Genomic DNA, 269,325 nt, shown 5'->3' with positions numbered 1-269,325 from the left:
TGAACTCGACTGGTCAAAAGAGACATTCAAACCCTGATTTCCTATGAAAGGAAAGTTGCCTTAGACTGATATATCAGGATCAAACTAATGAGGGCTATAACAAAAGTGCACAATAGCATTTCTCTTCAGAAAGCTCTGGGTTTTTATTCCCTATTATTAGGAAAGCCTCAATGCCTGCATGCAAACGGCTTATATGTTCCGTCTAAGCAGAAATGTTTATGGAGCAGAAGGTGAGTGAACACGTGCATTCAGACACAGTCCAATGAACAGAGCATTCCCTTATACAGTGATACTTCATTATTTGTGACGCAGCTCCTGAAAAGGACCAGTTTCTCTGTCATAGCTGTCTAATGTGCTGAGCTTAGTTTTGCATGTTCAGAGAACTGCCTCATGGAAAGGCACAAAACCCTGTTGTGAACTATCGGTGTTATCTGTGTACTTTGTGTAGCATTCCTACAGAAATCTGGAAAATGTATGGATAGATTATTTTTGTGAAGATTATCATTTGTTTATTTTCAAAAGTAACAATCCAAATGTGAATCCTTCAAAAGATATAAATAAAAAGGCTCTTTCATTAGAACATGAGGTTGCTCATTATGTATGTGTGGCACAACACCGTGTTCCTGCTACATTGCGTTTTGTGTCATCATGAAGTGGAATTAATAAAAATGTCCAACTGGATTTGTTAATGTTCAAATTGCAAACAAGTTCAGTGTGATCTTGTAGGATAACAGCCGTTCCTTTGGGCATGAACATCTTTACAAACATTATTTATTCCAAAAGGGAGACTGGAAAGATTCTTAATCAGCAGTTTGTGGAGAAACAACAAGACATCAAGCATAAATAATCCTCCAGATGTGTCAGAAAGAAGGTGCAAAACAGCTGGTGTTGTTATGCTTCAGTTTATCCTTCCATGCCGAACCAGCCTCCTGTTCACCTGTAACAAGACTCCTTCCAGTGTCACATATAGAGATGCAGCTAACGATTATTTACATTATTATTATTTAGTTATTCTCTTGAATGAGGTCCAAAAAAAGGTCCAAAAATCCAAAGTTATATAAAACAGAGAAAAACTGCAAATCCTCACATGTGAGAACATGGACAGTTTTGAGCTCTTACGCAACAAACAATTTAAAGTAATAAATTAATGTCAAACTTGATTAATTTTCTGTCAATCAACTGATCAGCTTGTTGTTTCAGCTTGAGGGGCATCGCCTCTGCTGTGAAAATCTAAGGCCGGCTTGTGGAAAACTTGTTCTGAACAAGGGAACAAGAAAAGCTCCTCATCTTTTAACACATCACATCCAGATGCCCTTGAGAAAGAACTCAATATGAGCTCCATCTGGCTCATCTACAAGTGTGTAAGTGTGTTGAAAATTTTAATCACTGGAGGGAGCCAGAGCCACATCTATGAGTTGCACCGAAGTTATATAAAATGTGGCTGTCATTTTATCATCACGCCAGTAGATGTCAGTAGATCATAACAAACCTGTGTTGGCAGTAGTACAGTAGTAGATTTTATTTAAGTGAATTTGCTGACATTGTAATCAACATATTGAATATTGGCATGCACAATCAGGACATATTGACTGCTGTTTTCGCAAAGCATTGAGTTAAGAAGTTTGCAAGATAGTCTGCATGGTGCTTGGAGAAGATTTCTAATCGCTGTGTAAGTGTCGGTTGTGATTGGCAATCTCTGCTGATAGCACTAATGACACCAATGTAATGAGAGTATGATTTTGAGTATGCGCGATGCTGATAAAGCTTGTGAAGATGATGACGGCACAGATTTGGCGTGGCCTACTTTCTGAGGCAGCACACAAATTTAAAAACAGTTATTTTTTTTATATCAGAAAGCCTCTAAAACGACGGATTTCAATCTCACAGTTGAGTTTTACATCCACTGAGTCTTGATTGGCAGTACATAAGATTAAATGCAATAGGGATTTGGGGTTGTTGATTCATAAGGGGATATTTTGTCGATATAAAGATCAAGTTTACTTTGTTTTAATAATAGATATAAAAACAACAAGATTGTTTGTGACCCATTTATCAGTTCTGCTCCTAATGATGTGTGATGCATCTTAAGATACAGTAACAGTGAGGTAAGAAACTGTCGGTGGTTTGAGCCAAAACACTGAGGCCGTCATACATTGGCAGCATACAATGGTATTTTCTGTGATGAAGCTTGCACCAGAACAGTCGCACATGAAAACTTCTGAAGCGCTACTCCATTCAAACCCTCTCTCTCTCCTCACCTTTCAACTGCTTCCAGGTTTATGTTGCGTTACAACTGTGAAACATGCTTCCTGCATCTTCTGCCTGTTGGCCTTCACCGAAGAGGCTCATAAAGCATATTAAATGTTTAGCCAGCTGGAGGTTGAGAGATTTATTGCCTTCTGGAGGTGCACAGTTCTGTAGGTGAGCTGAAAATATTCCCATGTTTATGCTTTTGGCGAGCAAAGGTCAGGGAGACGGGTCACGGTGTACCGCTGCAGTTAAGCTTACTTGTCACAAAAAGGGAAATAATTTGAAGTCACCATTTGCCCTTTGAACCCTCTCTTATGTCTTCAGACTTCTGTTATAAGCACTTTAAGTGGAAAAAGCTTTGATTTCCACAAAAAGTAGGCCCCTCTGTGAAGCTGTCAAATAACAACTTTCCCTCTGCCTTTCCACCCCTTTTTGTACTGGCTAAATAGTGGTTTTACAGTTCCTCAGTAAGAATGCAGACTGTTGCTAAAATTAATTTATTGTTTTTTGCTAGCTTGTTTGGTGTCTCATGCCAAATTATGGTTAGTGATCAACATTTTCAGCCGACACTTGACCTGGATTTCTCTTTTATCACAGCGGCTATCAAATTGACCATGGGATTGCAAAACATTTGCTTTCCACGAACAGCAGAGGTCTGTGTTTGATTTCTGTCTGAAAATCAAAGATAAAAACATTTAAAGGGGCACATGCTGTAGTGAATGTTAACACTTCCCATGCATGTTGCATCCATATTGATGAATTGCAGGAGCACCTCCAGTATCAGCAGGCTTCTCTCAGCAACACGGTGTTACAAAACCATTGACAGGCTGCTGGAACAAATATTATGAGAGTACCGTCTCTCTTTGTTGACATCTATGAGCAGATAGCAACGTCTGACTTGTTCACACAGATATCAAGTCATCATCAGTGATGACTGACAAGGATGTGCGTGATGCTAAGGCACGGTGTAAAGGTCTGGAGATAATAGAGGCAAACATACACAGTGGACCTCAGATGTCTTCATGGCGAGATGCTGCACAACTGACAAAAACACTGTTGCAGCCACACACACCTGCAATCACAAGCATCCCCATCCGCTCCAAACCGGAGCGTGGCGGATCTCGATGCTCTGTTCATGTGCTCCTGGGTGGATGTGCTTGTGTGTGTGAGAACAATCTCAGTTGAATGAGTCGGCAGAGGAGGGGGATGGAGGGTGTAATCAAGCTGAAGAGATTAGGGGAAGACGAGCTGCTGAGGATCTATGGGAGCAGACACTGGTTATATAACCCTAACCCAGTTCACTCCGCTTCCAAAGACAGACTGGGAGGGAGGAGATGCAGGGATTTACTGAACTGGGACGAATCCTTGTGTATAAACTGAAATGAATGCAGCCATTAGTTATTCGCACGCATTGCTAGTTCGGATGACAATGGGTGTCATATTCTTATATAAACTCAGTCTAACCAGGTCAACACGGAGGTTACAGATTGTTTTGTCACAATAAAAGCATTATTCTTATTTAGTGCAGGAAGAAATGCTAACGATTGTGTTGTTGTTGACTTAGTGTCCACCTTTGGTTATTGCTTCATTTCACTGGTGACAACAACAACAACATATTTCAGGCCGTCCCTGCGACCCTGCAAGTGTTTACTCAAGATTGGTGATCGAGCTCTCCGAGTACCTGTGAACACGTGACTTGATCAGAAAACATATCAGGCAAACTACATTCTAAGGGGTGTTTTGGTGCTCCATGTGCCATGCATGGGTGGGCCTCGTAACTGCAGGGCTGGTCCTGTTGGTCCTCACTGACAGGGGCAGTTTGAGGCAGACATGGAGAAGAAAGCTCCTCAGATACAGCAGATTTTGATTGAAACCAACGAGAGGCCTGATACTAATGCCGCAGTGCTCTGCATACCAATGGCCACCGACAATGGGTCCCTCGCCATTCTTAACTCCTCCATTCACCCTCAGCAAATGGCAGTTTATTCAAGTGGCCGGGCTGTTGCATAACCTCGCTTTTCAAAAGTCTACATGTGGGCCACGGGAGAAGGAAACATACACAGTAGCGCACAGGGAGAGAGAGGATCCCAGTGCTGTTCCGGGAACATATAAAAGCACAGGAAAACGTTGCATGTAACAGTGTGACCACCAGGACATGGCTTGATGTGAGTTGCATTAATGCAGCGGTGGTCTAATCAATCACTCTTTCCTATACCCAGCCATTAACAAAGCCGATCAATGCTGCTATCGCTTGCTTCAGTGACGCTCTGCTAGCATGCACACTGCGTAGACAGTTAAGCATGTGTCCAGAGACTGGGAGTCTTTGACCTGTTCTGTGAATATTGTCCTTTCACATGTGGCCCACTGTTTAACCAAGCAAATCGATGGATGGACTGAAAATAGAACGTCGGTGTACCAATATTTAAAGGTGCCTACTGGATAAATATTCAACTTGTGAGTCCAAAAAGAGAGGGAGGCCACATAGTAAACATTACTGAGGGGAGTTGCACATGATTCCAAGAGCATTTTAAATAGTACATCCCTGGTGTGGAGCCAGGTCAGATAGCATGTGCAGCACAGTGTTTTGATGGATAATGTTTAATGAGACGGCTGCATGGTAAGGTGACAAAATTAGCCCACTGAATGCTGGGATGTCCTAGGATAGGCACGTTTTGATAAACAACATGTGGTACCAGTGGATTCCAGCAGAGGCCCCCATTTTTCAAAGAAATACAGGGACAATGGATGGACAACACTTCTCTGCAGCAGACTGCTTCGGACCGGTTTGAGTGCTCCACATTTAAGGGAGGATGTCACACTCAGAAATTAAACATTGGACTCAGCTGTCAGCTCTTTCTCTGCTTTACTGTCGCACTATGATGTCGGCACGTGAAGCACATCTGATTGTTTTATGTGCAGCAGTTGCATAAAGGGAACTCCCATAATGTGCTTTTTGCAGTTAAGGCAATCTTCCGTCATTACAGTGCCGTGCAAATAGCTACTTATTGTGCCTTTGTCCCCGCATGCTGTTATGTCTCCTTTTGTGGTCTTGTAATGCTTTGATAATAGTCTGCCATGTGGGTCATCTCACTGGAGAAAGGATGACAGGTAGTTCAGTTCACCACTTAAATATATATTGCATGGAATAATAATGATATGATCAGTGAGAGGAGACAGCTGAGGAATGACCCTTGATTAAATTAAAGGCCTCATTTCAGGGTGTCTATGAACCATGTGTTGCGTATCAGATATTCACCAAGTCACCTTTAAATAAATAATGACAGGCTGCTCTTTGGTGGCCATGACAGAATACCAACCAAAGGCCATCGAAGTGACTGAAAGTCCCTTTTCTCCAGTTGGAAGATAAATGTGTGGTATGCTGGTGGACACTGGCCACCTGTTGAAGAGAGGAAGCCCTTCTTGCTGTGCCGTCCCACAGGCCGGTTTCATAGCAGAGAATCGGTTTTGCCATGGCAGCGGCTATCGGCACACATGGCACTGTGGGGGCTGCGGGTCTGTGTCAGCTCTCATTACCATCCACTGCCTTAGTGGACGTCTTTTCCAGGAGTCCTTTAGAAATAAATAAAAGAGAGATGCTTTACACTTTAATGACTTTCCCACAGCGGCTCTCTAAAACAACCGCTCCCCTTAAATTGCTTCGCCCTGGCAGAGAATGGAGGAGAGTCCCCACTGCTCAACAGAGGAGAGGAAATACTGAGTCCACTGTCTGTCCACTCGGCAAGGCCAGCCAACCAGGGGATGGGGGGGATAATCAGGTCTTTATGTGGCATTGGGCCTACAGGGGACAGCCTTGGTATTGTCCCAACGGCCCCCTCTCTTATCCCGGTTTGATTGTTCCTCTGAATCCAACACATGGTCACGTTGAAAAAAAAAAACACAAACAGAAAACCAGGGTTTCTTCCACCAACAAACCCTGACCCATCATCAGCTGGAAGTCCAGTTTAAAGCAAACAGAGAGCAGTTTTCCAGGTACTTGTTTTTGTTTTGATCTCTTGTTGGCATGTTTATAAAAGTAAATATCCAGAGCTGTGATTTAAGTGGATGACAATGAACACATGGCCACTATCTTCTTCCAAAAAAACTTTTGAAAAGAACTGTTTTGTTTGAGTTGCTTGTTGACAGAAGAACAAATGGACGATTACCAAATTGTGACAGTGGACATAGACACATTTCTGGTGAATGAAAACAGTAGAGCTATGTCACACATTCGCTCCAAACACACAATCCACTTCCTCGCATGATTAATGTTGATTTCAAAGCCAGTTATGTTGCTGCCTAAATAGCTATTTTTAAATCAGTAGACATAAGGGGCCTGTCGACAGTATTTGCGCTGGTCTTTATTAAAATATTACAAGTTTTCTCTAAATTATCAGGTTATCAGTGAATCATTGATTGATTTATCAGTGTGTGAAAGCATTTTTTCATTCTGCAAACAAATCAAAAGCAAGCTGGTGGTCAGCAGCAAAGCACTCAAAGCTTTATTTCTCTTATAATATACTCCTGTTTTGAGACTTGATTGTTCTTCAGGTTGCACAGGTGGTGAGTCAGCATTAAAATCCACATTAGTGCCAACGAGGTGTGGTCCTAACCGACCCAAGGTTCAAAGTTTTATAAGGAAACAGCACTAATTTTAGCTGTGACTTTAAGTGAATAATTCTGTCTTTCAGTTTTGACGTGTTCTTTCTGCAAGGTGTCAGCAAACAAGCGCTGTTAAAGTGGATTACAGCTGGTGATGGCATGTGTAATAAAATATAATCCCTGCTGTTGCTGTAAATCCTCACTGAGCCTTCTGTGTGCGTGTGTGTATTATATCCAATCATGAGGGTATGTATGTTCTCCGTCTAACCTTTCCTTTAAAACACTGGTGTCATGAAATGTGATTGAACAGTAACACTGACAATTTACAACTCAGATGTCCCTTTATTTCTGCTGCCACTGCAGTAAGTGAGTCCTTTAATCTTGTGATGTTCTTCTGGTATCTAGAAACCTATGTGATGGACAGGTGACCCGACATTGTCCTTTTACCTGCCTAAGGAATGCTGGGAAATTCCACAACGCTGCTTTCACCCTGATTAAAAACGAATAGGACTGAATGACAGTTTGATGAATTATTGAGCTGTACACATGGTGCATTTTGTTTATTTATTATTTATGTTCATAGTTTTTCCTTAGTTTCAGTTTATTGTATCTATATCGGGCCATACAATATGTCAAGAAACTTTACTGATGTGTAACTAAGATCAAAATGAAGGTGGGTTCGAAGTACCCCCCCCCCCCCCCCCACCTTAGACCCTGCTTGTTTTGTTGTAGCTGCTGGTGTTAACCCAGTATACATATTCAACTAAACAATGAACGAATACGTTTATTTGCATGGTTCCGCATTTTTACGCACACTGGTGGCGTGGCTGGAGCCTTGAAATGTCATGCTCCCCAGAGGATGAAGACCACTGACTTTTGTGATCTTCTTACCTTTCCTGTAGAGCCGAAATGAGCCGAAATGTATCAACAACTAATAGATGGATTTCCGTGAAATTCGGCAAAGCCCCTCATGTCCCTGTCTTAAAACACCACTGTGGCTCAGTATAAGTTCAGCGAGCTGCTATCATGATTTTAACCTCTTGTTATCACATTGATGAATGAGAGTCTAAGTTATTCTCACTGTTATATGGGGAACGAACAACAGGGACTGAAAGGTTCATCTCCAAACAACAGGCTGTGTAATAAAGGCCCTGGCCAGATCAGTTATTGTCCTGTTAACTGAGACAAGTTATTGTGCTGTTCAAGTTCAAATTCGTTTTGAGTAGGCGTTCCCCACCCGACAATGAATAAAACTCCTCCTCTCTTCCAGATCTGATAACATTAATTCAAACGTTTGTGTCTTAGGATGAAGAAAGACTGAAAGAAAGAAAGAAAGAAAGAAAGAAAGAAAGAAAGAAAGAAAAAAAAATTGCATGAAACTGGAAACCAGACATTAGGACGTGAGACTGAGATGGTAAAATAAAACATTTCCACAAGTCCACACAGACAACTTAAATAGACTATTGTTATAACACCTGGTCATTCAGAGGTCAAACCAAACATTGTTTTTCTACTTTGGAGATTTGATCACCGCTAAATAAAACACAGCAGGTTTGATCTGAGTCAATGACCATGTCCTGTATGTTGGAACGTATATTGACCATATTCAAATATAGCTTTATGACTGCTCTAAAAGGCTGCTGGGGTTACTGGTTCACAGTGGAGATAAAATAAAGTCAGATGACACAAGGATGCAGCTGTTTCCTTGACGCTCCCTGACTCATGGCTTTGACACAGCTGACTCATGAAGAACACAGTCACCTCCCTTGCATCATGTACACATATTGCTTACTTAGAAGTCTGTCACTGTGGAGACACTGTGGTTTTTTCCTTTGCATGTTTGTAGAAGTCATTACTGCACAACCTTTGGCTTAGAAAGGGCGAAGCAACCTTTAGTCTCTAGAAAAGGAAGGTTTGCAAAGAAATGTAAATGTTAAATTACAAAGGATCTTGTGGTCCAGTAGACCAATGAGGATGATATGAGATGAGATTAGGGAGAGGAAAAAAAAGATATTGATGTTTAATGTGGTTGCATACAGTAAAATGCCTGTATTGTGATGTATTTGAAATCATACCATTTGAAATGGTCAATTGAAAATGTCAATAAAACTTTTACGTAAAGACATGCAGGAAATGTGGCATTCAATAGTAGAAGGTAAAGGGATCAACAGAGGAGAGGAGTAACAAACAATGGTGTGAGTTTGGGAAAAGACGATTTTTATTTCAAATATTACTTAGTTCGGCACACTGACTTCATGTGTTTAATGTATTTTATGCTGCATTAATCCATTTTTTCGCCACTAGCGGGCAGAAAAGTCCACAACAAGCTGACAGACATCGGCCTTTTAAAGACGTTATTGATAAAGTTAGCTAGCTAGTCAGCACATAGCTGCCTACATACCTGCAGACACAAAGCAAAATTGTCATTCACTTGGAGACTTGTTTCTGGCCACCTGACAATGAGCTAATTTTGGTGTTGTTCTTCACTAACTCTCAGGAACAATAGCTTGCTGTGTTTAGAGGGAGTCTTTAATATTAGTCGCTAACTTGGTCTGTCTACCGTTTAAAACAATAGCTTACATCAGAGTTTGGTAGTATCTGTGACTATTTATTTTTCATGCAAAACGGACTAAAAGACACAGTATTGACAAGTTCATCTAGCAGAGGGGCTAAGCTAATGTTAGCTGTTTCTGGTTGGTTAGTAATAACCTCCAAACTGTAGGCTTGCTTGTTGAACTGCACAGTGAATACTGAAATGGCAACTTAGGAATCGTTGTAAGACACTTTTGAGGGAGCTTAGCTGAGTAATGAATGAGCAATGTTAGAGTTTGACATGAGTAATAAGTTACTTGTAATTGATAACATTTCACATGTTACTTTCCAGTGAGCATCTACTGGTATTTAAACATTGATTTACATTTAACGCCATTTCATATTGAAATGGGGGCGGCGGGTACATGAAGGCTAATTTGGATGGGGTGGGAGTGAATGCTATAAAGTGCGGTTTACAGCAACATACAAACAATGTAACGTTAGTTAGTGAGTGTGATACTGTGTCTAAAGAATAAGCTACCCTATGTTTATCCTTAGTTGTGTTTATTGATCTGAAATAACAGAAATTAATGGAGGATCATCGTTTCCTGAAGATGACATTTCTTGTTTTATGTTCAAGTGTCCATCATATGGCAGACCATCTGAAACAGGCTCCTGGCTTCGGATGGCTTTGACAACGCATTTATAAAAGGGTTGGGAGATTTTGTTAATGTTTGCACTGTCTATTTCAATTATGAGTTTATTTATTTTTCTTGCAACAATCTTGTATTTTTCAATTTTTTTGTAATTCTATTTAAAGCACATTGGTCATGATATATTTGATTGTGTAATAAACACACATTTATTGTAGCCAGTGTAACATGTTTTTTGATGTGTTAGTTTAATTATAAGATAAGATAAATTAAGATAATCCTTTATTAGTCCCGCAGCGGGGAAATTTGCAAAAGTAACAAAAAAACACAAATTTAAAGGAAAAAGCTCACAGGTGAGCAGGAGCTGCTGTAAAAGGCAGCCACTCGCGCGGCGCCGGAAGTGGACCTAAGTGGATCATATGTGAAAATTACTATTGCTTATATAGTTTATTGTTATAACAGACTACTTGAAGACATTGGTTAAATGTTCACATTACACCACGATTTGCAATACTGGCTTTGAACTGAGAAACTCACTAATGTGTTTTTTATTTAGGCCTCAAAATGACGATACTAGTATTAGCACAGTGTAGAGTTTAAAATGTTTTCACTATATCAAATTCTGGGAAAATATGCTCCAAATGTAAACGCTCAGTCAACTTCTTTAACTTTCCCTTTTGTCGTCTTTTCACGCTTGACCATAGTTGTTATTCAAATGTCTTCTATAGAAACTGCTCACTGCGTTGTCTAACATTGGGGTGATTTATAAGAAACTACTTTGATTTGAAATGATAATGATATTTGAAAACAGGGTTGATGAGAAATAAGACTTGGGCAGCCAATGTCCCCTTGTCCTTGATGAGCCACAAGCACTAATTGGACATTACAAAGAGACATCATTAATGACAATAATTGTAGAATTATGAATAATATCATGCCTACGACATTTTCCATCTGATGTAAGGGTTTACACTGCAGCAAAGTGTAGTCTGTTTTTTCTCCAAATCTAGTGCAGATTTTGACCAAATTATGTGAATATAAGAAGTTGAGCAGATTGGCTGCCAGTAAACCAGTTCAGACGAAGAGGCTGCAAGAAGATGACAATAAGTCTGATGTTTTAGGTAAATCACATTATTATTCTGATCAGATGTTTTTGCCTTAAACAAATGTTCTGCTCTCCAGTGAAGTAGAGGTTGAGTGATGTTTAAGTCACATGCTTCACATACATCAAGTATATAAATCCCTTTCCATTACAGTTTGTAACATTTTGTTTGTATTGATACACTTCAGCCAAGCGTAAAAAAGTGGTTTGCAGTATTTCAACTTTGTTTTCCAACTTTTGGTGTTTCCAGTCTGGTTTTTTTTTTATGTGCAAATTGAAAATACATATAAAAGGAGGGGGATGGAAACGCACTACTGAGAATATTATCTTTGTTTTTGCACATGGAGAACACCTCAGCTGGCAGGTGACATCTCTGGTAGAGTGTTCTTTGCAGTTTTGTATAATGTTGTCATTACGTTCGGAGGACTTACCCTCTCAGCTGAGCTCAAAGGCTTTGTGCGATGCCAGGATAGCTATGCCCAGTGTCAGTGTCCCTGTGATTGGCATAAGGCACGCCATGTGGCACAGCCAGCATGATGGTGAGATCAGCGTAATCAAGAGGCCATAAAGAGAGGTTTCACACAACCAGGCGATGAATGGCTCCTGTCATTTCATCTTCAGATATGTGGCTCCTCTGGAAACTGATACAACATTAGAGGGCAAAACAGCTTGACAACATAAAATAACTTTGATTTCATATAATGCAGCAGTTATGATGAAGAAGACATATGTTATACCAGAACTTTATCCTTGTTTTTTGTGCAAAATAAATCAGACTGTCAGAGCAAAGACTGTTGAACAGATTAGTGTTAGTCCCATTTCCGGCATTTAGTTGACTGTATTGGGAACACGTGTCAGAAAATAGGATGAAAGTGGCCAATTAAAAGGAGGTGTGTGTGCAAGGTAGAGGAAGAACACTTGTTGCTCAGTGAGCTAATCCTCCACCAGCTTTCACTTTAGTGAATGGGTGACAGGTACTGACCTGTCCGTACACAGCCAAACAATAAAGCTAAATATTAAACTGCTAGTGGAATGTTTAGGATTTCGTTTCATATCCGTGCAGAACTGTTCCTTTGGTTAAACCAGGATTTGAACACACAATTTTCTGGTTTTACCATGCAGCTTGTGCTCCACCTGGTTCAGTGTCTGCCGGTGTAGAGAGTACAGTCAAAGAGGCTTACAGCCATCAGCTCTTAAAGAGGCTTTGCACACTCCAGGCCCCCCCTGTCTAGAACAATGAGCCAGCTGTGTGTGACCCTTTTTCCCTTTGGTGTGGTGGAACATATGGGAAGCTCTGTTAGCAGGTCAGTGGAAATGTAATGCGTCCTTAGCCGTTTGTCTGTACATTTCTGTGGTGTTATTTATTGCATCAGGAAACACAGCATGCTCAGGTGTTTCCCATTACTGCTCTTCAAAGGTAAAGAACTTGCATAACGTTTTGGGACATAATGAAGTAGAAAAGGCCTCAGATTTTTCTCATTCTGCTGCACATTGCTGCATATGCAGAGAGATTACATTTCAGTTTTTGCAGATCACCAGGCCAGTTTTGCTGGAGTGGGCGGCCTCTGATGTTTGAAGTTTGAAAGAGGCTTTAACCACTCGCCTCATAATGGAGCCATTGATATCCGATGGGGCTGAACTCACTATGAATAAACAAGCCCCGCTTACATAAACAGCTAGCAAGGCCAACTCTAATTATCATATAGCCACAAACAATGGGCTTCCGGGTTGAACTTCATGGTGTCAGAATTGGTTTGGACTATGTTTTATGATGGGTTTGGACATTTTGTGAAATCACCCTGCCTTTAAGGAGCTGCAAATTATTTCTCTCTGCAAGGAAGCATACGTGTGTGTTTCATCTCGTGTTGAAATAAATTAATAGGATTTAAAAGTATTGATCTGATTTCAAAGCATTTCAAGGGATTTTATGCATATATATGTACCTGTCTGTGCTGTTGTACAGTACAATGACCCTTCGGTCAATATTCTTTCAACCTGTTGACCCAGGTCATCTGTGGTCATTCCTCCTGCAGGTAATGCTCTGTTCAAAAGTCCAAGAGCATAGTTATTGTTAAGGTTAACAGCTAGTGCCACTTTCTCATGCTGTGTATGTTAACCCAGACCTCTCCTGGACCTCACTCAGGGTCCACACAGTCAGTTAGGACAATGGCAGCTCCTGAAGCAGAGGGTTTACGGTTGATCAACAGGAAATTAAACAAAAAATTTATTAAAGTTTAAGTAATTTTTCAAGTAAAATTCATACAGTTTTCTGGTTCCACCTTCTCAAATGGGTGGATTTGCTGCCAATCTTTGCCTCGTTGTATGTGATCATAAACTGAATATCTTTGGTGTTCTACTGTTCGGACAAAACATCCAGTTCAAACACATCCTCCTGGGCTTTAGTAAATTGTGATCTTTTAGAACAAGATTAAAAAAACACTTAGCTGATGGTCCTGTTTTTTTTTTCTGACATTTTATAGACCAAACGACTCATTGATTAATGGAGCACATAGAATAAACCACAGTTTAATCAAAAATAAAAACTGGTTGCATCCCTAAATGCAATAATTTACCAATGATTTATTTACCAATTGTCAAATCATAAGTAACTTCTAAGTGGGGCTGCCACTATTTCTTTTTTATTATTGATCAGTCTATTTTTTTGTACACATTGTGTATTTTTGTATAATTGTGAAAAATTCCAATCACAAGTTTTAAGAATTCATGGTGAAGTCTTCTAATGTCTTGTTTTGTCCAATAAACAGTCCTTAACCCAAAGATACAACATTTTAAATCATGTAAAACAGAACCATGAAAACCAGCAGACCTTCACATTTGAAAAGCATAAACCAGAGAATGATTGTAATTTTTGAAAACAAGGCTGATTAATCACATAAATAAAACCATGTCCCATTATAATATACTTTATCCTGTGGAAAACCATTGTTGAATTTCTTGTACAGAAAAATATCGAATCTACATTTGTGAAAACTGGCAGAGCATCATTGTAAACTTGAACCTGATCATGGCTCCTGCTCAAGAGATTTTCTCTCACCGCTCTGGAAACATAAAGAGGCCATTTGTTGTCTTTGTGTTCGAGTTTTAATTAAGATTGCTCAGCTAAATGTCTCACACTGTATCATGGAAGGTGGAATAATAGTTCCTTCAGTCAGTACTCAGTGTTGCACCCCAGAGAGGAACAATCAGATGCTTCTAGCCTGACCTGGTTTGGACCAAGTCAGCTGATGTTACACGAACAGGCTTCTGTCTGCCAGCTAAATGAATTGGGTCCATGCCGAAGGACAATTCCTGTTTTATCCCGCTGTCCCTCTTGACAGCTCCGGTGCCACAATGCACTGCTCTCCGTAGATACGGTTCCCACGATATGGTGGGCAACCTGGGACACGCTGTGTGGTTGGTGCTGTAAGAGAGCACCAGTGTGTGCTTACCTGAGTGTCTGTTTAGCAGCCTAATATGCAAGGGAACTGATTAAATGACACCCAGGGAACAGGGATGAGGAAAGTTGAAGGTACAAAGAAAAACAGAGCAGACAATAACACCTTTTTAAAAATGCCACTATGAGAATTCAAAGGACCTGGGAATCTTTTACAGATAGAAATGAATGAGCCTTTTGGAGGGCTATTGTGAAAACCTGCTCTGGGAGCCCAAAATGACAAAGAAGATGTGAAAATGCTGCAGAGGAAGTTGACCCAGACATGCAAAAATAGAGGAAAAAGTGCATTTGGGTCACTGTGCGTTTTTCCAGACACATACTTCCAAACTTTTTTGGATTTGAACATAAAGAATTTCCCTTTAGGCTACTTTTTTTTCGGAGGATTTGTAAACCCTGCCAGGCTGTCTCAGGCAATCTCTCCCTTTACTTTAGATCAAACATCAACACATTTCAATTTGCATTATATTTGAATAAATGTTCGGTTCTAATCAGAGTTACATCAAAGTTCAAAGGGAATTTGTACCAGAGAAAAGATCCAGATGTTTACAGCAAGTTGTTCCTCAGTGCTGGTGTTTTCAATTACATCAGACAAAGGCTCAGACGTTTGCCCTAAAGTCTTTTAATTTTATCTCTTATCTCTGACTTTCTGCAAGCCACTGCGCATATGTGACATCTTAATGACAATGCTAAACATCACTGATAGTTAATAAAGATGACATTTATTTTTCATGATATGGTTTAACCATAATATCCCCAGATTTAGATTTGCTTTGTTTGTTGCCAAAAGTTACGCTCCTATCTTGCATGAGATATCGTTGGGTACATCATGCAGTTAATAGCATTACTACTCATGAGCAATGCTGCCTTGAGGTTGTTCCCCCTTTCTGCAAAATCCCCGCTCCTCTGGCCACTGGAGGGCAATCCCTAGCTTCAGAGTTCACTGTGGTTTCACTGGTTTTCAGTCTAGAGATTTCAAATGGTGCACCTCAGAGGATAAAGTTGAGCAGGAAGATTAGTTTAAGCGCTGAAAAAGGTGTTCTGTTAACTAAATTTAATTAATATTTTCCAAGCATCATCTGCTAGTTTGAATAAAAAACATGCCAGGTATGATATGTATATTTCATACAAACCTGTCCCAATAACTCATTTCGTATCATGCAAATAAGCCCAGTTTCATGCCTGAGCCTAAAAATGGATCAAGACAACTTGAAAGTATTTACAACATGCAGCCAGACAGCAGAACATTTGTTCAGTAGCCATGAGTGCTGAGCTTTTATACCACCCTACAAAGCTCTGGAGAAATTAGCATGGTTTTTAAGTCTAAAATGGAAAGGAACTCACCTCCATGGAGTTTCATTGTGCCAACAACAGAGGGTTTGCCCTTTCAGTATGTCGACACTCACGTATTGACATGGAAATGCCACACCTCTGTTTGGCCAGTTGGTAAGATGAACAAACTCTAGGCAATATAGCCAGAAAAGATTTGGTAAATAGAGCATGTTGTAGAGGTATTTGGACTTGCATTGAAGCCTGCACCCTGCTGTGTGTGCAAAGTAAGAAGGAGATAAACAAACTCACTATAAGGTTAAATACAATCCATCCCTAACTTATTTTAGACGTACTGGTGGTCATGAGCTTGTGGTTTACTGTAATGGACCAACAGCATTTTACTTTAAATATAACAGAAATTAAAGTGTCACTCAACTCATAATGTAACTTTTAAGTGTCACGGACACTTATCATGTCAACAGGTGTCCGTTAAATGTTTGTAGTTTTCTACGTGCTTTTACACTGTCCTTTCGTACGCTCAGTTTGTTAAAAGAAGTCTGTTTTTTTGCCAAATTATGGCAGAATGCACTACTTCTGTTTCAGTCCTAATGTGCAACCAGCATTCAACTTGTGAGTGGACGAGGGCATCCAACGTTTGATTAAGAAAAGCCTCAGAAAAATCCAACTTAAACACCAAATCTTGGATTCTATTCAAATTATATGTCCTGTTACTGACACAGTTTCCTAAATTACCATTCAGTTGCTATAACTCAAAATAGTCAGTCATTCTCTTCTAATATAAATAATTGTCCCATAATGTCCCATCAGTATATTTCATGTCAGTGTTTGAAAATAGAAATTGAAAAAAGGATGTATTTAATGCAATTCATTTCCTTATTTGAGTCTTTGTTTCTCAGTAAAAGAGGTGTCTGTTCAGCTAATGTTATGGATAGTTTTAGAGACGTCCCGGTGACAGAAACAACAAACTAACAGGTGCAACAACACGACGGCCTCTGGGGGAGGAAAACAACAAGCCCTCGCTCTTCCCTTTTATCAGTCGGGAGCCTCTGAACAGTTTTCAAACTGAATAAAGTTCATGGCCACATGAAATAAACACTAACAACTTTGGGAGTGAAAGCGACTGCGTCTTCACTGGACCGCCGTGTGAATTGGCTTTTAACAAGATATAACTACAAATGGTATCAGACATGAAAACAAACTAATGATTGCATAATGATGCATGTTTGCTGATATGATTTTATTATCTTAAGGGTAGCGTTGCATTTCACTGTCTCCTTGTTTGAGCTGGTAAAAGGCAAACATCTGTAGGAAAGATTGTGAACCGTCTATCCAGCCTGTAATCTCAATTATTTCACCTTGCTGCTGACGTAGGTTGTCTTGCAGGGACAGCTGCTCGACTGGCTTTTCACGGGAATGATTATCACTGCGATATGTGCTTTATTTACTTTGTAAAGTATAACCCTGAGTCTGTACGGCACATTCAGAGGAGCCTTCAAGGTCAGTGCTCCACTCTGAGGAACAGTGAGTTGTGGGAGGACCGTTCCTTTCTGTTGAAGGATTATGACAAGAAGGGTGACACGCATATTTACCAGTCGGAATAGTTTTCTGTGGACAGATTCTTGTCACAGCTATAGTTTCAGCAGTGCCAGGTGCAGTCACGAAACTTTACAGGTGTGTAGTTGAGATCGAAATGACGGTTGAGTTTGAAGATGGGTGAGGTTTGAGCAAGGGTACTGGAAGTAGGGGGAAGGAAGTGGGAAAGGTCCCCCCCTTACTTTACTCCCCTGGCGTTGTGTCTTTGTGATCCCATGGCAACATGGTCTCTAGTTATTAACAAAATATGAACCTTCCAGATAAAAACTTGTACCAAATAGTTGAATAGATCAACACGCTGCAACTTAAACTAGGTGCAAACAACACTGAGCAAATCATACTCAACAGAGATTTACAGACAATGAAAAGCTTCAACACTCGTTAATTGCGTTAGAAGCATTTAAATTAATTTACTTTTAACATTTTGATCACGTGTTTCCAGTATTATGAAGAATATATTCGCTATAATCTTAGGTTAGCCATTTACTAGAGTCAAAAAGATTTCAACAAAATGCTTAACGGTTCGTTTAACAGCATCTGGCAACCTCACCCACATCATGTAACAGTTAGCCAGGTGTGCAAAGGTGAGAAAGTCTGCAGGGTTTGGACTTTATTTCATTATTTTACTGTCTACAACTGAAGGCAACACTGTGATTCTCTAAAGGAGTGTGTGAAAGTTTTTGCACAGTCATCCAAATTTATACGATTATCATATCTCAACAGCTATAAACACTTTTGCCTTCAGACGTGTTAGCAGAACATTTCGTTCCAAATGGCATGTTTAAAGCATGCTCAGACCTTTAGCACCATTGTTCTTTAGGACTTGCAGCATTTCTGTATTTTCCTGTATTTTCTGTATTTACAGATTGTTTTTTTAGCCCGCATATGTATTGTCAACTTTCTGATTACGTTTCTTAAGTTTCTTGTATTTTCATTCTGAATGCTTCATATATAGCAACTCAGCGGTAAAGAGGTTTCTTAAATTGTAGTGCAACGAGAAGTTTGAACCACTGTACAATTGTTTATTTTGATTGTTATTATTGATGCTATTTGAACTAAGAAAACTAAGAAGACTGTGGCTTGTATTATTACGAACTGCATTAGTAGTTAATACTTGTTTACACTAAGACATGTATTGCGTTCAATATTATTTAGTGTATTGCATGTCGTGTCTTATTAGTGTTTTTTTTATTTTTATACTGTATGTCTCTGGTAATTGTATTTTTCAAACAGTTCTATAAGTGACAAATTAATTATTATTTCTTCCGCTGTTAATGCAGATTATGGCTACATTAATGGTAATTTCCATCCATCCATCCATCTCCTTCCGCTTATCCGGGGCCGGGTCGCGGGGGCAGCAAGCTAAGGAGGGTCCTCCAGACGTCCTTCTCCCCAGCAACACTTTCCAGCTCCTCCTGGGGAACCCCGAGGCGTTCCCAGGCCAGACGAGATATATAATCTCTCCAGCGTGTTCTGGGTCTACCCCGGGGCCTCTTACCAGTTGGACGTGCCTGGAAAACCTCTAAAGGGAGGCGTCCAGGAGGCATCCTGATCAGATGCCCGAGCCACCTCAGCTGGCCCCTTTCGACGCGAAGGAGCAGCGGCTCTACTCCGAGCTCCCTCCGGATGTCTGAGCTCCTCACCCTATCTCTAAGGCTGAGCCCAGCCACCCTACGAAGGAAGCTCATTTCGGCCGCTTGTATTCGCGATCTCATTCTTTCGGTCACTACCCAAAGCTCATGACCATAGGTGAGGGTTGGAACGTAGATGGACTGGTAAATCGAGAGCTTTGCCTTTCGGCTCAGCTCCTTCTTCACCAAAACGGTCCGGTACAACGCCCGCATCACTGCTGACGCTGCACCGAACCGCCTGTCCATCTCCCGCTCCATTTTACCCTCACTCGTGAATAAGATCCCGAGATACTTGAACTCCCTCGCTTGGGGCAGTGACTCACTCCCAACCCAGAGGGTGCAATCCACCGTTTTCCGGAAGAGAACCATGGCCTCAGACTTGGAGGTACTGACTCTCATCCCGACCGCTTCACACTCGGCTGTGAACCGCCCCAGTGCGTGTTGAAGGTCACGTTCTGAAGAAGCCAACAGAACCACATCATCTGCAAAAAGCAGGGATGCGATTCTGAGGTCCCCAAACCGGAAACTCTCCTCCCCCGGCTGCGCCTTGAAATCCTGTCCATGAAAATCACAAACAGGATTGGTGACAATGGGCAGCCCTGGCGGAGGCCAACACGCACTGGGAACAAGCTCGACTTTGTGCCGAGTATCCGGACACAGCTCTCACTTTGGTCATACAAGGACCGAATGGCTTGTAGTAACGAACCAGGTACCCCATATTCCTGCAGTACCCCCCACAGGACTCCCCGAGGGACACGGTCGAAGGCCTTCTCCAAGTCCACAAAACACATGTAGACTGGATGAGCAAACTCCCATGCACCCTCCAACAGACCTGCAAGGGTAAAGAGTTGGTCCGCTGTTCCACGTCCAGGACGGAATCCGCATTGCTCCTCCTGAATCTGAGGTTCGACAATCGGACGGAGCCTCCTTTCCAGCACCCTGGAGTAAACTTTCCCGGGGAGGCTGAGCAGTGTGATACCCCTATAATTGGAGCACACTCTCCGGTCCCCCTTTTGAAAATGGGAACCACCACCCCGGTCTGCCACTCCACAGGCACTGTACCCGACTTCCACGCGACAGTGAAGAGACGTGTCAACCAAGACAGCCCAAAAATGTCCAGAGCCTTTAGCATCTCCGGTCGAATCTCATCCACTCCTGGCGCTTTGCCGCTGAAGAGCTTTTTAACTACCTCAACGACCTCCGCCAGGCATATGGACGAGACTTCCCTGAGTCTTCAGACTCTGCCTCTTCCACAGAGGACGTGTTGGTCGGGTTCAGGAGTTCCTCAAAGTGTTCTTTCCACCGCTCGACAATATCCCCAGTCCGGGTCTGCAGTTCTCCCCCCCTGCTGAGCACAGCCTGAGAAAAGCCCTGTTTCCCCTTTCTGAGTCGTCTCACGGTTTGCCAGAACTTCCTTGAGGCCATTCGAAAGTCCTTCTCCATGGCCTCGCCAAACTCCTCCCACACCCGGGTTTTTGCCTCAGCAACCGCCGCAGCTGCAGCCCTTCTGGCCAACCGGTACCTGCCTGCTGATTCAGGAGACCCCTCGGCCAACCAAGCCCGAAAGGCCTCCTTCTTCAGCTTGACGGCCTCCTTCACCGCTGGTGTCCACCAGCGGGTTCTTGGATTGCCGCCACGACAGGCACCGATCGCCTTCCGACCACAACTCCTAGCAGCAGCTTCCACAATGGAGGATTTGAACATGGCCCACTCGGATTCCATGTCCCCAGCCTCCCCGGGATGCACAAGAAATTGTTCCGGAGGTGGGAGTTGAAGACCTTGCGGACAGGATCCTCAGCCAGACGTTCCCAGTTCACCCTCACTACACGTTTGGGTTTACCGGGTCTGTCCGGCAGCCTCCCCCGCCACCTGATCCAACTCACCACCAGGTGGTGATCAGTTGACAGCTCTGCTCCTCTCTTCACCCGAGTGTCCAAGACATACGGCCGCAGGTCTGATGACACAACTACAAAGTCGATCATAGACCTTTGGCCTAGGGTGTTCTGGTACCAAGTACACTTATGAACCTCCCTATGCTCAAACATGGTGTTTGTTATGGACAGTCCATGACTAGCACAGAAGTCCCAGGCTGAGCGGCGCTCAGCCGGGGGCTTGTGAGTATCCCCACACCCGCCCGGCGCCTCTCACCCTGGGCAACTCCGGAAAAGGAAAAAGTCCAGCCCCTCTCCAGGAGTTTGGTTCCAGAACCGGTGCTATGCGTGGAGGTGAGCCCAACTATATCTAGCTGGTAGCGTTCCACCTCCCGCACCAGCTCCGGTTCCTTCCCCGCCAGAGAGGTGACATTCCATGTCCCTAGAGCTAGTCTGTGATGCCGGGGGTCAGCACGCCCAGGTTTCCGCCCCAGCCTGCCGCCCAGCTCACATTGCACCCGACCCCAATGCCTATCCCTGCGGGTGGTGGGCCCACAGGGTGGCGGCACGATGTAGCTTTTTCGGGCTGGGCCCGGCCGGGCCCCATGTGCCAAGGCCCGGCCACCAGACGCTCGCCGACGAGCTCCCCTACCAGGTCTGTCTCCAGGAGGGTGCCCCGGTTTCCCTATTCCGGGCGAGGTGCCACAACCTTGTATCGTCCGATTCATTGAGGTTTGGTGAATCGCTCTTAGTCTGACCCCTCCCCGAGACCACTTTGCCTTGGGAGACCCTACCAGGAGCTATTGCCCCCGACAACACAGCTCTCAGGATCACTGGGGCACACAAACCCCTCCACCACGATAAGGTGGCGATTCATTGGAGGAGCATTATAACATCTAAACATTTACCATAATGTTGCATCTACCATTACTTTAACTCACATTGTCAGAATGTGTCTTCAGGGCATCTTTTCCACACTGCGATGTCGTTCTGTCCACACGTTATTCGGCTTTAAAGAGAACTAGACATGTGTCTGTCTAATCACTGGTCCTCTGCACCCCCACTGTTTCATGACCGCACTATAAACCTCTGCCCTCCACTGGGGTGATCCTATTACACTGAAGAGGTCGCAGACGGGCACCAAGAACACAGCCTTATGGCAAAATGCGTCATTCCAGTCCGTGTGCATCATTCTGTTTTGATTACTGCCCCTTGGATTAGGAAAAAACTGATTCACCATGATGACAATCCTTTGATGTAATGCTACAGCAGTTTGTAGTCTTCGCTCCCTCTTCGCTCATTTAACCTACTTGTTGTTGTGTCTTAGTTAAGGCTGGCAGTATTGTGTGTGTGTGTGTGTGTGTGTGTTGGATGTACTGAGGAAAATAAAGGATTTGCTGGGATTAGGAACTAGCGACAGACTAATGGCAGTACGAAACTTGCTGTGACACCATCAGATACATGATCAGCCCTTAATCTTACAGGAGCTGAAGGGGGTGTGTGGGGTTGGAAAGGGCACTGCTTTCGTGTAATCATTTTTAGATCTCTGGGTCAAAGGGAGTCCTTGAGTGTTTTTTTATTTATCTGCAGTTGCAAGCTGATTGCAAGAATCTGAGAAAAGCTTTAGAAAGTTGCACGGCTGCATTGGCATACCAGTGTGTTTGTGTGTGTGTGTGTTTGTGTGTGTATGTGTGTGTGCTCATCTTTTGTCTATCTGAGATGGCTGAAACCCTGCAACGTATTTGCATACAACAGTTCGTATGATATCTCACAGGTTATTTCAAATTTTTCGTATATTCTCATACGAATGTCCAGCAACACGAGGGATCAGTGCGCCTGTGCAAGTCGCTTCAGTGCACTGCCTGTTGTTTAGGCAACAAAACTAATCAGTAAGGTAAAGGGAGAGATCGTGGTTTGAGTTAAAATAAGTATGTTTGTAATGTAAAACAACTCTGTTTGGTATATAACTTACGTAGGTGGGATAAGTTAAGTGCATAAGGTAACAAAAGTAAAGTACATTTTTTGTCATTTTACACATACAGGGTCTCCTGGGTGAAAGTCTTATTATACTATTTGGCAATTGTTTGACCCACCCGCTCCAACCTCCTCTGACGCTCTTTATGCAACATCACCTGACTTCCTCAGTGTCGGCCCTAAACACTCTGGCACACGATTCCCTGGGTTTTATACGAAGGACAGAGCATAACTTGTGGAGGTATTTGTAGGAATAGTGAATTAGAAAAGCCTGAACCTTGACACAATGTTAGCAATTATGCAGGAACAGATCCAATCTGTATCTGTGATTTGAATCAACACTTAATGGGAACATGAATTACAGACCGAGACCGGTTTATTTTAACAACACCTGGGGTCACCTGTTATGATGATGTTTTTCTTCTTTCCTTCAATGATGACTATTTTGACAGGGACAAAGAATAGTAGAATTCAGAAACCAAATTCAATAGTTTTTTAGAATTAAAATAATTTTGGGCCAAAAAGAAGAAGAATGAAATGATTAAAACTTACTGTTAGATGATGTCCACAAAGTGTTGGATGTCAGCTGATCAAATGACCATTTGACCGCCAAATTTGTTTTCTAGTCCAGAAAAACACAAGTGACCCTCAATCATTATTGAAACACAAATTTGGGCTCTAAATATTTTGGGGAGCTGCAGTTGACTCAGAGGTTACATTAAAGAGGTTTAAACTGGGATTTCTTAGTCCATAGTCTTCAGCTGATATTCTGTGATCCAATTCCACTACAATAAAAGAAAATCTATTTATGAACTGTTGCTCAGAGGATCTTTGTCTCTTTCTGCCCTTTCAAATTGATGTCAGGTTGAACCATTGTGCAGCGGTTTCGCCTCCATGTACACAACATGACTCTCTTTTGCAAACCCCTCATACAAAATCCGAACTACGCTGATGGGAATGTCATAAAAATGAATGCAAAATTTCCAGTAGTTGAGACATTTCAGTCTGTACCAAAGTGGTGGACTGAAAAAATGACTTACTGACCGGCCGAGAAAAATGTGCCTTAGCCAAACTTAAACTGAGATTATTTTCTCAGATTTATAGGAACAGTGTGTGGGATTTAATAGATCTATTGACAGAATGGGATATTATATTCATAACTATGTTTGCAAAACTAAGAAACGTGTGTTTGTTTGCTTAGAATGAGCCCTTCATATCTACATAGGAAGCGGGTCCACTGCATTTAATCCGCCATGCTGCTCCTACATGTTTCTACATTGGCCTAAAATGGACAAATCAAACACTGGCTCTAGAAAGGACCTTTCATGTTTTTACGTTAAAGTGACTTGAATTCACACGCTTGGATCCAGTTGTTTGCAATCTGCAACCACATCGCGAGATGCCCCTAAATCCTACACACTGGTCCTTTAACAAACCTGTGCCAGGGCCACAGAAGACATAGCAAAAAAAAATTCACAGGCTGAGTAATACTCTCTATGACTGATAAAACTGACCTTTACGTGTGAAAATGCTGTAGTGCTCCTTTAACTTAAACATGTAAACTGAAAATGCATTATTACAATAAACACATGTAGACAAAAGCCAAAGCAGCGTGAAGATAATACAACACCAGTAACTGAAGAACCAATCTAATGTGCTGCTCTCACAATGTATAATTACATAATCATCAAATTATAACCATCGTGTGACCTTAGTCTTTGAACGTCGTCTCATACACAAGTAATTACTGAACAGTTTTTGCATTATGTAAACAAAAATGGCAGAGGACATAACAATTATGTGAATGGGTACAAACTCCAGTAACTTTACACAGAGGGTCAGGGTGTTATGTATGCCTCATTGTGTGTGTAAAACTTGCATGTGTGTTGAGCACATAGAGGCCATACATCCAGGACATTACATAATCTCAATGTAGGTCAGCATCACTTTGGGATGCCAAGAAGTAAAAGCAGGTGCTGAGCAGAACATGAGTCAAAATATCTCATATCTTGTGATCTGAGGTTTTAGATCCTCAGCTGTTCACATTGATTGCTGTTCTTAAGTCACCTGTTTTTGTCTCCCTTCTTGAACCGAATGACAGAAAATGACAGGACTGGTGACTTTTCCGGAAACATTCCACCCAGCATGACTATTCCTGTAAGTCCTCTGTCGTAGCTCTCAAGAAAAGAGAGGAATGAAAGAATGAAAAAGAAGTTTGTCTACATATTAGATGTTATCTTCAATAGAGAGACGCTTCCTTATGTCGAAACAGGGGAGTGTCTCTAAAAATACACAGTGCTGGAAAATCACTCAAAAAAAAGTACAATCACTCAAGTGCTCTAAGTACAATTTTGCTGATCTAAAGCAGATACTAATGTGACAGCATGTTAACATCTACTAATTAGTACGTACACAAACAACACAGCTGGGGATGTCGAAAATGTTATTAATGTCTTTAAGGATTTCCATAAAATTTTGTTCAATTATCCATCTTCAGAAATTATAAGACACATTTTACTTGATAATTAAAACCTTGACCTGCGCTTCCAGGGGTTACGTTTTTTTCCCCTGTCTGATGGATGTTCCTGATCCCGGCCAACTGTCTTTAAGAGGGTTTAGCGGGCTTGGTTTTAAAGTTAGAGAAAAGATGTTAGTATTATATGAAACTAAGCGACCTAAGAACCTAAATGATGCTCCACAGTTAGGGTACATTTGGGCAACTGGCATGGCCATTACAAATGGGCCCCTTGACCTTTCACATTTGTGAATGAAAATTGGTTCTATGGGTACCCAAGAGTCTCCCAGCTAAAGCCATGCTCACTGTATGCTAATCTCATGCAGGTTTGAGCAAAAACCAAACAGTTTTTTGTATGCAGTATTAAGGTATTATTGTGCCTATTCTAAAAATGGTGTATTTGAATATTTCTGCATTCTGGGGTCCTTAAACAGTAATTGCATAAATTGTGTATGACTGAAAAGTCAATGATCTAAATTGTATTTATTTGTGATAACTATGGTCCTCATAGTTATCACCATCTTCTGAAACTTGACATCACTGTATACAAATTGCCTTTTATCACCTCTATGATAATCACAGTTCACAAACCCTGAGCCTTGGGCTTTCAGAGGATGTATGGCTTACCGATGTTTATTGACAATAAGGGGGTTTCTGAGCAGTTTTCAGAACAAAATTGCTCGCCATCCAATCGCCAATTTTTTTTTCAAAAGGTTTTGATACCAGATCAAAGCGTGACTTTTTCCTATGCATTCCTCAAGGTGTATATATATATATATAACAACGAATAGCTGTACTAAATTGCACAGCAATCCAACATTTTTTAAAGATATTTTGGTCTTTGTCCACTGGATACGGTGGAGGTGGTGGGAGACAGGAGGATGATGGCCAAGCTATCACCCCTGATGAACAACACCTCTCACCCCATGCAGGACACCCTGGCAGCTCTGTACAGCTCCTTCAGCTGCTTCACCCCCGGTGTGTGAAGGAGAGGTACCGCAGGTCCTTCCTTCCAGCTGCTGTCACTGTCAGTCTGCTCCCAGCAGACCACATGACACATGACACGTGCAATACAATACACTGTGCAATTATAGCCATAATAGTTGTTTTTTTCTGTCTGTAAATATAATATTTCAGTTATTGTTGATTTTCTACTGTTTTTTATTGCTTATTTATAATACTTGTTTTTTATTTCATCTTTATTTTTATCTTGTCTTTCTTCTACTATGTCTCTTGTGTGCACTTTAACTCTATGCTGCTGTAAACCTGCAAATTTCCCCGCTGCGGGACTAATAAAGGATTATTTTATCTTATCTTATCTTATCTTATCTTATCTTATCTTATCTTATCTTATCTTATCTTGACCAAAGAAAACTGACTCCAGTTTTATCAACTAGGTTCTTTAACGGGATTATATTTGCTATTTAATGATATAGTGGAGTAAAGTCTACCTGAGCAGAGAATAAAGTCACTCTGTCACAGAAACGAGGCACTAACCCTTCGGTTCCTATCCAGGTGAACCATGTTAGCTCTGTTGTCATTGTTTTTGTACTGTTAGCTGCAAGTTGCTGGCTCAGCCATCCCCATGTTGTTGTGCTATTAATATGTTTACCTAAGTAAAAAATTGAATTGCAAAAAAAATTAAATTTCTCTTTTTTACTATCTTAGTACTTATTCCACCATTATCACTTTCACAATGATGAGAACTCTATATTTTATAAAAATCATAAAACATATCAAATCAAGCATGATTAACTTGGTGAAGCGAAGAAAAAGAAAAAAATATCAGAAAATCCTTGAAAGCATTTTTTTATTAAAAGCCAGACTACACAAGAATGTTTTAAGACTCTTCTTAAAAGCCCCAAGTATATCAATAGCCTTCAAAATGCATATAATAATTCACTTATTCAGCTTCTTTGATGAACATTTAATCCTTTTAACATTACAAAGTCACGTCATCTACCTCTCTGCCTCACCCAGTCACAGAGTCGTCTTACGTAACATTAACCTGCTAAATCTGCATCTTAAAGCCAAAACAAATAGACTCAAAATCAAATAAATATAATCTATAATCCCTCCCTTGTTTTCCAGCTAACTGTTATGTTTCCATGATAACTCTTATCAAGTCATACATACTATGTAATGTTACTTAATGATGAAGAAAAACACTTTGACATTGTGCTTTGTCCCTGCAGTGTTGAATACCTTCAATGAGCTTACTTCATATACACACACCAACATGTCTGAACTTTCATGTTGCCAGAGGCGTGTGCATTGTAGCATCTGTGTAGGCATATGTGTGTATGCTTAAAGGGCAGTGAAAGTCTGTTCAACATGAATCCTGGAAGAATAAGCATTCCCTTTGTAAGGCCTCTAAACAATAGCGAGAGGTGTTCAATGGGGAAAGACAAACAGGCTTCTCCTGTCTTAGCTGGTCAGGACTAGAAGCACATGGATGGATGAACAAAGGAAGACAAAGCAGTTGTCTTTTTACTCTCCTATTCTCTGTGCCTGTGGAGGTGCCTGATCAGCATAACCAACACTGGACTTTACCTAGGTTGTTTGGATCATGTGGAGTTAAGTCCTGTCTTAATATCCTCAGACGTTGCAGAAGGTTGTTTGTGTAGTGTGACGAAGGGACATGGCAGCATCGTAGGATTGGTGTTAATCTGTATGAAAGAAATGATGCTCATGATCATTGACATGCAAGAAAGGAACTAGTTTTAAGGAAGTTTTTATTTTAATAACAGTAATAGCTGCCAGTTTCTTGTTTTTCTTGGTTCCCTGGTTACCTGGTTGCTACAGTAACACCCAGGTGACCGCTGTCTGTGTCCCATGTGACACCAAGCCAACTTTGACTTATGTTAATGTAGTTTTGTTACTTAACTTATGTAGCCCACATAACTATTGCAATTTAATGAACAAACAAAGGCTACTTATTTAACATACTTATTTAACATAACAATCACCAAAACCACAATGTGAGTTGGGAGTGAGCATGTGTTGCGCAAAAAGGCCTATTAGCCAACTGCACTGTAGTTTCAAAACATCCAGCTATCAAGAATTCTATGCGATTGTAGCATAGTCATTTTCGAATTTTGGTTTCTTACATCACCTTCTGATGCAGAGCTTTGTGAAGATATCTAACCTCAAAATAAATAATCAAAAACAATAAATCACTCCCTATGATGACGCAAAATTATCCAACATCGCAATGTCTGATTCACTACAGTATTGAAGTAGTAAATGTTGTATTTTATGGAAGTAGCCAGTTATGAGGGAGTGATTTTATACACAGCTTTCTACATATTTTGAGGTGATATTATGCTAACTAAGTAGACCATCAGTTGATTATTAGACATAACCTCCATAAAAATGTGTGTATGTTGAACTGCTGATGTTTTTGGTGGTAAATCCATCTCATCTCTTCTTTAACGTTAAGCTCCTAGAAAGCAGTACCACATGTGTAGAATTATACTGTACAAGTACTTTATTTTAATACTGAGCCTATGGCCAGTAATCACACAATCAGACTTTAGTGTTGTGATTTTATGTGTGTGTTTTTTTGTTTTATTTATATCTTTATAGCTTTTGACTTCTGCACTGACCCAAATACTGTTGAGGCTTTGGTTTTAATGGATAAAAACCTGGGTGGAACAAATCAGCTTTGAAAAATTGAAAAATAGAAGTGATGCATACATGATGATACAATAGAAGTGATACATACAGATGATGGAGGCTGCAGGGCATCAACCTGTGAAACCAGTAAATCCTGAACAGTAGAAATGGAAAGTTAAGGTACTCCCTGCTGAAGTTGTCACTAATTTTAGCTAAAAGCACAACCTGTGTGCTCAACCATTTCAGGTCAGGGCTTAACAATTAAACTCTATTTTTGACATGGACCTAAACCTCCACCTTGTTCCATCATACCAATAACTTGTGTCCGAAAACGACTTTGCTTTGCTTGAGACATACTATGTATGTGTCTTTTTCAGTGGTCATCATGAGCTAATTGATATTACTTATTATTTGAACTACCAGCAAAGAGCAGTCAAGGAAGAGCCAAAGCAAATGTCAGTGTCACATCAAAAGCAAATGTAGATAATTAACATTTTGTTGCCTAGCAACAGGCAACAAGTAATAAAACCATGCAGATTTGATTGGTTCCTTCTTGCATGTGACTAATTGGTAATTGGTAAATGTGTGTTTTTGATTTCCCAGACATCCAAACAGTTTAGCCTTTCCTGACAACATTTAAGATAATTTATTGAAATTAAAATTGTTTACGTTTTTTGGTCTAAATACTAAATTATCCAGTATATCACAAACAAAACAAAAAAAAACAAACACACAAAAAAACGTTTAAAAGTTTAAAAAAACAAAACATTTCGGTAGCAGATTTGAGTATTTCCACAGTAGTTTGAGTGGGTAGTGTAGTTCAGTCAACCAGTTACAGCAGTAGACTTTACTTCTTTATCGCATCAACAATCATCATCAACATACTAGTTGCAGGTGCCGCTTTTCAGCAAAACAAATAATTTTTACTTTTCATATTTTTATTTACATTTAACTGATAATATCTATGTTATTTTGCTGAAGGATTTTGAAAGCAGTGCTTTTACTTATAATGGAGTATTATTACATTAATGGGTTGGTATTTTGGCTCAAGTAAAGTAGTATTTCTTCCGCCTCTGCCCTTCCCTGTTATGCTGAGTATGTTACCTAACTGCTGGTGTGGTGTCATTCAACAGGAAGGGGTGTGTTCAGCTGTGACTAATGCTGAGTGTTGGTTTGAGCGAGGGTGGCTTTGGTGTGCAGGAATTTATGGCTGACTCATGTGAAGTAGGCATGCAACGATACCGATATTGGATATTGGGCTGGTACAGACTCAAATAGCTGGATCATACATTGGTGACAATAGGGCAGATTTATTAAATGTAATCATATGTTTATATCCTGTAAACATTAGATACTGGGATTTGAATTACTCTTTAAGTTTTGATCATTCTGCATTAAACGGATTTGTAATTGTAATTCCTGCTGGTGCACAATTTATTATTTTGATAATAAATAACAATTCATTAAATTTATATCTTTCTATTTATTTGTTGCATTTTGTTTAACATTGTTAAGAAAACAATATTTAAGTTGAGTCTGATGTTGCCTTACACATAAAAGACTGATCCCAGTCACTTCCAAAAGGTGAAGCCGACTGCTCATTAACCAAACTCTGGTATCGGATTGTTGCTCGGTATCGGAATCAGGACTGAAAAAGTCGGATTGGTGCATCCCTAATATGCAGAGGTGTTTATTAAGCATCTGTTTGGCAGACATGTCCATTCAGTGCTGAAGTTGACCCAGAACATTGACCTGTTTGGGGGTCAATCTTTTAAGCAAACAGCCTCAGCATAATGGCCGCCATGAGAGAGGCAGCTGTTGGCATCATGTATGACTTCTTTCTCCTACGCTCTTTTTTAAGTTTTGTTTTTTTGTATGAAACTGATAAATTAACATTTTTTCATGAGAAAATACACTTCCATTTTTGACCACATGTGATCAGTCAGATCCTCTATAAATCATTCAATCATTCAGTAACCAAATTCAAAATATCTACAAATATTTATGCATACAATTAAGGCTGGGATATATTTGTAATTTCTATTATGTAAATGTTAAGGGGCATTAGTGCATTTTCATATTTTGCATGATTTCTCTTGTTTTATATGTATACTGTCTGCTGCTGTCGTGGTGCAGTCCTACCACATAGAGCGATAAAGTTTCATATTACATACGGTTCTTTTTTGACACACATAATGACAAAGCTTACTAGCACAAGCTGTGAGCTGTTAGGACATGGATGTGTTTTACATGCCTCATTAGGAAATGGAAAATTACAAATTACACAAAAAGTGGACTTGTGGGGGTGTACCGGTCATCCATTGTTTTGTTTGTTAAAGAAGGGGACAACCCCTGCAGATAAATCAGCAGGAGGCTTTTGGGGGGAGGGGAGCACTTCTTGTGAGTTTGGCGTCACCCGAGTGCTGGCATCTGGCCACTAACACTGCCAACTATTGAAGTCGTGGAAGTGTGGACTGTTTGAACTTTTGTGAAACTGAGCAGCATTGTTTGTGAGATATATTGACAGAGCTTGGTTAATTATAAATTCAGCACTTGTGTTCCTCCCAGTGGGTCATAATCCTTAATACTTAGGATTATAAATAGCTGAGCAGATATATGTTCTTTACTCCACATTTACAGCAGTTGTTACTTACAAAAGCTGGCTGATTTTCTATCAAACTTCACTTACCCCAATACACAAAACAACACACATCTGTTCTGACTATCTTTCTGCAGTCTGAGAGAAACAAAGGCACTTAACTGTTTCTGCGCTGCAGCAGTACACCCAAAACTGTGTCACTGTGTCATACATAGTGGTGTGACCAATCACGGCGCAGGTAAGCATGAGTGGCTGGAGGGGGATCTAGCATCAGCCCAATCACACTCGAGTGCTCAGCCAATCAGGATGCCTCTAGTCATGGCACTGCATCTGTCTGTGTGAAGACAGCGAGTCCTGTGAACGTGTGACCGCTCTGTGGATGAAAACATGCAGCAGCTCGTTGTGCTCTGCCCCTGCAGACAGCGCTGTTTTTGCACATGTGTACCAAGGGTTGAGGGAGCACGTATCATCAGCTTCCACTTGTGTGTCAATGCATGTGAGAGTGAATACTTTGTGCATGTGTGGGAGAGGATTCTGCAAGAAAGGATAAAAAAACAAAAAAAAGGATAAAAAAACAAGATTTGGTTGTTTATCCATCACATAAACAGTCAAACATTTTCCATTTGTTATATAAAATAATTGAAAACCCCTCGAGATATGCCCAAACTCAGGAGAAAACGTTGTCCTCCGCTGACATTATCTCTCCATCTCTTGCAGTTTTCTTAAGCAAAACAACAAGCTACAATTTTCCTTTCTAAGCCTGTTTTTGAGCATTACATCATTCCCTCACCCTGCATGAGCTTGGGCATGAGCATTAAACGTGGCTTTGATGCAGAGTCCCCTTCCTCTGTTGCACATTGTAGAAAGAAGAGCCAGTACTGGTTTGAACTAGTATCATGTCTTACACAACAACACAGCACAAGTGAGGAGAATCTTACTGTAGATTCACTGACAGCAAAGCTGCAACCTTTAAAAATGATAGATGCTCTGTGAACGTGCTGTTTTTCTTGCACCTCCATCTGCTATTTTTATGCCGGATTACCAAAACGTCAGTCATTATATTTAATTATATGAAAAAAATTGCACAAAGTCAGATGGCATTTGCACTGCCTGGTGACATAGTGTGAGTGCATGCTTACTGACTAGCATCTTAACGTTGTGTTTGACCCGGAGGGGTTATTGTGCAGCTCCATTTATGAGACCCCATTTCATGTTTTGTTTTTTCCCCTCCTTACATAACATGCATTTTTTTCCCCCCACTCCACAGAAGAACCACCACGATCCGGCCTGTACATTGCGGTGGTTGTCATAGCAACAGGGCAGCATCCCTCTCCATCCTTTGTCCAGTGTTTCCCCATCGTTTGAGCTTCCCAGGCGGAAGGCGGTTTGGATTCTGCATGCAAATCGCAGCCGACTAATTGAGCTTCGAAGCGAGGAAGTGGAAGGAAGTTGAGACGGTGACTGAATGTCATTAGGTGCTTTTCACAGATCGTAGCGAGGTAGTAAACTCCCCACATCCTGCAATGGCATTTCACAACCAAGCGTCAAATAAGGCTGAATACAACAGATCCATGCAGTTTTCTGTCAAATATATAAATGGAAGATGGAGGTAGTGATTAAAGTTAATGGCCTTTTGGTAATGTTTTGAATATCCACATGGTCAAAGGGATATGAAAAAATGTATACACAGGTGGAATGAGGGGGTAGGTTGGGAAAAAGAACATTGTGTTCCTGTTCTACTGGGAATAATGGGCTTAAGTGTAGTGTGTGGGCCAGTTTAATTCCCCTGTAGTTGTGTGTGGCAGTCAGTGGATGAAGTTTTTGGATATGGGTCTATGTTTTTCTTCTGTCTTTTGTGCATGGCAGTTTAACTGCATTTTCTACTCTATTCCTACACTATTTGCTAACTGATCTGCACAATGATTTCTGCATGAATGTAAGCAGAAATAGAACTATGGATGAAGAAAATGTCTGCTAAATTGCCCCAGTTGTATACATTTGGAATTATCATTTGAAGGATCGCAGGAATACTTCAACCCCAGATAACCATTTGTATATAAATCACTCAACCCCTTCATGGTTGAAGCAGGTGAGTAATTGGTATTCCAACTGTCATTTTGAGGGTGAGGGATCCTTTAAAGTATTATTGTTTATCTTTTTAAACTGCTCTCCAAACATTTCCTTCTGTACCACAGGTCTGTACATGGTGACCTGACACAAACTCTAGGAACCTGCAAAAGCAGACACAGAATGACAAGGTATATGTTTAAGGAGATCTTGGAGAAAGATAAGTTAGAGTACGTGTATTGGCTTCGGGCCAGCCAACGTCCTCTGAAACAGGACTAAACCTGAGCTCAACTTTTATGATTGGTTAACTCGTCCCTGGCAAATCCAATCAGTGAGCTCACTAACGTGCTGTTGTGAGGCCAGTCTGGATGTAGGGGAAAGGTCTCAAAGCAAACTTATGTTGCCCCTCCCCCCCCCGAGTTGAGTGAGGACACCAGAAGTACCTGTTGATGTCCCATGAAATGAGGACTCCAGTGCAGTCTTCAAGGTCTAAATGTGATTGGAGCGAGTTGTCTTTTTCAGTTAGGTTAAAATGTGTCTCTGTTGTTGGCAGGGAAACAAATAATCCCTTCAATATGTTTATATCTGTGAGGATCTGACTCACAACTCTTTCGTTAAGACACCTTTAACATAAATACTGCTGAATTGGCACATTCTTTCTTAGCAGGCTGCAAAGCTTGGTCACAGACATCATGTGCTGGCACTATATGCTTAGGTATGCAGGAAATATTCGTATTAGCATTTTACAGTTACACCTTGTACAAATACCTGTATTTGCCCCTAAAAATAGTTTCTGTCTCAATGTTCAGTCAGTCCTGAAGTCCCTTACAGCTGAAACCAAGCTTTACTCAAAAACAAAATAATTTCTGCCTTGTCAACTTGCTGGTCTGGTTTGTTCTTTAGTTGATAATAGGATTCAGACAATGTACTTTTCATTCTCAGCCACAACAGTCAGAGGTACTGTGCAGTTTATGACACAGCACTTCTGGGTAGATTGGCTTCATGCTGTTGTTCCAGTGAAGGAGTTTAATAACAGTTTCGTGAGACCACGAAACAGTTACTCTCCACAGGTTCCTACAAACCAGCCAGAACAAAGCTGCTCTTGAGCTCCTGCCAAGATGTCAGCCATACTGAGATAACAGAGCATTTGGTAAAAATGTTTTGTTTACAACTTTCAGGGAATTCTGTTGCCAGGTGTTTGGTAAGCTTTTACAAGCCTGAGCATTTATTGGACTAGCTCCAACTTATCCTGTGGCAAACTAGACACTAGCTGCTGTTTAATTGATGGTGTTCACAAGATCTACAGACCAGGTTGTTATCGGAGGTCTGATCCAGCTTTATTAATTCATGTGCTGCATTGATCTCCAGATCAGCTAGCTTAGTATGAAGACTGAAAGCCAGGGTAACAGCTAGCCTGGTCTGAAGGTAACATTTGCATTAATCCATAAACTTTAGAGTCAACGCTTCACCCTGGTTCTAGTCTTTATGCTAAGCTAACTAGCTGCAGCCTTATATTGGTTGCATAGAGTGGCATCAATATTCTCCTACTCTAGGAAAGCAAATCTGCCAGAACTATACGTTTAAGTTTTCAATTCAAGAGTCAGACAACCATGTTGTGGTAAAATAAAAGTTTTAAATGCATTGATAAAAAACACCAGGTCCAGTAAACATGATGTGTTACCAAATCGGGTGCATTACAATATCGCAGTTAACAAAAGGATAAAACTCCTTGAGGAAATCTACAAATGGCATTATGGACAAATCCACCACAATTGAACAACATACGTCTGGGTACAGACATCTACAAAGTGTACCATACAAGTTGACCAAGTGTGTCAAAATCTGAAGACAAACATTGCCATTTAAAAAAAAAAAAAAAAAAAAAAAAAAAAAAAAAAGACACTTGATAAAGAATTAGTAACATTGAAGACTGGATACTTAAAAAAAAGGCAGGTCAACAGATTTTTTTTTTTTTTTTTTTTTTTTTTAACAGTACATGAACTAGTCAGATTTTTAATTAAGTTACACATGCTGTCCAGCCTTTAGCAGCTCTACTCTTCAGGGTCCCGTGTGCTTTAGTTCATTTTAGTCACAAACAAACAGAAAGGGAAAGATCTTGGCTATAAAACAGTGTTACAAAAGCCGATCCCTTCTAGAAGACGAGGGGAAAGACGTACCCTGCCATTACCAGCGCATAACTACCAAGGATATCGTTACCTTGTCATGTTTTAAGTTGACCAGCCAACTTTAAGCCATTAAATGCAGGTTAAATTTCATCTCAATGGGAGAGAAAAATAATACAGTACTAGTTTAAAGAAAAGATAAAGTGAGGAGGGCAGTGGGAGTCATTCATGGAGTTGTGGATCTAGTAATCCGCAGGTTCATCTCCCTCCTCGCTCAGCAAACAGGTGCGGATCAGGGCCTCCGTCACGCCGTACGGGTCACAGTTGGCCGATGGGCGACGGTCCTCGAAGTAGCCCTTCTTATCCTGGCCAACGTTACGAGGGATGCGGATGCTGGCGCCACGGTTGGCCACGCCGGCGGAGAATTCGTTGATGTTTGAGGTTTCGTGGTGGCCGGTGAGACGGCGGGCGTTGTCGAGCCCCCCTTTGGGATCGTAGGCACGGATGTGATAGCTGTGCCTCTTCCCAAGCTTCTCAATGGAATCTTCAATGGCTCTGAGGGCAGAAATTACCAGGGAAATTTAAAAATCATGTATGTGAAACAGCTAAATTAGCAGAGCAATCAACTCAACCACGATGCTTTTGACACTCACTTTAAGCCACCGTCTTCCCTCATCTCTTTTGTGCTAAAGTTTGTATGGCAGCCAGCACCGTTCCAGTTGCCAGTGATTGGCTTGGGGTCGAATGACGCAACAACGCCAAAATCTTCACAGACACGATGCAGGATGAAGCGCGCCGCCCAGAGATGATCGCCCATGTTGATCCCCTCACAAGGCCCGACCTGGAACTCCCACTGAATACACAATAAAAGTAAAGTTACATTTATATCTGGGTGTTAAAAAACAAGTCCTATCATGGATTAGGTTTGGATTATTACCTGAGCAGGCATCACTTCTGCATTTGTGCCACAAATCTCAACTCCAGCATACAGACAAGCTCTGTAATGGGCCTCCACTATATCTCTGCCATAGGCTTTGTCAGCTCCCACACCGCAGTAGTATGGACCTGTAAATGCATTCATTAATAAACAAACCATCCAGACATTTATCTGTGTTTACTATGCACAAAACAACAGAACTAGCTGCTTACCTTGTGGTCCAGGGAAACCATTAGATGGCCAGCCAAAGGGGTGTCCATCTGTGCCCAGAATGGTATACTCCTGCTCCATGCCAAACCAGGGAATCTGGTCCTCCACCATCTCCATCACCTTGCTGCATGTGATTCGAAGGTTGGTTTCTGCAAGAAGAAAAAAATATATATATATATATATATATATATACATACACTCAGATTTATAGAATTACACCCGTACAGTCAACTCCAGTTACCAGGGCAAGTTTAGCAAAGCATATTTAAAAGCTATCTAAATGTAAGGCAAATTATACAAGTAGATCTTTGGCAAGGTATGCAACAATTTCACATTGCTTTAGAGTCCTAGAGATACAAAGTGTGGAATGTCCTCTCATAACAAAAAATTACAGCCGCGTATGAAACCAAAAATATTATTCAGGGTTACAATTATTTTGTCAGCCTGACTAATGCATCCAATCACTTCTACATGAACTAGCCTCAACCTGTAAATGCTGGCAACAGTGTGTATGCACATAATGAATGAGCACATGCCAATTAGTGTACTACTGTCAAAAGGTGTGAATGTGTGCGCAGATGTTCATGTGTGTATTCAACTGTGTGCCCCCACAAGGAAAGCAAAATAGCCCGTTTTAAGTCAATATTTGAATAGTTTGAGGGGGAACCACATGTTCCTTTTATCCAACATATTAACAAAATGATAGCACCTAGACACTCAAAATATATACATTTTTTAACATTACAAATTTCTCAACCCAAGTATACCCTACCCCCTCCCATCATCATGCATTGCAAGTCAGATGCATGTTAAGTAAGCATACTCCTGTCAGAATTACAACATCTTTTAAATGATGTTTTATAGTGATATTCATTTCTCTATAGTGGCCCTTTTATTCCATTAGTTATAATCAAAAAAAATAATAATAAGCCTGAGCTTCTTTGTTACCTGCAGGTTTGCGGTTGTACTTGAGCACTTCACACAGGACCAGCTTGTTGGGGTCTTTGCGGAATGGATCCCGAAACATGGCAGCAGGGATCAGATACATGTCGCTGTTGGAGCCCTCAGACTGGTAGGTACTGGAGCCATCGAAGTTCCACTCGGGGAGATCTGGAGGAGGAAGAGGATGGAGGAGGAGGAGAGGGGTTTGAACTGTAGGCCTTTAGGTTTGAGCTTTATCATAGTTTAAGGACGATTCAAAGGGGGCTGCTTACCTTCGATGCTTTTGGGCTCAAAATCCAGCGTCCTGGTTTTGCACCGGAGCCCCTCTCCGGTCCCATCGATCCAAATATACATGGCTTGGACTTTATCTCCCTGTGGGAGCTCCATGTACTGCTGCTTGACAGCTTTACTCAACGTGGCGCTAGCGGACGTGGCCATCTTAATTTCCTACTATAAAACACCTGAAGATAAGAGGAGCAGAGCAGAGGAGAGGAAGGCATGAGACCTCGGTGCGCTCTGGAGTACACGTTGCGTAACAAGAGTTTTAGGGGCACAACCCCCCCCACACACGGAAACAGCGCCATTGTCTCCTCTTCTAGAAAAGAGCGGGGATGAAAAACGCGTTGAGGATGTAAAATAAGTCACATTTCTAGACTTTAACTCCCTCTCGAGTTTGGAAACCGAGGGGAAAGGCCACTTGTCGCCGCATGGGCACGACTAATAGGCTGAGGTTGGGCTTCACGAGGCAGACTGCTGGCTCTCAAACGCTGCCTCGTGGAGCAACACATTACTAGGCAACAACTACTGCAAAAACAACGCCTCTTTACTGTACATCCTGGTGCTGCAGTCACGCCCGTAGTCATGGTGACAGTAATTATCTGACACGACGTGAAGCAACATTACATCAGCAGGGCTCCAGCGACCTGCTACTGAAGACTTAATACACAAAACACACAAAAACAGACGGAAAGAAAGGCTGGAGCCACTGGAGATGAAGAAATGCCCGCTATCGAACCTGTGACACAGTGAACAGTCAAACAGTACAAGCCCCGACACGCTGAGGTTAAACAGGTTATATTACCTGGGAAAACGAGGAAATTGAAATAAAAACTAAAGGACTGAGCTGTCCAGTGTCTCGTCGTATGCTGTCTCGCTAGTGTCTCTCTCATTCTCCGGTACCGAGTCTCCGGGATCCGTGCACATCTTTATAATAGCAGGAACTGGGACGCAGCGTCTTTGATTGGTCAGAGAGGCGGCGGCGTGTTGACTCGATTGGACTACAAACGGAACCGCAACGCCCTCTTAACTTTAACTGGAACTGATCCGCGTGCTGCCAGTGCGCGCCACTCCACTATCCGCGTGTGTGTGCGTGCGTGTGTGTGCGCGCCATCATCATCAGCACATGCAGACGTATAATCTAAGGGAAAGCAAAGCGTGTGAACCACGCTGTGATAACTTTTGGGACGACGTGCATCGCTGCTGTAGAAGGACAAAAGACATCCTCAGCACTAAACGAACCAGGCAGCGCTCAGTGCGAGACGCCACCCAGTGGTAGACGTCGGGCACTGCACATGTACTGGTTTTAATGGGAGAGATTATGTAAACTGACATATGACTGAAATATGGTCTGGTACACTCCGGTTTAGTCCTGAATTCACACGTGAGCAAAGTATGTTTTTTTAGAATGAATTCTTCATAATGCTTAAAATAATAACTTGATAATAAAGTGTTATTAAATGAGGGTGATTTGTAACATAACATTAGTGTGTGTTACATGAATTATGATATTTTGTTTGATGGCAGAATCACCACACTTGGATTTATTTATTCATTTTTAATACAATTGCCTAGTGTGTATTAAGGCCTTTATCCTCCAGACAATCACTAAGAGGTGGGACAAATAACTGAGATGGTGGTTAATGTTACAGCTAACGCTACTCTGCTAAAGCTTGAGCAGGACTACTGGCAGAATGACTGCTGTTTCTTTTTGTCATGGTTGGACTTAATTCAATTCCTAATTGCTGGTTTAACCAAATTGATATTTTGTTTAGCTGTGGCTTTCCCACCAGCTGTCTTATCTTCACCCACAATGCTATCGTTTTAGCTTTGTCTTTATCTTTAACAAATGTTGCATGCTGTTCTAACTGAACGTACAGTAAACACAGATATACACATGTCTTAATAATATCTTCTGGTTAAATATGTGATATAATGATTGTCAGAAGTCAGATTCTTACTTTTGATTGAATATGTACTTCAAACTGGCATCCACTCATTCATTGGGTGTTTCTTTATCATTTAGTGGTGGTCCAAAAATCTCACACAGGTGTTGAGCTGGGTGGGGATCTGGTGGTTGTGAAGGCCATGGCTTTTGATTCAGAATGTATACTTATCAAGTCAATCAGACATTGTCATCCTGGAGGAGAACACTTCCACACTGATAAAAGGCTTTCATCTTCGGATAAAGGTGGTCGCTTAACTCTGTATGGATTTGCAGTTTGCTTTTCGGTACAATAGGTTTTCAGTTTTTGCAGCTCTGGTATAAAGGGGATGTAACACACACAGAAAAGATTGTTGAAATGGTCAATTTTATGAGACAACTTTGCCTACATCGTGAGATATGGATGGTATCAGCACCTGGCTGATGTAGTTGAAGCATCGGCCCTATAGGACACCTTCTGCGGCTGCAAAGCAACCTTAAATTATATCAAAGTGCCAAAGAGCTTGACGATACACCTCAGGCCTTATTCCACACCTTATTATTAACACCTTCTCAATAGGCTTGCTTTGTACCTTTTAGATAATTATTAGGGTGGTGCTGCAAGTAGGCATGAACGGACTGGTCTGTTGTAACCCTGAACAAGGATGAGGAGACAGTGTGGAAAAACTCCCCGGGATCACTTGCTGATAGACTGGCTGGGTTTCTTCATGATAACAGTCTTAGCACCCAAGTTCTGCAGCAGGTTCAGGACAAGAATGTTGTTGCAGCGTATTTTGTTTTGTGTGTTTTGAATCATTAGATGATGAAATGGAGCAAAAACACAAACATGTATCTTCTCAGCCTGCAGCCCCCTGGCAGTGCTGTGGCCTGGATTCAAACTAGTTAGAAGGAAGTGTGCCAAGGGAATTCAGCGACAACATTTTAGTATTAATATTATCCCATTTAACTCCCATTTATGAAAAAAAACATGGACACAGAATAACATTTCATGACTTTGAAATCCACTCTCATACATCTGATACTCTGCCCTTTAAACCTTGTTTTGTGTTTGAATTGGTTCTGGCTCCCTCCAATTTTTATTTTTTTTAGTATCAGGATGACAAACCCTTTCTACCGTACTGTAGCTGGCAATTAAACCTGCATCTGTGATACACTGAAAACACTGTATTACATCATAAAACGATCCTCCTGAGCAACCCTCTGCTGTTGTTCTGTTTTGCAGTTCAGTGGAGGGACAGCACCACCTGATGGACTCAGAACTACAGAGCAGCAGATGAAGATGAGGAGGAGGGGGCTCGGTCTCAGGCTTGATGTGTCAACGCTGACACTGAACCATCAGACTTTTATTACCTCTGAAGGACCTGAGAAGGGAATTGGCCCTCTTCCTGCTGTAAACAAAGACAAGTAAGACCAAAAAGACAAGTACAGTTTTCAGTTGAAATCATATTTGTTGTTGAAAAATATTAATGTTTTTTTTTCTTATGTTGGAAATCAATATCATGATGTTGATAAAAATATCATTCCAGTTATTATAAATATCACTTAGTAAGTCACACATCAAATAATCAAATTGAATACTAATTGACGTTTATTGAGAACCTTGAAAATAGTAGTTTCACAAAATAATCTCTACTCAAAGTTAATGTAGTATCATTTTAATGGCTTTTAATCAAATCTCAAGGTCTGCATCAGTGGTTTGATTTTACTCAGTTGTCATGGAGATGGACTAATGAAGACCAAAGACCAAACGTGAACCGAGGCCGTGGTTACAGTCTCTGGAGAGGTCAGTCAAATATTCAAACTGTGACGTAGCAGCCGTAGCTTTCAATAAAAAGAGAGAAGGTTGTGTTCATGGTGGATGATGAAATCACAGCCCATGTTAAGTGACTTGTCGCTCTCAGACAAAAACATGTTGAGTTTATCACATCTTAATCCAGCCTGAAGGCACCGTGCAAGCTGCTGCACCAGTCTGTCGTGAGTTTTCTGTGAAACATGGCCTAATATAGAGAGAGGACACCATGAGTAACCGAAGGGACGTGACTCTCCATCTTATGTAAAAAATCATGCATGTATGTGGACAGTTTAACTTAAAGTGTGAAAAAGATACATTTTAGACCTACGTTTAGCACTTCCAGACAAAAGTGCTCTGGGGAGAAACCTGGGTGCTGATAAAAGTACCGTCTCTCATATGAAAAGATGGTCAGCACCAAAGTGATAATAGTTGAGTTGAATTTCTAATTAATGACCTGTCCTTGAACAGCGAGGATGAGGAATCTTATTTTGGTTTGGTTTGGTTCTGTTTTTTTGAAAGAATACTATGTTTTTATTTATTTCCTTTAATAAAGGTAAATTCCTGGACAAATATCTATCATTGTCATCATTGGGTGGGGGGGTGGTATTCTTAAACTCTTGCAAGAGTGCAGGAGGGTCTTTTTTAGTTCTCGTTCTCAATTTCAGCTTCCAGACATTCTGTCAGGCCGAGAAATCTTTCTCATCAAACCTTATCTCTAACAAATGGCATTTCTTTTTCAGTAGGCCAAAACCTTCACATTATCTGCATTATAAAAGCAGAACTTCAGTGAATTAGATATGTCCAACAAAGTTACAGTTAAATGTAATTGTTTAGAGGATAAGTGAATTCAGACCATGAAGTACTATTATTTCTTCTGCGTAATTTAGCTTTTTGTTAAATGCTAAAAAAAAATGTGATGTTTCAAACACAGTCAGTGGCTGTTCACATAAAAATGACAGCAACAGGAACGTTTTGTTGTTTAGTTAACCAGGCCATTCGTGATCATAAAGCTGAAATATTTATCACTATATGCTTGAACTCTGATATACATCTCAAGCCTGAGGTAATGTCTTGTGCTGTGCTGTAGACATCTAAACCAGAATACATCAGTGCAGAGTTTAGACTTGCTGATACTTTTAGTATCTATTGTCACTGTCTTATCAGTCACTTTGATATGATTAAACTTGTCATTTCACAATACAACTGAAGTGACTTGAAGTTGTCTCTCTGCGTTTACATCTTATCAATTTGTCCCCATCTCACCTTATCGTACTTATTATCCGCATGCAGATACACTTATCAAAGCAAATGAGTCTTTCTCTCAGGGCAGAGAGCTCAGAGGACTCCTCTTTGATTTTAAGAATGATACAATATTTTCCAACACTGGAAAGGATGACTGGATGGGGAAATGGCTCCTGCTTCATCTGTGTGGGTGGGACCTTGATTCATTTTTTTTGCGTGACACCCTCAGTAAACAGAGGCATGTTGAAAGCATTGACAAATGGAGACTGAGCTTTTAGGAAGAAAGCTAAGCAATGGGATAGTAAGTCATATGTTCATCTAGAAATAAATAGAATCTAGAAACAGAATGAGAGATTGACAGTTTAATCATTACTGTTGTGTTTTTAAAAGTAATTTAAAAAATGCAAGTGTACTTCATTTTACTGTAACCACATAATAGATTCAAACATTTATTTGAAAGACACATTTATGATAAATCAGTGTCGCATTATAGCCCTCAAGCAAGGAAGTCATTAAAAATATATAAATCAACATTCAAAAAGTTAATACTTGTTTGAGACACAACCAATAACAGTGAAAAAGGAACCGTTTTGGCATCTTTTACTATTTGGTGCGTTAATGTGCTCATAGGAAACGTGAACATCTGAGGTTTGACACGATTGTCGAAGAACCAAACTTTTACTTTACTTTTTACTTTTTCACTTTCTATTTAAATCGGTTCTTTTTACCAACGGACGCAGTGATCCCCTCCACCTGTCTGGTATCAGCACTGATACTGACCTGATGACACGTAACAAGTATTGGCCATGATGTGACCCATCCTCTTTAAGTAGAGTATTTTTATTAATGTCATTAGGAAATTTAATGTTTACATTTAGTCATTCATAGCTATTGGAGCCTTAGCGATCCCTGGCCACATGTTACCTTATATATAAATGATTGTAGTTTTTTCATTTGGAAACAGAGAGCACTGCTATTGGATTGGTACTTTATTTTGGCAGAAATATTTGAGTTGGGATATTGGAATCTGTATCAAGAGAGAAAAAGTTGGATACATTTGGCAACCGACTGTCCTTAAACGGGCGTCTCCTTAAATGACAAAGATCTGCAGTAGGGTTAACACAATTGGTAGTTAAATGGCTTGAATATAAAGTAAAAACACGATCAGTATCATTATCCAAGCATCTAACGGAAAACTCATGGTCCTAATATGTTGTAAAATCAGACATTTACTAACAGTGCAGATCAGTGCATGTCAGCGTTAATGCAGGGTATTGTTAAAAAAACAGAGCTTTGTTTGTTTTGGAGATACACTTGATTTTCCAGCAGAGGGCAGCAGCTACCAACATAGGACTTCATCTGTCATGTTTGATATTACATGTCCGATCTTGTGTGATATTATACAAACCGGTTTGTCAAACCATAATAAAAGGCCTCCTTAGAGGGAACAAAAGTGAGAGGGCAAGGTGGTGCTTTTTTTTTTTAGCAGTGATATCAATATAATGTCTTGTGGAGAGATTTTTGAAGCGAGAGATACAATTGAAGGATGTTTTTTACCATGTGACTCTTCCAATGGATCTGTACTGTCAATCTGTATATTCTCAGAAAAGGATTTTGAGGAAAGGGCACAAAGATCCTCTCTCCAGACTTGAAAACCCACTTCCTGGTCAGCAGCTCGGTCATTCAGCATAGAGGCTGATGAATAACCCTTCACACATCTGACGCCTTCACCCCATCAACCTAATAACAATTAGGCCCTAACCCCCGCGATCCCTCGGCCGTCATAAGTCATCATGTCCTCTACTAAACCACAGGACTTCACTCTACCTTAAAAATTAATAAGGCTGACAACATACTTGTCGCTATTTCAATGCCCAGCATGTCCTCTGTGACTCATCGGTTCAGCTGTAAATCAGGCCAGGAGGAGCCTCGAGGGATTGTGTTCCTCTAAAGCTCCTTCAAAACACTTTGTATGGAGCATCAATAACCAAACACTTCGCAATAACACTTATTGGCATGGCAGCATGAAATACTATTGATCGTTCAAACGAAACGCAGCAGAAGCACAAGCTGCTCCTCGGATTGTTGCCTTTTGTGTGATTTTTGTCTATATTCTCTCTCCGGTATCAGCGCGGATGAAGGCAGAGCAGCGTGAGGCATCATGGGTTATATTTAATCCAGCCTTGCTCCTCTTTGGGATAATAACTTTTTTGCTCCATTCCAGGACTTGTCTGTCATCTTGACATGGCAATATCTCCCAACTCCACTGTTTCATAGTCAGTTTCATTTACTTCCAAATACCATTTCACACCCTGCTGGCTTTAACTAGGTATTATACAGCGTGTGGGGAGTGTGCGGCAGATTGAATTGTGACAGAGACAACAACGTTTCTGGTGAAAAATAAGTGAATATTGTAAGTGGCAGACTATATAAAATGATTTTTTGCTTCATTTTCTCGGCATGAATTTGTGTGATTGTCATCTCGGTCTCAAATCCATGTGGGATGTCTGCAGCTGATGAAATGTGCAGCCTTCATTTTGTTTTAAAATGAATGCTCCTGCAAACCCAAATTTTAAAAAAAGGGAATGTTTGTATTTTGCTTTATTGTAGTAGCTGGTATACTACATTAATTTAGTTAGTTTTATTAACGTATTTAACTAATACAAACCCTTAAATTAACTCATTCCACTTGACTTTAAAACATTTTTTAATTGCAGCATGAGGTCAAACAAGAGCGTTACAATTTGGCCCACAAATTACTATTACAAAATCTTCCAGTTGGTCATTGTAGTGAGATTAATAGAAGCTATTGTATGTCAAGAGAGTACCTTAGCTACCAAATAATTCTTGCTATCATTAGCTTTACTGGGTAAGCCAGGGTACTAACCACCTCCTGGCCCCGGGTCCATACTGAACAGATTAATACCCTCATCAAACTCTTGGCAAAACAGCAAATAAGTGTATTTCCTTAAAATGTCGATCCTGATAATGGTTCTTGCTTGTTTTTGCTGGTGTGTCAGTGCAATGGTCATTAGGAATTGTGTTGGCCAATGTCTCGTTTGTTCTTGCATTGTGTAAAAAGTATTAGAACTCTTGCGTGAGCCTGTTGTAAACTCTGAATATTGTGTTTTTTATTTGCAATGTAAGCACTCATCCCCTCAGTGAAAACTGATTGTCCTCCTGTTTAATGTGTTTAATGTGTTCTAGAGCCGACCCTGTCCTCCCACATTCGTAAAGTACAAAATCAGAAAATGCCACTTGTTTATACCACACAGTTAAACACTGTTTCGATCCGCAGATGTTATTGCATAGTTAACCTTCGGTAATAAAATCAAGAGACAGGAATGTTTTTATTATCATTTATTTATTCCTCTCCAGTAATCCCGCAGGGGCCTCATGAGATTGCCAACGGATGTGTGTGCCAACGGATGTGTGTGCCGTGATGCCAGTAGGTGGTCCTGCCCATGGCCTGGTGGGTGAGCGCGGTGTAGTCCCTGCTGCCACTGCTGCTGACATATCAGAGCTGTTTATTAAGAGGATGACAACTCTATCAAGCCCCATAAGCGGGCCCTCGTGCACAGGAGTTCTTTTGTTACTTTCGGGGAGGGTGTCATCAATCTTGCTGCCATGCTACTCTCTTGAGCTGTTGATGGCAAACACGATTCCTCCCTTTCTGCCTGGCCTCTCCCGCCTCGCAGTCTGGAATCAGGCGTGGTGAGGGGGATCGGGGAGATAGGAGGACTTTCCCCGAGAGTGCCTTTTCTTGACAGGCGACAGAGCGGACCGTTTGGACACCAGGGGTGGATATATGGGACCATGTAATGAAAAGACGTTGACAGGACCTGCTTGCTCTGTAATGAAGGTCCTCTGGAGCTGTGAATGGATACACACATCTCTCACGCTTTTGTCTCTCTGCCTTTCCCACAGAATCTATCTCATCCATTTCAACCCCAAAAAAGAAAAAAGGAGGAGTAAGAGAAGCATCCCTGACAACAGCTCACAGTGTTAAACATTTACATGCAACAACGTGGTGTGAATTTTTAATGAAACAGCAACTAAGTTGATTTACACCTACGTTTCCTAGCTTAATCCCCTCCCATCAGACCGAGGAAGTGCAGTTGAATGTTCTGCCTCTTTCCTCTCTCTTTTTCTCTCTCTCTCTCTCTGTCAGTGCTACTCAAGACTCAGTGTAGCTCACAGAGATGGACTATGATGTATGTACTCCACTTTAGCATTGGCTGAGGTCACAGACTCCATAAATGTCTTAGACAAGTCTGATATTTTAATCTCTTTTTAGTGAGGGGATGTTGGGCCTTTGCCCAATCAATACACAGGGCAATAGCCTTGCCAAGATATCTCGTGGTAGCTTTTCATTGTTCTGTCTGGAGGCAGAAATGTCAAGCAGAGTAGCACTGCTCAAACTAAAGCTGAAATACATCATTTTTTCTAATCTAGACGCTTCTGACAATAATGAACGCTGTGATCACAGTCTGAAGATGACTCCTGTCTGAGTAAGAGGGAGCAGACTGACACCTTAAATTTGGGTTTTTTTATTCTCAAATCAAGTCCAATCTGTTTAATTCATCAGTCAACAATAGCCCAAAAAGCGAGGGGAGTGGGGGAGCTGTGCTGCTGCCTTTTGTAAGCACACACACAGCCAAAAATATCAAGACACTCTCTCACATTAACATTGCTAATTTGTTTGCCAGTGGTCTCCAAGGCGCTGAATAATTGGCTGTGAGATATTGTTTGTTCAGGTGTTCCGCATAATTGAATTCTGTATTCAAAATACTGTGGATGAATGTTGGGAGAATACTGAAAAGAATCATGTACTTTGTGATACATTTTCTTTGAAATGGAGCTACGGTGTAGATTAATTCTCATCCCCATTGCGACTAGTGATGATTGCAGCACATTAATTATCTGGCTAATGTATAAAGCACACATGTTTTGAATTTCAAAACAACTCAACTCGTGTTCACCCGTTTCCAATTAATGTCCTGTTGTTGAATTTCTCTTTGTGGCCCCTTTTAGAAATGATATGGTCTCTTTGCACATTGTAACCTTTTGAAACCCACAGATTGATTTCATGCAGCCATTATTCCGGCGAAACGCCGCTTTTGTCAGGACTCTGCTTTGAGCCGCGTGCTGATAAGGCAGCTAATGTGTGTTGCTGTGTAGCTCGGCCCGTGTGCACATGTGGAAGTGATATAGCGTCCAGCTAGACGCGTGTGTTGACAGAGCCGGATGATGTATTTGATCATAGTTAGTTGTGAGGAGGCTCATGCTTTGGTTTGATTCAGCTGCCCGACTCTGACCTAATGCCTCAGCTCAATCAGTCACCTTGTCCTCCCCTTGACTCCTCACCCCGTGATCCTTCCCTCCCACCCCGAAGGACTCAAGAAAAACAACCCAAGTGCTTAAGACCCTCCCTTCGCTCAAACCCCTGTCTGCACTGAAATAAATTATATATGAAATCAATGCTGGGTCCTCAGGTTGTTGTTTTCTCACAGCACTCTGTACTACGTCACTTTGCAGTGGTGTACCACACTCAAAAACCTGGGCCTCCATGAGCCTATTAATGCATACATTGTCACTCTTGTACAAATAACCAAATCAACAAGTAAAAACTGGCTTTATTATGTTTTCTTTGGGTAATCAGTAATTCCGTGTTTATAACACATTTAAGAAAGTTGGCACAATCTGAAATCTCAGCAAATTTAAACCTCTCCTCTCAACACAGTCAGTTTTAGAACATTATTGCCATCACAGTATGTCAGGTCTTCAGTAAACCCTGAGCATAATACAAAGGTGGAAAACCATCTAACTCTAAAATAATTACTTTTACTGCCTTGAAAAAGACTTAACTGGAATCATATTTTATTTACAGAATTAATGTGAATTTGTTTGCAAATGCCAGCCCGTCTGTTGCACCATGGAAGTAGCATAATAAAACTTTAGGAATTTAAAGGGAACTCCACCGAGTAAGAAAGAAGTGAGCTTACCAGACCTCTCTAGCTTGCTCTCAATTTTCTGCTTGGGGCTAGCAGCTGGAGGCTTCATAAGCCACTACTAGCATTACTCCCCCCAATCTCCAGCAGAACCATCAGAGATTGAGTTGCATGGTGGGTAATGTAGGCGCCAGGTTTTGACAAGGAGTACATGCAATAAAAAGTTCTGCTGCAACAATTTTGATGCCTTTTTTAAAAACTGCCCATCATGAGTCCGAGAGTAACCTCTGCAGGTTAAACTGGCTACTTGTTAAACAATTGGGTAGAACACATCGTCTCTCAACTCCAACTCCAGTCTTGGAGCAGCACACGGAAAGAGAAGTCTTAGCCCAGATATTCACTGTCTACTTCGTAAACCCCAGAGATATAGCCCCTTGACTCCAGGTGCTTATCCATCGCCAGACCAACAACTGATTGGTTAAGACTATGTGACAGTGATCTAACACAACAACCTGGCCATAAAGTTGAGAAACTCAAAATACTATGCAGCTGGTTACCTTGTTTTTTCTTCTCAATGTTGACGATTTTACCGTGCTCGTCATTGTATAAGTTTAATTCCCAAATTTGTGTCATCTGGTTCCTTCGTTGATAGAAGAACTCCTCTCGTGTTTCTGTTTATCAGCCCAACATTGTTTGTGTGTGTGTGTGTGTGTGTGCGTGCGTGTGTGTGTGTGTGTGTTCGACTCTCCGGTCTGATAATCAGTGACAGAGATGTTATAGGAGTGTGACAGAGTTTTATTTGCCATAACGGACATCTTCATCCCGTCACTTTCCTTGTTTTTTTTTTGTGCAACTTACCAAGTGCTGGCATCTGTGGTGTTTCCAGGCGGATACACTGCAGTGGAGTGGGAATTCAGAGGATTCAGACAAGGCCACAGCAGCTCAGGCAGGTGGAGAGAAGGAAGAGCTGTTCACACACGCAGCACAGGAAGAGAGGAAAGGGAAAGAAAGAGAGAGAGAGAAAAATAGACTTCTTGGAGTCTTATATTTGAAGTGTTTAGCAGACATGCTGTCAGATTCAGAGGTCAGAGGGGATGATTGTATCGACGGGTTTTATTTGCCGGTCATAAGTTAAAAAAGAGATGGAAAGGGTTAGGGTTAAAAGGCTCGAAAAGCGAAAAGCTTGTGATGAAAGAAGCACTGCGAGTCCACACATACAGTCTGCGCTGAATGAAAATTGCATCAAAGCAAGAAACTCTAATTTTTCACAATACCCTCTACAAATTCCTGCATATTTGCTTCCTCTGCTAACAACTCCAACTTAATATTGCCCACGCAGCTTTTGAATTGGGTTTACACTTGGAATCATCATTTAAGGCAATACCACAACTCTATTTTTACTCTATATTCGTAAATACTTGATGATTTATGGATATCATGACAGGTAGACTGTAGCACCCCAGCAAGAAATTACAAATATTAATTTAATGTGAATGGAATCTGTAAACAATGCCAATACCCAACATATAACTGGTTAGCTGTAAACATCTCAATACCATTACTCTATAGATAATAGATAATGAACAGGCTTAAATTTAGTTTACTTCGTTTGTGAGAATGTCAGGTTTTGTAATTCAGTGATCTGAATTTAGTTATCAACAGCCACTTAAGGCACTGATAGAAACATGTAAACTGTTCCTTATGTGCATGTGTGAACACTAATTTTTATACTACAGCTTTGACTTTTTCTCTCATCTCGCTCTCTTCACCGCAGTCAGTTGTATTTTCACAATTTACATACAAAATTAGAAACAAAGTCAATGTAACACGCTGAACTGCACTCGTGGTCGTAAAAACTCAGAGCAGTTGGCAACGTGAGACATCCATCATTAATAAACAAAACAGGCTCCTGTTAACAGATTGATTGCACAACATTAACAACATATTCTCGCTGTCCAATGAAAGACGTGTATTTCCAAAATGTCAACCTTCCATGAATTTAGAAAAAACAGGCTTTTTTAAAAAGCTTTTTGACAATGCACTTCCCTAGATATTTGAATGGGATTTAAGGTTTAGCCCGAGAAAGAGGTTAACTTTCTTAAGCCACAAGAGGAAAACAATCAAAACATCTGCCAATCTGACCATCATTGCAAACTCTTAATTTACTGTCTCAGCTTTTTGTCAAATAGTCCTTCATCAGAGCACAACTGTCACGCTCTGATGAAGGTCTATGTGACCCAAAACCTCACACATTCATTTGCTTTTATTTTTGCATCTAGCGCCTTTTTGGCTTTTAGTGGTGTGTGGTAGTTTTGAAGAGTCATAAAACCATTTTTAATCCTTCAGAGTATTAATATAAATGTAATATTGAAATGGAGATATTTGGTTTTCTCTGACCAGTGATTTAAGACATAGATAATATGATTTCCGCTGACCAGCGAATCTGTATTGTTCTGATTCTGAATGATGTATATACCTTACTTTCCTCAAAATACAGCAGCTCTGCTACAAAGCATGGCATGTTTTATATCACTGAAAAAATATATTGTAACGATAATGATGTTTAGAGCATTAATTTAAGAGTAGTGTAACTACAAGCTTTACACTGCACATATGCATTGTCAATTTTGCAGTTATTCTATTTTCACTAGTAAACACTTTGCGTTATTGCAGAATCATTTCTAGGCAGAGATCCTGTATGCAGGTGACTTGTTGTTAATAACATTCTTTAAATGTAACTGAATGGATGCTTTAAGTATACAGTGTTTGTGACACAAAGTAAAAAGGGTGTTGTGTATTTTCGCACAGGCTTTCTCAGTTGCCAGTGGCCCATGGGGCCTGACCCCTCCCTTTCTTTGTCACCGCCGGCGTTGTACTCTGTTTTCCCCCATCTCCGTGGCAACCGGTGCTGCATGCCATTGTGTTGATGTTTGTCCACAGCTAAGGTGTCGCCTATGTGTTTAATGGACCTCCCAGTCCGCTTCAGTGTCCGCTTCAGAGTCCCCCAGCAAAGCTGAGCGGCTGGGCCCTGCCACTGTTTGTCCCTGGCTGTCAGTGAGTGGAGGCAGGGTGGGGATGAGATAGGGCTGATAATGGCTGCTTTGTTCCTTTGCTAGATGTGTTGATGCTGTGCTCCTGTGGACCAGGAGACGCCTGGTCAAACAGAGACACACAAAGGCTCTGCAAACGGCTGGCCGCGGCCCATTCTCCACAGTCTGCCATGCTGCCAACATACACCACCTTCTGCGGTCGCTCTGAATTACTACCCTCGCAACCTTTCACACATATAAAAGCACTCTCTCACTCAGTGGGAACACTGACATTTGCCTTTTGTTGGATACAAAGGATTTTTTAATTCTTAGTTTTTTTCAGGTGATCACTTGGAGGCCATATACACCATTAGAATCAGTATGGGGGCGCTCCTTTGAAGGGCATTCAATTTATTCACTCGTAAAAGCCACATAGGCATTACTTGATTCAGTCGAGCTTAAGTCAAGATTGATGCTTTTCCCACTGCCTTTGATGTGTAAGTAGTGCATTTTGCTTTTAAGATATTATTTTCAGTTGATTGATTGACAAAGTAGGCACAAAACGTCCCTTATACCCTCACTAGTGTTAGACAATGAGGAGAAATTACTCTACATTATTGAGGTTTTAACATTTGCAAGAAGGACACATTGCTGCACAGAGAGTAGTCATGTTTTTTTGTTCTGAGGAGATAATGAGGAATTTAACAATCAATAACAGCGGAACCTTTGGAATGCCAAGAATGACTCTCCAGAGCTAATGCGCCACATATTCTCATCTACCGGCTGGTGTTTTAACCTCTTTAGTATAGCCCCTGGAGGAAATGGGGGATATGATTAGGAATTCGTTAGAGGGCTTCTATTTTTATGCTGATGACACACTTTCTTCTCCCGGGCTCTCAATGTTGCTGGCTCTTGACTTTCTCACTGTCTTTTCTAAACTAGATCAGCTGTTTACCGCCGTGTAGGAACGTGACATGAAGTTCACTGACTAAAGCAGCTGCAAGCAGAAGAGGTCTGATATCAGTCGGAGAGAAAACTCCTCTGTCATCTAAACACCATTCGCAGGCTTCTTTTAATCCCTGAAGGCGCGTTTGTTTTTTTCATAGCTGCTCCATTTACGTTTCACCAGTTGGACCTGCAGTCGTGCCACCTGCCTCAACTATTGACTGCGAGATACAAAAAAAGGGGATGTACGAAACCAATACAGGGTGCCATACAATTTTGTTGAAATACGCTGTTTTTGTTCATCCCATCATGTTTGGAGCAGATTACAGTGTGTCCACACGTCCCCGCTCCCCAGGGTGCCTTTCTCTGCGGTTCAGGTATTGTGACCAGGCAGGCGGGCTGGTGGCCCTGGGCCCTTGGCGCTGTGGAGAAGAGAGGACAGTGGCTGCATTTGTTTCCCACTGAAAGGGATTACAGGTCCTGACGGCCATGATTAATCACCCAGAGGCAGACATCTGAATACGGCCAGGGAAAGGTTCAACTTTTTAATTCATCCCACACACAATCTATTCAAACCAGCTGTTGGCGCTCCTTTCCCTCATCTCCCTGCTCTTTCTTCTCGGTGACCATTGCCTTCTACTGTCTTTTTCTCGCCCCATTTATGGCTCACATAATTATCTGGGGACGCAGAGTCCTTATAATTGTGGAGGTGCTTGGACGACACTCTGTGCTCTATTTTTATTGGAGATGGGCTCCTTTCTTCTTTGCGGGAGAATAGTTAATTGACTTTGTTAATGCTTTTGGGGATCAGTGATTTTTCAACAACAAATGACCTTTATGGAGCTCAGCGTCACATATTGTTTATTGTATGAGTGTGTGTGTGTGTGTCTAAGCAAGTGTGTAAGCCAATGTGTGTTGTATCGGTGCGTGTGTGTGTGTGTGTGTGTGTGTGTGTGTGTGTGTGTGTGTGTGTGTGTGTGTGTGTGTGTGTGTGTGTGTGTGATCCATTGTGACCTTTTCTTGTGTCAGGTGTGTTTGTGCAGAGGCAGAGAGATATTTCCCCTCCAAGCTTCTTTTTTCCCAAAACACTTCAAATTCATAAACATTTCCATGCCGCTACTACGCTGACAGGCAGCTGAATTCCTGTGTTTTGAATAAATTTCACATCTCACCATGTTCATATCCACTCATATGAGCAGGCCTTCTCATTAAGACTCAGCAGGTTATATGATGGTATTGCTGGAATCCCTGGAGCAAAATGAACAGGGACAGCTACACTGCTTAATGCAAGGTAGCCTAGCAACAGATAGTGGGATGGCGGTGGAAACATACCCTCATATTTATGTTTACATGAGAGAATGATTTGTCTGTCAGGCTGATGGATCCTAATGTTCTCCTCTCCCCGGGGCTTTTCTTGTGCCGCACGCAGGCCTGACACTTACCCTGAAGGACAGGCACCACCTTCCCCAACACGCATGAATACTTAATACTGTTAGACTGCATTTATGCAAAGAATGGAAATGGCACTAGACGAGGAGAGGGGGGCTAAGATGCATCAAAAGCATGACACTGTATGCATCACGAACATGTGTGTGTGTGTGTGTTTGTGTGTGTGTGTGTGTAGCGGGGGAGCATAGAGAATGACGGAAGACATGAGGAAAGAAACTGTAGCATGCTGTTTCTTTTCTGCAGTTTATTCCTCATAATAACATGCAGGTAATCAGATTGTTCTTTAGTGGGCATTGTGACTGTTGACAACTGTGACACTATAAACGCAAGTCACTTCCAGTAAGTACGGTACATGAGCTATATGACTTGATATAGTCCGTCTTTACTGTATGTCCAGCTCCTCCGGGGACGGACTACATCAACTCAATTAGCCTGGCACAGCCTGAGTATCAGCACTATGGATTAGATTTCACTCTACCTTGTTTACCAGAGAGTGGCCCGCAGAATAATATCTATACAATTTGTGCTTTCAGAAAAAATGATGATGGTATCATAACGCGGAGCAGCAGATATAAGCCTCTTCTGTGTTGTGTGTAGGGCAACTGGCTGGGAGAGCTATAAAAAAGCCTTTTGTCAGTAGATAGGCATACCCCTGTTCATCCTGGGAACTTGTTTCCATAGTTACATCAATGTTGTAGAAGTGAGAAGATCAGATATTCCAGCGAGTGATCCTTTACATGAGCTTTGCTCCTCTTCTATCGATTTTCATCCCACGTTGAAAGAAAAAAGCAGACCACTGCAAACTGTCTCAGAGATATTGTGGAGGTAATGAAAGTGTGAATTGTATCGGAAATTTGACGGACAATATATAAGAATAAAAGCCTCTCAAAAAACCATGGACAGATTTTGAGATGTCATGTCCAGCTCCTCTGGGGTTCAGGTACTGCTGTCAGAACCACAAACCACAAAGCATGACAGCGGCGCAGACTTAAAAACTAATGGCTGTCTCTAACGGTCGATGATCGCCGTGTTGTTAGCCACATGCTTATGTGTTCATGTGAAATCTCCTCAACAGCGTGCTGCTTGGCGTAATGCTAATGGCTCTGAGAAGAGAGTTAATCACTGCTGCGCTGTTAGCCACATGCTTGCCTCTTGCAGCGGGCTTGGTGTGTTCCAGAGGTTAGCAAAACACTGGCGTAACACATCATCGCTCTTTATGAGGCTGGGGCTTGCAAGAGAGAGAGAGGGGGCCCACAGACGATGCTAAAAAGACGGTAATGACAGCCATTCACCGCAATCCAATTATGCAAAAGGGAGTCTAAACAATTCCATCATCCCCTAAATTAGATTGTCCTAACGAGATAAAGGCACCAATTAATCCTGAATTAATTTCTACAGCTCATTTTCCCCAGAAAACACTCTAATATGCAAATGCCAATGAGAGACAGAGAGGCATCCTTCTGCAGGGGTTTACTCCACCTCTGCTTGTTGGCTTTTCTTTTTAATGAACTTATGAACTAAAACGTATATTGTTAGGGTTAAATGAGGGATTTTAACACATGTAATGGCTTAGTTGTAGCACTGAAGATATACCGTTTAAGAATAAAGGCAAATTTAATGTTTAGAGTTCAATGAATGACATTGTTTTATCGAGGCAAGAGAGTGCTTCAATAAACTCTTTATTGTGCTGCTAGCAGTGTAACGGAAAGCAAATAGAAGCCAAAGCAAAGTCAATACATCTAATTTGGCATCTAGGTTTAGTTGATTAAATGTAAGGAACTCAAAAGATTACATTTTTCTGGTATGACTGGATAATTGTGATAACATCTGCAAATAGAAATAAAAATGTGTCAATTTTTTGGTCGTTTTTGCTTAGCTTTTGGTCAAACTGCAAACTGCACATTGTCGTTGTCCTGTGAAAAACATACATTTCCAGAAATAAGAAAAAACTGCCCTGCTCCCAGCTGACTTAATATATGACGTGCACCAAGTTTGTGTTTTCTTAGCATTTCTTTGTTCTCTGTTCGTTTAAAATAATTTGCGGTTATTTAATATCTCTGTGTGGTCATTCTGTATCTCTTTATGGTCATTTTACTTATCTTTATAGTCGCTTTGCATCTATTTGTAGTTGTTTTGCATGTCTTTGAGGTCATTTTGCGACTCTTTAAAGTCATTTTGTGTCTTTTTTTTGCCGTTTTGAATCTCTTTATAGTCGTCTGGTAACTCTTTGACATATGGCATGTCTTTGTGGCCGTTTTGGTCACGCTGTGGTTGTTTCATGTTTCTTTGTGGTTTTCATGTTTCTTTCATTTTGCACCGCTTTGAGGTTGTTTTGCGTGTCTTTGTGGTAATCTTACATCTCTTACACGACATTTAGCATCTACTTGTGTGTGTCTCTGTGGTCATTTTGCCTCGCTTTGTGGTCGATTTTATTTTTTGTGGGTCATTAAAAGTAGGACAATTTTCTCAAACCACATGAACAAAATGATTCTCCAAGTTTGGGACACAGCAGTGATTTGTTCATTTCAAAGTTGGTAAAGTTACCAAGAAATTTCCCATTGGCCACAAACAGACTAGAGGTTGCAAACTAGCCTGTAAATATCTCATCGCTTTGAAAACAAAGCAATTAAAAATTTTGTTCATCATAATCATCATTATCATTTTCACACTCCTAATTGTCTCGCTGCCAGCTGTCTCGAGTTGTTATAATTGAGTGATTTGACACATTTTCATAGTGCCTGAGATGCAGCCTCCATCTCTGGAGCAAATGTATGTTTACAGAAATTGCTGTTCAAAGTTTATGTAGAACTTCAACTTTCATAGTTATTATTTATGATTCATGATTGAATGACATTGGTTTTTTTTAAGCATAAATCCAAACCCTCTTACGTACCAGAATGAATGAAAATGTAGAAATGCCTCTTTAGGCCATAAATTATCATGGAATATGTCTTTATGAACCTGGTTTGGACCTTGAAGCACAGTATTTTATCGATCGGCAGTGAGCTACTGCCACCTGTGCACCCCCCAGTGATGACAGAAACAACCAGGCTGTCAGTTGCCAGGCAATATTCACAACCACTGGCCCACATCAGCTAATTACCAGCAGAAATCACGTATTGACAGATGGGCCCATGCATATTGATCGGCCAGAGCTGCCACGTTCTAAATAACCAAACGCTAATGAATCATTTCCCTTTTGGGAGAGAGAAGGGGGAAAAAAAGCATTAGTCTTCTGCTTGACATCATACCTGTATTGCCCATAGCACATGAGGGGAGTACACACAAATCACAGCAAACTCTCCCCGGACCTCAGCTGCTCATATATGCACCACCAACCTTTCTCTCTCTCTCTCTCTTCCTTTCTGTCTGTCTTATCTGTCTCTCTCGCCATCTTTCTCACCCAGGCCATCCCTCTCTCTCTGCGCTGCGTGGCAGTTATTTTTCATCACGGCGAGCTGGCCTAGGCAGTAAATACCCCGCTCCTCAGACCGCGGACCCAGAGTGACCCTGCAACCTCCGTGTCTCTGATGCCTCTCCCAAGGTCTCTCATTCCAAGGCCCCTATGATGCAGCGCTCTGGTTGCAGAGCGGACCCTGTAATTCACCAGCCTGCTAGATCGCCTGCCAGGAGCTATTGATTTTTGTTTCCCCAATCTCCAGGAGAGAGGGAAAGAAAAGATTAAAAACACTTTGTCAGTTTGGTAGGGAATAAGAATTCTGCGCAGGGGGATACCTAGGAGGGCACGGGGTCAGGGCTGAGGTACTGTACGTCTTTATGACTTTAACTATTTCCACACCACGGACATCTCTGTCTGTGCCTTTTGCTGACTCTTTGTCTCTCCGTATGTGCTGGGAACATTCAAGAGGGGAAGAGGAGCGGAGACTTTGCAGGTGCTGTTGTTCAGGGTTGACCTCTCCTGCTTCTACTGGTATAGATTGTGCAGTACGATGAATAGTAGTAACGATGTTAAAATAGCACACATGAAAAAAAAGGCGGAAAATCAGCTAAAGAGTTTGCAGTTGTCGTATTAGTGATTACTGATAACTCTAAAGCCCCAGTTTAATTGCAGCGTGGTGAGTTATCTGATTTCTTCCTGCACCCGCAAAAAAAAGACATTACTTCACCAGCACTTTGTTTTTGCTGCATAAGGTAAAGATTTATGAAGGTATGATATAGATTATATTCTATGTTGCTACCTAGTTAGCATATCTAACCAAGAAGAAAATGTTTGCGTCACATAATATACAAATACACAGAGCTCAGAAAAGGAAATGCAGAAAAAATGTTCAACAGGAGGAAAGAAAAACATTGACTTAAGCTGGATCTTGATAAAGAGGGTTCTTCTATTTTTTCCCCTTCCGTTAAATAATTTCCCTCCATGTGTCTTTGACTTCTTCAAATTTGAATGTGTTTTTTCGCCTGTTTATTCACCCTGATTTTGCAGATGTTATCTGTAGCTAGCTAGCAAGATACACACAAACTGTGTGTTTGCTTTATGCTATATCTGTCTCTGCATGTTTTATGAAGAGCAGTCTTAATAACGCTCAAGGTAAAGCATTTTCCACTTTCCCGAACTGGTTTACAATCCAATACCTTATTTAATTATGTCTTCTCGTTAACTTGTTGAACATTCTGCAGAGTAAGCGAACATTAAAGCTAACATTAACAAGCTGCTACCCCCTCCCCCTCCATGTCTGGCAACTGTGCAAGCACGACATTTTAGCAAACTCCGTCCAATGGTGGGGATGCTTCTTATTCTAATTACTGTGTATATACTGTTGGGTAGTGTATTTCATTACAATGTACTATGCAGTATATTGTAAGGTGATCTAAATAGGATACTCTTAGCCTGAAAAATGAAGAAAAAACGACCTACCTTTCTAAAATTTGATCATTACCTAAAATATCAGATTATTTCTTTTCACGTTAATGCACTGACTCTGTGTGAGCTGAGTTTTGAAACATATTTGACTATTGTTCCTTTACGCCAGATGAGCGAAATGATGAATCTAAAACCCTTTTTTTCCCCAGTTTCTCATTTGAGTCATTTGGGAAAACACACACACACACACACACACACACACACACACACACACACACACACACACACACACACACACACACACACACACACACACACACACACACACACACACACACACACACACACACACACACACATATGCTGCCATGCAGTCAAATAAAGTCATGCTAATGTGATGCCAATGCATAACCCCATCTGATTGTGTTACGCATGGACGGCTCTTATCATTTCACCCTAACTTCCAGCTAAATGTGGAGAATGTTTTCCCCCTGACGTTTTGGTTTGGTAATGGTTCCTTTCAGGGCCACTCTATTTTCTGAAATGAAATATTCATTCATTGGCAAGGACAGTCTTAGAGGAAGTCTGTCTGAAATATGAATTCATGGTTCCAGCAGACATTTCTTCAATATTTTATGGGTCATCAGAGCTCTGCGTCTAATACTGCACAGTTCTTCCAAATATCCATTCTCTCTCTATATTTTTTTTTCTATCTCTAGTTGTTTTCTTCTTACAGTCAACTAAATCATGCTTCAAAAATCTGCATAAAAACACCCTCAAGGATAACTCTGGTACAAATTTGAAACCCTTTTTCGTATCTTCCTTATGCTTTGTGACTTTTTTTTCTCAACAGGTTAACATCTCTTAAGTCCAATCCATTGTATGAAACCATCAGCCAGTGCAAACTAAATCAACTTGATTGCATGCTAGCAGGAAGATAAAAGGCTCGGAGGTGGGCACAGTAATCCAAAGAGAGCGGGTGGTCTGCTTGAAGGCATATCGTTTTATTCTCTCATGCATATTCACTTCTAAGCCTCTGAGTATGCAGATTAGTCTTGTCTGAACAGCAGACTCTCCAATCACATCCTACTTTTTTTTCTTTTTTTGTTATTTCTTTCTCTCAAACTGCACCCTGCTGCGCGTGAGTGCTGGCACAATGAATATAACGTGCGTGTATGTGTGTGTAGGGGGGATTTTTTTTTTGCGTGTTTGCAAGTTCAGGGCCAAGCAGGTTTGAGTGTGCATGCATGAATAAATGTGTGTGTGTGTGTGTGTGTGTGTGTGTGTGTGTGTGTGTGTGTGTAGGTATGTGTTTGCCAGACACATGGCTTTGTCTAGTCCTGGCACTGTGCTTGGCTCACCAGATGTTCTCCTTTTTTATCATCCTTCACTTGCGCCGTGTTCTTTGAGGTTTAGGGAATCTGTGTCGCTCACATTCAACTTGCTCTGTTGTTTTCTACTATTTTTGTAGAAAAAAACGACAAGCTCCTCAAAGCCTTGTGCACCTTCTTTTTTTTCATTTCTTGCACAAAAGAATCAGTGAAAATTAATGTTTGGGGTCCTCCAGTAGCAGCAGTTCATTGTACAGCAGTTTGTTTTTTTTGAAGAAGAGATGATAATGAGCCCCAGAATTCCTTGTGGTGTCCATGGCCTTCTTTCAAAAGAGGTCAGAGTGCAGGGTTGCATACGGAACAGCGTCTCCAATGGAGGGGTGGATGCAGCATTTTGCTCATGGACACTTTAGCAGCAGATGCCTGAGGAGAATTCTGAAATTAATTGCATCTAATTGCATGTTTACGTTCACCTGCTGTTCCACGTGCGCATCAGTGCTTGATTACAAAGCCAGAATGAAAAGTCAGAATTGAAAACCACTGCACCACACTGCAGTCACTCCCATGTGGAATTAAATCAAGCTGTCACCTGGTCAGTGCCACCACACACACACACACACACACACACACACACACACACACACACACACACACACACACACACACACACACACACACACACACACACACACACACACACACACACACACACACACACATCAACAGACACACTCCCATCAACAAACACAGAGAGCTGTCAAATAAAGCAACACTTGTAATTATGGGAGGGGGTGAAATTCAGATTTATTTATTCCAAAATGAAGCCTACCGATCGACGGAGGGACAGCTCCCCTCCATCTGTCATCGTTGAAGCCACACTTGTCTGACACAGGGATTCATTCATCTTGTCGTCTTTGACAGTCGGATTTTCCCGGCGCACTCCCACCAGGAGTCGCACAGGATTTTTGGAGGCAGACTAAAAAAGAAAACACTCTGTGACAAGGAGCAGGCTCTTTATGAATGCAAATGAGTCTGGGAAAATTCACAGAGCAGCTAGCGAGCTCCGAGGCTCCGGCATCCGTCACATCTCCCCCCACCAGGCACAACCCACGCTTTGCCAAGAGGTCTAAGGGCTTACAGGGGCCCTACAGCAAGAACAGACACACTCATGGAAAAGGGCATGGAAATCCTGTGGCTGACACACACTGCCAGTGCCACCGGTGACTATTATTTTCACGGAAATGATAAGCTTACTGTTTTTACATGCCATCCGCAGAATGGCTGGTGGGTTTTTAGCTTTTATTATAAAACATTCATCTCCTCAACCCTCACCATGCGTGTGTTTGTGTGTGTATCTGCGTGTGCTTGTGTGTGAGGATGCGTCACTTGTATCACTTGACATTTGGCTCCCCTTTTATCCTGTTCCAAGGATAGTAAGTCAAATTCTATGTGACAGGTCAACCCCTTCATATCAGTCATCCTTCACCCTGACCCAGCCTCAGCTGCACAAAGGCACATCCACGCTAAAAATGATCATTGGCTACAAGATACCGGCAAATCCTGCTGGGCTAAAGGCAGAAATTTTGTTTACTCAAACTAACAAGGAAATGCAGCACAAAATCTCCATCTTAACCAAAAATGTAATTTCCTTAAAGGAAGGCACAGAGACCGAGGCAGCATCAGTTCACCTGTTTTACAGAAAGAATATTTTATTTAAAAAAGATTTCTGGAATTAAGTTTCAGGAAAGATGAAGCAATAATCTTCATCTCCAGGTGGTTACTGAGAAAACTGCAATCATATTCATTGCCAGAACTAAATTAAAGGGGCACTACGCCAACTTTACACATGAAGATTCACCATGATGAGTAGTCCAGCCTGTGAAAATGGTGTATTATGTTTTTTGTTGCTGTTAAGAGAGTTTTTTAGAAAATAATCCGGATCATCATGAGGCTTCAGCTTTGTGACTACACATTTTTAGTAGAAAGCCTGAAATATAAACTGGTGGCTTCAGACTCGACAAAGAATGTCTAATGAAAGATGCTTTTCTGTTTCATTATGGTGATAGAACTTTTTCACAGTTGACATTTTGAGTTGTCACAAGAGGAAAAGCACAAGTGTTACTACGTAATAAAAACAAGGACGGCTCGGTTCTGATCAAGTGTCCCAGGAAGTCAAGACAGTGTGACAGTGAGCCAGCATCAAGGAACCCGAGAACAATGCTTGGCTATGAGACAGTTTGGGATATCGGCCACTCTCTGTTCGTCAGTATCATGTTGCGCTCTCATTAACAATCATTACAAAAGGAGCGGCTGTGAAAAGATGAATATGTTTTCTGAGCTTCACAAACATACTAAACTGACTCTCTACATTATCAGAGCTTGATCCATTTCACTTACACTTTCGACTAGGACGTCCCCGGAAAACCTCAGAAGGAAGACATTCAGGTGGCATCCAGATTAGATGTCCGAACCTCCTCAGTTGACCTCTTTCTCCCTCTGAATGTCTGAGCTCCTCACCTTCTCCCCAAGGCTGAGCCCAACCACCTTATGAAGGAAGCTCATTTTGGCTGCTTGTATCTGAGATCTCATTCATTCAGTGACCAAAGGTACTGACCATCGGTGAGGGTTGGAACATAGATTTACTGGTAAATCGAGAGCTTTGCCGTCTGTCTTTGTTCCCTCTTTACATCAACGGTACGGTTCAATGTATGCATCACTGCTGGCTGAGAAACCAGACACTCTACTCCCTCCGACTCACAAACAAAATGGAACCTGACGGAGGCCAGCACCCACTGGAAATTTTGTTTTGTTTTGTCTTTGTTTTACTCTGTGTCGAGTATACAGACACAGCTCTCACTTTGGTAATACAAAAATCGGATGGTTCTTGGTAAATGACCCGGCACCCAATTCAAGGATATCGATCTAAGGTTCAATAATCGATTGGAGCCTCCTTTCTAGCAAACTACAATTAACTTTATAGACTGTCTAGAAAATCATATCATTAAAATGATGTTACGCCATTAATGTAAGCGGGAGCCAAGGACCCCAGACCCTGAAACTGAAGTTTCTAAATGGAATTCAGCAATCTTAATTTTATTATTATTGGACTATAGGATCCAGAATGTTTGGACTTTGACCTACACTGAGGAATAAATGTATAAAGCATTTAAGACTAAAAGGATATCTCGACCTCTGCTGCGTCACTTTTGACAGTGAATATGTCTCTTGCAACTCCCCAACTTTATGGAGTTGCGATACTAAATCTCTGTGTCAACCTTTTAATGGGATGATTTATATACAGCATCACATTAATGACTGGGCAGCTGCAGGTTTTGCTCTCTACCTCAGGTTTGTTTCAAGTACCTCTTATGCTCAAAAGCTAATCTGAGGAGCAAAGAAACCAGAACTTGTGGGTATTTAATTTATCTGGAGTTCAGAGGAGGATGAGCAGAGGCAGGCCAAGGGCTTGGAAATGCTGACTCGACTCCCGTTGCTTAATCTATCTGAGGTGTGATTAAAGTTTAATTCGTGCCCATCTCCTAATGCCGGCCGATGTGTTTGTTCTTCAGCAGTGGGTCGGTGAGTAGTTTCAAGCTGAGCCCAGGTCTTTTCTCTCTGTCTGGGCCTCACTTTATTCATGCCTGAGGGACGCCAAGAGCTGCAAACAACTGAATTTTTCATCAAGGTTACTTCCTGGAGAGATGTGCCATGCAGTTGCTGCTTTCTCCACGGTGTGTTCCTAGCTCATACATAACTTACCCTGCTCTGACCTGCAGCTCTCTATGGGAGGAGTTGTTTGACCCTGGTCCAGATAGGAGAATGTGTGTTGTGGAGTCAGTATTTGTTTATTGGTAATGAAGCTTGGAGTATTGAGGTTTGATTAGACTATAAGATATCTGGTAACACATTATTTATATTATATATATTTATATTTCTAACTCCCAATTCAGCATTTATAAGCAGTGTAGTTTATTAACACTTAATAAATGCTTAATAAAACACTGTTATATGTATACAAATAAAAATAAAACATTTTGGTCACTTATGATTATTCAACAACTTAAACACTTTTTATGAGGCTACCCAAAAAAAGTTAATGAATGCTTGATTACATAACATAGTTATGCAATGATGTTTCTTGAGTTTTGAACACATTTATCAACAGTTTTAAAACTGCTTGTGAATGATTTGGACATTTGGACTTGGTGAAGAGTGCCATATGCTTTTTACAGCTACGTTATAAGTTATCAAGCGTTAATAGCTGACAAATTCATTATTAAAAAGAAAGATAAATGTTACAAAAATGATTTAAGAACAAAATATCGTTATATCTTCTTTACAGCTATGTTTAAGCCTGTTATAGTCTGTTGTAAGACGAGAGAGAGGAGTAAGGCACACCAGTGTTGGAGAGGTGCTGACCACAGTTAATAATTTACAAACGTTTCGACATGACAGTTTTCTCCAGGGTATTCCCTATACCCTTTTTTTTTTTGCATCATGGATACGAGTGTGACTGTTTTCCTTCACATATAATGTGTCAAGGAATTCTGTTCTGCTTATTGTTGTTGAATTGGGTTGACCATCCAAACACATTACATAAGTCCTTACATTATTTTTTAGTTTAGGTGGCTTGTGGGAAAAATCAAGACAAAAGCAGCCATTTTCTTATAATAAATCTAGCATCATCTATGGTACATTCTGCCTTCTTCCATATTCATTAGAGCAGCCTCACTGGATGATGGTAAACACAACACAGCTCAACAAACTCAACTAGTTCACATATCTTTTGGGGATTCGACGTGCATGGCATTAACATTTTTAGTCTCTGAAAAACAACTCTGCAACTTCTGGAGAAAAACATCTACTATTTATACGAATATTTTTACATCAAAATTCATTTGCAATTCTAATCAAATCCCACTTTTTCTTTTTTATTTGCAGCATTATTAATGCCGCAACAACACATTTGCTTTTAATGGAGGGAAAATATGCCATGTCAGATGATTCTTTTTCTCTTTCATCAACGCTGCAAATGCTGCCTTTTCTGAAATACAGCAATCAAAGCCACAAACAAGGTCTTATTTATTCTATTCAGAATAAGGTATGGATTTGAAGAACCAACCTAACAGAGTGTGGTTTTATATGCACTGTTTTGTAGACGAATCATTTGGTGAAAATTAAAGTATAACGTGGTATTTGATGTGTCTGATTAAAATGTATTTTCACATTTCAGAGTATGCATGTTTTCAACTGAACCATCATGTCCTTCGTAAAGGTCTACGACACAGAGATACTCCTCCGTCATTATGACCCTGTTAAATAGGGTATAAAATAAAGCAGAATGGCTGTTGGACTGCAGACTTCCATTTCAGGGCTGTACTGTGCAGTCTTGCAGCTCCTTAGTGTCAGACATTATCACCACCACTACCCTCAACCTCACCCTGCCCCTTGTGACAATTACTGCCCTACCTCCCTATTCAGCACGTAATGAGAAAACTGACTGATCGATTTCTGTCCGGCCAGTAAAAGAAGCGAAGGAAACAGTTGAATAGAGCAGAGACCAGACTCTGAGCCACAGAACTGCAACATGCCCATAGTATGATTTATTTATTTTTTTGTGTTAATTGGGGATAAATTGTATATATATATATATATATATATATAAGCATATATTACATGTTTGATTCAAATTGCACTTACAGGTCTGGTTTAAGGCTGCAACTAAGAATTCTTTTTTTCATCTTTGAATCATCTGCTGGCTGTTTTTTTCTGATTAATTGATTAATGTTTTCGTCTATAAAATATAAAAAGGCACCTCGTTGATATCTTCAAATTGCTTGACTGACCAACAGTCCAAAAACAAAAAACATCGACATTTTCATGGCATAGAATACCAAGAAATCCTTCAAATATTCACATTTGATTAGCTGGAACTGGTGAATTATTGGCTTATTTGCTATTCAAAAAAAAAAAATCACAAAATTCTCCACCAATTTAGCATTGCACTTCAATAACATTGTCAGACTCACAATGGTTTGTTTAAATAAAAAAAGGGTCAAACTTGATGCAGCAGAACCAAAGATGTAGGCTATGGTCTTTTTCACATTCTTGTACCTTTTCAAAACCTGGTGCCTTCATTACCCACAATGTAACTCATCTGCTAACAGTTTGGCTGGAGATTTGGATTTGTTATGCTAGCAGCGGAAAGTGTAGCCTCGTGTCACTAGCCTGGAGCAGGGCTGCAGAGGTCTAAGCATAAAACTAAGACCCAACCACCGATGACTCAAGTGACATCACTTGAGGCAATTAGTCAGATTTTGCACAGCTCCCCCTGGAGCCTGAAAAAAGACTTTATACAACGTTTTTATCACATTTGCAGTAGTCCTCCTCCAAGATGTGGAAACAGAAAAAAATGGTGGAGTTCCCCTTTAATCAATTATGAAAATAGTTGTCTCAGGATGTTTAAACACAGCTTAGACTGGGCCACCAGTACATTTGCTGTAACGACGGCTGTGGTCCCGTGTTACAACAAAAGGCTTGTAAAAGTGCTCCCCACAAACTAATAAATTCATCTTGATTTATTATTCCTCTGACTGATTACAAGGATGTAAATATTCAGCTGGAAAATATATAGTCAGGGGTGACAGAGTGTCTCCCACAAGCACCACCATGCTGTCCTGTTGGGTCAGAGCTTCACTGCCACTCACAATTATTTATTAGGCTACATATTCACTCTCTATCCATCACTGTATAGCCACCCGGTCCGGTCACATCTCTTTATGTTTATTACAGTGTCCCACCTTCCCGGGGAGGATGATTGACGTTTTCGGAGAGGACCGAGGTGGGACTTGCGCGCTCCTTCTTCCTCCAATCGTGGCTCGAGGGGCGGAGGCTTTTCCATCCATACTCTGATTATGAGTCAGTTACCAGACATAAGCGGAACAATAACAGTTGGTGGTTTACTTTGTATCCAAAAACCTTCAAAGGCAAGTTGAGTCCTTAGCGCATCACGCTCTTTGAGTAGACTATATCGGAGGTTTCATTTATGAGAGGAGCTCAACGCGCTCCACTTTTAATCAGATTAGGAGCCTTTAATGTTCAATCCTGCTTCTTTTTTTTTTTTTTTCTTCTTCTTCTTCCCTACAGTAGCGGTGCAGGAGTGGCTAAAGCCAAAAGCAGCGATTCAGATCAGATTTCACCTAAACCAGCTGGGAGAGACACCGAGAGAGAGAGAGAGAGAGAGAGAGAGGAGAGAGAGGGTTTGTCAGTCTCCTTCCTCCCAAATCCAGAAAAAGCTTACCAAGGAAAAAGGAGGAGTGTCGGGGCTGAGAGAGAGAGAGAGAGAGAGAGAGAGAGAGAGACGCAGAGGAATCCAGAGGAATTTCCGAGGATATTTTTCTTCTTTTTTTCCCCCTCCTCTTGATATTCAAATTTAAAAGTTGGAGGCGAGGCAGCGAGGACCGTGGTCAATGATGGACGAGCAGCCTCGGTTGATGCACTCCCACGGGGTAGGCATGGCCGGACACCCCGGCCTGGCGCAGCATATGCAGGATGGCACGGCGGGGACGGACGGAGAGGGAAGAAAGCAGGACATCGGAGACATATTACAGCAAATAATGACCATCACAGACCAAAGCTTAGACGAAGCACAGGCGAGGTGAGGCGGACACACAAAAAACCAAAACACTTGTAGTATCAATAAGCGGTAATATTAGATTGTTTGGGATGGAGGCGGTAGGTTACATTGTGGTTTTGTGCCTCTAAATGAAAGCAATTACGCCCAATGAAGTGCCGTGACTGCGCGAGAGCGAATAAAAAGACCATAGAAAAACTTGTCACGATTCGCATTTGATTATTTGAAACAACTTTTCGGTTCATATTTTTTTCATCAAAACTATTAATTATTGCATGGTAATTGTAGATTAGGATGGTTTGTTCAGAGATGTTTGAACTGAAGCAGTTTCTCAGACACTTTTACCTTGTTACAAAGGAGTTTACTTTATTAATCCTGTGCTATGATAACATGTTGCAGACCCCTTCCTATAGTGTCGACCCATTGCACTAACAGTCATTTTTAAAATAATAATGCAAATTACATTTGGGGCATGTAATGGGTGTAGTGTTTCTAAGTGTTGTTGCATATTATAATATTATGGTGGGGTTTTTTTTAACTCTAATTGTGTATTTATATGACACAAATAATTGCATTCAAAGACTATGGAGTATATCGAAATATTCTTAATATTTTTATAAATAGGTTTTTATGAAAATTAGCCTGCTTGAGAAACAGCAGGAGAATCCGAGAAATAGTCTTCACTGTGATATTTTGGTGATTTAAGACTGCCCCTCTCTTTTTGTGGCTTTGTTACTATTTCCACTTGTGTGAATATTGATCTGTAAAGGGATGTCCTGTCCTCTTTTTAGGAAACATGCACTGAACTGCCACAGAATGAAACCTGCTCTCTTCAACGTCTTGTGTGAAATAAAAGAGAAAACAGGTAGGTTTTCATTTTTTATTGTTCCTTTTGTTTTGCTGGATTTTTTCTTGCACTTGCAGATGCTGTTGAGAATATTGTCAGTTTTGTGGACTAATATTGTATTCCCAGCGTCTTAGCATCACCTTTTTTCTTTATTTAGTTAAAGCAATATAGATTATGATCATTGTGACATTCCTATCTTGAGCCACTATAAATTTGTTGGGCATAAAAATAAAAAAATATTCTGATTTATGATACGTTTTCCCTGTTAGACGTCACACGCCATGCATGTGAACAGCATTGGCCCCAGATGAGGGGCTGTCATTGGACTGGAGTGTTTTCATGCCGACATTTGGGCCTATCTGGGGCTGTGCTTTCTCACCCCGCCACGTCTGTTTTCCTTGGCCAAGTTTGATGGTGTTTGCTAACTGAGCTGTTTTTTAGGCAGGTCAGAGGGATTTTCTGTTTATGTTTGCAACACGGGTCAAAGTCATGAAAAGGAATGTGTGAATTATTACTCACTTAACAGCAGATTAAAAGAAGAGCGGTTCACATGATGAAAGCCTGTGGATATTCTCTGAGGGATGTGTCAGAGCGCCGTTTGAGAGGCGGCTTTTCAAGGGAGGAAATAAAACAAAATATCCAATACAACCTTATCTGTGAACACAACGTTGAAGCTTGTCTTTGAGGTTATTGAGATAGCCTTGTCGCTTCGTCTGGTCGGTTGCATTCACAGCCATGACAGTTAAAAATAAACACAGGGTCGGTATGGAGGCAATACTATTTTCCTTAATTTTACATCTACTCTTATTCACAGACATTTCATTCTTATGAGTCAGAGTTTGGCACAGTTTTTTTCCACCCCAAAAAAAAGAAGAAGGAACAAGCAGACACTTTGGGATTTTCACCAGATTTAAAGGTTAAAGTGCTCTCTGTGAGGAGGAGGCTACAGTAAGTTGGGGCCCTGTTTTCTAAATTGCAAGGCTTGGAGAAGTGAGAGAGTAATGCCTGGCTCTTTGCAAACTGTCTGGCGTCTCCCTGGGTTCAACCAGAGTTCGTTTCCAAAAGGAAGAACAAAGTGACTTGGACCTTTTCCTGGCTTTCCCCCCCCTGCCTCTTCTCTCTTCCCACCGTTCTTGGCAACCCCGGAATTTCACAGAGCTTGTGACGAGAGAGAGGCTCCCCTCAGCCTGCAAATTAAGACCAAGTTTGGATGTGACCGTATTTCAATATAGTTTATACTCTCTCTTTTTTTCCTTTTGAAACAGCTTCTTTTTTTTTTTAACTTTAAAGTGTTTTTGAAAAACATGCACCAAACCACAAATCAGGATGCCCTAAATAACTATGTTGTTTTGACGAAGACAGAAAAGCATTTAAAAGTTAAGAATAACCCAAACAATTCATGGGAGAATCGAGCCTTAATGGCTGCCTCACTGTATCCTCCCTGTCTACGTTTGAAGAGCTGAGCTGCGGCTCATCTTCGCCCATAGGAGGTTTGTGCAGACGAAACTGAAAATCCTTTTCACTGCAGTGACAGAGAAAATGACTCAAACCTTCACCATGGCATTTACAGCCAAATGTGCTGAGTGCAGTGTATGCGAGCGGGGATACAGCCTGTAATTTGTCAGGTCTTTTTTATATTCTTTATAAAGAGTCAGCTTCCCCATGCCTTTTTTACATTGTTGCAGAGTGTCTTTGAGAACAAGTGCGAGCAGGAGACGAGTGCAGCAGTTCAGGGTTTTAAGCTTCCCCTCGACCTTTTACTGAAGAGTGGAGACATTTCTTTAGATCATATTTCATGTGTTGCATGTAGTTATTCGCGTGCGTTACGTTTACCTCTTCGTGGTACAGCGGTGGTGTGTGAGTGTTGACAGCAGCAATATGGGACATTGCAGCAACGAGGTGTCCATTGGCGAGCAGCTGACAAACAAGGCGGGAGCGCATGCCGATAGCAGACAGAGTAGGCCTTAACTGATGACCCCACCCCACCCCACTCCCTGTATATTTGTGCCGGGGTCGGGCCCGTGTCACAGCAGCAGAGTATTTAGCAAGCTTAAACAAGCTCAGGTTCGCATGCTGGCTTATGGAAAACCAACGGCGGAGGTTTGTGTTACCACTTACAGACGTTCCTTCTGGTCACCAGTGTTGTATTTCATGTTTGCCCTGACTACCGGCCCCTCGACACTAAAAAAAAAATATTATCATTGTTTCTACAGTTCCTGAGAAGCACTTAGATTTTGTTTTCCTGTGCTTGCTTCACATCCTGTGAAGAGAGTTGGAGGGTGTCTTTGTTTGTGTGGAACCATTACGGCGAGGGAAGCTGGCACGTATGGTTGACTAAGTAAGAGAAGCCAGACACCAAGTCAGTGTTTCTGGGTGTCAGATTTCAGGCCTAGCCTCTCTCTCTCCCTCTCTCTGTCTCTCTGTCTCTCTATCTGCGGGCCTGGGACTGTTTTCGTCAGGCCACTGTGTGTCAGCAGCCTCACATTACCCCTATGCAGGCCCGGGTCAGATGGTGAGCTCCTGCATGACTAATGTGATCAGACGGATAATGCATTACACCGCTTGAACTTATCAGAGCCGCAGACCTGCTGAATCAGTCGCTCCCGCTAACTGAACCCCCCCCCAAAAGCTCACCCTGCTAATTAGACATGTACACACATTTTAGTTATTCGCAGTGGTGTTGGTCTAGTCACTTTAATTTTTTTATCATCAGCACAAAGCAAAAATTTTCTTTGGTTAACTATCCTCAAAGTGCTGTGTTGTTAGTAGGGTTTCAACTTACAATTACTTTCATGATTGATTAGTCTGCGGATTACTTTCTTGATTAAATGAGTAATCTTTTAATCCATCATCTTAAAAAAAAGGGTAAAGAGACATCTTGAAATTTCTTCTTTTGTTCGACAAGCACTCCAAAACCCAAAGATATTAAATTTACAATAATAACAATGAGAGAAAAGCAACAAATCATTATATCCGAGAGGCTTAAAACAACAAAATGTTTGGCATTTTGCTTTAAACCCCCCTGAAATTATTAATCAATTAAGTTACAGATTAATTTTCTGACAATTCACTTATCCATTAAACAACTGATCGTTTAAGCTCTAGTAGGTAGGCTTGAAATAAACGTAAAGGTGCGTGGTGATAAAGTGTCAAATGACTATTTATGGTATTTCCTGTAACATTAATGTTAAACCTTGATGGAGGTACTGGTTGAGCTCCCATGAAGCAGTGGATAGACTGGTCACTATGGCTCCCAGTGCTGCTGTTTTTCAGTATTTAATTGACATGGCTGTCCATGATGAGTTCAGGGGTTAGTGTTGCCGCTCTTTGTTACTCTCCCCTCATCTCCAGTGACAGATGGAGGCATTAGTTTCCAATGTGGCGCTGTCCTGAAACTAATGGCTATGTCCTTGGTTTCCCCGCGCTAGCTGGGGAGACTGTATATCTGTCCCCGGCTTGGAAGTGCCGAAGCAGCAGTTTATCCCCCCATGTTTTAGTTTCCACGGAAATAAGGCTGAACAGGGCTCTGTCTGTTCCGTCTTAAATGGCTTGAAATAAATAACTCTACAACGAGTGCAAAAGTTTTTCAGAGAAAACGTTGCTGGGCTTTTGATATGCAAGTTTATAGCAAACTATTCTTCCACTTACCAGAGATGTTCCTCTTGGTGAATAATAATAAACACGTAAGATATTTTTGGACGTTTTCTGAAGGGGGATGTGCTGATTGTGAGTTTATCCTTGCTTTTAAAGTGAGTTATGTCAAACATAAATAGACTGGCATTTCCTCTACATTCATATTTATATCCACTACATACATTATCAGTGCTCTTCACAAGCTACAGCGTGTATTTCTTTGCTGTTCCCTGTCCTCTGATATAAACTCACTCGCAATTAGGACAGCTAATATATTATGCAAATGTTGACTGGCTTAATTGAGACATGTTAATCATGTTTTAAGAGGCTAATTACAGCCCTGTATATCTGAGGTGGGAGTTGTAATTAGACATGATAACAGATCTGGCTGTAGAATGGTCATATCCTGCGTGTCGACGTATGGCAAAAGAGTGTGTGTGCGTGCGTAGGTGTGTGTGTTTGTGAGAGCATAGCTAGGTCGCTAGGTGTGTTTGTTTTTGCTTGTTTTTTTGGAAGTTGAAGCTGCTATTTTCTGCCTCTCTGCCTTTTAAACCAATTAAAAAACAAAGTTTGAATTCCTGTGTGGTCTACATGCGTGCAAGTAAGTGTGTGTCCAAGTCTGTTTAAAGTATCAGATGACTATTTTTCACATTCATGGAAACAGCATTAAGGACAGGCAAACAGGTTTATCAGTTCACCTATTCAACAGAATATGAATGCATTACATCTCTATCTGTAGTTTGTTTCCTGCACTTCTCAATCTAGTTATCAGATGCAGCAGCACTGGCCATTCTACAAACAGGGCTTTTATACAAGGCTGTGTTTTTAGTTTTCTGACAGAGATCATATTCAGATCCATTACACTAAGAATGCCTTCCCACTTATCGAATATAAAATTGCTTTAGAGAGGAAATTTGCTCTACGGCGGAGTGGAGTTTCTTTTTTATCAGATGTTTGTCTCTGGAGCAGCTTTTAGTGTCTACAAAACAGCTCTGGTGACATTATTGCAGTTGCAATTGCCTCAGCCATTGTTTTTCTTATTGGTGCTGTTTGGATATGATTGGATTTTCCACAGTCTGGTGGAATTGCCTCACGCAGCAGGACCGGTGGACGCGTTTATCCTCATATTGTTGCCGTTGAAACACCTGCAGATCTTATTACTGATATGTTCATGGGGTCTCCAACTGTGTACTCCAACTACCTCGGAATTACACAGTTTAGTTTTCCATATTTCATAGTATTAAAAGTGTTTGGTTACACGCACACCATGTCACATTTTTTTTCACCCTTCTGTTTGACTGAAGAGTCATTATCGTTTCTTATATCAGAAATGAAACCCATACATTCAGATTTTTTTGGGTGCTTTGATCGGGGTGGTTGCCCTGGCAGTTGATAACCTTTAATTCGAGGTGTGGGATCTCATTTCTCTGGCACCCTGCCGCTGCGATGTAAGTGGTGTGTTGGCAGCATGCTGGGGTTGTATAAAAGGAACACCCCCCTTCTCTACTTCGATGAACACTCAAACGTAAAATGGCAAGCGCTCTTCCCTGGCTGACTTAGTAAAAATGACATAAATTAATACATGCTGCTTAAACAGGACCAAGATTAATGGTTGCCTTTCGCAGCGGCTTAGATCCACTGTCAGTTGCTGCTCGCTGCCCAGATGGAATCAACACCAATCAATGAGGCTACCCGACTCTCCCTGGATATCTGCTAAGGATGTTGAGTGGTGCACACACATACACACATACACACTTAAATACATCCTGTACACTACGCATTCCCATTCAGACACACACTACATATCATGCAAACAAACAAACAAGCACACACATGAATTGCACCCCCGTTGATGCAGTATTTCTGCTCCTCTCTTCAGCATTTCTTCATATAAACTCGTGGGCTTATCCTGTATTACTTCCCATACAGTGGGGTGTTCAATCAGGTGCCACAAAGTCAGATGGGGAAGAGCAGCGAGGCTGATGGCTCAGTAGTGATTGGATGTTTCAATTACTGATAGTAATGCCATGGTGTAGTGAGTCATGCAGTGCAGATAGCACCATTTATTTTAATCAGGACAGGGGAGAGATGGGTGTGGATGTGTCTCCCTCGTTTCAGAGTAGTTTCACATTTAGATGCAGGGGAGTGCGCTCTCTCTCTCTCTCTCTCTCTCTCTCTCTCTCTCTCTCTTTCGCTTTCTTTATTTCACACACAAACATGCGCACACACACACACACTCAGGTGGATTGAGAGTGGAGGAGAGGTTGCCGTGGGTAACGCGTAGCGACAAGGTACTCTCTCGGTGAGCTATTCTAATTTATGTTAATAAACCTTGCTGTTGCCGTGAGAGACAAAGGGCCACAGATGAGCCTTGGTAACCTCGGCACCTTGAGTGGAAGGCAAGGCGCAGACAAAGAACAATGCAGACTAACACACACACACACACACACACACACACACACACACACACACACACACACACACACACACACACACACACACACACACACACACACACACACACACACTGGAGAGAAAAAGAGGGAAGAGATATGGAAACTGTAGAGAGAAGACACAAATACTGTGGCGGAGAGCGATGATAAATTTAGCCACATAAAGAGTTGTTTTTGTGCCTGCAAAATCAAACAGCCTCATGCTGGCAATCTTCAGCGTGGCGTGTGGTATCTGCTATTTCTGTGCGGTGTGTCAGAGTGTGTGTTGGGGGGCAGAAATAGGCAGGCAGGCGGTCTCATGGGATTGTTGCTGATAATTCCGTGGGGCCCATAGAGACACGGGTGTGCAGCAGTTTTGGATCACTTCCCGGGGGCAGATGGGACACCACAGGTAGCATTTAGCACAGTGGGGCCAGAGCATGAGTGTTAGCAGAGGTCAGCGCTTGGCCTAGCTGCCTCGCACCAGAATGGCCATTTCAAGGCCCTTAAATCTGACGTAGCGTCGGCTCTTTCAGGCAATAAAGGGAACCCTCAGCATCTCTGAATCAAGAAAATATTCTCAAAACTCACCATAATGTTGTTAAAAACACTTTGTGTTTGCTTTGTCTGCAGTGATGTACTGTTAAAAATATCAATTAGCAAGTAAAAACTGCCATTAGGGTGAGGTCATTTTGCATGTTTCCTTTAATAAGTTTAAATCATTACAACTTGCATCATGAAAATTCTCTTTAAACTGAAATTGCATCAGAAACAGTGCTGAGTTTCTCAACCACCAGCTGCTTTGACATGTTATTGTGGAAAATCTACCTTATGTATTTATTAAAGGCCTCATTACTAGACTACCATATTTTTCAGTGTGATAACGAACCAAACCTTGTCATTTATGGTCTCAATTCTGATGTGGAACTATTTTTCACAGTTACAGCGATCAGGATTGATAATACAGTGATGCCTCCTTCGCTGGTTCCATGTACTGTAGATACCAGTATCTCAACGCAGAGACTGAAAGCTGTGGTTTCCTTTGTGCCTTCTGTCTGCCAGCTTGCCTTTGGCGGTGTTAGTTCTGGACAGTTAACTCCAACTGAAATTATGTTAATTGCTGTCATTTTCTTTTTTCTACTTGAGCATAATCAGCAAATTATATACTTCTGTTCATTTATTACCAAGCCACTTTTAACAGAGTTTTTACCCTTCAAAGATCAAAAGTCAGGAGGTGGTTTGCTCTTATGATGTGTGTGTGTGTACATTTAGTTTATGTGTGCTGATTTGTGTTATCAACTATTTGTCATTTTGTGTAATAGTTTTTTATTATACCAGCCATATTGTGTAATAAAAAGTCTGGATACGCATTTAGTGTCAGTTAAAACAAGAACGTGATATGAGAAAGTACAACTATGTAATGTGAAGTTTACAACTTTGAGCTTTTGATGCCATTGTGTCAGAATAGGTGTCAGTTCTCTTAGTATCAAGGCCATTTTGGGTGTCAGATGTTTTACGTATTTGCAAAATTTCTTAAAACACCTTATTTAAAGATCAATTAAAATGCAGAAATCCTCCCAAAAGCATAGTCTAGTTTTTCACATTGTTTACTTCTTTCCTTTTTGTCTCTGATTTTACGCTTTTTTTATGAATCCAGTGAGTATAGCAGCCACTATAATTTGTATATATCCTTTGTGTGTATGTGTGTGTGTGTGTGTGTGTGTGTGTGTGTGTGTGTATGTATGTGTGTCTGTGTGTGTGTGTGTGTAAATAGAGAGTAGCTCACTGAGAAAAAAAGCATGCGAGACGTGTGACATGGAAATATCACACACGCAAACACACACGTAAACATAAGCATGCACTGTGTGGTTGTCTGCACTCTGAAGTCTGTTGAAGCACAATTTATTAATAATACTAGTACTCACCAAAGGAAGGGAATTGTGTTAGACTAACAAGACAAAAACTCTCATTTTACATGACAAGTAATTAAACACATCTATTTCTCCTCAGAAAAAGTTGGGGAATTCAAATTAAATATATACACATACATGCATACATATATATATATTTATAAACATAGATCATTTGATATTTTCATTAAATTATTCTTAATAATAATACATTTATTTACATATATTTAGTTTTTGTATACATCAGGGGATATACTGTTAGAGTTTTGCTTTGGAATCTATATTTATTAAGACTGACTAAGCACACATGCAGCACCCTGCTATAGGTATTTGTAGTATAAATAGGAGATGCCTTATATAGTTTTGTAGCTTTTACATAAAAGGCACCTTTCACTGGAACAGTGTCCGTGTCAGTACCTTGTTCAAGTTCACTTTCAGCCTTCCAGTTAAAGGAGGCCTTTAGTGCTTCTTATCCATTTTTTCACCATTCGTTCACATGATCTGAACCGACGACCCCGTGACTCCACACATGCCTTTCACGCCTCCGGGGCGAGCAGCTCTTCTTCTTCTATTATATTTTATTCGGCATGCTGGCACCACCTTGTATCCTGTTTTATTAGACATGTCCTTCAGCACCGTGTTTAGCCTTCTCCTCCCCTAAACACATAAAATTCCTTTATGTCCCTATTACTTGAGTTTATGAAGAGCGTCTTAAGCCCCCTCCCTGCCGATAAGATCATATTGATAGATTGATATTGGGAGAGCTGTAGTGTGATAAAGGCGCGAGGGTTAAGAGCTTCTTGGATAGTTTAACCTTGATAAAACAGTTGTTTCAGTGAGGCTGATTTTGCCCCATCCGTCTTCATCCGTCAGGGCCCCGCTGAAGTATGCAAATGAAGGCAGTAGAGGGAAGCGCCGTGTGCGGTTAAATGGGGCGTTGCGAATGTGCGGTGTACCGCGCCAACGGGGTGATACTACTTACTGTCCAAATTTAGTGTGTCTCTTCTGAAACATCCTCCCCCCCCATCTTCCTTTTTGTCTGCATTTTTAAGAATATATACAGCCCTAAGAGGAACTGTGGCCTCTCGTAAAATGATTACAGCTGTGGCAGCAGCAAAGCAGTTTATGCTCGTACATGTGTTACATTATTATAGATTTTAAATCTTCTTTGAGCTGGAATGTGGCGACTGCAGAACAGTGTGTTATCCCTTTATTTGTGTCTTTATGCACGCATTGTCTGTACTTACATGATGCGGCGGGTTTTATTGCGGCCATATACTTTCGAATTTAGGCTGTTTATTGCACTAATTAGTGAGTCTTGAGGTGTAAGGGTAATAATCTTTATGATAATAACTGTTTATGCCTTAACACTGCTCTCCATTCACAGTTTACGTTGCTCGGGCAGCTTCATTTGCCTGATTAGTTTTGTACCTACTCAGCAGCATTAGGGGTCTTTTTTTGTGCGAGCTTGATTCTCCCATTTATCTCATGTGTCGTCATATTGATCGATTCCCCTGCTCACTCATTATTTTGTTCTGTTCTTCACAACTCATTCTCAGAAAGAGGGCCAGCACTGAGGCCAGAAACAGATACCGTGTCTCCTCTCTGCTGTCTGACTAGCCGCCACACACATAAAGCTGTCAATCAGGAGCTTTCCTGCCTGCCCTTTGTTATGGAACGCCAGCTCTGTGGGTGGGTCCTCTGGGTGATAGATGGCTCAGAGAGCCTATCGGACTGCAGGAAGCATCCATCTCTGTCTGAAGCCTGTTAAACAAGCTTGGGAAAGCAGCCATGTAGTCCTAACCACCACTGGCCTCCACTAAAAAAAACCATTAACATTAATGAAGGATAGCTTTAAAAGTTCTTCAGTAATAGGCTTGAATTGGATTTATGAGTCAGATAGTTTGCCAGAGAGTACGTCATGAAAAATGTCACTGGTGGATAAATGGAAATGAGCATTTGAAAGGTCTTGGGATAGTGTTTCAGCAAGGCTTTAAGCTCGGCTTAGAATCTTTCTTTTTTTATCTTGCACTTCAATGTTTTTCCCTCCAGGTCTAAAATCAAGCAGCATCTTCTTGTGGCTGTGAGAGAAAGAAAAGTGTTTGATGTTTTAAGTGACTGCAAAGATAAAGCTGCTCATCTTACACACAGTGCTGATGCTCCTAGAGAGAAAAAAAATAAGTTCTTAATACTTTTTTTAAAGGCCTTTCATCCCAGGTGGCACTGGCCATTTCAATATCTTGCAACTACCACTTTACCTGTCTGCAGGGTCCCTATAGATGGCTGATGTGAATCTGCCATTAGCCAGCCAATTCCTCAGCCACAGATTACTGTGCCAGTACGTGGTAATCACAATTTTGAAAAAAGTTCTGATTGCACTCCATCCAACCTACAAAGTGTGGCATAAATGGGTTTTTCGAAGGTCTGCAGTCGGTTGTTGGTATGTCATCATAGTGCATTAGGACTGTCAGAGGCGAAATGGCAGTTTTTGAAACCTCTTTCAATCTGGCGAATGTTAAAAGGATGCAGAAATACACTCGGACCAAACCAAGCAAACAAGGCCTCGGTGTTCTGTCAAAGCACCTCAGCTCTTTTCAATCGCCTCCCTTGAAAATATAGTTATTTGAAATAATTCTAATTTCATACTTCTCCCCTCTGTGTCTTGGTTTCTACCTCTGTCTCTCCTGCTCTCGCTCCTGCTAACCCCTGATGTCATTAGCGTTGGAGGGAGGTTGAAGGGAGAGAGGGTTTGCTATCCTTAATGAATTCCACTGTGTCTTTGCACTTCCCCACCTAGTTAACCCTACCCCCCTCCAATGCTCAAGGTGTCAAATTAGAGCAGATGGAAAAAAAGGGAGAACAAGGAGATGGACAAGGTATGTCTCACCCCACCTCATTTCCTTACTCTCCTTCAAATCACCTCATACAACATGATATCCATGAATAGTTTCCACGATCAACTCTGCAAAATCGGTTGGATGCACTCCATGAATTCACTTTTAATAATTAGGAAGCTTGACCTGCCTTTAATAAAACGTAACTCATAGAGTGATACACACTGAAAATACGGTTAAAGGAGGAATTCACCATCAGGTAATTTAACTCTGTTACATTCAGTATCATAAATATGCAGTGGTTGAAGTAGTGCTCAGATCCTGAACATAATCAGAATACTGCAATATAAAAGTACTTAATTACAAGTAAAAGTATTTCATTTTGAGTAAAACAACAGAGGTTTTTTTCAGCACAATGCATTTAATGAATGGAAAGTAAATAAACTGCCCCCTGTTACATGTAGTGTTATATTGCAATATGTTATTTATTGGATTATTATTACTGATGAATTAATATGTTAGAAGAATGTTAATGTTTCAGCTGGTTGAGTAATTTTATTTATTCAATATGTTGCTGGGGAGTTTAATATACTGTATTTGTTTACAGCCCCTCTGCAAAGATTAGGCACATCTTGCACATGCAGTTCTACTAAAGAATGATTTTCCCTCTAAACAACTCACTTTGTTTGATTTCAATAATTGTTAGCAACCATTAAAAGTAGAACCATCCAGTATCTCGCAAGAAATAAGTAAAGGAACGGAAAATTATATAAATTTATTTAACTTTCAAATCCCATTTATCACCTCAAGAGTTATTCTTTGACTCACTGGGGGCAGAACCAACCCGGGGTTGGGAACCACTGATCTGCAAAGAAATATTAATTAGAATAAAATTGAAATACTTGTTTTGTTTGATGTGGAAATACCTTGGAACAGTACCTGAATAATTACTCTCAACCACTATCAGTCATTTTGTAATTTTTGCCCAACGCACTTTATTTGCAATTTGAGTGGAGATCTTAAAGTTTCCAAAGATACCAATCACTATTCCAATTTGATAAAATAGTGCAGATAGGTGTAAATATACAATTCAATTAAGAGTTGCAACAAACTGATAAATAATATATGTGATACTATCAGAATTAAAGTTGCTTCAGGGGAAATAAAAAGAGAACGTGGATATTAGGATGGTAACCTCAGCTTACCTCGTTTACAATTGTTTGAGACCACAACTTCCCTCTGTCAACATAAAGTCCTTTAGACAGTCTCCAGAGAAGAGGGCATGAACTCACTGCATGTAATGTAGGCGCTATTGCAGAGTGATAGTGGTAGTGACAGTGATAACATATCAGGCTCCTCCGTAGCTCTGCAGGAAACACCTCTGCATGATGTCACGTCCTCTTTTGGTTGGCGATCCTCAAGAATGAGAACCAAAACACACCAGCGGGGCCAAATAGGTGCAAAGATGCAAAGCTACACCGCCCGTAGCAGTTTTTTAACGATGCTAAAGTGTTTCAGGGTGGATTTCTCCTGTGAGCCTAGCAGAGTTGTTGTTGTCTACTTCACCCCAGCGTTAACGGGTGATAGTCCTGACTCAACAGAGAGCCGACATCCCCCCGTGGCTGTGCTTACTCACTCCTGAGCCCGGCGTTTAGTTTTCCTTGGCAGACCCAGGCCACAGCTCATTAGACTAAGAGAATGTGCCTGCCTTAATTAATGATATGTAAATATCCTTGAATTGGCCACATTTGCATATTAAGAGAGATTTGTGGAATCTGTGGAGTAATATATTTTAATTAGGGATTAATTAAAAATAATGGGAATTTCATTTCGCCTGGCAGGTTGTGTTTGGTGTGAAGCGTGTGTCGGGGCCCCGTTTTCTTTGAGCGCCGAAGCAGCTACCAACATATGAAGGAAGCTCTGCTCTTCCACCCCGCTATCTGTGCTGCATACAAACATGTGCGCGTGTGCCCTCAAACACACACACACACACACACACTCACACACACACACACACACACACACACACACACACACACACACACACACACACACACACACACACACACACACACACACACACACACACACACACACACACACACACACACTCACTCTGGCATCACATTCCTTGAGATGCCAGAGCCTTCCCAGGGGGTCTTCACAAAGAGCTGTAGCTTTGAAAAGCGGGTGAGGAGGGTGAGGGGGGGATCCAGCTTGAACACCCACGATGTGTTTTTGGGGATGGTCCCTGTTTGGCTCAATTTCATCTCCTCTATGTTTCTTTTTTTTGTGTGTAGTTGGGGAATGGCTCTCAGACATGGAACACTAGTTATGTTGGCAATTATGTTAATGGAATGCCATTAGGCCATGATTGTGTATGAGCGAATGGGGAGAGAGGGCACGTATTCAGAGACCCAAGTCAATGTCTGCTTTGATCCACATCTCGGCTACTCTTTGCCAAAACAATTTCCAACATATTCTCAATTTTTTTCACTCAATAGATCTTCAGTACAGCAAACAGTTTGACCGTCATGTCAGGGGTTGTTTCATTTCAGGCTATTTGTACTGGGTAATGATGTACTCAGTGTGTTTTTCTCTTGACAGCTGTGAAAATAAATCTGAATAGAGACAAAGAAACCATCTGTCATCAGCATCCCTAATAGCACTGATAGCACGGCCACTATCACGGCATCTCCTAGGTGGAAATCATCCCCATTACCAAGCATCAAGACTGCTTCCTGCTTCCTGATGCTCCTCGCGGCAGCATCACAAGCAAACACATTCTTCTCTGCTTTCTCTGAAGACGATTTTTGATGCATTCGGTCATTTTCGGTCATTCTCGTCGAGTAGAAGGATGCAGTAAATGTCTGTTTTTCTTCGGGCCGGGCTCGAGGCAGAGGGCTCCTTTGGCATTTGTGATGTGTCGTCAGCGCGCTGATGTTATTGATCCAGGACCTTCCGAATTCATTAGGAGATCCAGCACAACTGTGCTGCATCTTTATTTATGTTGCTGCCCCCTCCCTGGCCTGCCCCTCTCTCTCTCTCTCTCTCTCTCTCTCTCTCTCTGCCTCACTCCCCGTCTGCCTTCCCCTTTCATCCTCCATGCATTATTCTTTTATTATTCTTTTACAGCTGCCTTATCGCCCGCATTTTGGTGAGGATAAGACCTGTCATCTTTGGGTCTTTTCTGGGGGGATGATGGGAGAATTCAAGGGGGAGGAGGTGGATGGGAGGAGGGAGGATGAGGTGTAAAGAATGCCTGCTGTCCCCCCTTTTTCCCGCCCGCCTGAAATGGACCTCTCTTTCCCCCCCTTTTTCCTCTTCCACCTTGCTCTCTTTCACTCTCGCTCTCGCTGTCTCTCTTTGTAATGAGAATCCCTCCCTAATTGAGGGAGCTGCAGCGATCTGGCCGAGGGCGGCAGGGTTAGATTGTGATACTGGCTACGTGACCGTTATGCTGATAGAGGTGGCAGATCAATAATTTAGGCCCTGACCTTAATGGTGGTGTTAAAATGCTCATTCCTCTGGAGTCTGGAGGCCTTAAAGGTGCAGAGTTGGATAAAGCCACGGAGCTGGCTGGATGTGGAGGTGGGGAGTGGGGGATGGTGGTGGAAGCAGATAAGAAGAGAGGTGGAGAAAGGCAGGGAGAGGAGAGTGCATTTGCAGTCAGCCCCTCGGTCTGTGAAAGGACGGATCATGAGTGATGTTTTTCCTGCTTCCACATTCAGACGTTCACATTGTCACCAACATTCATCCTCTTAGTATCTACATGAATGCCATAAGCTTTTTTTTTTTTTTTTTTTCTTCCATATTTGGTATCTGGTTGTAATCCGTTTTCATAAGAAATTCTCCACCCATTCTCACTGATGCACTGAATGCATCACCAGACACCAGAAGTGAACAAAGACTGCGGTAACGAGTGGGTTTAATCTGGTTCTGGGCTTGTCTTGTGCTCCTAGCTTAAGGCCATGCACATCGAGGATGCAGACAGCCATCGATTTGATTCTGAGGGACATTAACGTCACGGCCTCATGCGTCTCTCTGAATCTCTAAGAACGGACTCATTCCCTGCTGGCAGGATGCGACCATCTCAGCTCCCCCCCCTGCTCCTCCCCACCCACCCAGCCAGCCAGCCACCCTTAGGGGATGATATATTAGATATAACCAATTCAATTTTATGCAGCCAGGACAGACGCCCTGGGGACATAAACACACACATTTTTAATACACTCCTCACCAGGAAGCCCAATGCGCCAGAGCCTGCGGCTGCCCTGGGTCTCCTCTCACACTCAATTATTAATGTAACGGCCGTAGTGGCTTAATTAAATAATAAAGACAAGCTCACTGCAAAGGAATGGGCCAAGGACAAGTCAAAAAAGAAAAGATGGCTTTTCTAAATGTCTAGTTTTGACATACACAAGAAAGCAGTGCTGTAAATATGTGATATTGCAATAACATTTGGTTACACAAAATATATCTCATCAATCACCAAATAAAATGTGATGGGTGATATATTTATTGGGTCACTATTGTTGTATCTACTGAGTCATTTAAAGGAAAAGAGGAGGCCATGGTTCAACTAAATTGTTTTGTGAGAGTGGGTTGTCTTATACCATTTTTTTCCAGAAAGCTCTTAAAAATCATTTGAGGGAGAGGTGTAGACTTTTGGCTTAAAGTCCCAGATCTGCTCATAAATCAGATGTCTTGAGAGTCAGGTCAAACAAGGGCTTGTGATACCTCAACTACATGAAAAGAATGAGTTCCTCAGATTATGGATTCCTGCCACCTCAAGGGCAAGCCAGAGGAAGCACTCTGTCTCCGATATGATGAAATGTGGCGTTATCTTTTACTTTGTTTCATTAGATTCACTGGAGATTACACTCTATCCTCAAACACCAGATTTTCCAGCTTTCTAAGATGAGCGATCTTCTGGCCTCGGGGCAAAAAAATACATTTCCAGCTCCCATCCTGAGCCCCTTTCTTGGGGTTCATGTCTGTTTTAGCTTGCAATTAATTATTCAAATTCATTTTGAAATGCAGGGTTACATTTTGAGTGGCTTGTTCAAAGGCAAAAGCAGTTTTATTCCGCTAATGGCAAGAAAGCTCCGCCATTAGATTGAAAAATAGGCCCATTGTGTGTGTTGACTTGGTGGCGTACTGCGATGAAGGATTGCGACAAACTGGAGTGTTTAAATCGGCGAATTGAAATTAATGCCCTCTCAAAGCCAGGCTTGCTGACGATACATTAAAGCTAATACTCCAGTGAGGTCGAGCAAATGTTTGTTTATATACATGAAATACGCTCAGAGAGAATGAAATGATTGGATTTTGCCCAAGTAAACACTTATATTAAGGAGCGAGAGACAAAAGAAACAAATTGTGATGCAATGAAAGTGTGGGCGCTTTCCATGTTTATTGTTTCGTCTGTGTTTTTTGAGTAGACTAATCTCTCCTGGCGTGTTACATTTAAGGCCTTTTTTAAAATTCTCCTTTTCTACATTTAAGCTTCTTTTTATTTTTTATTACCTTATTTTTTTAAGTATGTTCCTTTCATTTTGTCTGCCGACACATTTAGACACTTTTAAAGGTCATGCCTCAAGTCTGTCTTGTTGCATCACTTATTCAGGCAGGTTTTATTTATTCATGCCACTTTTTGATTTTAATAATTTAATGCAGTGAAATGTTTCTTTCAGACAGCTATTAAGTGCTCGCAAGGAGTGTTGACGTCTCTGAAAATATGGTTATATGGCCTCTTTACACGGCACGGGCAATCCTACATGTAAAGTGTGAGCTGTTGCTGTCAGTTGAAGCTGTAATGTGCATCGATTGAAATCCTCCTCTTCAGCTGCAGCCAAAGCACCTCTCAGGTGCCCCGGCGAAAAGGCAGAGTGTAGAAGAGGCTCCTTTTTTTTTGTACTTTCCTTTTTTTTTCCCTTCAGAATTTAATGCCAGCGGCTGAGAGTGGTATTTATTTTCCTCAGACTCTGCTCTGCTATCCTGGAGTTGGCAGAGTGATTTTGTAGAATAGAAACATTATAGACTGTTAGTGTCAAAGTGTTAAATGTGATGTATAGAGCTGGGGGTTTCAGAGGGAGGAGGGTGGACGGGGGTTGAGGAGGAGGCAGTAAGGAGGTGAGCACCGCCAGCCATAACTGGAGCAAGGTGCTCATGGGAGAGAGGAGCCATCCACCATGTGAGGGATGGCAGGGTAATGTGGCGGGAGGTAATGGCTTTTCTCAGTCCTCTGAAACAGAGGGGAGATCATTAGGGGCTGCCGTGCCGCACCGCGCCGTCCGTTTACCCCGACTCTGCCAGTGACTCCTGTCAGAGCAGGGATGTGGAGACACTCATTGTGTTCGTCTGTCTGTTTTTCCTTGGCGCCGGCAGCCTTGCTCCAAAGAGGCAAGAGTGTTTGATTATTATTTGGGGCCTTTCTTACCGGGATGGATAGACACTGACACTTTGGCTTACAGCTCATACACAGATATTTCCTTACTGAATGCCTCTCCAGCTGTGAAATCAAATCAAAGAACGGGGCTAGACCCGATGACAAAAACAAAATGCCTTGACTTCTCCCGTGCTGTTATTTAATAGTGTTTTGCATTTTCCTTTAGCAGTTTAGCTATTGGGTCATTTTCAAAAATAAAGATAAAAAATGTTGCGATTTTAAGGTGATTGAAAGTCATTACCTCTTTGTTTCATCAAGGTTAGGTTTGACTTTGATTCATTAAAAAGATCACAGTTGTAGTCATAATTGTTGTGTTGCAAGCTGCAACGTAGCGCATATATTTATAGTTTAAAGCTCAAGTCTTAATCAAAAGAGAAATTGACTTCAGACAGATAGTTTGAGAAGCCGTCAGGTCTCTGGCAAAATAAAGATGCCTCCTTTTATTTTCTTCGAGGTTACTGTTGGCTTTGGTCTGTGTTTGTTTGGTTTACAAATCATTACAGTGGTTGACATTCATGTCTTACTACAGTAGGTGCGATGAAACAGATGATATCTGCACGTTTTTATCAAAAGCTAAATTGTCTTTAGACCACACATCTTATTTAGAAGAAGCTGCGTTTCGAGCTTCACACCACAGTAGGGTTAAATGTTTGAGATTCTTTATTTGTTTTCCTATATGCAGCATGAATTGTCTGAACTTTAATTATAGGGGGAGACAGTGATGGCTTGCTTTTTGCAGCCTATGTTAGAAATAAAGGTGTGCTTTGTGCATCAGCGAGGAGTCCTCAAAACCGGTTAACAGCACTTTGAGCTGTCGGTCGATTTTTGCCCTGGTGAGCCTCCAGCCCGGCGTGACAGAGAAGATTGGACGTCATTAAAGTCTACACTCTCTCTGCTGTCTGTGGGTGTATGAAATGGCCTCTGCTGCTGCCAAAAGCATGGGCTGTTTTTGTGTATCTCTGTCGCAGGGGCTCGCAGCTCAGACAAACCAGACCTGCATATTCATCTTGTGTTGTCATTTACCTGCACTGTTCTGGTTTTCCAGATGTTTTTTTCTGTCGTTTTTTTCATATGCCCTTCTGTTATAGTTAAAGGTTGGTGAGGAAGTCACAACACTAACAAGAAGATTCTCCTTGTGTCGCTGTCAAAACTCATTCACGCCAAATGAAAAAAAGCTTTGTAGAAATATGATCGCGCCTGTAAAAACGGACCAATTACTCCCCATTGACAACCTTCAAAGCCCACTTTTATTGGCAGATTCAGCCAAATAAAACTTTATTGCACGAGCGGAAAGGGTTGCCGTCATTTTTGCATAGCTTTTCCAAGCCCAGCGTTTATATGATCCTCCGTTATTACACCTCTGTGACATTTAAACTTTATTGAACAAGACTTTAAAATCTGTAGGCAGTATATAAAAGATGGAGGAATTTATTTCTTTCAGATGGGAGGAGAGACCCCCAATAGTTGAGACCTGAGTGGAGCAGATTGTCGTGGTTTTGTTGGATCAAATCATTTGTAAAAGAAAATATATTTTAGAGTGGATATCTGTATACTTTTTATCTATATTCACTTGTTCATAATAGGGCTGCAACTAAATTGAAAAACCTGCCAGTTATTTTTGCACTAAAATGTCAATAAAATGTCAGAAAATAGGGAAACTTTCCCATCACAGTGTCCCTAAAACATATTAACGAATATCACATACTTTGAGTGGTAGGTCTTGCAGAACGACATCCCAGGATTAAAATTAGGGCTGCAACAAACAACTTCCTTTCACTTCCTTCCTTTTTTAATTTAGCGTTTGATTAATTTCCCAAAGCCCAAGGTGACATCTTCAAATTGCTTGTTTCGTCTAACTAACAGTCCAAAACCCAAACATAAAGGGCTCCAGCAGTTATTTTCATTATTAATTAGTCTGCTAGTTATTTTCATCTTTAGGTCTATTTCTTGTTTATCACAATTACCTAAAACAACAGTTGACGTCTTCAAATGCCGTGTTTTGTCGGAAAAAGAGTCCAAAACCTAAAGATATGTGGTTTACGATCACATGAGACAAAGAAGTAATGCAAATCCTCTCAATTTACAAGGAGGAATTGGTGTATTTCTCATGAAACAATACTTCAGCAATTAATTGATTAGTATAATAATGGCTCATTGTTTTTTCCGTCAAACAACTAATAGATCCATCAACCAATCGTTCCAGCTCTGTTCTACAATATCTGAAATGTTAATGTCATACAAGGCCGTTACAATTCAGCTTTAAGCTTTATTTGATGCTACATGTGAGCTTCCTCCTTTTTAAATTAAACATATTTCCTAGACAGGCAGACAGAGAGAAACTGAAGCAGAAAGGGGAAAAAGGCACCAGGAGAAAAGGTCCTGCCCCCCTCCTCTGTGTAATTAAAAGGGGGTGTCTGTCAGGGGCTGCTGTTGCTTTGTGTGGCCCCATATGTTTGGGCGCTGATACAGGGAGGATTATTCTGTTTGGAGGCCTGATAACAGCCTGTTTATAACCCTGGCACCGGCTGTAGCGTAATCTGGCAGCAGCACATCGCTCTCAACCTCCATCCTCCTAAATTTTCACAGAAAAAAAACCATATTGGCCATTTCTTGCTCCAAACAGGGGGAAACAGTCATGACCCAAAAAGACTTGAGTGTATCATCTATATCTCACATTTGCATGAACGGTTCTGCTCAGCCTAAATATTATGCGACATGTTAAACTGTCAAATTGGCTGTGAGTTACAGTATCGGGATCATTCTGATTTGGAATGTGAACAGATGTAAAATTAGTCCAGCTTGTTTTTCTATTTTGTATGATCGTCTATCACCGTGTACTCAGCGTGGAGCATAAATACTGTAACGTTTCCTCTACATGATCCCCTTTCAAGGTTTTATGTCGTCGAGTTGTACAGAATCAGTTCTACACTCCACCTTTCCTTTCCTTCTCCGGACATCAGTGTTCCCTTTGTTGCAAACTCCATTTTCATTTTTTTTTTAATCTACAAGCTGATTAGTTCGGTCTTTTGTTCTCGCAGTATATTGCCATCCTACTGCCTTTCACACGGCTGAGTGTGCCATGATTTAAATTCTGCCACTGCAAACTGCTTTGTGATTTTAGGTCCTTTGTGCTTTTAGAATAACATCACTAAATTGTTTCTTTTGAGCGCTTAAATTATGCCTTTCCTTGACTAATTGCTACATGATTGATTTTGTGAAATAAATTGAACACTAGTTGCTGAGAATGGTGGCCTTATTCTCAAGGGAGTATGAAAGAATCCTATATATGCTGGACCAGTTTCATATAATCAAACACTTTAATGTATTTCTGCTAAAATGACTTGGTGTTGCCTTTTTCAGATGGTGGCAACAGTGGTGGCAAGTAAATAAATACATTTAATCAAGAACTGTACCTGAGGTACTTGTACTTTACTTGCATATTTCCATTTTATGCTATTTTATACTTCTACTCCATGACATTTCAGAGGGAAATATTGTACTTTGTAATCCACATAATTTCTTTATCAGCTGTGAGCTTGAAATATGACATACAAAACCTGCATACAGCTCATAAAATATGACCTATTAAACTACCCAGTTAAAATTAGCTCCACCTCGATCAATGCAACATTAAAGTATGGTTTAAAGCCTTTGTGCATATTAAGGAGTGTTACATTTGCTGCATTTTTTTGCTAATACTTCTATAATTTGACATTTAACTGATTCTTTCTATTCTACTATTTAAGTGAGGGGATCTAAAAGCTTCCTGGCATTATATGAATAATGGTGTTATTCTTTTCTTAGAACTTAATCGAGGAACAACGAGTGAAACTCCACCACATCCTGAATCACATAATTCCCTCACATTAAATCTCCACGTTAATAAGAGGCTTCCAACCTTGCTGATGAGTTTCCAGCACGCTGTATAAAAGTCACTCTCGGTAATGCACTGTTCCATGGCGAGGACCCTTAACCGGCACACTGTGGGGAGAGGAAGTGCTCAGAGTGGCAGGCAAAGAGAACTGTCAACCTGTCACATTTCTCCCTCCTCTTCCCCCTGATAAATTAAAGTTACACAGTGTGCGTGTTGTAGCAGCGGAAGGCTGTGCAGAAAGCCTGGCTCCTCAGGTCTCAGGAGATGGCTGGCAACTAGGTCAGACTGATAATGTAATCCGCTGACTGGATCCTCAGCCCACTACATCCAGAGAGAAAAGCATGACAGGAAAAAAAAACCCTCAAAATGTAGGAGGAAAATAGGAACTTCTATGTGTTGTTGCACTTACTTAGCATTACTTTGCTGGCTCTAGTTAATCAAGTTTTAAAGTAGTTACGTCCATGCAGCCAGTTGTGAGGAAATGTACTCATAACATATCCAGCTGGTGTTTGTTCGTGTGTGTGTGTGTGTGTGTGTGTGTGTGTGTGTGTGTGTGTGTGTGTGTGTGTGTGTGTGTGTGTGTGTGTGTGTGTGTGTGTGTGTGAGTGAATGCACACACGTGATTATTCAAAATGTTTCAACCCGTGTCAATATACGTCACACTCCTCACAAGGAAATCGTATTTACACGGATTCCTTTTAACGCGTTATCTTTGCGCCGCATACTGCACCGCACATCCACAACAAAATAGCACCGTGCGAGTCCGCGGGGAGAGAGTGACAAGAATAAGTTTCTGCATCAGCAAGGTGCATTTTCATTCCCATGCAGTATTCCAGAGAGGCTCTGTGGGCCCACTGTGACAACTCTGCCTCCCTGCAGGTGTGGAAATGAAACAGGCCCTATAAATAGCCCAGGCAGCTGGGAGTAGAGCGCTGTAAAGCAGGTGGGGGGAGAGGGACGGAGGACGGGAGGGGGGGGATTAGAGGTCCAGCTGGGGATGCAGGTGTGTATAGAGGCTGACCGACAGAATACGACTGCTGTCTCACCCAGGGGGCCGGGAGGGAGGAGAGGATGAGGACCTGCAGCGCCATCCAGTTACGTTATCATATAAAGTTAGATTATCATATATATATATGATAAAACTGAAGTCGCAAACTAGATAAAAACATGTTAGCTTGCTTTATTAGATTTATGCACATTATTTTTTAGGGTAACGTAATTATGCAAAAAGAGTTACATGGATCCACAATTAGCCATAACACTTTTTTACAAAAACTATGAAAAAAAAAGACTCTCTACCTGACTGAGCAAAACCTTTAAATTTGTAATGTGCTTCCATGTGACAAAATTTAAATGAAGCGGTGTAATATGAATCAACTTTGATAACATATATTTTTAAAACAAGTGACATACAGTTAGGACAGGAAAGTACCTGCTCATTGTTACAGAAGAAATCCTTTCTGTCATGATTGAATGTGAAAACATTTCTTTAGCTCTTGGCACTACATTTTTTTTTCTTTTTTAGAAATACATCAGTTTTTAAAAGAGATGATGACACTCAAGTGGAAATATACTATTCATGTTTGTTTTGGAGTTGTAGCTCTGTCCTAATGTGCTTAAGTAGCACTGATTTTATAATAATAAAAAAAACTGACAAAGGTAATAAACGGAAATATAATCTTCGCTCTAATAGGTTAAAAAACGTGTGAAGAAGTGACATGGATGAGGTTATTTTAAAACCAAAATAACGTCTCCTTAACAAGATAATATTTTAGCAACAGAACCGTAGCATTCATCGTTTCTGACACAGCTGTGCGGTCCTCTGTATGTTTCTCTCAGCAGCGGTTTGGTGAAGTGGTTAAAATGAACTGAGTGGAGTCCTGATAGATCGTTTGGCGCTGTTTCCATGGTTACAGCTGTCTTGACTGTTGAATGTTCTGCTGCAGACTGCGACTCTATCTGTAACCGTCCTCCTTCTTCTTCTCCTCAGTATCTCCGTGCCATCTGCACAGGTTGAACCCCTGAAGGCAACATTTTGAATTTCAGCTTATAAAATAAATATATTCAACATTTTTTGTGTATTTAAATCATTGTGCAACGATACGAAAAATATGGGTTATTGTGACACTAATGTTAGACTAAAGCAGCTGGGCTATAGTACATTTAAGGTGATTTAATTTGTTGTGGTTTGATCTTATACAAGGTTTTACATTTCATTGACTTATTTTTATGAACACAGTATTTATTGATCTTTCAACACAGGAGGACAGGTACATCTTGCCTTTGCATTATGCACTTCACTATATTGACAGAGCTGACCACAGCATCAATGCAAGTGCTTTATGTCTTCTGATTGGTAGAGATGAGCACAGGCTCACATAAACAAAATGCCTACCATCCGCAGAAGATATTTATGGATTTCTAATTTACAGTATGTCATTAAAGACACATTGAAAGAACAGCCAGATTTCAGTGTTGTTGGTCCTCAGTTTGTGCTGTTTCAGCAGCTTTTATTTTTTGTGTTTAAAAGTCCAAAGCACTGATGTGGTGACCACATGTGTAGTGTGCTTTGGCAGATGAAAGTTCCCTTATTACACACATTGAACCCACATTGGTCTGAATTTGTTGTTGTGTGCTTTTGTAAAGTAAAATCTATGGAGCTACAGCTTCACACTCAAGTATTAGTGAACAGTCAAGACAAAGTATTATCCTACAGTAAAAGATGCATGAGGAGTAGGTCAAATATTGGTTGAACATGTGTTCAATACTCACATGTCTCTCTTGTTTGGATAGGTTTTAGTGTTCACGGCGTGTGCTGATGATGCCACAGGGCTGTCTGCATAGTATAGTAGCATGCAGCATTACAGAGAACAGTGTTGTCGCTTTTTTTAAAATCAAACTTCAGCTTTTAGGGCAGAAAATGGTACTGTCATTCCCGACGGATGGCTCGATATGCTTTTCATGTAAATGACGTCTAGCACTTGCACGCTTGTGTTTGCATTAATGCATTAATTCCTCAGTACTATATGCTTTTTTTTTTTTAGCTGGAGGCAAAATGACACATTCTCATCAAAAAACACACTCCCCCGCTTACAGTCCCACTCCACTAAGACACACACACACACACACATGATTGACAGCAGGAGCTCCCACTGACCCAGTATTCTGCTACAGTGGGACGATCCCACAGGCCTGTGATTAATGACTAGGCTTTATCCGCTAGTGGTGTGGTAGGCCTGCCAGCCAGGCCACTTAGACTGCCTGGACCACTACCTCTGCTGTAAACACACTCTCTCTCTTTCTCTCTGCCTCTGTGTTTCTCTTTGTCTCTCTCTCTCCTCTCTCTCTCTCTGCCTACAGGCATTGCATTGTCATAGTCATTGTTACAGCTCTAAACCTTTATCCCAAGTTGACCCCCTTCAACACACACATAGCGACACACACGCGCGCATTCATACAGCATTGCCGTGAACTCACCTTTTCTGGTTTTGTCTTCATGAGTTCAGATTCTGCAGCTTACCATGGGACATATTAGTCAAATATTATTTGCACAATATCTGCATTAGGACTGTTTCACTAGCGACCTATCATGCACAAGGAAGTACCTTGATTTGTCTTTTAAGTGCTCTATTTTGTTTATGCAAACTCGTTTTTTTGGCACAGAGGTTTAATCCATAGCACACCGTCACTTATCTGGTACAGGGAGCAGGTTTAAAAAAAACAAGACATATCTCTGTGTGCATGAATTGGAGCTGGTCTCACCAACGGACAGTGATCCCTCACGTTGTTTTTCTCTCCTGACAGCTAGGGGCAGACTAAGCATCACCAGTCTTTTGAGCACCAGGCCTCGGCCAAACAGCAAACCTCACAGGGATTTCTGTAGCTGTGACAGCGTCCAAACAAACTGCACACACAGCAAAACAAAGCCGGTTTCACTCAGTCTGCCCTGATGGGAAGCTCCCTGATAAATGCAGGGAGAGACTACATTTCCTGCTGGAGCAAATCTCTCAAGTGTTACAATATTAATGGGCCCTCAAAGCCTGTCTAACATTTGGATGGCATCAGTCCACCTGCCAGAATGTCGCTGATACACTACTTTGTGCTGAAGTTAGGGGCACTTTTGAATTGTGTTTTTGAGGTTCAGTACATGACTAGTGAATCACTTGTTAAAATTTAACATTTGCTGAAATGTGAGGATTTGTTGCTTTTCTCTATTTTGTACCATTACAATCAGATCTTTGTTTTTTTAACCGAACTGGAATTGGAAATATTAGTAAATGAATGGATTAGTTGATCAAAAGAAAATTAATCTGCAGCTATTGCAATATTTTTTTTCAAGAAATAGTGCCAAACAATTGTTGGTTCCAGCCACTCAAATATGAGGATTTTATACTTTTCTGCGTCATAAACAATCACAAACTTTTAAAAAAGACCTTTATCTTTCGGACTTTCAGTCGGATAAAACAAGCTGCAAACTGCATCGCATTGAAAGGAAAATGAGCGTTGTTTGTCATTTTCTGACATTTCATAGACAAAACAATCAATTGACAGAATAATCTGCAGATTGATCGATAATGGAAATAATTGTTAGCCTCAGCCCTGGACCTAACAGGGAATTGAATAATCAAACAACATATTGTGAGATCAATAAATGATAAAACATTCCAGCTGCACTTTCAATCTCTCAGTCATTCTGCAAGACCCACCACACTGACTGTATGCTGATATTTTTGACTTTTCCATGGTTTGTCATGGGACAACAAAAGTGTCCTCTGTAGTTCTGTTGGATTGTGATCTGAACTTGTGAAAAGCTTCGGGGCTTCAGCTGTATGATAACCATGAGGGAAGCTAAAGAGTGTGCCAGTGATCCAACCCATATAATCTTAGAGTTGGTCTCCAAAATATAGGAAGTAAAGCCAATATCATTACAGTACCGGAATATCACAGCCGACCTTACCCGTCAACTCATATTATTCACCTGGAAGGATATGTTCTTCCTGATGTAACACTTACTTGACCTGAGATGCACAGATACTGTACATACGTAGGGGCTCAGTTTGGATCGCGTCTATATATAGAAAAGACAATCGGATCATATCTATTTACAGAAGAGGCATTGGCATATGGCTAACAGCATTATCGTGCCATTCAAAGCACTCAGTGACCACTTGTGCTTTATGGAGAGGAGCATTGTCATCATGGAAGACATTGCTCCCACTGGAGACAAAATGCATCATGGTATAATCTAAGTAACCACTGAGTATCGTTTGTAATAGTAGGGTATAGGACAGACTGAACCATGTGACTCTGTAATGCAGGGTTTGGCAACCTTTTTGATATGATGTGCCTTTTTTGAGTTTCCTTGTTAATCAGTGTGTCATATCAATGTTAAGGTTAACATTATGTCTAATCAAGACACAACATGAAAATGTAAATCTCCAACGGATCTGTAATTTTATTCCATCCGTTTAGCCAGTGTGCATAACATTCTTTCTCCCATAATCAGGACATTTAATTCAGATATGAGAGCTGTCTAATAGAGGCTGCGTCCTTATAAAAGCATCCAGATCAGAGTTTAAATAATAAACCCTACAAACCTTCCGTGGCGGGTCTTGGCAGAATGCGGATGGAAAAAAATCAACTAAGCTAAAGTAATTAACCAATGGCCGTGAAAGAGATAAATTGGCATGTCGATGAGAGAGCACTGCAACATTTCCGTAAAATTCACTTGCACACTTATTGCCAGTGTGCCATTAGTTAAGCTATCCCGTGCCAGCGGTGGCCTGCATGCCTAAAGTGGCCTACCCCTCCAGTACAGGGTAATAATAATGAACCAGCAGCATTCCTGTGTTCTTCTCTTCTCTGTATTGTATCCTGTAAATAGTGGGTGTCATTTTGCTCTTCCAGAGAGGCAAAGTACAAGCCATCTAAAAGTTGTGTAAAAACGCATGTTGTCGAGTGAAGCCGAGCACAGCGAAGCAGAACCACCAGCGCTATTGTCTATGAGCGGCCATATGGTGGGTGTCCTCGCGTGGTAGCTTAAGGGAGCCCTTCTCCATGAGATGAAACAATTTTGTTCAGAAATGAACCTCTTCTCTCAGCCCTCCGTGTTCATCAGACCTTGCCCCATCAGCCACCTCTGAGATCACGCGGTGTATCTCAGGTCCCAGCAGACGGCCTGGAGCAGGGACGGGTGGAAACCCGGACATCACAGGTAGACCTAAACAATCTCCGTCACGTGGTCTCGGCGTCTCCCCCTTGTCAAAAAAGCCCACCCCTGCTTGTCTATCCCTGCTCCGTGCCTCCAGATGTGGCTTAATTTACTGCGACTCTGCTAATTGCTGTAATTAAGGATTAATTACTGTTAATTACCTTCGCATAAACTCATCACCAGTCAAAGAGCGGAGCCTTATGAAATGTGCCATGCACAGGAACACACACCGAGGGGACTTGAGGAGGATTGTGTTACTGGACCTCTTGTTTCATGTCTTGTTCTGGTGCGTAGGGAGGGCTTGTAGGGCAACAGTTAGGGCAGGACGTTAACTGTCATGGACCATCTCCTCCTGGCTCCGAACGCTTCACACGTCACCTCCTCACCAACTGTTGCCCGGGACAGCATCACTATGCTGGCTGTCATTTGATCAGAGGCGTTTATTTACCTGATAAATTTGATTACAATTTGATACATTAAGGAAATGGATTAAGGTGGTCTGCAGTAATGTGTGACAATTTGAAGTATTTTCATAGTATAAAGAGAGTAGATTTTTAAGGGCTGATATAATAACAATAGTTGGCGCAGGAAACAGCCAATAGCCAATTAATCGGCAGGTTATTGGAATATGTTCTAATTATTTACAATGGCCGATGTTCATTGGTTACTGGCGAGGATAACTTTTGTTGGGAGTCCTGGAACATTGTTAACACAAACATCCTTACCACATATATTCCTGTGGTAAGGAGGATTCTAGAGTGTGCGATTCACGAATGAATAGCAATGTGTCTAGATTATTATTGAAGAGAATGCCAAATTGTTAAGTAAGTTAGAGTAACAGTTTAATGATTTCTTCTCCTCCCTGTCTGGAGGACAAAGGGCTGAAAGTGTTGCAGAGACAGAGATAACTTTTGTCGGGAGAAATAAACTGAAAAATATTGCTATGAAACAGCTGTTCCCGGGATGACTAAGTTTTGGATAACATTTTCTAACCCTTTTGCCAGAATAATGTGATGAAGGTTTTTTCATTGAGTGGACAATTTCTATGTGTTCAACTAAATAATTAATAAATGTGTCAGAAATGGTTGTGTAAATTATGAAAAGAGTTAAAAAAGGCCAATCGTTGTGTGAAGTGTGTGTGAATGTCATATTGTTGTAGTTTTCAGAGCTCTTTGACTACCTGACACACAGTTCTGGTGAGACGTATCAGCCCCTCAAGACGTTGACCATGTAGTTGCAAAAGTCCTCCAAAAAAAAAGACCAAATACGTTGTAATGTTGAAATATCAAATAAAATAGGGGCTTTTGTTAAAGTCACAGAAACATCACGGTTTTGGTTGAAATGATCACGTTGCTAAGGTTCGTGGAGCTTCGTTCTCATGGCAACAAATATAAAAAGAGTTAAAGGCTTTGGAACGTTCGTGGTCATGCTTAGAAAAATAATGTTGATTGACCGGATAGAAACGAGAAACCAACTAGTAAAGTATGGCGATTTATTGATCCACCCATTCACCCTAACCAGACTGATTGATGTTGGTTACTCTGTAACAGCCTGACATCCTCCTTTGCTCCCGTCACAATTACTGTTGTCAATAGAGGTCTTTGTCACTTTAACGCAAACATACGCAGTTTTAGGGCCTTTGCTGAAACAACTGTCTCGAGTGGCAATGTCCCAGGTTAAAAAATGTAGGCTTTACCTTTATTGCCTAAAAAAATTAAATGTGAAATGATACCAAGCCCAGCTTTGACATAAAGTTGGTGTGACCAGTCATTTGTGTAATATGTGTTTTCCCGTGCATGCTCCTCTTTCCATCTCTCCATAGATGTCTTTGTCTCTCTGCTTAAGGGCTGACTGTGCAGCTCGCTGCTCCACAAGCTCGTGACTTCTCCTCAGCTATTCAGCCACCGTGGTTTCCAGTGCACCCTGGAGCTGTTAAAAGTGCATTGACTGAGCATGAGTTTGATTCAATCAAGAATATGTATAACTATATATATATTTTAAGACACCTTAAGAAAGACTGACAGCCAGGGGGCTAAAGTATTGCCTATTTTGCATAATGAATTATTTTAATGAAGGCTTTTAAATGGGGGTGCTCTGCGTTGGTGGCAGGGCGGTGCTCTGAATGGTCTTCTCCTCTGGCGCTGGCTGCCTCATTATCAGGCCAGCCCCTCAGGCCTCAAACTGGCCTGCTTAAGCCTCAGATGATGAAGATAATTACCGTTATTAGGAGTAGCTGCAGGGGGAACTTGTTCTGAAAAACACCAAGCTGAGTTCTTGCCTCACTTCCGATCGCCAGTGGAGAAAGCCGGGGAGTGAGAGAGACAGAGGGAGAGGAGGAAAAAAAAAGGAGGGAATGAGGGGAGCGGCCACCAAATCCGCCTAATGTGACGCCTGTCAGCTCGTCTCCCACCAGCTGTCACCTCCCAAATGCACTGGGGTTCATTTTTTTAATTGACACCTCGCTTTCACATTCCATTTCTATTTTTCGCCTTTCATTTTCCCTCCATCACTCTCTCACCTCCTTGCCTGTAGCCTCCACATCTCCTCGTCCCGACCGGTCCCTCCACTATTTCTTGGTGTTTTTCCTTGTCCTTGGAATCCCCCCATCCCCCCACCCAGTGTCAGATACAACACCCCGGCTCTGCCCCCTTTCTGCACATGATACTCGAGATGGCTGATAAAACATAAAGCTGTTTTAGAGGTGCTTTATGACTATGCCCTTGTGTACTGAGGTTGCACAGCTTCCCATTATGTGGTGATGGAGAGAACATTTTGGGCCTGAGAAAGTTTCCAATGAGTACATGGATGGACCATAAATGTAGCTTTAAGCTTACAGGACAGAACACTTTAACTGTGTAATCACAATATTTAGATTATTGCATGGACTTAAGCTATGATTGGTAACTTCATAAAGATTGTTCTTTCTTTATTACAGCTCAGATTAAATTAAGTAGAAACAACCACATATACAGTAATTTAGATATAATGTCAGTAATGGTAATAGCATTGCTCAGCACTGTAATTTACTTCTACTATGTGAGGCACTTTTGGAAATATGACAAAAAGCTTAATTTATTGGTAGGGGTGGGTTTGAATCTTAATACCTTTTTTGTACACAGTGAAATATGTCCAATGCACAAAAAATCTTACTCTAGCAAATTTTTGTTTAGTTTTATTTAGGCAAAGCCCTCATTCGTCTGTTTGTGTTTGGTTGGGACAACATTTTAAGGATGGACACTGACTTGACACATTGTCTGTTTACAGATCACGGGGGAGTACTATTTTGTGTGTAAATAAAGTTGTGTTAAGCCTTTGTGGCTCCAGAGGGAGCATGCAATAAGTCTGATAAATTGCCTGACTCAAGCGATGTCACAATTTATGTCACTTGAGTCGGAGTGGATTGGGGTTTAAGATTACAAATTTGAAAAAAATAAAATAAAATATCAACACTCTTTGGCAGGCTCCTCCTCTCTGCTTAAGGCTAGTAGCTCTAGGCTACATCAGCCGCTGCTGACAAAACACATCCGAATCTCTGTTGAGTTGCATTGTGGGTAGTTTAGGTGCCCGGTCTCTGGTTCTGCTGCATCGATTTTGATTTTTTTTAACCGTCCATGATGTATATTACAAGAGTGTAAAGCTAAGGGACTTTTTTAACACCTTCCCATTATCTGGTGTCAGAGAGAACATTTTGGGCTTTAGAAAGTCTCCATGAGTTCATGGATACACCACAAATCTAGCTTTCAGCTGCAGTTACACAAAAGAGCATTTTCAGACTATGTTCATAACACAATATTTAGATTACAGCAATTGTTTTCATGGCAGAGACTTTATTGTGAGGTATGATTAGTAATTCCATAATGATTGCCCTTTCTTTATTAAAGCCCAGATTCAATCTAGTAGAAATGGCCACATATACAGTAAATTAGACGTAATGTAACACAATATTCATTTAGTGTTCTCAGAAAATGATAATTGCAGCGCTTAGCACTGTAGTTTACATCTGGTGTGTGGGTCAGTATGAAACGCACGCTGCTTCCTATGACGACTGCTCTATTGGGGTTGCAACAAATGCAGATGAGTGTGGGATGCTGAACTCCTTCAAGGAGCGGGGAGGGGAGGATTTGTATTAGTGATACTTGTCATGTCTGCTGTAAATCACGCTGCTTTTTTTCAGGTTCCTAGGTTGTTGTTGTTTTGTCTCAGAATGCTGTGTGGCAGGGATGAATGGTGGTGATGTTACATTATCATGTGGCTGTCGCTTTCACTCCTGCTGACTGGTCTGTGACAGGCCCACACACACACACACACACACACACACACACACACACACACACACACACACACACACACACACACACACACACACACACACACACACACACACACACACACACACACACAGTTGTGTCAGGAGCAGGCCTGATTTATTAACTGCTGAAACCCTAGATGACGTGTGCCCACACAATCAATACAGAGCACAGCCACTGCCTGGCCCTCTCTGGGGTCATGTGATGTGGACAAACGCCGGGCAAGGACGGACATACACGCATACATACACACACACACACACACACACACACAAAACACGCGTATACACTACAGTTCTGCGGAGTGTATTGCATTACTGTATTGATGGGAAATGGATCCAGTCCAGCGTTGGCTTCTCGCTGCCAGTCAAAGGCAAGAAGGGTAAACTTTCATCATGGCTGTCAGGGACATCGCTGCTGCCTTGTTTGACCGTAAATCTTCCTAATTGTGACAGAATACTTCAACATCATTAATTAAGCATGTTTTCATTTAAAAGCACTCGCAGGGCGCCAGGCTGGGTGCTTAGGGTAGGCTGCCAATGTGCATAGCTGTGTATTTTCCCTGTGTGTGTGTATGTGTGTGTGTGTTTCTCACAGTCATGCACAAAGAGTATGTTTGTGTTGTGTGTTTGCCTGTGTGTGCACCTTGATTCCCCCTGTATGAGTGGGTGGCTTAATCGTCATGTTTATTTACACTCCTGTTGTCTGCAAACAGCAGGCAGTGTGGCGATGGGTATGAGCCAGCCCTTAAGGAAGTAAAACAGCAGAAATTAATTTAGTCAATAACCAAAACAAAGGCTTATTCTTAGAATTCCATTCATTATTCAGGAAAGGGCTCAGGGATTGTTTATGATGCACATTTATTTTTTATGCTTTGCCTTTTTGGGTTTAGTGCCCCACATCTCAGGGAAGGAATTATACAAGAGCATGCACAAAGGAGAGGAGGAAGGAGGGAGGGAGGGATGGAGGGAGGTAGGAAGCGACAGGGGGGGGGGGGGGATTGTGTCCTCTCATTGTTCAATTAAGTCTGTCGGTAATGATCAAGATGAGACGATGCCCATCTTCCTTTTAGAGATACAAATCTGTGACTTTCCATGGAATAAGGGAATCTCAGAGCAGTATGGACTCCATGCCTTTGTTGCTACAGTAATAGACTAGACGGTGCGTATAAAAGGTTTTTGGTGTTATAATAAAGTGGTGGGAGCATGTGATGTATTGTTATAGGGGGCCCTTCTCTCTGTCAGGTGATTATGTTAATGTATAGTCCATGGTCGCAGAGTTCACAACGAGCACTCTGACTGGCATCGAGGTCTAATCGATTTCATTGCTATTACTGAACTGAAATAAATAAAGCTGATGGCTGTGGTTAGGGTAATTATGCCACAGCACAGTGAATTGTTTGATTTTCCTTATTAATTGTATTTATTTAATCCATTTCATGCTTTTAGTTGTGCACTCTGGGACTGGAGCGAATGAATAAATCACTCTTAGGCTCATTAGATTCCCCCTCTGGTTGGGATGTGCCACTATTTTGTCAGAATGAAAATGGCGAGCATTCTAATTTCCCGCCGGTGTGATTCACATGAAAAATATCCACATACTTGTCTACCAGCACATGTGCACGTGTGCCCCACACGCACATGCGTCTGCTCCCCATCTGAACTCCTGACCTTTTCCAGCCGTCTGATAGCCATTGACATTTGCCTCTTGAGCTGAGCTTGCTCACGTGTTGGAGCTGATGGGAATGGATGATGTTATTGCTGGAGGAGGAAAAGAGAGGAAAGGAAAGAGGAGGTGGGAAAGGGGGGGTGGGGGGTGAAAAGAGGAGAACCAAGGTAGACAAGCTCCTCGCGTGGCCCCGGGAACACATCTGGACCCCCTGCTCCCCAGAAAGGTCACAGGGCGACTCAACCTTACATCCTCATTACAAAAGAGCCGTCGCTGTGGCTGTGGACTACAATATGGCTCTACTGCTCCGTCACACAACCTGTCATTTGCCCCCACCGTCTACAGTCATCATGAGACATACAGGGTGGAGTATTAGATGGTCTTCCTGAAACATTTTGATGGATGCATAGATTAAGGTGTGTGTGAAAAATGTTGTGGCTGCGTGAGCTTTTGTCTTTGTCCTTGAAGACAGCGACTGGAATAGAGGGCTGCACCTGGTCGGCGGTTTTCAGCACCTCTGAGAAAAGCAGGACACTCTGCTGCTTTACCAAGGGAGCCTTCTGGTGGCAGAAAGAGGCAGGGCAGTGCAGCTGATCTTTAAATAAAAAAGAAACATGCTGATATACCTGTATGTTTTATACTCCAGGGTGTAGCTGAAATAGCATTGGTTGCGAATTTAGCCTTTTCCACATGTATTTCTCTGAATATCTGGGTGTGTGGATGTGTGCAAGACTGCATCCGTTTTTGTGTACATTGTGCGTATGTTGTCTGTGCATGTCTGCCTCAGCAGGCCTGTCTTTGTTGTGTTTACACTTCACTCTCCACACCATGGGAGCTGAGTGTCAGTTGAGAGGAGAGTGCCTGTAGGTGTGTGAATACGTGCAGGTTCAAAACCCCACAAACAAGTGTGTAAACCGACCTCGGTGTCAGTCGTAAAAGCATCCTTAGTCCTGCTAAATGAAGATTACAGCACTCTGAATACGACACTGGTGTTCCAGGTGTGATGTTAGTGTGGTAATTTAGAGGTTATTTGTATGATATGGGGAGAATAACTGCACATCCCGTTTGATGTTGAGATGAGAGAAAAATTTTTTCCCAGTGTTAATATAATTGCCCGTAATGATCACACATGAAATTATGAATTTTGAAACTTTACCTTTATTATACTTTTTCCGAAAGTAGCGATCAGATTTTCAATTTTAGTATCTTCATCTAGTGTTGGAGCAATATGATTTTGCTCAAACTCTATAATCTCCTTGCCTGATCTGTGTCTTTGTGTTAGTATACTGAGTCAAACCGTGTCATTACTTTGCTTTCTGTTTTGATAAAGCCAACAGACATAAACCTAGCATAGCTGGAGCATAAGGAGAGCAATGAAAGATGAACTCTTGTAGAAGGCTGCGTTAATTATTTTTTTTTACATGAAATGATGGTCAGAATCGATGAAATTATAGTTTTATGGTCCTGCCGAGCTGCCAGCCTCCATTTTATGGAACAGGCTTGAACTATTAAAATCGATGGCCATATATTTCAGGGAGTTCATTTGGTACGCTGGAATTAAGAATCTTTCTTAGTCATAGGCCAATTATTATTCCTTGCTACTCATTTTGAGCAGCCATGTAAATAGTCTGTAAATAGTAGCATTGTCTTCATGTCATCTTCACCTGTCCTCCACAGTGCTCAGTATCCGTGGCGCCCAAGAGGAGGAGCCCCCAGATCCTCAGCTGATGCGACTGGACAACATGCTGCTGGCGGAGGGCGTGGCCGGGCCGGAGAAAGGCGGCGGGTCGGCAGCTGCTGCAGCCGCCGCAGCAGCCACGGGCGGCGTCGGTGCCGACAACTCAGCAGAACACTCTGACTACCGGGCCAAGCTGTCTCAGATCAGACAAATTTACCACACAGAGCTGGAGAAATACGAACAGGTGGGGAGGAAGAGTATTTTCTCATTTATTATTACTCTTACTAAGCTTCTTGTAACACATATTCATATTGAAATATTTTATCAGTAAATGCAAAAATGGATGTACCATACCATAAATGTGGATTTTAGACCTCATTCACCTGCTAAGCCTTAAAACAATCCCCCATAATAGGAATGAGCCAGCACTGTTTTACATGTTATGTTCCCTTCACGGTCAATATTTGGTGGAATGCCCTGTTGTACATCAGTGTTTTCAGCCCAAATTATAGGTGATAGTCTACTTCATTGTTTCATGACAGAAAGTTCTTATCAATGTTCTCTCCTCTTCCAAGATCCTCCCACTACGCAGGTGACGACTGTAGGATGTGTTGTAATTTTTGAATTTCTCTTTTCTGTTTAAATGTGCAACTACTGAAAAAGTTGGACATCGTCCCGACTGGTGGTGGATATGGACAGAGGCAAAACTTAAAAAAAAATGTCAGTGATTTTAATCTTTATAATATGTTACATTGTTGACATGCACAAATATGTGGCTTGACATAATTCAATTGCAAACATGTTTACATGTCTTCTTTATGGAGACAAAAGATGTAGTGGTGATACATCACACAGATTCACACCACTTCTAGCTTGACCTGACCTCTGACCTTTCCCTGCAGAGAGGAGCAGGCAGAAAGAACACGTTCTCTCCTAGAATTAGAAAAATAAAATTAATAAATGCAAGAAAACTAATGAGGGATTGATACTTTGCATTTATCTCTTTTAAGACTATGAGTTAAGACTATGAGAGTGACTATTGTGTTTTGGCATTGTGTCCAAGTCTTTTTTTCTTCTCATTTGTCCAATGCATGCTGGAAAAAGCTCCATTTGTGAACCAAAATAGAAATATGTTGGTATAAATGACGGAGGAGTTTTTATCCTGAGAATGTTTAACTAAGTATAATGCTTTTGAAATCAGCTCTCACAGGCCAACTCATGACAAGCCAAGCTTTCAGAGATGTTATCTCCAGCAGGCAAGCAGCCATTATATCAGTCACACACCAGCTCTTTTCCAAAGACTGTAACGTCTTGTCATTCCCTCGGAAGTCAAAGCGTCCCGGGTTTGTCATCTTCTCCGAGGAAGGCTAGTCATCGCTAACTGTCACAGTCAATACACACCTGAGCATTTTTGTGTCACCGCGCTACGTACACTTCGCGCGCCTATGAGTGAGTAGTGTCTGGCGTGTGTGTGCAAGCAGAACGGCTGCTCGGTGCATCACTTTGACTGACGTAACCCTGGTGTTGACAAGCAACAGACACCTTGACTCTGAATGCAGTCATATCCAGTGACTGATTCAGACAGAGACAGAACAAGGTAGACTGAAAGATGGAGTAAAAAAGAGAGGGAGACAGTTTAAACCTCTTGAACGTTAACGGGACTGAAAGCCGGCTGTCATTTTAGATTTCTCTTCACTTGTCACATTTTCTCTTCCATTGAAGAGAAGTCTTTTTAATATTCAGAGCAGGCTGCGAGTCTCGCTGCCTCCACTGTATGACTCCGCTGCTACTATTTGTTTGGCGTGAAACAGCGCACTGTGTGTGTGCTGCTTTAATTTAGACTACTCTTATTACCTCTAATGCTGTTATACTGTCAGAGCTGCTTCTACGAGGCCAAGGCCTACCAGTGGAGGTGCAGCCTCTCCAAAATCCAATTTCACCCTTTTGTTCTGTCTGAAGCCGTTGAGCCTCCATGATAGTTCTTTTTTTTATGAATCCTGTCTGTCTGTGCATCCAGGCGTGCAATGAGTTCACCACCCATGTGATGAACCTGCTGAGGGAGCAGTCTCGCACACGACCCATCTCGCCCAAAGAGATCGAGCGCATGGTCAGCATCATCCACCGCAAGTTCAGCTCCATCCAGATGCAGCTGAAACAGAGCACCTGCGAGGCCGTCATGATCCTGCGCTCGCGCTTCCTCGATGCCAGGTCTGTATGTTCCCATGTGGACAGCAAAATCTTACATAACTAAACGTTAGGGTTTTTTTTTCAAGATTGTGCTCCAAAGTGTTCTTTATTTTGAGAAAGATTTATTTATTTTTGTTGCCAGTAGTCAGACTAATTCTACTGTGTATTTACCTGGATTTTTTGCTAAATTTCCTTCTTTGGTGTTTTTTGTTTTTTTATCTAAATGTGTTTTAAGACCTTCTAATTATCATTATTTAATGTTCCAGCACTGTTCATAAAAATAAACTATCCTGGTTTAAATGAAGGTGCAAATGAAGAACAAATCTATTTGTTTAACAAGGTTTTTTATTAACAAATCTCTATTCCGTCTTTCTTCTTTCTGCTCTCTGTCCAGACGAAAGAGGAGGAACTTCAACAAACAGGCGACGGAGATCCTAAACGAGTACTTTTACTCCCACCTCAGTAACCCCTATCCCAGCGAGGAGGCCAAAGAAGAGCTGGCCAAGAAATGCAGCATCACAGTGTCACAGGTAAACAGAAAAAAACAAGCGATCTACTCAAATTGTGCTGTCAATTGTTTGGACAAAGATAATCAAAATCAGTGGCGCTTTTAGCCCTCAACCAGGGCCTTGCAGTATTTAAGTTTCTACTAACATTGAAGTCAACTAGTAAAACAGAAATCAACATTAACCAACTATTTTACAATATATGCATTTGTTTTATTATTTTGGGTAACAATGACCTTCAGGCTGAACAATGTTGTGGTTATGGTCAGTTAATGCTAAGTAGTATTAACAATGGACAGACTGACTCAAGTGAATCTTAACTTATAAACACTTGATACCAAACATGGCTGACTTTAATGGCATTCATACAGTATTTTATGAATGATATTTTGAATTTGTACTTTTTCAATTTATCATAGATCTTTGTTCTTGTAGGTTCAGTTTGTGTTCTGTCCAAGCAGCAACTTATGTTTACTGTGCATTTGTGATAACACAGGTTGGTGTTATCACAAATAGTCACAACAGTACCATAAGAATATTATAGTAACTTAGGCTTAGATATTAAGTAGTAATATTCAACACTGCAAATAAAATAATACCAAATGTGTTCCTTTGACTTTCATTGTTTGTTTTTTTGCATAAATTTGTTGCAACTCAACGACAGTATCTCTTGTCACTGCTGTTTTGACAGGTATCAAACTGGTTTGGTAACAAGAGAATCCGATACAAGAAAAACATCGGCAAGTTCCAAGAAGAGGCCAACATGTACGCAGCGAGGACCGCAGTCAGTGCAACAAGTGTGTCTGCTCAAGGCAGCCAGGCAAACTCCCCATCGACTCCCAATTCAGCAGGTGAGCTGAGTCACAAGCCGACCACAGACAACTTTTATATATAAAAAAAGCTTTATAGATAAAGGAATTAGTAAATATTCTTTTCATACCAGAGCAGGTAGATGCCTGAGATAGAGCACCTAAGCTCCAACTCAAGAATTCAGTCTCTGGTGCTTTTTCATTCAGACTAACAGAAGGCCCTTCTTCTCTTTAACTAACCCAGTAATATAATGTGGCTTTTTTGCTCTTCTTGTTCTAGTTTTTCTCTTTCTTTTCAGCCTTTTGTTGTCTTTCTCTCACTCATTCTCTCTTTCTCTCTGTCTCTCTCTCTCTCTCTCTCTCTCTCTCCCCCCACCACCGTCTCTGTTATTGACCTCTTGGTCTTGTGGACGTTAATTTTTCCTGCCTCTTGTCCGGTTGACCCTGTACATGCCATTAAGCTGCTCAGAGGGCAAGCGGAGTCTTTTGTCATATAGAGACTTCGCCACAGTATTGGATTAGGACCGGGTGTTGAAATCAAGTTACGCGATGGTCTCTTTACATCTGGGGAGCTTGGGTCCATTAAAGGACGAAGACGATTCTTTGGGTCTTCCTGCAGATCAATTATTACTTCCTTAATGAAACACTAGCAGCACGGACATTTAACAACAATATAATCCATAAGGCCTGTTTTAACTGGACTTAAACAGTTTTATGCTGATTATCTGTCTCATGGTTCTTGCTGGTTGATTTTTCCTTCTGAATTATGGTTCAGGGATATTTTAATGTGCACATCCTGCATCTGTAGCGTGCATGTTTATAGAGAAAGCCTTTTTCATGATGCCTGCTGCCCTCAACTAACCCACTTAATGCTCTTTTGCTTATGCATGATCATTTTAACTCCTTTTTTCTGTTCCTCTCTTCTTCCCTGTTGCCTTTTCCTTCTCTCTTGTCTTTTCTTTGTCCTACTCTCTTGCTCCCTTCCTTCTTCTCTTCCTCTATGTATTCTCAGGTTCTGCTGGCTCTTTTAACATGTCAAACTCCGGAGACTTGTTCATGAGTGTGCAGTCCCTCAATGGGGACTCGTACCAAGGGGGGCAGGTTGGGGCCAACATACAATCCCAGGTAGGCGCCTCTCCAAGCTTAGTGACCGAAAAGCTGACAAACTCTTGAGATCGTCTGTAAAATTGTTCAACCACTGTCCAGTCTGGAAGTGCAGATGCCCACATTAACTTGACCTACACAGTTAAGAAAAGGTTACACTTAGCCTGAAGCTTTACATTAATGTGGAAGCCATTGTCAAGCCACAGTTGAGTAGACGACTGCAGACAGTTTTGGAAACGGTGCAACACTCATCAGCTCTCCTTGACAAGAGTTCACATAGCCACTGGTGCACTGTAGCTCCCTGACCTTGCCCCAGTGGACAGTGATGACCAGCACTGTGTTCCTGAGTGTTACAACTCTCACCAAAGATTAAGGAATCACCACCCGTGGTGATATTCTGATTTGGTTTCAGTGCTTTTGGCATAATTTCTCTATCCCTCCATCCCCCCTTTTCTATTCAGATCAGCTCTCCAAATGCTTTAGGTCGTTCATGAATATGCAAAAGGACAACCCTTAAAAGAGGTAAAGAGGTCTTCAGGGCTGGCCTTTAATTATTGAAACTCATGTAACTTTAAGGGGATTATTTTTCTGAGGATGTCAGTGTGGCCTAGCTCTCAAGGCTGTACAATTAAAAGAAAGCCAAAAGGAACAAGTACAACTTTGACTAAATTGGCCTGCTGAGTAAAAAAAGTCTTATTTGTTGTGAAATCCATTTGGCAGGTGTGTTTTCATGCATAACCTGACGGGCTGCTCTGCCAAAAGCTACAAAGCAGCTTCTAGTGAATCTGTGAAGAACATAAAAATGGCATCCAATAAAACTTTTTTAACAAAATAATGTAAGATGTGACCTCAGTTGCACCATATTCTTTTGGGCAACCACGATTGGTAAACGTGTTGCGATGTGAAGTTAAATCAGAGCTTTTGATTTGATGTCATTTAAAAAAGTAATTATGTCTGCATTTCCACTGAGTAATATTGTCAGTAGTGTGCAGCTACATGTTAAAGAATGAGTTGCAAAGTGTATTAAATGTCTGATTTTGAGGTATTGTTTTACCACAACTACAAATGCATTTCTAATTTGTTACTTTTCGTCATTTTTCTTGTATTTTGTCCTTTTGCAACGTCTGTTATCAAGCTTGTAATGGCAGTCAAATCATTCTGATTCGCTGTTTGTAACCTTTTCCTGTTTATGGTACCCTTTTACTATCAGACTGACCTTTCCTTGTGTATGGCTGTCTTTGTTATCCAGAGCTTTTGTCTGACCAGGCCTTTTGTCTGTGTGTCCCTGTTTTTCCAGGTGGATACCCTTCGCCATGTTATCAGCCAGACCGGAGGATACAGTGACAGCCTCGCAGCCAGCCAGATGTACAGTCCACAGGGCATCAACGTAAGACCTGTAAACAATCTCCTTCTTCTCTGTTTCTTTTCTCAACGTTTTCTTTGCTGTCTTAGTTTGCAATGATTCCCCACTTGCAGGATGTGTGTATTGTGTTATTCTGTGCTTACGCTAGGATGCCACTTAGCACAGTTGCCGTGTGTTGGGCTGTTGTCCAGCCAGTTGCCCCCCCTGCTCCAGTCGTGCCCTAGGTGGCAGGCAATGAGGCAGCTACCAGGCTGAGTAGCTGGACACGCTCCTGGTCTGTCGGAAGACATTAGCGTTAGCGAGACACCTGCAGTCGACAGGAACAAGGACACAGGTGTCATCCTCCCTCCCAATGCTACTCTCACATTGGCACCATAGGACAAGTCATACCTCCCTTGACCGGCTTCACAAAAACAAAGTTCCAGGATGCTAATTCTTAAGATGACTCTTTAACTAGCCTGTCACAGGCTGGGCCAGTTTTCTAGGTCTCCTTGCTGGGCTGGGCTGGGCGGGACAGACAACACTGGAGGCAGTGTGTTAGCATGTAGATCCATAGCGACAGGCTGCGCGGGGTTGAACAGAATCAATACGACAGTCACAGGGACAGAAGGAGCGGGGCTTTGGGCTAACAGTCCAAGCACATTGACCAGATCATTCATCCACAGGAACAGCAGCACTGACAGCCAAGCCTGCAACACCCCTCGTGCTAAAATAAGAACATGGATGCATCAAGCCAGTTACAACATACAACAGGCTCAACTTGAAATAGGTGTTCAATACACTGTGCTGATGGGTGTTACTGATGAATGCAGACATTTTGTTAGTGAAAAGTGCAAAACCAGACTAGTGTTAGTGTTATTCTTATCAAAAAACAACAGTTTTCACAGAGCTAACCATCTGATTTTGTAAAAAAAAAAAAAAATAGACAGTGAACTTTAAATAAGCCAGGATGTTGTTCAATTTAACTAACCACTACTCTACCAACCATCTGGATGAAAACTATTTAGATTGCTCCATGATACAAATAGTGTAGCCAGAAATTACACATTTTCTTTCTCAAAAAATATTTTAAATAAAACTTGTTTTTTTGTTATCAGTTATATATTGATATATTTAAATTTATTTTCAACATTTTGTATTTTAATAATGCATTCACATTTTCTTTTTATCTTTTCTTTTGTTTTACAAAAAATGTAATTAGGAAATACAGTCGCAAATTGAGAGTGGGTTTAAACATTTTTAGTTATTTAAAAAACTTCTGGGTTCCTCAAGAAAGAAGGGTATTTATTTTTCAGAGAAGAAGATGATTAGCTCTGTGACTCTGATGTAATGGTAACACATGAGAGAGTGGTAAAACTGTGTTAAAAATATGTTTTAATAATACATTTCATGATTAAATTAAGGATAGCTACAACAAACAGGAGCACATAACCAGAAGTTCAACCAATTGTCAAGTCGAGGTTTCCAGGAGGTCGTACCATAATAATCATGACAAACAAATCAGAAATTAGGCATTATGAGAAATCAAATAGATCATACGTTGATGAATTAGGAAAAAAATGCAGCATTTATCATTATAACTAATTGTAACAGTTTATTGTAAAATTAATATATTGGCTGTGATCCTGCCCAAGTAAAAACAACTATTTTAGAAGTCTTACAAAAGATAAAAACTGTTATATTGGTCAAGATGATATGAGTCTTTAATAGTTATTTTATTAAAAAAGCACTTTAACCAAAAAAATGCAGTCTTTCAGTAAAGCCAGTGAATAAAGTATGTTTATTTAGCCCGGATGACATTTTTTTTTACATCTAAGATCTACTGACTGAACTCTTGTGGTGCACCTCTCCTTCTTTATCCTTGAACAGCAATTACACCCCTCAAATTGCTTGTCGGTGTTGCCTCTCTCAGAGACTGGAAATGGTTTTTTTCTCATTCTTCCTTTTTTTCCCCCCCTCTTGCTTCTGAATAAGATGACAGACAGTCTTTACGCGAAATAACAGGGTTCGGAAATAAGAGGCTGCCAAAGCACGTCCACCGCTCTCACTAATAGCGTGGAAATTGCAATTAATGTCCTTAATGGTCTTTAGTCAACCTTTTATCATGATTTGAGAAGGCCTCCATTTTAACGAGCTATTTTTTTTACTGTGATAATTTATTCTTTTATCAACCGTCTCAGGGGTATATTCTGAGATATATGAAAGGTCTGCATATTCTGTGTTTCATCTCCTCTGTTTATCTCACATTATGTCAGCCGTTTGGAAGAAAAGATGAGGGAAGTGGCAGGATGATATTTCGAATGAAGAGTCTCTTAAAAACAGAGTTTGTCAGTTTTCCCCACTGACTGTAAAGTAGCAATAGTTGAACAGGAATATTGTTACTTTAAGGACTAAATATACAGACTCAGAGCCCTGCTGTCTGAAATTAAAGTTGTATTCTACATACTGAATATTTTTTTTAAAAAGCAACAAATTACCAAAGTGATCATATAATGCAATATGTCTTGTTTCATTCATTTTTATTAATGCTGGTGATATTCTATATCTATATTCATGTTAACAAATCCCATGAAAAGAACAAAACAAATAATGTGTTGGTCCTATTCACTGTACTGTTAAATGTGAACCTACAGCTAGGAGATGGTTAGCTTAGCTTAGCATAAAGACTAGAAACCAAACAAACAGCTAGCCTGGCTGTGTCCAATAGTAATACAATCTTCAAGTTGTGATTACAGATGTTATGTGCCGGAGTATTTCAAGGCTTACTGCTACCCTCCTGGATTCTTGTCTTCACCATGTTTTTTTTTTTTGTATGAATCAAAGATTTGAAAAATGTTAATTTGTTTAAAAAAAAAAATCTGCTTGTATGTGGATTTTTTATTTTTATTTTACCTTTAGACAGAAATTAGATTGGTATCAATCACCTCATCCCGGCTAGAAAATGGCTGACATTAACCTAACATTTTTAGATATTTCTTTGCTTGAAGTTTAAGACTGGTTATGTTATATACTGTATATATATGTAGTACATTTAAAACAAACAACAACTCATTATTATGTTAAACAGCTGGGCACTGAAGTTTTTAACAAACATTACTCAAACAGAAGTAAATGGCATATATGTTGGGACTATTTTCACTGACAAATTGATACACAATTAGTGCTCCAGTGAGCATTTAAAGCAGAGGGACAGTGTATGTGGGAAAATATACACTTTTTTTAATAGTTTACAATAGTAACCATGGAGCTCTATGGCTCAGAGGAATAAGATATATCAGGCTTCATCTACACAGGCAATACTTGCTACTGGGATCAATTCATTGTTGGTTTGTTTTTTATCCTTAAAGACACTTGTATGCCAACATTGTATCATACAGTGTTACCATGATGCTAACTACTTCCTGTCTTATCTAAACAGACAAATGGTGGCTGGCAAGATGCTCCGACTCCTTCGTCAGTGACATCGCCCACAGAAGGACCCGGAAGCGTTCATTCGGATACTTCCAACTGAATACATCCATCTCTACACCTCATCTACAAAAACCATGGACTGACCTTGCTATTCGCAGTATTAAAGAAAGGAATTCACTGCCCCACAGTTTGGAGAGGTACTGTGAATTCCTAACCAGAAAAAAAACAAGTAATATTTCCTCTGCTTATAACGTTGGACATTTGGGATACAAACAAAACGTTTGACAATAAAATTCAAAACAATACCACGATCAATAGAGACGTTTGTACAGATTTCACATTATATTCAGAGGGCTGGGGTTACATATTCACTTGTAATGTTTTCACTCATAATGATGAAATGATATGATAAAGTAAATAAATCAAATCATTGGTTTTAAGTGAAAATACTTCATTCTACCTCTCAGCCACTAAAAAAAAGTAGAAAAATATGTCAGTGACCATTATTTGTTTTGTAAAAATGAAACTTTTGTCTTTGCAAGCAAGAGGCACATCTTCTTACTTACATTTTGTTGTCTCTCACCTATTCTATGGTACGCCATTTAGACTTAAATATTGCTCAGTTGTTTACAATGTGTGCTTGATAAAAGTATGTCCATCTTCCCCTCTGTCTCCGATGAGTCAAAACAGAGTTCTGTCAGGAGATCTTACCTCTAAGGTAACCCTGTGAAGTATGTTATCTGTAAAACAATAAATAAATACTTGTCATCAAATCGGACAAGCTTGACATCATTCATTAAGATGGAGGATATAACAACCTAAAAGCAAACTATTTTTTAACTCTGTTTGTTTTGGTTCTGCAGCATATTGGTAGAGTTACAGTCACATAATTGCAGGATTCACTGATGCAGCGAGAAAAAAAGAGGAATTTTGCTCTATGCTGGACAGGGAGAAAACTTTTCTTTTCATTTACTTGAATGTTTTATAATATTTCTTATTATTTTCCACCTCCACCACTACAGAAGAAGTTATTGACGATGCCAAAATGCTGATTTAACCAAAACAAAAAAACTGTCAAAAAAAAAGTGTTTCATCATGAAGTCAGTTGTAATCTATTCTTTCATCAAATATAATCAGTATTATGTCTTTTTCTTATCATTTAAATCACCATCCTCTGTCATTTAGCTCTGGTGCTACAACCAACTGAGTAACACTGTTCCATTGAGAGAAATACGAGAAGAAATATCACTTTCTACGGAAGAGAAAGTTTGTCAAGATCGTCTGTAACCGAGTTTGTTTTTCAATACATGAACCACAATCCACTTAAACAGGGAAGTCATTATGTTAATAGAGTTTTATGGTGGATCTTTGCTCCTGAATCTCCTGAAGCTCAGGTTCAGAAATGCTTCAGCATGGAGAGACTGATCATCGCCACGAAACAAGCATCCGGCTGTACCTGAACTGCTGCTCAGCTCTAACGAGGACTGTTTGGTGTAAAGATAATGTTACCTTCCTCATTTTAATGAATGGTGTCCTCTTCTGGACGCTTATTTAAATATAGGACATTCAAGTCAATATATTACTCTGCTGGTACTGCTTTAGTAACCCTAGAATTGACCCCCAAACAAATGTAGACATTTGAATTCATGCTTGTCTCTGTACTATCATACTGATTTTTATTTTTCAGTATAAAACATTTATGAACATTGTAAATGTTACCCATTAAGCACTAAAGAAGACAAGTCATTATGTCAAATAATGTGTTTTCTGAGCAGTCTAACCTTGTTTATAGACACTTTTTATGTTGTGTGGCTTATTTGTATTTTGTTATTTTTTTATGGTATGCTTAATGTAGGCTATTACTTTTTTTTTTTGCTTACCCACTCTCGTGAATTGGCTCATGAACTTTCAACATGTGTTTATGTGCACCATTGTGCTTGACTTGCTTTGTTGGAAAGGGTTTTCGACACATTAAAAATGATATGTAATACAGCCAGATTATACATGAGAATTTATTTTTTATTGTGGAGTTTACAAGAGAGCAAAGACTCATTTCATTTTGCTCACATCTCACTGAGGCATCAGATGGTAATCCCAGTCACTGTTGTGAGTTGTGATGTCAATCAAGGTTAGTGACTGCCGGCAGACATCAACCCTTTGATGGCTCTGTGTGTTCCCTGCCGTTTATTATGGCTCTTTTCCAACATTTTAGTGCACATGCACAAGACAAACACCTGCACGCTATACTAAAATCAAGTTTATGTAACAGTGGAGGGACTTCAGTGACTGACAGAAAGAAAGAAAGGAAGAAAGAGATGTAGTGTTTGTCAGGATTTCAGCTTCTTCTTTGACTTCCAGTAACGAACAAACCTATTAAATGCCCCTTCTATCTTAAAGTGTAATCTTTTCAAACTATTGTGAGGCAATACAGGCACTAATACATTTTAGGATTATTTACTTATTTAAGGATAAGACTGGTGTCATTCTATGTTTGTGGAATTGTCAACAAATCCCATGAAAAGACCAAAACATAAACTAAAATGTGTTTATTGTCGCTAAATACTTTTTGAATTTCATGTCCTGTCTTTGGTACTCACACCAAAGCTCATTATTTTCTTGTGAATATGTATAAAAATGGTTTAAAATATGAAGTTGCATTTAAAAAAAAAAAAACAGCTGGTCACCGTATTTTTTTTCTCCAGCAAATACCACTTACACAAACCTAAATATTGTATTTGATACCCAGTGCAACAATGTGGCTCATTAATGTGTTTTTTTGACAACAGCGTAGGTCCATCGCACAGAGGAATCAAAAGAAGGACATTTATAAAAAAAGAAGGAACATATTTAGTATATATTTAGGTCATCTTACCGTTTTTGTCATATCCCAAATCTGAAGGAAGAGGACAGTCACATCCTTGATAGATCCTCCTTTCAAATTCTACAAACAACACCACTGACACTATCTGGCTGGACAGTTGCATGTCTGACAGAATTACTCTCATAGCAACTGAATATTCATAATTGGCCCAACAACAGGGGCGAGGGGTATGAGGGAGCAGTTGGTTGTAAAGTCTGCGGACGGTCACAGGCCTTGACTGCTGAGCGAGTGTGAAATGCCAAAGCCAGACTGCTCCGCTGCGCCTGGAGGGCAGCGAAGGAGCCGGCCTGCTCTCACCAACAGAGACGACGTCAAAAACAATGTGACAAGACTTCATCCAAAAAACATCTTCCGGCCCTCGCTCTGTGCTCAGACGCTCATCAGCATGATTATCACAACATCAAGCCGGCTGCATCATCATCGTCTTAAACTCAAATTGTGAAATAGGTTTTGTAGAGAATAGAAATGCTCTCAGTAAATTTTGCTGGGATTTTGTGATGCAGCGTAGTTTTAACACCTCCTTGTTCCTCGGGGGTGGTGACACAGTGCACGCTGATTGAAATCTAATGTTGCTGTTGACATCTGCCTCCCCAGCTGTCATTGTACCACTGTTTATAATTACAGCTGCCGTAGAGGAGCATGGGTGGGTGGCTCAGACACCTTGTCTCCCCCTCACAACGGAGCCCAGCAGACTGCTCTAATGTGCAGTGACACAACGGCCCAGACCCCTCTGCTGCTGCTGCTGCTGCTGCTGCTTCTGGACTAACTGACCACATGAGTTCCTGGGTGGTTCATCCTAAATTCACTCACTCACACACTGTCACACAGACACAAATTATATTGTGCAAAGGAGACTGGGTGTGGCATCTGGAGCTCTTAAATTACAGGCTGTCAAGTCTTTCTTTTCTCTTGTTTAGGCAGATAGGACGAGCCGATGTTTGAGACTGTTCAAGAGAGTGAAGGCATAAAAAATGTGGGAATATTGAATCAGATTATAAACAAAATGAATTGAGTAGAACACAAGAGGCCAGAAGGGTCTGTCCCTCTCCACAAGATGGCGATGTTAACACGTTTCTTCAAAAACATCCAGAAGTTGAAGGTGGTATTTAAACAAAGTGGAAGGCGCACATGTAATTATTGCCTTCTGGGAATTTTTGGATCAGTTTGACTCGCTAAGGACTGACTGTTCTGCTTGTATTCTGCTTTACACTTGATTAACTCCAAAAACATTTATTTTATCACCGGGGTAATGACATAATCCAAATTCTACTTTTACTCAACCACATTTATTAATTTTAAGATTAAGATTTTACATCTTAAACATGAAAGCTTCTTAAATGTGATGTATTGCTATGGATTTAATAGCTCAACTGTATGTAAAGTAGTGGTAAAATGGGCACCACCATAACAGACTATGATATTTAAATGCTGCTTATGTGAATAACTCAGAGATAATACATATAGTAACTCTGAAAGGGGCCGTACTGCATAAGGGCCACTTCTACTTTTAATCTGTGGTTGAAGAAGTTCTCAGACCTTTTACTTCCACATATACCAACAATACAAAAAGAAAAAGTACTCATTATGCAGAATGGCCCATTTCAGAGTAATACATATTAACGATTTATAATTATTGATGCATGAATGTATACATCACAATAACATTGCTACTGGTTAAAGTGGGGCTTTATAAAAAACAAAAAACGTTACATACTATTTAGTAGCTTGCAAATTTCACCATCGAATCAATAAAGTTTTATGTTTATCCATAATAATACATCATCATTTATTTGTTGGTAATATTTGGTATAACTAATCTGCAATGTAACTAGTCACTAAAGCTGTCAAATAACGTAGAGGAGTAAAAAGTATTTGTCTAAGTAATGTGTAGTGGAGTAGAAGTAGAAGTTCTTCAAATTATACTTAGGTAGAGTACTTGAGTAAATGTATTTACTTCATATACTTACCACCCCTTTTTATTTCGGTCCATGTAACAGATGGTATATTGGTGTGCTTTCACTATACTTTTACATTTTGAGTACAAATACAGCATCCATGGGGTGAATATTAATAAGTGGGTGTTATGTTGCCCCTGGTGGTAACAGTAGAGTATTACAGGACACAGAGGGGATGCAAACCGGTTGATAGTTTGAGGGGAACATTCCTCCTCCTCCCCGATGCTCCTCCTCTCTCCGCACGGTGCCAAATCATCCTGAAAGCTTTCACTGCCACTTTCCTCACAAAAGCGCCTCTTTGTGTGTGTGTGTTTGTGTGTGTGTGTGAGCAGAAAAACAACATGGCAGACGTTGCTGTTCGATCCGTCAGAAGAAGCGTCGGCATTGTGGTAATTAAATGAGAAAACCCAAAAAATGAAACACGACAGTGCCGCATGGCGTCAAACAGCACAGGAAAAAACCCGAAAAAAAACAAAAAAACTTTACTCAGTGCATTTAAAGTGCTGCGGAATTCAGGCAACTGTGCGCACCTTGTATATGTATTTCATGTAGAGGCACGTTGTCTCAGGCCGTAGGCACAATTTAGTGATGTTTTATGATCAACATAATGTTTGCTTTTATTCTTTCCCCTCCCAGATGAACGATGACTGGCCCGGCTACAGTTTAGACCTCTTCAGCTACCCTGCTCACTACTCCGGAGATCTAGACTGTGTCTTCATTCCACATGGCGTCATCATGGACAGGTACGACACACAATCAAATCCAGCTGCTTATCAAATCAAACTGTTTGAGCTGCCCAGATGTTTCGAGGTTGAGCGAAAGATGCATGTGACGTTTGGCAGATGTGAGGGATTCTGGGAAGAGTTTGTTGATATTATTTGTTCTTGGCTGTTGTGTTTGTATTGAACTGTTGGGGTTTTGGCATGTTATATAATAAATGATCACTTTTACGTTTATGTAACTTAGATGCTAGAAAATATTTCCACATTTTAATAGACAATCGTGGCATAAATGTGTCAGAATATTTATCGGTAATAGGCTTCAAAATGTTGAAATCAATAGGAAAATATTAATACTTTTTCCCCCCAATAGTGACTAATCACAATGCAAAATAAATACATGTTATGATACTGTTATGATTAACATGAGACAAAACTTGTCACAAGACAAAACAAGACAAAGGAATTTCTTTGTTAATAATATTCAGATCTAGGGCTACCACTATCGGATTTTTTTTTTTTTAAATCGTTTCGCTTTTGGTGTGAACACGGCAGTCAAAAACACAAATGCATTAATTTATGCATTTACTGTCATGTATGACAGAAATAGCTTAAAAATTTCACATTTATGAAGTAAGAGCTCATTTTTGATGAAGTAATGTCCAACACGATTAGTTAATTATCAAAATAGTTGTGATATGTTTTCTGTCAATCAACAAATCATTCCAGATCAAATAAAAAAAATGAAACATAAACACTCTAAATGTGTAACAGTTTATTTCCTTGTTGTAGTGTATTTAAATGTTTACTTCCACGTCATCAGCTGACATGGAAGTAAACATGGACTTAAGCTGTTGCCTAGCAACACAAATCTTTGAAATTTGCTAAAATAGAGAATAATAATACAGTTATACTCATGGATTCAAGGATTATTCAGACACAGTATAAGAAAGATGAAGAGGTTGTTTTTTTTTTTAGAATAAAGCTTGTTAACATGTTTTAGTTGAAACCACAATTACAAGTATGAACCTGGATATTGGCATAATATTTCCCTTTAAAATAATTATTGTACTTAAAAAAATTCCTCATCTTGCATTCATCTTATTATTGACAACACCAAAAAGTGTTAATTTTTTCTTTAGCCTGTGGCCTAACTAACCAACAAATTCCAATGAAATGTATTAAAGTTTTTGAGATAGCATTTAAACAACAAACAGGAGTGCAAACATCACAATGCTGGCCTGGACAGATTGTTGTGATACAGAAACTCCTGGATGATAAATTAGCCCACAGACATGAATCACCCACAGTAGTGAGCTGAGGACCTGTGAGACAAGACAACAACTTTTCTTCAGAGCGCTGAAGAGGAAGTTCACTTTTTACGTTGTTTACAGGACTGAACGACTGGCCAGAAATATCATGGACGACCTCGGGGACCACGACATCGTGGTGCTGTGTGTGCTGAAAGGAGGCTACCAGTTCTGTGCCGACCTGGTGGAAGGGATCAAGGCCCTCAGCCGCAACTCGGACCGCACGATCCCCATGAGGGTCCACTTCATCCGGCTCAAGAGCTACCTGGTGAGCCTCTGCCCGCTGCTATACAGACGCTGTGTATGAAAATGGAGAGGCCCTCTTAATGCTTAAGGTTATCAGTCATGATTGTTTCCATGAGGAGGTGTGTGTTATATTTTATATATTACATCATTACAGTGGTGTATTTGTCTGACTTTGCCTTCAATGTTCTGTTTACATGTGGTCATCGAAGCCCAGGCACAGGAGAAAAAGAATACCACCGATTTTGAAATTAGTATACAGATGATATTATGTCATATCCCTGTGTGCTAAAATACACTTTGACCTTTAATTCATCATTTGTTTCAAGTTTGATGAATCCTGTCCACGAGTGTGGCAATCATTATGAGAAACACTACTTAGCTAATGTAGTCTCCTGCAATTTTGATTTTGATTTCTGAATTTTGTTTTCCTCAGAATGACCAGTCCACAGAGGATCTTCACATACTCGGAGCAGAGGATTTGTCCTTTTTAGCTGGAAAGGTAACACTCTTCTTATCTACACCAATGAAAACAGCTAGACTCTTGATAAAGAAATGATTCTGAGTCAAGTGAAACTTTATCATAAACTCTTTGTCAATAAAACAAACTGTGGCATTGAGATGGGGGTATTGATCGACGGCAGCCTCAAGAGGGCAGCCTTCTCTCTAATCTGCTATTTCCCTCTCCATCCGGAGGCAACGCTTCAGTGCTTTTGTAAAGGAGATAAAAGATTACAGTTTCAGACAAACCTAGCGGCGATCAGATATGACTTTTGGAATGTTATTGTATAAAGGCCACCTCTATTTCATCTAAGTAGAAGCCGTACGCAGGCTCTGTGTGAATGGGAGGACGGATCAGGAGGATGACAGAGGTTGAGTTGTAACAGGCTCACTCTTCATCTGCTTGTCTTGTTATCATGTAATCAAAATAAGTACATCACTTGACTGGTGGATCTGTAGGTGTGTGTGAGTGTGTGTGTGTGTGTGTGTGTGTGTGTGTGTGTGCTGAATGTTAACTTATCTGATAGTGTATACTATTTACTAAAGGTGATATTTCCACCCTAATTACATAGTTTGTCACGAGAGGAATTGAAAGGGTTCAAAATAAGAAAGACAGAACATATTATATATATCAAGTATCAAAATAGTTGTCAATTTAATTTGCACAGAGTTTCTTCAGCAGCATTTAAAACATCACTCTTTTGTATTAATCGATTTATTATTTAAGCTCTTATCCGCACAACTGGTGTGCATTATTCCACATCAGATCTGATTAGTAGCTCTTGTCCAGGTGTTTCTTCATCTGATGTAGACATTAAGAAATTATGTAACAGTCTTTCTGTAAGTGTGCACGTCTGCGGGTAGTTTGTAGAGTGGGCTTGCATACACGCACGCACACTTTTCTATTTCTCTGCACACATCTGTGCTTACATGCATTTGCAGGGAAGAATTACTCATCCTCTACTACAGCAGTCATAAGTCAAATAAATCAGCTGATATGAACACTCACAGTCACACGCATCTTAGCTGAGCACACACACACCCACACACACACACACACACACTAATATGCTCTGTAGCCAGGCGTGGCATAAATGCCTGAAACATGAATAGGAGATGAGGTAGTACGCTTGAGTCATTGCCTGCTGCTTCGCTCACAGTATTTTAAGTGTGCTTGTGAAATCCCTTAGCTCCCTGTGATGTACGGCTAAATTTAGTCACCTGTTTGTAACAGAGGGGTGCGATGTTTTGCTGGAAGAAGTGAACTAACTCTGTGACGAGAAACATATTACATTGTTGATTTTACAGTGTCTCTGACTGTGGTTCCCCCTTTAATATAAAGCTTATTCCTTTATCTTTCTCCAGGGTTTACTGCACTCTAAATAAATCTGTATGAGTAATGCAGTCTTGACAAAGCACGACTACGTGCTTGGCTGAATCCTTTGTTTGAAAAGTAGAACAAACTGCATACACTTACATGGTAGTTAAAGTTGTTGTTTTTTTATTAGGTATTGTGACCTAGCTAAGTTGAACTGTTGGACTGTGACTCTTAATATAAATAGTGCCCAGTTGTCTCCAGTTCATTAGGCAAACATTTGCAGAATCTCAGCTATTTCAGTGTGACATTCAAGGAAAGACTGTAGGGAAATAGATTTCCAAAGTGGAGGAGGCTGACATTTTTCTGCTGCATTCATTTCCCTGCTGTGTGACTGATGTCTTTGAATTTGTCTGTGGTTGATAAGCAGATAAAGCAGTTTGCTTTCTGTTCTTAAGCAATAATAAATGTTGTGCCTCTCTCCCTCTCTTCTCATCCCAACATGCTCTCATAAGAACGTACTGATTGTGGAGGTGAGTCCACCTTGTTTTTGCTTCTCTGTTTTCCTCTTCAGCAAATGTGGGGCAATTATATTTCCTGCCGTGGTCGGTTATCCAGGTCAAGAAGAGCCATTTCATGTTTAATTTTCAACATGAGGAACATTTTTAATTGGCTTACCTATATTTGTGTATAAGAGCTGTTTTTTACAAACAAGGTCATAAACTTTCTCTTGTTAGTCCGTATTGGGAAACGGTGCACAAGAGAAGGAATTACTTTTAGAGGAAATAAATCAATGTGGTCGTACAGTCATGGTTAGTTATGATGTGCAGATATTGCATAATAAACATTTTGAAACAACAGTCTTTAGTCAGTGCTCATTGTAAAGCAGTAAGTAATAATGCCTTTATTTTAGTATTTTCAAAGGATCCCTTTTAAGAGTCTTGTGTTCTCTTTAATTCTTTATTCAGTATGTGTCTTTTAGATATTACACTACGTTAACAATGAATGAAATGGACATGTATAACATGAAAGGGGTTTCTCATAATGAAGAACTCACAGAGAACTATTACCCCTCAGCTCTAGCATCTTTGTTTTGGTGCTCACCACTCTCATCTGCATTGTGTTTTGTCTCAGCAGGCAAAATTTTAGTTTTTTACAAACCCACTGTACCCTACCTGCTCAGCACCAATGAGCAAACAGTCAAAGTCGCAACTAGCTGCTCGGAGCATTTAGCTGCCAAGGCACCAAAACAGAGCTTAAAGACAGTGAATATTGAACTTTCATTTAGTTTAGATACTGAACATTGTTTCATCTACTTTATAGATTTTTTTTAAATCAGCATTTTACTTTTGATTAAAGTATTCAACGTATGCACATGAACAGGCAAGAGCTACATATCACAAACAGGTCGATGTGCCTTTAAAGTTTATTTTTAAGCTGCTTTATCTCATATGACAATCTGTGAAAAGCTTTTTTATAAAAATAAAGGACAAAAAACATAGGCAACTAAAAATTGTTTTGATCCTTTGTTTGATTTGCTTTTCATACTTCTTCCTTTAAGTAAAGAAACAGGATTACACATGAGTAACAGGACACTCTAGTGCTCTCCCCACCTGCTTTTACCCTTTGCTTATATGCTGTCACAAGTAAAAAATGTTTAATGTAAAGTGTGTAAGGACAATCCTTTCTACATGGCATGTTGACCTACATCTACATATCACAGAGGACAAAGCATACCACAAATCTTAACTCTTCCTGATAGAAGAGGTCAGCGGTGTTTTTGTGTGAAACCACACATGATTTATTTAAATCCCTTTTTCTAGTGTCATTTCTACAGAATGCTCATAAACAGTTATGTAACACAAGTACAACGTGACCAACTGCTTCCTATTCACTTGTACACCAGTGTGAGATTAATCTGTTTTTCATCTGCATTTCCTCATTTGCTATCTCTTGCTTTCTCAATCAAGTTTTTCTAACTGTTCCTTTACAGGCCATTGTAGGCACCGGAAAGACAATGAAGACTCTCCTGAAGCATGTTGAAGCCTTCAGGCCCAAAATGATCAAAGTAGCAGGGTAAGTTATTTCTATAAAGAACTCAAAACTGAAACCAGCCCAGTTGTCCTCTTTTGTGAATCACAAATTTTCCGCTATCCAGTCTAGACAGAGAGGAAAAAAGAGAGACAAAGAAAGAATAAGCCACGCAGGTTCCAGGTACTTCTGCTTTAAAATGAAAACCGGTCCTACACGACAGGTAGAAGGAGATATTGTGTGTTAATGGCTTTTATTTCCCCCAGATTGCTGGTGAAGAGAGTTCCAAATAATGCAGCATGTCTTCCTGACTGTATGTACCACACCAACCCTTTTATGTGTTTATGAGTCAGTGGTTCATTCAAACCTAAAACAATTGTTGCAGATTGCTAATCAGTGAGTCAGTGCACCATGGAAATAATTGCATTTAATGTTCCACTTTGTCTTTGATTTCAGATGTCGGCTTTGAGATACCCGATCGGTTTGTGGTTGGATATGCCTTAGACTACAATGAGTATTTTAGAGACTTAAATGTAAGTTGGTAAAGTTTTTTATTACAGCAACTGTCTAGTAAAACTTAGCATCATCAAATAAAGACATTTCTTGTTTTGAGTGCTCTTTCTACCTTTTTTAGCATATCTGTGTGATCAGCGAAAGTGGGAAGATGAAATACAAGATTTAAAAAGAGGACTGTCACACAGATGTCATCGAACAGAAAGCCTGAACATTTTCCCTGAGTTGCTGAGTTCTCACTTACAGCTGCTATCGTGACATTTGATCTCAAGCATGCCTTGTTTTGTTATAACATTCCTCCCATGAACCAATTTAACAACAGACACTGACATTTAACTGGTAGTTTTAGCAAAGCAAGTTCACGCTTTACTGTGATTTTAGAGTTGCTACATCATTCTTCATGTTTGCAGTATAGTTATTCATATGGAAAAGGTTTACTGCTAGTGTACTGCTACTGTTTGCCTTTGTTAGTTTGTCTCTAACACAAATATATTTTACTTCTTGTATGCAATGTCAAGAACTTGATAATCATGACCTGTATGAATGTGATAGATATTTTTTCAGTGTGTGATAAGGTAATAAAGGAAACTTAGTTTCTTTTAAAATGAAAGGAAGTTGTTTTGCTAGAAAACTGGTGATATCATTTTACATTTCCTTCACCTGTATGCAAAGTACAGGGGAAGAAAATGCAAAATTCTATCATACCAAGGTGTTTACTAGGTAGTTCTCTTGCAGTCACCTTTAATGCTCAGCGGCAAACAAAGGAGTTTGTAAACTACTTGTGCTAACTACCTCTTTTTGTTTTTGCAGTATTTGAGGTGTAGTGGGATGCTTTTGTCATTTCTGTATTTTTTTTAAAATAATTTAACATATCAGTAAAGTATTTTTTAGCAATTTGTGTTGTTTATCATTGCATTCTTTTCACAATGTTTTGTTGACTTACAAAAATGCATTTTCAAATGTTGATAAAAACTTTGTTTGAAGTGGTGTCTTGGTTGAGCTCATGACATAGAAAAACCTTGTGTACCTCTCATGTTTTTCTTATAAATATACAAAGGAAAAAACATCATGTTGAATGGTGTGTTTAAATCATTTCTTCTCATACAATCCTTATAGACTGCAAATTAACAGAATTGTAAAAGACTCCTGATTTCTTAAACTCCTAAACCTTTTGTTGACTGGTGTGTGATTGAATCTTACTGGTTTTAGGAATGGCAGTTTGTTACCATTCTTTGATAAAAGAAAAATAGGCAGACTGCAAATTAACTTGTAAAAGGAACAAAAAGAGTCAGTTGTGCTCTTTGTACAAACCTGAGATATGACTCCCAGTCTGTAAGCAGGGGACACAGAGTGCCATAAAAACAAAACCACTTTTTCCCATTTGATACTGAGGTCTGCTGGGAATTACAGTGAATGATTCTATGACCTTCTAACTGAATTAAGTTTTCAAGAATTAATGACTTGATGAGCCACTCCAATAGAATTACATTACATTATTACCATCCTAGGATGAAGTCAATACTTCTGAAGAATCTGAAGACTTCTTCTTCAGATTCTTTACTAGGGTAAAAGTAGCAATAACAAACTGTAAAAATACTCTGCTATAAGTAAAAGTCCTGTATTTAAAATGAGTAAAAGTACAGAAATATTACAGGAAAAATGTGCTTAAATGAACAAAAACAAGGTATTCCGGAAATTGCCTCCTATACATATTATTGGGTTATTATTATAATTACTTATTTGAATGTATAAATACCATTTTACAGTTGTAGCTGGTAAGGTGGAGCTCATTTTAATTACTGTTAATAGTGTTTGGTAATCACATTTTTTACAATACATCGGGTAAACAAATGATCTTGCATGTCTTCACACACTAGACAATGAAACAAATAAGAAATAGGAGAGGTCATAAGAAAAACAGAAAACAATAATATTTTTGGGGATGTCGTTCATACAGATATCCAGGTACCAATGGAATTGGACTAACATTTTAAAGTTATTTACCAAGACTTATATCAACTTTATAGCTGCTGAAGGTGGAACTGTGTCGACAGGATCGCTTTGTGGAAGTCTCCTCTCTAAACTGACCTCTGTAACAAAAGCTGCCAATCCCAAGAACAGGTGGTCCCTCATGGCGGAGAGGAATAAAGGGGACATGTGTCAGGGCCCTGCAAATCTGAGCATATATTTTGGTCTGCAGTCAAAATCTGCTCAAGATTTTGTGTTGACGGTGTTGAGTATTTAATTCGTGTTATCTGCTTTGGGGCGCATACAATGGCAGCACGATGAGAGTAAAGATTATATGCCGTGTTTTTTCCACATGCACTGCCATCCACATGCCAGCCCTGCTCGACCTCACTTTGAACCAGGACATGTGACTCCTCGTTCAGCCTTGTTGCTCATATGAAACGACATCGGGTACGATATTGAAAAGCCTGATATGTGAAATGCGGATTGAACAGTTTGTTTGTGTTTTTTCCTTTCTTGAAAGCATACAGTCGGTGTCTGTTTGCTCCCGATTTGTTGAACTCCCGTTGAACAACACCACTTTTTTTTTTTTTTTTTTTTTTTTTACAAGCGCAGCTTACTTTTTGTAAGCTCGCACCTGATTGGTCTGGTCAAACACAACGCCACTTGTGATTGGCTGAGCGTGTCCTGTTGACCGAAGGTGGACTCCTCGAGAGTCGGGAAAGCTGGAAGCAAAAAAAAAGTGCAACCACGAAACAGCACCATGCGCCTCCCCTGAGTAGGTTTGGAATAATCACCGGGAGGACGTCTGTACTGAAACTATATTAAATAATGACAACGTCTGGCCACCTTGGATCTCCCATGACATTGTTTAACTTCTCGGTTTTACGGACAGCCTTCGCCGCCGCTGCCCGTCTGTAACGCCGCTCCGCCGCTACACAGGTAACTTTGTTCAAACTCCAGCTCCGTTAGCTCGGATGCTAACCGCAGCGTTAGCAGCCTGTTGTCCCAGTCGGTTCGTTGTTAATTGTTCCCATTTTACAGGCTTTAAAGTTTAGGTCCACCACGTGTATAACGCGGGGAGTCATTTAAACCTTTGTGTGGTGGTATTTTAATAAAAGTAACGATGTAAAGCTACTTTTGTTGGTGGCTTGAGAACAACAGCTCGACACGCTATGGTCGCGTTTCATTGGACCAGCGATCTCAAACAAGGGATTCAAACCTGCCACCTGTAAACCGCATAAACTGTGGGGTTTTTTATACGTGTATTACAAACATAATATGTGTGGCTTTTGCGTTATAGTCCCGGTTTTAAAGGGTTGTAACTCATTTTCAAACGTGACGGACAGACTGTGTGTCGCGCTGCCTCGCCTGTAGTCACTTGTTGCTGCTCATTCATTAGACCAGTGTTGACGATCCACGTTGTTGTGCTTCAAGCTGAAGACAGCAAGCCTGGATTATTGTTGCGTGAACAATGCGGGGATGATGTGCTTTTGTCACAACACTGCCTTCACCACGTCCACAACAACAAAAAAAAAAAAGGCGATACTCAGTTAAATGTACAAGTACTTTTGTAACAGTGAGCAGCTCTGTTAACTAACCTGTGCTCACGTTTCATCATAAAATGTTAAACTGCATGTTATTAATCCAACTCAGCCAGTGTTTGAGCTTTGTAAAGTCCCAAACATCAGGTAGAAAATAGAGTTAGGTTAAAGCCTGTTGCATAATGTTGATTGTCCAAAATTAAGCACGGATGGTCTGCTATTATGTGGGTCGAACAACTGAGGTATTGATTCATGTTGTTTTAAGAGACAAGCTGAACGGTGTGAGATGCCATATCTGAGCAGTTCATGTGAAAAAAAAAAACATGCCTGTGATTTATAAATGCAGTAATAACACATCTTCTCTCCCCCCTCTCTCTTTAACAGATGGACTAAGAAATCAAGCAAGAATGGAGGATTAAATTGGAGTGGAACATATTTTCTTTCATCCTGCTGGAGCTACCTTTTTGGATATGGGTGTTCACGGATAACTGGATTTTAAGTGTAGTTGAAAGATGGCATCACGTTGGGTTCATCCTTGTGAGGATGATGAGAGGCAACACGCAAGATCTTCTTTCTGTGAGGTAAATACCGACCACAACTCAAACCTCAACCTCAAACTTTGTGTGCCATTTTTTTATACAATGATTAATGACATTTTTTAAAGGGTGATCATGAAAGTGATTTTTAGGGGAAACCGCCTCTCTCAATGGGGTGTTAGTGTGGCGGTGGGGGAGAGGTTTGTTTGACACTTTGGCCCAGCTGTTTGTGCTTCTAACAACTCTCCGCTGAATTGTTTGGCTCCTTATCTCACCAAGTGCTTCATTATTTTGGTTATTTTTTATATTTATAGCCAGCAGATTTTTTTTTTTCTTGTAACCTGCTGAGGTGGATCTTTGTACGTGCAGAGATCAAAACACAACACCATTGCAGAAAAGCATTTATTTTGATTTGATGTTTTTTTTAATCAAACTCATCACTTGTGGAATTGTGAGGGGACAATGGAATTGACGCAGTTTATACAAAGCCCGTCTTTCGGGTTTTTAAGCTGTGACCCCATGTAAAACCAGACAGTGCACCATCTGCTCCTCTGAGAGCTTGTCCTCTGAATGAAGACCCACATGGTCAACTAGGTAGCAGCCCTGTTCTCTTTGAAATGGAGGGGCAGCTATTTATAGAATCTGTAGTTTTCTTTCATTCCCTCCATTGCCTTTAATCTAATATTCAGCCCTTTGCTAATGCCTGCATGTTTCTATCTGAGTATTCTGTAAATGAGGATCTAAAGCTCCTTATGTTGTCACTCAATGTATTGTATTGAATTTGATCAAAGATAATTTGATGGCGCACAGGAGAGCAACGGATACTTCAGTACCCAACAAGATAATAAATCAATTAAAATAATAGACTCTCTCATTAGATTTGTTTTCAGTTTATTTATACTTTATTTTATATATTATATATAGTTTTTTTTCTAGAGGCACAGATACTTTTTGGGAAGTCTTAGAATAATAACCCATTTTGAAAAGGGGAAAACAATGATAATTTAACACAGGGCTGATTTAGGAGTCAAACTGCAGAGACAGCTTGTGTTTGCATCCCTGCCTTTTTCAAAGCCAACAACAAAAAAAACCTGGATAATGTGCTTCCCTTTGCTTTTGCAACCATCTGGATACAGCCTCTTAGCTTCAAAATGAGTTTAATGAATGAATGTAATAGCACTTAACAGTTCTGCTGCAGAAACGTGTCCTCATATTCTCATAAAAAAACCCATTTTGCATAATACATAGGAAAACATGTCTTAGACTTGTTTTTTCTAGCAGTGTTTCACGGTGTGAGGAAAATCCTCAGTACAGTGCAGTCTGTGAAAATCCTTCTTTTAGCAGTCCCTCTAATAAGGCTACCACACAAACCAATTCATGTGCTAATTTTGAGCCGGAAACCCCCTGGAGTCTCTGGTCCTGGGATTTTCTGGAAATGATGACATTGTGGATTTAATGACTACAGACGTTTCTGAAGTGGATGATTTTTTTTTAATCACCTTTTTAAATGTGGCCTTGCAAAAACCAACTCGATGATCTCAGTAGATGTTGATGATAGATGGGCATGCCTTTTTTTTCCTAAGAGAAAGGGAGGATGAGTTACTGTCTCAAATGTACTGAAGCACAGAAAGAGGCCTTCAACAGAAAAATTTGAAATGATTGGAACTGAGATCTTAAAATTGGACTCATGGTGGTTTAAAGCCTTTTAAAAAAATGATTTTGATAATACAACTGTCCTGTATAACAAAAATAAGTTATCAGGGTCAAGGTTTTTGTCTTTGGCTTATGCTTAAGATTAGATTTTTCCTCTACACTAGTGTTTTTCCGCGTTATCATATAAATAGTGCATGGTATTCAAACACTGCAGCTGAATACAAATAACAGACAAAGTTTACTGTTTGCTTTATTGTATCAACCTATACTATAATATTCATTTAAGCCTCCTTGATGAGTAGACATTTAGCTTTTTCATGATTCATATTACCTGTGCATTTCAGCTTGCTCTGCTCCAGTAGAATGACAGAAACAAGAGTGGAGGGAAATTAATTACTGTATCGGATGATGAAGCATGATCCATATTTAGCACTGCAGGGGGATATTGACAACCCCCCCCCCCCCCCCGTCCCCACAATCTTGGCCTCATTAAAGCTCAGTGTTTATCTCATTGAGGCTGGCTGCCTTTTGCAGAACCCTCTGTGCAGGCATCGTATGGCTAACTGATGGCAATCGGAAGGGAAAATTGACCTTCAATTGGATAGAAGAAGCTTGTTACTTCCTGTTGTCTTATTATCTGTGATGTCTCAGGGGAAAACCTTAGAGATGGGCTATGTGATTCAGTTTTTCCTCCTTCCATAATTTCTGTTCAGTAGAAACACCCATGTCATCTTCGATGTAAAAGCCAGTGACGTTGTGTGTCTTGTTTAAATAGCTCATCTTGTAGCTTGATCAATGAATCATTGGAGATGCATAAACAGAAAGGCATGTTTATATCACTTTATTTTATTCTGCATTTAGGATTATGCAATGGTGTTACACAGTCCTCATATATATTTTCCATTACAAGTGTCACAGTTTTTCTCGTGTATCCCAGGAAGTGTGGGAAAAACATATTTTGTTCACTTTTGTTTATATGCTACTGAACCAAAATTTTACTTTCAGTATTTGCCTATGAGTTGAAGGGGTGTGTAGGGTGTATGAGATTGCACTATAGTGGGGCAGTCAACTCACTGTCTAATTATTGAGGTCTACAGCCTTTACCAACATGTTTGAAACAGAAATGATTAATCAGTTTTAGAATGGAATTGGTTATTGTCAAACTCTTCCATTGGTAAACTACATGTTGTGTTCCCCGTTTGTGACTGAACCACCTGGTTAGTTAAAAATCATGTTTTTGCTTTTTTAGACAAGGACGCTTGTGGAATTTAATGAAAAAGTGCCAGCATTGAAAAAGACATCATGAATGTTCAGTCGCCATAGGACTTGTGTGAGCTGCTGATTCTGATGGATGCAGACACATTTTCTTTCTTAACCTTTTTTAGACACTGTCCCCCAAAAAATTCTATATAGAACTTGAACCCATCGTTTTGTCTATTCAAGCTCCGTAAAAGTTAGCTTTTAGCTCCGTTCTGAGCAGGAATTGAAGAGACCCTGTGCTGTCGGCTGTCGAGCCAGTCGGTGCAATTACTCTGAGCAGCATGCATGGGAATGACTTACGACATAATAACTGTCTAATTAAGTTAATTGTTCCAAATGTTTTTATGGTTGTTTCTCCACGGCTTATTTTGGACTTGCAACTGTGACAAATTGCAAGCTTTGTGTCTTCTTAACTCGCGCTAAAGAACTTCCACACAGACGACATGTTGTGTGTGTCTGTGCCGCTGTGTGCCGACTTAAAACTATCATACAGCAGATGTGACTGGCAAAGTACAATACGAGACTTATCGGGGGTCGATTAATTGGTGCATCTCTTCTGTGTCCAATCTGTATGTTAGCCTGGCACAAGCATGCACTAAAACACACACCACATGTCCACATTGTCTGAGTAATTATGCTCCTAACCTTGTCTTACACTTCATGGCTGGAACGCCCAGGTCTCACCAGTGTCCCTCTTTATTATTATCTTAGGCTTTTCACAGTTAAGTGCTTGGTTTGGACGGGATGTGGTGTGGAATTTAGCAGCCGACAGAGAACTAGGTTTCTTCACATTTTAAGACTGTGTACTTGTCTTATGTATTTAAGGCTGATGTCATGTGTGGCTATGATATGTCATTAGGTGATGTCAGCAGGGGTTTTTAAACACACAGGCCATGCAGTGTGGTTTCAAAGTATTTGTTAAAATTAACACGGTGGAAATTCCAGTTCTTTTTCAGTGTGTACCTAGCCTCTAGATAACTACATTCGTGGTGTGTAAACAGCTGTGCACGTACAGTTTCCCCCCCTAAAATGTCTGATGTTGGTGGGTGGTATTGGTTTGCCTGCCCTTTAATCTCTGTGGTAGGGATACCACTGATGTAGTCGCTTTACAATCTCAGAAAATGGCATGCCACTTAATGCACTGGTACAAACAGTTTACCGTTTTGTCAAACAAGAACATATCTTGAAGAGCAGTTCACAATCGTTTTGTCAATGCATACAAATAGTGTTTAAGAGATACCGTATCATAGAGCTCTGTGAACAGCTTCAGTCAAAATTAAAAGTTGCATTCTCTCTTCTGACAAGCTAGTGACTGGTGACTCCTCCGGTTGCAAAAAGAAGTCAGATTGTATGGAAGTCTAAGAGAAAATGACCCTACTTCTCACTTGATATATTACCTCCGTAAACATTTAAACATTAGTCCAGAAACCAATGGGTGGCATCACTATGAATACGTCCACTTCTTATATGCAGTCTATGTTAAGAATCCCTAGACGGAGACGTTTGGAAACGCAGCAGAGATCGTTTTAGTTTGAAAACGCCAGACTTGCATGTAAGTCTGCAGTGCAGTTAATTCTTCATTTTATAATGTTACTACTGCCTACACATGCAGCAAGCAACCTATTATCAGAGCGCTTTAAGACTGTGCTAAAACACTCATTTGGACAGAGATCTTTTTTGTTTTAAAACGCTACATGGTCCGAGACACGGACCTCGACACTACTTGAATCCAAGAAATAGAAGTAGAACAGAAGACCGACTGCCCCCTGAAAACTCTCTCCAAGCTGCCTCACCTACTGCAAATATCAGTTTAGCACTCTGATGATTCATAAATAGATGAGGCATTCATTTGTGGGCAGGAGAGAAGGGTGTTTTGATGTGTGTTTTCTCTTTCATGTGCTTTTTCTTTGTAGCTGCTTTATTTTATTTTTTTTATAAAGTAATCTCATAATTTTTCTCCTTTGTCGATTCCTTTTTGACCTCTTGTCACAGTTAATCTGGTCAATCAGGTTTGCGTCGTAGTCTTACTTTGTTCTTATCTCCATCCTTACTATGGGCGTTTTTTTATGTTGGACAATTGGGTAAACCGTGAGCGAGTCTGAATGTGGGTCTGGAATTTATTGACCTGGAATGTCAACAGTATTAACTACGCAAGTGGAAATGATAACTATGCTTGGCATGTGTCTGTCAGGAGGCCCACACCCCCTTCTGTCCTCCATATCTAAAGATCATAGGGTTGGAAATCGCCCAGTGCACTGGCTTCTAAATCAGATCCAGTTGACTGGGATCGGCTTGCCCCTGAGACACGAGGGGGGCAACGCAGGCATTTCAAACATCCAGTGGATCTATTGTCATATCACCACAAGTGCCTCGCCGGCTGTGGATTTGAATGTTTCCTAGTGGCGTGAATGCACTGCTGTGTACAGGCTCGAACTACAACATGGAAGTGCATGTATCACAGAACAGTCAAAGCTTGTAATGCACTGTAAAACCTGTTTTGCTACTTTCATCAAAATACATGGGTGTCAGCTGCACCTGCAGCCCTGTTTCCCAGCCAGCCACAGCAGTGTTGGGAGTCCTTACTCTCTTCAGTTTGCACGTTTGAACTCTTTGTGTTCAACATATCTGGGTGCCATTCAAAATACACATTGATCCAAGTAGTTTGTCACTGCTTCTTTCAGAAATATATATGGTAGAAAACAGGAAAAAAAACTTTGTTTCTGAGATTGAGAAGCATTAAAACATGCTTTGGTACACACCTCTAGGCACACAATTTATTTTGAATGAAACATTTAGTGTGAGGCTGAATGTTCATCCTGTGACATACTAAATCAAACCAGCAGGACATTGTTGTTATAAGTTGGTGTGGATAAACTATTTATCCTTTTTTTTTTGGCCCATTCACTGCTACTTGCAACAGCTGTATTAAGTGGGAGAGCTTCTCAGATTTATTTATTTCTCTTTTAATCAAAACAAACAGATCCTTTTATCAAATGTAGTGTTTAAACTTGCATCTGCATTAATCACAAGGAGACAAGGTGTCCTGCAAATTTGTTTTGCACTGGGTTTGTTAACATGCAAGTACTCCGATTTTCTGACATTTTGCTCAACGTATCTGCCCAGGCAGAGATAGTGCAAATGCAAGCTCATCAAATTCCTCACATTGTGGGGGGAAAGTCAGGGGGGAGGGGGAGGGTTTGTTTGAGACAGGGTGAGTAAAAAATAATTATTCAGTGTGGAAATACAAGACTGTTTGAACAGAGGTGTTCCTTAAAGTCTTACTGGAACAGGGAATATGATATGGGGAGACCTGAGCGGGATGGGTGAGGGTGTGTGGGGGGGAGGCTGCACACATGAGTCCACAAAGGTGTGAGGCTATAAATAGCAAGTAAACAACACAGGGGTGTCCAAAGTCCTGAAGCCTGACCTGCTCTACTCCCCAGCTGTGAAAATGGGATACCGTGACTTTACTGTAAACACGGGACAGCGTGTTATGCATTCAAAAGCCCATCCTCTAAACCATGTCCAACTTTAACAAAGAACTGACACTTGGTGTTAAATAATTAGATGACTTTAGTTATGGTGTGTTGTGTTGGGATTCTAGCACTAAGGTATTCCAGAATTTACACTTTCAATTTTAGGACATTATAGCTACATTTTTTTTTTCCCAGCACAAATCTAATAGATCTTCTCATCAGTGTGAATGTGAAAGCGGGACTACTCAATTTTAAATTCCTTTCTCCACTTTTCTCTTTGTGTAGAATGAATCTCCAGAGTGGAGAAGCTTGGCTGATTCCCCTGCAGCGCAATACCCAACAGAAGAGGAGCCGTTCTCATGGCCGAGACCTAAAACCGTGCGTTTGCGGCGTACTACCCAAGGGTTTGGCTTCACCCTGCGGCACTTCATCGTGTACCCGCCAGAGTCCACCATGCACTGCTTCCCGGTAAATTGAAGGATTGTATTTGCTATTGTCAGAAGCTTCCGTGGGTTTCATGAACCTGAGCATTGTTTGCTTATCATGTAAGATTACGCTGAGTCAATAATAAGACTGATACCTAAATTCTGTGACCCTGAACAACAAAGTCACTTTGTGTTTCTGTGTTTTTACAGGAGGAAGATCATGGCCGAAGAGGTAAGCAAAAAAAACTTGACTGTTCCTGTTCGTGCCTGCCCGTCAGCACTGCTGAGTCAGGGTAGTGCCTCTGACTTCTAATTACTCTTAATCCATCCATGCTTTTACTCTTTTTGCTTCCTTATGAATTGCGAACAATGTAGCCCCTGTGTGTCACTGACCTTTGTGGAAGCATGAAAGGTTTGGTCAACACCACCTGTTTCTGTCCCGCACTGAACCACCTCTTGGTATTGTTTCACTGTGTTGTTCTTGCTGCTTTTCTCCCGCACCGTAAAAAGGCTGTCAGAAAGAGATGGCCTCAATTTTACTGTGTTGTGTGTTTGGTTCTCTTTCCTCTTGTTATTTTCATACCCCACGCTTTACATCAAACCCCTGGTATATGTTAATGTTGATCTGGTTAAATACAAAGTTATAAACTTCCAATGCCGTGTGCAACTTAACTTAAATGTCCACTCACTTTTTGGCAGGCCCAATATCCCACTTACATTTTAAAACAAATGTTTTGGTTTGTTAGTGCTTTGTCATTTTTGACTTGGCTCGTCCTTCAATCAGAGGATCGGCGGTTAAATTACTGGATCCGCTAGTTCATGTCAATGCGTCCTCTGGCAAGACACTTAACCCTGAATTGCCCCTGTAGGCTGTTCCTGTGGTGTAAGAATGGGTGTGAATGTTAGTTAGTTCTGATGGGCCATCAGTGTATAAATGGGTGAAAAACATGTAACGTTAAAGGGCTTTGAGTGGTTAGAAGACTAGCAAAGAGCTATACAAGTACAAGTTAATTAACCATTTACACATACAAGTGATAACTAGCAGTCATGTTCCACATATTTTGTTACGGGATCCTACAGGCCCTGAAAACACTTGAGTGTTTGTGGTTTTGTAAAAAAAAGAAAACATGGTCCCAAAATTTTAAAATCAAATTAATTTATTGAAAAGTGATTATTTTAGAGAAATAACAACTCCATTTAACAGGATTGTTTTGCTGAAGACAGAACTCCTTATCTTAAGCAATTTACATCCAAAGAGAATATAATGGTGATATGTTTGATTAATATGTCCGTGATGTTAAATCTTAAACCAGTGTCACATCTTGTGCCAAAACCTCACAAATTGACTCTAATTTAATCAAGCAAGACTTTGTTACTTATTTGAAAGACTGAATTGAATTCCCAGCCTGAATTGTTGCCAAAACGGAAACTTCAAACTCTTTGTGAGATTCTTCATGAGAGAAGCAAAAGATGTAATGTACTCAGTTAGACTCCAAATCTAATGTATATCATTCAGATTTCCCTTTATTCCCCTGAATTATCTTTGATTGAGTTAACTGTGTTACTGCCTGTCCCATCCCAGTCTGATCACTGAGAGGTTTATATCCCAGTAGCTTGTTTGTGGGCTGAGCTCTAGGTTTAGTTTGTTGCCATTAGTTTACAGTGAGGTGGTTGCCTTCTCTGGAATTCATTCATGTGGCAGTCAGTAATTCTGTTAGACATCTATATTCTCTAGAGAGGAACACTGTACAGGAAAGCAACAATTCATATTGAACATGTTGAGGAAGCAAACTATTATTTGCACAACTAATCTCTTTGTTTTCATTAGACATGGGGAAACCCCATATATCTGTCTTTGCTTTAAGTAATAACACAACATGAAGTGACGACATTTGATTTAAGGATTATTGGTGGTTTTTAGAAGCAATTTTTACACAAAAAAAAAATGACAAAGGAATAACATTAGTAATGTTAACGGGTAGAGGCATTCATAATTGATTACTCCACACTAGTCAGCCAAGCTCAAATATTTATGGCACATGACCGTAAAGCAGCCTTTTTCGGAAAGAAACACTAAGCAACATTATGGTCTCCAATTTTTGTCCAAAAGATCGATTGTGTCATATCACAGTATTATTGATGTTATAACACTGTATCACCCAGCTGTAGATGTGAGTAGAAAGCAATTGGTCATCTGCACATACTTACTGACACTTGCCTGAATCTGTTTACAATCCTGTAGTAATGATTATTGTTGCTTCCATCCAATTATAATCCTGAATGGACTGTATTTGATGTATGTACACAGTGAATCCTGGAGATCTGCACACACATATCCAGTATGCCACGAATCGGCTTTTAAAAGTCACAACAAAACTTATTATCTTGATAGAGACTGTTCTAAGTAGCAGTCCAAGTACAGCATCTGCTCATAACCATGTAATAAATGGTATTGGGGTGTCTCAAATTTGAACTGTTTCTATCATCCACTATGTGATTTCTGCAACAACAGAGATATGCTGGAAAGCAAATGCAGAGTTTGATCATTGTTCAAACTCAAAGTTCAGCACAGTGGAGCCACCTCCCATTGAATAAGTCATGATTTATATTTCACCAAAAAAATAAAAACACTTTAGAAGACCCTTTTTGTCTGGAGCTTTGTTGCTTCGGGCCAAGTAAGCCAGAGAATATTAAAGAATCCTGGCCGTTGCATAATGCCAGACACAGGGGCTCATAGGCAGCAAGCCAAAATTGAAAAAAGGGGGGGAAAAAGACAACGTGGGATGATTTTTAGTCCAGACTGGGCTAGTCTGTCTCAGTTCCACATCAAAGAAATAGCAGTAGGCAGAAATCAAAAGGGGGGAGGAGAGAGCCGCTCGCTCATACCTCGGATGCAGTCTTATTTATTCATAAATCTATGTTTCTTGGCACTTATGCTTTCTTCAGAATAGAAATACACTATATCTGTAATATCGAGTAGTTCAATGTTATACAATTTGTGTGTAGAAAATGTCTTGTACTCTCAATCTGTATTTTACGGTCTAAAGTCTTAGCCACAAGAAAATAAATGAAGACCTCATGCTTTGACATTGCCTTGCTGAAACGATTAATAATGTCATTGTGTTGATCGCCTTTTGACACACAACTGATCATTCAGATGAAGTTTCATTCTGAAGAAGGCGATATGTGCCAAATCATTGATTTATGAATAAACATTGCATCAAAGTTATGAGTGTGCCACTGTTGTCCCTCCACAGGGGCCGCACCAACATCTATTCTCTTATTGTGTTAGAGTCTCCTGCCTCTCAAGACAAAGCTCTTCTGTCACAGCCTTGTGGTCCAGTTTGGGTGCACTTGTGATCTAATGTTCTCTTGTCAACTCTTCACTCTTTCACATTGAGAAAAGTTCTCTTTTACCACAATCACAGCCGACATTTGGTCTACATTTTGCCATCCGTGCGCAGTGTACACAGGCATTGTTGTCGGTGTTTATTTTGAAACGGCAAGCTGGTTCGATGAAGGCTTTGTTCAGTGTTTCCTGATTCAAGTTTAGTTTTTTTTTTTACTCGCAGATCATTCTGCCAATTTTTTTTGAAATAGTCCTCAATGTTAATGAGCATATACACGAGCCAACTGCAGGCACTTGGGGCAAGTCACGTTTTTACCAACGTCACTCACTCTATTCCCCAACTGACTTAAATTATGCAAATGAAACCAGGCAATGTTTTCCTTTGCTTCTGCCGGGTTTTCTCTAGGTTTAAAGGAACACTCCCAACTATTTTTGTGTCTGTGTACTGAACACACGGGTATGAAATATTTAACACGTCTAACCTTGTGTAATATAGCGAATAAAAAACATTTCCCAAAATGTTGAGTGTATGTATTAAAATGATTAGGTGCCACCAGCATTAGCGAGGTGGTGATTTTATGTATGATGGCTTTGGTTGGGTGGTCCATAATAAAGTCATTTGTATTGCCCAAGACAGTCAGGTAGAGCAAAGATACATCTAGTCAGACTGAGATAGAGTGCTGTAAAAAGAAAGCTCCATCGTACAGTTGCTGCTCGGCAAGTTGTTGTTAAAGTAAGTGCAAGTTGAAGAATGCAAAATATGAATGCAAGAATGTTTGGGTCTTCGTATATCAGGTGTCACTGAAATGCATCCACTATACATTTACATATTTACCGTGGCTCATGTATGGATTTATGAACCGCTCCATTGTAGAGATGGAGTTCTATAGCATACCACCAGAGGGGGCATGTTGTGCTGCTGTAGTTATATAGGGCTCCTGTGGCAGTATTGCATAATGTGAATCCCCAGGATGTGGTTATGGATGAGTAATCTTGTGTGTGTGAGTGAGAAAAATGGAGGCAAAGATATATCTGTGTCTGTGAGGTTTACAGATTACTGATGATTTTTATATTCTAGATTAGTTAACCATTGAGTCGTACTAAACAACCTGATTGCCCGTGTCCCCTTTTCAAATTGTTTAAACACAAAACATTCAAATAGCAATATTGTGTTCGTCACAGGGGCAATAAATTCTTATAAATGTATGTTTCAAATGACACTAAGAACAGTTAACTTCTTTTATTGATCATGTCAGGACGTTTAGTACCTTTTTTAAAGACTATCGTGCCCGTTCCCATGTTAGTCCTCCCATCCACTTTAGTTTGTGAGCCATCTTGCACTGACTCACTACCAGAATGTTAACTACTGGCGAAGGGTTTTAGCCACTCTTTGGCTCTGCCCAGAGCTATTTCTCAGTTTATAAGGAAAGAGTGGGAGTTGTGCAGCTGAGCACACTGTCACTCTACCTTCTTTCAGTCTCTCTTTCTCTCACCCCCTCGGTCTTTCTTTTCTTTCCTTCATTTTTTTTTTCTGCAGCCATGCAGCTGCTAGGAGACAGGAGCAGCATGAGCAAACAGGTTTCCTTGCCTCAGCTGCTTTTATCCACCCCACACTGCGTCCCCTTTTTGAGTTTTTTTTTTCTTCTTCTCTGAATCAACTACTGATCATATCTTTTTGTAAAATCTTGTAATTTGGGCATGCGCTGGCCAAAACGCTGTCTGTTCTGCTGTCATAACGTTGACTCACATGTCTCCAGATCTTGTGACAATACTCCCAGTTTCTCTCTCATTCTCATACACAACCGTTGTTCTCTCTTCTCACCTAAATCTCATGAAACAATTTACTGCTCAGTCTGGCTCTCATTCGCAGGTTCTTTAGTTGTTGTTTTCACATTTCGAGTTCAGCTTTTAGTCCAGTGCTTCTTTTACCAGAATATTAAGTTGTTATTTGAGGTTTTAATTGCTTTGATACAAAAAAAATGTTCATGTGTAATCTTCACCTTGTTGACATTTTGTTAGCCTTACAGTTTACATGCTTTAATGTCTTTGCATTATATGACTGTTTTGTAATGTAGCCTGACCTGTTTCTTTTCATCAGGGGGACAACGGAATAGGCTTGAACCAATGGACACCATTTTCGTGAAGCAAGTCAAAGAAGGAGGCCCTGGTCACGGAGCTGGGCTTTGCACAGGTAATGACGATTCATCAAACAATCAGTCCCATTCATTTACCAATACCTAGTAGAGATTGATTGGCAGTGTAAGTACTCAGAAGTCATGACACCACAAGAACCCAGGCATAATCCTGTAACTGATGTCACACAGAGCACAAAACTCCCTCTTAAGTAATTGCACTGACGTTTTAGAGTGTTGTAAGCAAAAAGAAAAAAAGAAATGCAAGCATTGCAGTTTTCAGTGGTGGCCTGACATTATGCACGCTGTGAAGATTAATAGAAGGTGCTCCTTTTTGTGCCTCTTTTTTGGGTAAATACACCAGGGATTTTATGCTTAACAGGGAACCCTCAGCATAGTTACTGTAAACTTCAACATCAGGTGACAGATTTGATCTAATCTAACCAAAAGGTGATTTAAAGGCAGGATAAAGGATTATTTGAGCACTAAATGTACTAACTATCTGTTATTTGTATTTTTATGTGGTGCTTATTAAAAACTCACAGTCTTTTACAACCCCTTTCTGGTACTGATGTCATTACTGCTGTTTTTTAATGCCTATTAGGTGATCGAATAGTGAAGGTGAATGGAGCGAGCATCATCGGGAAAGCCTATTGTGAGGTTATATCCTTGATCCAAGACAGGTGAGGTTCAATATACATTTGTATGGATGATACTGGAATGTGTTTGTGTTTTCCCTGCTTTAAATCTCTTTTTGTTTTCCAACAGTGGTGACTTTCTAGAACTTTGTGTGATGCCAAAAGATGAGGATATACTGCAACTGGTACGTTTCTCAGTCCTGTTTTCTAAATGCAGTTTGGGGTTCTCTTCATGTTATTTTTCTTTTTAAACAAACAAAAAAAAAGACAGTTTTGAAAGTGTTTTTTATTCATATCTGCTCTTGTTTAAGGAGTTCATGTTGGGACAGTAGTCATGAGATGCTGGAAGCCTGCATATCCCATCAGACTTTCCTATCTAGGCCTCCTAATCAGGCCAGAGCGGCTCTCTGTAATCTGTCCTCAAACTGCTGCTGACATTACTGTCAAAATGGCCTAATTGGATTGATAGAGCAAGCATTATCTAAAATACATATACTGACATATTCAGGAGTAATGTACACATCGCCATTTTCATAGATGATGGCACAGAGGTAAGATTTAGCTAAAAATTGTCTTCAAACTACTAGGTCTACACAGAATGGGCTTGAATCAAACAGTTGAGTTGTAGAAAAGTTGTGCTCATCACTCAACTGCATTCTCAACTCCTCAATGCACTTAGGGAATATGGATCCCTGCCACACATGCTGAATTACATGTGACAGCCTCAGTGATTTTTGTACCTTTGGCAGATTAACTACTATCAGAAGAAGCAATAGAATTTGAAGGGTGGCTGCTTTCTGTGGTCATGTATTTGTACATTTGAGATATTTTGGATTGGCTTTTGGTTGATGTAGACCATCAGCAACCCTGGAGGAACCCTTTTAACCATACCAAATCAAATAGAAATTCAACTAGGAAATTAAGTTAAACAACAGTGATTAGTTAAAAATGACTGTGGTGTCTATGACTGCTTTCACAGAAGCAGATGACTAATAAAGTTGCTGCTTGTGAGACATTTAAGTAGATAAGAGTTTAAGAGAGTGACATGTAACTTCCACAACAGTTTGAAAATAGCTGAATATTTACACATCAAGTATAGAACGTTAGATTATTTTTTTAAAAAGGCCATAGAATATTAATTCAGAATATAACATTTTAGATGGAAACTTATTGTTCAAGTGTAGATACCCGGGACTAAGATCCTTAAGGATACGAAAAAGTGAACTGAAGTCGGGTCTTTGATACCATTTTAATGTTTTTATTTACTTATTGGATGGTGGGGCATATTAGCAGTATTATCTTAACAGTCTCTTTTAAAATTCGGGGCAGAGCTTCATTTGTGTTGCTCACACAAATGTTGCATTTCTATTTCGACTACTTTGACATCTGTTAGTCAATAATGCGTGTAAAGGACTCATACACAAGTCATTTTATTTTATTTATATTTTACAAAAATGAGGTAATGTAGTTAAGTATGAATGTTTATTTAATTTTCCTATTGCAAAAGGCAATGATCATCCCTGAAAATGAATATTACAACGTTTTGCTTTTATAATCCATCTTTAATCCAATTAGGCATAATTTATTTGTCTTGCATTGTCCTAACAAGGCTATGCAAAAAAAACCTGTACATTATACTTTGAGATGTGGTTTTCATGTCACCCCAATATTCCCAGTGAATAGATGGGCCTTTGCACTTTTGATATCATCATTAACCTTTAATGCATACTGCAGGCAGCTGTTCACAGACACTATGCTTTCTAAACATTCAGGGCAAAGCAAAGGTGCACTCATCTGTTCAATATCTAAAGGACACAACATTAAGTGCTTTGTCAGGATGCTCAGGAGTATTCTCCCAAGGGCTTGTTATTATTATCTGATAGCCTGTTTTATGAATTATATAATGAGAGAGCTTGGCTGTTTGCTTTCGCTGAAATATTCCCTTGTTGATACTAAATGTCCTGGTTGAATCTATATAAATATATGAAAACCTTCATTAATAATATCATCAAGAAGAATGGCGTTCAGAAATACAATATCAATGTGTATTGTAATAACCAGTCATCTCTCTCTGTAAGCACCACATCCTTACAAAAATATTGTCATTGTCATTTTACTGAATCTTTTTAAATAAGATGTCAATGCTCTTTATTTTTTAGATGTAACGTTCTATCACGAGTCGATTATAATTAAACTTGTAATGTCAAAGAAAAATAATTTAATGTTCACATCCACTTATAGCTCTTCTTACATTAACCAGTTATATTTTTCCTCTATGATTAATTGACCGTTACTCCACCCCTCTAACCTGTTAGACCCTCCCTCTTTCTTGCCATTTATTTCCTCTCTAACCATTTACCGAGACCACCGTATCTTACACGTGTGTTGTGAAAACACTGGCCACATCATTGCATCATCAATGGCCAGCAGCCACACAAAAAAATATCTATTAATGTAGGCAGGCAAACTGATGAGGGCTGTCCATAAGAACAAGAGGATTAGCGGTGATGCTAGCCGGATGACATTTCACTGTAGGAGGCAGCACACACTTATTGCTTGGAGACAGGCAGCAGTTGCTTAGCAAAGAGACGGAGAGGGTGTACATTCAGGGAGCAGAAAAGGGAGGGAACTGAACGCCAGAAAATCTGAGGAAATACTAAAAAAAAAAAAAAAAAAAAAAAAAAAAGAGGGAACAGCATGAATGATGAGCCGAAAGCAGTAGATAAAATCAGCTGACTGTCCTGTGTGTAGAACAGGTTGAATCTTAGGGAAAAGGAGAAGGGAGGAAGGAGTGGGAGGGGGGGGGCTGTACCATCAGAGCTGAATGTATAATCAGCAGCTGCTGCTTCTGTCATGTGAGCAATAGCAGAGGGAGGGAGGGAGGCAGAGGGAGAGACATAGACTGGAGGCACCTTGTTCAGTTAGCGTAATATTCTGGCTGAAGGTGGATAGAACCATGGAGACGTAACAGCATCATGAGAGGCAAGCTTTTGGTCTCTCCACCTCACCCAGGACAGACTGGCACAGGCAGGTCGTAGCGTGTCAACCCCTGCTCCATCTCTGCTTCTTCATCCCCCTGTATTGCTGCTGCAGCTCTAGTATATTTTTAGCATGTCAAGCCCAGTCATTGCTGTGGCTGCTTTTTATAATGTGTGCTTTTTGCGCTGCTGGCATCTTGTTCTCTTCCACCCTATCTCCCTTGATTTCTTGACACTCTCGTTTTCACATGCTGTAACAGCAGCCTTTTTCTCTGGAAACTACTAATCTGGTAAGCAAACAGCAGACTGGGTACCCATTTGATGTTGAAATGATGTGCTTGCGGTCTCATTTTTGCATTTGTCCAGCATTGTCATTACAGGATGGGGTCTTCAGGTTTGACATTATTGCTATTTAGTTGCCGTGGCTGACTGTCAGCTCTGTGTTGGTGATTCAAATGTGCAGACTGAAGAAATGGCTGATGTACTGTGCCTGCAGTACCTGTTAGATTGAGTACTCGAGTTGGCATCCAGCTGTCATCTCAGTAAAGCCTCGCCCCTTCTTCATCCTGCATGCCAGATGTCATTAGTGTGATAAAGGCCAGTGACCTCTGAACTCGCTTGCACACTCATGCTTACAAAGGGAGGGACAGAGCCTGGCACTGATTGCTGTGGCACAAACATAGCTTATGTAAGACTGTAATTTGACGCCAGGTAGCAGGATCAAAGTCCTCATACCTTTTACACGTCTTTTTGCTTGTTGTATTTACAGTATGTTACGAGTAGCAGATAAATCTAGTGCGGCTAGAAGACCGTAGAAAGCGTTAGCTTAAATGTGTATTAATTGAGAATGATTTTAGTAGTACTTGCAGTGAAATAGTCGAGGCTACCAAACCTTGGATGATAAACAGGCAGGCTAAATATAGCATTTTTTTCTATAAGGGATGGAGGACCCGTCTGTCTGAGGTTACAGTCCATCAGTCTGAGGTGGGAAAATGAAGACACTGGTTGCTTGTCATCATCTGTCATTTTTTACTGTACATTATTACATGTTTAGATGTTTTGCGTTTTAGCTACTTGATTGTCTTATCTCACGTGCATTGATTATTATGCAACCTTTGCTGAAAATATCCCAATGAAGACTAAATATTGAATGTAGTACAAATAAACACCATTCCAAATGTATCTTAGTGTGTATCTTCAGTTATGGTAGATGTTCATTTCTTTTTTTTTCATATTAAAAATCACAGATCTTTGGCAGCAACAAACCATTGTTCTCTGTAGAACACAGGCAGAATCACAGGAGAATGACTGTTTGAAAGAATATTGTTGGAAGTATCATCTATCTTTTAGAGAGAAATATTCTTTACATTGAATTATATTGTGTACTATCATCTGCAACAATGCACATTACCATGAGAACTCTAAATAAGGAGCAGTTGAAGACCACTGACATCACTGAACTGCTAACGCCTCCGCTCACTCTGCAACATGCACTGCCTACACTAATGCGTCCAGTTGCAATTGTAATATCACGCTTGACTTCTCTGTAAGCATCTAGTAGCACACTGCTGAATCTTACACACACTTGCGGATGCAGCTTGTACTGTATCTATTGTAACACTGCTTTTTTTTGCTCTGTCCTTAGGCCTACTCCCAGGATGCCTACCTCCGTTGCCGCAGCAGCTACAGTGGAAATGCCTGTCACATTCCTGAACCACCCCCAGTATGCTACCCCAGAGTAGACTGTAAGCCTACGGGCATGGCCCAGGCAACAGATGCATCAGGGCAGCTCTGCCGAGGGCCACCAGCACCTCCTGATCATGGGTACCGCAAGGAGATCACAGTGCCCCCATCCCCTCCTCCTCCATCATATCCAAAAAGCCAGATGGCAGTGTGCATGCGCAACGACAGCGTGCGGACTGTGGTGGTTCCTCCTGACTCAGCCCAAATCGGGCGCATGGGTCCAACACATAGGATAGATTACATGGACCCGGTCTTTGCCAGAGGAAGGCCTGGGTCACTGGCCCAGTATCCTCACGCTCTAAAGGCTGATGTCTATCCCAGTGGTCCCGGAATGGTCCAATATGGAGGTCAGGCCCCTCACTACCCAGGCAACAATCAAAACATTGATTGGCGCACTTACCAAACATACAGGGAGTACATTGACAACAAAGGAATCCATTCCCATGGTAGTCGGACTATCCAGGAGAGACTGGACAATTTGCGAGCATCCAATCAGACCACCTTTGGCGCCTCACATCACATTCCCCGGGGAGACTGGGGCCCTAAGGGGATACGACGGAGGAGTACTTCCCATGAACGGTCATACCAAGGACCTCCACCCCACTTTCAAATTGCCCCACGCAGTGCTTCGCAGGACCGTATGAGCGGTCCAGAGAGAATGGGCCATACCAGGAACTGGCCTCCTCGAAGCGTGTCGCAAGATGGCCTGATGCACAAAGCACGGGCACACTCCACAGACTATGTTGACCCTGCAGAGCTGGCTCGGCCCAATGACAGGAGAGGAGGGTACGGAAGGGCAGACCAAGGTACGAGGCCCAGCAGACAGTCTGTCCCCAGACACGCCATGCTCTACAGACCATCTGCTGGGTACAGCGGTGGCATGAGGGGGGCACCAAACCCTTCTCTTTACTCTAAAGGACCAGATTCTCTTCAGACCCGCTCCTCACCCATGCTCTCAGACAGACACTCACATTATGTAAAGAGCACAAGTGCTGAACATTCTCTTATTGACCAAAGAGTTGCCGTCAAAGGAAAACATGCAACCCACTCTATCCAACAAGGCCAGAGCAGGATCCTGGCTGAAACCATGCTGGCTGTTGAGGCAGGTAGAGACACAGCATTGGTAGGACACAGGTCTTCTTCATGCTCCACCCCAAAACACATGCCTCAGAGGCCTAGCATCCTCAAACCACCTCATCCAAACTCCCAGAGTCACGTCAACGGGCGAAGCCCCTTGGACAGCGGTGTCATTCTAAGGGAGAAACCCCCCCCTGGAAAGAACCCCAGCCCTTTGCGGCACCCCTCCTACATCCTGGCTGTAAATGATGACGGACCCGATTCCACAGCAGATGTGGCAGCATGCTGGCTTCCAAACGATGCACGTCGAGAGATACGCATGCGCCGCCTTGGGGAACAATGTCACACCTCCTGCTCCAGCAACCTGGATGAGTCTCTGGACTCCATTCCATTCATCGGTGAGAGAATAATCAGTTGTAAGCCTTGCCGCCCAAAGTTGTCATGGCAACGACAGCAGGCAGTAGTAACATGAGGCAGACTGGCAGTGCTGATACTGTAGCTAGTTAAAAGGGCTTCTACTATAGATGATAGAAAATCAATTTGAAATAGATGGATGGAAAACCTGAGTGTGGAAGCAGACAGCTTTGGTTTTGTTGTTAATCTGATTCAGTATTATTATTATTTTTATTGGTTTGTGTATATACAGTGCTGGAAAGATGTTCACCAATAAATTCATCTTTGAGGGAAGATATTATTAATCAGGTTTTGTGGCATTCAGTAAGGTTTTGTGGTATATTAGGCTTAACTGGGGCAGAGTGAAGGATGGCTTAAGCCATTTGGAATATATTGAATTTCTCCTCTTAATATATTGTTTTCTCTCTTCAGGAGGGAATGGGAATGCATTATGGTTCAGTAGTCCCATAATGCATTTCCTGGTGATGAATAGTTCTCCTCATCAGTGCTTTCAAAAGCATTTTTCTATTTATTTTTAAACTCATATTCTTTTAGAGTTGTATTTTTGCTGTTTTTGTTTCAGCTTTTGGAAATGGCACCAAACGCATCCCTAAATCTAGTCTAAATTTGACTGCCAAGATGTTCCATATATTCAGTCTTGTTTTAGAGAAACCTTATTAATAAGTTCAGCAATGAGAAAGAAATACATAATCTATAGGATTTATGTTTAGTGGTGGTCATTGATGAGTATATAGCTATAGTTGATAGATGGAGGACCTTTTTGAAATCTCATATGAGATTGAAAATGTATCAAATATTTTATTTTCATATGTGTATATATATATATATGGTCTGTCTTACTGTTTGTCTCTCTCAATTTGTCTCTTCATGTATTATATGGATTATGCAGGTTTGGGTGTTGTCTGTCTATCAGTCTGTCTTCCTCCTTCCTGTTTCTCACATAATTTAGTAAAACAGAAAAGTAAGGACTGTGAGAGTGGATATGCTGTTATTCACAGTTCATTTTGGTTGCTTTTCATTAGATCTTAGTGCAATTCAGTATGATTAGGCTGGTTCTTCAGAGAAATGAGCAGTCCTGATGACAAAAAGAAATGAAAAATAGAAAGACTGAAGTTAGCATTTCTTTTGTTGGTAGTTTTACCTTAAATAAACTGCCTCTGATAGCTGATCTACTTTTTCCCTTTGGAAGGACATCAAGAAAACATTATGTACTATGCAGCTATACTGTATGGATGAACTAGGTCACAGGCAGTGACGAGTTAGTTTCTGAGTCAGAGTTAAATTGGGGTCTTTAGAAGCAGTGCAGTGAAAAATAAAGCTATCATATGGTGCCTAATACTAACTACTGCAAACTTTTTTATAATATTCTGTCCACACCAATTAATTAGGGTAGGGGGTCGGCTGGAGGACTTGTACATGGTTAGAAACCCCTTAGTACAGCGTTATCTATGAGGTCACTACACTTTTGGAGTACCAACAGTGTTTCCGCAGTTCCTTTAGTGGTTCATTTAATGTTGGTCGGCCAGGTGCAGGTGCAGACAAAGCAGGCAGTGACAGCGTTGATGCTGAACACCACCATTCTGGGACTGGTGCCCCGGCCCAGGAGAACAGTGCCCTGATTGTGTAAGCCGCTAGGCCTCCATCAATGGCCTGTTTGAAAGCCCGCTGGTCCAGGCCTCAGTCATGTTGGGTAATTTGGTCCAATTGCCGAATCCATCATTTTGTTTACCAAAGCTAGAGACAGTTCATATATCTTTATCTTCTTTAGATGGTAATGTCTGGTATCTTTCAGTCTATTTTGCGGTGTAACTGGAATGTGGTCCTTACTTCTTCCACTGAATTAATTTGATAGCTATGCAGTCAAATTTTGTATACCTTTTTTGTTGAACAGTTTGGGTCCGGGGCTGAACCGCGCGAGTGTTACTAATCAACCTGAAGAGACCGGAGTTCTGTTCTTTTAACTGCTTCTGTGCCTCATATTATGCTCAGAGTATAGTAGAAGAGATTGGTCATTTATATTTTTTAGAGAGAAGACTTTGAAGTTACTAAATAATGTTTATCAACGATGGGCAGAACCTTATGATAGCCTGACAGACCTAGTTGGGGAGATGGTGACATCCTTTTTCCTTTGCCCCGTTTCAAAGTTGGGTACAGGCTTGAACTAGGACAGTTGCTTTTAAATTTAGCTCCAAAAGCCCCTCGGCTGCAGAGAGCAGCTTTGTACTCTGAGCAGTTTCAGGCTTGAAGTGCCAGGAGTGGGCGGTAGTACTCAAGTGTTAAGATCTTCTTTTTCCCTCAAAAAACATGTCAGGAGATGGTCTGTTCTGACTCTCAGCTGTGGTGTGGCATGGAAACAATGGGAGTCACAGAAAGACTGTTTTAAATGTTTCCTAAATCCCAGAGATGAAAGCTAACACAGTTGTCTTTGATATGCAAGATAAATAGTCAGCAGTCCTGCATTCTTATAGTCAGACATAATGTGGAAATATAGAGCAGAAATATATCTAGTTAAATACGTGACAAAAGCTATATCTCATTTTTGTGCTCACAGTGTCTTTTTTAAATTGTCATAGATGAGCCAATCAGCCCCAGTGTCGACCGGGAGGCCCCTCCTATTCCACCATCAGCTGTGATATCTGTTGCACCATCCATAACTACAGATCCATCCACTCCAGGCTCACCATGCCCTCCCATTCGTCGACAGCTGTCACATGACCAAGGTAAACGGGTTTGGGTTGGTTGGTTGGTTGGTTGGGTGATGGATATGACTGTAAAGCCTTGGCCTTAACAGGATGCATTTGTAAAGAACAAATGACTTGAGATTTCTTTTTTTACTTTTACCTCAAAATTGTTTTAAATATATATATATGTTCTATAATTCATAACTTTGGTTATAAATGACAAATAACAATTTCACTGTATAGAGTCCCTGAGAAGTGCTTTGTTGGAGTCTGATGCAACCAGCAAAACAGAGCGGTCCAAATCTTATGATGAGGGTCTGGATAACTACCAGGAGCAGGGTAGAAGGTAAGTGCATACTAGGACTCGGTCACTGCCTCCGTTTATTCTCATTGGTATTAGGGCTCTGATATTTCTGATCTAATCTCTGACTTGAAATCTGCATTTCTTTGCTTTTCTTCTTCAGGAGATCTTCCAGTAAGAATATGCCTGGTCTCAAGGGCCTGAGGAAGGTGAGGAACTATAAAGTTACTTACAACATGCAAGGCTTTCTTATGTCGCAATAAAACATTTGATTTTTATTCTTTCTTTGGCCCAACTTTGCCTAGTATTGAAATGCGTCTAGAATAACCATTAACAATCTTTAAACAGGTGTGCAAATATTAATCCATCTGTGATGGCACCAAAAATACATTGCATTTAAGTAAGGCTGTACTTTTCCAAAAAGAAAAAAGAGAACAGAAACAGCAAGAGAAGTGGGATCCAGATTTGTTATGAGCATTACTGAGGAAGTAAATACTAACTGGACAATCGGAAGCAAAAGTAAATGTGGATGAATGTTACTGTAAAATAACTTCAAATATGGAAAATATCTTGCATTACATCTTCGTCTCTCACTCTCCCAATGTTCAATGTCACATTCTACTCTTCGTTAATAATGCCAGAAAATGACATAAATTCACCTTTGCAGGCTCTGGATGGACATAAATCTTCTGGTGATTCGGGATCTCGAAGGGATTCTTCTTCAGATATCTTTGCCAATTCTTCCAAAGAAGGGTTGCTCAATTTGAGGCAACTTAGTACGGATAAAAATAAGGTATGTCTGTACACTCATGACCTCATTGAACAAACCATGTATATCACTAATGTCTGATCTGTAAGTATTTCTCTTTTTCTGTCTCTCTTGTCTCCCCATCTCTGTAGCGCGTTAGTGGAGGAATGAGATCATGGAAGCCGATGTATGCTGTTTTACAAGGTCACACTCTAACCCTCTACAAAGACAGGAAGGACGCAGTGTCTCATGCGTCGACGCCATCTGACGAGGACCCACTGCGAATCAGCATCAAGGCCTGTCTGGTTGACATCTCCTATAGCGACACAAGACGCAAGAATGTGCTGCGACTCACGACCTCAGACTGCGAGTATTTGTTCCAGGCAGAAGGGAGGGACGACATGCTGTCTTGGATCAGAGTCATTCAGGAAAACAGTAACCCAGATGAAGAGGTATGTTTTAGTAGGATTCATGTTGTGTAGCCAAATCAAGATTATTACCAAACATCCAGCTGAAATGATGTCAGAAGGCCTACATTTCCAAAATGACAGAGACATCTTCAATACACCCAGTAAAATCAGGGCAGAGCATAGCATATGTCATAGTTTCTTTTCTTTTTTTAAAAGTTTTTTTAAACTGTGACCAGACTGCTTTATAGTTTTGAAAAGAAACCCACACACAAGTTAGCTTAACAACAAAGTGAACCAAAGTCTGTCCCTAAATAATATACAATGATGGTGTCAGTGAGACGGAGAGGATAAAGCTTTTATTAAAACGCCTAACAAAAGCAAAATAAGGTTTTATTGGAAACCTGTTCGACCTGGTTAGAACAAAAAATCACAGGTGGCACTTCTTGGGGCGTGAGAGGAAAATTCTAGACTGAGCCATTCAGTAAGCTGCCTTTCATCAAGACCTCGTTAACGGATGTCTCCTGGCAAGCATTTATTCCGATATCTGAGATTGAGGTCTGGCAGCACTAGATTAGGCAGGATTGGAAATTATTTTAGAAAAATAGGGAGAATTAAGTGTACATATTGTGATATCTGTTAGCTGCCTAGTAAGACTGCCCCTATTATTAGCATAGACCATGTTGATCAAACCACTAATCAAAACATTAAATCCAATCAGGCTGTGGTATAATGATGACCACTCCAACCCGATGAATGTTATTTGCAATACATTTTCTGTATTGCAGAAAAAATATGCATTTTTTCTAATCATGTCAGTAATCAGACTCATGTCATTGGTACGGATATGTCTGCAGTTTCCTGTCAGTTTTTTTTTTTTTAATCTTGGGGCTGTGTCCCAGTCAGTTAGTCATCCAGAAGGCCCACTATAGAAATGATTTTGTGGGATTTACAGGCAAAATCAAGTATTAAAAATATAAATTTAAATTAACCTGCATTTCACTGTTGTAGTTTTTGAATAAAAGTTTCCATTTTATTTAATGACTGTCCTTAATGTATTTCTGCTGTCATTGCAGAATGCTGCTGTCACAAGTCAGGACTTGATCAGTCGAAAGATCAAGGAATACAACATGATGAGGTATTCATTACTCCACATTGCCCCCTGGGGCTCAACCTGAGTACTCCAACCACATATCGACCCATTTTAATTGAATGCCAACCTAATGTTAATATTTGTGTATTTTTGTCATTCGTCTGGATCAGTACGCCCAGCAGCAGGTCTGAGCCGTCCCCCAAAACTTCCCGTCAGTCCCTAAGTATTAAACAAGCCTTCCTGGGAGGTAAGACAGAAGGCAAGATCCACAGTCCTCATTCACCCAAAACAGGAGAGGATAGGAGGGCAATGAAAGGTAAAGACACCAGCTTTATTTAGTGTGCTTAGAGGGCAAGTCAAATCCCAGATGGTCTCATTTATTTTGCATACATTTGTGTTTACCCTGTCAGACGACTCCAGCCCACCACGGGACAGAGCTGCTTGGAAAATTGGCATTGCAGGGATCATGAGGAAGCCCTTTGAAAAAAAGACTCCAGCTGGGGTCACGTTCGGGGTTCGGCTTGATGACTGTCCACCTGCACAAACCAACAGGGTGATTCTCACTCTCTCTTTATGTGTTTGAGAGAAAATGCTTCTGCAGTTAAATATTCAGATGATGTTAAAAGCAGGTTGAATCCACAAACGTGAAATATTTATTTTTGCATCAACCCAGTCAACCGAAGCCTTCACTGATCTGTATGACACATAAATGCATGCACATCACATCTATTCTCATCGAGATCACTTTGTACGTTTTTGTTTAATTTTCAGATTCAACTTAATCACTGATTTTATTTGTATCTAATGACTTCCTGTCTGTGTTGTGCAGTTTGTCCCTCTGATTGTGGAGGTCTGCTGTAATGTGGTGGAGGAGAGAGGCCTTGAGTACACAGGAATCTACAGAGTGCCTGGGAACAACGCTGCCATCTCCAGCATGCAGGAGGAGCTCAACAGCAAAGGCATGACTGACATCGACGTCCAGGAAGACGTGAGTGACTGACAGTAGGGTTGCACAGTACAGTGTGCCTGCTTTACTTTATCTTTCAGCTGTGACAGATCTGTGCTGTAAGCTTTAATGTAACACTCTCGATCTTTCACTTCTCTGCAGAAATGGCGGGACCTCAATGTCATCAGTAGTTTACTTAAGTCCTTTTTCCGAAAACTTCCAGAACCGCTGTTTACAAATGGTGAGATCTCGTAAATACGCTTAAAGTCATGACCAAAATATTGCAAACAAATAACTGGAGTAACATTGGTTTATCTGTGTGATCCTTCCTTCTGCAACTATAAGTAAAGGTTTTCCTGCTCTGTTCACAGAAAAGTATGGTGACTTTATTGAAGCCAACAGAGCAGAAGACTCAGTGGACAGATTAAGGGAGCTCAAGAAGCTGGTGAGTAAATGATCCAATATGAGAAGCGTTTATTTGACTATCATTAAATTGAGCATACCATAAATCCTGATACTCTGACCCTTTTTTTTTGTCAATTCTTTTAGATACAAGAATTACCTGATCATCACTTTGAAACTCTGAAATATCTTTGTGCTCACCTCAAGAAGGTTTCTGACAACTGTGAAAAGAACAAGGTACGGCAGTTAACGGGATCTGCCAGCGTTAATGTCTTTAGGTTTCACCCTCCAATCCGTCGTAAATCCAGTTTGCCTTTGAGGATTATTTAATTAAACCTGATTTGTCCGAACCTCATCCTTTTAGATGGAGCCTCGTAATCTGGCGATTGTGTTTGGTCCTACGCTGGTCAGAACCTCTGAGGACAACATGACCAACATGGTCAATCACATGCCAGACCAGTGCAAGATAGTTGAGAACCTTATCCAGCAATACGACTGGTTCTTCACTGACGACAGCGATGAGGACCCTGTTGTATGTTGCACATTTTTTTCTTCTTCTCTTACCCTAGATAGCCCTACTTGTACGCTGTTTATTTTACTCATATGGGTATTTAAAGTTGCACCAATCAATATTGTGTATGAGCAATGGCTCAAATAACTATGTTGTTGGAGACCAGAACAGAGTTATTCAATATATTCACCTTTTCAGTTAATCAATTAATGCAACTTTAGGTAAAAAGTGGTTTTCTTTTTTTCCCCCCCTCATTTATGTGTTGTGTTCAGTAACTTAACCTCTCTCTGCTTCCTCTTCTATTTGTGTTCAAACCTTGTCATTTCCTCCACCTGCAACCGCAGACCACAGCTGAGCAGGAGAGCACAGTGCAGTCTCAGCCTGTGCCCAACATCGACCACCTGCTCTCCAACATTGGGCGGTGCACAGCGTCACCCGGCGAAGTCTCAGGTAAGTCTCACAGAGTTATCTCTTAGGAGCAGCACCACAGCAGCATCACAACAAAGATATTCATATGGCAGCAACAATATATCTCATTCATATTATTCCAGTAGATTAAAGTTTAATATATTTGTGCAATAGATCCATTCTAAGATTAAATGTGTAAAGTGTTTGAGTCAATGATCATCATGCCTATTGTACATCATTATGCTTTGAGCAAAAATAAGTCTTCCAAATTGTATTTATGTTTGTTATTTTTCAATAAATGCACTTTGTGTTTTAATCATTGGGAAAAATTTGAAAAATACCTTGCAGTGCGTTCAGCCTTTTCAATTATTTGCTTTTGGATAGAAGTCTGTTTTTGTTTCGCTGTTGTTTTTTTTGCCCAAAGAGATAAAATTGTCCAAGTTTTATTTTTGTTCATTTCTTTGCTTTACTCTTTATTTCCTCTTGCTCAAGTCATTTTTTCTCCCTGTGCTTTACCTGTGTTGAGACGACGACTCCTTTTCTTTCAGTTCTTTTCTTCCCCTCCTCCTCGTCTCTCACATAAACCCGGCATGTTCTTTCCCAAAGAAAAATCTAACAAACAAAAAGAAACAATGGACGTTTTAACCCTTCTGACCTTTGCCCTTCTGTGTGTAGTGTGTTGTTTTTCTCCCTTATTCCTGTCCAGCACTCACACATTACCCAATCTTGACACAGGCCAAGTGGGCGGCGTCTATCACTCGATGATGTCACTGATGGACTCTGTTATGTCAGTGATGGACAGCTGGGACTGTAGGAAGAAGGACGAGTGTTGTGCCCAGTGTAGCTGCCTAGTCTGCAGAAACCCGCAGCTCTTTTAAATTTGGGCGAAAGGAGGAAAAAAGATAAAAAAGAAAGAAAGAGAAGTCGATGTTTGTCATTTTTCCTGTGGTGTGCACGTCTCATATTTAAACCAATACCCTAAATTGAGGGGATACAGAGCGATGCTGCTGTACTTTCTCTGAAAGCCCTTCTGCTGTCTCTTGTTGTCTCTAAAGCTGATCCCAAGGACAAGTAGCATGGTACGGTCATCCTCAGGTTCTCTCCCGGTCATGTGGCATACTCTGTCATGATGTCTGAGGGTGGGGTCGTAGTGGTGGGACTGAGCTGGATGTTGCCCAGCACACATTTGTTTACACTCAAACAAACCCACACATACAGCCAATAAAGATGTAGTGACTTGTTGATGCAGAGGCACACATGCAGTCATATGGCAGTGGACGGGTCTCCAAGCATGTAGATGTAGTGGTATTTGCCGCGAGAGTGGTATTTTTTATTTTTTTTTTGTTTCAGGAGCTTCCTCTTGTGTCTTTTTGTTTGATTTGTTGTCTGTGATGTCCTTATTTCAAGATCTTTGTCTCCATGCAACCACAGACAAAATATTGCCACATACTTCCTCATCTCCTACTGTGACATCAACATATACAACGCCTACATTAATCACTATCCCTCACACTGTCTCCTTACCCAACCCTGCGCCAAACACTGACACACACATTTTGTACCTTTTCAACCTTTCCGATCCTGTAACCATTTTGGCTGAAAAGGGCTATTGGTCTGCTTATCCTTGTTAGCTTTGTGAACCCTTTGATTTGCCTTTTTATGTTGATGAGGATGCCAGGTTACATGTTTAAGGGCACCACAGGAGTTAATCTAGCTTGGAGTAAGAACAATCCTTCCGTAATACCAAGGCTTGCCTGCGCCATCTGTATCGACCACGACACACACTCACTGGTCTGTTCAGCTCAGGCCCCTTACGTCAGAGCAAACCCATCACTCCATCTCGTATGTGATGTCTTTGAGTTGGGAAAGAATGCTTACAGCTGGTTGTTGGCTACATGTGATGCTCTGTGACTGACGTGTTTGTCCGTGATGTGCCGTCGTTCCATCGATACATGAGCATGAGCGGCTTTTTGTGTCTAGGTTTACCGCTGGGTTTTCACTTTTTCTTCTCACCCTTCATCTCAGGCCTCTTCTGCCGCTTTAGCCACTTATCCATAAACTGCTTAGTGTGGTTAATCGTCCTCCTGTCTCTCTGAGCCGAAAATGTGCCGTCTGCTTTCATTCAGCTGCTGTCATTGTATTCATCATCGTCTTGTCACTTTCTCTCTGAACAAACATTTAATCTGCCCTTTCTCTTTCTATATATCTTGTTCACTGTTTTTACAAAGTCAAAGGGGTTGGCAGGCTTTTTCTAATGACCCTCTTCTCTTCGACACAGATTCAGCATGTAGTGACTCCTCCAAATCAAAGGTAATGTCTTCCTCTTTGATTATTTTTTCACATGAAGCCTTCATTCTCTTTTCTTTGCCATTATTATATCCCTGAGTTCTGTTTTGATGAGTCTTGGTTCTCTATTAGCAGGGCTTGTGGGGGTCAGGGAAGGATCAGTGTAGCAAAGAGATGCTGCGCTCCTCCTTCTTCGCCAGCCGCAAACGAAAGAAGCCCAAGGACAAAGCTCATCCAAGCAGTTCAGACGACGACCTGGACGCTGTGTTCCCCAAGAAGGAGCTCGCTGAGGAGGGCCGGCAGAAGCCCATGTGGTCCCCAGACAGCCGGACCGAGGACGAGAGACGGATGAAACCAGTGAGAAAGACAAGCACAGGACCAGCTCAGAGGAACACGTTGACCGACCCAACAGGAAAGAGTCTCTCTCTTGCAGCCTGATATCGCAGCCTTCTCCCTCCCAGCCCCCGGAACACATTTCCTCCCCCCTTCAAAGTGGCTCACCCTACGCCTCGCCCACCCATTCCCCTGACCTCAGCTACCGCATGCCGATGGCTCACCAGTCCTCTCTGTCGGACCCGCCTTCCAACTACGACGACACGGTGTCCGACCTCGGTACGATGAACAGCACCAGCTCCCAGGCATCGGTGCCAAGAGTGAGGCGAGGAAGGGGGGTGGCACTGGGTCCAGAAACTGGCCCGAGCGGGCTGGGAGCGGAGGTCTGCTCCATCACCTCCGACTACTCCACCACCTCCTCCATGACGTTCCTGACTGGAGCTGAACTCAGCACCCTCAGTCCTGAAGTGCAGTCCGTGGCGGAGAGCAGGGGTGGAGACGATGCAGACGACGAGAGAAGTGAGCTCATCAGCGAAGGGCGGCCGATGGAGACGGACAGCGAGAGCGACCTGTCGGTGTTTACAGTCGGGAAGACTGATCAGCGAGAACTGCAGGAAGCTCCTCGACCCCTCCCCTCTCACAGACTCATCGAGTGTGATACCCTCTCCAGGAAGAAAGCTGCTCAACAGAAAACCGTCAGCGAGTCTTCACTGGATGGCGCTTGGAGCGATAAAGATTCCAACAGACTGTCGTGTGTGTTGGGGTCGGGTAAAGGTTGCTCCACAGGCAGCCTCAGCTCCTCGTCTCGTGGCGAATTAGATAAGGCAGAGCCTGCATGGAGGCTCAAGATCACTGACAGACTGAAGGTGCGTCTGCGAACGTCTGTGGACGACATGTTTGGCGTGGGCAGCCAGAGGAGCCGGTCCCCGGAGGGCCGCAGTAAGAAAAAGAACATCCGACGCAGACACACCATGGGCGGCCAGAGGGACTTTGCAGAGCTGTCTGTTTTGGGAGGCTGGTCGCAACATGTTGGCATCGGCTCAGGCTCTCGGTCAGAGCTGTCAGCTGTGGACCAGCTGAAGCCCAAGTGCAGCTCTCAAGACTTCTCCATTAGGGACTGGATCGTTCGCGAGCGCCATCGCACCAGCAATCCCGAGGTCAGCCTGGACCTCTCTGAACAGCAGGGGGGACTGTGCAGCGGAAACTCTCAGAACCTCGGAGCTTCGTCCTCTTCTGAACCCCAGCATCGTTCAGCTGATGTGTTGAACGGAGATGTCCCCCAGAGTAAAAGTCTGAGCCTTTCGGCCACCGCTCACCCTCATAAACTCACTAATTCCCAGGTGGTCCATTCGCGCTTCTACCAGTACCTGTGAGATGTGTTAGACATGTGTGACTGTGTATGTTCTCCGTCTGTGAGATGTGTACGTACTTGGGAGTCTTGAATGTGCAACACTTTTTTTCTGCTTTCTCGTACTTGGGAATCTGTCAGTATAATGTCTGTTGTGCGACCAATGTTAGTGAATGAGCATGTTGTACAAACCTGTCTGGAGTGTGTGTGGGTCCGTAACTGGTGTGTGTGCGTGTGCTTGTGAAAAGAGAATAACTGCATACAGGGATCGTTGATGTTGCTCATGTATAAGGCATGAAACAAAATGGTGTTTATACCTTTTTAATTTTCTTTTTTTATGACAAATGACTTTGGGATGGCGCAGCAGGAGGACATCCTCTCTCCTAATTCAAATCCCTGTTATGCTGAAGATTCAGAGGACCTGTCGCTCATGTAACAATGAGCCTGTGAAGTTTGTGCAAGGAAGTGTGAACAGTGACACTTGAGTCAAGATTGTGTAAAAGTTTAGCTAAGTGGCTTTAAGGATGAACTGACTTAGAAAGAATAGGAAGTAGTAAAAAGATTTTAGTATTGCAGAGGAACTATTTTTGTGTAAAGAAAGTTACGAAGTCCAATGTCAGTGAGTCTCTCAGTTACCAAATGAAGAATGTACAGACATGCTTGCTGTAATACTGACTAAAAGCTTTAGATGCTTGTGTTTCACTCTAAAGTGTACATACCCCTATTTTTTGGTGTACTTGAATTGTGATTTTGGTACAGCCTGTGTGTGAACTGCCTACAAGCTCTCTGCTGTCAAAGGGGCCTTTCCAAAGGTACAAAGGTGACGAGGAGACACTGGACTTATGCAAATAGAAATAGAGATTCTAATTCATACCAGTTATGTGGTCAAAGAGCAGTGAACAACATCCCTCTAATGCAAATGTTATGCTGTGTTTTAGTGTTTGTGGTTCACACATCTGGCTGAAAAGTAGATTGCAAAGAGGAAGAAAAAGTGTGAAGAAAAAGAAAATGTGTATTCAAATCAGAAAATCATGTTTTTCACAATAGGAAGTGCCTCACTATGAATTGTTAAGGGTGCCATATTGTCTTTGTTGAGATACACGAAGATGTTACTGTGAATGACATTTTTATTGTGGACTCTCAGTCATTCTAGAGGTTACATAACAAAATGCCGAGCTTCCATTCCTTAGGCATTCCACTCTGGTCTTAACATGTTTTATACATTTTTTTCCCTCCTGTTTTTCATTTTTTGATTTTAACAGAACTTGAATTTTAAATGTTTCTTGTAAAAATAAGTAACTTAAATGTAAATATAAATGCCATGTTTTAGCTGCTTTACTTTTCATTTCCATCAGATTGCAAGATTAAAGTACAGTATTGTTAGATGATGATGATGATGATGCTGCTCATGAGGCCTCTGTGGGTGTTGTGGGCAGATTGGTACTTCTCTGAGGACAGAGGTCCTGCATGAGGAAACACTTCATTGAGCTGGACCGTTGTAACAATGCTGTGTTCCTCTGATTGTTAGAGGGGTGTGCACAGACTCCTGAAACACTGGAAATAAATTTTGTCAATGGCAAATGGTTATGTATGTTCATTTGTTTAGCACATTTTAGAAAAGCATCACATCAGTATATGTATAGTATGCCATTGAAATGTCGTATTATAGTATTTTAATTAAAATATGCCCCAAAAAAAGTTAAATGGAAAAGGTAGAGTATAGTAGGTCTTGTCAAAAGAATCATTGAAAAGTCTTAAGTTATTGCGTTGAAATAAGTTAGGAAAGAAACATAGTATATTACGTGAAAAAAAATCAGTGTAGTTCTTCGATAAAATTCATACTGTAGTATGTCTTAAAAGTCATTTAATAAAAAAAGTTATTAAAGAGACAATGATTATTTGGGCGAAAAAGTCATAAGAAAATTAAAAAACATAGTATATCATGTCCATTAAAGTCATTGTATAGTATGTAGACAAAAATCAATAATCAAAGTATAGCCTGTCAAATAAAAAAAAAATGAATGGAATAGCAATGTCGAATAAAGTTATAGAAAAAGCATGTCGAAATATGACATAAAAAAGTCTTGATATAGCATGTCGAGCAAAGTAATAGTTTAATATGTGGAAATAATTCATAGTATTGCATTTCAAAAACAGTAATGCAATTGTGATAGAATAGCATGTCATAAAAAGTCATGGAATAGCTGGTCGGAAAAAGTCATAAAAAAGTAATAGTATAGCAACTCGAAAAAATAAATAAAAAAGCAATAGCATGTTAAAAAAAAGCATAGAAATGTCAAAGTATAGCGTGTCGAATAAAAGTAATTTGTGTCAAATAAATCATAGTGTAGGTTGTCAAAAAAGTTGTTAAAAAAGTCATAGTATAGTATGTCGACAAACAGAAAAAGTCAGAATAGTATGTGGCAAAATAAATCAGTATATTAGTCAAAAAAGTAACAGAGTATGTTGAAAAAATCAAAAAAAGTCATAAAGTGTCTTAGTATAGCATATGGAAGATAAGTCATAGTATAGCATGTTGAAAAAAGTTTTAAAAAATGGTCATAGTAAAACATGACGAAAAATGTAAAAAAACGTCATAGTATAGTATGTCGAAAAATGCTATAGTGTAGGTTTTCAAAAAAGTTGTTTAAAAAGCCCTAATATAGCATGTCTAAAAAAATCATAGCATAGCATGTAAAAAAAATCATAAAAAATGTCACAGTATAGCGTGTTGTTAAAAGTAATTTTGTGTCATAGTTAAGTTTGTCCAAAAAGTCATAAAAATGTCATAGTATAGCATGTCTAAAAATGTCATGAAGTCATGGTATAGCATGTCGGAAATAAAATCATAGTATATTTGTCAAAAAAAGTGACAAAAAATCATAGTATAGTATATTGAAAAAGTCATAATATAGCATGATGAAAAAAGTCTAAAAATTAAGGTAGAGCATGTCATACTATAATAGTATAGCATGTCGAAAAAAACCATAAAAAGTAATAGTATAGCGAGTTGAAAAAGTAAAATATACTACTATACATAAATTGTCAAAGGATAGTATGTCAGAAGGTAGGTCATTCTGAAGTAAGTTGTAAAAAGTCTGTTATTGTGTAGCATTCTTAAATAAGTCATGAAAGAGATATAATATATTATGTCGAAAAAAGTAATTGTATAGTATGCCATCAGACTGTTTTATTGTAAAAGAATACAGCCAAACAATCATACATTTCAAAATGCTTTATATACAAGTTGCACATACAACATAAAGACTTAAACAATATAAGATTTATACACTTTGTACATCAGCTGACTGGAAACCACTGACAATACTAACAGAAGTGACATGGGGAGAGAATCAATCCATTTAACACACAAGTCAAAGTAATCCACAAAATATTGTAAATTCAGCATAGTTAACTCACCAGAATGCCATTTTGGAAGTTAAATATCAAGAACTCTATTTGCGAACTAAATGCTCTATTTTTGTCAGTATAACACGATATTTCAATTATTTTGTATTCAGTTCTTTCCATGTTTTGAGATAAAATGTGCCATAACTTGGGATCTAAATTTACCTCTCAAATAACTGGCTGTTACTTGAGGAAAATGAAATCATCATCTAGTTTTGAGTCCACAGTTCAGACAAGGCCTATCCATATTCACTCATTTTCAATGTCATGTCGGACCCAAACATGAACATTTCACCCACAGTAAGGCACAGTGACTAAAAGAACAAGAATTCGATTCAGAAATATGACGAGGGAAAATATGATTCCATACCATACCATTTCAGAATAGACACTTTTTTGTAGTACAACGTCGGATAAACATTGTGCCCTTGTTTTGTAAAGCAACTACGGACTGATGCAGCCAGACATTCAGTCAAAGACACAACACTGAACAGAGAAATTCTGAGAAGTAGCAGTAATCATACTAATGAACAGAATAATCAGTAAATTGGTTGGCAAGATAATCAGAAATTGGTGGCCTTTGGAAGTTAAATCTCAAAAGAATGAACTGATCTTCATGAGGGCTATTTTGTGCTGCAAAGTGCCCAATTGAGGTGCCTGGTTTGGAATGGAACCGCACTGGTCAATGGGCGTTATGTTGATCCTCCATTTGTCCACTAGAGGGAGTACTAGTTCATATATTCCAATACCAGGGAGAGACGTGACTGTTCTCATCTGAGATTTATTTAGTCTTTCTGATCAGCAGACAGCACGAGGTGAGGAGGAGGGCTGTATGCCGGGGCCCCGCGGGCACATGCAGGTGCTGCGCTTCAAAAGGACAGCTAAAATCTGATTGGACAGCACGTGGTGTGGGTCTTTTGGGTAAGGAAAGATCTGTTGCATATTGTGCTGCAGTAGCTAGCCGGGGCCGGCTCAGAGGAGCGTGTTTAGCTGTCGCCCTCGTCCTCTTTTTCCTGCTCATCCGTCAGTATCTCCGGCTCCCGGAAACACACTTCGAAGAAGTTGACCAGGGATTGGCTGAGGTGCTGCTGTGTCCCTTCACCATGTAGGAAGTGTCCCTCATCTGGGTAGATCTGTAGATAGATATCCAGGAATTGATTTATTTAGAGCTGCACCTAACAATGTCATATACATTGAATGTGTTGTATCTCTGTTATGCTGTTCATTCTGTACACATGACATCTATTGCATTCTGTCCATCCTGGGAGAAGGATCCCTCCTCTGTCGTTCTCCCATAGGTTTCTTCCTTTTTTCTCCCTGTTAAAGGGGTTTTTTAGGGGAGTTTTTCCTGTGCCGATGTGAGGGAAGGACAGAGGATGTCACATGTGTACAGATTGTAAAGCCCTCTGAGGCAAATTTGTAATTTGTGATTCTGGGCTATACAAAATAAACTGAATTGAATTGAATTGAACAGTATTTTCATTATCAATTAATCTTTTTATTTCATTTATTTATTTATTGAATAACCATTTAGTTCAAGAAATTTTAGAAACTGACCAACAATACGACAATGCCAATATGTACATTGAAACATTGAGACCTGAGCTGAAACAATTTATCTAAAGTGTAAAAGTCATAGTATAGTATGCTATCAAACTGTCATAAACATGTGTCATAGTAAAGCAAACCATTAAAATGTCTGATTAGTTTTTGTGTGGTTATAGTTTTTTTCTCTCTCTTTTAGTTGTCTCTTTTAGTTAACTCTTGATAAATTGATTGGTCCACTTTTAATCATCGTATTTATAGTTACAGCTTCTCCAATGTGATGATTTACTACATTTCTTTATTTTACATTATATATTTTGGGGGGTTTTGAATTGTTAGTTGGACAAAATACTTTTGAAGATTTCACCTTGGACTCTGAGCAACTTGGATGAACATTTTATAGTTATTGAGAAAAGAAATCATCTGATTAATCCATAATACAAATAATTGTTAGTTGCAGCCCTAAATTAAAATGAAAGATAATTTTAGATCTTGAAAACTGCACTTACCGAAATAATCTCACCCCAGAGACCATTAGTGGCTGTTCTGGAGCTTTCAGTTCAACTCAACTTTTAAAACCAACATAGACAGCAACAAAATCCAAAAAGTGCTCAGGAAGAAGACATTTTGTATCTACAATTCCATGACAAATGTGCAAATTTAATCTACCAAAGAAGACCCTGTGACACAATTATAACTCCAGGAAAGCTAGTAATGAATGTCGTGGGGTTATGCCGAATTTTTGCTGGCACAATCAATTAGTTGTGCGGCAGATGAAATTGTCAAGGACCAAAATGTCTGTTGGGAAATATGCCAAATAAATAAGTAATTAGTATATTAAATCTGCCTAATCGAATGCTCAGTGAGATACAGTGCCGACAGCACTGCATGGGTAAGGAGTGTTGTACGGTGGATCATCAGGAAATTGTGTCAGATTGCTGCTAAATTGCCCGTTCAGTGCCTCCCTTTGTGTGCAGCAAGCTGGATAGCAAACTGTTTTTTTTTTTAATGATAGACAATGCTATTAATTATATAATATCTATATAATATATTATATACAACAATATTTTGTTAGATGAAAACAGGTTGTGAATTTATTTATTTAGAAAAAAATAAATAAAAAAAGATTTTGAATGTCAATTGTGAAAATGTATTTCTGCTGGCTTCTTTAAAAAATATATATTTTTGGATCATAGCATTTGTTTTTTGGGGGGTTTTGTAGGCTATATATGTTGGGTAGTTGTTTTATAAAGCTGGAAATCTAGAATATTAACAGCCATACAGGCCATAAAGAATTCTAGCATAGACCCTGGCTGTCAAATCATGACAGTTATGCTCAGGTACATTTGCCAGCTCTAGCAGTTATTTTAGAAACTCACCTGTAGAGTGTAATTGGCCTTCTCGCTGATTAAATGATTGATGAATTTGGCTGTGTGCTGGAAGTGAACTTTTTCTGTCGTAGTAGAGAATATAAAATTGGAGACAACACATTAGTTTTTAATCACAGTGAAATAATTCTGCAGTATTGAGAAGTAATAAAGAAAACATGTCCGTTACCGTCAGCAGTTGGATGAATGATCAGGTACTGCTTCTGTAGAAGCTGACCAACTCTGTGTGCTAAATTTGCCACCTGAAGGAAAGAGAGAGAAAAATCCACCTCATATCCTAAACCAGGACTCCATTTCTGTACATTTTAGCTAAACATCTTGGTGCATTATTTGAACAGAGAAGCTGAAACAATTAAACTTTACCATATATACTCGTGAATCTGTCTTTGAGCCAAGGTATCGTTCTGAAAATGCAGATGCTGCCATTTGGAAAACAGGTAACAGTTAGAAAGGTTGGGCCACTTCACACACTATTCCAAGAGCATTTCATTTAACGAATCCATAGAAGAAAAATATGTGAAAAGGTTTACCATATAGCTCAAAATCTGTGATGGGTGAGACTGCTGTTCCACATTTAAGTAGCTTAAACTCCGCAGAACTCAGAAGCATCGTGGCTAAATATCCTCCATAGGCCTGAACAAAGGTAGAGGTGACACAGAAACTCATAAAGAAGTCTAATTAATTCCACTTCATGATAATGATCTCTCTGTGAGGCAGTTGCTGTATTAATAAAATCAGTATTCATCTCAGGAGCCTCTTTGAGTGTGTGTTCTCCTCACCTTTCCATAAACTCCCATTCGACTCTGATCAATATAAGGCTTTTTGGATAGGACACTAAAAATGAAAGAAAACTGGTTAAACTTCCAGTGTTTTGGGACTAAAACACTACCAAGGCCTCCTCATGCTCACACTTAAAGCAGAAGTCTGACCTGAGTGCCCCCAGCTGGTCCTTCTCCTCTTGTCTTCCCAGTATATTCCTCACTTTGTGCAGTAGGTTGGTGCCCTGGAAGCCACTGCCGTGGCCATCGAAGCGGATGACGATGGTGCTGAAGCTGCTGACCAGAACCGTGGCCCAGTCCACCCGGAATTGTTCCGACACCATCTGCCCGCCGGGCGTACCGTCCCTGTACCAAAAAACAGAGCCATGTTTGTCATTTTAAGGACTGACAGATTTCTCAGAGATTAATATTAAATAGGAATCTTGATAAGAGGAAGGCACATATTTTATTTCAGGATTGTTGGAATTACAACTCGAAAAATAGAGGGTTTAACATCAAAATGGAACTCTCTTTTCTTAAACTGAATATCTTGAGGTTTTGGACAACATAAGCAATTTGAAAAAATCATTTTGAGCCCTGAGGAATAACAGCACAGTACATTTGTACTATTTGTCAAGGTTTCATAGACCAAACTTAAAAAATAATTGATAGAGCTGCTTTACAGACTGGGGAAGTAGGCGTTTTCTAGGCAGGTAGGATCTAACAAAAGACTCTATTGAATCTATTGCATTATGGGAAATATAGGATCCAGAGATTTTGGATCTTGACCCATACGAGGGAAGTCAGGATATCCAATCTTTTGAATCCTGTTTTTAATACGACACCTGCTAGACCCCAACAATTTAGGGAAGTGAAATACTAGATTGCTTTAGCATCGTTTTTAAACGTGAATGATCAAGTGTTGACAATATTCTGTGCTCTACTTCATAAAGATGTCTTTTTGGCATAAAACAGGAATTCATACTTACACTAGCAGCAGTAGAGGGTAATGGGCTGTTTCTACGAATCCAGCTGGCTTCAAAATCTGCATTGTCAGAACTACAATAGATAGGAAAAGGTTAATGGGAATCTTGTAATACAAGTTGACTGGCTGTAATGTACACATAGGATATTGTGTATTTGATTATTTAACATGAGCACATACTGTGGTCGTCTATGGGGATGGACTCATACTCCACTCTGGGCATCTGCAGATTGTTGTAAGTGTTGTTCACTCTTTCATTTGTCTCCACTTCAAACACCTCTGCAGTTGAGCAGATTAAACAGGTCTATTGTTTAAAAAACTCTCAAACAACAAAACTATTTATCATTGAAAGGTAAAGTAAGAGGACAAGACCATCGGGGCGACACTCACTCTGTTTGTCCTCGGTGCTGTAGATAGCCACACTCGGTATATCTGGACCTACACAGAACAATACAGGGACAATTTGTTAAAAGGAATGCAATAATAGTTTATTTGATGTAACAAGACACTGACAAAAGGCTCAAATGCCTCCTCCACACAGGTAATCAAGCCTCTGAAACCCGATCCGTTTCTGCAAATGAAACATCTCCCTGTCTCATCTTGAACAGACTTCAGCAAACAACAGCCCTCTTAGCCAGCTCTGCAGTTAATAATCTACTTCTGTCCCTTGGGGAAGTAGCTTATTATTTCACAATGGAGCTGCTCCCCAAAGATCCAATTAATGAATAGGCACTTCTCCTCTCTGGACCGAGCCCCCTGAACAAATCAGCATTCATAGAAACCATGATGTTGTGCCCCTGTGATGAAGCCACAAAGGGCAAAAAAAAACAACAACACAACAATGACAGAGTGTTCTGAGGTGCACAAGGAATATCTAGTAAACAACAACACAATGCATTTTCACTAGATAAATAGTTAAAGCAGAAAGACAAACGCTCTCCGTGAGCAGATCAGTAGTGTCAGACAATACATTATTTCTGTGGCTAATCAGAGGGATCACGCAGTGGTTTGAGGTTATCTGCTAATGTCCAGTTCGATATAAGCTCTCAACCTGACATGGAGAACTAATTCAGTTAAGCTTCCTACTGAACGCGGCTTTCAGGTTGCCCCAGAAGACTTTCATTCTCAGGAGTGCCAGGATGTAAAATGCTCTCATTCCACTGTTATAAAGGCAGATTTGACTCAAGGTCAGAGACACTCACCTTTACAGTTGAGTAAGAAGTACCGCATGTTGTGGCTAAATGAAACGTCCACATAGCCGCACTTGAACTCACAAGACAGGCAGCAGCGGTTGAACGGAGGGATTGTGTCAGCACTGTGGGAGGGCACTGAGTGAGTATTATTGTGTACCTTGCAGAAATCACACAAGTACTCATAACATGTAAGAAAATCCTACCTGTACAAGTGCCGTCGCTTGGGGTCGTCCTCTGTGCTCAGAAAGTATCTGCAAAACATCCAAACATTAGCATCAAACTACAGAATAACCATGACTTTGCAGCACCGGCTGTTTAAAAAAGAGCATTGAAATGTCTTACATGAGGTTCCTTTGATGATTGTAGGCCAAGATCCTGGTGACGTCCCAGTCTCCAGAGGTCAAGGACTGAAGTATGTCTGTGCTAGTGTTAGGCTAGAGGAAAGTAAAGGCCCGTAAAAACACTGTACCAAACCATCAAACTAAAATCATAGGGGTAATTCTGTAATTGTTTACCAAAGAGGTGGACATGGAGATGTGGAAAAACTTTCCTCTCCCGCCCTGAGGGATTGCTCTGGTGAAGAAGAACTTGTGTCCATCATGGGAAAAGAGTGGTGCTTCATTCTGCAGAGAGAAGACAAAAACATCTGCACATGTCCCAAAACGTGCCTGCAGTACTTTCATATTTTCTGTTATTTACTTGTTCAAGCTTGGATACACAAAGTTATAACAACAGGGAAGCAGTGTTTTCTCCACGCACCTGTCTGTGCAACCAGCTCTCACTCTCATCCTCATGTTTCTGAAAAAAAACCAAGTATAAATAAAAAAATATAAGTAAAATTCTGCATCTAAAATAAAATAAATTAAAGATAAGGTCTTGAGATATTTTATAGAATGATTTGGTTTGTCAACAAATTATATAAAAAGACCCAAAACACCAGTGTGTCAGTTTGTCCCTGAGTACTTTCCGACATCCATAACGTGTCTGCACTACTCAGCCCATTCCTTCAGGTAGAGATGTAAGTCTTAAAGCAAAAGATTTACATTTTGTGAAATACGCTTATTCCCTATCAGGCGAAGAGTTAGATGAGAAGATTAATTCCACTCTTGCTCTGTTGAAAGGTAACAAAATCTGCCTGCCAGTGCCTCTGAATCTCAGTATTTAACACTGTTTTTCTTCTTTGTTTAATCCATACAAAAATCAAATGTAAACCACAACATGTTTCTTTTAAGTGGAGGTTATAAGCCGTACTATTTAATGGAAAGACATGAGAGTGGTATTGATCTTCTCATCTAACGCATCACCCAAAATCAAGGAGTATTTACAAAAAAATGGAACAATTCCTTTTAAAACTGGTAAAGAAAATATACTTTACTATATATATATTTACTAGATACAAATAATATCTTTAAACAGCTGAGCAATGTAGTTTTAGCAAAGGTTACCCAAACTGGACTAAATAGAGCATTTGTTTCAGATAACTTTCTGCTGATTTAGTGAGCTAGTGAGTATTTACAACAGCAGAACTGTGTATGTGGGATTGACTCAAAATAAACTACAGTGCCCATCTTCATTATAATGAGGGAACATGTCAGCCACTGCATGGCTCATTGTTGTGTGTTTTAATAGTGTTTGGAAAACAATGGATGTCTGGGGTACAAAGGAATAAGCTTTGTCAGGCTTTAGCTAGACAGGAGATACTTGTTAAAAGGTTTAAAGTTGTTGTTGGTTTTCTGGTCTTTTTTCATGATTTTGTTGACAGTGAGAAAAACATCTCCAGATTTATCCTTAACACAAAATAAGCACTGAGATCAGATTTCACACTTTGTCAATGAAAATTTGCCGAAGGTTCCACCTTAATGCAGACTCCAGTTGTAGCCTCACACAGAGTCAAGATAGAGTTGTTCTGGCCTCTGTTCAGCCAGTTGACAGCCAGTTTTGTGCTGGTGGCCCATTTCACCATGGTGATATAATATTCCCTCCTGGAAAACCAGAAAGTGAGAATGCATCATCACCACCACTGACGACCGCTGTATGTCCTACCTTAAGAGAATACTCCAGGGCTATCTTTGGTGAATGTTACTTCATACACAATAAGGCATTGTTGAGCTGTCACTCACCCTATTCGGGGGTCATCAGGTTTCTTCATCACTACTGTGTGCAGGGGACCGTTGAGGCTCACCACCGACAGGTGCACTACAGGGTTTTCTTCCCCAGCCTGCAGGGGCCAAGAGGTAACAAGATAGGTCAGACTGGATTTCAGTTAAAGACGGTGAGGAATTGTCTTTTCTGTTGTCTTCCCAGTTTAACAAGTTATTTACAATTATAACAGAGTCATATAAACACATTTGGCCTTGTCCCACAGGAAATTCCAGAATCCTCAAAGACTCCTCAAACCATCTAGATCAAAACTATTCTGTCCGCTGAATGATCCAAACGTTTTTTTACTGTGCGGCAGACGTTGCATATAGCCACTTTAAATTTGCTCAGCCTAAGAATATTGTGGCTGTAGACTTGCCTTTGGGTAATGATACTCCAAGGAGGCCGGGTACGGCATCCCTGTGAAGAAGGGAACTTCCATACTTGGCACCAGGGTGTCATTGATGGTCATGTAGGCCAGGCGCAGCCCATCTGGAGACCACCAGTGGGCTATGTGTGTCTGCAGGATCTCCTCTGTGAAAAAAACACAAAATACGAACAGCTTGAAGCATGCATGAAACTAAAGGCCAGAATACAAGTTTTGAAGGTGATGGTTTCCAAAGACCTGACTGACTTTGGGAACTGTCCCAAACTAATTCTAAAAAAAAGTCCATGTAAACATCCCTTTTTAAGAAATGTATTGTTTGGCTCCTGACACAAAGTATTTGGCTGCAACTTACTCTACCACGTCCCTCACATTAAAAGTTTGCATTGCTCCATCTGCAGCTTTCCCTTTAGCTGGTGTTATATTCTCATTATATTCTGACAATGATAAAAATATTTCCGATTTGTCACCATTTAAACAGACACTAGGTTAATATTAACATTATGTGTGATTTATGGTTCACAATTACTCACATTATATTTTGACAGAATCCAGAAGTTTGGCATTGCAGCAGATATAATATTGATGTAATTGTCTTAGTTTTATTTTTGTTGTTGGTCATTGCTGCTTTTTACATTCATATAATTGTGTAAATATAGTTCAGATACCTGTGTACATAATAGTCCTGTCTATGCTTTACCTTTGCCCTTGTTCCTAGCTGTTATGTATTTCTGTGAGCACATTGAGACCATCAAACACAATTGAGTCAAATCCCTTGTATGTGGACACATACTTTGTCGATAAAGCTCATTCTTGTTCTGATGTAGATGCCTGTGAATCACACAATTACTTTGAATCGCTGCAAATATATAATAAAAGTAAAAGATTTTATTTTCTTCTTAATTTTTGAGCAAGCTACTTGAGTTTTAAGTTAATGGAGTGTGTTTGAGAATGCTATATAATATAGGTTTCTTTGCCACGTTCCATTTGAAGGTTTGGTGGTTGGCAGTGGATAAAGCATCAAATATTCCCTGTGAGTTAAAACTAGGCTGTGATTGATTGGCATATGCATTGTAACTGAGGGAGCTGACATTCAGGAAGAAACTAAGACAAAAGAATGTATTTCTGCCTTCTCACAGCAGAAATCTGATTATTTTGAAAGGTCCTGTACTTCAACCTCTATGATTCCATTTTCCTCTTTTTTTATCAGTTTCCTTATGTGTGGTTTTTATCCAGCAGGGGGCAGAAGAGCTCTATGATAGGCACTTACAGTAAACACTCTACTGTACCTACATGTGGAGATCAAAACAATGCTTTTTCACTTTGTGAATGCACAGGAGGAATTCTGTGGTAACAAGATCAGACTCAGAAAAGGACACCATCCAGTCTTGAATTCTCAACATTTGATCGTTATCACTCTAAGGCCGACTAGTTTGTTGCAGTGCAGCAGGATTTTCAAGGCCTGTGCTGACAGAATATTAGCAAACACAGTTTCCTCTATAACCCGGGAAGAACACAACATATAATCTATCTGATCCATTATTTTATGTGAGTTGGAGAATTAAATAAGACTCCTGGCATGGTACTTTATGAAAATAGTGCCTTTGTTGAAATTGAACATCAACAAACTGCATCTGCAATTCATACAAGACAATAAGATTTCCTGTAACAGCGACACAAACGGATGGGATGGTTTTTTGAGTTTCTTGTCCTCACACACTGCCAGTGTTGGGAGCTGTGGATCTGCTGTGAGGTTTGTGTGACACAGTCTTCTGTGCATGAGAATAACTGCTGTCAGACGCAAACACACAACCTCCATCAGCTGGAGAAAGTGCAAATGCACAGACCAAAATCAACAGGACTGTATTTCAAAATTTGAGTTAAGATTCCTGTGTTTCAGAAAAATGTGAATAATTTAATAGAATAGTCTATCAACTAAAATATTCAATTTGATGTAATGGTAAAGCCATAGAATTGTGTAAAATGAGAATTTGAACAAAATCTGCATTATGTACTGTAACTTCAATGAACTGTGCAACAAGCGGATTATACATTTATATATGGCTCTTTCATACAGTTGTAAAAGTTAAAAAGTGGAAATTTAAAGGAAATGTTAAAGAGTTTAGGGGCTCCGAAGACAATAAATGAAAACTTGGTTGAGCGTCTCTGTGACGGGAACACTCAAAAAAGTTCAATTTTCTCACAAGGTTGAGGATGCTTGTGTGCACAGCAGTAAATACTAAATAATAGAGAAATGAGGCAGCTTCACATTGACCCACATTCAGACAACTTCTGCCAAACATATATCACGGAAACTACACAGCGCACACTGTCAACACTGTAAGCGGTGTGCGTAAGAGACGAAAGCTAAGTGATTGCTGCTTTTGTGACTGCTCTGTTATCCGCCGATAAATCCATGAAACATAGCAGGAAAACATAGCAAGACAAATCTTCCTTTAGCCTTGAAAATGGATTATTTCTTTCATGTCATGTTCCATGTCTACAACAAAGAAATAATCCCATTAATGAGAAAAACGATTAAAGCCGACCCCGAAGCAGCTAATGCACTGTAACAGAATTTATCTCATAACAACTGCCATTTTGCAGTAACATTATACAATTACACTGAAATCATTATTCAAAGCCTCTGAATAAATCCAAAATGAATAATTATAACAATGCCGGAAACAGAAGTCATCACTGACTAAAGTAGAAACCTATAAACTTTCTGTTTATAGTGGGGAAACTAATTTTAAACGTGACGGCGAATCTGTAAACTGTCATATTCAAGTGGTATGTAATTGCAATGTCTGCATCACATATGCAGTAATCAGAAAATGTCTCATATTAAATTAAAAGTATGCTGGCTTTTGAACATCTGCTGAGTGAGATTGCAGCGCTGCAGTCATGAATTAATTAGAACTGCCTGAACAAAAAGACAAGGTATGGATGTTCTAGAGTGGGAGGGGCACTGAAACATAGCCAGCTGTGCACCTTAAATGGAGACATGCACACAAACACACAACACACCTGTAGGTTGGGAGCACAAGTCACAACATTGGGTGAAAATGATAAGTTTGTGGACAAGGTTTTATCAAGCCACTGTAGATTGAATAAAAGGGTCTGTAATCAATATCTTTATTTTAACAATGAACACAGGGCTGCCCGGATATTAAAAGAGGTTGCTCTTTGTGACAAACAAACAAATTATTTTTTTCTGCGTAAATCAGATCAAACACCAAACAGCAAACAACAAAAAGTAAGCAACTAGCTGGGAAACATAGGGGAGCGATTTGCAGCTAAAGAGACGGATACTTCTCTAAGGAAACCAAAAATAGAGCTAAAACAGAGTGAATATTGGACTTGCATGCCAAATGAATGCTTATGTTGCATCTGCTAGATGTGTACAACTCTTTGCTAACACATTTGTCATATCAACTTAAAAGGTGATACTATATCAGTGAACAGCTTGTTTCTGCTGCCCCTAATTGACCATTTAGAAGTAAATGCAGATTTAAGGGGATCGTAATGCTACTGGGTACAGTGGTATTTAAGACAAAAGTGTGCTTTTAAATTTAAGGCCTTTTACTTTTGAACGTGACAATCCCCTCGAGCACAAATAAATGGTTTTCAGAGTTTGGTATGGAAGAACTTGACTGACCAGCACAGAACCCTGACCTTAACACCTTCCAGATTATGATGGCGGGGACTCCAGGCGCATTCGGCAGGGACTACAAGCGATAACAGAATATAAACCCAAGCTGTGAGGTTGTACCAACACCAACGCTTCTGTGAGAGTGACTCTGGACCACCAGACATTACACAGAACCTCGCTGAGCACTCACTCAAATGACTGAGGCTGACGTGAGTAAGGTTTTTAAATCTGTCAAAGCCCAGAAAGCTGCCGGGACAGACGGTTTCCCATCCCATGTCTTTAAGTCCCGCTCTAATCAGCTATTGTATGGTATTATCTTTAAACTGTCATGATCGGCCTGTACATGCTTTAAAAAATTGCCTGTATACAAAAAACACCAGTATTCTGTCTTAATGACTACTGACCTGTTGCTTTAACTTCAGTAATAATGAAATTATTTGAAAAATTTGTAAGATACAGATAAATCTAAACATTCCAGCCAACCTTGATAAGCTACAGTTTGCTTATCACTCAAATAGAACTGCAGAAGATGCTGTATCACTGGCTCTGCATTCTGTGTTAAGACATCTTGTCATAATGTTTCTCTGCATCGATCATCGATGTCCCTGCTGAATTTGTGAATAACATCAGATTCGTAGGCATTCAGCTATCACACTCACTCTCCTGGTTTAAACATCGGTTATGTCATCAATAAAGGCACAACAGAGACTGTATTTTTTACAATGCCTTACAAAAATATCAACTAAATAAATGTCCACAAAAACCCTGGTCCATTTCATACTGGTAGCATACTGATGTGGTTTGGCAACCTGGCTGACGACCACACACAACTGAAAAGGACAGTAGAAACAGCTAAGGACATTAACACCTCTCGCTGGAGAAGGAAGGCATTAAGTATTATGGAGGACACCAGCTAAACAGCACATGGCCTGTTCTCATTCCTTCCCTAAGGAAAACGCCTGCAGAGCATCAGAGCTATTTGACAATGAACCTGAATGTGAACTTGGCAACGACTACAAGCCATGTCTTATCTTCCATCATCAGCGTCCAACCTCACTAATGCTCTTGTTAGAATCCATGTCAGGCTCCAAAATCTTGATAAAAGTCTCCCCAGGAGAGTGAAAGGCTGATATTATAGCAGGCTATGGTTTTGAAATTATGTGTGCAAAGATTACATGTAAGTCTGATACTCATGTGACCAATAACTTTTGACCATGTAATGCATTTTTAGACTTCCTTCAGTGCTGTCAATTCTGAAAGTGACAGAAATTCCCCCTCCGTCTTTGAACTTTGGATAAAGTCTGCTATTTGCAACATGGAAATCAGCCTGAGCTTTGTTGTGTGTTGATGTAACTGTGTTTGTAGTCATCTTACCCTCATACAGCCAGTCAGCAAGGCCGTTAAAGACGACTCCCTCTTTACCAGTTGAAACCAGGCGGATCGCTCGGTTATCCACTGTTGATCTGTAGTAGATGTTGTTTTCAAATATGAAGATCTGGACAAAGAAAAGAAGGCAGAAGGAAGAACCACCATCAGTCTCCGTATCAGTGGATGCAGCCTACAATCGTTTTGCTATAATGCTAGGCTTAAACCTGTATTTCAATTTCCTGTGCTGAAAAGCTGGCACTCTTTCTCAGCCTCTGCATCTCACATCTTTCCATCTACAGTACGTGACTTGAGGCTAAACCCACCTGTGGCTTTTTATCACAACATGACTTTATCTCAACCCAGATAGAAACACGCACTAAGTGACACCTACAAGCTAATACAGTCCCAGACAACACCTGCTTTAAGCACTTTATTAACAGATGCCTAATTAGAGTTTGTGCTGGATTCCCCTCCAAAGCAGTAGGACACCCTGTCTGTTGCTAATCAAGGCGCCGGAGCTGGCTGAGGCCCCACAGGCACATACACACATATTTTTCCTTTCCGTTTTCATTGAGATGAAAGAAAAATATCAAAGTTTTATATTGTGGGATCAACATCTGAGGAAAACAGAGGCAGTGCTTTGTAAAGCAAAGGAAGTTGGTAGTTGGCGAATGTTGCAAAACCACCATGGGACGTAATGGAAATCAGGTGGCTTTCAAAGAGTTACATGAAATATCTAATTCACAGTATTAAGATTATTATGAATTACATTTTGGCCAAAGCCAACCTCAAAACATTAATTCAACTTCACAATAGGAACACCAAATGATTAAAAGACATACGTACATAAAGACTCCAGGTTCAAGGGACTCGTCGTCAGCAGACTACACTTTATAGCATTTTGTTGTAAATTATCCTGAATGGCCTTTTGAAAAGCAGATGGCAATGTCTTGACTTATGCACACTCACTCAGTGACTTTTCAATCTTCAGGAGATTTAGGTGAGAGAAAATACAGAATAAGCAAAAGGCTAGAAAAGAGTCATTTCAAAAGGGTGAAGAGATGAAAGTAGCAACATCAATGATACCTATGAAGCTCGCATAGAAGGGTTTCTTTTTTGTGTACGAGTGTGTGTTCATGTACGTGCGTGTATTTTTAGTTGTAAAATATTGCTAAATTTTGTCTCACAATACTTTAATTTGATTCAATTTTTTCTCTGAAATCCATGCCTTCCTTCTTACCCCTTCTCTTTTGTGTCAATATGACCTCTTTTTCAGGTGTGTGTGTGTGTGTGTGTGTGTGTGTGTGTGTGTGTGTGTGTGTGTGTGTGTGTTTTCACCCAGCCTCACTGATTGCTCTGTCATGGTAGAGTAACTACATGCTGCTTAATGAGGGGAGCGTTGCAGGATTCATCTCCCTGCTCCTCTCACTGTACATCTGATGCTTCACTGCACACATACTGCCACAAACACGTCTTTATGTGCTGACGAAGCACTTGATTATAAATTGCTCCAATTCTGAAAAACTTAGAAAAACCTTACATTTAGAGAGAGTGAGGGAAAAAAAGAAACATGTACAACGTCGCAAGGTCAGACGGAGACAAAAGACGAGAGCTCATCTCATTTTTCTCGCATGACTTCGGCTGTTCATTAAATTAAACGCGGAGCTACAGTCACAACAAGCAGGTACGCTATTACCATATGCAAATTAATCTGTTTTCTTCCCTTGGCAGGCAAAGTCTCATCGCATACTTGAAATGTTAATATTTTTTCACAGCAATGATGTGATAAGAGCAATTATGGAGGAAGAGGAACCTTTGATGTAATAGCTGATGATACACGGCACAGTCTGTTGTCTAAGCACCGCAACCCAAACAGAGTCAACAAGGTAAAAAAAAAAGAAATGCAGAAGTACGAAGGAACATGCCATGCAGTGTGATGGTGTGGCCCTGCTGATGTGTTTTTTAATAGTTTTTAAACAATAATGGAGGTTGATGACACAGAGGAATAAGCTATATCAAGCTTTAGTTACACAGGCTATTTGTAGTGACACAGGATAAAGTTATTGGTGGTTTTAGTCTTTTAATGACCAGAATATTCTTATGAACACACAAACAGAAAAACTGAACTGATCTGGTGCCCAAACACCTGGATGACAAAATTAATATATATAATATATATAAGAAATAGAACTAGTTATGCAAAACACATTACCACTATATGAAGGACTTTGTCATCATGATTGAGTACTGAAAAATTAAGTACTTGTACTTTCCATGGTCAAAAGATTCACAGAGATTTACCAGTAATTAAAAACTCAAAATTACGTATAATTGACATTACAAAAAAAAGTACCACTCTTCTGCTACTGTTGAATTTATACTAGCTTGAACTATTCTAACAAATTGTCCTGTGCAGCTTATGAGTGCAGTCAGGGATGAAAGATTGAACATTTAAAAAAATAGGTCACCTTTTGGATATAGATGTGTGAGTCCAAGGACTTCGGGCAAATGGTTTAGCAGAATTTCAGCCATTTGTAAGATCACGCTACTTTTCAAAGCTTACTACTTCTTGCATTGAGACCTCATACCAAAAGGGAAGAACATTTATGAATGGAAATGCCAAACAGAACTGCAATGACACCAAATAAAAGACACCAATTATGTTTGCTCAATTGTACAAACTGTCTGCAATCAACTGGTGCATTTTACAAAATCTGTCCCCGAATGTGGCTGGTGACACACACACACGCACATTTAAGTCAATGCCATGTGTTTGCTCCCCCCATCAGCAAACCCAGACGGTCTAAGCCACGGGGTTGTGCCACCCAGATGCCATCTGCCACTGTTGCTCTCACCAGCTCATGTGCTGTCACAAAGTTGGGAAAGTAAAAAATAATGTTGCTTCTAAGTGCCATTGATGGAGGTCAAAGCAAGGAGAGGTCAACCTGGAAATCCTTAAAGTGGTCATTACGGTGCACATAAACCTCTTATCGCCCCAACATTGGTCTGTTCTACTGTGGCAAACCATAAATCACTGCTGTGCCTCCTCCACGATGCCCGGCTGATCCTGACAGACCTCAACCAGTGTGCCAGTATTCACAGTGTAATCTCGAGGGTACGGCCTCCTTACCAGCTGCTCGCCTCGGGGTCCCCATCCAGCAAACTGCAGGACAGCTTCATGCACTTCAGGGGGCTTCAAAGGCCAAGTCTCCCTGTGGAGAGAACACATTAAAAAACCAATACAGTATTTGTCTCTATGTACACTGCATGCACAATGCAGCGTGTATCAGAATACAAATGCACAGTCAGAGCAAGGAAGTCATGTTTTTTTTTGGCTTGTTCCCTCACTGTAGGCTTCATCAATCTTCCACATCCTTTTTTTTTTTAGCACAAGCTCACTTTGCTTGGCTCACTACAAATACAGAACAGTGGGGAAATAAGTAGACATAGATGGATGAAAGGCTAAAAACAGGCCAGGCTGGATGCATTCCAAAGGCAGTGAAAGTGTGTAAATGGGGCTGACATCAGTGGACGGCCTGCTCGAGGTCAGGATGAGGGCAGATTATTGTGCAATCAAAGAAAACGGACCAAAAGGTGACAGACAATTAAAAGAAGACACGACAGAGGTTGGTCTTACTGTGTCACAAGGCTGTAAATAATGTACTTGGCCACATAGGAGTGTTGGTAGATCTGCAGAGAAGAAAAACATCACAGTTATAGTATGAAAACTTCAGGAATAATTAGGTGGTGTGGGGTAACACTCTCACCGGTTTAACTTCAAAGGCGAACAACACATGTTGCATGTCTGGAGACACTTGGTACCTGGCGGCTCTGGATCTGTCCTGTATGGGTCAAAAACACACACCAACATCAGCGGCAGTATACTTGGAGTATACTCATTGCTCTTTAAGTAGACTGGCAAAGGAAGATGGAGTCGGATGATACTCACAAACAACTGGTTCAGAACGATAACAGTTCTTTCATTTGTGTCAACATTAAGCTTGACAACATCCCCTTCCCTCGTACGATACAGCAGCTCATTGTCTGTAGATGGAAAATAAAAGCCAACAATCAGAGATGCACATGGGAGAAACTGTAGCATCATATAGTTTCTGCATACAGAATACTACAGGGTCTTTACAGTGTATTGTCCTCCTCCTTTACCTTCATTACAGTCATTTTTATTTTTGTAAGCGACTTATATTAAGTGTATTCAACATAGGTATTCAAGAGAACTACTAGTCACCAGAAGTCATAAGTGCATCTCCTTTCTTAAACAAGCATCTAAGAGCATAAGCCAGAGCAAAAGTACAGTGCAGAAACAAACTAATATGAATACAATAAGTGCTAAGTGGAAGGCTCAGGGTAGTACTTCTTGAAGAGGTGAGTTTTCAGCCTGTGCCGAAAGATGGGCAGCGACTCTGCTGTCCTGACGTCAGTGGGGAGTTCATTCCACCACTGAGGGGCCAGGACAGAAAAAAGCTGTGACCGGGTGGATCGGCCGCAGGAACCTCTGAGCGACGGGGCAACCAGTCGCCCCGAGGCAGCAGAGCGAAGTGGTCGGGCGGGGGTGTAGGGCTTGACCATGGCCTGGAGATAGGAAGGAGCTGTTCCTTTCACTGCCCTGTAGGCTAGCACCAGAGTCTTAAACTGGATGCGAGCTCTTACAGGGAGCCAGTGTAGAGAACATCAATAATCTTGATCAAGCCAAATTGCAATTAATTTTAATGTGGTCTATAATCTATGTTCCTTTAATATTCTTCCTCATACTGTATGAAAATACATTTGTATCTTTGTTATTGGAAGTTATATGAAAGGATAAATAAAGATATTGCTGCGTATAATTGATTTTCAGGGAAAACACAACCCCTACTGCTAAATTGTTGCTGTTGTGTTTAGAGCTAGCTAATTTGCTAACTGCTAGGTCTATCTTAAAGGGTAACTTACATTTTTTTTATAACCCATGACCCATTTTCCCAAGTTTGTATGTCTAAGTGCCTAATTGGGACACCAACTTCAGAAATTAGTTGAGTATTTAACAATAAGGCTGCAGCACGCAGCCCTTACGAGCTGTTATGTAATCGCTTGTAGCAATTTCTAATAATCAATGTATGTCCACTAAAAGTGCTTGTTTTATCCACTGATCTGCTCAGATTGTAATTAAACCTGTCTGACAACATTATGGAAAGGATCATACAGAGAAAGGTTTTCTTTACCCTCCGCATGATCTGGTGTGAAAAGGTAACACCTGCACACTACTCCATGCAACAAGGGTTGATTGACTACGTTTTGATTCTAGTCACTTAGACACAAAAACATGGGAAAACAGGGTCCAGGTAGAACAATATGAAAGTTACTCTTTGAGGCCCCACTTCAATTATCAAAGCATCTCCTTTTGAAAAACAGTCTTAAATAAGTGTCCAGGCTAGCACTCAGCACGGCGCGTCTTCCTCTGTGGACTGCCATATTGTTGTTGTCCTTGTCAATCCAGTTCTCTAGAAAAGTCTCTTCATGAGAAGATCCCATTAAATGGCAGAATGGCTTTCTCCGTTTACCTTTGCAATAAAAAGTTTTCCTCAGTGTTTTCCTCACATGATAGCATTATACAATCCAAATATTTCCCCTAAAAACATTGCAAATCTGTCGACTTTCATCAAACAATTTTTCTTTTTCTTTTAAATGGCAAAATAAATGTGATTGTGTGAAGTGCCATGACACCTTAGCCAAATTAATTTGGCTGGAGTACCAGTGAAAATGTTCAATATGTAGAGCTTCACAGTTTGTTGTGTTGCACTTTGCTGCCAATATTTAGTGAAGACAGACACAAAAAATGGTTGTAAAGTCAGTGCATACTGGGTCAGGGCATACTTATGCCAAATCAATGTTATTACGCCAAATCAATTTAATTTAATCTGAGCTGGGAGTCATAAAGAGAAATGATGGCGACTCAGTTGCCAAAGATGCTGCTTTAGTTTTATCTACAATCTAGGTACATTTTTACGTGCCTATTTAGCCACAGATGTGTCTCGTTAATACCTTGTTTACATTGTTGGACGCTATTATATAGTGTTATATCGCGAAAAAATAAATGCGTCGGACAGACAGCAGCAGTTCTTTGCTTTACAGATCAGTCTGAAGGTCGATTTCTCTGTCTTTGGATCTGAGTCTGTGTGAGAAACTCAGAGGTGAGCCCAAAGACTACTGAGGCAAGCAGTGATCAAAGAGCAACAGGGATCAATTACACACCGCTGTGAAAGAAGCTCACAAAATATTGATGAGGAGCACTGAAGTGTGAGGTTGTCCCACTGAGTTTCTTATCAGAAGGTCATTAGCACCGAATGGCAGTTGATTGCATTAAGTTGACTGACAAGATGCAATGTCACACAATTGATTGTCAGGGTTTCGTCAGGTGCTGAGGGCGTTCTAATCTCCGCCTTGAATGAAGGACGCAGAAACACAGGAACTTAACTAATTATACGCTAATGAGCCGGTAATGTAGGTAATCAGGGGAACTGTCTTCACAGTAGAACAAAAGGACAGATGTAAGGTTGTAATGTTACTGTCACACATGCAGGAGACGTGTGCAGGTGATAATGTGAATTTATTTATAGAGACAGCTGCTTTCAAATGTACTTGCACTTGCAAGTCACCAGGTGGATTAATGCATAAGCTGTCTGTAAGTGGCTGTAAGAAGAGATGGAAAAGCAAATCTAACTGTTGTTTCCTCTCTGGTGTTTTTCCTTCAAACAAAACCAAAACTTTTTATAATGGCAAATAATATTGATGATCATAATAACTATATTTTTACAACACATATTCAAAAGGGTTTAGTGTTGAAGACAAACTGCAGGAAACATCCTTTCAGATTCTTGTGTTTAGACCAGATTTAATCTATAGCCTTAAATATATTATCTTTTCTTTTTGTTTTATCGGATTCAGATGGCCAGCTGTGTATCATGTGCATTAATAACATTCAGAAATATATACTGTACCTGGAGAAAAAACGCCAGAATCAGATAGTATTTAAGATATACCACATTATATTTTTACCTTGGAAACAGTTGTTTGAGGATTACAATTCTTAATTTAAATTGTTTTTTTCCTGTAGCTCTAACTACAGCAGCAGTTTGCAGTGAGAAAAATCTTCCCCCAGAGGAAGCTATCGAGTGGACCTTGGGCTTAAATTTTTGGGGAAAATAAAAATCAATACTCAAATGACTATTACATGACAAAAAGTGATTGGTAAGAAACATTGGCTTTATAAAGGTAAACTCTTAGTACTCAATACAAACTTCTATTTCAAATCCAGATGTTAAAAGGCCTTTCTCTACACCATTCCATACAATAATTATGATCGAATTCATGTAACTGCTTCAGGAATCACTGTTTCTCATTCAGACGACAACCAGACCACTAAAAGATATAGAGTTATTTCAATCCTTTAATAAGTAAGGATACAACAACCAATTACTTGGCGACCTTACCTCTATTTATTATCAATTAGCAATAGTAGTTGTACTTGCTACCAACACAGAATGACACCGGTTCAGACTGTTCCACAGTGCACAACAAAATCCAAGTATCTATCTTAATACCCCAGGGATGAAGTCAATCCCCGACTCAGTTCTTCATGCAGAAACTGAAAAATATTCTAGGTACTTTTCCTGTCGAACACCAGAGGGCAGCGATTTAGCGGATCCAACATTTCTGAGCAGATGTGGGCGCTTCCTACTCGCTACCTTGTCAAGGTCACAGAGGCCACAGCAGAGCTGCTCTACTGTACATCTGTTAAATTTGGTACCATCTTACCGTACGCCTAGTAGACAACGTGCTGAATTTATACATAATACAAAATGAGCTTGAACACCGGTGCGTGCGTTTGCCCTGGAAACAAAGAGAGCTTAAATGTATTTTTATTTAATTTTTTATGTTGAGAGCGTAGAAACTCATGTAGAAAAGATTTCTCCCAAACGACAAAAGGCTGTGTGTTCACAGTTACATGCAGGTAGTTATTAGCAGCTATAGAAACAGCTAGGTGTAACGGCTCCCCTGCAGAGAAACCTTTGTTATGAAATGAGTGGGCCTGGAGACAAAGTGAATTTTATATCTTATCACTCATTTTCATCCATAAAGCTCCACTGTTCAAGCTTCCAAACTACCCCACATCTCTTTTTTTCCCTTCAAATCTTGTAACTGCAGTAAACAATCCAATAACTTCTTATCCTTATATATCCCATAATGTACATATCAATGGTAGCAGAACTAGTTTAAATGGTATGAATTGCAAACTCCCCTCAAGCTGGATTCCTTCACTCCCCTCTGAGACTTTAAAGCTTTATTATCTGACGTTCATTATGACTCAATGCAATTATTTTAATGAATTATTTTTAACTCTTGATTGCTGGTTGACTGACTGAATGTTTCTTATTCTCTCAGTAAGACTATCTGATAAAATAAAATTATATGATAAAGTTATGTTCCTTTTTGTCAAATGTCTTATAAGCTCATGTGGGCGAGGCTCTTGTTGGTGCATCACATAATGAGCAACAACTACTATAAAAAATATAGACAATTCAAGACAGTGGGTAATATTTTAATACTAATGCATTCTGAGTCGTGGACAACAACCACACCCGTCATAATGTGTCTGAATACGTTCTGCATTTTGACATGAGAGGTAGATGCTGAATGCCAAACTGTTCACTCACCGCTGAGCCATTTGGCATCTGGGTCATGGATGTGGAGGTCTGGACCAAAAACATCCTCTATAGTCACTTTCTTCTTTAGGGCGAGGCTGTCATCTTCACCTGTCAAGGGCATCACCAAAAGATAAAATAAGCATGAGTGAATTGAAGGTGACGTGCAGCAGCTCATATGTATATCTACAAGAGTTTGGATGTGGAGATTTTTGAAGAGAACTTCAAGAAGTCCTTCAGTCTTGTGAGATTTATTACCATTTCAAGGGGACTGAGTTTGTGAGTTTCAGAGCAAAAACTGAAGAAAATCCTTTGACTTTTTCGTCAGCGGGTTGCATTGCGGCTGCAGCCTCTTACCAGAGACTGTCACCATCTCTCTTTATTATACTCTTCTTCTCTCTCTGGAGATATCACCTCCAGCAGCTATTCTCCACTATAGATAGAGCAATTTAGAACAAGGTACCAACAAGAGGGAGGCCTCTGGTATTGCACTATTGATCTGAGAGCATCGGTTCACATCTGGCTGCTTTGTTTTTCAGCAGCAGGGGGGGAACAACTCCTACAAACCCCAAAACTCCAAATGAGATCTGAAGCTGACAGCTGAACTGTAGGTGGAGCAGACAACAGGGATACACAAGTGATTCAGTGAGGATGTGAGAAAAGAGAGTGTGTGAGGCCCTTAACTGTCTTTTACCGTCAGACACGAGTTGTCAAGGCGGTTGACAGCCCAGTGTTACTGTACAAAACAGTTGGTTGACAGATTCTTCGGCAGGCTTCGCGCTGTGACTGAGCGGCGAGATCTGGGCGTGTAAATATCATGTCAGACATTGAGAAGTGTTTATCGACTTGAAAAATCGGAGAAATTCTCTCCTCTTGGCAAGAATCTGCAGTGTGAGGCGAGGAAAGCTCATTTCCAACACGAGGCTAATGTATCTCTGATGCTTTGCCAATCTAACAAATGGCTGGAGCTATTACTGCATAATTATCTCCATTAAACAGGCCTGAATGGCATTAGACATTAAAAGGCCCATTACCTAGCGTGACGTTGACCCCGCCTTTGTGTAAAACCGGTATACAATCACAAACCAGAGAATGGATATCATCTGTGAAACCTTGACCCCCCCGGAACAAGGTTATTAAATTAAAATAGCTGCCTGGGCTGCAAAAAAAAAAATCAGAAGAGGAGAAAGAAAGAGGTTTCATCTGGCACATTGTAGCCAAAGATTTTCTCACACTATGTTTTATTTTTGATCCATCCATTCACCCATCTATCTATCTATCCAAGGCAAGTTTGAATTTCACATTTTTATACTGTTAAAATAATTATTTGAGAGGATTGTGGCAGATTGTTGGCAGAGGTTTGTGATTTCTGAGTCTTATCTGTGGTGTGCAAAGTGTTTTGCTGCTCTCATTTAACGTCAAAGCTATGTGTAGGAAACAAACATACATATACTATACTGAGGCAGAGAACAGTCAATGTGATTGTGTAAATATTGATTGATTTCATTTGTTTATTTGTTTGTTATCAGAATTTCTAAAAATGTAACAGATTTTGATGGAAAACAATGATTAGTATTTGGGGAGGATGTAAGATTTTTTTGTGCTAGATTGCAAAACAGGGCATTTTTGAAACATTTGTTTCCCCATGAATCTAAAATGCTAACTTCGGCACACTTTATTCTGCAACTTACAAGGCAATGATTTAGCATGATTTAGCAAAGCTTACGTTCAATGACAACAATTTCCCACACATTTGATGTAATCTTGGAGGTACTTTTATGCAGATCCAGATGCATATTGCACATTTTTTAATGACTTTTACCAATAAAAGAGTCAGTTAAGATGATGATGTATCCTTGGAGGAATGCACTCTCTGAATGATAGAATATGTATGTGTGTGTGTGTGTGTGTGTGTGTGTGTGTGTGTGTGTGTGTGTGTGTGTGTGTGTGTGTGTGTGTGTGTGTGTGTGTGTGTGTGTGTGTGTGTGTGTGTGTGTGTTGTACATACGAGGGGTCAGCAGGATGACGGAGGTGACAATCAGGGAACAGATGATGAGGATGACCAGCAGGGCGATGGCTATTCCTTTCCAGTTCCTCTGCGGTGGAGTGCTGCCCACCAGGTCCTGAAAAAAAAATGACATGTCACGCTTCATTGCTGCACAAACAAACACACACACACCTACACAGAGAAGCAAGAAATACCAACGTAAAAGCATTTAGGTAACAGACAAAACGATCTGTCACCACAGGCCTGATCTACTCTCTGTATTACAAAAAGATGTTGAGCGATGACCTACAGGTGATGATTCTTATTTCACCATGGACACACAGAGTTTTAGATACAATCCTAACAAACATAAAGCAGATGTATTTTGTACTGTCACAGTCGGAGGCAGAGGACAGCTCATTCTCTGTCAGACAGATGCCAACAACCTAGCCACTTGTGTGCTGTAACATTGCGTCCACCAGCTGCTCCCCGCTGCTCGCACACGAGAGAGTCCCTGCAGCTTTTCCTCGACAGCTGTAGAGGAGCTACGTCCTCAATGCAGACACAACAGGCAAAATAATGAGCTGCTCTCCTCACACAGCCCAGCAGATGGTAGATGGCTAATCAGCGCCATTCGAAACACATATACTGCACTGTAGTCCACAGGACATACAAAACATTTCAAGTGTGGGAGGCAGCAATCAGGTGGCCTCTGTAGACTGGCCGATGCTCGCTACAAACACATCCTCAGCTATTTTGATCTAGGAGCCCACTTTTGGGAGTTTTACAGTGTGATTTAACAGATGGGCTTTGTTTAAACATGCACACACTATCATCCACCCCTTGACATGCTGTGTCCAATACAAAGCAACAGGAGAAACTGTAGAGGTAAGTTCACCTTTACCACGACCTCAGCCTCCAATTCACAATAGGCCTCATCTGTAAATTGCAAGAAGGGTAATTTTGTGCTTCAATCAACGATCCTGACCATTGTTACTGCTATTTTCTTCATCACCATACTGTATATTATCTTGAATAGGTAAACCAACCATTTCGAAGAAATGTACAAATTTGGTAATTTAATACTTGGTTTTTAATGTTAAATACAGATCTTATTCTTTCCATTTCCTCGCATCAGTATAAAACAAGAATGTACGCTAGCCTTTCATATTAGATTCAATGTTGAAAATAGACTACAATTATCAGAACAATACGAACATTCAGGTTCCCTCGTGTGGCTCAAAGGTGTACTATACTGTACAGATATAAATGTATTTGGCATCCCAAATATCTCCTGCGACCTGATGCAGTCTTTGGAAATTTCCGATTTACAACACCGGTAGGGCTACTCTAAAGTGCTATTGATTTAGCATGTGAGTAGCTCCCATATCTTTAAGGATACATTTCATGAATGCATGAAATCTCCATCAAGAAGGTTGAGGGATTAAGGTCAGAAATCAGGGTTTCTATTCCATGCGCACATTTGGACAGACGGACCCATTCAGTGAGGAAAGTGAGCGTCTCCAGCCACCCGTATCAGTCCAGCTGTTGATATCCTTGTTACCAATTAGACCTGTCTGCCCGCAGTGAGTGGTTATACAGTATGCAGATGCTCAGTGAACCATCCACAAGTTAATGAGGGGTGTGCGTACACGTGAGAGTACAATAGAGGGCTCAACTATTCGGTCCAAGATGATGCTTTTTATATCTTTTAAGACTTTAAATTACTAAACTGTAAGTAACTCTTTATTTAAATGTTTTAAGTGTACCTGTGTGTGCGTGTGTTTGCGTGCATTAACACTGCATGTGCACCTCCCGTCTCTGCACAGTTTGTCTCAGAGGGAAGCAAATCAATACTGAAGGCAGTGAGTACATACAGAAAAACAGCATGCACGGCAATACGCTGATTTGTTGCTGCAGAGGTAAGGCTTTTCACGATCAGGTGTATTCTAAATTCATAAGATATTACTGTCCCTGAAAGACACGCTGTTGAAGTTGCCTTTGATATCAAAGATCGGGCCTCTGGATCAAGCCAGAAATAAAACAAAAAGAAGCTTTTGACTACCAATAACGGTCTTGTTTCTGCATCTGCTTACTTGTTTTTTGCATATATCTGCACTGAAAATGGCAAACAGTGCAGCCGGTGTCCGGTATCCAGTTCAGTGCAGCCTGTACCTGGCGGAGAGGTACTAGATCTAAAAATGTGACAGCTGGATCGACGTCACGTAACAGAGGAAAAGTGTCTCTCAGCAGAATATTTTCAGACACTTTGATATCAGCCTGGGAGCCATGTGACTAAATATGTAGTTCCAGTCATTTCTTTCCACCCACAAAAAATCCAGCATGATCATTCTGCTGGAAGACAAGAGGCCCATGGTAACAATTTCAGACAGCCTACTTTTTGAATCTTAAATACATCTTCCACAGGCCCTTTGGGCTAACTCAGGCTATGGAAATGTCAGATGCAGATGACTTGAGCAGGAGCAGCTTTCCTCCAGCACTTGGCCTTTTTGTAAACAGACACCCAACTATTCAATCAGAGATCAGGGAGCTTTTCCGCAATTCAAAATCGATAGGCAATCAAATACTGTTGGACGTTTTCATTCTTTCATTATAAACTCCTCAATAGAAACAGCAGCCGGTTGAAATGAATACGGCCATCAACCTTCACCGTCAACATTCCTGCACACATAACACAAACCCAAGAAAGATGTGATGGATTATCACACTTCCTGTGACAAGCTACATGCTGGTCAGAACAGCCGTCACTGCTATTTAAACCACCCACTCAATTTACAAGAGCTATTGGAGAGTACATTGTTAAAACCCAGCTGTTTGTTTGCTGTCTGTTTTATGTTAACTACATTTATTTGCCTAAATTCATATCAGGTGTTTTATGGAGATGTTTCCATTTAAAAGTAGTCAGAGTACAAAATGTAGGGGGGAAACCTGTCCTATAGGTAACACAGCTTTATCTCAAAGAGAGTTTTAAGAAAATCTTCTATTTACAAGCAAAATGGCTGCAAGACACATCTTCTTCATTGACCCTTTCACCGCTGAATTAGACTGTTTGAAATCCAATTAGTGGCAGATGGAGGTGGTTCAACTGTCTAGGGTTAAGTTTATGATCTAGTAAGTGCAACGCGTTGTCTGACCATGTCTGAAATAAAAGCTGTTACAAACGGCTTCACAGGAAAGCTGCCATCATGGAGAGGATGGAGACTTGATTTAGTTTGAATGAGGATAATGGTGCACATTCTCTTCTTTATCATTAAAAATTACAGAAACAGTTGTGTCCAGAAAAAAAGATCCAAAAGAAGATCAAACTGTTACAATATGGTTGCGGATCATCACTAAATGGGACTTAGGAATCACTAGTCGTGTGCCTTTAAGCAGCAAGCTATTATCATCTGCAAGATTCCCGGCATGCTGAGGGTAAGGATATAAGGACACGGCCACATTATACAAAATTTGTCAGGCTAACTGCTAATACATTGCTGCTTCACCTGTTTCAGCACCTGTGTTTTGGTGCTCTTTGATTTCTTGCAGTTTTTGCTCTGTCATCACCTGCATGCATAACATTTAATGTCCTTCGTTAGGTTTTTGTCACCTGCAGCCCTTTTTGGCGCTGAGGACAGCACATGCACGGTTACTATGTTTTAACCTGGAACATGTGCAGCAAAGTATGAGTATCTTATTAGTCTCATTTTCTGTCTTGTTCAATTTCTTTGATCCCATGGCTACCGAAGCTTATGGTTGATTTCTATGAGAAACACAAAGTTAAATCATGTCTGAAAATCACTCAATAGTTAAAGCCTTCTTTTTTGTTGTAGAAGATCTTTGTTTAGTGTTGTTCAATCAGGCACCTGGTTTAAATGTGCCCTCCTCTTATTTCTGGAGGTCTCAGTACACATGCCGATGCATCAGCTGAGACTATGTCTGTGCCCTGGGATTGAAAAGTGCCAAACCCTGTGGTTAGCTCAATTATTGTTTGATGCTATAAAAAGCCCTCTGCTGTAAATTTTCCCAGGTGCAAATGTTCTTTGCACTTCCTTGGTAACTGTCTTCTCTGCTACGTTAAGGGGGTATTTGCCGAAATGATTAACTATCCCCGGAAGCCTTCTCACCCCACTCACATCCGTGGGCTCGTCTGTGTTAGTGACAGCTCTCACCTTGTTGTTGATCTGTACCAGAAACTTGACAGAGGTTTTGGTGAATTCACATGTTCACTTCTCAGCGGAACGCCTGCTTGGTGCAGTCACTTTCACACTGCCATCCATCCCATGTCTGGCTGAGCCTAAGTCTTTGCATGAGTGAGGACATCATCCATCTGGAAAACTACTCCGTCTAGGCTTTTCCTGCAGCTGAGACATTCTCTTTTGGAAATGTTCTGGTGCAGTGTAGATGCCAAAGCAGAGTGTGTTAAAGCGATATCTCCCAAATGGAGTAATGAATATATTTTTGCAAAGTGGATTTGCCAGAAAGGCAAATTTGTCTCCAGTTCGGAGAATACTTTGGCGCCCTACAAGAGTGTGATCCACCGATGAAAGCACATGTCCCTCTCTGTTGACTCACTGGACAACTTCGTCAGGTTTACACATATAAGAACCTCTTGGTCATCAGGTTTTAGTACAGGAACCATTCCTGCACACCAGTCTGTAGGCAGATTCACTTTGGAAATCACTCAGAGCTCTTCCATGCCGGCTTATTCTCTCTTGACATTTGGCAGCAGAGGTAATGGGACACCTTTAGGCGTCGATGGAGCAAATGGCTTGGCTTGGTTTCAGCTCAATTTCATATTGCCCTTCCAATTTACCTAAGCGTGTGTAAGTGTGTGCTTCTACGTACAAGGTTGGAGGAAGTACTCAGACATTTTACTTAAGTAGAAGTGCCAATACCACGGTGTATAATAAAGGGATATATAGTGTGTATCTGGAGAGGCTGTCTGCTGCTATGTACTATGCTACCCGTCTTTCTCAAATGCCCAAGACAAACCATAAAGACAAATCTAATGAATTAAATAAATTCAAATCTGAATTACAATTTATTGTAGAAGTACAAAAGTATAAGCAGTAAAATGCTCTTTAAGCAACAAAAGTAAAAGTACTCAATGTGCAGAATGGCCTTTTTGCAAAAAAATAAACATATTATATAATTGTCTAGATGAATTCAAATGTTGGGTATGAACGGTTATTTCTAACAACTGAAAACACAGTAAGGTAACTTCATCTATAATATATATTAATGTCAATCTGCAAAGTCACTAGTAACGTAACCTGTCAAATAAATGTAGTCAAGTAAATGTGGAGTAGAGCCATAAAGTTGCACAAAAATTCTCAAGTAAAGTAAATGTCCCCCAAAAGGGTACTTGAGTAAACGTACTTTGTTACATTTCACCACTGTTTTTATATCTGCATGTAATCTATTGTCTTCACCAAGGGTTAATCCTAAAAAGAGTATTTAACACTACTATCAGGCTGGTTTTTATCATTTTCACACAGTCCACAGGCTCCTAGTGCAATAAATAATTAACAATAATTACAAATTGGGTTGGTACAGTAGTGAGATCAAATTTTCTACTAGTGAAAGCCATTTGGAGCCAATACCGTGCTAAATGATCTGAATTTAGGTTGAAAATAAATCTGGTATGTCAACACTGTGGAAAGTTTTTATGATGAAACATCCCATCAATTTCAGTGCAATCTTTAGGAAGCTCCACTGGTAAACCTTACTTGGTATCTATAAAAACAGATTAAGGTAGAGGCATCTTTCCTTTTATAAGCTACTTTATTTATTGTCTATCTTGTTAAAGACACAAAAACGTGCTCCCATACTGAATCCATGTATTCAAAAAGTAGACTTAAAAGCAGCAGCGTATGTTTTAAAAAAGCAGAGTTCTCTCATACAATCCACTGCTATTAAAGTGTCTTAGCTCTGATTGCTTTCTCCCTGCAGTCTGCTTTCTCCCTTTGTTCAGTGTGGAACATTTCACCCACCTACTCAACCACAAATGAGGAGGGAGCTCCAAGCTCAGGCACATAAAATGTAGGAAAAAATGTTGCCAACACCTCCATGGTTTCCAGCAAATTAAAACCCTTAAGAGACGTACAGAGTCTCACTTCATATCAGTTTATTTCCACCGATGTTGGACAAAATGAGCAGCTGTAAATTTTTGTATTCCCTGGATGCTGATATTTACTGAAGAGCGCTTAACGAGGCAAAAAGCGTGTCTTTGTACTAAAAGGAAATCTTGACCTTTGGCAGTGTTTTCAGACATGGTGAGATATTCCTGGCTGTCTGCATGAAGCCATCTCCTTCTGTTAGTCTGTGTGAAGAGCAGGCATGCATGTGATACAGCTGATAACAATAAAAGCTGCATCAATAAATGAGAGCCGGAGCCATTTACACCCTCTTCTCTACAGACGCCACATCTAAACAAACCCTGTGCATTTCGGTACTGACATCTCTAAAAGGGGTAGAGAATCCCACGAGGGGAAGCAACCATTTTTTTTCTCAATCCATTTGTGACTATCCTCGTTTTTTTTCCTCGACAAAGGGGCTATAAAAATGAAGAATCTTTTAAGATGAAGCTTAAAAGATGCTCCCATTTTCTGTCTCTAATCCTCTCTCCCTCCCACTTTTCCTTTGTCTAACCATCTCCTTGTCTCTGCTCGCTGCTGAAGTGTGAAATGGATCTTTGCTGATCTCTGAGCACCTGGTTTCCAAGGGAACCAAGAGAGTCATTTGAGTCAGATTTGCAGTGAAGATGTTGCTGGCTACTGTGCAGTACAGTGGGGACTAATATTACTGCTGAGTGTCACGTGGGAAATGTGACCGGAGGCAACAAATACGATACAAAGGAAAACAGACATTTGAAACAAAAGCAAATTTATGCTGTCCATAGACATCGGACCCTCGACACTCGATATATCACTCTACTGTAATGTAGTCACTGTCTGAGTACGAGTCAGACTCAAGAGTGAAGCAGTAGCCTTTGGACATAGGGGTATACTTTTCCTCTGGAACAGCATTAATAAATCATGGGCATTCATGAATGAGATTAAGAATTTATGCCAGTTGGCTTTTGGTTCATGGATAATAGCTCATCAGCCCATCTCCATCTATCCAGCCCGTCTTTGTCCAATTTGGAAAATGTGGTTTAATGTGGTTTACACCCAACTGAGGCGAGTCAAAGAAAACAAAATGTTTGTTTCGATGAGATTTTGTAATGTGAATGTGTTAGCTGATAAGTGATCACCTCCGATACGTAGAGAGAAGCAAAAAATTGTGAATTAAAGACATGCCACCTCTTTAGACTGTGGAGTGTACTGTTAACCAAATCACATAGATCAACATGTCCGACTAAAACCACTGAGGAAAAGTGCTGTAAGAAAGGTAATGTAACATTGTGGCATGCATTTTCTGTAAAAGTATTTTTTCAAAGTGAAGAGTAAAAAAAAAAAAATAGAATAAGTAATGAGACAGAGTTTAGTTGCTGTAGCTCATCTTTGACTTCCATGCTGTTCCGTACAGTTGTCTAACAGACGAGGCATGAAAGGGCTCTAGAACATTTTCATTACCTGCTGATAAAGTTTGCTCTTACAAGTATCATCACAGGCAAACAAGAAGCAGAGCACTAACAAAATCCTTCTGCAGAGCTCCATCTGGTTGCAAGAGAGTCTGCAATATGGAAAAACAATCACACAACAGTCTCTCCTAATCTAAATTTAGCAAGTTCTCAATGTGAGGTGATGGAGTCCAGCTCTAGCCACATAATAATTGACTGAAGGCATATCAAAAGTTTTATTAATTAATTTAGTAATAGTTGATTATTTGGCAAATAACTGACATATTATGACTTTATAAAGAGGATATGATGAACATTGTTAGCAAATGGTTGCTCATTTACACATCCAGCAGACACAAAGTGACATTACTATTCAGTTGGAGTCATGTCATGTCAAATATTGACTCTCGCTCTAGCTTTGTTTTGCACTTCACAAACTCCTGAGGAAAGTTATTTGGCTCTTAAGCTGCTGAATGCTCTAAATGTTCGTTGCTAACTTTGCGTGTCTGCTCTCTGGTGCTGAGCTGCTAGTTTACAGCAGGTTATCCACGCCTCAAGTCGTAAAGAAGCTAAAACTCTCCTGAGGCCTGAGGGGATAATAATCATAGATACAAGTTGAGTCGGATATTCATTCTCTGTGGGTTTCTTACTACTGCAACATTGTTAATATACAAATTGTGATTATTGCAGCTTTAAATATATGCCTTCTTAAAAAAGACTTATATGATGAGTAGTAGTAGTAGTACTAGTGTGGTTAGTTATGGTAGAAGTAGCTGTTGCAGTAGTATTACTAGTGGTGTCACTGATATATTGGTGAGGTAAGTAAGAATAAGTGCACTATGTTGTTCTTTCTCAACAACTCAAAATAATATTAAATGATTTAGACCGCTGCCTTCTATGCCATTATCTGATTTCACCTGGGAATAAATTATTCAATATCTGTGGTGATGCTCCTTCCCCTCCATGGCTCACTTAAATTCTTCCAGTCAGCTACAGTGTTCTGTATGTTGACAATGTTAAATTAAATTACACCCAGTCAGCCTGTCTCATTTAAAAATACCATGAGGGCCGCAGTCGTCTTGTTGTCAGAACGGATACATTACCAGACTTGGATGGGAGACGCTCTGAGGGATCTATTCCAAATCTTCAAGAGTGTGTGTGCGTGTGTGTGTACACTCATCTATATATGTGTGTACTCATCTACATTTGGCTTGGAAACTAGTGGGACCTTGCTGTCCTTTTGTATGACTTAAAAGCAGAAGAACTTTGTGCAATTAAGTGGCGATATTAACATGTATAAACCTACAAAATCCATAAAAACACACAGGACAGACTGCTACGTAGAGTACAACATACAGTAACAGCAAACTGAGTAGTGTTGCCAAAGCCAAATGCAACAAGACTAAGAGTCTACAGCCCTGCCAGCCGCTCTGGAAGGCTTTACTTAGTCCCAGCAGTGCTTTGTGGTAAATTATAACATCAGCATGCTAACATGCTCACACAATGACAATGCTAACATTAAGCAGGCTACTAAACAGTTCATCTGCTTGACAATAAAACCATTCTCTTCAGCAACTAGAGAGCCAACAAAAACAATAGGTTATGTGATGACAAAGCACTATGCAAAATAAGTTCAATAAGTTCACTACAGTTAACATGTAGTGAACTATTGTAAAAATGGGCTTCTAGTGCGTTTTACCCCATACAGTCTGTAAATAGCTGTTAATGCCTATTACTGACCGATAATTAAGAATCATTAGACCTTATTTATTACTTATATATGTATTGACAACGTCACTGTAAGGTTTATCAAGACATGCCACAAAGATTGTTAAAGTAAAAAATAAAAAAAATTGGTTTGTTCAATTTAGCCCATAAACATCTGTGAGGCAAACGCTTTCAGGTTTTTAAGGTAATTGCATAATTGTCAAATTGCAGCCACCAGTGTTTTCCAGTGTTTTCCGCAGTAGTCCATTTAATGAGGATGTCCCCTGTCTGTGCAAACATTTTTTATTTTTTTTTGATGTTTTATCATCAATTATGTTGCTAAAATTTGTCACTGAAGAAAACATTCTCCACTTTCTACTTCTACTTAAAAAGAAAGCTGTTTTGGCTAAAAGGTACTTAGGACCACCAGGAAGGTGCCTAGTCCAGCAGATGGTCAGCCCAGCCCTGTATCCCAACACAGGAAACCTTAGCAAAGTGGTTCAGCATATAATATACAAAATAATTATGGATAAGCTCAATGTATCGCTCTAAATTGAAAATGTGAAGATTTCCTGGGAAACCCTTTCTGAAGATAATAGTTAGAGAGAATCCACTTAACAGATGATGGAGGAAATCTCTCCCATCTGTGTTGAAGAATAAATAAATATTTTATATTTATGCTTCAGGTATAAGAAGTAAGAATCTGCAGGAAAAGATTCATACAATTGGGAATAGACAAAAGAGACCATGTTAAAGTCATCAGTGATTCTTTCTGGGCTTTGTAAGAATTAATAACATGACGCACTGAGTGTTTGAAACTGGGAGGGAGATGAGAAAAGCCAAAACGAGGCGGGGCGTTAACGCCTTCCGAATCTATCGATATTAAAAGCCAAGACTGAGGAAAATAAGTGTTTTCTCAGGGGATATGAATTACCGCCCGCCTCTGGACAAAACTGGCACAATATCTTTTAATCATCAGAAGAACTGCAGCGCACAACAACGTGACTGAAGTCGAATCGCTCAAGAATGGATCATGGAAGTAACCCTTGCTGCTGTTTCTTTCTTTTTTTTCCTTTTTAAACTGAATGTTACGTTTCCCTAAAAATGTCCATGGAAATGAAATCCATTTTGATTTAAAAGAAAAGATAAGAGACCTATTATCCTTTCCGAATAATTATGTGTAGACCAAATAAGTTTTGAAGGATGAAAGTTTCAAGGGGGGAATTGAATTTTATCACAGCAGAGTCTACCCATCTCATCAATTATGTAACAGGTCTTCTTATACTGCATGAGTAACCTTTGCTCCCCTCAGTGAGGATAGGTGCTTGTGTTTTTAATGACAGTTCGTCTACCGTGCTGCTCGAAATAGATACAGTACGAGTGGATGCTACCTTGAACAAAACAATGACCTGGAGTTGAAAAGCAGCGAGTACATTAATGGGTACATAAACAACAGCCTGAGCCTTTATAGCATCATGACTGGCAGCAGCATGAGAGGCTGTTTGCAGCGGTGCTCAACAAAAGAGACTGACAGCGATGCCGTATCAGATAAACATTATGGAGGTGCACTTGCTGAGCCTGTAATGACATTCCCAGGACACAGTATCTTCAAATGGAGAAGAAGATAAGATAGCTTGATTTTATCCCTCAAGCTGGATAAAAGAGGTGCCCCACAACACGTCGCCCAACTGCAGTAAAACCTCCACTGTCAGCAGCAGTGATGTGCTTCTTGGCTGTACGGCGCTTCCTGTGCTCTGATATTCTGGTCGCTCTGCCTCCGTCTCCGCATCATTAAAAGTGTAGACGCACAGGCTGGCATTTGCATTTGAAACTGATATTACCAACGAGCAAGGTCACTGTTGAAGCTACAGTGTCAGTGAAGGGGGGGATTTATTTTCTGAGCACACCATCCAACAGGAAATTGTGTTGCTCATACAAACCATGCACACTGAAAAGAGGAGAAGAAGTTGAAGCCAGATCAAGAAAGATTGATCTTTCTGTTTCATTATCAAAGGTGAATTGTTTATTGCATGTGCGTAATGAGAACTGTGCGTTATGACATGTGCAGATGAGGATATGCATTTCACTCTAGGGGAGCTTCCTTTACCAAGTCTGACATCAAATTTTCCCCTCAACCTTCATGAGATGCCCATGCTCCTTTTTTTAAACATGAATCTGCTGTACTGCTGTCGACTGCACTACCACTTTCATAAATGTTAAACAGGATGCAAAAAATAAAACACTTTACGCTTAAAATATTCAAAAGGTGTTGGCTCCACAGACATGAGAAAGATATATATAAGCTCTTGAGAGAGTGCACAAGAAAACTAAAACACAAAAGTGCTGTTGAGGATCTTCAAATGTTTTCCCACTTTGAGGAAAAACACTTAAAATATCGTCCCCATGCAACAATTATGCATAATTCAGAGAACCTTCACCTCAACTGATGAAGCAGACCTTTTTTATAAACTATCACATATTCAGTCCCAAAAATGTATCATAAGAGACAAATACTTAACAATCAACACCTGTTATGTAACTAGATTCATTGTCAAGATGTTTTCACTTAATACGAGCAAACATGAGTTTATCTCTGTGAAGCACCTTTCAAACTAAATTATTGGCAGGAGCTGGGTTATGTAAACCCATGAAGTGGATTGTGACTTACATCACTTCTCAGTGTTCCCTATGTGGCCTCAGACAAGGCACAATGAGTTCAAACTCAATGAGCTGATAAAACAACCCAGAGCCATTAACACCCACACATCTGTCTTTCTATTTTCTTAACGCTGTGCAATGTTTTATCTTTGGTGCAGAAACAAAAACAGGAGATTTTGTACCTGAAACCAAACTGCAATAAAATAATAACCTTGTGTATCAGAAGACCAGAAGATGTTCTCACAAAGTCAAATTGCTCATGAAAACAGGACACCACACTGGTTGTCAAGGTATAGATGCTACACCTGTGGGCTGAGGATACAATAGGAGATCATTCAATATTTAGGAAGAAGTTTGGAAGTCGGTGCATACACTCAAACTGCAGCCTAGAAAAGTAAAAAATAAATTAGATAAAAAAAATCTAATATTTTGGTTGTCTTTTTTAAAATCAGCTGTTTTCGCCGCTGCTACTACAGTCTTAGGAGACGCCAAAAGCGAATTATACGAACACAGAAGGGAACAACAGCTGGTCTGAAGTCCTACCTGCTCCTGCTGATGAGCCGCTTTCACCGGCCCGTTCGCGTCTTTCCCAGAAGTCATGACGGTAAATAAAAGAGGAGAACGAGGGAAGAAGCAGAAGAAGAAGAAGAAGAAGAAGAAGAGCGCGAGCCGGCGTCCGCTGTTGACAGGTGGAGAATAATGAAGCGGAGAGAGCGAGAGAGAGAGAGAGTGGGGGAGAGAGAGAGAGAGAGAGAGAGAGAGAGACGTACCAAGTGTTCAAGGATATCAAGTGATTTGTTGGAATAATGAAGAGACCGTGGGTGCAGACAGCGGCAGGGATCAGCTGATGTGCTGGAAACTGTGGACGGCTGAGATGTGGGAGGTTCGGCTCGCCTTTCAGAGTGGCAGTGTCATCACCCCACGGCTCAGTGGGCTCCCCAAAACTCCCGCCTACTGCATTCCCGGTTTAGTCTTGAATTTATTGGAGTTAATTAGGACTGGAGACGCACTTGTGCATGGGGAATCCACGACTGGAGGATCAGATATCAATTCACCTTAAAACATGAATTAATGACAACATGTCAGATTGCGATCAATCACTCATGTGTTCTTCATTTCTTCAAAAATGTGTATTAAAAAGCATTGTGAAGCTAGAACAATTGGGACAAAAAGAAGCAAAAACTGAACTTCCTTCATTAACAGAACTTATGAGCTCCAGGTAGTGCAAAGGTCTTCTCTGCAGTCCAATCATTTCCATTGCTGGGTTACTTTTTTTTCTCCCCGCCCCCTCCTCCATCCTAATATACAGGAGAGCTCAAGGTTTTGTCCCACCACCTGGACCTATATTTAGTTGTACCAGGCTCCACTTCCCGCCCCTCGGCTCCGACTCGCAGCGACTGATAATATGGAGACCTGTCAGTTCGGATCAGATCACTGTGGGCACTCATTACTGGCAAGTCCATTACACAGGAAATGGAAACAGGAATCAATGCAAGAAGAGCAAAATACTTCTAGGTATCAGTGGAGTTGTTGTCAAGGGCGATTTGAAGTCTTACCTTGGTTAAGTATACATACAGTATACATTGGTGACTGACTGTGTTCAGTGCATTGCAGTTTAGGGAGAAGGAGAGGAAAGATTTACATATCTATACCCATAAAATGCATACTCACTCCGCTATATTGTATGCCAATACTGCTGTTTTGTCTGCCAATAAAACAAAGGGTTGCTGCTGGGCTGGCTCTTGAGAAGCAGTGCTACCGTCCTCCCACATAGAGCAGAAATAGTCCCAACAAAATATTGTTTGAGCTGTAACTCTCTCACCGTGTGTCACATCTCTGTGCACACACAATCCACATTCTTGTTAGCACAGCTTGCCTGCCTATTTGTGTTGCGCGCACACACACACACACACACGCATGCATACACACATGCACAGCCCTCTCGTTCTGAGGAGAGCTTTTCTTTAGAAGTCATGAACAGCCTCTGCAGAGCTCCTGGCTTTTTGAACCAGTCATCTGTTGGAGGGAAAGGAACTGAGCGTTCTCAGATAAGAAGGAGAAAAAGTCCGTAATGTGCGTCAACGGTAGAGAGGAGAATGTGTTTGGTATCAGTACAACGTCTTCGCTGTAATGGGTAGCGGTGCCTTCACTATCATCTTAAGGGGTAATTGATGTTTTCACAGGAATAGAGTAATGTCTAAACTTCAGAGAAACATCATCCATTTTTATCTTTAATCCAAAAAGATGATGATGATAATGAATGATACAGCAAATCATGAAATATTTTGATTGCTGCAGGAAATTAAACTGCGCAATCTTATTCTAAATCACACTTTTGTTCATTACTTGGAAATAATGAAAATGAAGACGTAAAGTGGTCCCAGATCATATGGTCGTATAGTAAATGTTATCTGCCACGGTCGCACTAGGGAACAGATTGTCGACAGATTTTTGCAGACCAAGTTCTTTAGGATGCAGAAAATGTCTGTGCTCTCATGTTCTGAACATCATCCTCACTGTTCAAGTGTATCAAGTGTTCTTGCTACCATAACAAACTAAATTGCGTTCCCGATTTGCATATTAAAGATATAATATTTCACAATTCCTTAAAATCAAATCAAAACAAAGTGACGTACAGAGATGCCTACAGATGCCCATTTAAGTACCGATCTATTCTGCAACGTTGGTATTTATTAAGTGATCTAGATTAATTACAGCTCCTTCCTCAATGAACAAACAATCCATACCTTCCAATGTCAGTTACATTTATTCAGTCACTGGGGGATGCTTACTCAGTTTTTAATGATCTATGATTTAACGATCCCTGTCCTCATGTCAACTCTTTCGTTGTAACACATATATATTTAAATCATTACTTGGATTACCTGAGCTGAGGTATCAGAATCTGTACGAGACAGAAAAGGTCAGATATATGCATCACTAATTTTAAATATAGTAGAATACACGCATAATGGCAATAATAAGGAATTAACAATAATACAAATAAAGATTATAGAACAGATAATAGGCAGCATATCACATTACCACCAGAGGTCAAGACCCAATCTATGGTGCCTCTCAGCATTACAGGATACAAAAGGGAAAAAGAAGAAATTATAGAATAGAAAGAAGTTAAATAAACATAGGAAATAATGCAGAGGAAAAAAATACATTTCTGTGGCAGGACAATTCAGACTTTTGAAAAGGCCACACAGTGAACCATACCCAACATTTGGCACTGTTGTCGCTGAGCAGCTCCACACTTGGCCTGAGGGAGCTGCACGACCAGCTCAATGCCAAGACTGATTCCAGCACCACTGCTGTGGACAGCTCCTCTGACACATGAGCAGAGAGCCCCGTTTCCATTTCACCCAAATACATTCAGATAATCTAGATGTAATTGGGTCTGTTCTGCATAGACAGCCCAGAAATAAGAAAACTGCTTACAAATTAAATTTATTTCACAATTCAAGATTACAGTTTAATCCTCAAATGTGTGACAGTCGCTCTCCTCTCCCCATTATCCGTCTTCACTCATGCGAAAGTGCTTCCCTGGGTCGCTCACTGACAGATTAAGCTCAACTTGCTGTCAGAGGATGCGAACACCTGAAAATTTGCCGCAAAAAAATATATCAACATTTTCCTTAAGAGAGGTGAAAAGCAACCGGACAATAACAGGATAAACACACTGCATTAAACAAAAAGCAAAAGGGGGGAGCAGAGAGACCTGCTGAGCTCTAATAAACAGGAGAAGAAACCCAAACACAGTGAGGGGTGCAACAATTGATCATCACAATACATTCCTCCTAGGTTCCTGGCAAAAAAAAAAGAAAAAAAATGCACAAGCAGGCTTAATTGGAGAAGTAAAATAAAAACACAGCCATGTGGGGTCAGAGTGAGCCTGCAGAGCGTTTGTTGCGCTCCTATGAACAAATTTTCTTTACCATCTAATTGACATCATTTTCATTTATATTCTGTTCTTTCATTTAGTGGTTTATGTGCTGCCTGAGACAGCATCTCTAGGCAGCCTTGTCAAATAAATCCAACGCCCTTAAACAAGCACTTTGCACCAAGCAATGAATGTGCAGCGCTGTTGAAGTTATTGACAGCGTCTTTTTCCCCCCCTTTCTGTCTAGGGGACCAACAAACAATCATTTATTTATCCGTCAATAAACAATGTGAAAGTCTTCAACTGCATGCTAGCTCCCCCCAGTGATCACTAGTTGTCTGACATCTTTATGTTGGTCAAAAATAAATAAATGAATATTCAGCAAATTTCTCGCAGGACAATTCCTCTTTAAATCTTTTCTACTCCAAGGCTTGTGTTTATTGTATTACAAAAACACAGACACAAATTAGAGCTTATTGTGAAGACATTAACTTGTAAGTTGGTGGGGGCAATGCAGTTACTAAAAAATGAAAATCATTTCCTGATTAATGGCAGGAAATGTTTTCTTATGAAGGAGATTGTGGATAGAGAATATAAATGTCTGAATCCCCCGACCAGCTCTGCCTGCAGTCGTGGACCATCGGTCGGTGATTAAGACTGACGTTAAAGAGAAAAAGGACGAGAGAGAAATGAGGGCGCCTAACAAAGACCGGTACAGTTTTGTTTGATAACAGATCATTATCAGCCGCGCTCTCCACAGACCAAACAGCAGATCAGAAAGCCTCACACAGCCATAGCCACTTAAAACCAACAAAGCCAGGCAGCACACCATTATCCATTATGTGTCATCAACACCTGTGCAATCTCATGCAATGCACCTTTGCAAGCCGTATAATTTTCACATTTAGTCTAAATGGTGTAGCTTTCCATGTAGCTTTTGCTTTTGTAGTGGTGTTTCAGCAACCCACGTCTCTGGATTTGACTTCTAATGGTCAAATATCATGTGCAGTCAGCGTATTTAGTGTTTTTTATACTTGGCAGGGAACATATCTCAGCAGAGCTACAATAGGAGCTACAATAGAGGACACTGAGGGCAACAATTCACTACATTAAAAAAAACAAAAAACATCAACTATACTGTATTTTTTATTTTGACTACTTTAGGGTCACTTATAAACAAAGTATTCACTATTTCTTCACCAGAGTTTCATTACTGGCAATGTGGCCCTGAACCAGCATTCAATCGTGTTGGGTTAAAATACAAAAACATGGAGTGAATGTAATTAAGCAGTTTAGAGTTACAACCCTGTTGTCTGTGCCATTCTTTTATACAATAGCCAATTTATGAATTTACATTCAGTGATTATCTCTCTATGTAGTAGTTTTGATTGGTAGTGGCAGAGTCCAACATTCAGGGCTGGGCAATATATCAATATAATATCGATATCATGATATGAGACTAGATATCGTCTTATATTTTGGATATCGTAAAATTGTATTGTCTTTTCCTGGTTTTAAAGACTGAATTATATTGAAGTGATGTGCTTTTCTGATCTTACCATACTGTTCTAGCTGTTGCCTTTACACACTTAGTCATTTTATCAACATTACAGATGATTATTTATCAAAAATGTAATTGTGTAAATATTTTGTGAAAGCACCAATAGTCAACCCTAAAATATCCTTGCAATATTGATACAGGGATAATCGGTCAAAAATATTGTGCTTTTCGATTTTTCTCCATGTTGCCCAGCCCACAATAATTGAAATGACTGTTTGCTCTGTCATTAAACTGTGCTTGCTGTTTACCTTTAAGGATTAGAAATAAAACATAAATCATTAAAAAAAAAGTTGTAGAAACTTAATTTCTAGAGTCTGGTCAAAATTTTCAGTAGGGGGAAGTATGCACAGTAGGGTTTGTGTTTGGGAGACTTGGACCTCAGCGTTTCAAATATCTCATACAGTAAGTGGACCACTGAAATGCCAATTAAAATAAATGAAAGTAAAACAATGTAATTTTAAATTGCTCTCATGCACAATGCCAATAAAAACCTATAAATCAACGATGGCTGCTGATTTAGGAACAAGCTGTTTCCACTCAGCTGTGCTGCCTGCTGTCAGCCCGACCGACTCAATCATCAGTCACGTCCCTTTGGCCCTCCGGCCCGCCGTGATTCCTTCAACTGTCAGATTATCCGAACACTTTCATCACTGAATGTAAATACTGCTGTTTGCATCTCTACTCCTCGTCTGCTGAGCCGCAGCTATAAATCGCAGGGTTAAGGATTGAGCTGGCGTGTGGGCCGTGCTTCAGAGTTCATCACAGATCCTTACTGTACACTTCAATGTCATCAATCCGGCCCTGGGAAAGCACGCCTACGTGTGTCGCAGAGTGACGAAATGCATAGAAGTTTTCAGTCTGCGGGCGGAGGTAGTTTTTCCACTGTCTGGACGTTACAGAGGTGTAATTAACAACTCCACAAGTTTTTAATCAGACTCATTATTGGACTTTTACCAAGAGAGGACTTTCAGGGAAAAGCAATTAATCTACCATTGTCTTGTCTGGAATTGTTTGGACAAACTCACACAGACAAGCTATAATTTTTTTTCCAACTTTTTTATCATTTTCTAGCCACTCAGCCTCATTCCTTGACCCCCATCAAGACTTTACAGTAACTTTACATAAGTAACCTACATAAGTTTTTCAAGGAAAGTTGCACTGGTCAACTTTCTTGTTAACAACAATACCAGTTCATTATCTTTAATTAACGAGACTAAACCTGTTTTGTTGTTTTTTGTAATACATTGGTTTATTCTTAAATAAACTAGAATTAACGCTAATTACATCCACCTCTTTCCAAAATATCACCACTTCATTTTTACTAATTAGACGGGGGGGGGGGGCTGGTCAGCATGATGACAGACTGTGGTCTCTGCTGTTGTTATACAGTCTGATGGCAGTGGGCACAAATGAGCGTCTGAAGCGTTCCGTCCTGCTCTTTGGTGGAATGAGCCGATGACTGAATGAGCTGCCCAGCTGCCACAGTTCCTCATGGAGAGGGATTGTCCAGGATGGCTCTGAGTTTGACCTTCATCCTCCTCTCACCCACTGACTCCAGACTGTCCAGCTCCAGACCCACCACAGAGCTGGCTTTCCTCACCAGCTTATTGAGTTTGTTGGCATCTCCAGTCCTGATGCCACCGACCTCGGCACACCACAGCAAAGAAGAGGGCGCTGGCTACCACAGACTGGTAGAATGCCTTGAGCAGTTTATTGCACACACTGAACGACTTCAGCCTCCCTCAGGAAGAACAGCCTGCTCTGTCCTTTCCTGTAGAGGGCGTCAGTGTTGTGTGTCCAGTCCAGTTTATTATTGATCCACTTCCCCTCCCTGAATGAAAACAGGGACAGGGGGGTTTCTGTTCCTTTGGTAGTCCACCACAAGCTCCTTGGTCTTGCTGATGTTGAGCTTCAGGTGGTTGTTGCTGCACCATGTGATGAAGCTCTCAATCAGTCCTCTGTTCTCCTCCTCGTTGTCCCTGGTGATACATCCAACAATGGAGGAGTCATCGGAAAACTTCTGGGGTCAAAAGTCTGCTGAGAGAAGGGGAGGTGGCAAAGGTGTAGATGGGGGGGAGCAGAGACTCCAGCAGAGGTGTGAATGGGGGCAGAGGTGTTCACTGTCTGAGCACACCGGGGTGGGGGTAGTGTCGAACCTATTGGAAAATAGGTTGAGCTCCGATGCAAATGCTAGGTCACCCTGTACTCGAAGGCAGACTGCAGCCTGTCATCAGAGTTGTTCTGTCCCATCTTAGCCTAAATCTTCTCCCTGTAGCTGTTCTTAGCCTCTCTCAGCTTCCTCTTCAGCTCCTTCTGAACAGCCCCGAAGTTCCCTTCTGTCCTTAGCCATGAAGGCTCTCTTCTTCCTGTTGAGAAGGCCCTTAATTTCTTTGCTAACCCACGGCTGGTTATTGTGGTAGCAGCGGACCTTCTTAATGACTCTGGCCATGGCTGTCTTAGAGGCATGAAAATGAACAAACTTATAGTTATCTCTGTATATTGACATTTGCTGTGTCTGTATTTGCGTAATATGCACATACTCAATACGGGCACTATTGGTCAACATACTTTTCTGGGAATAACAGTAGTGTGTATCTTTTTAGACGCATCAACCATAGTTACTACATCACTTCTTGAGTGGCTCCTTGCTGGTTGGAGCGGCCAAACCATGGTAACATGTGAAAACCTCATTTGACCAAACGATGATTTGAGTCAAAAAGTCTGAACTTATTCAGAAAGTATTTACTTATACTTCCACTTACAATGATGCGTTAATGACCTTACAGAGCAGTTTGCATTGTCTGTTATGAATTTTGTAGTCACTACCGCAGTGCATCGTCTAGAGTCGGGAGTAGAGTCTAGTATTTGCATATGGATATATTAAATCTGAAGAAGTATGCAATTTGCGTACTATTGGTTTCATACAAAAGTAATAAAGAAATCATATCTTATTTCCTATCATGATTGCTGAATGAAATAGTGTACATTCACTCATCAGTATTTGAGCTGCATTTTTAAGAGACCCTTTGCGCAGTATATTCTTTATTATTCCAACGGCGTTATATAATATCTGTGCAGGAGTGAGACCACAGAGGATGAAATTGGTTTATTTTATGTTTTGCCTTTTTCCAGTTTCATTATTCACTTTGCATTATGGCAGTTTCACATTGCTTCCTCTGACTGACTCAGGCTCATGACTGTCATTTTTTATGCTGTACAGTCTACTGTGTTGCTGTGTGCCCCCTAAAATGGATGTCTTATGCCGCAACCCAAAATATTCGCTCCTGTGAACCCGAAAAAAACAACATCCCAGTAGCTCCCCACTACCTACAATCACAAATTATCTCCCGAGGAAAAAGATTATCTAGACTGCACCACACACCACAGAGCAGCGCGGTACAGGCATCTCAGTGATTGCCTCCAAACTCAAACAGAAACAAAGGATCCATACAAATCATTTTCTGACAAAAATGACATCCCTGGAGACCAAATTGGGACTCTTCTAAGAGAAAATAACTGTGGGAAACAGTATTATAGTGTGAAGGTTGCCAATAATGGAGGCTCACAAAGTGGTTCCAGTTTGGCCTCCACAATAGATCTCATGAGTCCATTTATAGGAAGTCCAAATAAGCCTTAATTTATTGTTAGTGTTACAATAGGTTCCCATGAACATATAACCTGCTCCACCTCAAGGCTGCAAAATCTCCTCACATTTATAACTCTGTGGCCACAAAACCAGACACTGCTACTGTGTAGACCAAAATATCTCCAGGATATCGCAGAAGAAAAAAAGGACAAAAAGAAGGAGACAGAAAAGATCTAAAAAAGTCTCAGTGCTTACATGACAAGAGCTTTTTGTGGCTCAGAAGAGAGAGAGTTCCACTAATAAGTCTGAGAAGAAAACCTGCAGCCACGACTGAACTGGCCTTGATGGTCATCTTTCTCTAACACTTGAAATACTTGAATGATCTTCTTTTTTATTAGGGTTGACTGTGTTTGGTTTATCCTCTGTTAAGGACACTTGGAGTTTTAGAGCACTTAACGATTACACTTTATCAAGTGGCAACTGATGTCACAAATCATACCTTGCTCGTTTTAAATTAGCCTTTAAGATCCCCTCTAGACATTTTTTAAGACATACAGAAAATACTTTGACTTGAATAATAACGAATACTCCTCAGTTTATATATATTCCTTTCAAAAGTTTAACTGCTGGACTCGAGATGTCTCCCAATTCCTATGCATCTTTAATAAGTTCCTCCCATCAAAGTGCCTTTTGAAAGTTTGGTCAAAAAGAAATTCAGCAAACAGATGTTGAGTGTAGCTTCACTGAGTGGATATGACTTAGATAATAAAACACAACAGCGAGAAAATTATGTCAACAAGGAAACAGTAAAGTTGCTCATTAAGTGATGCACATGGGCATTTATTTTTATAAAAAGAGACGGGCAGGATGAGTCAGCATGCATTTACAGGGCATTAACCCATCTGCTGATCTAGTTTTCATAAAACAGACTTACGAGCCTCATGAACTTTATGTGTGCTCATCAATGGCTTGCAAGAGGGTCGTAAAATGGAAACAAGAACAAAGTTTAGAGTTAACACTGCATTTTGGCAAGTTGTTATGGAAATTTGTTGGGGATAAAGCTCAGCCACAAGGGCAATAAACAAGGAATTAGCAGCACCGTGTGCTGTATATTCAGATCAGGGAGTTACAAAGCATCAAAGAAACAAAAGTCATAGGTGTACAAAAAAAATGTGATTACAGTGGGCCGAAAGGAAGTGATAATGAATCACACACAAGCAAAAGATAATTAATATATCAGTGCTGTTCTGCTCTTATTAAGAATGGAGGAGTTGAGACGCAGAGGGGAGTGATTAAAAGCAAATTAGTAGCATCTGAATGAATAGTGCTCCATCGTTACCCATTCACTGTAGGTTTGAAAAGGTTTTCATCATCCCGCTACTCTGCGTCTCCAAGGACCCTGCCAAATAACAAAAAAAAAATCCAATCTAGCTTATGTTTAATTATTCTCTCTATCAGTACTTCAGACCCAAATGAGAGACGCACACACACATACACACAGAAACCTGTATCTCTCTCTTGTGCAGGCAGAGATACAGAAATTGAGGACGCTGCCCACCCTAAACAAGCACAAAAGCTATTCTAGAGATATTATTGTAATTTTAACCTTCATTGACTTTGGTTTAAAGGACATGGTCATTATTCCCCAGGCTTTTAAATATCCGTCTCTGAGATTTCTTCTCCCACCTCAGTTCTATGGCGGTAAAAGAAGTTTAGTTTGAAAAATACAAGATGCTGTATGTCATTTTTCAATTCAAATAAAAGCCGAATTCCAAACAAAATTACTTTCGTTTTTCATTGTCTTGTGACGAATGGAAGGTGGACACCAGAGAAAGATATCTCAAAACCTGGACAAATAAAAACCAAAGCTATCTTCATAGCCAGACAGCAATTATTCTTGGTGAGGAAATACATTTTTTTTCTTTAATTTGAAAAAGAAACAACTCTTTACCTTGATCCAGGTACAGGTGAGGCTTATGGTTTTGTGTTAGATGGTATGTTATAAGGTTTGCACTTATTACATTACATTACAGTAATTTAGCAGACGCTTTTATCCAAAGCGACTTACAGGAAGTGTATTCAACATAGGTATTCAAGAGAACTACTAGTCACCAGAGGTCATAAGTGCATCTCCTTTCTTAAACAAGCATCTTAAAGCATAAACCAGAGCAAAAGTATAGTGCATGAACAAATTACTACGAAAACAATAATTGCAACAGACTAATACGAATACAATAAGTGCTACAAACTAATACGAATAGGATAAGTGCGGTAAACGAATACGAATTCAATAAGTGCAGCGAACTGATACGAATACAATAAGTGAAACAAACTAATACGAATGCAATAAGTGCTACGAGGAAGGCTCAGGGTAGTACTTCTTGAAGAGGTGAGTTTTCAGCCTGCGCCGAAAGATGGGCAGCGACTCTGCTGTCCTGACGTCAGTGGGGAGTTCATTCCACCACTGAGGGGCCAGGACAGAAAAAAGCTGTGACCGGGTGGATCGGCCGCAGGGACCTCTGAGCGACGGGGCAACCAGTCGCCCTGAGGCAGCAGAGCGAAGTGGTCGGGCGGGGGTGTAGGGCTTGACCATGGCCTGGAGATAGGAAGGAGCTGTTCCTTTCACTGCCCTGTAGGCTAACACCAGGGTCTTAAACTGGATGCGAGCTCTTACAGGGAGCCAGTGTAGAGAACGGAGAAGGGAAGTTGTGTGGGAGAACTTGGGGCGATTGAACACCAGACGTGCTGCAGCTTTCTGGACGAGCTCCAGAGGTCTGATGGCCGACGCCGGGGCTCCGGCAAGTAGTGAGTTGCAGTAGTCCAGGCGGGAGATGACCAGAGCCTGGATGAGCACCTGCGCCGTCTCCTCAGTGAGGAAGGGGCGAATCCTCCTGATGTTGTAGAGGAGGAATCTGCAGGAGCGTGTGACCGATGCAATGTTTGCTGAGAACGACAGTTGGTCGTCCAGGGTCACACCCAGATTCCTCACAGTCCGAGTTGGCGTCACCACGGCATCATTATTTTGTAATAAACCATAATAGTACTGAGTAAAGATGATACTACTAGACAAATATTTAAGGGATCACCCAAGTCTTTAAAATTAATTCTAAGGGAATGAATGAATGCGTGTACCAAACCTAATGCTAGTGATTGCAATTGTTTTTTAAATATTTCACTCAAAAGTAACAATGTCAATCTCATGGTAGCGCTAGAGGAAAAGTCAGTTGATTCCTAAAATTCACAGGATCACTTAACCTGTCATATTAGCATTCACAGTAGTAGAAGTTGTAGTAGCAGTAATAGTGATATTATAATCAGTAATGTACTTGAAACAAATATGAAGACGTTGTGACAGCTTGTACACCATCAGCTCTCTGCCAGAGCTCAGACTCTCAGGGGATTTGGATGCAGTTTCAAACAGTCGTGTCAAACTCGTATCATGTCAAAACGAATACATATTTCAGGCATCAAGGCAGCCACAAGGACAAAACCCCAGGATACCCAGCTAGATCAGTATCAGCTGCTAAGCTGTAGCCTGAGTCTATCAGAGCCAGACAGTTTCTCATTGTTGCCTTCTCGCTCCCCGTGTGACACTGATAGCATCAACATCTTGCCCTGCTGAGCTCCAAAGTGTCTACCAACACCAAGATAAATGATATAGTATGTCTTTAACAAGATAGTACTGCTGAGGGAATCACAAATGCACTGAAATTTCAATATGTAAACAAAAGTAACTTAACTTTTATTAAAGTCACAGTGAAACAGCAGTGGGTGGGGTTCATATACGAAAATAATTTAAATAAAATCCTTGAAATTTGATTTGGTTGAAAAAAAAAGTTGCCTTGGCATAACACATGTAGTGAGTTTATATGATGAATGTGTTAATTAGGCACCGCATATCCAATTTGATTGGATACAGTTTTGCAACTTGCCTCGAGGTCAAGATGAGTCATCAATAGTATTTTCAGACTTTACAGGAAGAGAAAAGACAGGGATTTTGATATAATGTGTCTGCGTTTTATGCCTTCATTTGAAAGTTATAGTGAAGGGAGACAGGAAAGGTGAAGGAAATGAGTTGGAGAATGACAAGCAGGAAAAGATCCGGCCAACCGGGACCCTGCGCCTATGTGGTATGCAACCTAATGACTCAGCCAATAAGTATTTTTTGTGGGACACTGTTTGCCCTTCATTAGAGATAAGACAGTATAGAGGCGTCAATACACGAGGAGAGAAACAAGGACGTTGCTGGAAGGACTCAAATTGGGAACGTTTTGATTGTTTGGTCAGTGTCATAAACCCTGTGGCAATCAGAAAGCCCTAAATTGACTCAAGCAAGTAAAAAAATGGCCCTCGGTCAAAATAATTACATTTTTGTTTTCTATTTTGACTTCAGAAACTACATCCAGTTACTACGGCAAAGCTTGCCACAACTTTTTAAAAAACTATTTAAGATTTCACTTAATTTGGGAGAAAGGTTTACAGTCATTAGAAAAACATCAAAATAATGACCTCATTAGTAACCTCACTAATGACCCCATCCTCGATTCATACTAAATGTTTGTGCTGTCGAGGTCCAACTTTGTCTAGTGGGGTGAATATTAAATATGTATCACAGTAAAAAAGCTGATAATGCAAGACGGGTCTGGGGAAGCACTCTGTGCAGCACAGTGCAGCCTTTGCTTAACCACAAATAATGACTAAAGGGAAAAGTGCATTAATGTATTTCTATGCTGGATCCTGGGTGTCTGCGTTTAGTTTTTAAGTCTCACTGCAGCAGTCGAGTAAAACAATAAGGCAAAAACATTTGGGGATTTTATTTAAAACACACAAGTGGGGATGCAGATACAGTAAAAAGAAGTGACTGAATCAGTCACAAATCAAGTTCACTCCATGATACTTTATATTTGAAGCCAAGTTGCTCATCAGCATATCGGCAGGGAGCCTTGTGTTTAAATTTACCAGCTGACGCATTGTTAATTGATAATAACTGTGATTTTGCAGCAAATTTTAACAACAACTTACAGGATGGCCTGTCATCTGAAGTGCTCATTATATCATCAGACTGCTTGAAAGATAAATAAATAAATTAACAGCTCTGACACCAACTCATGCATAGAAACAGCCTGTAATTACTTTTGAAAATGCCCTTCAAGTGCTCAACAGCACATTGATTAAAAGCATAATTAGAAAGTAGAAAGCCCCTTAAATGCTTTGCACGGCAAATATTAAACAAAGGCAAACACGGGTTACACGTGTACCTGAAAAAGTTTTAACACACTCACCTTCCACAGTCTCTCCACCCGGGACAACTTGCGTGATTTCATTGCGACGGAGTGGCCGCATACGGAGAGGGGCGAAGGAGGAGTGATGGAGATGCAGGAGAGGGAGAAGTGAATAATGATCTGGTCATAAACGGGACACACCTCGGCTCTCAGTGAGAATTATTCCATAGTCAGCATCTCAGCACTAAGTTCCACACATTAAGTTGGAGTGAGTGCCCACGTGTGTGTGTGTGTGTGTGTGTGTGTGTGTGTGTGTGTGTGTGTGTGTGTGTGTGTGTGTGTGTGTGTGTGTGTGTGTGTGTGTGTGTGTGTGTGTGTGTGTGTGTGTGTAGATGTTGGCATGGACTTTCTCAAACTAAAACACTGCCCAGCTTTCTAAAGTAAAGTCCAGGTCATCATGGAGAGACCCCCAGAATGCCAACGAGAACTCGACACCGCTGCCGTCACGCCAGAGGAGGTCACGTCAGAGCCCTCAGGGGAGAATCAGGCAAAACAGGGTGTCCGAGTGCCGCTGACGTCCGTACTAATCCCTGAAACACAACCCCAGAGGAGGTGAGCGAGGGGGGAGGTTTGCAGCCAAAGCCCTCGGCCCCCTTCACAACAATCAGCACTGAACCACTTACCTGAGCCATTAGCTGCATCTTGCCGTTCAGCACAGATCAGCATTACACACCACACGCAGAGCTCTGCCACTTTATGGCCCTTTTTACCCAGGGTTGTTTATCCCGTCTCCACTCTGCTTTTTTCTCCCAGGAGCAATTTACCCACAACACCACCTTTCTGGATTGATAAAAGCATTGGTCATGCGGCTACGGGCAGAATTCCATGAACACTTGAGTGGTCAAAAGGGCCGAGACTGTGAAGCTAGTACCTGTAGGGCGTCACTAAGTGTACCTGTAGGGCGTCACTAAGTGCACATACTACCCTTGAGGCTTCGCGGAAATGCTAAATGTGACTGCAGCTGGATTCTCTCCCTGTTGAGCTCATTTAGCTTTTTAATGAAAAAGAAATGCAGAGAGAAAAATCTTGCACAGTATCTGGAACCACAAACTTCTCTACATGATTTTACACCCACGGTAGTCTTTCCTTCAACTTTGAGCACCACTTATTAATATCTTTAAAGCAAAAACCCAGGGCTAGGTAACACCTAACTCTGCAGTTCCACTTAGCTCTGCCGAACATTTGAGCATCTTTCAACTCACTGTTTTGGATTTGCAGCCCACATGCAAACTGATTTGGTTCGGCTGAGCAAAAAAAGCACTAAAAACCCACTTTACTTGCCCAGCACTGCGCTAAAGGACCAGATTAGTTTTCTTAAGGAGTTGGTGCAGTACAGCTTGTTGTGTTGCCCCCAAGTGGCCAAAAAAACAAAAACATTAATGCAACTTTAAGACAATCACTTTACCCTAAAATATGTCTGTGGAAGCTGGAAAAAAGACTAAAGCTATATTATTTCTGCTCAAAAATTAAAAAAGGTCAAAAATTGGATTGCCAGATGCATATTATGAAAAAAATCATATCTATTGATGTTCCAGTCAAGGTCTATCTGACAATAAAACATCATGGATATCAGCTTATGACAGTTAAACAGGACAAACATGTAGCTTTCCCTGTGAAGCTGGTGAGGTGTGTGCGTTTGTCTCACATGAGCCATAATGCCTTCCTCAACACACTCAGCAATATGCTCTCTGTATATGTCTCTGTATTCCCATGATGCAACAGACAATGTGGCAAGGGAAGGATCATCAATCATCGTGGTTCGGCTTTCCTGTCTTTAGTCGGGTACGATTTGACAGGCTGCCAGCTCCAGAGTAGGGAATCACTCATGGCGCTCTATCCCCGTTCTCTCCACCTCCGCTATACACCAAACAATCATTATCTCCCCCATTTCTGTTCTGCTCCATGTGAGCTCCACGCTGAACATCATCACAGAAGTCAACGCTCAACTCCCAGCTCAGGGAAAAGCAATCTTTTTCCTCTCGTCCCCGCAGCTCTGGGTCTCATTCACACCCCAGACTCCTGGCTTAAGAGGAACGGGAGAGAGTTATTGACTGGAGATGACAATGTAGGGAAAAGCTGCATAGTACAGAATGTGCCCAACAGAGAAAAAAAAGCTCCCCACAATGACCTACATGTGCCTGTACACAAGAGGTAATTCAGCAGATATACACACACAAGAACACACTACCAATTCAGAGCTAAGATTCAGCAAACAACTTGTCTGACCGGCCGCATTCGCGTTGAACCCTCCACAAGCTACAAACCCCTCTTTCATGGCTGGAGGGACAGAACTTCCCTCTCCCATGGCTCTAGAATGCACAGAAAGGTCTGGCAAGGATGCAACATGAATACCTATTTGATGTGTTATTCAATAGAAGACTAAACCAGAGCCTGGAGGCAGGAGAGGGCCCGGTTGGTCGTAGCTGAACCCATACTAACAGGCCTGTGTCACAGCAGGCATTTTTACTTTTCAAACACAGGTAACTACGTCCATCATGGGGCTGCTTTTTTATTTAGTTTAAGGGTCCAGTTTGGTGCATGACCAAATAAGAATGGTTGAAGATTAAAATGTTGTATTTCTATCATTTGTTATTGATGTAACTTGCTGCTGGCAAGTTGCTCTAATACATACCAACAAACAGGTGAGATAAAAAATGCTACCTGGTGAGCTTTAGAGATGCTGGAGGGCTGATTTTGTCCTCTTTGGACAGATGCAGGCTGGTTGTTTTTCTCTGTTTCCAGTCTAAGCTAACCCAGAGTGGCAAGATAAAAAAAATATGATTTGATCAGATATTTAAGCACGGCTACTCCATCAGTACAGAGATATCACACAAAAAACGCAAGTTATCTTATACCTCAAATGTTCAAAAGCTAAAGTTACTTGTTGCTCCTGCTGTCGTTTCCCCTCCAGGGTTTACCACGCTTTGATATGACCCTGTTGACATTGTAGCTCTGCTTTCTCTTTTGCCATTCTGTGTTTTGCATGCGTTTGTTTACCAGCTCCATTGTGTCTTTGCGTGTGTGTGTGTGTCTGCTCGTGCTCCCCTCCCAGTGGTGTGTCACTGCTGTATCATGGCGTGGTCGATAAGCGAGTCTGCCCGTGTGACACAACGGATTACCGCTGCCTGGTCTCAGCCCAGAGAAAGGCTGCGAGAGGGCTCGGGAGAAATGGTAGCTCCGCTCCGCTGCTCTAATTCTAGCCGACAGACATTTCCTTCACTTGCTTTAAAGTTCTCTCTTCATTATTAATGAACTCCTCCAGATAATTTATCTTTTGATTAGGAAAAGGAACATTTGTAAACAAGAGGTTCTGCTCAGCTGCTAAGCGGTAACAGAAGATGAGAGTTTTGGATCCAGCGCCTTGCTCAAAGACACTGAAGCAGAACACATTGCTGCTGGAGGATGAATTGGCTGCTGGCAGCTGAAATGCACACTCTGGTTTCGTATCACAACCTCTGCAGCCGATATGATAATTTGATCTTTTCCACCCTCTTGAATTAAACGTGGTAATTAGGCGAGGCCACTGATGATTTCTCGTCTGACTCTGCCATGAAAAGCCTTCGTCTGTGTTTGCAGGTCAGAAATCCCTCAATTTGGCTGATGTTGCAAGGTGAACGTATAACCTTTCCAATCCAAATGAGAGGTGACATTATGTCACTCTTCTTGGATCTAGTCTAGACACTGTTAGCTCTGGCAGCTGGCTGGTTTTAGTTACAGAGGCTGTGTAAGAAACCATAGCAACTTGGGTTTCTGTTTGTTTGTCTTTTCGGGACAAGTAGGATTTTAGGCTTTATTGGTACTGGCAGCACAATGATGGCAAATCAAACAAACTCTGTCTGTGTAAAACCAGAGCCAAAGCCTGAGCTCACCTACTGTACTGTACGTTGATGTGTACAGTACAGTGGGTTGGTGCATTGATTGGAACACAACAGTCTCTAGTGGCAAAACAGAAATAGTGCATGGAAAAGAAAAATGAAAAATAGTTTCCTTACATGTGCCTATGTGTGTTTTGCATTTCAAACATCAATGCAATGACACAGTCCACAGGATTAAAACTCACATGAAAAAAATGTGCAGATAAAAGAACAAACCAAAGCTTTTCTTCCTCCCAAAGAGCTGCACTGCTGTTTATCAACCACACAACTAATCAAGATGATCCTCAAAAGATGAACATTGAAAATATAACCTGAAGTCGTACAACAAATAAAGAAACCTGAGACATTAACACCGGGAGAAACAGAAATCAGAACAAAAGACGATTATATTTAGCGACACGCTCAAATAAAGTTAAAAAGAAATCGTCACGATCTTCAGAGAAGTTACATCTGTTGGAGGGAGCTAATCTCCTGTAATAAACAGATGAAGATATGACTGCCGACAAGAAGCAGAAGATCAAAAAATAGCAAAAAGAAGTGATTTTTTTTTACTGCATGAATATTTAACTGGCTAACTTTTGACCACACAGATTACCACCACTGTTGTTATATCAGTGAAAGCTATTTCAAATGTTAATGTGACTGAAACTCAAAGCAAAACGCCTGCATGGTGGCTTAATGACAGCCGCTAATTTGTTTGTTACTTCAGGTGGTCTTCAAAGCGGAAAATCTGCCACGAGAGACTGAAGCTGAGCATCAACCATTCTGCAGGATCCTCGTCTCATCAGGGTGTAATAAGGCTCCTCTGTATTTAAACACTGACTAATCTCAGCTGTCAGCTTGTGCAATAATAAAGTAAATCATCAAGAGGAAGAGGCACAGCCCTCCAAACGAGGCAGCAGCCTGCTGTTGACAGGTCCGTGGAGGTGGTGGGGGAGGGGAAGCGTGGAGAGGGGGAGGGGGGGGTATGATCGATGGCTTGTCAACAGAGTGTTGAGGTGCTAGGGTGAGGGAAGGATGACCTGTTGAGAGAACAGGGGGAGCAAAAAAAACAGGTCGATAGCGAATGAGTCTGCAACCAAGCCCCCTGAAAAAGGAGAGGCTGATATTCATTAGGGGGGGACAAAGGGGAATGACTGTTTTCAGAATAGAGGAGGGGAAAAAACCATGACATCATGCTCGTTACGGTGGACGGAGCAGTTTGCATGACAGCAGCACAGGATGCTCATCAGTGTGCAATCTGAGAGCTGCGTCATTTCCAGATGGCAGTCAGAGTCACCAGCGAGCAGCAGCAGCAGCGTGTGTGTGTCTCCAGAGCCTATACAGCCTCACCCTCTCCACCTTTGCAACCATGGCAACGGCGAGCAAGTGGCCCTGCTGAGGATGCTGTGTCGTCCCGAGGGGAGGAGCTGCGCTGGGTGACAGAACGTGTGCCTTGTGGGCCTTTCACTACACGCAGGTTTGAGTGGTCAGCAACCTTGATTTGAGTTTCTTTCTTCTATTTGATTTTGTTTTAGCTTATTTTATTATAAACAATGTAGTCAGTTTGTCTTTAATTTAACTGTAAATAAAAAATAAACACTATATGTCTTGTACGGAAGCTCAAATTTGTTATTAAGTGTAAGCTCTATAATCCAGCAAAAACCTTAAGCTGCTATAATTAATATTTCTATTTCGACAATGGACAATGGATAAGCTGTTAAAGATAATGGATGGATGAATGAATCAAATGACTACGTGTTATGCGAAGGGGTTGATAGTTCATAGTTCAAAGTCTGCAGTTCCCCTCAGCTCTACAGGGTGTTTCAGCATATCTCAGCTCACTGGTTTGTTTGTGGGCCTTTTCTGTTTGGCTTCACTCTTACCCTCTGTACATTACCTGCTTACCACCAAACATCAGAAAGACAAAATAAGTGACTAGTTGGTTAACATAGTGAAGAATTTAGCAGCTAAGGAGACAGCTATTTCTCTCCAAAGTCGGCTGAAGAGCAAAAAAAACTAAACTAAAAGGAGTGGTAATATAAGTTTTAAATTTGTCAGGTAGACACACACAAAACTCCAAATAAAAGCTAATGTCACTCCCACTGTTGCCCCCAAGTGGCCCAATAGTTAATTCAGGTTTAAGAACTGACCATGTGTGGGGGTTTTCTTTAAGGAAATACAAAAGAGTAATGGAAAATGTCCTCTGTTGTTGCATTTTAAACTGCTTACTTTATCTTTGCCTGTGCTATTATCAGATAAAACAGCAGGTAGAATGTGACCTGAACCCCTTACTTACGACCGCCATGCCTCAAGTAGTAAAAACAATAAAGCCGGCTGCTATGAAATATTAAAAATATAAAGCAAATGGGTTCCCTGCTGGACTGGAGGTCTAAAGTGCTGACCATAAATTGCAAAGTCACTGGTTCCAATCCAGCCTCTCTCTGTCGCCTCATTTTCTGTCATCTCTCAACTGCTGACTCTCATAAGGACCGAATATTGAGACGTTTATGAGCTGTTCAGAACACCAGCATGTGTTTCATTAAGCACATGTACTTTGACTTCCCATCTGGCTTTTTGCACTGGATGTGTTGTAAGAGGGGGCCATCATCATCACACAAGCGTCTTGGAAAAATGCAGCAGAAACCTAAGAAGCCAGTGGCGACCATCAGTTAGCAGTGGTCACCTGAAGCACACACAGCTGTAGCCCAGCCACAGAGGTAATGAGGACAGCCTATCACATCTCGCTGCTCTCTTTCTTCTGTCTGGCTGCTCTAGTTGAGCTCCGTCTGGCTGATTTATCTGAACCTCAAGAGGAAGCACACTGCTAAAACTAAGACTTGGGAACAGGGCCAAACTGTTTAACTCTGGAGTATCTGTAAGAAGAAGGGACAGCTAAGAGCATATGAGGACAGGAGGGTGTGTGTGTGTGTGTGTGTGTGTGTGTGTGTGTGTGTGTGTGTGTGTGTGTGTGTGTGTGTGTGTGTGTGTGTGTGTGTGTGTGTGTGTGTGTGTGTGTGTGTCAGCCCTGGGCAGTAGTATCTGAATAAAATTTTACACTTAAATCACACAGTCAGGGTGATTTATGATTCACTCTGTTTGAACTCCTATTTCCCGTGATCAAAAACAGGACAACATAATTATGCAGACAGGGAATTTACCTTTGACAAAGTACAATTTTACCAAAGTGAATCTTTAAAATCAAAATTAATTTAAAGGACGACAGCGATGCAGGTATAAAGATGCTTTACAGGATAAACTCGACACTACCCAGATAAGAAAACTGAAATATACAATGGTGACACCATATAAAAACACTCCAGGAAGATCACAGCTCTTTGTGTTCATCCCTGGAGACGTAGCTTGCGTAACCTCCATGTTTCAAAACCAAGTCTTTGCCACCAGGCTCCTCAGGGAGAATATCCTACTTTCTTTCTATCTTAGGTAAATTACAGTATACTTTTAATCAAAACTCTGTAGCCTAGCAGGAGAAAAGAAATCACTAATGCTATATAGAGCAGCATGCCAGTCTCAGATTAAGGTAGCCCTGTGGGAAATAAGCTTTCCACTAATGAGTAGTCCTTATAGTTAAACATGAACTCACAGTTGCCGTCACAAAATCCCAATAAGCAAGTATATATTTATATTTAGATATATAAAAATACATTTAATCTGATTAAGTATTAACTTCTTAATACAATCAGGATACATGCCAGTAGCTTTAATCAGTGATTTCAGTACAGTTAGTGTTCTGAGATCTAGCTTGAGGCGGAACCTGCGATGTGCCTTAATTAGGAATTAGTAAAATGTTAAACTCAACAACTGACAGGTAATGAATCCCAAAACTAAAAGAGCTATAAAGACGTACAGATCCACAAATCAAAACAATAGCACTCCAAAAATAGGAGCTTCACTTTGAGATGAAGGGAGGGTTTAACTAAAACAAACAAGGAGTCAAACTATTTTTAGTGGCACTTTAAAAATGGTTGTCTGCCAATGGAAGAGTCAGATGGACTTGATTCTCTCAAGGGCATTGCCTCCTTTGAATCTCTGATTGTAAGAACATTATTCTTTCCAAGGGAATTTCTTTTAAGTTTGCTCTTGTATTTAAGAAGGAAAAACAATAGAAAGGAAACATGCCAATCATTTTTTTACTGTGAGAATGTGCCGCCCAATTTCTTTAGTATTTCTATAGAATTTGACTTGCATTTTGTATGCTTACTTGGTCGTGCAGATTTGATATTGTATCTGCTGTTTAATGATTTCCTCTAAAGTTTCATATAGTGTTGCATTCTGGTCTATATATGTTGGAAAAGTTCATTCAAAAAATTCAAAAAAACATATTAAGTTAACTTGGCAAATCATATAGAGTAAGGGTCAAGACTTTATGTATACATTTTTGAGAAAACCTAAAGTTCTGAGAAAACGTACATAAAATATATACTTTGTCACATTTGTATACATAGACTCAGTCACGTGTCATCTATCAATGTGAGACAGTAACAGAGAGATTTTTTTTACATTTTCTGTCCTTTAGTCTGTGCAGAAAGAAAAAGTCAATACAGGCCAGGTCATAAAAGAGTCCCGGGGCTCCAATCCGAAGGTGAAATGTCAGCGTATTTCACCTTTACATACAGCAGTGATTAATTAAGGACACTTGTGGGTTTCTATTTGCAGTAAAGGTTACCGACCAGGAGAAAGAACTACTGCTGATGTCTCCCTAGGTGAATCTAACTCTACCACAGAATATTGATGCTGATACACGGAGCACAGCACCAATTAATCAATCCAACAACACACACACACACACACACACACACACACACACACACACACACACACACACACACACACACACACACACACACACACACACACACACACACACACACAGTAAACAAAGCTTTCACAAAAACAACTAATTACTTCCCATTTTTTACCAGCTTTGATTAAAAAAATGTTTTTAAAGCAGCTCAACCTGCATCTGAAGGATTTTAGAAAACAAGCTGAAAAACTGTGCAGGTATATAATTGGATAAATTAAATTAAATTGACATTTGCTAGTCAAGTTGTGCCCTCCCCCCCTGCAAAATAAATGGAAACAACAACAGTGCGTTAAAACTTTTACAGAGCGGGAGGTGGGGTAGTAAATAGTTTCCTCATCTCCTGAGGCTAAAGGCAATTTCATGCTCCAGCACGACTCCAGGGGACATCGGAACAAAAGGTGACCTCAAGGTTAACGGTGCAAACCTAATAAATATGTTGGAAATCCAGCAGTGCAATAGCAACTCCTGGTCAGACTCCTAAAATCCAATCCCAAGGTTTAATTGCTAGGGAAAATCATGATTTTGAATTCTGCAATGGTGAAATATCATTAAATGACCATATAGTGGCTCATAAAGGAAATGGGGGAAATATGGCAAGCACCGTGTCGAGCCTGTCGTTGTTGACAGCCCGAGCTGTGTCAGAGTTCAGTCTGTTGCCAACCTTTATCGCCTGGTGTGACGAACATCAATAATTCAGAGGAACATCACTGTGTTGGCAGCTATTTGAAGATAAAAGGCGAGTCAAGTACTCTTGTGTTTGCTTTAGGTTTGAACTAGTGTCATCTGCAAACAAGCAACACCCGGATTACGTAACGTGTCACTTCATCAGGCCTTAACAGAGGCAGAGAGTATAATGGTTCTCAGTCAAACAAAAGACTGAAGCAGCTGTGCTAACTTATTGGTTTCTCCTCTTTGCTTCAAGGAGGGCTAGTGAATATCTGCCTCGGATGTTTTTGGTTAGGGAAAAAATGAAGATATAAAGCAGCAGGGACAACCACCACAAAGTCAAGGTAGCCAAAAACATTTGGAGAATAAAGCATTGTCTGTTGTAGAGCAGCTGTACAATGTGTTCCATTTTCATGAGCTTTTAACTATTTGTATTTGCTCTGCTGCATTTTTGCTGTGTGTGCATTCTCAGAGAAAAAAACTCTTGGAAAGACAACCTGGACATTGACAACTCTAAATGGTATAAAGCTCTATAAATACTGTGTCTGCTCGTCCAATGGAAAAAAGCAAACTCTTACTTTCATAAGGCACATCTAATAGTTAGGATGCTAAATTTGTCAGTTATAGGTCAGAATGTCTCATATGAGGGAACTTAATCCATTTTTGGGTCACTTGAAGACAAATGTGTGAACAATTATGATGGCAATACTGTATTCTAACACCATAACCAAACGTCAGACAAGTGAAGCCGAAATATTAGAGTCACAATACAGATCTTCTCATTGTTGCTTGATACTGGGTCCGAACTGGATAGGATCTCTATCCAAAGAGTGCAACTTATCATCACTAGCAGTAGCAGGTCAATGTCTACTGGAGTTGGCATTTGGTTACAAAGACAATTGTGCAGCTCAACTAAGAGGCCCAAAGTTCCCATAGATGTCTTCCCATTTGACTAAATTCAGATTTCCTGGCTCCAGTGCACTGCTAAGATGGTGACCAGCATAACAAAAAGCTTTAAAAACATCAACTTAAAAAATAAAAAATCACACACTACATCCATGTTTTGCCACAGTCTTTGACCAAATTACGTTCTTTGCTATTTCAGCACCACGGACAGCGCAAGACGAAGGCGCAGGCTCTCCTGTCACAAAAACACACAAAACCTACAGAAAACCACATCAGACAGCGGTTATTTTCACATTATCTTCATCTGTTATACAATGCTGTGGATCCTCTAAGAACAGATGTCATTTATCTCCTTCTTGTGAAACAAAAAGATGATGAATGACAGAAGAAAGAGACCGTGACCACGGCAGCTTTCACAGGCCCTCTTAGATGTTTATCCAACAGAATCTGAAGACAGCTTGACAAAAACAAATGATGCAATCAAACAACACAAAGAAACACAAATTCTACCAAGAGTTAGTTACACCGCCAACTTGACTTCTTGACCAAACTTTAAAAGTGAAACCAATGAGGGAGTTTCTAGATCTCCAGGGATATACTCTCTGCTGATTACTGTGTGTGTATGTATGTCTGAGCTTATTAGTCTCATAGCTCAACCAAACATCTGGAGATTTTTTTCATAAGGGAAGGGTTATGTTGGCTAATAAAGTAGAAGTGTCTTACATGCTCATCCTCCTTCGAGCTCTTTTTGCGGCACTGGACGTGAGGTCTTCCATCGACGAGTTGCTGAGGGGTCTTCGCTGCGTTTTCCTCGTCTGCATGCTGACCACCGAGAAGGTGACTGGCCTCAGGTGGGTGCGGGAAGGAATTGGCCGTGTTAATCTTCCCGTTGAATCTCTGATACAGCGAAGCCATAATACAGGTCCAGTTCAGATAAAGCAACTTACAGCATGTCAGAGCCACAGACGGGTCTCGCCTGAGTCGTGTTTATTTTAATTTTTTTCCCTTTGGGCAGATCTAATGGTTTTCTGTGCGCTTCAAGGAGAACCGATGGCAGGCGGCCAGTTTTCACCTCCAGGTTGAAGCAAAAAAAAAAAGATTAAGGTGAAGATACCGAGCTAGTAAATAAGCATCTGTGGATAGTGGATGACTCACAAGCCGAAGTGCTAGACAGATATAAAGGCTGAATCCTTCGCAGCAGCGTTGTCCTTTTAGCTCGGTCCGGGCGGGCGGCAGACTGCTGGGCTGAAGGTGTCAATAGTTGCTCTCATCTGTATTCACAGCACGCTGTCTCTTCAGTTTCCTGATGCCGAGACGGCAGGCGGATGCGCCGGGTTTCCGATCAGATACTCGATCCCCCACCAGACTCCGGCTGATTGTCCGTGAAATGAGAAAAAAACAACAACAACAACAAAAAAAAAAAAAAAAAAAAAAAAAAAAAACAGCACGAGATAATGTTTCGACACTTTCGTCTCTGTTTCGTGGCGGACAGTCAGTCACTCGCGCACGGAGGAGTGTGTGAAGGACGCAGGGAAGACCGGCGGTACTCTCCGCGGACGCGCTCTGCATGAGAAGTGACCGGCGCTGAGAGAGAGAGAGAGAGAGAGAGAGAGAGAGAGCAGCGGTATACTGTATAGCGCCACTGTCACTGCACTTCTCCGGGGGCTGTTTTTACGCACAGACACACGCCGGCGCTGCGCTGAGTTTCGACTCATTTTACTCATTTAAAACGTCTGATTGACAAGGCGCACTCATGTATGATTTCATAGGTCATATAACATCTTTGTCCCAAATGATTGCAGGCCTATTTGGTCCCAGGACGGAGCTCGAGTGCCTCTCTGTGGCGCATTGGATAAGGGCAGGATGACCCCCCACCTCTGCCTCAGGTGTAAAACAAAACAAAAAAAATACTCAGTACTAAGTCAGATCTTAAAGCTAAGCTCGAGAACAATAAATATGCAGGCATACATTCTCCTAAAATAGCCAGAAAACACAGTCACATGCAGCAAATATGTTTGTATTGCAGCAAAATATGGTAAAATCCTTTACAATAATAATTCAAACCATGAAAGTCTCTTCCCTGATGCACGCAGTTTCCCCCTTTTCAATCATATATTTTCAGTCAGTCCACATCCACAAGTATTATTCAGCTGAAATTCATGCTTGAAATGCACACAGAGAGTCAAAAGATATGCAGCTCTGTGGTAAATACAGAATATTGGCTTATGTGTGGTGGAGGGAGGGGTAAGGCTCTCGAGTCAAAGTGTTAAAATCTGTGCTATCCCTGTCATGGACGCCACGGGCGAACACCCCACAGCCTCTCACTGTGACAGCTCAAATTATCAATCCACCGGGGCCGAGCCGTATTTCTGGGAAATAGGTCATCTTCACACGGGTACAACTTCAAAGCAGCACTAAAGCAGGACTCAAAACAGCCCCGCACACCATTCTGTTGAATAGCAACTGTTTTGCATCTCCGATTAAGTGAAATTAAGGTCATTTTGTAATATTTTGCAGAGAGCATTCAAGGCAGACTGAATACAACAGCAGATATGAAAATATTCTACATTTGACTTTGAACAAAGAGCAAGTTTCAATTAGTAGAATTTTTTCCTTTTTGATAAATGGTGAGTCATCTCCAGCTCTGCTCGAGGCTCACTGAATCGTGGCTTGTATTATGAATGTCACCTAATAGGACATTTATCTAGAATACAGAATATTGATTTCAAAAGGTTTGGTCATCCATTAAAAAAAAAAGTACATAGGACATTACTGCATTTTTCTAATTGAAGCAAGTCCCTTTCCCTCCCATTTCTCTTCACTTGGAATCAATTGACCTTTCACTTTGAGAATGATTCATAAACCAACTGAATTTGTTTGATGCATGCTTTTTAATTGCAGCACAGATTAATGTTGCGGGCTGAGCATCCGGGCTTCGGGCAGCCTCCTCTTACACAGCGGCTCGCCTAGGTCCCTGTCATCATTTGTTTCTCTAGTTCATGAATGCCTTTCCTGGGTCTGCGCTCCTCTGGGGAAATAGGTCCGAGTCACTTGACATCCATCCCGGCCTCCCTGATTGATGCCTTGCAATCTCCCCCACCTTGTTGGGGAGCTATTGTGAACTGCCTGGCTGCTTTAACGCTCCCCTCAGGACCGCGCCGGGAGCCACGGGCTCAGCTCGACTCCCCATATCGCCTCCTCGCAGATACAGCAGCTTACTGGAGCTATACGCCTTCCCCGCTCTCAAACATCACTGCAGTCGAGCACTGCATTATTAGAGGCAAAATGTGGAGAGGCATGTAATAACAGCTATAATGATGATGATAGCTGCAGCATACCTTATACCTCTGTGAGTAGCTAATGGCGCTGTTGGAGCCAGTACTTGGTTACTTCAGGTGTGATATGGGATATTGTGATTGCATTTCAGGCTCATAACAGATGCATTTAAATCTGAATGACTAAATGCACATCTGTGCGCTTCATGCAATGAGAGCGATGGCTTCAGGGCTCAGTAAACTCCCCTGGGGGGAGAGAGGGAAACACAAAAGTAACCACATAATTAAACTGTAAGTGCACAGGTGTTATCTTGTTGTATAAAGGGCTGGAAGTTTATTATTTGCTTTCCCTTTATTGTGGAAATTAAGTTAAAATACTAGTTCTAACATGCGCCAAGGAGTACTGGAACACTCTGAGGCAGCCTGCAGGTATAAAATCACAGCACTCCCTAAAAGACACTGCCACTTCTGTTTTTTTGCCCAAAAAATACTGAAGAGGAACTGAGAAGTCAGACAAACAAAAATGGCGAGCAAACTGTAGCACCAATTTGGGCTTTTTAATATTTTGGGTCTGTTTCTGTTTTAGCTGTAAGACTTGCTGTAACACCTCAAGAGAATTCCATTAAGCATGTTTAAGCCTATTTATAGTATTTTCTTATTCAAAAATATGTAAAACAGAGTCAAGCAGGGTGATGATCTTGAGGCTAAGCTAAGTGTCACACATGATTCATAATATTTATAATGTGATGCTCTTATGATGCACACATTAATGTGTTTGCGCTAACTGAAATGCGACCACAGGATAACTAGTCTCCATCAGCACGCTACGCACAGCGACAAAATTAATTTGATAGAAGGGCAAACAGATCAATCAATGTCTGGTGGGAGTGTAACAGCCTGATATCACATTTCCTCTGAACATCAATTGGCTTAATAAGGAAATGATCTCTACATGCATGTAACAGAGTTGATTTATTTAAAGCCCACCATAATCACATCGTTTTTAACCAATTCCATTTGGTATTAGCAGGAGGCTACTAATTTCCCCTGATGCTGAGCTGAGCCTACCGCAGCAACAGGCTGTTTTTTATTCATCCTGCGGACTGTGTCAGATTACATGCCCATGCTTTGCTTTCTGCTGGACTGTCTCACATATTTGATCTTAAAGCTTTCCACAAGACAGTCCATTACTAGGCCGGTTACTCTCATGTTTGTCACTTAAACTGAGTTGAGTACGTCAAATGTGCATCAGAACCAGTCAGGGATTGCATCTTCGAGGTTTCGCTAGATCAGAGGTCAAACTGTGAGAGAGATGTGAACGATACTGCATGCGTGAAAGGGAGGAGTGCATGCAGTTGTTCTAAAAAACAAATGGAAGTTTTTTTTTTTGCCTGCTTAGATATTAACACGGTCATTACATTACATTACAGTCATTTAGCAGACGCTTTTATCCAAAGCGACTTACAATCAGTAGTATATTACATATCATTCACCCATTCATGACAGGCTACCATGCAAGGTGCCACCATCAGACTCTAACTAACATTCATGCAACATGGACTGCAACATCCAGTCCACACCGATGGCAAGCCTTCGGGAGCAACTTGGGGTTAAGTGTCTTGCCCAAGGACACATCGACTCGAAGCCGGGTATCGAACCACCGACCCTCTGATTGGAGAACTACCTTGCTCTCCACTACGCCACAGCCGCCCCCACTACGCCACAGCCGGTCCACATAATCAACAGCGGCTGTGACAATCAGCCCATGAAAGTAAACAGACAGCCAAGTATCATAGTGACGAAATTCAATTATTGGTTTGTGTCCAGGGACACGAATAGTCTGTTTCTTTCGTGTCACTCAGCACAAAAATAAATCCAATGGAGAGTCAATTAGTAGCGTTATTCGCTATGTGGACCCGAATTAAATGCATCCACGTGACTAAGCAACAAGGAGGAAGTGATGTACTTATTAAATTCCGAGAAACACTACAAACGGTGGGTCGGTCTAACAACTAAGACTGTCAACCAAGAGGCCGGTGTTCGACTCCTTGTTGTTGCCTACACCTAAGTTGACACGAAAAGAAAGTTGTGCCGAGTGACACGAAAAAAGACCCGCAATTCGTGTCCCTGAACAAGAAACCAATACATTAACGCATTGCCGTGAGACTGTATTGCAACATGAACTGGTGGGCTACTTTAAAACCCTTAACGCCCTAACGTTAGCTAGTTTGCGTCCAAAAAGTGTAGTCATAACTCAGTGGCATCAGAACACAAAGAATATATACACATATCTCTAGATTCACTGTGACTTACCCTTTCCGTTGATGTAGGCCTATTTATCTCTGATGTCCAACTGAATAAACGTCTAAAAACACGCTTATAACTCCAGAACTTCCTGGAGATTTACTGCGTCTTTAAGTGTTTTTCAGTATCAAAGTAATATAGTGATAGCTGTCTGTGCATCCATGCTTGCGTTGCAAACATCAACTGCTAATAGCTTTATTCGGCATACTCTTAATGGTGCAATTGTGCCCAATTGTGAGCAAATATTGGATTAAAACAACGGGGCTCAAGTTGCAGCCCGCAGGTAACTCGAGGTAACATTTGAATCTACTTCCTGTTACCAGAGTCCCCATTTTATTACAACTCTAGTTCCAATGTTAAGATCGTTATTATCCCCCGAATAGCAGTAGGACACGTAATGACAAAAGGAGTGGAAAAATATTAACATTAACTTTTTAATGTCGCACTTGGGGGACTTTGAAAACCCCTGCTCTAAACTAGATAGATGGTAAATGAGAAATATAGAGAGATAGATATACTGAGAGATAGATATTTTTACATCATTTTACTGGCCAAGGAAGCATGTTCACATACAAGCAATTTAAATCTGTCATTTTGTTTTTGCTGAACTGGGTAAACATGAACATTGACTACTATGTACAGATATAAATACACGCCTTTCCCATCAGGATCACAATGTTATATTGAACATGTCTAGAAATAATCCCCATTGCTCCCTCTCTTTCAGAAACGTCTCCCTCTGTCAGTCTTTATCAAAATCTAATTATGCCTCACTGAAGGCCAAAGTCAATTGGGCTGTGCGGTGGAATAAGTTATCACTGAATTACATCCCAAACACTACATAACAACTCTTGGCTCATTTTTGTGCCTTGTAACAATGGTTTATTCAATTACTGTGTGCTGCAAGTCACGACACTTTATTACAAATCGTGGCCCTCTGCATAAAATCAGAAAGCTTCCACAAATCACTAAAGCAGTTGCTGAATTGGGTTCGCTTCATATTTACTTGATACTATGCCATGACAACCAGCATCAACACATACCGAGTCTCATATAGATTCCACAATTCATGCACCACTGTTATGGAAATTCCACTACAAATTGACATTACTGTAAATATTCGTGTATTTCTAATCTCTGTGCCCTGCGAAAAATTCAACTTTGTTAACTGCTTTCCGGGGCGGAAACCGGCTGAGCATGTCGCCTGTTGGCACTGCCATATTATTATCTTTCTACGGAGAATAAGTGCTGAATCTTCCAGTATATTACGGATGAAAGGAAGCTATGTACTGAGCCCAAATTGAAATGGCGCCAGATAAGTCACAGAGGAAATGGAGTTTAATTCAGGCTGATGTGGTAGAATAGACTGTGGCTACGTTTGAGGGGAGCAGCAGACTACAGTCGTGGATTGTGACAGCAGCAGATGATGGGGAGAAGGGTGAGAAGGGGGAGGTCGGGAGCGGAGAAGCTGAACAGGAGATTGTGTCACTAAAGAATATATTTCCACGGGTGTTTGTGTGTGTATGGATAGTGTGTGTAGCTAAACAAGGGCTGAAAAGGCATTTGGATGAATGAAAGAACGGAGCATATCACATGTGAAGTGTGAGACGTAATCTGAACCGCTCTGCTTCTCCCGCTTTTTTAATTCAGATATACGTTGCAAGATTTTTCTAGTGCTGAAAATGAATGCCCCTTTGGTCATTTAATGTTATATATGGCTCTTCATACATATACATACTATACAATCCTAGGCATTGCAACCACTGAGAAAAGTATTTGTGTTTAGAGTGTAGTTAAGTGTTTCTCGGCTGAAGACACAAACCATTCCTTTTCAACTCTAACAATCACCATCAGATTGTGTCTGTTCTTACATTTAACATCTCTTTAATTTGCTTGAGAACAAAAGTGATCCTAAGCTTTTATTTTCCAGCAAAAAAAAGTCAGCATAGAGCAATTAGCTAACTCTGAAGCAAACTGAATGATTTTCACATAAACAAAGTAAACAAAATGTTTAAATACAGAACATGGCAGCGAGGAATGAAAACCAATTATCTGACATTTCCAGATACATCTCTGGAATCAGCGCATAAATACTTCAATCCAACTGTATCCCCACGATGTCCAGAACTCATTAGACGGTGACACATCACAAAGAATAATAATGAGGCACTAAGCATTCTCCACAGCATATGTAACCAAACCATTCAATACCAGTCAGCACTTGAAAGAAAATGAAGCGGGGAAGCGTTCGTCCATCGAGATCCCCCAGAAGGGACGTCGAGACCCCGCTGCCGCCGCCCAAACCCCCTCACCACCACCCACCACCCCTTCATGCTTGTCCAGTTGATATCAAAAACAGCCTTTTTTCTGTCAGGAGCAGGAGACTCTGCCACATAAACACAGACATTCCCCCACAGCGTGCCGCGCATGCTAAAGAGGCCCCCTTACCCTTCTGGAGGGAGTGCTGGTGTCTATCTTCAGCTGGGTGACAATGAGGACAGACATGGCGTAAAAGTGCCACTTGCCTTTCCCTCTCGCTGTGCTCACACCTTTGCGCTGTGTAGTTGAGGCTGCTGGAGGTGCCTGAGAAGTTCTCCCCCCACCCCCACCCTCTCCTCCACCTCCACTCCCCTCCCCTCCCCTCCAGCTACGGGAGAGGATAACCCGAGGGTCCAGGAGCCCTGACCAAAACGCTTGGGGGGGCTCAGGCTGCTCCAAACACCACTTATCTCACCCTTCCTTACCCCCTCTCCCTCTCTCACACACACTTAAACTGACTTTTCTCAGCGAAGATGGAGAGTGAAAGTGATTTAGACACACGCTGTATATATAAACAATAAACACCAATTGTTTCTCAACATATCAGCACCAATACTGCCTACGAGGCATTTTTTCCCTTTAAGTGTGTGTGTGTGTGTGTGTGTGTGTGTGTGTGTGTTTTTTCCAATCCGAGTGTGTGCTCATATTATCGAGAAATGGGTCAATTCAGTCCTCTTTGCAACTGGGTTGTGATTAAGCCCAAGTAATATTCATGCTGCCTGTCTTCCACATCGTAAATTCCCCCCCCCCCCCCCACACACACACACACACACCCATCAAACCATGCTAACAGAGAAGAAGCCTGGCACGAGCCACACAGCTGCTTTATTTATGTAGTGTTTGAGCCTTCTGTATTGAATTCCAGGGCTGAGACTGCGTAGCCAGTTTATTCAACCAGACCTCAGAATGAAATGGCTTTTATAGAACTGGAATTTCTCAAGGAAAATCACAACCGTCCTCTCCATTCTTAATCCAAGTGAATATGACAAAAGCCCGAGGCAAGAATCACCGTACCTTGAAAAGACCAGCACAGACAACGCATTCACAACTCATTCAGGAGATGCGAATATCAAGGCCACACACATTCAGTGAAACCCCGTTCAGGTACGGACTCCTGATCTGAATCATTGCTCATATTGATGCTGCTCTCCGGCATTTTGCTCGTGTGTGAAATCGAGATGCTGAGGCAGTGTTATCATTTAAGACGTATGCGGTGCAGGGTCATTAAGGCACCATCACATTGCAGAACAGTGCTTCAAGCCGGTATCTCATTTAACATGCATGGGCAAAATGTGCACAACGCCAATGTGACCTTGCCAAATATCGTTGGAGAAGTGAATAAAAGAAAGTTTTGACGCCTATGTTCATCTGCATTTTTTACGACCTGTGGTGGTGAAACTGGTTTGCAATTTCACGGTGCTTCATAAATACTTGTATTCAAAGTCAGATAAATTTGACCATGACTCACTGACTCGTTTAAAGAGGGATTCTTCCCCCTGCAGTTGCAGCAGTTTATCACTAATGACTCCCGGGCCTCAGCTCATATTTTACATTTTTGATTTGCACGCAGACACCAAACCCAGGATGACAGCAGCAGCTGATGAAGGGCTGCACTTAGTTGAAGGTAGGCAGTATAATCACTGAACATGAGACAATAAAAGAAATCAAAAAGACTAGAACAAAAGGAAACAGCTGCACGCTTAAAGGTTTTTCTTTTTTTTTCATGTTAATCAGGCCAGCATGTAAAGCCATACTCTACACCGAGGATAAGGATGAGCTAAAGTTCATATTTGCATGCACACCACAGGAGACAAGGTTTCATCTGAGAGAATAATTGCTCCAGCGGATGTACCGGGGAATAATAAAGTCCTCTGAGTTAATACAAGACATGGCGATGGTAGTTACAGTCCTTGCTGCTAACAAGCTGATTTTGAGCCATGACATTTCCCCAGGGTCCTTTAAACATGCCCCTGACAGGTCATCTTCCATATTCATTTTTGTCACCTTTACAGCCATGACATATACTCCTATGTTTATGTACATTGCTGGCTCACAGTAAATCACTGTAATTGCAATTAGTGTAGAAGGTCAGCGCCTTTATCGCTGTAAAGCACAAAGGTGATGTGCTGTTCTATCATCCTGACAGACGATTAACAATGTGCACGCTTTCATTTTTTAAAAACTTGTTTACTGAGACTCATTTTCTAATTTCTTCCATTTCTCACTTCCTGCTGATTTTGCAGAGTGTGAGCCGCCTTTAAAGCATTTTAAGAGCTGATGTCAAAACAAAATCATCAATTAAGTGTGTGCAATATAATGATGGCACACGACAAATTGAAGTCATATTAGTTTATAACAGAACTTAAAAATCCCAGTGACAGCGTGCGTATTGGTCTTATTAAATCACACATATCAGCATGTTTAAGAGAAATGATATATGGTTCTCTAGATCCAGAGAGAAGGCTGAATTTATCGCCAGAACCCACAGGCATAATGAAATCATCAATTTAGGTTTGACTTATCTAAGAGTTCTACCTGACTACAGCTGCTGAATTAAATTGATAAATCATAAACAGATCAATAAACGAGGCTGAGTAAATATCAAACAGCTCTACCTGGATTGCAAGAAGCAAATCATCCCTAATAGCGTCTTCCTCTCTCTTTTTTTTTTTACTGTGAGCAGCAATGTTTTCCAAACTGCCACACAGAATAGGCTTGCCCACCTTATAGGAACATCCAGATGGATATTCAAAGGGTTTATGCGACTGCGTGCACCCTGTGTGTGTGTGTGTGTGTAGAAATGTGTTTTAGTGTTTCTTTGTGTTTGCTACTAGGCAGCATGAAAGTTTGAATCGAAACTCACTTCACAACTTTATGCCCCATGAGGTCGGCAAACCTTTATGTCCTTAGCCCAGCTCTGATCTTGACCTTCAGCCAGACCACAGCACCTATCCCCGGCTAATCGACTCAAAGGCCACAAGCATCCTCCACCAGCGTTCCTCCCTGTGGATCCATGATTCACATCACTGTACTTGGTATGCCTCTCAGACCAACTCCTCTTTTGAGCTCAGGGAAGGGCGGTGGTGCAAAAGGTATGAATAGAGAACACCACGCTGTTTTTTTAGAATGGGAATGAGTCAAGGGGTACGTGCATATCTGTCTACGGTGAGTGTCGTTTACCAGCGAGATGCAAGCGGCTTCTCCACACACAGAGCTCAGATCAGGTCATCTGCTGCAGGTGACAGCTACGGATGAACCCCTGCACCTCGGGAAGCAATGTGAGAGCGTGATAGCGTCCATGGATAAAGAGCTCGCCTTACTCGCCGGTGGCCAGGAAAAGCTTTCATAAACATGGTTCTCATCTGCAGCAAACCTTCCCTGGAGAGCCAAACCCACAGCACAGCAGTTAGTGGTGACAAATGACTGCTGTTGAACGGTGTTGTCCCCTTGCTGCTGGCCGTCCCTCGTTGTTTCTCCGTCTCCCAGATTTCATTTCATTGAACAATGTGCCATTGTTCACTACCGCATTATCACTCTCAATGCGGCCATTGGATAAAATAAACAGATGGTATCAAGATGCGTGCCTAGCTGCACACGTGTTTATGTGCACATCAGGAAAATGAAAGTCATTTTGCACCGGCTAATAGTGGCTGTGGGAAGCAATACAAACACTTTAAGCAGGCATTCAAAACACAATGGTTGAATGCAGAAATACAGAGGGCTCACTAGATGAATACAGAATGCTTTTGAAAGGCATTTGATCCGCACATATTCCTGCTGCATACAAAACATTTCACTGGAAGTTTGTCTGTGGGTCTCTTACTCCAGGGAAGCAGTAAATCCTTGAAAACATACTTTCAAACACCTCTCATGCAGTTGCTCTCAAAACTAACCTGATCAAACGGATCAAAGTTACGATCCTGTTCCATGGAAGTATACTTGTATGAAAGCCTAACGTGAGACATGACCCCAGATTTATACAAACAAGTGAACTGTGCCTGAACGTTAGAGACAAAAGCTGCGATTTTTTGAAGAGAGTGAAACAATACCAGTCGTATCTTGGTAACAGGGAGCACTGTCAGCCGTCTGACTGCCTCTTAGTCTAGTCCTAGTAAATGCAAATGATGGAAGTCTACACTCAGGAGAAAGGTACTGGCCTCGAAAAACGTCAGGCAACACCAGAGGCAGCGAGCACAACAGATGAGACAAGACACCGTAAGGCAAAATATGAAGTGTGTTTTCTGCTATTTCTGGGCCATGTCTGAATATGATTAAAAGATGCAGAGTTCCCTTTTCATCTGATTTAGATGCTTTTATTATTATGGATTAGCTTGTTCATCTGTCCTAAAACACTACAAGATACTACAACTACTACTAACAGAAACCATACAAGTCCATGTAACGGCTCAGTTATCTTCCTGCAGAGCAGGAGATTTGTGAATCCACTTGGGTGTCACAACATAATTTCAACAGAAAAACATCAAAAACATTTCAGCAGAGAAGCAGCAACAGCTGACAACAAACCCTGCAAAGGGCTTATGCAGTTGTGGACGCCAGTAATCAACACCGTAATGTGGTGACACAACCAAATGGCTGAAATTTACATTAAAGAAATGTTTGTAGAATATATGCATTTTAGTGCATAGTATTTACATTACATTACATTACAGTCATTTAGCAGACGCTTTTATCCAAAGCGACTTACAATCAGTAGTATATTACATATCATTCACCCATTCACACACTGATGACAGGGCTACCATGCAAGGTGCCACCATCAGACTCTAACTAACATTCATGCAACATCCAGTCCACACCGATGGCAAGCCTTTGGGGGCAACTTGGGGTTAAGTGTCTTGCCCAAGGACACATTGACTGCTGAAGCCGGGTATCGAACCTTCTGATTGGAGAACTACCTTGCTCTCCACTACGCCACAGCCACCCATTAACATTTTATGTTCTGGTAAGAGCCAACACATCCAAATATTTTTTTTTGCTTTGCAAAGTGCATCTCCCAACAAAAACTACATCTTCTTTCTTATTAGATATGACTTAAACTTCCTATTATCTCCTAAAGAGAGAGGTGAAATATGCTTTCTGAAAATACATGATTACAAAAGATATATACCGGTTTTATTGAAAGATTTCCTGGGATTCTTGACAAGCAATAATAGCAGTGACTGCTGACTTTTGATTTGGACACTTGTTTGTGAAGGGCAGCATCTGTGACTGGTTCAAATGTATAATTTCCTCAAGTAATGTCAACATTGCTGCGATAACTAAATACTTAACAAAGAAATAAAACAAAGGGGGGAAAAAGGGTCAAGAAGAAAATAGCAAAAAGGAAATAGTGAGAGGGTATCCATACGGCTGATAAGTTTCTATAAGTCGGAGATTCTCCTGGCAGGATCATAATAACCAAATCGGGCATAATGAGTTTCAGTGAAGACATGTCTGCATTTCCTCAGAATTTGCTCTATCCTCTGAGAGGGGTGGGAAGCTCAGATATCGACAGCCAGACTTAAGGATTTTCTTTTATATGCAAATTGACAGCAGATTATGGTAAAATGTATTAGGCTGTGCCCGGGAGTAGTTAAAAAGGCAAACTCTTGTCACAGAAACTTTACTCTTCAGGGCTTTTGGGCTCTCATAGCATCGAGCTGTAGAGTAAGTGGAGTCAGCAAAAATGTGGAATGTACAGAGGTAGAGCGTCTCATCCCAAATGGTGAAATTAGTTTTTTTTTAAAAAGCAGACTGGAGGCTTGGGAAATCTGAAAAAGATCTTGGCAAGGAAGTTTGATCTGGAATCAGTGTGTGACTTTGTGCCTCCAAGAGAGGGCAAACTCACTTCAGCATCGGTTCAACGGAAGACATGGAATGATATCTAGAGTCAGTCAGAGTCTAATCTATTTCAATCCAGTAGCATTGACAAGTGAAATTAGTGAATCATTACGGAAAGCCACCACACATCCACATTTGATAAGACGGGATGAAACACTGTTAAATCAAACAAAACCTGCAGAACTGTGAGATCTAATTATGATTTAACTGATTAAGGGAATCGATGGGGCAGAACACTGAGAATTACACATCCTTTTGACTTATTGTGAAGGTTTTCAATTATTAATCTTTAATCTAAACCTAAATATAGAAATATTTTTTATTTATTTTAAGTGAATTCTGCACCTGGCATTAGGTCTCATTCAGCTTACAGGAGCACCTAAAAATAGCCTACTACAGCCTGTGATCTGGAAACATTTTTGGGGGCGACATGCCCCCTAGAGGCAGGCAGATTTGTCACAATTTCAATATGTCACAGCTCCTGCTCAGAGTACCACATGCAGGGAAACTGATTCATGCTGTCAACATATTTTTATCCCTTACTGAAAACCACAATCGATGTGTCCTCCTGTGTGATTCAAGATAACTTTGGATCTTTTATGTGAGTGTTGCTTGGAAATGGCATTATGGGAGTGCTATTGCTGGGGCATTGGCCTCCAAAAAAAAAAAAAAATGTTTCCCAACCCGATTTGTGGTGATTTCTTTATGAGAATATCGAAGAGGGCAATCCATCCACGTAATTACAGAGTAAAAGTTGGAGTTAAGTAAATGGAAAAACATCAAGTCAGAGCTGTGAGGGAATAGAAAATAACCAGACTCTTATCAAGACAACCTAATTGGGTTTTCTGCACATAGAGATGCTGTGGACAGTGTAATGGAAATTCACCTTGTGAAGGTTTTTATGTGAAAACATTTATGTTATTCCCTCTTTGACCTTCACGCTTGCCTCATCATCTACTTCTCAGCCTTGCCTTATTACTTACTTATCAGGCTTCTCACAAATGTAACAAAGCAGACATAACAAGACAGTTTTGTCATGTCTGCTTTAACAAGACATTCTTGTTACAGTATATATATATATATCAGAGTGTGCAGCCTTTTTCTTCAGTCCATTCCTTTGCAGACTCTGTGTGACTATGTAAACCTATGCCTCTTCTTGCAAGAATAAAATAGAACAAAGCGCTCATTGAGACTCATCTCGGGACATCAACAGATAGATAGATTTTTCCCACCGCAACAGACACTCCATTCAGGCCATGAACTTTGCAAATAATTATCCTATCAAATGATTACGTCAACTTCTAAAAAGAAGTGGGGAAAAACTACCAATGAGAAGACATTTTGGAGTGTCGTTGCCTCGATACAAGCAGAGTGAGTTGATGAAAAACAGTGGCACTTATTGTTCCCAGACAATTCCTGATATACAAGTGATCCTGCACTTTAATAAATGCGTTTCAAATAAAATTGAAAAAAAATGACTGAATATGAAGCCGGAGTAAGCCCCAGAGAGGAAACTGAATCTGATATGAAAAAGTTACAGTTTTGGATTAATATGAATGACGCAGGAGACAGCAACATTTCGCGTAACCCCGGTTACGCGTCGGGGACATTTCGCAGCAAGGGACACGAAATTGTCTCCTCGCGCGCCAGTTGTGCGCCTTCAAAAGTACTCCAACAACGCCGATGCCAAGTGGCGACGGTGAATGTCTAAGGCTGATGGTTGGGAAAGAAATGCCGGCAGAATGTGAACAAGAAGTGGAAATGAGGAGGCTTCAAATATAAATTACCTTCTCTCCCTTGGTGGATCCCCTGCGGTAGTTTCCTGCACCTGCGGACGAGTTCATGGTCTATTCTGCAACACAAAACAATAGCACACTGAACAATCCACTTTGCTCTCTCTCTCCCTCTCTCTCCCACACTGCCTGCCTGCCTCTCTCTCTCTCTCTCTCTCTCTCTCTGAGCATGCACGCATCCGCACGGCCAATAACAACAATACTATCTACGCTTTATCTCTATTAACCTGTAAATTGAAAAAGCCACATACGACGTCATATGCTCGCTGATAATTGCATGCGATTGAACCCCAGCTCATCCAGAAACGAGCGAGATGAAACGCCACCCACCTGTAGTAATGCTCCTTAAACGCGCTGTCCAATGGCGAATCAAAGCGCCAGAGGTGCAGCCTTTCTGCCTACGGGCTGTAAAGTGGTCGCCTTCCGCCCGAGCACCGACAGCAAGTGAGACAGATCATCCGCGGAAAGTTTCCTCCCGATGGCTGGTCACTAGGGTTTCCAGTCAGCGAGTGGAGTTTCCTTTAGGATGCTGCGCAGTAAATGAGCTGGTCCGTGTTCAGAATGATAAAAAATAAATAAAAAAAATACGCATTTACAAAGAAAACGAGAGAAAGTGAAGCGAAGCTATACCGCTTTATCAGCAGATTGCATATGAGTGTCTGTCACCCAGGGGTAAGGAGCTGCTGCGATCCTCAAAGTGACCACTTTTAACTGTGCAGTTTGAATCCCTTTCAGCGTTGGCCGCCTCATCCGTACCTTTTTTTTCTTTCTTTTTTTTTTTTAAATGTTCACGCCCTATTTAAAAGGCCCAAGCTTTGTCAACATATTGTGACAGGTTTATACTTTTGACTCTGCAATACAACTCGTTTATGGTTTGTTTCTCTGTTCCCGTTTTCAGCTGGACAACTATAGACACTATAGAGCCAGCAATTAGAGGCTTTTGGCAGTTGGTGGTGATGATCAAAGACGAAAGTATGTCACCCTCGGGCCCCTCGGCAGTTCATATTTTTTCCATAGGTCTAATGAGGAGTGGATGCAAAAGAGTTCATTACAGAAACTAAAGTGTGAATTTAGTGAAACCACAGGGAGCTAAGCGGCCGCATAGTCTGCAAATTGGCTACTAATGATCCAGGGCTGGGGAGTTTTCTCTAACTTCAGCTGCAGCTAATTAGACAAGGAGCAAAGGACAGACTTTTTTTTGTTAACAAGGAAAATATGATTGATATTTTATCTAAGGATACTTGTGTTCATCCTATGAGGGGGAGTGAGTGTTTCTTCCACCTCTGAGTCTGTTTTTCTTCTGCAGACTTGTGTGATGTTGAGATTGCAAATCACACTTGAGGAGCCTGAGTGATTGAAGTCAGTGGCCGGTAAAGACAACCTTGATACTGCTCTCTGTGGAGAGGTGAGGAAGTCTGTGCTGTGACCCCCAACTTTATTTCTTGTTGTTGTTTTGTTTTGCCGCATTGCACTGGTGTTGGAACACAACTGCGTTGGTGAAATAGTAACAAGGCTACACAAAACGTATCTCCCCCCCACCCTTTAAGGGAGATAAGAAAGAAGGAACAACAAAGCCAGGCACCATTTGTGCTCTTTGTTAGTCATATCGTGTGGAGACAGTGGTAACTTACAAAGCCCAATTGCCGGATAATTTAAATTCACATTTTATGTGAGAATAATCCAAAATTTATATCCACCTTTTATTTTCTGAGAAACTTGTTTACTCCCCTTTCATATCTTCAAAAAGGACACTTCATGGTGGCTTTGTAGCTAGCCTTTATTGTATTCCAGAAAAGCAATCATGCGTGAGACAGGAGAAAGTATAAAGTGTGCATGGCAGAGTGCTGAGCAGCATGGAGGCATCCTCCATCACAAAGCCATCATTTACAGATCAGCACCATGGACAGCAGCCAGGCAGCTCTGTGGTGGTGTTAATGAAGAACAGGCAAGGCGCTCCAAAAATCCGCAGGAGACCAATTACAGTTGTTATACTGTTGTGGAAATGCCCAAGTGGAGTAAAGGTCTTCGACCAGGAACCGAGTAACACTGAAGAAAAAATAATTGGAAATAACTAAGATGAATTGGGCGAAATCAGTGGATGAGGATGAATGAGGGAAATCAGGAAAATGAAAATGCTTCATGATGAGTTATCATAACAGATAGAAAAACCTGAAGTATCAATGGAGCATAGAAGACAACTTTCAGTGGACCTTTATCAAAGACTGGTATAACATTATTAGTTTTTCTTAGTCATTTGAGAATGAAACATTTTCAAAAAGAAGACTTTATTTCCATACTTTCACTGGAGGAATGGCAAAAATTTGAAAGACTTCTTTCATAATTACTGTCGACCTCTGTTCCTCGTGCCATCATTTCAGCTGACTGATTATCTGTACTGAATTACATCTACAGTGGGTACGGAAAGTATTCAGACCCCTTTAAATTTTTCACCCTTTGTTTCATTGCAGCCATTTGCTAAAATCGAAAAAGTTAATTTTTTTTCGCATTAATGTACACTCAGCAACCCATCTTGACAGAAAAAAACAGAAATGTAGAAATTTTTGCAAATTTATTAAAAAAGAAAAACTGAAATATCACATGGTCATAAGTATTCAGACCCTTTGCTCAGTATTGAGTAGAAGCACCCTTTTGAGCTAGTACAGCCATGAGTCTTCTTGGGAATGATGCAACAAGTTTCTCACACCTGGGCCGTTTCTCAATACCAAGTATGGTCAAGTGTGGACTTGCAAACTTGCAAGTTCAGACTTGGATAGTTCGACTCGGGAGTACAAACTCCCGAGGATGGGAGGACGCAGTACGGTCATTTTGCAATTGGAACAGCAGCGAACTTGATGACGTCACCAACGTCACGACGTCACCAACTCAGCTCGTCGGTCCCGCCTACTCCGGTTATCTTCAGTCATATATATTGACAATAAAACGAAATATGATATAAAACACAACCCTGCCTTTTTTCGTTTTCATTTAGAAAATATTAAAATATTAATATGTATATATTTTGTGTTACATCTGCAACCACAACCACAGAGACACCGGAGCCAGCGGCACATCTGGAGAGGCCTTGCCGAGATCAGGCTGCTGTCAGCGGGATACATGAGCATCACCGCCCGGTCTCCTCTCTGGAACTCTCATATCTCCGACAAACGTCGGCGCTGTTTTCAAACAGGCTCTATCTTGATAAATTGACCGCATATTTTAAGTCTTAACAACTACATTCTCGCTTAAAAACATCTTAAAACTAAATTCCGTTACACAACAACAGCAGTATTTAGACAATGATAACTGACAGTTGTGAGCCGTCTCCGCCACTGTCGTCTCTTGTTTGCTGGTGAAATGCATTCTGGGATACTTGGCTGTCCAAAGTCCACACAAGTCTACTCCGATGCATCCCCGATATAATGGGCGGAGCAAGGACACTTCCGGGTATCTGGACCGTACTTGGCTGAATGCGAACTTGTGTATTGGAACAGTACTTGGGCCGCGCTAGATGACGTTTCACAAGTTCACGAGGACACAAGTACAGAGAAGTTCACTTATTGAGAAACGGCCCTGGATTTGGGGATCCTCTGCCATTCTTCCTTGCAGATCCTCTCCAGTTCTGTCAGGTTGGATGGTGAACGTTGGTGGACAGCCATTTTCAGGTCTCTCCAGAGATGCTCAATTGGGTTTAGGTCAGGGCTCTGGCTGGGCCAGTCAAGAATGGTCACAGACTTGTTCCGAAGCCACTCCTTTGTTATTTTAGCTGTGTGCTTCGGGTCATTGTCTTGTTGGAAGGTGAACCTTCGGCCCAGTCTGAGGTCCTGAGCACTCTGGAGGAGGTTTTCTTCCAGGATATCTCTGTACTTGGCCGCATTCATCTTTCCTTCAATTGCAACCAGTCGTCCTGTCCCTGCAGCTGAAAAACACCCCCATAGCATGATGCTGCCACCACCATGTTTCACTGTTGGGATTGTATTGGGCAGGTGATGAGCAGTGCCTGGTTTTCTCCACACATACCACTTAGAATTAACGCCAAAAAGTTCAATCTTGGTCTCATCAGACCAGAGAATCTTATTTCTCATAGTTTGGGAGTCCTCCATGTGTTTTTTGGCAAACTCTATGCAGGCTTTCATATGTCTTGCACTGAGGAGAGGCTTCCGTCGGGTCACTCTGCCATAAAGCCCCGACTGGTGGAGGGCTGCAGTGATAGTTGACTTTGTGGAACTTTCTCCCATCTCCCTACTGCATCTCTGGAGCTCAGCCACAGTGATCTTTGGGTTCTTCTTTACCTCTCTCACCAAGGCTCTTCTCCCACGATTGCTCAGTTTGGCTGGACGGCCAGGTCTAGGAAGAGTTCTGGTCATCCCATACTTCTTCCATTTAAGGATTATGGAGGCCACTGTGCTCTTAGGAACCTTGAGTGCTGCAGAAATTCTTTTGTAACCTTGGCCAAATCTGTGCCTTGCCACAATTCTGTCTCTGAGCTCCTTGGGCAGTTCCTTCGACCTCATGATTCTCATTTGTTCTGACATGCACTGTGAGCTGTAAGGTCTTATATAGACAGGTGTGTGCCTTTCCTAATCAAGTCCAATCAGTTTAATTAAACACAGCTGGACTCCAATGAAGGAGTAGAACCATCTCAAGGAGGATCAGAAGAAATGGACAGCATGTGAGTTAAATATGAGTGTCACAGCAAAGGGTCTGAATACTTATGACCATGTGATATTTCAGTTTTTCTTTTTTAATAAATTTGCAAAAATTTCTACATTTCTGTTTTTTTTCTGTCAAGATGGGTTGCTGAGTGTACATTAATGCGAAAAAAAATTAACTTTTTCGATTTTAGCAAATGGCTGCAATGAAACAAAGAGTGAAAAATTTAAAGGGGTCTGAATACTTTCCGTACCCACTGTATATAGAAATAATTCAGCTGACCAATGCAAAGTATTAGTGTTCCCAATATCCTGTTATCAATAAAATATTTCCTGTCTTCTGGTATGTGAGAGCAATGAATCCTCTACTGAATTTCCTGATCTTGTTTCAGTCCCTGTGGTCTATTAGCCCTTTATTTAGATGAAGCTAAATACGCTTGGGACATTATAATTAAATTAGGTCACTTGAAGGATTCTTATTTTATCCTCTTTTTTTATTTTTAAATCTGCAGCGGCAATCGTGTTTTTGTATCTCCTTAAAAAATTCAAAATTTCAAAGCCCTTGATTTGATTTAACAAGACTGTGCATTTTCAGCCTTTGGAGAAAGCATTCAAAGTTCCTACAGTTTTTTATACATACAAGTCAAGAACCCAAAATGTCTGCGAAAGTTTATTTCAAAATGGGCTTAATTTGCATGTGACTTATTTATTCCATCACCACCTCTGAAACACCAATCTGAATGTAGAATAAGTCATAGACTTCTTGCTGGAAATCCAATTTTTCTCCCAGTTGGCCTTCCCCTTTCCTCATTAGAATATCAACAAACTTGACCACATGGGCTGTGGGGGTATAAATAAATCTTTGTTTGCCACTGCCTTAAAGGACCTGAGGATCTCAGGGGTTGGAAGTGTACGTTCTGTGGACCACTGGTGGCATGTGGAAAGCCAGGCCCTGTAGTGATAATGACCTGAATGACGAGTGCAAGCAGCGCTATCAGCTTAAAAACCTCCTCCATTTAGCGATGTGTGGGCTGCTTAAGGATTTAAATGTGGTTGGAGTGAAATAAGACAGAATACAGACAGCAGCAGCAATGGTGTTGAGCATTTTTAGCACTTTCCAAAAACCTGTTCAAATATGCGATACTGCAAATAGCACACAACAAAAAGAAGAAAAAAAACATAGCAGATTTATGCTTTAAACACATGTTGAATAAAGGAATGTGCTTACTTTCTTTCTCACCAAGAGTTAGATGAGATGATTGAATCCACTCCCATGTTTGTCTATTCAGTACAAAGCTACAGCCAGCAGGTGGCTAGCTTAGCTTAGCGTAGCATAAAGACAGGAAACAGAGGGAAACAGCTAGCCTCGCTATGTCTAAAATAGGTGGCAACCTCCAGGTCAAAAAAGTGAAGCCAATGCGTAAGAGTGTTAAACTTGCATTCTTTCTAATGGCCATCAGGGGTTTTGCAAAAATAAGTCTGATTGTATAGAGGCCTATTTAAAAATGACTCTACTTCTCACTTTACTTATTACCTCAATAAACATCGTAAAAAAGAGTTAATGGTCTCAATCACTAGTTTCAAGTCTCCTTCAATACAGCATGATGTTCATTTAGTAAATGATGGTCCCATTTAGAGTAAAATAGACGATAAAGCAGGTTATGCTTGAGGGTGTGGCTACCTTGTGATTGACAGGTTACTACGGCATTGTCCAGTCTGCGAGATGTCAATGTTTCGTCTTAGAACTTAAACCCTTTCACAGTGTTTTCAGGTCATTAAAGTTAATCGTAACATCTCTGTTGCCCGAAAAATGTCTTCTTCAGAGTTTGGTTGTACTCAGCTCCACCCTCTAATGTCACTTCTGGTTCCAAAAACCAAGGCAAATAATCCCTGAGTCCATTCATCAAACCTTCATCAAACCATTGGCAGAGCTTGTAATGCTTCACCTTTGTTATAGAGCATCTTTGATATTGTCGTCATCCTCACGTTGCCAGGCAACTCCAGAGACTCCAGGAAGTCACTGATCCTGGCCAAGATAGCAAATAGCCCCTAACCCTATCCCTAACCATGACAACTAACCCCAAATCTTATACCCTAAATCAAATTTTTAAGTCTTAACGCTTAATCCAAAATGTCCCCACTTTGCAACATTTTCCTTCACTCCCACTTTCTCAAACTGGTCAGCACATAGACATACATATAAGAGTACACACACACACACACACACACACACACACACACACACACACACACACACACACACACACACACACACACACACACACACACACAAAGACCTACAGCACTGCATCAGCTTTCAGGGGCAGGTCTCAGACTTCCACCCACTTTATCTCAGGTTGTGGTCAGGAGGGCTTGCCTTTCAGCCATGCAGTTCCACTGCTCCTGTTTACCTCTCCACTGGCACACATAAAGTAATTGCATCTGACCCCAACATTACATTACATTACATTACAGTCATTTAGCAGACGCTTTTATCCAAAGCGACTTACAGGAAGTGTATTCAACATAGGTATTCAAGAGAACTACTAGTCACCAGAAGTCATAAGTGCATCTCCTTTCTTAAACAAGCATCTTAAAGCATAAACCAGAGCAAAAGTATAGTGCAGAGGCAAATTACTATGAAAACAATAATTGCAACAGACTAATACGAATATAATAAGTGCTACAAACTACTACGAATAGGATAAGTGCAGTAAACGAATATGAATTCAATAAGTGCAGCGAACTGATACGAATACAGTGAGTGCAACAACTAATACGAATGCAATAAGTGCTACGAGGAAGGCTCAGGGTAGTGCTTCTTGAAGAGGTGAGTTTTCAGCCTGCGCCGAAAGATGGGCAGCGACTCTGCTGTCCTGACGTCAGTGGGGAGTTCATTCCACCACTGAGGGGCCAGGACAGAAAAAAGCTGTGACCGGGTGGATCGGCCGCAGGGACCTCTGAGCGACGGGGCAACCAATCGCCCCGAGGCAGCAGATCTAAGTGGTCGGGCGGGGGTGTAGGGCTTGACCAAGGCCTGGAGATAGGAAGGAGCTGTTCCTTTCACTGCCCTGTAGGCTAGCACCAGAGTCTTAAACTGGATGCGAGCTCTTACAGGGAGCCAGTGTAGAGAACGGAGAAGGGAAGTTGTGTGGGAGAACTTGGGGCGATTGAACACCAGACGTGCTGCAGCTTTCTGGACAAGCTCCAGAGGTCTGATGGCCGACGCCGGGGCTCCGGCAAGTAGTGAGTTGCAGTAGTCCAGGCGGGAGATGACCAGAGCCTGGATGAGCACCTGCGCCATCTCCTCAGTGAGGAAGGGGCGAATCCTCCTGATGTTGTAGAGGAGGAATCTGCAGGAGCGTGTGACCGATGCAATGTTTGCTGAGAACGACAGTTGGTCGTCCAGGGTCACACCCAGATTCCTCACAGTCCGAGTTGGCGTCACCACGGCATCATCAATGGTGATGACTGAGGTCTCGGTGCGGGCAACCCTTCCCCGGGAGGAACAGTAGCTCGGTTTTGTCCAGGTTGAGCTTCAGGTGGTGTGTCGCCATCCACTTCGAGATGTCAGCCAAGCACGCAGCAATGCGTGCCTCCACTTGGGTGTCACCGGGAGGAAATGACAAGACCAGCTGGGTGTCATCGGCATAACAATGGTAAGAGAAGTCATGCGAGCGAATAACAGAACCCAGAGATGTTGTGTAGAGCGAGAAGAGAAGGGGGCCCAGAACTGAACCTTGTGGAACCCCCGTAGTCAGCATGCGTGGTTCCGACACGGCCCCCTCCATGTCACCTGGTAGGATCGGCCTGTCAGGTAGGATGCAAACAGGGAGAGTGCAGAGCCTGAGACGCCCATCCCCTCGAGGGTGGAGAGGAGGATCTGGTGGTTCACCGTGTCAAACGCGCCGCTGACAGGTCCAGGAGAATCAGGACAGAGGAGAGAGAGTTCGCTCTCGCGGCGTGAAGCGACTCTGTCACTGCAAGGAGGGCCGTCTCTGATGAGTGACCCACCTTGAACCCGGACTGGTGGGGGTCCAAGAGGTTGTTCTGGTGGAGGTAGGAAGACAGTTGTTTAGAGACAGCGCGTTCAAGTGTTTTGGATAGAAAGGGTAGAAGAGAAACCGGTCTGAAGTTCTTGACATCAGAGGGGTCAAGTGATGGTTTTTTCAGAAGGGGGTGACTCTGGCAGTCTTGAAAGCCGAGGGAAAGCATCCCGAGACGAGAGATGTGTTGATGAGGTGGGTGAGGAAAGGAAGGAGTTCAGTGGCAATAGACTGAAGAAGAGGGGAGGGGATCGGGTCAAGAGAGCACGTGGTGGGGCGGTTAGATGTAACAAGGTCGAGGACCTCGTTAGGGGAGAGGGGAGCAAAATAGGGTAAGATGGGGTGTGGAGAGGGAAGGGGGAGCTGAGGGGGAAGAGCTGGAGAGGGTAGAGAGGGAGAGGGTGGACAGGGAGAGGGGGCTGAGAGAAGGAGGATCTGATATCGTTTACCTTCTTGTCAAAGAAGTTGGCGAAATCATCAGGGAGAAGGGAGGAAGTAGGAGGAGGGGGTGGGGGTTGGAGGAGTGAAGAGAAAGTTTCAAAGAGTTTTTTAGGATTGGAAGCAGAGGTTAGGATTTTAGAGCGGAAAAAAGCCGCTTTAGCAGTAGCTAGAGAGGAGGAAAAAGTGGAAAGGAGAGATTGGAAGTTAAGAAGGTCCTCCGGGAGTTTGCCTGTTCTCCATTTACGCTCAGCCGCTCTTAGGCTCCGTCTATCAGTACGCACTGAGTCCGACAGCCATGGGGCAGGAGGAGTTAGGCGTGCAGGCCTGGAGGTGAAGGGACAGAGGTTGTCCAAAGAGGAGGAAAGGGTGGAGAGGAGAAGATCAGTAGCAGTATCGGGGGATAGGAGAGAGAAGGATTCAGGGTCAGGGAGGGCAGAGGTAACGGAAGAGGAAAGATCAGCGGGGGAGAGGGAGCGGAGGTGACTACGGGTAGAAACCATGTGGGTAGGTGGAGGAACAACATGGCAGCATCAGAAATAGTATGTACAGACTGCATGCAGGCTGCTCAGGAGGTAGTCCGTATATCGTATCTGTATATAACATTTGAATTGTGCATCTTCATCTCTGTCTCTGGTGCCTGGCAGATAGTTAAATCTCCTCTGCTCTTCCCCGAGCTATTTTTCTGCAGAGTGGATAGGAAGATTGGCTGTTGGGAGATACAAAGTGTGATTGTATTAAATAAGCACTTTTTGTCTGTAGAAGAAGCAGTCTAGAACAAGAAAAAGCTCACAAAAACAACTCATACGAACAAATATGTTTTATAACGTGAAAGTGTTTCTCACCTGGGGGATATCACTTGCATGCAGTATGGCCATTTGTTGTCAAATTTGTTTATGTGATTTCATCAGAGTTCTCATGGGCGCCACGGAAAAATTATGACTACCTTACATCGGTGTGAGGAATTCCCAACCCAGAGGCAGTGTTGTGGCTGTTTTAGACGGATGCATCTTGCCATTAGTGGCTATGCTGTTTCACAACGCCACAAGGAATATGTTGGCCCAGATTAATCTTCAAAATGAGCCAACAATTCAATAATCTCCACGGTCTGTGTGCTAACCGTCATCTTTTATTATAGAATTTGTCAACAGGAGGATGAGAGGAGACAGATAGCAGACAAAATAGGCCTGTAAGAGATTTGATTTGGACAGATTTGTGTGGGCTCACAACATTGTGTTTTGTACTGAAGAGCTTACAACATTACGGGCACCCGCTCTGAGTAAGTGGCTGTCATGTAAGGTACACGTAGCGCCGGCAAATCTCTCTATTTTCTCATCTGAGGGGCCTTCCCTGTATAATTGGCCATAGCTACAAACGCCTTGAAAAGGCTCTCAACCACAGATGTCAAGATGTTGCATCTACGCTCCACCCTCAATCCATGCGCGAAGGAAACAACCGCTCTGCTACTGTTGCTCCATCACATTATTGTGCGGACCCACCTTCATGCATCACCTTGGCAGCACATTAAGCCTCATATGTGTTATGAAGAGGGATTATAAAGGGAAAAGTGAGCCAAATATTTCATGTTGACAGAAATGCTCTGCACACACAAAGGTCTACATATACCTGCTTAAAAACAATTACTCATCATCAAAGCCTTTTGTCTCTGCATGCTTTGTTTTTGACAAAGAGAGGGGGTCCATTCATCACGTTGAATGGAGGGAGACACTGTGTATTTTCACAGTACTGTACTTCAGCATATTCAGCCACAGTCAGCGCTGCTGGATCTTTGGCTTTTTAGACACTGGTGATTTGTGGTTGATGATTTATGATTCTTTGGGCATGGAAAACAAACCTGTCCTGCATGGGTAAATATTTCACTGTGAAAGAAAAAAAAAATGGTGCTCTTTACAATTTTGCTGAGCAATTTTAACAGGTAAGCACCCCAACGCCACATCTTACCCCTGTTATAACACATCATCCACACTCACACTTACACTTTGTGTACATTTTTAAGTTGGTTCTAATGCAGTAAATAAATCTGAGGATATATTCGGTAGGAGAGAAAAGTAGGAAAAAATATATATTTCTGCTGCGTAAAGTTATATCTATTTTCTCAATCTTTCCTCTAATCTCCTCGTTTGTCTGTTGGGGTTATTGGATTTTTACTTCTTCATGTACCCACGGTGCAAACACCATGCTATATCCACCAAATGTCCTTTATCTCTTTTTCATCAGGGAGTTTACGCTGTACTTGTTTACTGTCCATTAATCAGTCATGTGACCTATACCTCTTCATATTGAGGATAACAAGTATACAATCTTGTTGTCATCATCATCCTTTAAAAAAACATATTTACTGTTGACAAACATTTTGTAGGAAACATATGATATTGCAACAATATTTTCCCAGAATCCAACCCATAACTAATTTTACAATTATTATTCTAAAAAAAAGTATGCTTTTTGAGACCAAATGTATATAATTACACATGTATTTTATTGTAAATACGGATATGGCTGGAAATCTAATTTCTCATTTATCCCTCTTGGGCTTAGAGTGCTCAATTTAGAAATCCAGGATGCAGCCCTCTAAATCCCCCCATCATTTACAAATAAACGTTCTAATAAAATTCTAAAAATATAAAATTGTCACAACTGGCAGTCTTTTGCAACCAGTGACAAATGGTTGCAAGTATGCATTAGCAAAACGGTTGGGCGCCACAGTTCTAATGTACATTATTCAAACACAAAATCAAAGCTTTCTGAACAAAGATTTTTCACCTGGACCAGTTGTCTGCGGTTTTGCATATGCCTCAGCCACAGCTTGTTCCATCCTGGGCTATTTTTGGCCTGATAACAACTCTGTTTGGCTGGGCATTAGTGGAGACATTTATTGTTTTATGTCGGAGATTATATTTAACATTTCAAAGAGCAAGTGATTTGCCAAACTGCAGGGCTTTCTTTTCTGGCTGCTTCCAGACAACATGCAGGAGAATCTACAGGAGAATCTAAGCAGGAGAATCTGAGAAACCCTATTTATTTTTCTGTCTGTGTTTCAGCTGCCCACACAGCTGTTTTTATTGAAACCTTGTTCATTACATCTAACTTAAAATATAGCATTCAACAGATTGGAAGAATACGTTGATGAAAACAGGGCAGAAAACAACCATTATACTTGATTTCTTTGTGATCTAAGATAACTTTGCTCATCACACCTAGAAAACACAGGTTTGTAACCTGTGCAGTCTCATCACATGCCTCATTAAACTTTGAAGTGATCCCTTGATAGCCGACAAAGAGAATTCTGGCAATTCCCTAATGGACTTGGATGCCATGACTTATTCAGTAGCCTCACATTCAGCCCAGCAACTGAATTTGGGGTAGTTTTCACCCATTTCATGTTGGTTTAATGCATCTTTCCCTGGACTGTCAAAGACCCTGTTCTAAAATACATGATAACATGAAGGGTCTGCACCGTGGCCCTCTGGCTGTATTTTTTTTGGACCTGATTTAGACAGTTCGTATATATTACCATATTAAGTCTCTTTGATAATTTTAGTTACCTTCAAAAATGCGTGTAGATATTCATTTTCAAACAAACAGACAGACATAGATTTATGATTTATATCTTATAGCCAACAGGAAAGGTAGAGCAGCGCCTATTCCCTTTTCATGAGGATTTATGAGTTGGCTCTGTTGACCTCAGCACCTTCTCCCTGACCAACTTTGAAAAGCAGCCTTGGGTACACGAACAACAAACACTAAAACTGGGAATTCACTAAATCCGCTAAATCATCCTTCAATGCATGAATGTAGTCAGGGTTTTTTTCTGCTATATTACAGTAACAGAAATTTGGATTTTTTCCTATGAAGACATACTTAATTATTGACAGATGGACTCCTCTCTCTCTTGCCCAGCTGAGAAATTTAGGCAAGATGCACCAACTGGTTCAAGAAACTGGTCTATTTTTGAAAGGTGGTCTTGCTCCCCCGTGGTGTATATAATCCATCTGGATGCTTAAACCTCGCTGTAAAGGAGTTAACCAGAGGAGATTGATGGAAACATAATCTAACGCTCAGTATGATGACTGCAATGGTCCTATAAGTGTTAACATGTCAGTGAAAGTTTGGGCTAGTTGAACAGGAACAGCACGTCTGCAACCGGACAGTTGGCCAGAATGAGCAACAGTGTCAAAACTGCAAAACAAAACGCACTAAAAATGTTAGCCTTAACTAATTTTCTTACTTCTCAAACAGTTTCAACAACCTGCAGGAAAGACAGGGGCTGATGCGAAGGATGGCTGATTGTCTGCGGGTCTGTGTGCAACAATCAAAGACTACTGATTTCACTGATAAGCACACCTTCTATAGCATGAGTCTACTGCCGGGCTAGTGGCTCTGCAAGGCCATACCTACGGGCACAGTGGTGCTTTGAGCTAAATGCTAATCTCAGCATGCTAACATGTTCCAAAGGCAATGCTAACATGCTGATTTTCAGCAGGTAATGTATTTTTCAGTATTAACTTTAGTTTAGCATACTAAGCATGCTAACATTTGGTAATTAGCACTAGGCTTACACACAAAGTAACTGAGGCTGATGGGAAAAATATCTGCCAAACTTTAGTTTGAAGTATTGAACAAATTAAAAAGTGTGCTTTAGAGTCATATTACAACTAATTTATTTGGCTTCTACACTGTATGATCATTTTCATTGTATAAATACGGTAGCTTGGCTAAGTGCACTTAGTTATTAATCAGTGGAGGTCTGACAATTTCCTACTTACAGACTTTTTTCACAATCATCATCATACATAAACTCCAAATCTCTGTTACAGACAGTAAAGGAAAAACAACTCATCGAATAAAAAGACTGAAACCAAAGCTGTGTGGACAACATGCAGATTATTCAAACGTAAAAGGCCATCTATAAAACTGGGACTGTTTGGCGAACCACTGAAACAAAGAATTTAATTGGCTCTACTGAGGTCTGTGTTAGCCCTGTGGTGGACTGGCAACCTGCCCAGGATGTATCCCCATCTCTCGCCCAATGTGTGCTGGGATAGCTTCCATAAGCAGATGGGTGGATGGATACTGAGATCTCCCTGTTTAACTGTTTGTCCTACACACAAAATGAATTTCCATATTCTCTACATGCTAAATCAGAAAGGGACGGCCTTACATCGATTGTTATGCTACACTTCTTAAGGAAAAGTATTAAGCATAAAAGTCCTTGTTAACCTGTCAGTTATGTCCAAACAGCATGCATACGGATGATTGTTGAATCAGTTTTTTCCGTCTCCTCCCTAATTTTGTTATTTGTTAATAATATTACCTATAATTTCTGACACTATGTCCAGGTCCGAGCAAAAAAGAGGAGGAATATGTATGCCTGTAAATTACTTCCACCCACACTTCATCACAGCGTATTGCTATGTAAACAAACAACCTGACAGATTGGTAACACAAAGTACGACTAGCTGTATTTCCTGTCCAATATTCAGTATCACACTTGAGGCAAACTGTCATAAATTTCTCCCCTCAGCACAAGCTTATTTCCAGGATTCATATTTCTAGGGAGAAAAACAAATAAATAGGCTATAACATTAAATAAATTGAAGGATGGTTTGACATTTTTGGCACCCAGACATTGGAGTTAGTGTGATCTGTGCAGTAATGTTATAGCATGGTTCCAATGACTGTGACAAGCTTCTGTGCAGTGAATGGCCTACGCAATGAATCTGGACTCTTATTGTCATGAAAAACAGACACTGGGAACACAAATATGTCCCGTTTCCCTCTTATATTTCTCAGGTGGCTGTCAAAATATGCTAAATTGAGTGAAAAGATTAAAAAATCCGACAGCCGGGTGGATTTTAAGTTAACTTTTAATACACTTTAGAACATAAACCTACAGTTTGGAGCACAGAAGTTATTGGCATTTGGGAAAGTTTGAAAAAATAAACACAATTCAAAATAAAAAATAAAATAAAAAGGAACGAAAGAAAGAAGTGACCTTCGAATTGTAGTTATTTTGTCACATAAACCTGCAGTGACTCATAAAATAGAAACACTTCAGCAGTGGACAAGAGAAAATATGGCAGAAAAAGCACAGACTGAAGTGTATGAATTACAACTTATGAATCCATTCAAGAATTCTCTACGGGTTCATCAATCATGGCCTTTAAACTGGGAAAGATTTGGTCTTTAAACTTGCAATAGTTCTGAGAAAATGAGAGAAATAATATAACAGACACAGACCCCTTAATAATTTGTCAGAATCTTGTGCAAATCATTTTATGGGTATTAATATATATATATAGCCCTGTTAAGGATTGGGATCTCCTGTACACATCTTCTCTGTCACGTTCACTTCTCTCACCAGATATGGCTTGAGGGCAGAGCATCGTTTCTGGTGTCTCACGCCCCACTACCCTAACTCCCGGGTCTATATGGGAACTTTAGCCCCATGAATTCATCTCCTCTATTGCTGCAGCAGGCATGGGATATTCCATAAGGCATTATCTGAGTCAGACAGTTGATTTATGCAGAGAGCCTGCTTTATGGCGCCATAGGACCAACTGAATTTTTTCTGAGAGACAGGAGATGATGCTACAAAAACATAATTTTCACATGGAAGGTTTCTACTGCTGTTTATCATGGGTGAGCAAGTCACTGCAGAAAAGGGGACAGTGTTTCAAGGCTCACATGGGATCACAGCAACATTGTTTGCCTCCTTCAATCAAAAAACAGCCGTGTTAAACGGAACAAAAACAACTTCTACTAACATATAATGAGGTGAAATAATGCCTGACCCAAGTCAGACAAGCTTGAGACAACCCATTGTTCTCCTTTCCTCTGGGTATTCGGGGCAAAAACATCTCACCTTGGCTTATTGCAACACTACCAGGATTACATCCTGTACAGTGCTCTGAGGTGTCTCTGAGGAGTGCAGCAGAGAATCCAGGATATTAGAGAACTTTTACAGCGGATACTAGTATGTAGTTTAAAACAGAGCCGGTTGGGATTTAAACCTTGCCCTTAATAAGGCCTCTAGTGAGGGAGTCCACTGTCTTGCAGCACTTTGATGCTTTTGCAAAAGAGAAAGTGGTAAAGGGGGACAAGTCTCTCCTCAGTGCAATGTAACTGGGTAGATTGGGACAGTTTGAGTAAGGGAGAGAAAAGATGGCAGCGTGGAAATGATGTGACGGAGAGTAGCAACGAAGGGATGGTATTTAATAAAGTCACTTTAAATAAGACGGTCAGATGTTTTCATCCCGTCACATCAATCAATAATAGTTTTTTAGTAAGTGGATCAGAGGCTATTTATGTTGCACTATTTTTGTATCCTTGCCTTTAAATAAACACTGGCTTTGAAAGAGACCAGCTCACTGCTCATCTAAGCTAACATGACATAAACAACTCATATCGACCCGTCTGCTAATGCCTGTGTCCTACTTTGTCTATGAGCATGTGACTGGGTGTTTTAGTGATTCGCAAGTCCAGTCAGACACACTATCATTGCCCCCATGTAAGTAGAAGATGGGCAGTCCACACTGAACTCACTGGTTTGCATCTGCTCTGGGTCACATCGTTGCATAAACATAAGTGGGCTGGCTGCCTAGAGCTGACAGCGCGGTCATGTTTTTTGCACAAAGTAGGGAAAGCAGAGCCCCAATACCAGTTGAATCTTTGATGATGCAACTGCTCATTGCAAATGAAGGTTAGCCAGAGAGACGTCCCGAACAGAATAACAATGTTTCCCGTTTAATATGCATAAGTATCTTGATATTATTTTTCAAAAAATGAGTCGGGATAGTTTGATCATGGGGCTAACCCATTTTGCTTCTCTACTTTCTCTTCTACTTGTCCTCGTGAGAGGGGTCTCTCTGTACCGGCCCCTGAGAGCTTCACAGAAGACTTGACTACTGAAAGCTGATATGAGACGTTGTTGAAACTTTAAGATCAAGTGATCCCTCCTCAGCGCTCCGCTAATGCCCTTGTGTTACTCAAGAAAGTCCTGTAAACTGCTGCTTCACTCCTTTTCCTCTTCGCCCAGAAGAAAAGAAAGACGCTCTGTCTCGTCTGAGCGAAGCTGTTAATTTGGTTTTGTCAGGCTTCTTGGATGTGAACATCTTGGTTTCAGATATCACAGCATGCAGTTACACCCCCCCTAACCCCCTTACTCTTTCTCTCTCCTACTCTCTTTCTCTCTTAGCTCTTTGCATATATTCCCCTATGATTATAAATAGATTCTAATTAGCTCCTCCAGCCATGGGCAATAGAATTGTTCATCAAGTAGGGACTGCACTCAGAGGCCTTTATACATTAAAGCTTGTGCAAAAGTCAGAAGAATAGCAAATCCCCTTTGCCTCAATTTCATATTTTTTTCTCAGCAGAGCAGGGATTAATTTTCCTAAGTTTTATCAGTTCAAAAATAATTCTGCAGTGCAATCAATTTCCCTCATGGTCCAAAAGGGCTAAGAGACATCAACCCAACCTCATGACTGAAAGTCACACAAAATAAGAGGACATTGATGTTTTACAAAGTAACGAAGTACAAATCTCACAGCTTTAAGGATAAATGCAGTCAATTTGCAGTCTATAAATATATATGTATATATTTATACATATATATTTATGATATTACACAAGAGATCCTCAGTTCACCCAGCGTCTCTTCTTGGACTTCCTTTCTGTAGCTTACCAATGAGTTCTTTTGATACACTTTATAATTTCACTGAGACCTAAAACTTTTAATTCCCACTTCTTTTCCACTTCATTCAAAGCTTGTCAAGACCAAAGACTTGATTTATGGCCAGAAGAAGAGACAGGACTCATTCTTTCATTCTCTCTGTCATATCCACTTTTCCAATTTGGTCTGTTTAAAGTACATCAATCAAGCAAAGTCCCGATTTTTCCGAGTTCTTAAAAGTTACCATATTTGTTCTTTAATTAGAATATGATCAAAACCCTCCTCTCTGTTTAAAGGTAAGTAGCAGTCATTCCATACTGAGTTTAAACTCCCAGTTTTCAGAGAAATTATGATGCAAATTTGTTTTTAAACATGTTATCTCTTTGAAATTAAAGATTAAAACAGATTCCCTATCCTGGAGCCTTTTGAAGTTTGTATACTCTCTGTGGTTTTCAGCACAGAGCTTAAATCTTCCAACATACAAATGTTTTGAAATACAGTATATTCTGCATGTAACTATGGAAAATAATTATCTGGCTCTGCAGTGAATTAGTATGAGCTGAATTCTACAATACCTGTTCTTCTGCAGACAAAGAGCCCAGTCAGCGTTTGGTCTCATGTTTCCTGTCTCCTCTGTTATTATAATATGATCCATGAGCTCACCTGCCAGCTGTCTGTTCTGTTATTCTGCAACTGTCGGTGCAGCTTCCTTTCGCCCTACCTTGAGCAACATCAGCGCTTTATCACTAAAGGCCTCCTATGAAAAATATACAGGGAAATGGAAGGTGTTTGTCACCCTGAGACTTTGATGTAAAAAATAATGACCTGACGTTTTTTTCAGAGAGCTTTGAGTCGGACTTCATGGTTTACAGCACCTCTTAGTAATGGTGTCTTTTATACATCTTTCATATATGCAGATTGTCTTGCATTATGGTGTCCCATGCTTAACAAATGCACTGCATAAAAATGTCAAAATCTTCTCATAGTTATCAGTAACTTTCATGTATGGCATGAATTCAGATAACCATAAGGAGAAACCACCGCCAACATAAACAGAAGGCAACTATTTAGTAGGAGTAGCAGAGCAGATCTACTGCATTTAAAGACCTAACACCCACATGATGGCTCGCATGGCTAGCAAAGTGTAAGTTAATGGCCTCGAAAAAAGCCTATTTCATCTCCCAGTCGCACTGCCTCTGTATTCTCATGAAAATTAGCCCTTAATACTGATAGCCAAAGGGCATCAATTAAGCTCTACAACCAGAAAAGAGCTCTTTAAGCATTTAACTACCCAGCGTGTAATTAGGTTTTATTTTGCTGAAATGATTTATTGTATTATAACACATTTGTCTGCTAAAAATTATGTAAACCCACATTTTAAATCGGCATCATGTAGATTTAGGTGGGGGAAAAGGTGGGGAAAAACTCATGCAGAAATGTGTGTGTAGATGAGTTTACCTTCTGCTAAATGCCTGAACATCATTCAAGAAATGCAAAACTTGTGAGTTTCTTTTCCAGTCAGCTCAGTAAAGACATTTTTAACCTTTCGTAAGATTCATTCTTGCTCCACCAGCTCAAATTGTATGAAGACTGGCCATCTCATTTCTAATTGTGAGAACCCCACAATAGAGAATATTTAACTTAAGGACTGTATTGTTTTTCACCTTAACAACTAGCTGAACAATGAAAAAAGAGATAATAAAACGGAGGAATGTTGGGCAGGCAGAGACACAGCCATCCTGCATTTTTCATGTTGATTGTAATTGGACAATTGGATTTGATTACTTTTCCCAATGTTGAAATAGAGCCATGCTGCCCTCTGCCTGTAATATACCAGAATTGATTCTTCTTCACCCAAAACAAAATAACATTTTTGATATTGTTTCAGAAAAAACTTCTGATTTAATCTTCATTTCCTTGTGTTTGTGGATCAAATTTGATTTTATTAAGTCTTACGTTGTAGTTCATAAATAATATGTGGTGATGAAATAGATCCCTTATTCAAATATAAATATATTATACATCAAAGAATGCTATCTAAATGTAGAGACACAAGCAAATACAAAATGTGAACTTACTGTAAAATATAAATGCCTTTTTGGAGTTATTCACATTTAAGTTCGAGTACAAAACATAAAAAGAATTCAGTCCCTTCAACTGAATATTAGGTATAAAGTCACCTTTGATAGTATTTACAGTACTGGGTCTATAGGTCAGTAGGTCTGTATAAGCTTTGTGCAGGCAGGTTTCAGGTCCAAAAGAGTATCAAAGATACAACACCAAAGAGTGGCTTCATGTGTTTCAAGCTAATTAGGTCAATGGTGGTCAGTGGTGTAAACGAACACCAGCTCCACGGTCATAATTTAGAAAGTGACACCTGTACATGCAGCGTCTCACACTCCGCTGACACCAGGCAACATTGCTGCGATAATAATAAAACTTCTGAGGACACAATGCAGGGGGAAGCCCAGTGGCCCACTTTGTCATTAATTCAACAGCAATGGGTGACTTAAATACATCTCTGAAGTCTAAATAGTTACTATAGACGTTCTTTCAACATCATGAAACAATGCCAACAACGAATGCTTTGATGAATGCCAATGACATTTTTGTGAATAAACCATGACGTTTTGAAGCAAAATAGAGGAAATTGAAAGATACATTTTCCAACCCTGCATCCAAAGGTAAATCCGGCTCACTGCAAAAGACAGACAAAAAGCTTAATACATACTTTGTTTACGGTGTATTTAATTTTTTTATTTCACTGACATTATTCCTATTAAACTGCATTTGAGGATATCTTTCTTTTCTCAAGGGGAACACCTGCGGTAGATGACAGTTCTCTGGTTCTCTTTCTCAGTGCTTGGATATTGTACTCGATTATGATTATGCTGTAGGTAAGACCTTTATAATTTATACAAACATTTATATAAACCTATATCAACTTGTATACACTTGGCAAAAGATTGAATTGCATATCTAAGCCATCCTTATTTCCCTCTGTTTTTCTTATATATTTGTTTTGGTAGTGTTTGGCAACTTCCCTTGCCCTTTATTGTCAAAGTTATTGACTTGTTTTATTGTTTTTATATGTAACTGTGAATGACATATGTACATATGGGTGACAAATTAAAGGATAAACCAACATAAAGTGCCTTTTTAAAAGTGTTATCTATCTTGCAAACGACAAGTGTACATTTAACCATAGATTTTTCTATGCAATCTGCACCCATTGTACGGAACTCACAACTGCAAGTAAAGACATGATCAGTGATGGATAATAAGAACATTATTAAGTGTCTTATAGTGTGGTATTGGTCCACCACAAGGTCTTAGCATAAGATTGACATACACTCATCAAACCAATGACCTCTCTGGCATTTGTGGAATAGGTTTCTCTACTAATGTATTCATATCTTCCCTATATTAGTCGTCAGTATTCTGTTAATTGATTTGTTTGAATTGTCCCCAATTGATTAAATATTAATTAAAGAAACAATAACAAACTGCAAACACTTTGTGTGTCTTGTGTTATATTAACCAGCAGGGGGAGCTCATGGTCCAGGAAAAGGGTGCCAAGGTTTACCATTTAAAGGAATAGGGCTGTGTTTATTTCCAGTTAATTTCCTGAAAGGCTTCACTCGAAGAAACTCATTAAGTTGTGACTAAAAGCGGCCAAAAAAGGAAACATGCACGTAAATACATAACACCCACTGGCTCTTCTACTTGTTATGTGTAGCTGCTGGAAGCCGACCCCTGGGGCTTTTCCGTAAATTAACCCCTGCGTGTACAGTATGTCTGCCTATGTGCAGGCTACCTATACCAAACACAAACAAAATGCAATGCCCTGCAACCGTTTGAGCGTGTGTGCTTGAGTGTATGAAAGAGAGCAGAAAGCAGGAAAAGAGAGGCCGTTTGTGTAGCCGGGGATACATTTGTTCGTGGTCTTTCTGAATGGGTGCTAGCCGGACGAGCCGTGAGCCAGCACACTGGCGTATTAAAGTTAATCCTTCTTTGTGTGTTTCAGCCCTGCTCTGGAGGAGGCTGACGACTATTAGAGTCACTACAGCTGCTACTGCTGCTGCTGCTGCTGTTGGCGAAGATTTGCATGAGCTGGAGCACCAACGGTCGACGATCCCCCTCCCTCCCGGCTGTAATCCAGGCTCCATCTTTTCAGCCCTCCCCTGCCATTATTTTATTTACTAAATGCCCATATCCCTCCGCAGGGTCAGAGAGTATTTTGAAGAAATTGTCAAACGGTTTACGTGGTATTTTGGTCGTATGTTCTTCTCGATGTTGTTAAACATTACCCACACTCGATAAACATCCCTTTCTCGACGGGCCACGCCGATTTAGAAAGATTTGTGTGCCGTAGTTGTGGTAGGGGGAGGTGGGTCTATTTTTTGAGGAGCCTAGAGGGGCTGTGCTTCGGTCCCACTTATCATTAGATATGGCCACCGTTATTGAGTACGCCGAAGCGTAATCTTCAACTTAATTTAGTGAGATTTCATAATCATTTCGCAGTTCGGCAACTGTGGCGGGGCGACATGTTGTTTTTGTCCAGCTAATGTTTGTTCGTACATGTCTCTGGAGGCGGTTGTTGCTGCGTGGCAGGCTGGCTGCGAGACTCTCCTAACTGGCCGCTCGGTCCCGCAGCTTGTCGATGCTGAAGAAAATAGAACCAGTTGCCAACCAAGCGGTCGGCACGCGACGTTCGCTCCGCGCGTCGCTGAACGTTCGCCGAGGATTCGCCTTTAAAGTTTCCTCCGCAGGGTGTTGACTTTTGCAGCCGCTTGGATCTCTGCGTTGATCTGTCTGTGCGTTAATGGTACAATTGTTGGCCGTAGACTTGGGTGGCTAACACCAACTAACGTTAGCTCCACAACCCGAACTCGTGCGACGACAGCTGTCATTGGAGAAAGGAAAGTGATCCCCGCAAATGCGTGAGCCACCGAGGCGCTTTTCTGTTGGATTTACATCGCCTGCCTTCCCATCAAATGGGCAAAGTTGGGAATAACATTACAACGTTGGAATATAATGATATGCGTGATGCATTTTTGAGAACTGCAGTGTTGCTTCATTGGAGAGGCTAGCTAACTCCATTAGCTCGCTAGCTAGCTGGGTGATAAAAGTGCGACGTTTCATCCCCAGTCTTTTGGATATGAAGAGGATAATCCGCTATTCATAGGGCTGGAAGGTAAGCTGCACTGAGATGTGACATTATTTCCCCCTTTGCAATCCATTTGTTTGTCTTTTCCCCCGTGAAGTGAAGCTGAGCCAGCAGGATCCAGCTCCAGTCTGATGTGGGGGGTTTGTCGCCGCCTCGGCTCTCATGACTCAGACTATTGAGCGGAGCATTCAGGGGGACGGTGCATGGGTGATGTTCACAAACACAGAGATAACGTTATAACGCTATCTCTGCACGGTGCGGCTCACTACACACACACTCACACACTCACACACACACACACACACACCGCTATCTCTACTCTGTGCCGAGCAGCAGAAAACAGAGCTTACGTCATTGTACAACCTATCATTTTCACTTTTTGTTTGGCGTTGTAGTTCCCTTTCAGTGAATAGACCGAGCCTTTGTGTGTGTGTGTGTGTGTGTGTGTGTGTGTGTGTGTGTGTGTGTGTGTGTGTATGTGTGTGTGTGTGTGTGTGTGTGTGTGTGTGTGTGTGTGTGTGTGTGTGTGTGTGTGTGTGTGTGTGTGGCACAGACGACCATCCTCATTGTACCGTCGCCCAGCTGTGAGTTACGGCTAACCTTACCCCCCTTAAGTTTACCACCGTGACTTGTGCTGGTTAACGTCAGCCGCCGGCGGGAAACAAAAGGCTGAAGCGGTGATGTGTCGGTGTTTTTGTCGGAGATGTTTGTTTCAAGCTCGCTGCGATGAGTTGGCCAACTAATTGCACCCATAGGTGACCTGTTCGCTAACGTTACGTGGATCTCTTTCAAAGTTGTCTTGCTGACTGATGTCTCTAAAAGCCGAAGCCCGTCTGCCATTACCGGTGAAATGCGAAAAGCCGGGATCATTTCTTTTCTTTCCCTTATTTCCCGTCACATTCAGACAATGAGAATGTTAATCTCGTCCGTGGTCGCCAAGGGGGGAAAGAGTTCAACACAACAGGCTAGCATCGCTAGCTGTGTGCAACTGCTTTGTGCCCAGGCTGGAGTTAACAAAAGCTAGCGTTAGCATGCCTCCAATTGTGTGACGATTGTGGTAGTCGTGACTGCCCAGTAGTCACCGGATCCTAACCTCAGATGCCCTAACAATCAACGCTATTCTCATCACTTTTTGTTGAGGCTTACCTGCTAGTAAATCTGGTTATAAAATGGTCCTTATCCAACTAATTTTTTTGTTACATCACCACTTACAGGGCTTCGGGATTTGGGGGAAACAGTGTAACGTTAAGCCCCTGTTTCTTATCTAAGGATTTAGGCTCACATTAATCATTTCTGGATAATTGTTCTGACAGTCTAACCTTTTGTAATGAGTGATATTTCGTGTGGAGTTTGGTGTTATTGGACCACCATCTGTCCACAGAGCCCGAAGGCCAATGTAGACATAAGAGAAAGAGAGAGAGATCTTACACAGATCGGCAGTGAAAGATGGTATGAGTTTCACAGTCTCTACAAGCTCAAATAGAGGGGCTGTCTCTTTAATTTCTGATATACTTTTAGGCCATACAGTTTCCTTTCAAACCACAGCATATGATTAGCCACCAATAGCAGTGGTGATACGTAACTGTTCAGGACAACAAAATGTGCTAAAAGGCAAATACATGTAATGCAGGGCTAAACAACATATCACCTTCAGCATTGACATGCATTGCAAAAATTAAGTTACCATGCAAAGGATACATTGTAATGCAAAAGTGTACCTACTATAGTTTATAACCGTTTACTGAAATTTGAATCTAGCAAAGTTGACCTTTGCATAACTCAACCTAAATATAAGTCATATGTAGTCTGACTGGTACAGGAGAAAAACTAGCAAGTGGCTTGTGTGGATTTTTGCCTCTACCTTTCTGAAATTATTACTGATGGGTGAAAACATGCCATGTCTGCTGTTTTTAAAATTGCTTTGTTTTTTAGAAGAATGATGTGGTGCAAAACCCAGTACTCTTTCTCTAGTTTTTCCTTACTTTTCAGGTTATTTAAGAACATGTGAAGGGATGATTTTAACTATAAAAACATCAAGTACTCAGATTACCCTAGATATAAACCTAGATTTCAGTGGAAAATGGAAAATATGTTTGATGTCAGTCATTTGATTGGATAATTGGATTTGATTTATTGGAACATATTCATAACAACCCAGATAGGCTCCACTGTGTTGATATGTTCACATCTATCGTACTGCATCACTGATTTGACTTGGCCACAAGACTTAATTAACCATAAAGCCTTTCATGTTACTCTACATTATGAGATGCATGCATTAGTAATCGTTTGCCAAAATGGTAAAATATTTACCCAATGTTTGATTTATAATGATTTTCAGTTATTTTAATTTAAAGCCACATTCAACAAGGTTTGAGACTTCATAATAAATTCGCTGTAACACAGCAGTGCCATAGGGCTACGGTCTTATCAAACAGGTAACACAACAAACGGTTCCCTGCTTTCATGTCCAGCAGACACAAACCAACACGAGTATCCCATTGGATGTTACTGACCATGACAGGAATGCATATTTAACATTCTCTTGCCTTTCTAGCTCTGTAGTTGTTGATTTCTTTACACCAACTGCTTCAGAAACATATCTGTTCACTGGCTTGCAAAATGTCCTTACCAGCCACTTGTTAACTTTGTCCTTGTCTATATTGGCCTCGTGCACCGTAGCCAAAGCAGCACAACAGCAGCAGCTGCAGTCAGCCATCACTGCCTACATTAGACTGTTGTGGAAAAGTAGCGTTTTGACAGTGCTTTTAGCCCCAAAATGAAAAAAAAAAATCTGTGAATCAACAAACTTTCATCATGTAACAGTTGAGCTCTCAGTATGAAAAAAAATAATAACACTGTACTGCAGCAGAGTAAAAGCCTTACTGCACTGCCTTGTTGAGAGAGGCTTCCAGAGAAACACGTGCAGGCGACCATCATTTTCAAAACCTGCTTGTAGACGGGCAAACAAATTAAAAGCAATACCTGAATAATTGAGTGGAGGAACACAACAAATGCACATGCCTTCATAAAGGGCACGACGGGTCACTGATAGTTTGAGCATGAAGATTATATGAATCACACGCGATGCCACGTGATACCACATCTCAAACCAGTTGAATAACATCTTTAAAATGCCAAATAAAGGTATATCTTTTGGTAGAATGGTTTTCATACCTCCAGTAGAGTTCCAGACATCTACTAGTCTAAGGACTGAGGCTTTTCACAACGAAACTGCGTAAATTGTAAGAAATCCATGGGAAGTGGCCAGTGGTCAAAATGAGGTTTTATTGCTTAAACCATAATCACGAGAAACACAGTGGGGAAAATACATTCACATCAGCCTCCACCTTTTCGAGTTTGAGATATCTGGAATTTTTGATACCGACAATGTCTTCCACTAAGTAAAAATAAATATTGATGTCAACTGTTGGCAGAATGTCTGCAAAAGCACCATCGCTGGCAGTTGCATCAAAACACAATCCAATGTTAACACAAATACAATCGATTCAGCTAATGTGATAGGAGCCATACAATGTTTGTTTGTATCTCGTTTCATTTGGTTACAAACTGCTACAAACTGGTAACCTTAATCCAACAAATAGGTAACTGTATTAGTATTGAACCATTCGGTACAGGACATTCGGCTTTGACAGCTCTGCAGTATGTTTGTTGGTTTGATCAAGCTCTATGGACATGGGAAAACTATGTGTTTCAAACTGTATGTTGACACTGTTAAACTGAAGTCTGGTGTATCTGATGATTCCCTTCAAACATTTAATTCACGACAACATCACCATCATCAGATTTTGTCAATTAGCGAAACTATTAGCCAATGGTTTGAAATGGTATACACATCCTGGGGGGCGTGGTCATGGCTTATAAGTATTCTTGAAATAATTTCAGTCAAGTCAGAGAAAAGGGTGTTTTTCCTTTATTTCTACTCTGCAGAAAATTCTGCAGTATATGAATGCAGCATTAGTACTAAATATTCCAAAAGCAGGGTGACTTTTGGAGATGTGGTAAAATGAAAATCCATTGTGACAAGAAAGCAATGCGTTTCCCCAGCATTTATAGAATCAGTGTCTGGAAATGCAAAGGCATTCTAAAGGGCATCGGATTGTTGTTTCTGTTGACCACAAGAACTCACTCATTTGGTCAACGACACTTCATCACTTAGGGTGCAACGAATCCTAAAACTCACGCTTTGGAAGGTATCACAGATCGGAGTCACAGATCGGATCAGCACAAAATATAAAAGGGAGCAGATGTAACTTTTAGAGATCCCCGATCAAGCTTTCTTGCCGCTGATAACAATGGCTGATTATTGGTGATCCATATTGCCAGAGATCGCTTTTGTGGTTTTGTTTTGTTATAGCAGCTAGTATACAAGGCTCCAGACATTTTGCCACCATCCCCAAAAATATTTCAACTGCTCTGAAGTCAGTGTAAACCACCAAAAATTGTTACAGTCATCTTTAGTAGTTTTTGTTTAAAAACACAAAATTCAATTGATGAGGAAATAAAAGATTATTTTTTCCGTCATTAGTAGTGTTGATGATGTATTATTAGCTGCTTACAGCTAATGTTAGGAAGTTAAAGAAGTCATAATTCCCTCTCGTGTTATCTATTGTATATTGCTGTGAAAAAATCCCTTTCAGACAACTGTATTTATTCAAGTTTCTCACCAAAACAGCATTATACAAGATTACATTTGAACACATCATGGTGTTCAAATTTGCCCAATAATCATTTCACTTAACGGAGCCTAAACGCATCATAATGTTACTTAACTTAATCTCCTAGCCGTAAGCGGTGCTGCCCCCGTTACTAGCTCTCTTCCTGTCAATTTCAACTGATTTGTTGTTAACGGCCGATAACGTTCATCAGCGAAACTTTTTTTTTCACACTGACATTTTAACTGTATAGTCAATCAACCATGAGGAGGGATCCATAACGATCGACTACTGTCCGTTACACCACTATTCATCACAATAACTAGTGTTAAGCATAGAGCATCACAATGTTAGCAGTGTATGGTAATCACACTGAAAAAACAGGCAGGTCAGGAAAAAAACCACCTTTTCTTAATTTTCCTTTTTCCGAAAGACCCAATGGAGGAAAGGTCTGTTTAAGACATGACACTTCGCCTCAAGCACAAAGTGGGATTTTCCACTCCAGTGTACAAGTACATCCCATGAGCAAACTCTATTCTCATATAACACAAATTAATTCAATGCAATTTATGGAGTGTTTCTGCACCTTTTATGAATGAAAACAGCCAATGGATATACACAATCTGTCCACTGAATTTGCAACATTTCTGGCAATTGGCAAATTCCCCAGAGATATTAAAGGGATAGATTCCTCGGTTAAATGGCATAGAACAATCTTTGGCGGTTAACAAACCCTCTCATGGTATATTTGTCATTTCACCCAGCCATGGTTTTTGCAACATAAAGTGAATCCCAGTCTGTTTCCCCTTTTTTTTTTTTTTTTTCCCCAGTGTACTCGAGCTAGGTCTAAATTTCACTTCTCATTATGAAATTCAACTTTAAGGGGAACATTCAACATATTTAACATTGAGCTGTTTGTAGCGGGGTTTCTTTCAGTGTGTGGGGGTTGCAGCAAATGGAAAACGTGTAGCTGCTGGATGTGGAGTGATGAGAATGAATGCTTCCCATGACACGTCATCCATTTTTCCCCCACCCACTCCATGAGAGTTCGTTAACAGTATGAAATTAACAGAGGTGAAAATTAGCATCTGTGCTTCCTCTAACTATTGAGTTCAATTATCCAAGAGCACCTGCCATGTAACATCTATCACGATCTCATCTTTTTTTTTTTTTTTATTACTTTTTTTTTTTTTTATAGAATGTCATCAGAGGATAAGGCTGTGGAGCCCTCTGACCAGGGACCTTCACCGCCCTCCAGCAGTGTAGGGGCCACGTCCACAGGAAGTCCTGCCCATGCAGACAGGCGACCCCGTGGCAGGCCGCGCAAGGATGCTGCTCCCCCCCTACCCCAGGCACCACCCTCGTCCACGTCTAAGAACAGAAAGAAGTAGGCTTTTTACCTTTTGGACATTCAAAGTACTCTTGTATGTGTTTTCACGCCATAGAGAATTTACTCATTCCTTGAATTAGATGCAGCTTGGTGGTGCTGCTAATATAAAGGAGAATTAAACAAGAGCCTCAAGATTATTACTTGAGGCTTTTTTTTTTTCAGTAACGGTCCTGCGTTCCAAGTCCTTTACACTCTGTCCCCACATTTAGGTTGTCCTTTTGACATCTGAGTAGACAGTGGTGCATTTTGACCCACTGAGGCCTATTCACTTAGAGTCATGAAAACACTCCCCTTGGAATAACACTTGGAAAGAAATGATGTTCTAAAAAATCTGCAGTTCTTTCGGGTAATACACGATTGAACCTGGTTGATGACCCAGAAAAGAGACCAGTGTCTTTTTAAAATGATTTGACATTTCAAACACGGTCCTGGTGAGTCTTTAACCGCCAGTCTGTATCAGTTCATGTTATTGTATATGTTAAATGTTGTGTAACCGTAGCAACAATACTTGCTTGACGCTATGTTTACCAGTTGGGCTGTCAACTAATATTCTATATTCAAATATATATCTGAATAGTAAAAAAAAAAAAGACTAAATATGGATGAGTAGTACTTGCTATCTTCTGAAGTTTGCACTACAAATGAGGAGGTATCCAATAGATGACTCCTCATTTCAACTTCACGAATCAACCGTTCTTTGTCCAATGCAGGCTCTCAAAGCGAGTGACAGAAATAAGTGCTGTGTCAACTCGCTGCCACAAAGGACACGTTGTCATGGACCAAATGCACAAAAATAGATATTCGAATATTTCCAACTTGTATGTTAAGAACAAATATTTGAACGTCATCTTAAGACAATTTTGTTACTAGTTAACTCTAATTGATAAAACAAGTCTAACCATGGGTTTAATGAACTACAAAAAAGCTTTAAAAATCTGCGATCTGGCCTTGCATTATGGTGTTTCTCTGGTATAAAACAGAGACGTGGTTTAG

General features: G+C 40.9%; 5 protein-coding genes across 9 annotated transcripts; 3 read left to right on the top strand and 2 right to left on the bottom strand.

The window, feature by feature from the left end:
• Positions 1-35,361: 35,361 nt before the first annotated feature.
• On the bottom strand, positions 35,362-39,150 carry glula (glutamate-ammonia ligase (glutamine synthase) a). The gene is made up of 7 exons (XM_054626993.1): positions 39,042-39,150; positions 38,233-38,421; positions 37,967-38,128; positions 37,021-37,167; positions 36,809-36,936; positions 36,525-36,724; positions 35,362-36,426 (listed from the first exon to the last, which is right to left on the bottom strand). The coding sequence occupies exons 2-7, from the start codon at positions 38,396-38,398 to the stop codon at positions 36,114-36,116; spliced, it is 1,116 nt and encodes a 371-aa protein (XP_054482968.1). The 5' UTR covers positions 38,399-38,421; positions 39,042-39,150; the 3' UTR covers positions 35,362-36,113.
• A 28,963-nt stretch (positions 39,151-68,113) lies between these two features.
• pbx1a (pre-B-cell leukemia homeobox 1a) lies at positions 68,114-115,565 on the top strand. Of its 3 annotated transcripts, none has more exons than XM_054625716.1 (9): positions 68,114-68,402; positions 69,170-69,243; positions 104,223-104,467; positions 106,241-106,431; positions 106,805-106,940; positions 107,608-107,767; positions 108,738-108,850; positions 110,127-110,216; positions 113,611-115,565. In XM_054625716.1, the coding sequence occupies exons 1-9, from the start codon at positions 68,215-68,217 to the stop codon at positions 113,701-113,703; spliced, it is 1,290 nt and encodes a 429-aa protein (XP_054481691.1). In that variant the 5' UTR covers positions 68,114-68,214; the 3' UTR covers positions 113,704-115,565. The 3 variants fall into 3 exon arrangements, with proteins under 3 accessions (XP_054481691.1, XP_054481674.1, XP_054481682.1); XM_054625699.1 differs by lacking the exon at positions 108,738-108,850 and adding an exon at positions 104,887-104,943 and having other exon boundaries at positions 113,611-113,696; XM_054625707.1 differs by lacking the exon at positions 108,738-108,850 and having other exon boundaries at positions 113,611-113,696.
• A 3,184-nt stretch (positions 115,566-118,749) lies between these two features.
• On the top strand, positions 118,750-125,930 carry prtfdc1b (phosphoribosyl transferase domain containing 1b). Of its 2 annotated transcripts, XM_054595996.1 has the most exons (9): positions 118,750-118,828; positions 119,076-119,182; positions 120,553-120,736; positions 121,148-121,213; positions 123,043-123,060; positions 124,521-124,603; positions 124,825-124,871; positions 125,015-125,091; positions 125,193-125,930. In XM_054595996.1, exons 1-9 carry the CDS (start codon positions 118,781-118,783, stop codon positions 125,238-125,240), a joined length of 678 nt encoding a protein of 225 aa, XP_054451971.1. In that variant the 5' UTR covers positions 118,750-118,780; the 3' UTR covers positions 125,241-125,930. The 2 variants fall into 2 exon arrangements, with proteins under 2 accessions (XP_054451971.1, XP_054451972.1); XM_054595997.1 differs by lacking the exons at positions 125,015-125,091; positions 125,193-125,930 and adding an exon at positions 124,686-124,741 and having other exon boundaries at positions 124,825-124,857.
• Positions 125,931-127,739: 1,809 nt separating this feature from the next.
• Positions 127,740-161,300, top strand: arhgap21b (Rho GTPase activating protein 21b). The gene is given in 25 exon segments (XM_054626626.1): positions 127,740-127,981; positions 128,968-129,164; positions 135,794-135,976; positions 136,144-136,165; positions 141,381-141,473; positions 142,019-142,097; positions 142,183-142,237; positions 146,676-148,248; positions 150,838-150,984; positions 151,189-151,291; positions 151,410-151,455; positions 151,914-152,039; positions 152,147-152,446; positions 153,478-153,539; positions 153,665-153,810; positions 153,905-154,047; positions 154,324-154,482; positions 154,603-154,681; positions 154,812-154,885; positions 154,990-155,079; positions 155,207-155,374; positions 155,698-155,803; positions 158,040-158,071; positions 158,183-158,384; positions 158,387-161,300. Coding segments are annotated over 24 exon segments (5,424 nt in total). The 5' UTR covers positions 127,740-127,981; positions 128,968-129,095; the 3' UTR covers positions 159,754-161,300.
• Positions 161,301-164,025: 2,725 nt separating this feature from the next.
• Positions 164,026-224,651, bottom strand: LOC129115508 (dipeptidyl aminopeptidase-like protein 6). Of its 2 annotated transcripts, none has more exons than XM_054626943.1 (26): positions 224,460-224,651; positions 187,257-187,371; positions 185,261-185,359; positions 180,502-180,596; positions 180,320-180,394; positions 180,190-180,242; positions 179,683-179,764; positions 176,559-176,679; positions 171,524-171,678; positions 171,126-171,223; positions 170,861-170,987; positions 169,765-169,803; positions 169,521-169,628; positions 169,348-169,439; positions 169,209-169,256; positions 169,009-169,127; positions 168,203-168,244; positions 167,993-168,091; positions 167,817-167,886; positions 166,999-167,193; positions 166,849-166,903; positions 166,600-166,702; positions 166,433-166,488; positions 166,239-166,311; positions 166,061-166,134; positions 164,026-164,269 (listed from the first exon to the last, which is right to left on the bottom strand). In XM_054626943.1, the coding sequence occupies exons 1-26, from the start codon at positions 224,649-224,651 to the stop codon at positions 164,123-164,125; spliced, it is 2,532 nt and encodes an 843-aa protein (XP_054482918.1). In that variant the 3' UTR covers positions 164,026-164,122. The 2 variants fall into 2 exon arrangements, with proteins under 2 accessions (XP_054482918.1, XP_054482914.1); XM_054626939.1 differs by having other exon boundaries at positions 168,203-168,250; positions 169,015-169,127.
• Positions 224,652-269,325: the final 44,674 nt, after the last annotated feature.

The sequence above is a fragment of the Anoplopoma fimbria genome, chromosome 3 (assembly GCF_027596085.1).
Source record: "Anoplopoma fimbria isolate UVic2021 breed Golden Eagle Sablefish chromosome 3, Afim_UVic_2022, whole genome shotgun sequence".
Lineage (NCBI taxonomy): Eukaryota > Metazoa > Chordata > Actinopteri > Perciformes > Anoplopomatidae > Anoplopoma > Anoplopoma fimbria.
The sequence above is the reverse complement of the archived record's forward strand: the minus strand, read 5'-3'. Positions and strand labels throughout refer to the sequence as shown.

Bases quoted from the DNA above. Each gene is read 5' to 3' on its own strand.
- glula (XM_054626993.1), bottom strand. From the start codon at position 38,398: ATGGCCACGTCCGCTAGCGCCACGTTGAGTAAAGCTGTCAAGCAGCAG. The intron at 37,168-37,966 runs GTAACAAAGAAG...TTCTTCTTGCAG, and splicing joins GTACAACCGCAAACCTGCAG to AAACCAACCTTCGAATCACA. The intron at 36,725-36,808 runs GTAATAATCCAA...TTGTGTATTCAG, and splicing joins CAGAAGTGATGCCTGCTCAG to TGGGAGTTCCAGGTCGGGCC.
- pbx1a (XM_054625716.1), top strand. From the start codon at position 68,215: ATGATGGACGAGCAGCCTCGGTTGATGCACTCCCACGGGGTAGGCATG. The intron at 69,244-104,222 runs GTAGGTTTTCAT...TGTCCTCCACAG, and splicing joins TGAAATAAAAGAGAAAACAG to TGCTCAGTATCCGTGGCGCC. The intron at 107,768-108,737 runs GTGAGCTGAGTC...ATGTATTCTCAG, and splicing joins ATCGACTCCCAATTCAGCAG to GTTCTGCTGGCTCTTTTAAC.
- prtfdc1b (XM_054595996.1), top strand. From the start codon at position 118,781: ATGGCAGACGTTGCTGTTCGATCCGTCAGAAGAAGCGTCGGCATTGTG. The intron at 118,829-119,075 runs GTAATTAAATGA...TTCCCCTCCCAG, and splicing joins GAAGAAGCGTCGGCATTGTG to ATGAACGATGACTGGCCCGG. The intron at 120,737-121,147 runs GTGAGCCTCTGC...TGTTTTCCTCAG, and splicing joins TCCGGCTCAAGAGCTACCTG to AATGACCAGTCCACAGAGGA.
- LOC129115508 (XM_054626943.1), bottom strand. From the start codon at position 224,651: ATGGCTTCGCTGTATCAGAGATTCAACGGGAAGATTAACACGGCCAAT. The intron at 167,887-167,992 runs GTATGTGCTCAT...TATCTATTGTAG, and splicing joins CATCCCCATAGACGACCACA to TTCTGACAATGCAGATTTTG. The intron at 166,312-166,432 runs GTAAAGTTTAAT...TCTTTCCTTCAG, and splicing joins CAGATTCACGAGTATATATG to GTGGCAAATTTAGCACACAG.